At 46.2% G+C, this 286,437-nt stretch overlaps 3 protein-coding genes across 5 annotated transcripts; 1 reads left to right on the plus strand and 2 right to left on the minus strand.

The window, feature by feature from the left end:
- Positions 1 to 15,265: 15,265 nt before the first annotated feature.
- On the plus strand, positions 15,266 to 47,943 carry PSD2 (pleckstrin and Sec7 domain containing 2; the record flags this gene model as incomplete). The annotated part of the gene is made up of 14 exons (XM_080920066.1): positions 15,266 to 15,633; positions 16,513 to 16,962; positions 17,304 to 17,498; positions 21,194 to 21,274; positions 24,005 to 24,117; positions 25,250 to 25,308; positions 38,994 to 39,083; positions 40,856 to 40,899; positions 41,850 to 42,040; positions 42,208 to 42,278; positions 42,653 to 42,810; positions 43,226 to 43,370; positions 46,274 to 46,417; positions 47,734 to 47,943. 14 exons carry the CDS (start codon positions 15,266 to 15,268, stop codon positions 47,941 to 47,943), a joined length of 2,319 nt encoding a protein of 772 aa, XP_080776192.1.
- Positions 47,944 to 53,079: 5,136 nt separating this feature from the next.
- NRG2 (neuregulin 2) lies at positions 53,080 to 226,446 on the minus strand (the record flags this gene model as incomplete). 3 transcript variants are annotated; one of them, XM_080920355.1, is made up of 11 exons in its annotated part: positions 53,080 to 53,842; positions 56,448 to 56,675; positions 57,221 to 57,348; positions 57,650 to 57,773; positions 59,706 to 59,808; positions 62,764 to 62,787; positions 67,482 to 67,540; positions 73,679 to 73,799; positions 81,374 to 81,492; positions 87,639 to 87,810; positions 225,702 to 226,446. In XM_080920355.1, the coding sequence occupies 11 exons, from the start codon at positions 226,444 to 226,446 to the stop codon at positions 53,080 to 53,082; spliced, it is 2,586 nt and encodes an 861-aa protein (XP_080776481.1). The 3 variants fall into 3 exon arrangements, with proteins under 3 accessions (XP_080776481.1, XP_080776480.1, XP_080776482.1); XM_080920354.1 differs by lacking the exons at positions 62,764 to 62,787; positions 67,482 to 67,540 and adding an exon at positions 67,925 to 68,001; XM_080920356.1 differs by lacking the exons at positions 62,764 to 62,787; positions 67,482 to 67,540; positions 225,702 to 226,446 and adding exons at positions 67,925 to 68,001; positions 102,797 to 102,887.
- A 19,962-nt stretch (positions 226,447 to 246,408) lies between these two features.
- Positions 246,409 to 246,561, minus strand: LOC308423645 (large ribosomal subunit protein eL39-like; the record flags this gene model as incomplete). Its single annotated transcript, XM_080920452.1, has 1 exon — positions 246,409 to 246,561. The coding sequence occupies one exon, from the start codon at positions 246,559 to 246,561 to the stop codon at positions 246,409 to 246,411; it is 153 nt and encodes a 50-aa protein (XP_080776578.1).
- Positions 246,562 to 286,437: the final 39,876 nt, after the last annotated feature.

A 286,437-nucleotide genomic window follows, 5' to 3' on the forward strand; every position in this document is an offset into this window, starting at 1 on the left:
AGGAGAAAGTAACTCAGAGCATTCTTCAAGAGAGAGGACTTGGAGACTGCTGGCAGGGACAGCATTCAAGGAGCTCCCGTGTCCTTTGGAGGGGGATGGGGGCAGGTGCTGGAGAGCTGGCAGGAACTGGGGGTGGCTGGGTGAGAAAAGAGCTGCCAGGCAGGGAGCGAGCCCCAAAAGAAAGGTGAGTTCCTGAGGCTGGGGACTGCCCAAAGGGGAGGCTGGGCAAGCCAACTGGCATCTTTATCTGCACAGGGCTGGAGTGGGGCTCACAGTAGCACTTACAGAGCACCCTGAGATTGCCTGGAGAACCCTCTGGAGCACAGCCTTCCCTACCCAGGCCTCAGTCTTCCTCTCAAAGATGAAGGAGTGGTTGTTGCAGGGTCTTCCCCGACTCCTGAGACCTTGCCCCTCAGGTAAGGTGGGTGGAGAGGAAGAGGAACCCAAGCTTCCGGCTCTCATGTTGTGCTGGAGGGTGAGGAAGGCTGGTGCACTGGGCTGGTGCACTGGGCACTGTCCTGTCACATTCCCAAGGGCAGGAGTAGCAGACTCAGGGTAGATTAGATTAGGCAGTGTTCACCCCTTCCTCCAAGCCATTCTTCCCTGCTCTGCGGATACTTGTGAGCAAGGCAAACCTAATCTTACGGGTCTCAGATCATGGGAGACAAAAAGTAAAGAGCCCCTTCTATGAAGGCCTATGCTTGGGTGCTAGACATGCACTCTAACCACTGAGCTACATCTCCAGTCCCAGCAAGCCAGCTGAGACCTGACAGGGTGAGCAGTAAGGAGTGGCTGGAGCCTCTACCTCCTCCTGAGACGCAGCATGGGCACCGTCCTCACCTACAGGACAGTCATGGAGCAGGTCCTCTGCTCCTCAAGGTCTGAGGTTCCTGTATGCAGAGGGCAGTGTCTTTGGGGCTGGTGGGTGGTGAAAGACATCTCAGCTGGCCACCTGTCTCCTGAAACCTGCTGCAAATGAGGTCTGCTCTTGGAGCATCAGTGTTCTTATCTGTAAAATGGGCTGTAGGGCCTAATTTGAGTCCAATAAGACACAAAGAAAGCATTAGCGGTGACTGTGGCAGTCTGTAGTAGAGTGTCATGGTGGTTGATGAGGGGCGGCCAATCAGATCTCAAGAGGACACTGGAGTGCATCAGGAATCTCTCAAGGGCTAGCAAATCCTTTGCCCCGTAAGAATCCAAGTGTGTGTGTGTGTGTGTGTGTGTGTGTATGTAGGAGTGGGGAGGGAGAGAGAAAGGAAGAGGAAGGAGAGAAGTGGAGAGGGGGGAGGGAAGAGGAGAGGGAAGGAGAAAGAGAGGGAGAGAGGAGAAGGGAGAGATAGGGAGAGAGAAGGGAGGGAGAGAGAGAACAGGAGAGAGGGAGAGAGGCAGGAGTGAGAGAGAGGAAGGAGAGAGATGGAGAGGGACACAGACAGACAGACAGACAGGGAGAGACAGAGATATCAAGGACAGCTTCATGGTAGAAGCGCATTTAAAAGTGGGTTTGGAGTGGGTTCGAGAGTTCTGTATGCCTCCCCGACCACTGCAGGCATAGGGTAGAACCTGGAAGCCAAAGCAGAGGGAGGGAGGGAGGTGTAAAGTGGTTCTGTGGTAGCCCCTGATCATCGCTTTCCCCAGGGGTGGGCCTTCCAACCCTGCCCTCCTCTCATCCCCAGTGTCCTCAGACTCCAGGGTCTGCAGCCCTTTGGTGTCTCTCTGAGAAGTAAGATCTCTGAGATTTACAGCCAAGAAGTCCTTAGTGTGTAGTCCAGGGTGAGTTCATCAAACTTCGTTCAGGAAGCTGAAGTGGAAGGGGGTGGGAGTGGGGCGCGGGGTGCATGTGAGAGGGACTTGGGGGGGATGGAGAGGAGAGTGGGGAGGCCTATAAGGTCATGGTCAGTGAGAGGAGGGGGCAAAGTCAGGTGCTTGGAGAAATGGCTTCTGTTTCCCAGAGTGCTGTCTGTCCTCAGGTTACCTGCCTAGGGTGGCCCCATGCTCACCTCCATCAGCAGCAGGGTTTCTCCTTTGTGTCCTCTCTTTTACCCCTTCCAGCTCTGTCCTCAACTCCCTTTGTCACTCCAAGCCTGTCTGTACCTCTGGGTGCCTAACTCCCACCGTGACTTTCCGTACTTTGCCCTTTAAACTCCAGGGTGAGATCTCCCAGGATGAGGATGGGGGTTCTGGGGTGGGAGCAAGGCCCATCGCTCCTTCATTTGGAAAATGGCTTGGCCTGTCAGGGAGTCAGGGACGGAGAAGTTGGGACAGTTTGGCTCTCCCGAGGGACAGAGATTGGGTCTGCCAGGGGTTCGAGGACAGAGGCAGGGCCAGGCTAGGAGGGGGGCGGAACCTCATGGAACTCCCCTCCCCCACTTTCTTAAAGGGTCCAGCTCATGCTGGAGCCGGTGGCCGTGTTCTGATGGGTGGGCGCCCCGCACAAGGTCAGGCGCTTGTGGCCAGGCGCCGCGGGTGGACCCTCCTGATGGTCACGATCCCCTCCGGGCTGCGCGCGCGCCCGCAGTCTCCCCCCGCCCCCTCCCGCCCTCCTCGTCCTTCCCGCTCCTCCCTCCCTCCTTCGGGCTCTGTTCCCTCCTCCTGCAGTCCGTCCCCTCCTTCTCTGCCCAGCCTCTCCAGAGCCGAGGCTCCAACACCTGAGGGGACAGAAGCGAACGCGGGGAGCTCCAACAGGCGGCGGCACGGGACCGCGGGTCCAGGGTGGCCTCCGCATGGCCCCACCGTGAGAGGGGACCCAGCGGTTGGGACACGAGCGGTGAGTAGGGCCGCTGGCCAACTGTGTCCCCCAAGGCCTGCATGCTCACGGACCCCGCCCCTCTTCTTCGGAGGCCGGCTAGACACTGGGAGGGGGCTCAGGGTTGGGAGAGGAACACAGGCTGGGTGGCGGGAGCCGCCCTCCGCCCTTTTTGCCCGCTAGGGTCTGCTAACAAAGCTACATTTCGAGATCAATTCCGTGGTGGCTGGAGCATCCAAAGGATGCGGTTGTCATGGAGATGGGGCAGAGAGAGGAAGCCCAAGATGGTCAGGACTGGGCCAGGGAGTGGGGGCGCCACCGGCCTGTAAGGAGGACAGGGCTGCCGCCCCAATTGTCTCCTGGGCTCTGCCTCCCGGTCCCCTCCCCCTTTTGTATAATCAGTGTCAGTGTGTGTGGGGTACTAGTGTCAGTTTGGTGGTCTGTGGTTGGGGTGTTGTGTGCTGGGGCCTGACAGAGAGCTACCTCCACAACAGAATATCTTTGAGGATTTATTTCTCTTTCCAGTTTCCCAACTTTGACAGGCAGGCCTGGGGCCCAGGCCTCTTTCTGTCTCTGCAAGAGCAGGGGTTCTCATGGGGGCGTGGCAGACAGTAGGCAAGGCCAGGCCTCAGAGAAGCAGCCTTGATTGGAGGGGTCCTTGGAAGGGTACAGTGGGGCTGGGTGGGGCAGGGAATCCAGATGTAGGGACCACCCTATCCAGCTGTTTCTCTCCTAGACTCTCATCCCTGGAGGATCTGGGACTCTCTGAAATAAGATCCAGAGCATTGTTTCTACACAAGACCTTGGGCCTATTGCCCAATGCCCACCCTTTTGTCTTAGGTCCATCTTGCTGGGCCTAGACAGAGATCTGGGGGCAGATACAACTCTTATGGTGCAAGAAGGCACAAGACTCCTGGCAGCTCAGAACAAGTCTGGCTGAGGTGACTGAGACTAGGCAGCCTGCTCTGGTTTGGCTGGTGCAGAAGAGTGAGCCTGGGGTAATCTTAGGATTTTCCTAGGTCTCTTCCAGAGTCAGAAAATGCTTCATGAATAACATTCAGCTTGAAGGATGTTAGGCAAGGAACATGGGACCCCTCTAAGCCCTCCCCCACTCCCAGACTGCCTTCCTCCCAAGGGAGCTAGAAGTTCTGTGGCCTGGGATCTATAAATCAAGACAATGGGCCAGCCATTCTTCTTGTCCACTCAGGGATCTGGAGGAAAGAATTATTTCCTCAAAGCCCTTTCTTTTGCTGCACGGCGCCAGGCAGTGGGTTTTGAGTGGGGTTCCTGTAGTATGGCTCTGGTGGAAACAGGAGGCCTATAAGCATGGCCAGAGCCCACGGAGGGAGGGGGGTGTCCCGCACATTGGGGTGTGAAGGCTGAGGGATAACAGTGTTCCTGGAAAGCCTCTTCCACTAATGTCTTCTGCAGGACTGAGGACTCAGTGCTCTGGTGACTTGTCCCTGGAGCTCTCAAGTGCCCTGTGCCAGCCTAAGAATTCTTCCTGTGTGTAGAACCTGTCTGCTCATCCCCAGATCCAAAAGTCAGGGGCTGGGAAACGCCACAATGCCTTGCTTCCATTGATGGGGAACAGTCGAAGTGTGGGGTACCCCAACACCCATGAGCTTTTGGATGGAGACACCACTATTGCCCCCATTCTGATGGAGAGGCCCCTGGGCCTAGGGGATAGGTGTCTGCTCCAAGTGTCTGTGGAGGTAGGCAGGACATACATCTAGGCAGAACTTTAAGAGGCTCAGACCCATGTCCCCAGCTGTATGTGGCCAGTCACCTCCTGTTTTCTCCTGGAACTCCAGCTTAGGTCAGAGGTGGGCCTGAACACCTGCCTATATGCACAGAAGTGACCTTGGAGGATACTGAGGTATTATTACAGTGGGGTCTTCTGGGGAGGTGAGGTAAAGACATTTTCATTCTGGACAGCCTGCAGAGATTGAAGCTGCCTGTCTTAGCAGACGATGCTCTAGACCTCCTCTGCCAGATGGTCTTTTCCAGGAAAATCTGTTTTGGGAAGCATCTCGTGTCTGGGGTTCCATATTTAGCCTGGCTCCTTATACGGGAGGATATACTCAGACTGTTACCCCTCAAGGGATGTTTGGGGGTGGAGAGGGTCTGGGGCTACACCTGGCTCCTTGCCATAGCTTAGCCAAGATGGGGGGTGGCTCTGCCCTGGTTGTGATTTGCCCCGCTGGTCTCTTTGGGGCCTGGCTATGTCTAGAGAGCCCTGTTCTTCACTGAGCTTGGCTCACAGTGGAGTAAGGTCCATTGTGGGTGGTGAGTCCTCCTGAGTCGTGCCTGGTGCCTGCATGTTTGGGTGACTGGTATCCAGGCCACGGCAAGGCTGTGGTCCAGCTTGCTTTAAGACTGCGGGCTGCTGCAAGCATCCTTTTCCTTGCCTCCTGCTCAGGAACCAGATCTCAGGGATGCTCTTTGGGGCTTTTCCTGTATCACTTTCCTTCTCCTGCCTCACTCCATCTGGTCCCACCCACACCCCCATTCACCCAGAGACCCAGATTTGCTAGGGCTAACATCTAGCCATGCTTGCTCTTCCTCTTTTGAAAGCTTCAGGTTTTGTAACACGTCACCTCAAACTGTATCAACACAAATTTCCCTAGTCAAGGATATTTTCCCCCTACAACTATCATCACACCTGAGGAAGTTAGCAATGATTCAGTTTGGCCTTATATTTAGCCTGCATCTAAATCTTTCTAGTGGTTCTAGTAACAACTTTTGCAAGTATCTGTTATGGATGTTTGGTTTGTTTTGTTTTTGAGATGGGGTCTCTCTCTATAGCCCTGGCTGTTCCGGATCTTGCTAGGTACAGCAGGGTGGCTTTGAACTCACAGAAACCCATCTGCCTCTGTCTCCTGAATATGGTGGTGTGTACCACCACACCTGAATATAAATATTTTTTGATCATACACTATATTTAGTTATTATCTAGTACATTTAGTTATATTTTAGTTCTGGATTAATCTCATTTTTTCCTCTTCCATTTTAAGACAGGGCCTTATGCAGCCTGGGTTGACCTCAAACTCATTATGTATCATGAGGATGACCTTAAACTCCTGATCCTTGTGATTTCACATTCTCTCTCTCTCTCTCTCTCTCTCTCTCTCTCTCTCTCTCCCCTCTCTCTGTCTCTCTGTCTCTCTCTGTCTCTGTCTCTCTCTCTCTCTCCTCTCTCTGTCTCTCTGTCTCTCTCTGTCTCTCTCTCTGTCTCTCTGTCTCTGTCTCTGTCTCTCTCTCTGTCTCTCTCTCTCTCTGTCTGTCTGTCTCCAGAGCTTCTCTGTGTTACAACCCTGGTTGTCCAGGAACTCAATTTGTTGCCCAAGCCACAGACCAGATCTTTTGAACTTACAGAGATCTATCTACCTGCCCTGACTCCTGAGTGCCTGACTTTTGGTTTCACATTCGAAGTGTTGGGATTGCGAGCATGCTCCATCGTGCTCAGTTAATAACCTGACTTTTAAAAACTTTCTTTTTCTTATGCTGTTTTATGACAGTTGTGCAGAATTGTCATGTTCTGAATTTGTCTTCTTGCTTGCTCCTGACCGGACTCATGTTAAACATTTTTTTGACAGATCTCATAGGTGGTGTCCCGTCCACTGTCACATCAGATGGCACACTGGAAGTAGATAGTGCTATGTGAGGCCACTTGGCTGAGGGTCCGTTTGTTTCAATTCTTCACTTGCTCTTGCTACATCCAGAACTTCATCCACGAGCAATTCCTGCAACATCAAGGATTATCAAAAAGATCAAACCTGCATCAGACTAGAAGCTGGAGAGCGGACAACCAGCAGAGATGATTGCTCTCAGAGTTTACTGCCTCTGGATGGAGGCAGATGCTGCTGTTGTGTGGGCAAAGGGAGGCCCGAGAAAGAGTCAGGGGTGTGAGGGGTGTGACAAGAAAATTGAGTGAGAAGGAGAGAGACCCAGAACACAGCCTGTGGAGAATGAGGGCTGAAGTTGGCCCTTTCCCCAGGGTACAGGGAATCCCAGAGAGAGAGAGAGTGATGCAGTCGTTTTGTGCACTAGAAGATTGTCTGAGGAGGAACAGGATCTGTCAGGCAGCATGTTGTTGGATGGATGCTCGTTTAGGATGCTGTGATGTGTTCCAGCACAAGACACCTGGAAACTCTGTAGTTCTGTAGTGCTCCTGGTGCAGGGCTTCTTGTGGGTGGTGTGGCTGGTTGACCTGCTGCTGCAGGGGTCTGGGGAGAGGGGTGAGCTAAGAGCCCAGACCCAGATGGACAGCCTCGGTGTCCGGCTAGAAGCAGAGGATGAATGGGGAGCTGTTGCCTGTAGCTTGGGAACAGTGTTAGTGGAGAGAGTACACCCAGCAGAGACTGAGGTCTGAGAGGCCTTTGGGTTGGCAACTGTGGAAGAGAGAATACCACTTCTCAAGTGCTGAGCCTTTCTGAAGCTTCCTTTGCAGTGAGAGCAACCTGTAGAAGTGGGTGGTGGGCTTCCAGTTACCAGCTGGGGTACTTGGACAGGTGAGGGGTCAGCTTGTAGGCAGTTGTTCCTGCAAGAGTCAGGAGATCTCTCTCCATCCCAGAATCCAATTCTTCCTCATTCCATTTTATCAGACTCCTTTAAAGTGCTTCCTGATGAAACCAAGTGTTTGGTCTCCTCTAGTCTGAAGGAAACCACAATCTGACCCCACAGCTCAGTAACCCCGACCCACATATTCAGATGAGCTTGCATCTGAACGGGACTGTCCCACACTCACATCATGGCCCAGAACCACTGCCTCCTTTTCTGCGTGACATTTCTTCTTTGGCCATTGCTCAGTGTCTTAGTTTGGCTTTCTATTGCTGTGATGAAGCACCATGGGCAAAAAGCAAGTTGGGGAGAAAGGGATTATTTGGCTTATACTTTCATATTGCTGTTTATCATCGAAGGAAATCAGGACAGGAGCTCAAGCAGAGCTAGAACCAGGAGGCTGATGCAGAAAACATGGAGGAGTGCTGCTCACTGGTTTGCTCCTTACAGCTTGCTCAACCGGATTTCTTATTTCTTTGGGCCCTCCCTCATTAATCAATAATTAAGAAAATGCCTTACAGCTGGCTCTTATGGAGGCATTTTTTTTTTCAGTTGAGGCTCCCTCCTCTCTGATGACTCTAGCTTGTGTCAAGTTGACACATAAAAACTATTCAACTCATTTGGGCTCTGCTTGCCCACATTCTTTTCAGCTGAAAGCCTTTGGGGAAGCAGAAGTCTCAGCTTCCTCAGGAGCATGAACCAAGCTTACCCATCCTCCTATTCTTCACCTCTGCCCTGCCTTCCTCCTGCCATGGTGGGCCAGGGCCAGGTGTCCCTGTCCTGCCTTTCTCAACGTCACCAGTGACCGCCATATTGGTACAACAGAGACAGCTTCTCATCCTTGCCTGCAACACCCCACACTCTATCTCCTTCCTCTGGATTCTTGCTTGGCTTCTAGGCCACGCATTCTCCTGTTTGCCTCCTATTTTGTGTGTTGCTCCTTTGGATGTTGGCTTCCTTCTTCTCCCTTCAAATGTGCGCCCTTCAGGATTCAGTCCCCGCATAGCTTCCTGGCCTGGACTTTACACTGATTTCACCTAGTTCTGCAGCTTTAAGTGCCACCTGTGCCTTGCTGACTCTACATCCACTGTGTTCTCATGGCCACAGCCTCACCTTTCCCTGTGAGTTTCAGGTTCTTGCTCTACACTGCAACTTTTATGCCTCTACTTCTCCAACATGAAGCACCCATATTCCTCCACCTGTATCACCAGTCCCTCCCCCCTGCTTCAGGGGTGGCGCTGCCATCCTTCTGGATGCTCAGGATCTTGACTCCCTTGCTTTTCTCCCATTGAGGCACACGGCTTTACCAAGGTGTCCTCTCTGTGGGTCAGGGAGGAGAGAAGAGGCAGAATTCCTCCCTTAGCTCTGGACAACTTCTTTCTGCAGCATTGTGCTATTTGCTTTCTGGAGGTCACCACCTTTGTCTGATCCAAGCTGAAACAGAGCCAGGACAGGTCAGGGAGGTGAAAGGAGGGTAGAGGGATGGTAGGGGAGGCTTAAGAGGCATTGGGCAGTGAGGGGCTTGGGAAGGTTGGGGAAGCCACATGGAAGGAGATTGGAAGGAGAGAGGTTCTCTTGGTACCACTGGGGAACAACAGCATCTGGAGGGAGTAGAAAGGTTCACCTTCTTGGCTATCAAAGGAGACCAAGGGAGATTCCCAGACACAGTGCTCCTCAAATGGACAGGCTTCATCTATGTGCCCTATGTATGGCTGGCAGGACCTGCACCCAGTCAGTCCCCTGTAGCTTCCACAGTCTGACACAGCACAGAGGCTATGGGTCAGATGTGGGATCTAGAAGCACGGTGAGTCCCAGGTAACCTGAGAGTTCATGGACCGCCAGAACCTGCACAGCCTGGTTCTTCATGATAGTGAAGAACTATCTAGATAGTGTAGGTCTAACCTTACTGTGGATTTCTTTAACATTAAAGTTTCTCCAAAGAAGCATGCTGACATATGCAAATGTTAGGCAAATGAGGATGCCAATTGTCTTGGGGGCAGTGGGAGAAAAGAAATCTAGGAGGTTTCAAGAAATGACCTTTGTGAAGTGGCCCTGGAAGTCCCAGTGGGCACATGCAGATGGATGTGAATGGGCACGCGTTCCTGGGGCTATCAAGAAGCCTCCTGGACTTCCACAGCCCACAGGAGACTCGCCTCCTAGCAGACAGAATGGGCAGGGCTTGTTAGCAGCATCAAACCATCACTACCTGAAAGGGACAGGCACCCAGGACTCGGATTTTTGGCTCTTACTTAACTCCGTGTATGGCTCATGTGCCTTGAGATGGAGGGAGTTAACAGCTGACTGGGTGGGTTGTTGGTGTGGCTAAGATGTAACTGCTTGGCTAAGGGTAGGGGCACCTTCTTCTGCTCACCATACCGCTCCCATGGGAGTCGGTCTCTGTCTCCTCCCTTACACTGGGCCTCTGACGCTCTTGGAACCTGCTCTGACAGTTGCTAAGGACAACCGTCTCCGGGGCTGAATGGACTATACTATGTGCTGCTCTTCTGAGCACCTCTCTCAGGGCAGACCTGGTAAGGTTCTGGAGAAAGCAAAGGAGGGCTTTCCTGAATGCAGCTCACATGCTGTTTCCTCTTGTTACCCTGTGAAACAGGTGCTGTGAAATAGTCTCATTTGGGGATGGTCCCGAGGCTTAAGAAAGTGAATGACCAGGCTGGAGAGATGGCTCAGTGGTGAAGAGTACAGACTGCCCTTCCAGAGGTCCTGAGTTCAATTCCCAGCAACCACATGGTGGCTCACAACCATCTGTAATGGGATCTGATGCCCTCTTCTTTTGTGTCTCAAGACAGCTACAGTGTGCTCACATAGAATAAATAAAGGAAAGTGAATGACCTTCCTGAGGTCACACAGCTGGTAGTGGGCAGAGATGTTTCTGAGGCTTCTGGGTAGTTATGTTTTCCATATTGCCCCAGGTTCCTCCTGCTCTGGGGGTGGGGGTGGGATATTGATAAACTTGACTGAGCCTGTCCTTCAGGCCCTGTGGAGAATGAGATGCATGATTCAGGGACACCACTAAGAAGTCCCCTCATAGTTGCCTACTGCCCATGCTGTAGGGGCATTGTCGACTCCTGTGGAGCTCTGGGAGTGCTCAGGTCTGGGCCAGTGATGGGGGAGCGTCCAGTCCTAGTATTTGTTACATCCCAGCCAGCCTTTTACATGAATTGTCATGTTTGGTGCTTGCGCACGTGTGTGTGTGTGTGTGTGTGCGCGCGTGCACGTGTGCATGAGTGCACGTGAACCCAGCCATGTGCTAACGGTGATATGATCTAGAGAGTTCATTAGTGCAGGAGGGTTTGTAGGGAGAAAGGCAGTGGGACCAATGGGAGGCAGGGTGGGTCCCAGGGGCAGATAACAGCTTTACAAGGGAGAACATTCTCTCGTTCTTTGCTAGGGAACCCTGGTAGAGCTCTGTGGGCAGGTGTATGAAGTGGAAGGCTCTTGGGGACTGGACAGGTTGGGGCCCAAGCTGGTCTAGACCCAGCATTTTCAGGGCTCCACAGCAAATGGTGCCTTTAATAGCACCGGTAAGTAGGTGACTTCTAGGGAAACCTGTGGGTGGTCTGTGTGTGGGTTTTAGGGTCTGTTAGCCTCCCAAACAACCTCTGAATGTTTTGCATATGTCAGAGTTCATCTAGGGTGGGCTTGCAACCTCTCTCAGGTTCTGAGCAAGACCCTTAGTTTGGGAATGCTGTGAATCTGATGCATGTGGGAGGTGAGGCTCTCCAGAACACTGGAGGCAAACAGAGTGTGAGATCTCCCAGCTCTGACCCCCGGGACAGCTATGGTCTCAACACCTTTACACCAACATTCTCAGACCTTTCTGCATTCCTGCCCTGGGTTCAACACCCGAGTCTTAGATTCTGCCTGCCCTGGGCAAGTTTTGGCACCTATCCTGGTTCTGCCTAATGTACTATTTCCATCAGTTGGCCTTCCACCTTCCACCGAGCCCTCTACTGCCACTGTGTGTAGCTATGGTTGGTGAAGATGCCTGTCTTCTCCATTATCAACCCAGCATGAAATTCTGGGTTGTCCCTCTTCCTGTCCCAGATTCTCCATAGGTGGAAGGATTTCTACTGTGGGTGTCTAATAATGTAGGTCTGTCTGTCCTTAACTTTGCCCATAGGTTTGAAGACTTCTCACTTCACCTTGACACCAGAGGAACCATTTGCTTCCCTCTAAATGGTGTCTGGTGAGCCCACAAATGTCTGCTCTGCACAGTAAGCACACAGGTGTCTCACAGAGCAAGCCATCCTGGAACCTGCCTGCATGAAAGACCTCAGGCCCTTGTCTGGTATTTCCTGCAGCCCTTGTCTTGTACCCCAGCCTGGAAAGGATCATGAGGTAGCCTTGCTCCAAGCATGTTCCTCAATATTTCCTAGCCTCTGCCAAAAATGGGGACAGTAATAATCCAGATTACTCAGCCTATAAATATTCATAAGGCATTCCTGTATGCTGGGCATATCACAGGCTCTGATCAGTCCTGTACATGAATTGAACATATGTGTGCACATACAAGGAATACTCACACATATACCCCAAACGTTAATTTAAAAAGGAAGGTTCTGTTTTCTTTGGCACTCTAAAAGCTCAGAGCAGTATGACCAGAGGCTGGTCCTCTACTGGGGATGGGAAGGCAGCTTTGGGGTTTAGCCTTGGATGGAAGAAAAGGCAGTCACAGAATGATCGAGGGAAGCAACATTCTAGGCCAAGGGTACAGCTGGTGCAAAGGCCCTGAGGTGGGAATGAGCTTGGGGAGCAGAAAGAGGCCAGTGTGGCTGACAGGAAACAGCAGAATGAGCTCAGGCGGGGCCGTTTTAGGCCATTCTTGGGAGACTGAATTCCCATTTAAGGGAATTGCTGAAGGCTTATGAAGGAGGGGGACACACTGTGTGGCTTGTTTTTGCAGTGCTTTCCAGCTGCCATGGGGGAAGTGGGGAAGGGGGTAGGGTTATCTGAGGAGCAGTTGACACGCTCTTGCTTCCTAGTGTGTGGCTCACCAGTTCCTCCTGGCCTAGGGATTTCTACTACCATTGTGGTACCCAGCTCAGCTGGTATGGAATGGAGGCTATTGAGAGCTCAAGGACATCCCAAGGGCTCTGGGTAATGAGAGGCTCCTGGAAAGGGGCTTGGATCAGGCTGAGGCCAGCCACAGGGGATCATGAATGCTGCCAGCCTGTCATTTGTCTCCTTGAGACAGATGCTCAGTGGCCCAGCTCCTTTCTGTTCTGGCCAGCAGGGTTGGAGGCAGCAGGAGCCACTGCTTTGGGCTGATTCCCTTGGTTGAGGTTTCGGGGCCTTGATCTCATGGGAGGCTTCAGCCCACACTTTTAGTCTTTGCAGTTGCAGACCATGCAATGGGATTTCAGATAAAGCCTTTGCTGGTTGTGTGTGTGCCTCAGTCTCCCCTGAGACTGAGTTCAGGGCTGGAAACTCGAGTTCAGCTGGTGCTTGCTTACTCTGGGGAGTTTGCTGTTTGGCAGATAGCGATCCCCTCAGCATCCATGACCTTGGCGTTACTCACCCACTCTGGGGGAGGGAAGCAGGGGGGGATATGTTATTCCACAGTTGGCTTCTCAAAGGCCAGGGAGGCGAGAGAGAGGCCCTGGTCACATCATGTGGAGGGCCATATGGCTGAGGACCTGGAACACTGTTTCACACCTTTTGCCTTGAAGCATCCCCTTTGTGCATTTCTCCCAAGGCTCAACTACTCTGGGCTCTATTGGCCCTCAGCCCAGGCAAGGACTCTGGGCCCCTTGCCTAGAGCAGAGCTCAATGCTGCCCCTTGTCTGTCTAGCCCCGGGAACTAAGGACACTGGCCAGTGCCCGGTACTGGCAGAAACTCAGTCCTGCCTGAAGCTTAAGGGGGACATGGCAGGACAGGTAGGTCTGGGATAGTCTGAACCAGTTTCTAGATGTTACAGAATTCCAGAACCTCGATTTGTCAATAGTCTTAGCTTTGACATTTAAGTATCAATATTAGGCAGAACCACCCTGGCAGGCTTCACTTCTGTAAGATTGAGATTTCCTGGCAGGTTAGAGGGCTCAAGCACTATGGTCCCGAGTCAATTCCCTGCTAGCCTGTGGTAGTGAGGCAAATGAAGGACTAGAACTCAGGCAGCAGGCTGCAAATTCCACTCCCTTTCTTCCTTTCTAGATTCCCCTTGGCATCTCAGTTGAGGAGGTGACCTCCTGCCCTCCTCTGGGTGTGCCACTGAGGGAACCAATAGAAATAGCAACAGCAGCAGCAGGGATGTAGGGCAGACCAGAAAGACTCCCTTACTCAGTGCTAAGCCCCAAGGGTTCCTGGTGTCCTAGCATCATGGCCTGGTAGCTTAGAGCTTAGCTTGAAGGTCTTTTAAATCTGTAGTGTGTGTGTGTGTGTGTGTGTGTATGTGTAAAATCTCTAGGTAGTCTATGTAGAGAGACTCTGTCTACATAGAAAAAAAAAAAAACCCAAATAAACAAAACTCTAGGCAGTAATGATGGGTTGGGCTGGGGCTACAGTTCTCCCTTTCCAACCATCTTCTACTCAGTGTTTGAATGCACAGGGTCAAATGATTTTTTTTAACAGGTGTATGGAAGCTCCAGTTACGGGCTCAGGAGTCCCCAGAGAACAGAACCCATTTTCCTTTCTGGGCTCACATAGGTGCAAAGTCTTCTTGGAATTTTGGTCTGTTTCCTGCATGTTTGATTCGGTGGCCTGAGGCATACCTGGCAGGTACAGGGGTTCTCACACTCTGCAGCTTGTCCTGATGAATCCCAGAAGGCTGGGCTCGCTCTCTCTCTCTCTCTCTCTCTCTCTCTCTCTCTCTCTCTCTCTCTCCTTCAGCCTCTCCTGAACCCAGATAAACCTCTCAGAAAGAAAGTAGGGTGTTGGGGGCCACCTAGGCTCACGTAGAGCAAGGAAGTAACTCAAACCAGGAACAGAGGAAAAGCCCAGGCATCTGCCTCTCTGCAGTTTTCCAGGGTGTTGGGAGGCAGGGCTGTCTTCTGTCTCTGCCTGAGGTCACTAGGGAGGGTAGCCTAGACTACAAGGGGCTGGGGCAGAGAGGAACGAATGAACGAATAAGGCCACAGCCCACTTCACTTGTCTTTCGCCTTCCTATCCAGAAAGGCTTGGGCAAGAAGCCTTTGGAGATTCCCAGAGCCCGGTGTGGCTCCTCTTGCTTCGGTTTCCCCAGAGTGCTTCTCAGAGATCTCTCTTGAGTTCCTCCTTAAGACTGGGTGAACTCCTGTGAGGGTGCTCGTGGAGAAGGGATCCCTGGATCTCTTTTTCTTTATGGCATTGTCAGATCCTTGAGTTGCAGGGGCAACCGTAGTTTGTGCAGCACCGTGGACAGCGGCCCACGCTGGGCCCCCTGCGGCTGATGACTGTCTCCTGGTTTAACTCCGGTATCCCTGGAATCAAGGATAATTCGATTAATTTCCTTCATTTCTCTCTTAGAGACCCTTTAAAAGCAACTCCTGTGTCAATTCCCTCTGCTAGTTACAAACTCGGGTTCCTTTCTATGGTGCAGACCAGGCTGAGAACGTGAGAAGAAAGCACATGGCTGGCCAAGGTCAGTCTTGGTTTTGTCTCCGTTTACTAGCAGGAATACTGAGGGGCCTTCAAGAGCTGCTGGACACTTGCCTGGTTCCTGACTACCTGTGTCTTTCTCAAGGAACTTGGGTGAATTCTGAAGGCTAGAACAGAGACCCAAAAAGTAAAAAGGAAGGCAGGGGTACAAGGACCAAGCCAGGAGCCAGAGGACAGCAGACAGGAGGTGGGGGGCGGGGGAGGGTGCTGGCCTAGCCACTCTCAACCTGAGCCTGTTACTAAAGATATAATCATGGCCAAGCCTCTGCCCCTGGATTGGTTTCATAGGCTCTTGCTCTGTCTGACCGACTCTTCTTCTTCCTCTCAACCCAGCTCTAAGGACGTCGGTGGGAACAGTGACCACCATGGACGAAGAAAAGCTCCCCTGTGATCTGCACAAGGAAGAGAGTGCTATTCAGGACCACAGCCTGGAGCCCGAAGAGGGGCCTGGGGTTTTGAGTGGAACAGCAGCCAGCAAAAGCCTGAGCAGCCGCAGCAGCAGTCCAGGCAGTAACAAGATGGACACCTTAGAGGGCACCATGGAGCCCGTGGGAGACCCAGATGTGGCCCTGCCTGGCCTCAGCCTTTCTTTGACCAATGGCTTGGATTTGGGACAAGATGGGAACATTCTGGAAGATTCTATAGAGTCCAGGCCCTGGAGTGCTAGTGGACTAGCAGAGGAGGGTGATAACTCTAGGAGTCTCTGTCCAGATGCTGAGGACCCTCAGCTGGGGTGAGTGGGTATCCTGGGACAGGGACTCACGTATTTCTAGCTCTTTGATAATATACCTTGGGGCTACCGCCCCTCGAGTCTCTAGATGTCTGAGATCTCCTGTCCCCACTTTCAGCTTCTGAGTGTTAACAACAGAGCTTACAGGGGAATCCAGAGGCAAGCAGGCTTGCTATACTCCCAGCCCTTGGTCCCCACAAACCACAATGAACTGTCTCCATGACAGGCTGTGGTCCGTCACTACCAGCTGACAGCAGAGCTTTGATATATCTAATATCATAATATCTAGATGTGGTAGGTGGGTTATCAAATGGCCCATTTCTCCCAAGATGGCCCCAGGCAGGCAAGCTTTGTGCTCTTGCTCTTCCCAGGGAATTGTCCTGGGACTTTGATAACTTTTACCAGGCACTTTGTGTCTATCTTACTCAGTGGGGTTACAGTCTGTTTCTCAGCAGGAGGTAGAGAGACTGGTCTTGGGGAGGAGGGGTTGGGCAGGGCCATGTCTAAAGGCCAGGGTGGAAGAACATACACAGAAGTCTTGAACAGTGTGGCTGTAGACCTGTTTTGCCTGAATGGGCAAGTTCACAGGGGTGTGTAAATATGTATGGGGGACACATGTGTGCATCTGTGTGCATGTATGTGTGCCTAGCCTGCATACTGGCATTTGCACAGGAGCTATGTGAATATTCATGGGGCTCATGTGTGTGTTTTCATCTGTATGTGTCTAGTCAGTACATTAATTAGTATATGCGCAGGAGTGCATGAGTTTTTATGGGGCGTGTGTGTGTGTTCAGCTCCTAGCTAGAGACCGGCAGTATTGTAGCTAGCCTCAGTGTCGGGGACATCTAAGTAGGATGGTAACTGTGCCCTTGTGATCTATAGGCTGGACTGTCCTGGTGAGCCAGATGTGCGGGATGGCTTCAGTGCCACGTTTGAGAAGATTCTGGAGTCAGAGCTGTTGCGGGGCACACAGTACAGCAGCCTGGATTCATTAGACGTGCTGAGTCTCACCGATGAGTGCGACAGCTGTGTCAGCTTTGAGGCTCCCCTCACACCTCTCATCCAGCAGCGGGCTCGAGACAGCCCTGAGCCTGGGGCTGGGCTGGGCATTGGGGACATGGGGCCTGAAGGGGACCTGGGGGCAGCTGGTGGTGCTGATGGGGACCTGGGGAGTCCCCTACGGCGGTCCATCTCCAGCAGCCGCTCAGAGAATGTCTTGAGCCACCTGTCTCTCACATCGGTGCCCAATGGGTTCCATGAAGATGGGCCCGGGGGCTCAGGAGGAGACGAGGAGGATGATGAGGACACGGACAAGTTGCTGAACTCTGCCAGGTGAGGCGGGAGTTGGGTAGGGGGAGGGGCAGGGCTGGAATCTGGGGGAGCCACGATCAGGGGAACTGAGAGTCAGTAGAAGCAAAGCTTTCTGGGTGAGTGTCCACGATCCATGAGCCCCCAAGAGGTCACCCTGCATCCTCTGAAGGCATATTTCCTACTAGCTCAGACATATTTCTGTGCTGAGCACAGCCATGTTTGATTTCATGTGAGCCACTCTCTGGCGGTCTGGCTTGACGCTGCCCTGCTGCAGTGCTCTGGCCCCCACAGTTGATTTTCAGAGACCGGGGGTCCCTTCTAGCCACACTCAGGGCATCTGATTCCCTCCTTGTCATCTGCAGTGACACCAGCCTTAAGGATGGCCTGTCGGACTCGGACTCAGAGCTGAGTAGCTCTGAGGGGCTGGAGCCCGGCAGCACAGATCCATTGGCCAATGGGTGCCAGGGGGTCAGCGAAGCCGCTCGCCGGCTGGCCCGCCGCCTCTACCACCTCGAAGGCTTCCAGCGCTGCGACGTAGCTCGGCAGCTGGGCAAAAAGTGAGTGAGTCCAGGCAAAGCAGACATGCCTTCCTCAGCAGGAGAGGGGTGCCAGTGACTTCTTTCGGGGTGGCTGGTGCCAGGAGCTCCCACCAGGCCTTCAAGGACACCTCCTCCTGTCACTGTCCTCATTCTTGACCTCGCCCTAAATCTGTTTCCTTTCTGGGCTACTTGGAAAAAGGTGGCTTCTGTTAGGGAGGGGGTGGTGACAGGCGGCCCCTCAGGGCTGGAGCAGGATGGGGGATGTGGTTATGATGTTATGAAGGACAGTAGAGAGGACAGAATAACCTACCTGAACCAGAGTTCTACTCAGTGGGGCTAGGCAGAGAGGGGGACCTGTGAGGGATTTTGGGGTACATGTCTGGGCCCCGGAGGTCAAACAATGTGTCTGTTTTTATTAAGCCTGTCTACTGGGACCAGCTGAAAGGACCACACCCTTGAAAGTAAAGAACATGACCTTCAGACTGCATGTAGCAGTCTTGGGGAGGACTGGGACCTGGAGTGTGTGTATGTGAGAGATGAGGATGGCATATTTATGTTTGAGCATAGTGTGGCCCCTATTGGCCCTTCTTTTCACAGGGACTCCACCAAGCCAGGGAGGCTTGGAGGTTGGCAGAGCTGGCCAGCATCCCCTACCACTCACAAAGCTAAGGGAGACAGACCAGACAGGCAGGTTAAGATGAGGGCTTTAGGTCTTAGGAGGCCTTTCTACATCCCTGACACTTTCTTGTACCTTGGGCAGTGGGAGCCCTCGCTAAAAATCACAACTCATAGAACTCCTCTGGTAAGCTGAACATCTATCTCCAGGTAGGTGGAACCTGAAAACAGCCTCCCATCCTTGGGAGAATGGGTTCTTGTCATATTTGCATGGCGCCCTCTGCAGGCTCCTCCAGTAATTGCTGCAGCTTATCTCTCCCATCCATAAATTGGGGTGTTGTTGGGTGGAGTGGGGAGGAAATTCCCACCTCCTCATCTCTGACTCTCAGGTTGTCTGCCCTGGGTTGCTTGTGTCTCCTTCCTTTCTTTTCTCAGTTCCTTTAGATGGGTTCTTGCTTTTCTGTTTCTCCTTTAGAAGCTTCTCTACCCATGGCTCCTTCAGCAGTTCTGACACACTGGACACACACACTCTCGAGTCCGTGTACACACACACACACAAACATGCACACACATACACACACATACACACACACACACACCCACACACACACCCACACACACACACCACAAAGCAGATAAACACCAAATTTTTTATATATTCATTATGCAACTTCAAAGTGTTTTGAGGTATCACTACAAAGCCCAGGCTGGTCACCAAATCCCCCCCGCCTCAACTTCCCAAATGCTGGGATTACAGGTGTGTGTCATCACACTCAGACCTCAGCTTCGATGTTCTTCCCCCAGACCTCAGCTTTTCTCCTCATTTGTCAGAAGCAAATTCAGGCATGTTATTGGTTGACTTACAGTGCTTTAGCCTATTTCTAGGCGGTAAGAATTTTTATGTAGTTCCATTTTAACATTTAACAATATTAACAAAAATTTCTCATTATCTCCCACATTTAGTGTGTTCCCCTTTCTCTGAATCTCTACTAAAGATTGATTTGGTCAGGCCTGGCTTTGAAGCTACTGGGAGCCTGAGGCAGGAGGCTTCCAAGGTTAAAGCTTGCCTGGGCTACAGTGAGTTCAAGAACACTCTAGGAAACTTAGTGAGACTCTGTATCAGAAACATATAAGATAAAAACAGGGCTTGGCTGTAGCTCAGTGTAGAGCACTTGCCTTATGTGTATGAGGCCCTAAGGTAAATCCTCCATACCTCCACCCAAAGAGGAAGAAGGAGGAGGAGGAAGAGGAGGAGGATAAAGAGGAGAAGGAAGAAGGAAGAGGAGGAGGAAGAAGGTAGAAGGAGGAGGAAGAGGAGGAAGAAGAAGGAGAAGGAAAAGGAATAAGAGGAGAAAGAAGAAGAGGCAGAGGAACAGGAAGAGACAAAAAGAAAAGAAAGAAAATGTGTGTTCAGATTAGGTCTGAAATACTATTCACATGTTTTCTCTGGCCCTCTGTTTCACAGTGGCATTCAATAGATAACCTCTCTCTTTTTCCTTTTTTCTCCTTCTCTTGGTCCTCCTGGTCTCTCTTTGTGTGGTGCATGCATGTACATCTGTATGTATGTATGCATATACATGTGGAAACCAGAGGTTGATCTTGCATGTCTTCCTCTGTTACTCTATGTTTTGAATCCTGTCTCTCACAGAATCAGGAGCTCACTGACCGGCTAGGCTGGCTGTTCTCCTGTCTCTGCGTCCTCAGTGATGAGATGCATGTCTACGCTGCCACACTGGCTTTTTATGTAGGTGCTAAGGATGAAAACTCAGATCCAGGCTCCCAAGGCAGGCATTTTAACACTGAGGCATCTTCCTAGGCTCCCTCTCTTTTAAAGTGACATATATCAAAGAAACAGCCATTTTCCTCCAGAGGAGTCCACACACTTTGGACGTGCATGTGGTTTATGTCACATATATCTTTAGTTCCCATGATCCTACCAACGGGAAGGAAAGTGTGAGGCTTATTATTATCATCATTTTTCAAATGAAATTAAACACATTCTTCCTTGGCCTCCAGGAGGGCACAGACCTGTCCTTTGCTGTCGCAAGGTCCTCTTCACTAGCTCTTTCCATGGTCTAGATCCTTAATGGGGCTGCTTTCAGAACTCTGCCCTGAGCTTACATATTAGAAGAAAATATTTATATTTCTGTGTATGGATGTGTGTGTGTGATGTGTGACTGTAGACCGTGTATATATAGATGTCCGAGGAAGCCAGAAGGGGGTGCGAGAGAGCCACTGTAGCTGGATTGTAGGCAGTTGTGAGATACCTGATGTGAGTGCTGGGAACCAAACTCAAGTCCCCAGAAGAGCAGTGAGTGCTCCTAACCACTGAGCCATTGTGTCAACGCAGTCGGGCCTCAGGTTCCACCAGACTTTGAACTCCTCTGGATACTGCCGTGCTGGGGGTTGGATGGTAGGCAAGCACTCTGAGATACATTCTCAGTCTACCTATACGTTTAAAACTTGTACTTACTTCTGAGACAGGGTCTCATGTAGGCAGGCACCTGGTTCTCACAAGGGTTTGGATCTTGAAACACTAAGCTGTCTCCTACAAGGTTACTCTCCCAGGGATTCAGCCAGCTCTGTCCTCATCCTGAGCTCTGACATCACCTCCTCAGTCACTTCCTTTCTGGTGACCTTAGAATCCTATGTTCTCATCTTGGCTCCCCTTTCTGGACCCATTCTCTGTGGGTCTCCACTCTGTAGGGATGGTGTTAGCTTTGAACTCTGCAGCTATGCCCTGATCCTTTCTGTGGTCTGAGGCCAAGGCCCTGCCTCACCTCTGCTGCTCTGCGGCCTCCCACCCTCCCGGTGGCTTGATTTACATTATGTCACCTTCTCTGCTGGGAACACTTATATCACCCCACCCTGCTCCCTTCCCCGAACAGGCTCTCACTGAACTGGCTGAGACATCATCTCCTGATGCCACAGACCAAGGTTTATCTCTCTGAGCTGAGTGACCAGAGGGGAGGCAGTCCCGGGCTGGGTGGTGGTTAGGGGTACTCTGGGGCCCACTTCCTCAGTACCTGATGTCTTGGGACTTGGGACCTGTCTCTAACTGACATCCCATTATACTTTTTTTTTTTTTTTTTTGGTAGCAACGAGTTCAGCAGGCTGGTTGCTGGGGAGTACCTCAGTTTCTTCGACTTCTCAGGCCTCACTTTGGACAGAGCACTCAGGTCAGTGGGGCTGGGTTGGGACAGTGTCCACAAGGGGTGGAACAATATATCTGGCTTGCTATTCTAGCTATCTATTTTTGCAATATAGAATATAACATCATTATCCCAGCAAGTCTATCATGACTTTTTACACAGCCTTTTGCAAGTCTTGAGCCCTCTGGTAAAGCTGGGGGGAGGGGAAGAAACCCATGGGTAGCTGTTGTCTGGCAACTCAGCGATAGCCAGCTAATGTGTTGGTTGATGAGGGACATAAAGATTCTTCAGGAGGGAAAAGGAAGACAGTGGTTTGTATGGAGAACTTCCTGCTTGCTGGATACCGTCGGTCCTTTATATTTATGGCCTACTTTGGTTTTGTTTGTTTGATTTATTTTTGAGACAGGGTTTCTCTGTGTAGCGCTGGCTGTCCTGGAGCTTGCTCTGTAGACCAGGCTGGCCTCGAACTCACAGACATCCTCCTGCTTCTGACTCTTGAGTGCAGGGATTAAAGGCATGGGGGCACTGCCATCTGGCTATGTCTGGCATACTTAGATGGTAAAGGGGACTTGATTGCAGTGACTTCAGAGTCTGGGTCTCAGGAAGGTCAGGCGTGGGCCTTGGGAGCAGGATGGGTAGGATGGGTGAATGAAGGCCACTGCCATCAGAAAGATGCTCAGCCAGGCCTGAGGAGGGAAGGGCAGCATCTCAGAGCTAAGGGTGTTATCTACAGACGCTGGGCCCCCTTGTGGGATCCCAGACATCTCTTAATACTTTTTAACAGTGCTTATTCTGTCCCTCTGTCTCTGGGATGTTTTCTGTCGGTTTTCAGTGTACTTGCCATTTTGCTATGTCCAGTCAATGTTCAATAAACGAAGCCAATAAGAATCACTGAGGGACCGGAGAGATGGCTTGCAAGAGTAACAAGGACCACAGTCCAGACCCCTGGGATCTATGTGAATGCTAGGCAGGCAAAGTATCTGTAACCCCAGAGCAAGCTGGCTAGCTAGGCTGGCCACATCAGCAAGCTCTTTTGGTTAAAATGAGAGCCCCCCACCTCAGTATATAAAGTAAAAGGCAACTCTGGAAGTCATTTAATATCAACCTCTGGTCTCTGTGTGTTCATGCATGCACATGTGCTTATGCAAGCACACATACCCTCATGCATGCACACTTCACATGTATAATACTCCAAAGAAACATCATTAAGTTTTTGTTCTCAGTTACATTTTACATTTCTATAATTTTCATCATATTTAAACTTTAAAATAGATTCCAGTTCTCTGTGGGACTCCCCTAATATCTGAATCATGTATCTTTTCTTAGTGTATCATTCCTGTGTGTGTGTGTGTGTGTGTGTGTATATATGTGTGCATGTGTATATGTGTGTGCATGTTTGCATGTGTATACTTGTGTGATGTGTGTGCATGTGTTGTGTGCATGTTGCATGTGTGTGCCTGTGTGTGTAGGTATATGTGTGTGTGTTTGCATATGTGTGTATGTTTGCATGTGTGTGCATTTGTGTATGCATGTGCATATATTTTCGTGTGTGGGAACTCGTGTGGAGGCTGAGGTTAATGTTGGGAGTCTTCCTCAGTTGCTCTCCACCCTGTTGTTTGAGGTCAAGTCACTTAGATAAATCTAGGGCTCACAGATATGACTGACCTGGCAAGTTGACTTGCTCCAGGAACACCCCATGCCTGCCTTCTGATCACTGGGACCACAGGTGGTTAGCATCTCACCTGCCTATCACTGGTTTCGGAATCTAAACTCATCTTTCTAGCCCTGACTTGGTGTCTGCTTCTGTGTTTCTTTCTCTTGGTTTCCCAGCACCCATTGATTTTCTTAGCTTGTCCAACCCTTCCTTTACAAGGCAATTGGGAAAGATCATGGGACACAGTCCTCACCCAGCTGGGCTGAGGCGAGGCAGCTCTGAAGCATGACATCTCTAAGGGTTGACTCTGGGCCTCAGCCTTGCATGGGGAACCATGTCGCCGAAACTATTTGAATCCTCATTTTACCACCTCCTTGCAGTAACATTCTCCTCCTCCTCAAAAAAAAAAAAAAAAAAAAAAAAATCCATCTACCTTTGGGATTCACAGCTCCATAACCTTTACACCTTCAGAGTCTGGTAACTGTGTGGTCATGTGCTTACAATTCCTCAAGGCTCTGGATGTGTTTTCCGGCTCCACAGAAGGATCTAGTGCACTGCCCTTTGCCCCTGGGCTTTGTCCGTGATACACCTGGGGAAAAGGTGGCTGTCACATGTCATTCCACTTCTGTCCAGTCCCCTCCATCCTGGGCTCGTAGGACCTTGTTGCTTTACCTGTAGCTTAAGTCAGTGCACTGCTGCATTGGTGGGGAATCTATATTGCTCTGCTCCAAGCAGATCTGTTTCAAGCTGAGCCTTTGGATTGCGTCAAGATGAGGAAGATAGAAAGATAGTGTTAAGTGGGTCTGGATCGCTATCATGGGTGCTGTGCTGAGAGCCTTATGTCACCAGGGTGAAGCCTGACTGTCTAGAATCTGAAGACCCACGGAAGGCACTGAGTGTTAATATCACATCCCTGCCTGAGGTCTTAGAATCCAGAGGCTATCTTGGAGGGCCGAGGTTTCACTTGGGCCTGCAGAGGATGTTTAGACTCTACCACAGAAACTAGCCTCATGTATGTGTGTGGGGAGTACGTCTTTTATGCCAGTGAGAAGACTGTATGAGGGGCTCTGAGATTCACTCAGCAACCTTGAATTACATTCTAGAACCTTCCTGAAGGCCTTCCCACTGATGGGGGAGACACAGGAACGAGAACGAGTCCTTACCCACTTCTCTCGCCGGTACTGCCAGTGTAACCCAGATGACAGCACATCAGAAGGTACGTCATCCTTTGATCACCTCCCATGAGACTTGCCTGGCTGAGACCTGGTCTTCTCCCACCCTGGTCCAGTTGCCACATTTGTCTTGCTTACAGGTAGGCTCAGCTGGGCCATATGCTCTGGTAAATTCAGAGTGAATGAATACAATTAGGTGTCACAGCAGGACACTCACACCCGAAACCCCAGGGATTGGCAGGATGAAGGCAGGCTGACGATTTGAAGCTTGAGGTCAGCCTGAGCTACAGAGTGAGACACTGCCTCATAAACCAAAATAATAAAATGCCCAGGGATTGTGGGATGGCCTCTTGGACAAGAGAGCCCAGATGTCTTGTTCATGGTTATTCCATTCCCAGTGCCTGTAGCTAGACTCAGTCCTGACATTTTGTAGGGGATGGGATATTCTATGCAGGTCTCTTGCAGAGGCAGGACTTGCCATATGGATGGACCTAAGTCTTAGGCATTGATGGACCAAATCTCTTATGGCTACTGTAGGGACTAGCTTGGAGTCCAGAGCTGTCTTAGTCAGGATTTCTATTCCTGCACAAATCATCATGGCCAAGAAGCAAGTTGGGAGGAAAAGGTTTATTCAGCTTACACTTCCACACTGCTGTTCATCACCAATGGAAGTCAGGACTGGAACTCAAGCAGGTCAGGAAGCAGGAGCTGATGCAGAGGCCATGGAGGGATGTTGCTTACTGGCTTGCTTCCCCTGGCTTGCTCAGCTTGCTTTCTTAAAGAACTCAGGTCTACCAGCCCAGGGATGGCATCATCCACATGGACTGGGCCCTCCCCCCCTTGATCACTAGTTGAGAAAATGCCTTACAGCTGGATCTCATGGAGGCATTTCTTCAACTGAGGCTCCTTTCTCTTTGTGATAACTCCAGCTTGTGTCAAGTTGACACACAAAACCAGCCAGTACAAGAGCCTTTCCTAGGTCTATGGTTCAAGGTGAATTTGTCTGCAAGAGGCAGACATCTGGGTTAGAGTATAATCTAAGTCTTGGTCTTGAAATGCTTGGGAGCTGATGTCTACCTTTCTTTGTCTATATGGCCTCTAGCCTGGCTGTATGGGGAGGCAGGTGGGAGGCTCCGGGTGTGAATGAGTGGGTTCTTACTATCTCGCTCTCTTTAGATGGGATCCACACACTCACCTGCGCCCTGATGCTGCTCAACACAGACCTGCATGGACATGTGAGTTGGGGATCTGTCAGGGGACTTGTGCTCTCACTGGCTCCCTGTCACTGAGGGCCAACCCCGTAGCCAGCCGTCTTGCTGAAACTCCTGATCAGGGTCAGCTTTTCCCCCCTAGCATCCCTGGGCAGTGGGCTTCTATATTTGACCCTGTCCTGTTTTTTCCCCACTGGCTCTGCCAGTGTTCTGGCTCCTAAGATGAAAAGTGAGAACAGCCTCGGCACACGAGAGTCTTCGCTTTGATTTTTGAGACATGGTTTTCCTGGCTGTACTGGATCTCACTCTGTAGACCAGGCTGACCTTGAATTCAGAGATCTGCCTGCCTCTGCCTTCAAAGTGCTGGGAATCAAGGCATGTGCCACCACCTCCCAGCTGAGACACTGGAAATTTAAGCTGTGGCAAAGAGATGTGCCCTCAGGGCAAGGTCACCTGACCTGTGGTAGTCCATGCTTTGCTTCACCAAAGGCTATGTGCTCTTCCATATCTCCTTTAAAAGCCCAGATGTGGCCTTCTTGTGATGTCATGTCCCAGACAACTGGCCACTGCCAAATGACAGGTTACACCTAACAAATGTCTGGTTGCTGTCAGGCCAGTGAGTGAAAGAATGTGATGGAGCCCAGGCTCCTGGTTGTCTCCAGGCTTCTCACGCTCACTAATTCCTTCTTTCTTCCTCTGTTGGCTACTGCTCTGGGCTCTCCTGCCCTCTCCGCCTCAGGTGGTAAGTGTTGCTGTCAGAGTGTGCATGCTGTATGCTTAGACCTGCCCCGTCACCCCCTGTGTCCTATCACACAATCTGCCTTCCCCACCCAACTGCACTCTGGCCATCACTCACTTAGGGCTGGGCAGAGCCCTTCTGGGAGGTGGGGACATTTCACAGACTCAGTGACAGGTTCTGAGTAAACCAGAAAGCTCCAGGGGATATGGGATGTTAAAGACAAATCTGGGATAGACACGTTTCATGTCCATTCTTGCCTTTATGGGGTTGCTGTGTGATCCTGGGTAAGTCATTGCCTCTCTCTGAGTCTCAGGTTCTGCATCTTCTCAGGGCAGTGATGGTTTCCTCCAGTGACTTGGTGGGGACTGGGAGTGGCCTGGCCCTGGCAAGAGTTTTGCTGTGAATGGTACTTCCATATACCCATGATAGGAACACCACACAGTGGTGGTGTCCATTGCTACTCTTAAAACTTGAGTGCTGATGACCTGTGGGGACAGCCTTGAGGCCAGTGTCATCTGAAATGGCCGAGGGAGAGGAGGAGAAGCCAAGGCTGGGCTTGTGGGCAGGTGGAGCACTGGCCAGGGGAGGGCTGAGGGCGGGGCAGCCAAACTGTGAGGACTTTAGCAGAGCCTGAGTGTGGGATGGAGAGAAGACGAGTATGTGTGTGTGTGTGTGTGTGTGTGCATGTGCGTGTGCGTGTGCATATGTGTGTGTGTGTGCGTGCGTGTGTGCGTGTATTCCCCGTGAGCAGAAGTGAAGTGAGTACCCTTACAAGCCAACCTTTTCCCCGGATAGATTGCTTCCTCTGTTCACAGCTGTGAACTTTAGCCGCTTGAAAAGGCATGTGGAAGTCACCTCTCCACGCTGTTCCCACTCTCAGTGGAGAGACCCCCAGCATGGCCCCTTAATGGAGCTCCCTTGGAGGTGTGTTGCTCAGTGAGAAGTGGGAAGAAACCTGGGTTAGGGTTCTCTGTGTTTGGCCACAGCACAGCTGTATGGCCTCTGACAAACCTCTTAGCTCACTAAGCTGCTATTTATTTCCATGTCTTGTGATTTTTCCATCTGTGAGCTTTTTTTTTTTTAAAGATTTATTTATTTATTTATTTTAAAAAGCATATGTATTGGTGTTTTGCCTGCATGCCTGTGTGAGGGTGTCAGATGCCCTGGAGCTGGAGTTACAGACAATTGTGAGCCATCATGTGGGTGCTGGGACTTGAACTTGGGTCCTTTAGAAGAGCAGCTAGTGCTCTTAACTGCTGAGCCATCTTCCCTGCCCTCTGACTATGAGTCTTAATGCAGACAGCCCAGAGAGCACCTTGCCAAGGTCTGCTGGTGACAGTAACTGAGCTTGTCAGAGGACTCAGTCAGTCCTGTCCTCTGCTCTTTGTCAGAGACAATAAGAACCAGTGGGACCATAGGGGTTCTTAAGAGTGGTTCTGCTGGTGCCCCTAGAGAGTTCTAGTCAGGGAGGGAGGCTGACTGGCTTGTCTGAGGAGTGGGAGGCAGGAAGACTTCCTGTAGATGTGTCTGAACACTTCCTGCAGACGTGTCTGAACGCTGTGGTTAGAGGGCTGGGTGGCAGAAAGAAGAAGAGGCAGAGGAGAAGGGTGGTAGGTTCTGGGAGAGCACAAGCTGAAAGGGGAGTCGTTCTTCTTGGTTGCAGGAGTGAAGCTGCTCGTGTGTGAGTGGTGGTCCCTGGGGATGCAGGGACTTGATCCCCGTCTTTAAGAATTCCTTCCAGGTGAGACATAAGAACAGGCTAGGGTAGCTCTTACCTCAGTGCCATGCCAGGCTTTCAGGAAAAGGCCAGCTGTCCTGGGATATACTCCCTGGATAGCAGCTGGGCAGCACCTAACCACAGCCAGCTTCTATTCTGGGCAAGGGCATGGGCTTAGGGAGATCGCCAGTCCTAGCCTGATAGAACCATGGTCATAGTCATGAGATGGGGCTGTGGTCAGACTGGCTGTGGTTTGTTCCTGCTAGGGCACAGAGGCTGTGGGAAAGAGAGCCCATGGCCCAAGGAAGGTCCCGTTGATGAAAAGGAGTCTGGAGAAGGAGACACTGGGCATTCAGGGTTCCCAGCCATATCTGGGTCCCCTATCCCTGTACAAATCTTTTTGCCTGTCTGTCTGTCTATATATATTTAGAGCAAATAACTTCATTGGGATGTCTTCTTTTCTTTGTACCTTGGTGAGCCTTGCTGGTTGGCCCAGAGAAAGATGGACTTTAGTGAAGAGTTTGAGTGGGTTTGGAGTGTATTCACTAGAGTGATCCTAATGACCTCATATGCCAATGAGGTCAGGCACCCATGCTGTGCAAATCTTGTGTACATTAACAGTTTCATTGTGGGAAAGTATAGCATCAAGCCCCGACTAGGTTAAGCACTTAAAAACATGAAATGCGGCGGCACTGAGTGAGTATTTCCAGGGGTGTGCACCCAGCACTACTGACCCATTCTGGAGTTTTTCATTACTCTCAAAATAAGCCTCAACCCACCCCAGAAGTCCTCCTCCCTCCCCCCCCAGTCCCTGGAATGCGGCTCTGCTTCCCACCCGTATGAGCTGTCTGTGTAGACACTTCATGTGAGTGGAATCAATCATACAGTGTCTGACCTTTTGTGTTCAAGGGTTCTTCATGTTGTTGCACGTGTCAATACTTTATATTCTTTTCTGGGGGGATAAATAGTGTCTCATTGCAAGGACATGACATGTAGGACATATATGGATATGAATGTGGAGTTATGAAAATTTGTAGGTAAGTTTTAGTTTCTGTACCTGTTCTCAATATATATATATATATATATATATATATATATATATATATATATATATATATATATATACATTTTGCAGTGTAGACTAGGCTGGGCTCAAACTCACTATGTGGACCAGGATGAACTCAAACATAGAGATCCATAAACTGCCTCCCAAGCGTTGGGACTAGGGGCATGCGCTACTACACTTACCCTAATTATTAAATAAAAACATTTATGTGTGTGTGTGCATATGTGTGTGTGCATGTGTGTGTGCATATGTGTGTGTCCATGTGTGTGTGCATATGTGTGTGCATGCATATGTATGTGTGTGTACATATGTGTGTGCATATATATGTGTGTGCATATGTGTGTGTGCATATGTGTGTGTGTGCATATGTGTGTGTGTGTGTGTGTGTGTGTGTGTGTATATAGGAGGCCAGAGGTCAATCTGGAGAGTGATTCCTCTGTGGTCCTTCATCTTTTTTTCAAAGACAGGGACTCCCTGGGACCTGGGGCTCACTCAGTATGTTAGGATGGCTGCGCAGCAAGCCCAGGGACTCCTCCAGTCCCTTCTTCTCCATGCTGGGGTTATGAGAATGCACTACCATGACAGCCTTCATGCACAGGTGCTGGGGATCGAACATGGGTTTGCACAGCAGGTGCAATACTGACTGCTCTCCCTATCCATGCGTCTGTCCGTCTGTCTGTCTCTCTCGAACTCCTCTGTGTTTTGGGTATCATAAATCAGAAACTCTTACCAGTGCTGTGGAGGCACACAGCTTTAATCTCAGCACACAGGGGATAGAGGCAGATGGAAGTTTGAGGTCAGTGTGGTCTACATATTGAGTTCTAGGTCGGCTAGGGTTACATGGTGAGACTGTAATAAAGACACAAACAAACATAAAGAAGAAACCATTACCAGATCCAAGGCCATGAAGTTTTACCCCTATTTTCTTCACTCAGGGTCTCAGGTATGCTAGGAAACACTCAGCCACTGAACCTAGCTCAGGGTTAAATTTTCTTCTGGGTAATGAGACACATTGTGAGGTACAGGTTCAAATCGAGTCATTTGCTTTTGGACATCCGTTCCCAGTATCATTTATGCAGAAGGTTGTTCTCCCGTTAAACAGTCTTGGAAGACTTGTTAAGATCTAGTAGGTTGGTAAGCTTGTGTTACAGGAACTGGCACTCAACACTCAAGAGGCTGAGGTAGGCCGAACAGGAGTTTGAGGCTATTGCAGCACAATATTTCCTATCTCAGACAACAGCACCAACAGATTGATTGGTTGTAAATGATGGGGTTGAGGCTAGGGAGCTCAGCTGGTAAAGTACTCCTGGTATTCATGAGGCCCTCTGTTCCATGCCTGGTATTACACAAAACTAGATGTGGCCACACACTCTATGATACCACCACTTAGAAGGTGGGGGCAGGAGGATCAGAAGTTCAAGGCTGCCCTTGTCTATATAGGAAGTTTGAAGCCAGCCTGGGTATATGGAATCCTATCTCAGACAGAAAGTACAAGTTTACTTCCTGACTTCTAATTAGCTTCCATTCATTTGCAGCTCTGGTCTCATGTGAATGCCCAGTGCTTCCTACTATGGTTTTCTAGTAAGTTCTCAGACCGTTTAATAGGTGAAGTCTGTTCTCAGGACTGAGTGGGGGATCTCTTGCAAGTCCATACAAATGTAAGGATTGGCTTTCGAATTTCTGAAGGGGGTGTAATAGAGATTTTGATGGAGATTACCTTGGGTATTCAGATCAGTTGGAGGGAATTACCATTTTAACAATGCTAAATCTTCCTAATCCACGAACAAAGGATGTCTTTTTATGGATTTATACCTTCTTAATTCGTTTTAGAACTCTTCTATAGTTTTGAGTATACAACCCTTTCATCTCCTTGGTTGATTTTTTTTTCTTGAGCCAGAGTCTCATGCTGTAGCTCAGAACCTGGATCTCACTATGTAGCTCAGAGTGTCTTAAGCTCCTGCCTTAGCTTCCTGGGTGCTAGAATTACAAATGTGAGCCCCTGTGCCCAGTTTCCTTGGTTAAGTCTGTCGTTAAATATTTAATTATTTTTTACTTTTTTTTTTTGGAGACAGAATCTCATGTATCCCGGGCTGGTTTGGAAGTCAGTATGCATCCCGGGATGCCTTCCTTGTGCTGAAATTCTAGGAGCAAGCCAGCTGTGCCGAGTTTATTTTACTTGTGTGTGCGCACACATGTGTTTGGAGGTCAGAGGTGGACACTGGGTTTCATTCAGTAAGCTGCGTCTTAGTTCTTGAGACAGTATCTCTCAGTGAATTTGGAGCTCACTGGTTCAGACAGGCTAGGCAGCAAGCCGCAGGCATCCTGCTGTCTGTCTCCCCTTGTGTTAGGATTATGGGTGCATGCTGCCATGCTGGCTTTCAGGTGGACGCTAGGGACTGAACTCAGAGCTTCAGGCTTGTACGTCAAGTACTTGACCCACTGAGCCATTTCTCCAGCCTCCTCATTTTACGCCTATTGGTGCTGTTTCATTTCCTGATTGTTCACAACTACTGTATACAAATACAACTTGGGCCAATAAGATGGCTCAGTGGGTGAGGCCACTTGATGCACAAGCTTGGTGACCCAAGTTTGATCCCTGGAACCCATGTAATGGTGACAGGAGAGAACCAACACTGCAAAGTTGTCCTCTGATTGCCTGCCCCCACCCCATATATCACACTCGTACACACAATAACACATTTACAACTTTTTATTTTAATTAAAAAAGTATAGAGTTTGACTGAAGCAGCTCAGCAGGTAAAGGTGCTCTACTGCTATGCCTGATGACCTGGTCTGATCCCTGAACCAACATGAAAGAGGGAGAGAATGACTCTTACAAGTTGTCCTCTGACCTTGAGTATATGCTGGGGGCATGCATGGATGTGTATGCACACACACACACACACACACACACACACTAAATGTAATCTAAAAATTTTAAGTCTAGTACCAGACATTGGTTATCTATTTTTATGTTTTTGGTCAGTGGGACCCTACCCATAGGCCCCCAAAACATTACAGGCCATTGATCTTGGTTATCTTCCAGAACTTGATGGTAGATCTCTATTGCTGAAGACACCCATACGTAAGTCACAGAACATAGAGAAATCAAGCTGGGACTGACCTGGAAGCCTTATCCCTGTTGGCTAGGTGTCATCATACTGGAAGATGCTATGCACACTGTTGGGGTAGACAAGTCATCAACAATTTTACCCAACTGAACTCTGCAAACTACAGTATCAACCTGGAAAGATAGACTTTACTGGTACGGTAATGGCATAACCACTGGGAGTAACCAACCCTCGGCTGGTTATGGAAGAAACCTACACTTTCTCCTTGGATGTAAGGCCTGCCCCACAAGACAGAGCGCATGCCTTGTTCCTTTAGCTATGCCAAGAATCAATTGCTAGGCAGGTCGTAAGCCCTAGAGGAGAACCTACTGCTATTCTGTTACATGGACATAGTATTAAAACTCCTCCCTAAGCACTTGTTTTTATACCCATAGATTAGGTCATCTCTCAGTTCTTGTCAGAGAAGCTTTTGTTGTAGATGATGACTCTTGCAGAGACCCACAAATGGTCAGTGTGTAGAGAATAAAAGATTATGGAGTGCTTAGCCCCAAATTGGTCATCAATAATATATCCCCTAGGCCCAGTGATTACAATGGAAGAGGGGATATAAAGACTCTAAGAACCAGAGCTACTAACCGCACAGAAATAGTGTATTCTAGACATGACAGGCAGTTATACACTAGAACTCACAGCAGCATGACTGCGTGCATAGGCATGCATGACTGTGTATGACTGAGGCAGCCAAAAGCCCAGCACGGATGGGGAGGGGCTTGAGAAATTCAACCCTTAGCCGAGGAGCGATTGGCAATTGATGGCTGCTGAGCAGGGGAGAGTCAGTTTGCTTCAGAGACACAGATCTTGTCTCTCTGTGTCTCAGATGAAGCTCCCTGTGCTCCTGTGTGGCCCAGCACCCATTCACAATACATGCGGCAATAAAATGAAGTCAGTGAGTTTATAAAAAGAGACATGAAATTGGGAGAGGAAATTGATGGTGAGGATAGGAAAGCAGTTAGAGGGAAGGTCATGGGGTAGATTTGATCAGAACCTATGATTTGGATGTATGAAATTCTCAAGCAATAAAAAACACACACTGTTTATGTAGCCGTGGCTTGCCTAGAACTAGATGACCTCCACATCACTGAGAACTGCCTGCCTCTACCTCCCAGTGCCGGGAGTGAGAGCACGCACTACTACACCTAGTATAATACAGACAGTGTTTAAAAAATCTTGAGAAGAGAAATACAACTGATGTTTGAACCTTAATCTTATATTTTGCAATATAATGTGTTTATTAGCTTTAATGATTTTTCTGGATCTTTAGCATTTTTTGCATATAAAATCATGGTATCTGCAACTCGAAATAAAGAACTCTCTTTTTTTTTTTTTTTTTAATTTGGATTTTCCTCTGACCCCAAACTTAAATTTGGATTTTTATTTGTTTTTCTTGCCTAATCACTCTGGCTAAGACTTTTTTTTTCTTTTGGGACAGGGTCCTTTATATAACCCCAGCTGTCCTGGAACTCACTATGTAGACCTGCTTGGCCTTGAACTCATAGAAATTCTCCTGCCACTGCCTCCCAAATGCAGGGATTAAAGGCATATACAACCACACTTAGCTAGCTAGACCTCTAGTATACTATTGTAGTATGGAAATGTTTCTGATCTTACGAGAAGCTCCCAGTCTTTTGCCACTGAGTATGTCCAGCTGTGGGCTTTCATAGTACCCATCAATGGAAAGAAGGTCCATTCTATTCCTAGTTTGTTGAATATTTTTCCATTTATTTATTTAGGAGGGGATAGTGGGCACACAGTGCATTGTGGAGGTCAGAGGACAACTTGCAGGAGCCAGTTCTCCCCTCCACTCTGTGGATCTTAGGATCCCAACTCAGACCATCAGGGTTAGTGACAAGCTTGAGGTAAAGTACCTTTGCCTGACGAGCCATCTTGTAGGACCCTGGTACAGTCTCTTTAAGATGCTGGTGGATAGTATTTTGTTGAGAATTTTTGCATCTTCATCCTAAAGAATTACTGATCTGATATTTTCATTTCTTTTGTTAGATGCTGGTATGTCCCACATTACAGAGTGAATTAGGCTTGGCTAATTGTTCTTTAAATATTCTTTAAAACTCATCAGGGACGTTATTTGTTCTTTGCCTTTTTTTGTGAGGTTTCTGATTCCTGATCTGATTCTTGTACTTGTTATAAGTCTGTTTAGCTTTTCTATTTTTTCTTGAGTCAGTTTTCATAAAGTATGTTCCCTAAGAGTATGTCTACTTCATCCAGGTTACCTAACATTTTGATACCTACTTCTTTAATATCTTTACTTACTTATTTATTTTCTTCTACTTGATCTTATGAAACTGAGGACATGATTGCTCCAAGGTGTGGGTGTCATGTGAAGGAAGACATCTGGAAGTGTCCAGTGTGAACCTGGCCATGAGAAGAGAGGGCTGGGGAGAGTGAGAAAGGAAGAGAAGAGAGGGAAGAAGAGATGGGCAAGGGGGCCAAGAGAAGAGGTGTGGACCAAGAGCCAAGATAGAGCCATCCAAAAGCCAAGATAGGAGGAGCAAGAGAGCATTGGCCAAAAGGGCTGCATTATATAAGAAAGAGAAGCTGGGGGAAGAGAAGCCCAGGCCCAGGCTGAAGAGGTTTCAGGCTGGCAACAGGGTGAGAAGTGCTGGGAGAAGTCCAGGTACTGGGTAATTCTTATTGTCATAGTTAGGGTCTCCATTGCTGTGAAGAGACACCGTGATCAAAGCAACTCTTATAAAGAACAAGATTTAGTTGGGGCTGGATTTCAGTTTCAGAGGTTCAGTTTATTATCATTATGGTGGGAATATGGTAGCATCCAGGCAGACATGGTGCTGGAGAAGCTGAGAGTTCTACATCTTGTTCTGAAGAAGAACAGGAAAAGACTGGCTTCCAGGCAGCTAGAAGGAGGGTCTCAAAGCCCACCCCCAAAGTGAAATACTTCCTCCAAAAAGGCCACACCTATTCCAACAAGGCCACATTTTCTAATAGTGCCATTTCCTGGGCCAAGCATATTCAAATCACCACACTTGCCTCGGGTTTCTTTGGGACCTTACAAAAAGTATTAGGTACAACCAAAACTGTGAATGTGCCATCTTTTGGGTTCATCAAGTTTTGTGTCATATATGCCATTTGGTATATAGAGATTAATGATGATGATGATGATGATGTTTCCTGCTGGCATGAAGCTTGCACCACTATGACAACATCTCTCTCTCTCTCTTTTAATGCTTCCTATCTCCTGCTCTGCCTTGTAGGCATTAGTGGATTTATACTGCCAATGCCTTGTTAATGTAGGCTGTATCCTTTTCTAATTTTTGGCTTCCAAGATGTCTGTCCATTTGTATTTATGGTATGACGCTTGCATCCCATACTTTACAAATATTAGCTCTGAACTTCATTTTAAATTGAGCATTTAATGAGTTAGGGCATATTTTAACTTAAATATACCAAGTAAATCTTGGTGTTTTAGTTTATGCCTTTAACCTTTATAGCCCTGGCTGTCTGAGAGCTTGCTCTGTAGACTAGGCTGACCTTGAACTCACAGAGATCTGCTTGCTTTTGGCTCTGGAGTATTGGGATTAAGTAGTGCCTGGCTACATTTTTCTTTTCTGTTCCATTCATCTGTTCTTTCTTTTTTCTCCTTTTCTGGGTACACTTTTGGATCATTTAGGTGTCTTTTAGATCTCTATTTTCCTCTTTGGTTAGCTTCTTGTTGTGTATTCTTTCAGAATTCTTTTTAAAAAGTCTTTCTTTTGTGGTACTGGAGACTTAACCCGGGCCCTGCACCTGCTAGGCATCCATAAACTACATACCTAGCCCCCAGCATTCTTTTTCTGGTTCACGAGGTACATTTCTGACTTGTTAGAAGTGTGGTTATCACTCTGGGGCCATGTGGCATCTAAAGACAGCTAAGCTCTCTCAGCTTTCTGTCTTTTCAAGTTTCCTGATTCTTCATGCTTCCTGCTTCTTTTCACTTCCCTCTTCTTCCAGCTTTCCACTTCCCCAAGCTTCCTACTTTCTCATATTTTCTTCTCATCATGTCACCTATGTGTTCCTGCTTCTCAATTCCCCATGCCTCCTGCTTCTCCACACTTCCTGTTTCCTCATGCTTCCTGTTTATCTACACTTCCTACTTCCCCATGCTTTCTGCTTGTTCACACTTCCTGTTTTTTCATGCTTCCTACCTGTTTACATTTACTGTTTCCCCATGCTTCCTACTTGTCCGTTTCCTATTTTTTCCTATGCTTTCTGCTTCTCCATTCTTTCATCTGGAATACTTTTCTTCCTGACTGAAATATTAGTTACAGTATTTCTATTTTTTTTGGTTTCAATTTTCATGTTGACATATGGCTGATGTATTTCCCAGGATCCCTTGCTCTTGGTGGGCTCTAAACTCCAGTGTTTGTTCTTAAGTTCAATAGATAACTTGGTTTCTCAGCCATTGGGCTATGCTTCTAGGAGGGAAGTTTTCCAATGCAGGGGTCTCTCTACATTCCCTGAGAGGGAGGATCTAGCTTTGATGTCTGCTTTGTATTTCTCTAGTGTTTTTATACAGGTGTTTCACTAATATTTCAACTAAAACTTCTTTTCATTAATTTTTATTTAGGTGTATGTTCTTATGTGCATGTGTGCCACATTTGCGTCTAGAATCTAGAAATGGTATCAGTTCCTGGTGCAGGTTGTGAGTCACTCATCATGGGTACTGAAACCAAATTTAGGGCATTGGGAAGAGCAGTAAGTGCTTTTAACCTCTGAACCATCTCTTCAGTACCCTAACAGGTGTTTTAAAAATTGGAAACATATCCTTCATGACAAGGATATGCCATTATTAATATGAAAAGGCATTATTATTATTATCATTATTATTATTATTATTAGACAGAGCCTTATGTAGCCTAGGCTAGCCTCAAAGTCACTGTACTACTGAGGATATACTTAAACTTGTGATTCTCCTGCCTCCACTTCTCAAGTGCTAGGATGTAGGTATATACTGATATGCCCAGTTTATGTGGGGCTATGGATCAAACCTAATACTCTATACTAACTAAGTAGCACTCTACTAACTGAGCTACATCCCCTGTCCAATACCTAGCTGCTCTTTGACTTTGTATTCTTAGTAGCTGAGAATATTCATTGTGTGGGGAACTCAAAGACAATATTTTCTCATGTGTTTGTGTTATTTTATTACAAATGACCATGGCATGGTTATATGCCTATGTCTATACACAGGAAATGTATACATAAAATATAACACAGAAACAGACAAAGATATCAAGGCACACATACAATGTTTTCTTTTTAACACTTTGGAGGAAGTTAAGAAAATTTAAGAAAATTGTCATCAGCTACAGCATTAACCCTTACATTGGATATACTGGCACACACACACATTTATATATATATATAATATAAATTATATACTATATATATAATGTGTGTGTGTGCTTGCGTGCATGTATGTGTATGTGTATGTGTGTGTGTGTGTGTGTGTATCATTCCAATTCAGTTTCTAGTGATATGCTTAAGATTGTAACCAAAAGCAGCTTGGGAAGAGCAGGGTTTATTTGCATTTCAGTCCCTCATCAGGGGAAACTAAGCAGGAACTCAAGGTAGGAACTTGGGAGCAGGAACTAAAGCAGAAGCCATGGAAGAGTGTTTTTATTGGCCTTTTCAACCTGCTTCTTCCTTCCTTCTTTCCTTCCTTCCTTCCTTCCTTCCTTCCTTCCTTCCTTTCTTTCTTTCTTTTGGGAGGAGGGGTCTAGCTTGCATCAAGTTGACAAAATCTAAGCAGCACATTTACAACCCCGACATTTAGACAGGAGAATCTCAAGTTTGAGACTAGCCTAGGTTATATGGTGAGACCCCAGTGTCAACTCAGAAGCAAAGAGGCAAACAAACAAGCTTTGCAGCCATGCTTCCCACATTATTTCTGTGGTGTATGATGCTGTCAGAGGCTCTTTGTTAAAGTAATGCCAACATCCAGACAAATGGGACACTGTACATGGAACTCTCCACCCTTGGAGAATTCCAGCACATACCAACATGTTCAAAGTTCTGAACTGGCAACACATTTGCTGGACTCTAATGTCCTTTTATTTATTTTAGGAAGAACATATTTTCATGTCATAGGATACTTACATAAATAAGCAAACAAACAAACAAATAAATAAATATGAGGAAGCAAGGAAACATTGCTTTATTTTATAGCAAACTCATAAAACATCCCATAGGCAAAGTTTCAGCCAGGGCCTCCTCCAGTGAGGCTCTTCCAAGGAGACTCTGAAAGAGTAAATGCCAGATGTTGGGCTTGGGGTGCTTGACCTCATCAACTAGTGAGTAGTTAACAAGAAACCGAATTTTGGGGTACATCCATCTCTCCCCAGCTTTTTGCTTGTGTCAAAGAGAACCTAAGCAAGTTCTATTTGTGTCAACCAGCTCCATACAGAGCACGTGTGTGCTGGTGGGAACTGAATTTTGGTCTCATAAGGTCAAACTCTCCCTCACTTGACCTGTCTCTTGGAGGTCTTCCTGTCCTACTGTGTGCAAGTGAGAGGATAAGGAGACTGTGGAAGAATATACAGTTTCTGCTCAGGAGCCCAGGGTTTAAGTCCTGGTGCTCAGTGACCTTGGGGGTCACAAGAATGGGTGAGCACATGAGCACTGGTGTCAGACACACTGGACCCCCACCTTTCAGGCTTCTCACCTTGAGGCAAGGAGATATGATAAAACGTGAAGGTTAGGGTCAATGCCTGGAGCACAGCAGGCACCTGGGTGACTCAGCTACCACAATGTTTCACCCAACTCGGCACCTACACTGAGTTTGAAGAGAGCCTTTCATGTCATTTGTGGATCAAATAGAATTTAGAATGCAAAAAAAACCAAGTTTTTAAAAATTCTTGTTGATAAAGGAGTATCTAGACAGTTTTATTACTGCCTTCAGTACTGCCTCATCCTGTCTGTCAGAGCAGAGCAGAGCAGACCAGAGCAGGGCAGGGCAGGGCAGGGCAGGGAGGGCAGGGCAGGGTGTGTGGACCACACCAGCCTTCTTCCCTACTCTCAGGCAGAACCATTTCTCCATGACAGAACATTGGCAAGAAGATGTCCTGCCAGCAATTCATTGCCAACTTGGACCAGCTGAATGATGGTCAAGACTTTGCCAAAGACCTTTTGAAGGTATTATTTGCTAAGGGTTCTCATGTTCCCTTGTCTTGCTCAACATGAAGGGGGTGAAATCTTGCCCCAATAAATCTTGACATTTTAGATCCATAACTTTGGGACAAAGTTGGAGACTGCCTAGTTCCTCACTTGACTGTTGTGTATTCTTCAAGAAAGACAGATGGTGAGGCTCTGAGCACTCTGATTTTAGTACTTCAGCTACTACTATTTCTAGTATTAATCATATTATCACAAAATAATAACCATCATTATCACCAATCATTTTGGCTGCCACCCATGAATATCTCCACCATGACCACCTCCTTTACCACTACCACCTCCACCATCACCACTTCCACCACCACCATCACCACCATCACCACTTCCACCACTACCTCCTTCTCCTCCACCACCACTACCATCACCACCATAACTACTTCCACTACTACCTCCTCCAACACTACTACCACCACCATCACCACCACCTCCACCATTACTACCACCACCTCTACCACCACCATCATCACCACCACCACCACCACCATAGGGAAAGAAAGGTCCACTCATTCCTCCATCACTGGCAATGAAAGAAATTAGTTTTCCTTAGAGGCTTCCCAAAGTGAAGCTTTGGCCTTGTATAAAAAAGGAACACATTTACTTTGGGGATGTTTATAGATGATGAGTTAATTTTTAGATAGTTTTTTAAATAGTCTTATAGCACCAGGAGGGGAGTTGAGTTGTAAATCTAAAGGAAGATGTATACAATTATGTGTCAGTTACAGAAACTAAAAGAAAACATTGTCTCCTCTTTTTGTTACAATTATCTTTTCCACCATCAAGAAGTACCTTTCAAGAACATATCATTAAGCTCAAGCTGGGCACTTTATTTTATTTTATTTTTAATTTCAGCACTTGGGAAACAAAGGAGGTGTAGCTCTGAGTTTGAGGTCAGCCTGGTCTACAGAGAGGGTTCCAGGATACCCAGGGCTACACCGAGAAACCTTGTCTTTCAAAATAAAACCAAAATAAAAAAACCAAATCATTACCTATCCATTCATTTCTCCCTGTCTACTTATCTACTTCTTCATTCACCCACATCTTTCCTCATGCGTGGATACACCCATCCATCCAGCCATATAACCACTTACCTACCCATGTACTTACCCATTCACCCCTCACCCACAAGCTTTCATGTAGCTAAGGATAGCCTTCAGCTCATTATGTAGCTGAAGATAACCCTGAATTTCTGAACCTCATGCCTCCACTTCTCATGTGCTGGGATTCCAGGCATGTGACACAATGCTGGTTTTATGTGGTTCTGGGGATTGAATCCCAGCTTCACACACACTAGATAGCACTCTACCAAACGAGCTATGTTTCAGGCCTCCAGACAGTCTTTCATATACCAACCACTCCTCCATTCTGACACCTATCCATTTACTTCCCAACATCCCATCTACCCACCCATCCTGTGTCATTCTGGACTTCAAACTGAAGACTCACTGGTGAGCAAGCTAGATATGATTGACCTTGGGAAGCTTACAACCTCCTGGCTAGACAGACAGTAATGACTGCATAATTAAATTTCATCCATCCGACACACGCACCTATCCACTCATTTACACATCATATGACACCAAGCAAATTATGAATGAAGCACCACTTTACCCATTTAACTGCAAAGATGTTCCCTCACCATGGCCATGCTGCTGGAGAGACATGGATGGAGGTTTCTCTGACTCTCCACTTGAACTCCTTTCTCCTCCCCCCTCTCTTCTTTTCTGATTCAGACGCTTTACAACTCCATCAAGAATGAAAAGCTGGAATGGGCCATGTGAGTAGATCAAGGGTATATCACTGGTTTCCAGGGGAGGGAGTGGCTGGGTATGCAGACCACTCTCCATGGTGCTGATTTGTCCTAGCCCAGGCCTCTGACAGCCCCTACCCAGCTGGCCAAGACCCTTATGGATTAATTTTCTGACAAGTGTGCAGTGTTTATGTTGCTGTAGAGTAGATTCCACCACGAGTTTAGTCGGTGGAGTTTTGTGACTGTTTTTTCTGTACTGAGGATATTGCCAGTCGATGACAGCTTTTTCCCTTTTGGTAAGGAAGGCAGGAAGCACAGGTCCCACAGCAGTAGCAGTGTGACAATGTTTTGGGTAGTGGCTGCTTTTTGCAATGGGAAGGAGCAAATGCCCTAACATTTTCATGTGTGTAAAGGCTGTGCACAGCTATTCACAAAGAGAGTTGGAGATATTACTGGTTGGTGAGGTTGGGAGAGACTCTGGGGCTTGGTGGGTGAGCCCCATGGCTGAGCTCCCTAGGGAAGGCTGTGCCTTTGAGGATGTGTGGAGGTCCATAGCTCAGGGACTGTAACTATGCTGGAAAGAGCTGGCACTCTTCTACCAGGGCTCCAAAGGTAGGTCTGGACTTCCGGGCCTTTCCCTCTTGTTCTATTTCTAGCTTGTTGGCACAGTCTGTGCAACAGGTTAAGTCCACTAAGGTCTGGGGATGTTAAGGAAGACTGGGGAAGGAAACTCAAAGACAAGGAAGTCTCCAACTCTGTGTTAAAGGTGAAGATTAACTTAGAGACTCTGAACCAAAGATCAGATATCAAAATTCAGAACTGAAGGTGAAGGGGAAGGATCAGAACCCTTGAACTGTATTTTATAATCCTTTGTCTCCAACCTTGATGCCAGAGGGGTGCCTGTGGGAAAGGCTGTGGCAAGGGGTGGGGGTGGGCAAGGCCTCTCTGGAAATGGCTCAGGCTTGGTACCTTCCTAGTGATGAGGATGAGCTGAGAAAATCCCTGTCTGAGCTGGTGGATGACAAGTTTGGGACGGGCACAAAGAAGGTGACTCGGATCTTGGATGGTGGCAATCCATTCCTGGATGTCCCGCAGGCTCTCAGCGCTACCACCTACAAGCATGGTGTCCTGACCCGGAAGACTCATGCTGACATGGACGGCAAGAGGAGTGGGTGCCAGGCTGGGGAAGGGGCCTGGGAGGGACGCTGGTGTAGGAGGGACCTACCCTTGGCCATTCCTTTGGGGACACACATACTGGTGGATGTTCAGGGAATAGAAGGGTAGGAATTATAGAAGCAAAAGGTTGCAGCCACACTGCTTGTGCTTCCTTCTCAGCACCCCGTGGGAGGCGTGGCTGGAAGAAATTCTATGCAGTGCTCAAAGGGACCATCCTGTACCTGCAGAAGGTGAGGAGGAGGCTGCTTCAGAACCCAGATGTAGAAAGGGCCCACTTAGCCTCACCCAGCCCCTGTCTGTGATACTCAAACCAGGGTCTTCTTGGCAGGACTGGGACCTAAAGGGAAGCTAGACTTTTTTCTATTAAGAGTCTTACCTGGACTCACTCAAGAGCTTTGAGGGTTTGGGGCAAAGGACTCTGAAATGCCAAATAAATTTTATATCTTGTGGCATTATGGGACAGAGTGGGATGGGGGGGGGCATCTGCAATGATTCTATGTTGGAGGAGGGTAGAGGCAATACAGAGGAGGGAGGGAAGGAAATGATGATGGGCTGTATGGGACAGTGAGCTACAGCCCAGAGTGACATAGCATGTGCCACTCAGGATGAATACAGGCCTGACAAGGCTCTGTCTGAGGGAGACCTGAAGAATGCCATACGTGTGCATCACGCTCTGGCCACCAGGGCTTCTGACTACAGTAAGAAGTCCAACGTGCTCAAGCTCAAGACAGCAGACTGGAGGGTCTTCCTCTTCCAGGCACCGTAAGTAGGAGCAGAGCCCCCAGCTGCCACCTGGATTCCCAGGCTGCTTGCCACAGATCAATGGCTGCTTTGGGTCATGCAGAGCGATGGCTTTCAGTATGGCCTTCCCTATCACCTGGAAGCAGGGTAGAGATGCCACCTTACTGCCCACATCTTGGGCCCACAGAGTCAATACCTGTTCATGGCTCTAGGGACATTAGTCCAGGTTGGAACAGGTTTATTTCATGGAAGTCCAGATGGGAGTTCTTTATCTAGTTCTGCCCAGGCTCATTCACCCACCTGCCCACCCCCACCCTTCTTTCTTCTTCCTGCCTGCCAGACCATGCTTAGTACTGGGTACCAGGTTGGGAGAAGGCTGGAGGTCCTATCATGAGAAGTGATATGAGAAGCCCTTTATGTCCTCTTTTGTCCCCAGGAGCAAGGAAGAGATGCTGTCCTGGATCCTGAGGATCAACCTAGTAGCTGCCATCTTCTCAGCACCCGCCTTCCCAGCAGCCGTCAGCTCCATGAAGAAGTTTTGCCGACCCCTGCTGCCCTCCTGTACCACTCGCCTCTGCCAGGTACAAGCTCCTGGGGCTATGCTGCTGGCCTCAGCTCAGCCCTTTCTCTGGCTCAGGTAGTACTGGACTGAGGGACAGCAGGGAAGGAGAGATATTCTCCTTCATTCCACCACCCCACCCCCACAGGTTGGAGGATGGAGACCTACCACATGCACAGCACACAGAGGCCTGTCAATGGTGTGATGAATGACATGGGCCCCTGTTCCTGCCAGTGGAGTGCAGCTGTGTGGGTGTGACTGTGGGTCTGTGTCTGTGGCATGAGTTTGACAGGCTGTATGTGTCATAGGGACAGGTGAAACTTGGCTGGCCATTTATCCAGTGCTCTATTGGATTGTTTAAAGATTGATTTATTTTGCATGTGTGTGTGTGTGTGTGTGTGTGTATGTATGTATGTATGTATGTGTGCATGTGGGTGTACATGTGCATATGTGTGCACATGTGTGTATATATCACATTCTGCTTAACTGGACCCTTAGTTCTATCAATGTCCTTGTAAATGACATAGTTTCATCATTTTTATTTTTCAAAATTTATGTATGTGTGTGTGTGTGTTCCTTGTATAAATTTATATGCACCACATATGTGCAGGTACCCATAGAGGCCAGAAGAGGGCATCAGATTTCTCTGGAGTAACAGGCAGTTGTGAGCCACCGGACGTGGGTTCTGGGATCCTTATTGAACCCGGTTCCTCTGGAAGAGCAGAAAGTGCTCTTAACTGCTGAGCTATCTCTTCAGCACCAACGGTGACATTCTGTATGGATGAGTAAAACCTCACTGTGTATATACATTCTATTTTCTGTATCCATTTGTCTGTTGCTAGACACTCATTCTATCACTTGGCTATTGTGAACATTTCTGCAGGAAACATAGGTGTGCAGGTATGGCTGTGGTCTGCTGACTTGGATTCCTGTGGGTGTGTTCCCAGGACTGGTACAGTCAGAGCATGTGGTAGATTCATTTTAAGATTTATTTATTATCTTGTGCGTGTATGATGTGCTGGGAGTGGAGCACACATGGCATAGAAAATGTGGATGTCAGAGGACAACTTTGTGGAGTCTGTTCTCTCATCTTTATGTGGGTTCAGGGATCTAATTCAGGCTTGTTCAGCAAGCACTTTATCCACGGAGGCATCTCTGTGGCCTCCTCTATTTTTAGTTAAAAAAAACTACTTATTTTTATTATTGTTATTTTTTATGTGCATTGGAGTTTTGTCTGCATGTGTGTCTGTATAAGGGTGTCAGATCACCTGGAATTGGAGTCGCAGACAGCTGTGAGCCACTATGTAGTCATTGAGAATTGAACCCAGGCCTTCTTGGAGAGCAGTCAGTGCTCTTAACCACTGAGCCATCTCTCTATTTCCTATTTTTTACTTTTTATAAACAGTCTTGTGTTGATGTTTGACTTAGTCAGGGTTATTTTATTGCTGTAATAAAGCACCCTGACCAAAAGCAACCTGGGGAGGAGAGGGTTTATTTCGCTAACAGTTCCATGTAACAGTTCATTGTCAAAAGCAGTGAGGGCAGGAATTCATGCAGAGCAGGAACCAGAGGTCATGGAGGGATGCTGTTTACTGGCTTGCTCCTCATGGCTTGCTCAGCCTGTTTTCTTCTAGTACCCAGGGATGGTACCATCCACAATGGGACGGATCCCTCCAACATTGATCACCAATTAAGAAAATACCTTACAGACTTGACTACAACCTGATCTTATGAAGGCTAGCTCTTCCTTCCCTCCCTCCCTCCTTCCTTCCTTCCTTCCTTCCTTCCTTCCTTCCTTCCTTCCTTCCTTTCCTCTTTTTCTCCCCCTCATTTTTGAGACAGGGTTTCTCTGTGTAACCCTGGCTATTTTCTGGAACTTACTCTGTAGTCCAGCATAGTCTTGAACTCACAGATATCCACCTGCTTCTGCCTACTGAGTGCTGGGATTAAAGGCCTGTGCTACCACCAGGCTATGGAAGCATTTTCCTAATTGAGGATTCCCCCTCTTAGATGACTTTACCTTGAGTCAAATTGACATAAAACTGTTCATGACAACATTCTCTTTTTAAAAAATCTTTAAATACTTTAGTTATATTCCTATGAAAACCCCATCTCCCTAATACCACAGATGTTCAGAGTATTTTAGACAAGAAAGGATAAACAATGGACTAGAACCTGAAGCTGGCAATCTTTAAACTTCCTTTCTGCCATTAATCTCTTTCCTATTAATGCCTCTGTCTCTCCAAAGAGCTTTGGGGAGTTCAGGGTCTGTGTAGAGGACGTGTGTGTGTGTGTGTGTGTGTGTGTGTGTGTGTGTGTGTGTGTGAGCACAGACATACTATATACACATACATATCACAAATGCATACCTGTATGCTTGCATCACAAGGGTATCCACACATCCACATGAGAAGATTGCTCAAAGGGTGAGTGCATGTGTGTGTGTGTGTATGTGTGTGTGTGTGTGTGTGTGTGTGTGTGTGTGTGTGCCTGTCATTGACAGTCTCATCTACCTTTAGGTATGATCTGAATCACACAGATCAGAGAATGGTGAGAGAATGTATGTGCTATATAGAGCTTGGGATAGGAGTGACCCTTGTCCCAGCATGCTTTGGCACACATGTGGGATTTTATGCAAGGGGTTGTGGTGGAAGCGTCTGTTCCGAAGTGTGTATACTCACATGCAGATGTAAAGCTGTCTTGTTGCTGGATCTTGATGGCTGATGTTTCTGTGAGAAAGAGGAGGAAAGAAGAGAGTGGAAAGAGCATTCAGGTGTAGAGCCCAGCTCTGAACCTTTGAATTCGAGGACCTCGGATAGCATCAGTCTCTCTTTGGTGAAGCAGCTTCCAGTGGGGATGGGGTTAGGCCCACATCTGTCGATAACCCAAATGTCAGACCTCACAGGCCCGGGCTTGTCTCTACAGGAGGAACAGCTGCGGTCTCATGAGAATAAGTTGAGGCAGGTGACTGCAGAGCTGGCTGAGCACAGGTGTCACCCACTGGAGAGAGGCCTCAAGTCTAAGGAAGCAGAGGAATACCGGCTGAAGGAACACTATCTCACGTTTGAGGTAGGTCTTGGGAGCTGGGTGGTAGAGGTCAGAGCTGGCTTCCTTTCGGGGGCTAAGTCTATCTTCATGTCAAATGCTGCTAAAGGATTTCCAAAACTATCCCCATTTGACAGAAAGGTAAACTGAAGCTCAGAGAAGCCAGAGCACTGGCCCAAGATGGCACAATTAGGAAAAGCAGAACCTAGGATCCTAACCAGGTGATTGGCTGCAACACTGGCATCTGAGTCCTCTCCCTTACTTGGCTTGGTGTGGGTGAGGAGGGCAGGAAGCCTGGTAGGCAGAACTGAGGTTGGGAGGAAGGGTCCCCTGATGTTGGAGAAGGCCTGAATCTGCTAGTTCTCCCTCCTAAATGTCAACAGCAACTTTTAAATAACCCTTCCAAGTGTTTATGAATGCATCGAATTCTCCACACCCTTACCCAACACTGGGCATTTGGAAATGTTTTCATCTCCATTGATCTCACAACTTTAACGATCATTCTTTTCAGTCGTTTAAAATGTAGACTTCACATTTTTAATAGAAAAGATTTATGTTTTCTTATGTGTACCTGTGCGCATCTTCACACTTGCTTGTGAATGTCTGCAAAGGGTCACCTAGACCTGTAAAAATCTAGAGCTAGAATTGCAGGCTATTGTGAGCTGCCCAGTACTGATGCTGAGACTCAAACACAGCTCCTGTACATGAGCAGCAAGCACTCTTTATATTCCTTCAGCCCTAAAGTTTTAAAATTTTCATTGTAGAAGCACATAATAAATTGTGCCATCTTGATCGATTTTAAGTCTGCAGCTCAGTAGCATTTATTGGGTTGATCTCCAGGCTTCTTTATCTCTCCAAGTGGAAGCTTTGCTTGTTAAATATACTTTTGTTATCCTTCGAAGCATGGAAGTTTTAAATGTCAATGTAGTTTGTCCATTTTTTGCTTTTATTGTTCATGTCTTTCATGTTGTATCTAAAAAATCATTGATGATATTTGGATTGTTAGGTGATAAGCTGGGCATGGTTATAATCCCAGTACTTAGGAGGTTGAGGCAGGAGGATTGCTGCAAGTTCAAGGTCAATCTGGCTTGCATAGTGAATTCCAGGGCTACATAGTGAGATGATGTCTCAAGAAAATGAGACATGAGATTGATGTGTATGTCTTCCTAATTTTTGGGGAGTGGTTTATTTCCTTTTGTTGATTGCAAAAGAGGTTGATGCAGGGACGTGCGGCAGAGGTTGGTGCTTTGTTACTAAGTTCTTAGACCTATCTCCTATCTCTATTTTGTTGCATCTTGTTTGACTTTGCTCTTTTTTTCTTTTGTCTTCCCTTTCCCCAGAAAAGCCGTTATGAGACCTATATCCACCTCCTGGCTGTGAAAATCAAAGTGGGCTCAGATGACCTGGAGCGGATTGAGGCTCGGCTGGCTACTCTAGATGGGGATGACCCAGCTCTTCGGAAAACACACTCAAGCCCTGCCCTCAGCCTGGGCCATGGGCCTGTGACTGGCAGCAAAGCCACAAAGGATAACTCTGCATCTGATACTTAGCTGGTGTGGCTGTGCAGGCCCTAGAGCCAGGCAAATGTCCCCAGAGGGGTCGGTAAGCACAATTCCAGCCAGGAACTGCTTGGACCAAGCAGTTAACAGGCAATCAGAGGGGCATGGAGAGCTCTGTGCTCAAGGAGATGGAGATGTCACTCCTGACACTGATCTTCTTGCATCCTGGGCCATCTCGGCCTAGACTCTCTCCTAGCCCTGATGCCCTCCGGTCATGGGGCCTTGGTTTGCAGACTAGACCTTCTCTAGGCTGAAGAAGTCCATCCGTTTCCCAGGCTCCCTTCTCATCAAGCTCCTCCCTCATCTTATGTTTGTGAGGGTGGGTCTGGACTCTGCATCTCAGCTTGGCCACCCATCCTTTCTCCTCTGTCTTCTCAGTTGACCAGCAGCAGGTCTTTGGACCACCAGCAACCTTTGCAACTGGCCCAGTTCTCCTGCCTCACATTGCAATAATCTGGGGCCTAACCTTCACTCAGTGCCAAGCAGATTCCTCTCCTGTGTGTGTCTCCTTCTCCTTTCATCCCCTGAGGCCTCTCTAGCCTCTTATTTTATACAGACACACACACACACAAATAATATATATATATATAAAGAACTCATTTAAGGAAGGGTTGGGAACTACTACCCACTAGAGGATAAAACCAGATGAAGGAAAAAGCCTGTCTTGGAGCTTGACCCACTAGCCAGGAAGCCTGCAACAGGGTTGTCTGCTGCTCCAGCACTCTGCATAGAAGGATGAAGACCTTATGTGCTTTTGCCTTTTCCCGCTGACTAGTGACTCACAATCAACTTTCCAGTTGATGCTTTTGGACTGAACAAGATGTGTGTGTCACCTCCTCTGTCCCAGGGGTGTCCTGTAGGATGAGTGCCTTGGGAGCACACCTCTGCTTGTTTTTGATCTTTCCGTGAATACTGCCAAGGTCTCCGAGTTCCAGTGGTGGCCTCTGCACAGACCTGCTGGCAGTAAGGAAGGACACTGTACCTTGCTGAGTACCATCCTGCAGCAGGCCCAGGCTGGGTGGTAGAGTAGGGTTAAGGGAGCTGTTAGTTCTCGGTCTGGGAGAAGGTGGAGTGACAAGGTTTTGATTAGTGATAATCCTTTCCTTTTCCTAGCCAATCAGAAAGGCTAAGCTAAGGACCCGGTTGAGAGTAGAGACACATGTCTCTCACAGGCTGACATTCTTTAAACAAGGCATCACTTAGAGCAACAAGCGAGTCTCTGGGATAGCTCTCTTGACACAGCTACCACGAGTTAATCTTTCCTATTGATTGACCAACAGTTTGCAGTCTTGGGTGACATAAGCCTTGCAACTAAGCGCTTAACACTTTGAGTCCACTCCCATCTGATGCAGGGAGCTGGGAGTTTATGGAGAGGTGTACCGGGTTGAAATCCAAATCGTCTAAATTGGATTAGCTGAAGTGCGGTTTATAACCAAAACATCTGGTCCCTTTGTTTCGCTCAGGGGAAGCAAATGCTCACTTGAATGAGATCAGAAAGGCAATTTAGGGGGCAGTAAAGAGATCTCAGTTCTTTGTCCAGCCGCCTGTAGGTCCTTTGATTTTCCAGCTAGTGTCCCACTCTCTGTGTCATGAGGTGGAGGATGGCAGCAGAGGAGCAGGTTTGTTAGCCTCGGACACACGTGATTTCCCAAGCACTAGTTGTGCCTCCCATCAGTAAAGACATTTTTTAGTTCACTTCCTTAATTGTATAATTCTTTATTTGTAAATTATATACATGTACTACTGTACTAAAATATTATGTACATTATAAAACATATACAAAAATAGAAATTTAAAAAAGATGAGATGAAAATAAATCTAAATCAAAGTTCTAATATTTCTTTCCTGCATTCTAATAGACCATCCTGCCCCTCTTCCCTGTCACCCCTAACAAACCCATAAGGACAGGTCAAATCCAGGGCCCAAGAAGGTCCTGGGAGGTTTGCTCCAGGGCTCAGGAACTCCGGGTGCCTAACTCTTGACAAATAGTTTTTATCCTCTTCACTGAAGGCCAACCATGTGCCATCTACTATTGCTGTGTGCTCGGGACAGTGGTAAGTGCTGGGGACCTGTGTTTATGGCTCTCAGCGTTATGAGGGAGAATAGGGAAGTGGTTACCATTGCCGCTGAGGACGCTGAGAGGGACTAGAGAAAATACTAAAGTGATAATGTAAAGGAAAATTGGGAATGGGGAAGAGGATTTTGACCTAGGAAGCTGCTAGAATGTCCTGAGTGTTCCAGGGGACAGGGTGGTGGAAAGGAAGTTGCCTGAAATGACTGCAGTGCTTCCTGAAAGGCCATATACTCCACATCCCCAAGGCTAAAACCTGAGAGTCAGGGTGGTCAATAGGGCTCTCTGGTCAAGCATGCTCCCATGTCCCAGCCATACCTGTCCATTGAATACTGGCTAATGCAATAAGGGAGCAGTGAAGGAGGGGATGTTCTGGTCTTGGACTCTTGGTGGGTTATCCTTGAATCCAGGGCAGATGATAAGGGAATGAAATGGAAGTTGTGTACAGGTCGGTGAGTTCACTGAGTGGTCACTCAAAGTTAACCGGAGTCATTTGAGTCCTACCGGTGGTTTCTGGATGAAAACTTAGAAGGCAACAACTTACAGCCGTCACAGAGTTTAGGTGAAGATGTTAACCTAGATCATAATGAGATCAGAGGGCTCACCAAGAGGTCAGAGCAGTTAATCTGGGGTTTCATAGAGATCAGAGGTCACACATAAGGATTAGTGCCCTAAGAAGGCAAACAGACAGCAGAAAGGATCTAATGGCTCATCTGGTGAGGTCTGGCCATGATCTACAGGTCTCTGTAACATTCAGCCCAGTACATTTTCTTTCATTTCCCCTCCTTTGTAATAAGTGCCCCTCAGAACCCCATAACAAATATAATGACTTTATAAGTTTAGACTTTTCTTAATCATCTCATCGAGTTTTTGCCACTGTGACTCACGGTTCCAAGGCACAGGTTTCTGTCACTACTACCATCAAGACTTCTAGGTATCAATCAGGAACAGTGCCGGGTCCACCTGCATGTGACCTCCATAGCAACTCAAAAGCTATACAATTGTTTTCTCCTTTCTCACCAAGCAAACCGTGGCTTGGAGAAGCCATATAGCTACTGAGGGACAGCAGGGACTCAGATTCAGTCCCTGTTGTTGCTCTATGCCCCCTCTGTCCCACTCTGTAAGTGTCTGTCCAGACCCACGCTGGAACTTTCAAGAATGCGCATACACATACACACGTGCACATACTCACTCTAGCTCTTTGGGGAGGTTTCAGGTTCTGGCTGGAATCCTGGTTCCTGGTATTCTTGGGAGCTGACGAGAAAGACTCTTTACCCTGGACTCTATCTGCCTCCTCCATGCCTGAGATCAGACCTTCATCAGAGCTGCAGGTTTAGACAGGCCCTGGCTCTGAGGGGGGCATACAGTTGGGGAAGGAGCAATAGTGGGTTCAGGAACAGCAGCTGCAGCTGTTCTGGTCTTTCTGGCAATGAGGGTACCCATTATGTTGTCTTACATGTCCAGACTCTGCCTGTGACGTGCCTGAAGCCCCAAGGGTCATCTTTGCCTCCGCTGCCCCAATGCCAACCCCACAACCCTTTCCTCTTCACCCACCTGGGCAGAAAACTGTTGCCTCAGTCCAACTTCCTAGCTGTAGGGCAGGAACTGGGCTAGAGTTCTGAGGCTGAGTTTAAAGCAGTACAATTTGCGTCAGTCCCTTGGCTGGGTTCCTTGGCACCCAGGGGGACACCTTATAAATGATTTGGAAGGAAGACTTGGAGCAGGTCCTGGGAGCTGGGGCCAGAGGGACTGGAGAGAGGGTCACTTCCGCTCAGAGACTGCCTTGGTTCTATCCAGTCTTTCTACCAATACCCACGTGCCTCATCCTAGGCCCTCCTATCTTCCCTCCTCACCTGGGGCTAGGTACACACAGTCAAACAGGAGTTATTTCTGATTTTATTTATAATATAAAAATGTTCAAGTGTCAACAGTCAGGTGTTCGGACATGTCAGGGTTCCCATTTGTTTCTGTTTGGGATGTTTGTTTGCTTTTTAGACAATTGCCTTTTTTTTCTTTTTTTTTGACAAATTAGCATTGGATCCAGTCGTGAGGGCTGGCTGGGGAGGGCAGGACTGGAAGATGGAAGTCATAGGTGGGTTGGGAGCTGGGCTGTGAGGAGGATATGGTGTTACTTTATTGCTAAAAGGGGAATCGAATACACTGTCGGAGTGGCTCTTCTGGGTCCCAGCGTGACCATGCATTCAATCTAAAGAATCTGAAATGCAAAGGACATGCAGGAGTAAAATAGAAAAGACGACCTGTAAACGAAGGTGCTGCAGAGGACAGAGGATGTCCTGGAGGCCGCAGGGGAGGAGGAGCCGAAGGTTGGGCCCCTGGTAGAGCTGCCCCCTCCCTGGGCCGGGGGCTGGTGGGGAGACAGCCTTCTCTGTCCTCTTTCTCATAGCAGCTGTGAGGGCTGGGGAGGACCCTTCCCCATTCTAGTTGCTGTAGCAGGAGGCCTGTGTCTCCCCTTGGAAAGAACCCAATCTCAATTCCAGCTCGAAGGCTAGGATCCCTGCCTTCCCTGCTCAGGACTCCAGACCTGGGCTGGGGAAGATAAAATTTCGTCTTATCTTCACTTTCTTCCTCATTGTTCACTGCCCTCAGAACCGTTAAAACCTCAGTCTCTTCTTTCCATGCCTTTTCTCCCCCCCCCCAAGTCTGGGTTCCTACAAGCGTCCATCCCCACACTGCACCCCAGACGGCTCTCCAGGAGCCCCAGATTAGCGTACAGCAAAAGGCACCACAATATAGGTTTCTATTAAAGAGTCAAAAAATTGGCCCATCTCTCTTTTTTTTTTGTTGTTTCTTTTTTTTTTCCGAAGCTGTAAATCAGGATGTTACATATAAATAGTTTCCCTATAAAAACGTCTTTGCCGTTAGCTAGTATTATAAGACAATTTTTTTGCTAAAATGAAAATAAAACATTTTGTTATACTTTTTTTTCCTTTTATAGAAAATAAAAATATTTTTATTTCTTTGTTCGCTCCTTTTCCCCTCTCCAGTCGGTGGTCTCCGCTCTCCTTGGAGACGTGAGGCGGGCGAGGCGGGAGGCCTTAGAGGGGCCCCGAGTCCTGCTTGGCCCTCGTGGGCGGCCCCCGGCTGTGTCTGCTGCTGGCGCGCGTGCTGTGGCTGTCCAGGGAGTAGTAAGTCCTGCTGTCGGCCGCTGGGCACAGCGGCGGCGAGTCCGAGCGCAGCGCGTCGTGCGCCGCTCGCAGGCCGAGGAAAGGCGTGCTCTCGGCCGCCAGCGCCCCGTCCGCGTCGTCCGCGTCGTCGTCCGAGGCCGACGCCGAGCCGCAGCCCGAACCGCTGCTCAGCGACAGCGAGTCCCGCGCCGCGCGTGCGCGCTGCGCCGCCAACCCGTTGAGGCGGGAGCGCCGCCAGCGCCGCGGCCCCGCCGACGTCCTGCGGGACGCGCCACGCGTGCGCGGTCGCGGCGGCGGCGGGGGCGCGCACTCCTGCGTGGTCTCGTACTCGTCGTCCTCCGGGATACGGAAGGGGCTGGCGGGCAGGCTGCCCAAGCTGCCTCCCAGCGCGCAGGCGCTGCGCCGCGGCGCGGGCCCCGCCGCCGGGTAGTAGTAGCTGTCGTAGCTGCGCTGCATGTCCGCTCCGGGCCCGGGCCCCGGGCCCGGCGGCGCTGGGTGCCGCAGGAGCGGCTGCTGCTCCGCCAGGCGGTAGCTGATGGGCGCGGCTGGCGGCAGCGACACGGCATGCGCAGAGTTGGGCGATGTGATCTCGAAAGTTGGCACCTGCGTGGCCAGCGAGTAGTGGAAGTCCACGGGCGAGAGGCGCGCGGGCGTGGTCAGGGCTGACACGTACCTGCGGGAGAGACAGAGGCGTGGGTCGGGAAACTGGGTGCAGTGTCATTTCAACAGAGATCCCAACCAAAAAGGACTCTGACCATAGGAGTGAGGGCTGTGGCTCTGACCACGTTTAGTTTCTATCATCCTCCCAGCCTGTTCTTATCTGTTAAGCATAGATGACTATAGTGTTAATTCCAGTGTGATGTGATTTCAGAAATGTGCTATGAGAGTATGGTAGGGATGCTCACAGTCTCTGGGGCACGCTCAGCTTCGGGTGTTTTATGTGTGGCCTATTCTATTCTGTAGCATCTGTGGATGAGGGCTGTACTACACATAGGAAAAAGGGACCCAGACTTTAAGTGCCAAGGACGGAATGACCAAAATGTGATCTGTTCCATTCTTTCAGAATCAACTAACCCCTTTCTCCCTGTTTCACCAAGACACCACTAGGTGTCTCTGCTTAGAGCAGATGATCCCTAGGTCCTTGAAGGCCTGTTTCTTGCTAATACCTCCCAGTGTGAATCCTGGGTACTTGTCCCTGTGATTTGAGTCCAGGTTAGGCAGAAACTAGTATGCTTAATTTCAGGAACCACTAGTCACCATTCAGAGATTCCCCGGATGCTCCTGAAGGGACTTTACCTCCTCTCCTCCCCAACGCCCCAGCCCTACTCTGCTTGAGTGAGGGAAACATGCCTTCTTGTATTGTAGCCAAAGGTTGCCACAGAGGAAGTGACACCAAGTAGGCACCTCAAGCCAGGGCTGAAAGTTACCAAGATAACAACTGTCTTCACTCTCCTTACTTCCTTGAAAAGTTTTCTTTTGCCAATATATTTTCTGATGACCCTTTTGGTCCCCTCTCAGGTGAGCCATCAGCCTCCATCGTTTTCCACCTAAGGACCTGGATCACTCACCTCCATGCCTTTCTTTCAGATTGCACTGCCAGGTGCTTGCCTGCTTTCTGGAACTGGCTTAGGGTCTTTTTTCTTTCTCACCGAGCCAGTTGACCCTCCCCCCTTTCTCACATGCAGATCAGGTTAACTACTAACTCCGACCCACACCCTGTCTCCTAAAGTACTCTCCAGCCTGAACCAGATGTTCTCTCTGGTCATGCCACCACCTTGGGGTCTGTCTTTTACTCTAGGAAGTTCCCAGGGCAAACAAAACAAAATACCCCTACCCCCACCCCCCAAACAACCAACCAACCAACCAAATCGGCTCTGCTAAGGAAGGCCTTCCTATCTACCTATTTATCTTGCCTCCCAAGCAAGCAGAAGCCATGGGCTCTTGGTCCATCTTTGTGTCCCCAGACTGCCTGTTGAGCCTCAGACAGCCCATCCTGCTTCTCTTAAGCATGCTCAGGTGTTTCTCCTAGAAAGCATCCCTTCCCTGTCTCCCTATTTCTTCCCACCATCCAGTGCTGATGACAACAGAGACAGGCATGACTGAGGTAGAACTCTGCATTATCCTGGGGCCTTTTCCAGCCCAATGTGTAGCAGGAATTGTTTCCCCTCATCTACACTGAAGGAACAAATTTTGAAGTACCCGCCCCAGATCATTCAGATAGTGGAGCAGGACTCAGAGCGGGAAATATTGGAGTTTATATTTGGATGAGGTTTCTCTGTCCTAGTGTGGTGTCTATGCTTAATACTATTAAAAACTGCCGAATGTGTCTGGTTTATCCCTGATCGTGACTCCTCTAGACTAAGACAGAAGGGCCATCTCTGACATGCTTGATCAGCCCAGGCTTGGCAGAGAGTCAGAAAGAGGTAGAATTTGCTCCCGGTTGTCCTGGAACCTGTCCTGCCTGATGTGTGCCTTCCTCTGCTTTCCTCTCACAGACTTTGTTTGCCTAGCAGCCACTGCAAAGCTGATAAGGAAGGGGCCTAGCTCCTGTGTATGTGTGTGTGTGTGTGTGTGTGTGAGAGAGAGAGAGAGAGAGAGAGAGAGAGAGAGAGAGAGAGAGAGAGGGAGAGAGAGAGAGAGAGAGAGAGAGAGAGAGAGAGAGAGTACATGTATGACATAGCATGTATATGGAGTTCAGAGGACAACTCGTGGGAGTTGACTCTCTCCTTCCACCACGTGGGTTCTAGGAATTAAATTTAGGTCATCAGGCTTGGTGGGCAAGCTCATTCATTTGCAATAATAATCTTGCCAGCCTGAGGGGTAGGGGGAAGAATTTCCTGGTTCTTCCTTTATCAACTTCTCAGGATTCCAGCAATGCCTTGGGCATTAGGACCTGGCTACTGCTGCTGACATGCCCTGAGATCATTCTTGGCACATGTTCTTACGGCTCAGGTCAGTGCCCTTGAAAATGACCCTTTCCTTACCGTCTAGTTCACTTGGTCTCAGTGTCTCTCTGTTTCTGTTGTGATATGGGGAACTTTAGGTGATTCTAAGAATAGGTCAGCCTTGGGTTCAACAGCCCTGTTTGTCCCTGGTGCTCCAGTATGGTTATTAATGCTCCCCGGTGTCACAAACTGTGTGGTCACTCCAACAAAGATCTACTGAGCCAGCTGCAATTCTAATCCCAGGAGACGACCTAACCTTGATGGGACCTTGTTTGGGTTGGCAGTGCCAGCTTTCTAGCCAAGGTGGGGTCCCGTGAAGGGGTGGACACTGACCTCTCACTATGTGGAGAGTCACGAAGTGAGTCTATGGAGTCGTGGTAGGGTGGCATGGCAGCCCTGCGCCGCTCCTCCTGGCTGTAGGCTGCTGCCCTCCGCGCCCGTGCCTCCACACATGCTGGGCTGTTGCACTTGCTGGTGCCCACCGATGAGAGCATGATGCCTGACTGGGAATCTGAGGTCAGGCTCTCGGAACGTTCCAGGCTCCACGTGTGGCTTTCATGTCTGGGAAAGGCAGATAGGAGTCAGTTGATGGGCTAGGAAGGGTAGGCTGTCCGAGCGCAGGTGTGTGGTTCTGTGACCGCCTTGCCCTGGGTTCTTTGTCTGATCTGTGACTCCCTTTGCTCACTGTCCTCTCCACAGTGCACTGATGGGGGGGCATCACAGATGTTCAACCCTGATAATGGGAGAACTGTGGTTGGTGAGCTATCATGTGTAGAGGCTCCCCCATCCCCTTCACCAAGGTCTCCCAGCTTGGTGATAAAGAACACTTCTATCCCCATGTTCTTTAGCCATTTCTCAGGATCGGAGCCTCACTGGCCAATATTCGGAAGCTCTGACTATTGCATGGATCTCTCCATGGAAGGAGGGATCAGCCTGTTATTTTTTCAGCTATGGGAGCCATTGTGCTTGTGTGGACAGATTGTTCCAGTACTGGAGAGTCAGGTGGACTGTGGTCAGTATATGAACACAAGAGATCAGCTAGCTGTGGATGACTGACCGACAACATACAGGAATGAACATGGTCTATGGGCCCCGGTGCAGCTCACCTGTGGCTGGAGGTGGGCGTGGCTGTGGAACAGTGGTGAGAGGGTGAACAGGAGTGGCTCCCAGAGAATGTGGTCTCAGCTTCCCTCCGGATCACGTGGTCTGTAGCTGGTACATTTTTGGAGATGTACTAGGACACACAGAAAGTTGGGAGGAGTTAGTGATGGAGACTAGATAGGCTCCCCTTCCTGGTCGGGAGGGCAAGTGATAAGCGCAGAGCTCTAGTTAAGGGAGGCCCCACTGGGTCAGAGATGGCTCCAGACAATCAACACCCCACACATTTCTTCCTTATGGAAATGGGCAGAGTCCCCATCGGGGCAGTGCCTGATACACAGGGCTGGACTGGCATCCATCCTGGCCTGTCCTTGCAGCCAGAGAAGGTGGCTATTCAGTAAGAGCTAAGAGGGGGTGATTCTGGGAACACCACTCACATCTGCCATCTGGATCTCCTCAGGGTCCAGCCGAGGGTGGCTGGGCCCGTTGGCCAGGCTTCGGTTCTGGTGGGCTGGGCACATGTTTTGCCGGAGATGGTGATGCATCTGCCTCCTCTGTTTTCTGCACAAGGGGAAAGATAGGTGAGCCTAGTGTGGCTACCCTAAAGGATGGAATTCCCTGGCTTTCCTTTTAAGGAGGCTGGGCAGTGCATGGAATCCCATTGCTCTGCACTGTGTGACCTTGGGCCAGTTCTGGGAGTGTTTTACTTCCTCCATTTGTATTGTAGGACCCCTTATCATCCCAAAGACCACTGACCATCAAAAGCTCACAAAAAACACTGTGCTAGCCCCTCCCTCCCTCATTTGTTTAGCGTTTATTGGATTTTTTTTTTTTTTTTTTTTTTTTTTTTACTGTGTTCCAGACTCTTCTTTGGAACAGATGAGGTAAACATGGTCCATGCCTCATGTAGCCTGGAGCCAGTAGGGGAGGCAGATGGTAAATACACAAGTAAGTGAGCTAGACACTTTGAGTAAAGTTTTCCAAAGAAAATAAAATAGGATGCTGTGATTCAGGAGCCAGGCCTGTGGGACTTCTGTAGACTGACACATAATAAATGCTCAGTAAATTATTTTATCATAAACAACTGTAATTATATCAGCCTTAGGCTCAAAGGCTCAAAGGCTTCCTTGGCCTTCAGTGTCCCAGTTTTGCTTCCCAGGCTTGTTTCTTGCTGCGGCTTTCCACCCAGCTTGCTGGACAGCTTGCTTCTGGTCATATTCAGTGTTCTACCCTGAATTCCAGCCTCTTCATAGCTCATCTACTTATGGCTGAGCCTGAATGCTGCTTCTGAGAGAGAGACATTCTGCTCTGAGGAGAGGTGCTTAAAAATGTATTTTGGTGGCCTGATGTATGGAGGTAGGGAGGGCTCTGTGGATTCCAGGATAGTCAGGGCTGCATAGTAAGACCGTGCGTCAAACCAAACCAAACAACAACAAAAAGCTCCAAACCAAAACTGCTTTGGCACAACTTGCGTGGGGCACTGGTCCTGTGCCTGGTCATGTTCTGGTTGTAGGTAGTTCCGATGAAGACTTGTAGCCTTCAGTAATGAGTAAGTGTCGTGGGCGTCAGAACAGGTGGCTTCTTTCCTCAGTTAATGGGCTTAACTTCCTTGGCCCAGTCTCAACCCTCTCCTTACTTCCCAGCCTTTCTGGTTCTGGTCCCATCCAAGATGAGGTCAGCAGGACCTTAGATCCCATCTGTAGGGCAGCAGGAGTCCAGACCCAGAGACTCAGTCTCTGAAATGGTGGCTCCACATAGGCCCACTTCCCAGATCTGAAAGAATGGCTCACGATCCCACTCTACAGCCTTCATTGGTTCCATACTATCTGAAGCTCTGCATCAAGGTTTTATGAGACTTTTGAATCTCATATGTCTTTAGCGTCTGTCCAATCTTCCTGGCTTCTGCTTTGAGTTGTCTGGGTTGCCCTCTTTGGCTTGTCTTTGATTTGCCCTCTCCACAACCTTTCCAGTTCTGCCTCTAACTGCCCTGAGATAGCCTAATCTCTTCTCCTCTCTGCTCATTTTCAGTACTTCCAGTGTGGGTGTGCACAGCGCTGTTGAGGTAGCTGTGTGTCCTGAGAATGCAGCCTTCCCTGCACATCTTCTTCCCTGCATGGTCCAGGGCCTCTCATCCACCAGTACTCCCTGCTCCATCTACTCCAGGAGCCTACAAGGGAAGCTGGGAGCTCCATTGAGGCCACTATAATGTTCTTTGAGGTGCACACTAGACTCATCATCATAGGACTTGGAGAAAGGACTTAGTTTGCCCAAGATCCTATAAGTGATGGCAGAGTTGGGTTTGAATCAAGACTTTTTCTGTGTCTGTCCCTTAGTGCTACAGTTACAGAGGCCCAGAGACTGTTGGGGACAGAAAGCTGTGGGCAGTCATACTGGGCATGGTGGGAAACAGAATGGAAGTATGTTCTCAGAGAAACATTGCAGGCCATCCCCCACTGGCTTGGCTTGTTCTCAGCTTCAGCATGTAACACTCACTTGGTCTTGCAGTAGGCGACCACACAGACGATGCCCACGACCAGCAGAGCCACACAGATGCCAGTAATTGTCAGGACTCTCTTCTGGTACAGCTCCTCAGCCTCTGCAGGGCAGAGCAGGAACAGAGCCCATGAAGATGCTTGCACACAACCTCCCTATTCCCAAGCCGTGGGCTCCCTCAGAACAGGATCTGTCTGCCTCCTTCCATACCTTCCCCTTGCCTGTTCTCAGACTGCCTTTGCCTCTCTTCAGACTTCTGGTCACCACCTCCCCTAAAACCCTTACCTGCCCATGCACATGAGTGGAAAATGAAGGGGATTGGGGGGATGAAGTAGGGGGTGAAGTTCCAAGGCCACAGTAGAGGGGAGGCAACACCTTGACCAGTACCCCTGACCTGCTCCAGGGAAGCCCTGCAGAGAGTTGTTCTTTATGGCAACAAACAGAGACCTAGAGCAAAGGCCTTTCTCAGCTTCCCTAAAAAGGGCGGATTACAAGGTATCAGACCCAGATTTAGGAGGGATGCTAGGCCAGAAGCAGGGATATAGCACACTGGGGCTAGAGTGGCATGTGGGAAGAAAGGCTTTTCTCCATTCCCACAGCCTGGTCAGGGTAGTGCCTTGGCTCACTGCACCTTGTCTTCTGGTGAGAGGCCTTCCAGTGGCAGTACAGCCTGGCATTTAGGAATGTCCTTGTGCACAAGGAACAGGACCCATCTTTATTACAAGCTGAGAGAGGCTGGGTCCAACTGTCCTGTCTATCTTCTGTGCCTGGCATGGCCATCTCTGCCCCTCTAAAACAGAAAGCCAGGAAGAAGACAAGGAAAAGGTAATAGCACTGGCCATGGCCCACCCCACCTCCAGTTGCTGGCTGGCACTGCCATCTTCCCCTGCTCCCAGCTCACTGATAAGTAGAGGCAGGACCTCCATGATTGGCAGAGCTCTGAGAAATGTCCCAATCCCTCAGATTTAGGTCACCTCCTATGTATACCAGCAACCTAAGAACTGCAAACGCTCTGGACGCTCAGAGTCACAGACATGCCTTTCACACAGACATTCATGCATGTGTCATCTAGACAGACTTTACATACAGACGGTATACAGACTCTCTGTATACATCCTCCATTTCCATCTCTTGCTCTGACTTCTCCCTGCTCTTGGGTCAGCCAAACTACTAGCTAGCCAAACTAGCCTTGTTCTCCACCTGCTTGCCCATATCATTCGTGAGGCTTCTCTCCTGTTACTCCCTCTCTCCACACCTCCTCTGCCCATCCAAAAGTCATCTCAGCTCTGCTTTCCAAGGGAGTGGCAGATCTAAACACAGTGAGCGTTTTCACCGCTGCCCCTGTGGTCCAGGAGGGGGCTCCCTCAACTAGAGATGGCCACTCTTTGACAGGCCTTTCTGTTCCTGCTTCTCCTGACTCTGATTCACTCCCGCTCTCTACAGATAGCTAGTTCTAACCTGCTGCTTAGAAACATGCGCTACAGCTTCTCAGTGAAAGTATAAAAACCCATGGCTTCCTGTATCTTCAAGGCCCCTGATTTACCCAGCTTCACATTCCACTTGGATCTTATCCGTGGCATGTTGTGCTTGGAGCCAGCTACAGCATCTCTAACCACCGAATAAGGCAAGTCTGCGTGAGCTTCGACACTCTTCCCAGTTGTCTGGGGGGCTGGCTATCATGTAGGACAAACTTTTCTTGCTCATGAGTCACAGTAGCACTCTACTTCAGCCAAGCCCTGAGCTCACTTTCTTTTCTTCTGTATCTCTTGTCAACAGCGTTTCCTGTTTGTTGCTGTCTCCTCTTGAATGCTGTTCCAGGTGGCTAAGTATAGTAAATTCTGGTGTTGAGCAAATGTTTACTGTGTAGGCAAATGTGTGCACCCCACCCAGACAGACATATATCCATACTCACCTCCCTGGGCTGGCAATTTTAACCCAAATGTCCTGGGCTTAAACACAGACATTCCACAGCCTTTCTGTATCCTCGAGTCTTGCCCTGAGACACCTGCTAGCTAGATGTCCTTATCCTCCATCCTAACATACCTGCAGATCATTCCTGTGCACCGCAGTACAATCCTAGCCTCTATTCTCCTCTCCTATACCCTGAGACTCAGATGGCCACACTCAGACTTTGAGCTTTGCCTTCTACAGAGAGCAGCTGATAGGGACTACTAGGTGGTTGGGGAGCTAGGACCTCCCCATGAAAAAAGCCTTTCCATATATGTAGTCTCTGAGTCATGTCTGGTGTTCCACACCGTCACTACCACAGCATTCCCACCAATCCTGAGCCCTCCACATCTGTTGCTAAGACACATCTGGATCCTCAGCATCTCCTTGCATCAAGCCAGAGAGCTTAAAATGCTAATCTTCAAAGTCCCTTCCAGACAGGTGGGCCTCCTCTAGAGGCTAAAGGGTCAGTGTGCCTTTGGTGGAGGTGGGGTGGGGTTTGGGGTATGGGAGTAGTGAATCACATGTAAGGTTCTTGGGGGTAGGAGAAAGAGTAGGTACAGATTAAATCCTTGGTGGTTTAGCCCAGATACACACATACAACATGCCACCATAGGGACAGATCATGGAAGGAGTGAAAGGCTCAAGCAGATGGCAGAGTCTGGCAGACAGACACAATGCAGGGACAGAAGCAAGTGAGGAGTTGTCAGCTTCCAGCCTAGTGCAGATTGAGAAGCAGTGGACTTGGGAAGGAAAAAGGATCAAGGTGAGATGGGAAAAGTGGCCTCTCTGCAGAGCTCCTCAAACCAGGCTTCTGCAGACACTAACCCTCGGGTAGCCATGTCTGGTTTGGTTACTGACTGGCAAGTCCCTACAGGCCCCCCCCCGAAGGGGGTGCTAACTGAGCACCAGGGCACAGTTTGAACTGCAGGGTACCCTCTCTCAATCAACATCATCAACATCATCAATGCATCTTGAGGAAGCCAGGGAAAATTTCAGAATCATCAACTTTCCCCTTGAGGAAAAGGGAACCCTAATATTCCTTAGTCCTGGTGTCAGAGGCTGTGGGGAGGGGCTGTGGATGATGCATAGGAGTTATCAGGTTCCGTACCCTTTAATTCAAATCCAAGGTGCTCTGGTAGTGCAGAAGGAAGGAAAGTGAGAGGGGCAGGGGGAGAGAGAATGAGGGAGGGGAGGGTAGGAGAGAGAAAGAGAAAAAAAGTTGGTCATGACTCTTCGAACACTGAGCAGTCAGCCTGCGAGGTGAAAGCATGTTAGTAGCGCCCCCTCCCAGCCTCCTGAGCTCCCTCCCTGGTCCCCAGTACCCGAGAGCCCAAGGACACAAGAGAGAGGCCATGTTAGAAGTGGCAGGCAGGAGCTTTAGAGGTGAGCAGTGGAGTTAGTACCCAGTGAGAAGGCACAGGTGCTAGAGTCAGTTGGCGATGTCCCCCAGGAGCAGAGGGTGAGTGAGGTAGGGTCCAAGGAGGAGTGCTGATGCCCTCCTTCTGGCTCTAGTTCCAACCCTCCACTCCAGCTCTCTTGAAGTCAATCTGCCACCAGTCCTAGCTTATTCATGGGGGGGGGTTCCTTTTCATCTGTTCAGAATGAATGTGTCACGTTTCCAGACTGGCCCCATGTCACTGCCTTGTGCTGCAAGCCTAGCTGGCATGGCATATCTCCTGGCAGTCGGAGTGCAGAGCTTTGGTGTCTTAGAGGGGAACAATGGGTAGAGGAAGAGACTCCAAACAGCAAGTCATTGCTCTACTTGACATCCTATATACCCTGGGCTCCTAGGGTTGAGCTGTGGTACCCAAACCCATCTCACCACTTAGGAGAGTACCTACAACTCAGAGTGAAGGAAGAGTGGGTTTATTTGTGCAGCATGCACACTCCTTACACTGTGGACAAATTACAGTGTTGGAAGTGAGACTGTTATCTGAATGTGTGAGTTTAGGCTTTGGAAAAGTGGATGCTTACAGCATTGACAGGTTAAATAAAAGGGCCTTTGTCTAAGACTCAGCTCTGCCATTGTTTGTGACTCCAAGAGACACCCAAGCCATCTAGGTCTCAGTCCCTCGGCTGCAATGGTGGCGGTGGAGGATCAGGCCTTGTCATGGGATCCTGGGAGGTCTGAAAACCTGGCTGTGTTTCAGAACAGTTCAGGCCAATGGGAGAAGGTCTGGGCAGGAGCCCAGAAATCTCAGCGGTGTTTTAAAGAGCTTGCCTTTCCTTTTAAGGCACGGCCTGTTCTGTTCCACAGACCCGGGGCTCTGTTTCGCCCCTAACTTGCTATGTGGATGTGGTTGATCTGTGGTATCTGTTCTCTCAGGAGCACCTGTACACAGAGGCACATGTGAGCGTGCCTGGCCGACAGGAGGTTCAGCATGTGTGTACCAGGGCTCCCCTTCACACCTGCCTGGGTACATGCCCTCAGTGACTTACAGATCAGCCAGGTCAGCTCCCTAGACCTGGTGAGGGTGTGGCATTAGACTTGACTTCTCATCTGCTCTGAAGGAAGGGCATCCAGAGCATTATCTGGCCTGTCTCTTTCTGAAAGGGATTTCAGAGGAATCTGTATTGGGAAGAGCAGGAGAGTGGGTGGCTCTGAGCTGGGGACCAAGAAAGTCCTGACACCGGGAATCTTGAGGAAGATCCTGGAGTTCTGACCCCATCAGCATTGTGCATAGGCCATCGAAGATGTTCTCATCCATCTCTTAAAACACAACCCTCTGCAATTCTGCTCTGAAGCTGGGGTGATTGAGGGTGAAGACTTGGCTTCTTTGCAGTTTGGCTATGACCGCTTGAAGCCCTAAGTGCAGCTCAGGGTCCTCTCTGGCTCAAAGGGTCAAAGGGTTTCAGAGAGGTTCCTGAACAGTGTATTCTGGAGCCTAGGACTTTGAAGCACTCAGGGGCAGGTTTCTGGTGCCCGGCAAGGCTCGTTTGAGAGACAGCAGACCACCTTCCCAGGTTCTTAGTGCTGGTCTTCAGCTTACTTTCAGAAAAAGTTGTTCAAGTCTATTCATGGTGCCAGGATGCTTTCTCAAGGTGATGCAGGAAATCAGGAGGCAGAGTGGAGAATGGAGGGACCATGGGGCTAAGCTATGGCTGATCCTGCTCAGGCTTGTCTGGCTATTCCTGGGGATGGTGGCCACCTGCAGAAGCAGATTAGCCTCTCAAAGCCCTCTGAGAATTTCCTTCCAGGTCACTTATCTGGGAAACAGACCATGTCAACGGCCAGCTCCTAGTGGGCCAGTGGTGGCTGGCATGCTTGGTGAGGCAGCTGAGAGTTTGGACAGTCACTTGGTAGGTGACTCTCATCCTGAGATGTCTGGGGACAGACGCTGAAGATCTACAGCTGTGTTTTTGTAGTTAAGGGAGCACTATCCTACTCATGTTTCTTGCATGGCACTCAGTCAGGATGGGGTGGCCCCACTGAGTATCAGAAATGTTTATATTGATGTTGTAAGTTGAATTCTGGATTTCCAGCAAGGCCAGGCCTTTAGGACATTTGTGCAAATTTATTGTCTTGGATATAACCAATTTCAGTCATAAAAAGTGCCTGGATGAGGAGGCAGTGATGTATGTGCAGATGTGAGCACATTGCTCGTGTGTGTGTGTGTGTGTGTGTGTGTGTGTGTGAATGCAAGCACACATTGTGTGTTTGTGCATGTGTGAGAGTACAGTCATACACATGTGGGACACAGATGGGCTAGCAGCTTTCCCTTTCAGGAGGGCAGGGCCTGTAGTGGGAGAAACTTCAAAGTGCTGTTGGGGTCAAAGGCTGTTTTCTCAGTCTCTAAAAGATTGCCTGTTCTTGAGGTGGTCTGGGTAGGTGGCAGGGGCAGATGCTTTGCTCAGTAACACTGGGAGGCATCCTCTAAGGACTAATTCTCTTCCTGCCCCCACCCTGCCGTTTGTAGCTGGGAGAGATACTAAGTTGCCCTCTAGTGATGATAGTAGGCTCCCAGAGGAGCTCTCTCAGGCATCCCTTCATTTCCTCCACACTGCTTCTTTCTAGGTACAGCTGCCTCTATCCTCATCCTACGCATGAGAGGACAAATCCAGAGCACTTAAGCAGTGCCCAGGGCTAGGGATCTAGGCACCTGGCATTTCTGAATGGGCAGCTGAGCACTTCAGAGGCCCAGGATGACATCTTTGTACTCATTATGTTCTAGAACATCACAAGGGCTCTTGCGGAGCACACTGGAAGAACAGGAATTCTCCACATAAAGGCACCTGCATGGTACTGATGGCATAGGCAGGAAGGCTGGGAACTCCATCCGCAGGCTTTCTTTTGGGTTCCAGCAGACACAAGCTGAAGGCTGATGTGTTCTAGCTGGCCAAGGGGCTTTTCATAGTAGCCCATATTCTGGAGGTTCTATTGTTCTCTGACCCAGGGCTGCCTGTCCAGAACAGTTTCCTAAGCTGGGGAGACTCTTGGCCCAAGGTAGAAAGGAACAGGACCCCCGCTGCCTGTCTTACCTAGCCCACTCTTGCCTATTTGCTCTGTCCTCTCCTGAGGCTCACCTTGCCCCAGAGTTCTTCACATAGGCTGGATCTGATTTTGAATTTCTCCCGAGCTTAGGTTTTAGAGATTTCTTTAGGACTACATGTTTTGTTCACATATTCTGCCTTTATCCTCTCTTCCTCCATCAACTGTGAATAAAAGGGTCTAGAGAGAGTACTGCCTCTCATATTGTGCACAGAAGTAACACTCTGGGTCTACCAGCCCTCACCTGCTGGGGCCCAAAGGCTCCCATAGGCAGTGGATATGTTTCTGGGCTCTAAGGACAATTTGAGGATTCATTTCTCTACCCTAAGACCCAAACTCTAATACTGTTTTTCTGGATGTGCTATCTAATGACCCTCTTGGTATTTTTTGGAGTTTTCCTTCCCAACATCCAAGTACCATCTAGGTTCTATGGCTCCTTACTGCTCACAGAACCCAGATGTCATCCATAAAAGGATCAGGGGGCTAGTCTGCTCTGCAGGATGGGATAGGTGACATGGTTCTGGCCTTGAAGACCAAAACACCACTGGGCCCCAAACCAAGTCTGCGACTATTCAGGGGCTTATTGCTCCGTTCCACCTCCACCTGGTGGTGCTTGAACGAAGTGCTCTCAGGCCCTAATTAAGACAATCCACTCTGCAGCCAAATCTTTGAGCTGCAATCATTCCCTTGCTCAGTGTGGAGGAAAGAAAGGAGATGGAGTCCTGGATTGTGTTCAGACTAGTGGAGTCTTGGGAAGAGTCACGAGTTTCCTTTGAGTCTTTTAGCAACTGCTGCCCTCGGTTCATCTCATCCTGTAGCCACGTACGTGTCTCTGGAAGCATTCATGGAAACCATTGCTCTGAGACCTGCTCTCTTTCAATCTCCCCTCTGCCTTGGTCCTAGAACCCCTACACAAACCATTCTGGCCAGACCAGAAGGCAGACTTTTGAGACCCCTTCCCTTTTCTCAAACATACCCACAAAAACATGCATACACTCACTGCCTGGCTTGGCAGCCTGACACTTTCAGAGGCAGGAGAGGGCCCTGCAAATGCCTCTTCCTACATTTGGCAGGCTGCCTGATTCCAGAAGAGGGAAGAGGCCTGAACATGGCTCTGCTGCTGCAGAGAATTCCACATCGCTATTCTCAGGTGATACAGGTGACTTATGGGGGTGTGTGGGGGACAGGGGTGTGTCGTCTCCTCTGCAGAGGCTGCTGGTAAGGAGAGGAGCTCAGGACACCCCTGTTTCCTCCAAGACTTGGTAAGGCCCCATCCCTCCCACACGAGGAGACTGCCAGTCACCAGGGAAGAAGAGAAATAGAAGAAAGAAACATACTGGAGAAGTTGACCATTGCGAACTGCTGACACCTGTCCCCGGTGTATCCCACAGGACACCTACCAAAAGAAAGAAAACCAGAAAGAGAGAGCCAGGATAGCAAGACACAGGCATTGCAACACCCCGGCACAGGCTCCTGCCAGCGCCAGCGAGGTTCCTCGCCACGGTTACCATTTGTACTGGCCTTGCCACTCTGCCCCTTACCTGCAGCCCTAAACTTTAAACCCAAAGATTAGGCCAAAAAAAAAAAAATGAAAAAACAAAGCAAAACAAAAACAAAACAAAAGAACTAACAAACCAAAGTACAAAAAAGGAAAGAGAAACGAAACATAACAGCCAAAGATCAAAACAACCAACACCCCTGGCCCTATGCCCTACATTGGGGGACTGCACCCGGAAGCTTTCTAAGGAGCAGGGACTTGTGTTTGTATCTTCAAACATACTTTGCTTAGGATCTGGCATGTACAATCGCAAAGGCAGTTTCTCCAAACATCTCTGTCCGAAGAATCCGTTTGGACATCTGGAGAAGGAAAAGGGGAAAAATCACAGAACAAACTGGCATCATCCACGAGGCTAAGGTTAGAAGTCAAAGTGCGCAGGGATGAATGAGAAAACCAAGTCAGGCACTTGGGGTCACACTTGTAGCTGAAGGGGCTGGAGCCAGGGGCTGGGTGGAGGGCTCTGTCATCTCCTTACAGACAGGACGCTTTAATCCATGTGTCTCTGTGGGGGATGGGGCAGGCAGGGTGGGGCAGGGAGGAGGATGAGTTAGGGAAGTTGGGTGGGAAAGGTGGGGGTTGTTAAGTCCTATTGGTTGGGGGAGCTTTGCTTCTTACCTGCCTGGTGTCCCCCGGGGAAGCCAGAACTGTAGCCCCGGGTGCCAGGCAGGCAGACTTATTAAGGTACAAGTTCCTGGTGTCACTCCTCCAGGCTCTGTTGAAGGATTCTCTCCAGGACTCTGGACAGGTTTCCTTCTCTATGGAACAGCTCCCAAAAAACTCAAAGTAGAGCTCTGCTAGGCTGTTCTCACACTGTGTGCTCAGGACCAAAGGGACCTAGAAGGTATTTGATCAGTTCTCTCAGAGAGGGATCTGTGGCCCAGCGTGTTTGGGAAACCCATCCCCCAGGGCTCCTGTAGAGTAGCAGTCTTCATTAGCATAGGAGATAATAACTGAATTATATGAGCTTATTTGACCTAGGAAGCTTTGTTTGTGTCTTTAGAGACAGGGTCTTGTGTCATAGCTCTGGCTGGCTGGGCACAGAAGGCACCTTTTAGAGGGTCTACTTTGAAGAAGGTTGCCTGTCCTGAAGTGGCAGATGTGAGGAAGGCTAAGTGAGAAGCTGAGGAGCTGGAGGACAGGCAGAGTTGCTTTCGGCTCAGCGGCCTTCCTGACACCTGGTTTAGGGGAAGGTTAGAGCAGCCTAACAGGGACCCTGGTCTGTACAGGAGACAGCTGGAAGCCAGCCTTGGCCTGCCTGCCCTGGGACCTGTTCTTCCACTGTGGCCTGGCTTTGTCCTGGCTTGGGCCTGGATCACTCACTCACCCCCCCTCTCCCTGATCCTGTCATGCCCTCAAGGTACACGTCCTTCTGTTCTCTGGCTGCCACCTCTTCCCTTAAGCAAGTCCCAGTTTTGTAGATTTCTAGGAGACATGCCCAGTCCTGTGCTCTCTACTGAACCCCAGGAAGGCTAGTCACCTAGGGAGAAGCTCACAGACATGGCCGGGCTGACCCTTATGCATGAATTTCTTCAGAAACAGGTCTCTGTTGCCCTGGCCTGCAGTCCCTTAGGAACTAGGGAAGCCCCTCGGTGCCAGGTTACTGTGCAACATTAGTCAACCTGGAATTCCTTAGGAGGTGAGAATTCTCTGCCTTAGCCTTCTTCTGAACGTAACAAGAGAGCCCTTGGCCTTACAGTTTGGCATCAGCCGTTGGCAATGATAGATAATCAGGAAAACCCTACGGCTTCTAATTTAGAGGAACAGGGAACAGTAGTGGCTTGTGGACTTCTCGCTGGAGTTTCTTTGGGCCTGTGTGGTATCTCTCTAGGTTGGGAAGGAGGGAGAGCCGGACATTGTGGTGGTGGAGCGTGGAGCACATACATTTGGAGATCTGGCTTGGCAATAGCTCTGATCCCTGACCCTTGTCCCTAGTCACTTTAGTCCAGGAAGATAGAGGAGGTGGCCAAGGCTTCCCACCTGACTCCAGCCAGGTTTAGCTCTTCTTTCTTTGCTCTTGGGCTCTGATGTGGGGCATTAGAAGTGAGTGAAGTGATTATTTTTCAAGCAGAAGCACCTTTGGGAGTAGAGGATAAAGACCTAGAAGTTGAAATGATTCTTGGATTCTATAAAGTAACAGAAAAGGAATAGGCTTGACTGTGTCCATTGTCTGCCATTAGCTGGGCTCTTAGAGTCAGGGAAACCATGTATGCAGGTGTGTGTGTGTGTGTGTGTGTGTGTATGTATGTGTGTGTGTGTGTAAGAGAGAACAGTGGAGTGAAGGGGCAAGAAAGGTTAAAGAAACTTATTTGATATCAGGGCTGCTGTTCCAGGAATCTTTAAAAGCAGTGACAACTATAAAAAGACCCCCGTGTCCCTGTCCCACACTCAGCCTGAACTAGTCTGACTGCCTGCTCAGGGTTACTGACTTCCAGGTGGTGCCAGTGCCTGGTGCACAACACAAATGTGCTATGGTGTTTGTGCAACATCCTTGCATCTCTCTGAGAGAGGGGTGCTCCTTCTTGATAGATAAAGAAAAGGTCTTGGGGAAATAGGGTTGTCAGCGTCAGGGAGGACTGATAGCCAGCACTATCCCTTGGGGGCATTAGTTCCTTTAGGGGCTCCTGGATATTTCTATTCCTCTTGGAAGTCCTGTGTGTGGAGGGAGACTCAGGCTTCTTCAGAGAAGGTTCTATGTCTAAGCAGGTCCTTCAGCTTTTCTGCCTCAGAGCCAGACCGGTGTAGAAGGAGCCAGAAGTCTCCTTTTATCAACATGAAAGGAGTCTGCATTGGGTGTGGGTGGCTGGCTGGTGGCTCTGGCTCCCACTCAAACAGGATGACTATCAGAAGTTTGGGGGGATAGGGGATGGGTCAGAAGGGGCAGCAGGCTGCAACCTTCCTAGACCTTTCTATAAGGCGTCACCTCTGACTCTGAGAAGGTCTGAACCTGGGGCTGGAGAAGAGCAGGGTGAGAGAAGGGCAGAGAGGAGAGCCCATGGGCTACATCCGGGGTGGCAGAGAGGTGATGACCTCTGCTGTCCCTGTTCCCCACCCACCTCCCGGGCCTCAGTTTCTCCTTTTGGTAGCCTGGGGATAATGCCATGTGTGCTGCCCTCACCTGGAGAAGGAAGGATGAAGATGAGGCTGTGGCCCAGGCACTGGAGGGAGCCAGGGTCTCGGAGCTCACAGGGCAGGTGGAGATGTAGTGAGGATGAGCAGGCAGATGGGGTGGGATGGGGTGGGGGAAGCAGGGATGAAGGAGATGAGCGGATGGGGGAGGGCGGCATGCCACTGGTATATGCACAGGGCTGGAAAGAGTCTTGTTCTGTCATCATCCCCTGAACCAGTCCCCAAGAGTCACGCACCAACTGTGCTCAACAAACACACGGAGAGAAGAGGAGAAAACGGCAAGAGGAGGCCCAGACAGGAGACAGTCACCTTGATTTGGACCCCCGTTTCAAGTCCCCTTAAGTTTTCTTTAAAAAAAAAAAAAAAACAAAAACAAAAACAAAATTCAGTATCAGTGACACTTTGCTTTGGCACTGACTTCCAGAAAAACAAGAGGGTTATGGAGTGTGCCTGCCTGATTTCCAACACTCCCTGGGGGGCGGGGGGTGCTCTGAACCAATACACAGCAACAAGTGTAAGAAAACCAGGAGGGAAAACTGAGTTTTATAGAAACTGGAATGAAACTGACCAGTGTAGTTTCATTATCCAAGCTAAGCGGAAATGCAAAAAAATCAAAAGAAAAAGAAACAAACAGCACAAATGGTAGACGTGAGTCCCATTCCTAAGTTCTTTCCTTTTCACTCCATTCAGGTGTCCTCAGAAACCCCAAGAGGCCTGCCCCACCTCCCACCCCATTTCCCACCCTCAGAATGGCCTCTGGGCTCTGCCCGGCCCCCTCCCCCCTGCCCTTCTCCAGCACAGCTCCAAGGACTGCAGTCCCAGCCAGGATGTCCTTCTTCCTTGCATGTGACAAAGGGGTTGAGGGAAGCAGGTTAGGGAGCCTTGACTGGGGCTGTCCCAGGGGGGCAAAGATGGGGAAGTTTGAAACCCAAGTTGCCCTGGGTGGGTAGGGAGGAAACAGGGCACCCTGGAGTTCACAAGGGCTCAGGGCCCCTCCCTGCTCCTTTCAAATGTAGCAGAGCATATCCCCTGGCTCCTAGGGGCACAGTCATGCTGGCAGGTTCTCCTGGGAGCCTTTGTTTTAACCTTCCCTTTCTGATACTGCACTCCATCTTGAAACTCCAGGGACCTGCTTTGTCCTTGTACCTGTCTTGGGGGGGCAGATTCTTCCTGCCTGTAGCCAGGGTTGACTTTAGTGATAATGCTGAATTCTTTGAGGGATTCAGGGGTCCAAGAGACTAGGGGGAAGGAGAGGCCTGGTGTGGCAGAGGGGAAGGAGAGTCAGGCCTAGGACTTCTCTGTGAGGCATACTGGGATCTCTATTGCAATGAGAGCAGTTGCAAGGCCATGAGGTTTCCTGGGGCCTGAGCTGCTATTGTGGCTGTGTCTTAGAAGCTGAGGGCAGGCTTCAATTTCCCTGGAGTACCTGTTGTTGCTCTTGGAACTTCTCTGAGGGGTTCAGGAGGGAGGAGCGGGGAAGGGGTGACATCAGGTGAAGGGTGGGACCATGGAGGAAGCCATCAAGAAGGCCAGCTGGGGCCAGAGCCACAGTTCTGCCTGGCAGTGCCACCAAGCTCTCTTGCGGGTGAGTGGGAGGACACATGGATGCTGAGATCCTATTGGCCTGTGCAGGACTCTTTAAAAAGCCTAATCACCTCTGCAGGTTCACATGACTAAAAGGCCAAGCTAGTGATAGAGGTGCAAGATCTCACCTGAGGGTGGGGAGTGGGCAGAGGCAGGAAAGCTTAAGGTTCTTCTATCAGAAGTTGGTCAAAACCCTCTTTCTGAACTAGCAACACTTTGTTGCCTTTGTCCAGAGGCCATGGAAACAGGACAGCTCAGGTACCCAGTCTGGGGCCCTTGGCACGGGTTGCATTGAGAAATCCAAGTTGTTAACTAGACCCTCTTCCTATTCTTCCTTAAGGTCTGGCCAGAGTTGTACTCTTTAAGTTTGTGTCAGCTTCCTCACACACATGCAGGAAGACCTGCTAAGGCTGAAACAGTCCTTTCTGGTGGCTTCCTTCACACAGTCCTGAGTGCTGCAGTGTGGACAGTTGAGTTCTGAGCTCCTTGGAGCTCTTGCTGGGGCTACCTCCACTTCCTCCACTGGGCTACCCCCATGGTGGTATCCTTGCTGGAGTCCCCACTTTCCATAGAGAGGGACTGGGGTTAAAATGGCAGAAGCAATGTTCAGGGAAGAAGAATTGGCCACTTCTGGTCTCAGGGTAAGAAGAACAGCCAGATCTAAGGCCAGTTCTTTCCTCAGTTCGTAAACCCCCATTTCCCCTCTAGACAACAAGAGTGGGGCCATCAGGGGCAGGGGCTCTGGAGCCTGTGTCCTACACTTCCAGGCTTATCACTACTGGAGAAGAATCAGCCAGCACATGTTCAATCAGGACAAATTTGGAGAGTTGCTTAGAGATGGGGAGGAAAGACAAAATGAGGGAGGGGATAAAGACAGAGATAGAGACAGAGAGAGGGAGGGAGGGAGGGAAGGAGGGAGGGAGGGAGAGAGAGAGAGAGGGAGAGAGAGAGAGAGAGAGAGAGAACACCCAGTGCCTTAGACTGGTATCTCCACCTCCCTGCAGAGTGTTGGTAAAAGGTGGGCATCAGGAGACAGGGTGATAGGGGCCTAGCAAACCAGGTCTGTAGGAATCCACACATCCCTTAGAGCTTAAATATCTTTAGAGTCCAGGAAAAAGACTAGAAAGTGGCAAACCACCCTGTCTGTGCCCCCTGGGGATCACTTCCAAATAGCTTGAAGCTCACTTTTTCTAGAGCCCTCCACTTCTGCCCCAGTATCTCTTCCCCTGCTCTTGGCCCTGGTGCCCACCCCTGCCGGTCACTTACTTGCAGGACAGCTGGTTGATACCCTCGATGTAGTAGCACACACCTCCATTCACGCAGTAGGACTTGGCTGTCTCATTGCACTTCCGGGCATGCCCCGACCAGGATGACAGAGTGGTGGTCACTGGAGATATGAGAGACAGGCGCTAGTGACCCAACAGCACCACCCCCTGGGTCCTTTGTGTCCTTTCATGTTCCTGTCTCAAAACTGGGAGGTCACTAGGACCTGCAGGAATGCCTGGGTAGGAAAGGGCTATCGGGGATCTCTTGGTGGGCCACAAGGCAAGCCACAGCAGACTGCCTAGTGTGGTCCTGCGTTCGTACTCTCGGGAAACCTAAAAAAGCCAGGAGGGTTTCCACTGTAGTGGAGGGGTGGAAGAGACCAGAAACAGATTCTGCCATTGGAGGCAGGCCTGACCTCTGTTCCAGTCCAGTCTCCCTCCTGGGGGCCTTCACTAAGGGACTAGATGTTAATGTAGAGAACGGCTTGTGGGGGGGGGGGAGCCTGCATTCATCTGCACTGCTCAGTTCTTAAGGTGAACCAGGGGAATGAGTGAAAATGACACCTTTAGGACACTGTCACTCTGTGAGCTCTGGGAAAGTGTGTGTTAGGGGCAGGGTCTTGGCTTCCACCCTTTTCCCTCGTTTTTATGAAGGCTGTATGTCCTGTCTCTAGAATTGTTCAGGGTCTCCTTTATGCCCCCACACCAGACAGCTCTCTCCTTCTTAGCTGTTGCTGGTGGAGGGGGCCTTCAGACCTTGGCCAGCCTAAGCTATAAATCATGAAGTTCAGGAGGAGATGTAGGTGGGAGAAGGGCTGGGGTGGGGGGCAGGGAGCAGCCGGGGAAAGGCTGGCTGCTAACCCAGGCTGCACATCTGATTGATCAGGCTTGCCTGGAACGGTGAGAACGGGTGCTTTGCTCTCTTAGCAGGGGACAGTGTCCAGAAAGCTGGCTTTAAATGCAAAACCTTCTTTCGTAAGGCAATGTCCTACCCTGGCTTTTCAGGATGTGCTGTCAAAAAGGAGTCCCTATTCCTACTCTGAGGGTCTTTCACTCCTGCCCAGCGGTGGACCTTGGACTGCGGTGTCCCACTCCACCTTGGCTCCCTTTATCTCCTCTGGAGTGGCAGCCTCCACTACTCCCATCGGCAGTAGGGAGGAGGCGAGAGGAGGAGGATGGAGCAGCAGGCGCTTGGCACCCTCAATGTTTAGACATGTAGGGAGACAGATGGAGCGTGGAGGACTAGAGTGTACACACAGCACTGCCTCTGTATATGTCTGAGGAGCTCACAGATAAAACTCAGCAGGCCAGCTCCCACCCCCCTCTCAGCCCCATGCCTGTTGCAGAGTTGGCATCTCAGGCCCCACCCCTGCTGAGGTCTCCTCTAGGGCTCCACTGCAAACCCAGCTGGGATCCACATGCTGGTCAGGCAAAGGAAGCTTTTACTGGTGTTTGCTCCAATTCGGGGTCATAGAGACCCAGGAAACCAAGAAAGGAACAGAGAAGAGACAGGAGTGCGGTGACCATGCCTGCAAGTTATAAAGTCCAACACTGGACAGATCATGGAGTCTTGGGCTTAGAGGTTGTCTTGCCCTTTGGTTATACCATGAAGGAGGAGTGAAGAAAGACAATGGTGGAGTGCCTGTCTAGAGCTGCAGTTGTGTATTCCTGCCAGATACCCTGTTTCTTGTGAGAGAACATGTCAGCACCAAGGCTTGATGCAAGCAGATGAATGCGGACCACAGCCTGGAACTTCCCAGGGACCTTGGCAAAGCCTAAGGAATCTTGGCCTGAACCTGCCAGGCCCAGCATGGTTCCTCTGCAGCAATGGTGGCAGAGACTTCCTGCTGTCCTGGCTTCACTGTTGTTCTGCTAGGTTGACTAAGCAGTGGGCAGCAGTGAGGATGCTGGGGTGGCAGGGACCACAGAAGAGAGATGGAGGCCACCTAGTTGTGGTAGCCTGGGCCTGGATTGCCAATGCCATAGCATGGGGCTGATGCCAGCACTCCAGAGAGGCAAAAGGGAGCAGAGTGGGAGAGGTAGTCGTCAATGTCAGGGCAGAGTGGCCACAGGCCTCCCCAGTTCTTCTGACAGGGTAAGGCCTTCCCAAGCTACTTTCAGCACAGCTGTACTGGTGGTGAAGCCACAGCGCAGGGAGGCGTGTGCCCCACAAAAGGTGTCAGGCCATCATGCCCTTACACTGACCTGGCACTCACAGGTTCTTCCTTATTTCCTTGTGAACACATCTGTACTTTACCACTGTTCTCTTGCACTTGGAGAAGCAAAGGTGGAAGAGGCCTGCTCTCTTGACCTCTCTATTGGGATGGTTGGCAGCTACCCCAAATCCAGTATGTCCGAACTGACCTGTCTCAACATCTCCCTGGTCTTACCTCTCTGTGTGTGAACCCCAAAGTTCTAGACAGCATCTTCCATTTTTTCACTATCTCTAATGTTATGTACACACTTCCAGACACTGCCTCTTCCTTCCCTGGTTCAATTCTCTGTCACGTCTTCCTCAGTGACCTTACTTCCTGGTCCTCCTGACTCATACTTGCTGTCACTGTGGCCTTTTTGCTCAAAAGCTACCACCGCGGCTCTTAAAATATATAAATTGTGTCAACCCTTCCCGTGATCCTGACCCTTTAGTGGTGTCCCTATAAATGAGTGTAGTCAAAATCAAGCCCCCAGCTCCTTGTCAGGTCTAATCTGGGTCTCATTACCTTTTTGTTATTTTCTTTCCTGTTCTCTCACCATATTTGACTACACTCATTTCAGATGTAGTCAGGTGACCTGATACTCATTACCTTTGAAGTATCAGTGCCTCAGTGTAGCCTTTCTGGGCTTCTCAGCCCCCACATTTTTTCTGTTCATTACACAAGCGTCTGTTAGTATTTGTTCTAAGGTCGTTAAAGAATCAAGTGTGCCACCACTATCTCTTCCATTAGAACCCAAGCTCCTTGGAGCATGGCCACATCTGTGGTGTTTCACTGAGCTCCACCATCTAGACAAGACAAATGCTTGACACAGAATAGGTCAGAGCGAATGAGAAAACACATATCTGATTCACAAGGGGAAAGTGTGCTCGGCTACATCTCTGAGCATAGTCTAGGGTTCTTATCCTGGCCATGGAAATCTTTTCTGTAAGACGCTATCTCCTCAAAGCCACAATGCGATACTACTTCACACCTACTAAGAGGACTAGAATGGTGAAACAGGAAGATAACAGTTTGTGGAGAGGATGTGAAGGCTCAGAACCCTGGGGCACCACGGCTGGGAATGTTCGGTGGCCTGGCTGCTTAGGCATCTAGTCAAGAAGTTCTTTTAAAAAGACATTAAAATCCTCAGAGTTACCATGCTCTCAAGAAATTCCACTCATGGGTGTATCCTCAAGACTGAAAATGTGTGTTCTTACAAACACCTGAACATGAATGTCCGCGGAAGCGTTATTCATCAGGCCCCCGCTGTGGAAATGATCCAAATGAGTCAACAATTCAGACCCGTTGAATGGGTGAATAAAAATACAGTACATTCACACACCGGAATATCATTTTACCATAAAAGAAATGCACTCGTACATGCTACAACATGGATGGGTCTTAAGGTACGTGAAGGTCACTCATTACACAGTTATGTTTCTATAAAATGTCTACTCAAAGCTGATTTTCAGGGGCAGAAAGCTAGAGTAGTGGCTGTGGCATTGGAGGAAGGAGTTTCTGATGTGATGATGAAAATGTCCTAGAATTAGTGGGGATGGTTACATAAGTTGGTGACTATACTGAAAACCACTGAATCATACTTTAAAAGGGCAAATTTTATGGTATGAAAATTATATCTAAAAATTAATTAAAACCATGCCCAGAAGGGGAAAACTCAGAGAGCAGTTGCTGAGTGTCTGGGTGCAAGCTGTCCCAGACCTCCTTTAGAGGAAGATGAAATGGGACAGAGGCTGCTGTCCCAGCTCCAGCTGCTTTCCCCTTTTGAGCACTCCTTCCTCTCTTTAAGGTCCAGCTGTTTTGAGCTATCCAGTGTTCGCCTTGCTGTGCAAATGGCTCCTTTTCATTTGCCTCAGGTGTTTGTCCCCACAACCCCTACTTTGTTTGTTGGGAGAGTCACAAGCTTTCAGATCCAGACTTTACCTTCCTGTCATCTGAGGTCCAATGCTGGTAACTGTGGTTGTGCCTCTCTGATCTTAGAGCAGGGCCTTGCTGAATACAACTGGTGTGAGGGTATGTGCTCCTGTGTGCGTGCATAGATGAGTTCAGTCAGCTATTCCCTGACCACCACATTCCCACACTCCTGTAATAAATACCTCATGCCAAACCTGCCTGCCCTGTGCTCCATATCCTGGGACAGTCCCAAGTTCCCTTTCACTTGGGATGGGTTTCTGGCTTCTGTAAGGTGGAAGGGGATTGCACCATGCAGACTGTTTTGTTACAACCTCTGCCTATCTCTGCACATTCCTCTTCCCTGTCAGCACTAGCAGCTCCTGTAAGATGTGGAACTGTCACTTCCGGAGGGCCTGCTCTGATCTGGGAAGGACTATGGCTGCACCCTAATGGAGAGGTAGGTAGCCATCCAAGAGTGGGACGATGCACTTTGATGCCCTATCCCTGTGGCCCTAGTCCCCTTGGGGTTGGGCGGGCCATGCCAACCCACCTTGAGATGAGTCACTGGGGGCAGGCAGAGCTGCCCGCTCGCTGCCTGTCCTCCACCCCCTCCTCGGGGCGTGGTTGCTGCAGGTCTGCTGTGTTTCACTGGTAAACAAGAAATCCATGCATTTCTGCCTGGGAAAATGGTCGTGACCATTTCTCCACATCAGAAAGTATTCTGTCCTGCCATGGACTGGACAGCAGAAAAGGTCTGAGTGGTGTGTGTGAGGATGCCTGCATGTGTGCTGGTGAGGTGCGGATAGCAGTCTCAGTAGCAAATTCACAATCCCAGGAGTTCAGGAGAAAGTTAAGACCACACATAGTTCAGCTTACGAGGGAAAAGCTGTGGGACACTGAGCTGGGATCTCTGCAGATCTCTGAGCTCTTGCTAGGCTATAGAGACAAGGGACACTGAAGCCTGTGGGCAGGTGAGATTCCAACTCTACCTGAGACCCTATGCTCAGTCCAAAGGTGCACTGTCTGCTTCCCAAGCCAGTCAAAATATGGCATGCTGCAGGCTGAGGGGGGCATTCTTAGGTTGGGCCAGGGCTTACTAGTGAGTAAGATCCTCAAGGCCCTGTGCATCAAAGAGAGCACAGTTATGGTGTTCTACACGGGAACCCTTCCCTGTTCTGCTTGCCTAACATTGTGAGATGGTGGTCCTACAGAGCCATTTCTCAGGGTGCTGCCTCTTTACAGTCCCGCACACAGATAAGCTTGGTAAAAATGGTGCCCCACCCACCACAGTAAACAGGCCAAGTGTGGATGTGATCTCAGCAGGATGACTAAGAAGCCATTCTTGTGCCTACCTCAGGAGAATACAGGGATGGGGCTGGCTGAGGTAGAACTCTCTGGGACAGGTGCCTTCTTTCTCTGCTCTACTCCCTCAATATGAGAAGGAGAAAGCAAAAAACCAACCCACTCCCAGTTCTTGAACTCTGTTCCATCTGGAGCTAGATGACCTCTGGACTTCCTAATTCCATGAGCCAATAAATGAAGTCCTTCAAGTTGGTTTAGGTTGGATATTGTCAATTCTAATGCAGAAAGTCTTCACTAATAAAATGGGAAACCCAGACTCCAAGGTGGATCAGAGGATGCCCTCTCACTATGACAGAGATGGCAGATGCTAAGCCCAGGTACATCCTACTTTTGGACAGTTTGAAGGTGGCATCATCCAAGTACCCACCTCTGCCACCCTTCACCAGCCAGAAAATAGAGGAGGCCATAGAGGCCCTGGGATAGCCCTTCCGTTTTGTAAATTAAAAAAAAAAAAAAAAAAAAAAACATATTGAAAGCTGGGTATATCAGCACATGCCTTTAATCCCAACACTCGGGAGGCAGAGGCAAGTGGATCTCTGTGAGTTCAAGGCCAGTCTGGTCTACACAGTGAGTTTCCAGACAGGTCTAAGTAAAGAGACCCTGTCTCAAAAACAAACAAATAAACAAACAAGATGTAAAATTCAGGCCTTGCACATGCTAGGCAAGAACTCTACCACTGAACTACATTCCTGACCGTAGGTTGTAATTTCTTTAATATAACATTCAGTAGCTACCTATTATGAGGCAGGCATTGTGCTAGTCCCTTGAGGCCAGGGTAGTAAACAGGTCAATGCAGTGCCTCGACCAAGTTCACTAATGACTTCCACACTATAGAGCTTTATCAGTAACAAGCTGTTTGACTGAAAAATATGCAACCTTTCTGAGCCTCTCCTAAAGGGTCCACACTAGAAAACAGAGTCTGGCTCAGTAAATAGATGTGACCAGAAATCCCAGGGGACTGAATCGACCTGTTCTCTTTGCTTTTGTGAGGCTTCTCCTGCGCTGGGTGGTAAAAGCACAGAACAAATCCAGCAACTGTGTGGGGCTTAAGACATTCAAGAGATGCCACCAGAACATGGTGGGTCAAGAGATAGCCCAGGGTTGGGTTTGGGCCCTGACACTGTAATGAGCAGAGGCTAAAGGTCAAGGCTGCCTGTGGTTTGACAGGATATGGATGGGGTTGGGGTAAAGTGGAGTGGGGTCAGGTGGGAGAGGTGCTTGTGCTGAGGCTCCACGGGAAGGGTTTGGCTTCCAAAAGGCACTATAAAAGGTCATTGTGCTGACACATGTGAGTGAGGACAAAGCCCAAGCCATAGGGATGGGACAGAAGAAACAGCTGTGAGAAAGATCCAGATGTACACTTCTATGACAGAGTGGTGTGAGAATCCAAGAAGCCTGAGGTTGGGGGATAAGGTAGCTCTCATCAGCATAGGGAGACAGGATCTGGGCTGACTTGAGGCCTAGGAAATTCTGCAGGTTCCTTTTTAGATTGGCACTTGGGCAACATATGCAGGGGCAGATCCTAGGCCAGGGTTAGAACTTGAACAGCAACCTCTATATGGTAGGCTCAGTCTGTGGCTGCCCAGCTCAGGCAGAGAGGAAAGGTGGCTTTCTAGGCCCCAAACCAGGGCCTGAGAGGACAGCCCAGCAGAAAGGTGTTCCCTGTTCTGATACCGCATCAGACCTACAAGTCAGGAAGCCAAACAATCCTGAGACCCTCCTTTGGAAGTCTTAAAAGGGGGAGTAGGGTCTGTGAGGCAGGTCTGTAATCCCTAAATGTAGGCTGCCAATGGGCCCCAGGCACTCAAGCCTCCCCTCCCCCCCCTCAGGCCTGGCTCAGGTGTCTAACAATGTAGCTGGCAACAGGCAGGCAGCTCACACCCACCCCAGGCCTGTCTCTCCCCCAGCCTTGCTCCTGACAGCCCAGCCTCTTATAATTGCCTTCTAAAAATATCCTTCCCCCCAACCCCTACCTCTTGATTTCAAAATATTTAGTTTTCAGGGTATTTAAAATGAGAGCTGGCGGCTCTTCCAGGCCCAGATAACAAAACTAAACATTTATGCTTTGACTGCATTTCTCTGATTCAGCTGAGATCTTGGGTTTGATATGCAGCAACGAGAGTGGGGGGTTGAGTGCAAGATAGATCATGTGCTGGTCTCCTGAGGGCCGAGGGGCAGCTGATCTGCCAAGTCCCCCAGGACCCTTCTCTTCCTTGAGGGACACCTACCGCTGTTGACATGGAGCCGGCCCCTCACAGTGTCCTTCCCAAGGATGTTCTCAGCCTCACAGACGTACTCCCCAGCATCTTCCACCTTCACTCTGTTGAACTGTAGCCGTGAGTTCTTTCTGGTTTGGGAGAGGAGAGAGGGAGAGAGGTGTGAGCCAGGGCTGCCGGAGCTTATCAGCGGTCACCGAGTGGTCACGTTACAGAACCACCAATGTGTGTAGGCTGGGTGAGAAGAAGGTCCCTCAAGCTAGACTTTTCTGGCGTGCAGGTGGTACAAGGACCCCTGGAGCTGGTGGTGGTGGGGGGATTTGAACCTTCCGGGCAACATGGGGCACATGTAGCCACAGCACACATGTTCTAAATATGTGACTCTTCACAACTCTTTTCCTGTGGCTGGGTTTCTTAGTATTATTTTTCTTGGGGAAGAATGCCAGGCCCCTTAGGAAGTCATGTGACCATGTCTCTCACTCTCGGCTGGTTCTGTGTCCATACAAGTGGCAGATTGTCACTGTTCGGAGTTATGGTTTGAATGTGTCTCTCCAAGGTCACTGGTCCCCATTTGCCCACTGCAAAGGTGCTGGCAGGTCATGAGGACACACAGAATGAAAAAGGCCCTCAGACCCTCAGTCTTGAGGTTCCCAGCCTCTACAACTGTGGGCCAAACTCATCCCCACTGTTTATAAGTGAGCTCGTCTGGATACTCCATTATAGGGGCAGTCTGTACCCCAACCTCAGGTACCTGGGAGAGCACCTGCCTGATGGCTTTAGTGGCAACTGTGCCAGGGTACCAAATCTGTGGTTCTCCTCTACTAACCACTCAGCCTGACCACCGAGGGCCTCTCTAAGAGACTTTTGTTTCATTCCTTCCAAGTACCTCCTGTGCGCTGGAGACCATGTACTCCAGGGTATGGAGCCTCAGGGCCAATCAGAGTGTTTTCTTCTTGCATATGGGGAAACTAAGTCTTAGAAGGCTCTTGAGTTGCTGATGGGCACAGCAAAGCAAAGCAGAGGTGAACCAGGAACTGAGGTCAGCGAGGACACCAGAAGGGAGGGCTGCCACTTCATCTGGTCTCATTCTTGAGTAGTCTGAGGTCAGGTCCTAGCAGCCCCTCCTCCATGCTGTGACTCCAGCTTCAGCTTCTTTCTAAAGCCCTGACCGAATCTCTGCTTCCTTCTCAAAGCTTCCCTACACCTACTCTGAAGCATCTTGGCTCTACAAGGCTCTGTTCACAGCTCCCTACTCTTCCTGCATCTGATGTTTTCTGGGGCCCAGAAAGTGCTCTGGATAAAGCCAGGGACACCCAGTAAAAGTCATAGTGTCTTTATATGCTGTGACAGCCTCTTCCTTTTAGGGACAGATTTAAAAAACCAGATTCCTTGCATATGCACAGTGGAGGAATTGCAGGTATAGCCAAGCTGCCATTGTCCTGCCTGAGCCCCAAGGATAAAAAGGAGGGCCATGACATGGCTGGGATAAGGACTGACTGGAGTAGGGGGGCAGGGGCAGGGAGATAGGGAGGGAATGGGAGGAGAGATGAGCAGAAGGCTTCTGCTTTTAACTTCTCCCCTGCTTCTTCCCAAACATCTCCATCCCACATTCCCACAAGATTGCTATAGACGGACAGACATTACTGTGTGTTTGATGGTCTCCCCAGTGTGGTGGGAATGGCTTGCCTAGATAGTCTACCCTTCCTGGGTACGTTTTTCTCCTTGGGCTTGTGCCTGCCCACAACTCTCCTGTATCAACAGTTTCCTTCATTAAGCAGACCCCTGGAGGCCCCTCTGCCTAAGTGAGCATCTCCTCACCGCAGCCTAATTAGATGCTACAGATTCCCACTTCCCTGGGCCCAAGCTTCCCTCTCTTTCTTGCACACTGAATAGTCATGGAAAGGGGCATGTCTGCTGAGGGCAAGAGAGTTCCTGCTTCAGGGGTCCAGAGCCAGCCAGGTCCTCATGGTCACCCACAGCAGTGATGTTGTTTGTAGCAGGAAAGGGTAAATTACCTAACGAGTAGCAATGAGACTTGGAGGAAGGTCTCCCGCTAGGGTGCATGAAACCAGGACCAAAAGGGACAAAGGACCCCTTCTGGAATAAGAAAGTGGTGATAACAATTCTCAGGTGTGGCAGATATAGCCATTTTGGTTTCCTGGGGCCTCAGAGGTCTCTGGGAAGTGGGATCTAGAGCTACAGCTGAGGATGAACCCTGAGGGTCTCTCAGACCCGGATGTTTCTGGGACTCTGCACTCCTTAGATCCGTCTGGAGTTCCTGGGCTTCAGGGTTCTCTGTCTTCCTGGCAGGCAGGATGCACACACTCCTGCTGCTTCATCAGTGTGCTGACCCAGGTCTGCCCCTGTGAGGCTGCTGTCCCACCCTCCCTAGCCGGTTCTCTGCTGGCAGGGACAGGATCTGGGCAGCCCCACACTTTCCTCAGTGCCTGGCTCCCCTGCCTGCCTAAGGGGCCTGTCCCAGCCTGCCCCTCATAAATAAGGGAACATGCGGTTCTGCAGGGGAGGGCCTGTGGCCTGGGCATGGGGGACAAGTTTTCTCTCCTGGCTCAGGAAGGCTTGGGTGACACTGCAATTTGGAGGGCACAAAGACAGACAGTCAGCCCCTGTCGGGAAGGCGGGCTCTGCCAGCAGACAGTGATGCCAAGGCTGAATGTAGCCCGGGCGGGAAGAGCATGAGGAACTCGTGGAGGAAGGACAGAGAAAGGCTCATCAGAAGGGAAGCTCCTTGCTCTGTGCTTTGGCTCCTGTGCTGGTGAGGTGTGTGCAGTGGGGCCTGGGTAGTATGAAGGGGTGGCAACATTGGAGTCACATTGGTCACAGATAATCAGAAACTTCCTATCAAGGCCTTCACAGCTAACAATTTACTGCTGGGAGCCCAGGACACAGGATGGTTGGGGACAAGGGACATTTCAGAAGGCAGCACATGGGGAAGGGGTCATAGCATACTTCAGATCCAAGGATCTACTACTTAGGGAAAGACCTGACTAGGCCTTGTCTCTGGATTAGGTTGCTCATGTGTCACATAAATCTGAGGCTTGAGCAGGAAGTAAGGTGTTTAGAAGTTTGGACAGTGTCCCCTGCTCATCCTCTTGAAGGATGACCTCAAACCCAAGAGAGAAGGGCCAGCTACAGGAGTTTTGTCAGCTCCACACTGAGAATGGTTCTCTGCTTCCTGGCCTGCAGGAAGGCATGAGGATGAGGTGGGAGTCCCCTGAGAGGAGTGATAGGTTTCTCAGTGGTGAGATAAAGTAATGTCTAAAGTACCATCAGAGGGGACAAGAGCTTATTGGAGGGCTTAGGTGGATTTCCAAGTCACCACATTTAAGCTGGGCCTTGGAGGCCTTTGCCAGGGACAAGAGGAGCAACTTTCCCAGTACAGGGGGCAGCCTGGGCCTAAGTTCAGAGCTGTGAAAGGAAGACCAGGTGTTGGGCCTGTAGTAGGGATGGAACAGCAGGGTGGTGATGCTTAGGGCAGCAAGGATTGGGAGGATCCCAAGGCTGTCGTATAAGAAGTGGGGAGGGGGTGTCTGTGGTGGAAAGCCTGTCTATTGCAAGGAGCTTGTAGTGGGATAAGAACAAGAATCATAAGCAAAATGGTGCAGAGTGACATGTTTTTCTCTGAGAAATGGATGGAGGCCTCTGCCCCTCCCAATTGGCCCAGAGCCTCATGAAGGCTGTCTTGTTCACTCGTGTATCCTCAACCTCTTGAAGACTCCTTGATATACAGCAACTACTCTATACCTGCAGCTCAGCTACACCAATCCATTCACAAAGGAGTCTGTGGCCTAGGAGGTAACCAAGGCTATGGCAGGAGAGAATAAGAAGCTGGGAGAAGGGGAGGCCAGGCGAGAAATATTTAGGGCAGGGAGGTTGTGTCTGTCTGTGGAGATGGCAAGGGGCAGGAACTGAGGGCAGCCAGGTGCGCACAGCAGAGGAGATAGAGGACAAGGAGCAGCTGGGTTAGTGAGGATGGGATGGAAGGACTGGCTGGGAACATTCTGAGTCAGAGACTCCTGTCCGGCCTCAGAAGTGGGGTTTGGGGCTCAGCTGGTAACAGAGCATAGAATTTGGGTAAAACTGCCACCAAGCTAGAGCTGGAGGCCTGGGGTTTCAGAGATATAAAGCGCTAGGAGGGTGGCATCACCCACTGCTGGGGATGGAGAGAGCAGGGAAGCTTAAGGGGTATCCCAGCACCACTGGGATCTCGGAGAGAGATCCAACTCACAGGAGGGCCAGTGGAGAATCCACAGGGACAGGCTAAAGCTGTCACTGTACCAAGTGCTGCTGGTGCTGCTGGGCTTGGGACCCCAGAGGTCATTGGGTGGAGGGGCTGAGGTTATGCTGAGCTGGCTGCCTTGGGAAGGCAGTGGGGACTGAGGAGGAAAGGTGTGGATTAGGAAGAAGGCTGAGGTGGTGAGAGAAACAAGGACAACAGTAGAAGCAGGTAGGACACAGAAGCCTAGGAAACCATTCTGGAAGAGGAATGGGCAGGATGAAGTTTGCTGGGAGGAAGAGGGAGAGAGGCTAACGAAAGGCAGAACTTGGGGGTGCCTCAGCAGAGTGGAGTGTGTGGTGTGTGTGTGTGTGTGTGTGTGTGTGTGTGTGTTGTGCATGTGTGTGTGAATGTATCTGTGTGGTGTGAGTGTGTGAGTATCATAAGGGAGGGTCATGAGGCAGTGTGGTGCAAGATCTGGTGGGAAGATGGGTACCATGTTTGGGAGCAGTGCAAAAGACAAGGGCCATTACTTTGAAAATAATGGAGAAGCTGAAGGCTGACAGCCCCTCCAATCCTAGCTCTGAGAGTCCTGTCTATTTTTCTAAGCTGGTACCAAGACTACATAGCAGGGTGGTGGAGAGGAGTTGGGGGTAAGGGGATTGGGTAGTTAGACTGAATTTCTTGTCAATATTATAGACAAGGGATATATCCCAAATCTCCCCACCTCTTCAATTACCCTCAGGAATTAGCCTTTTTATAGCCACAGACCTGTCATCTAAAGCCTTCCCTCATAACTTTTGTGGGGGCTACTTTCTTTGGTTCAAGTCTTGGAAGGCAAGTGGAACCAGAGTTCAGGTCCTGACAATTCTCTCCTTAAGCTGCAGGCCTTCAAGGTGAGGTAGGAAGGCCCGAGCGTGGATATTCAGCTAACACTTTGTGTTGGGGAGTAGGATGATGATCTCAAAAACAAAACAAAACAAAACAAAACAAAAACAAAACCCAAAACAAAACACCTTTGTTTTTATTTGTGGAGGGTTAGAAGAACAATGGCATCTCCAAGGGGATGGTTGCAAGTTACTTTGGGGATGAGGACAGAAAGGCTGAGGAGCTCCTAAGAGTACAATATCCTCCTAGACCCAAGAACCCACAGAGAAGTTGGGTAGAAGTGTGTTAAATGGCAGACAGAGAGGAGATGCTTTGATCCTGGCTATTCTGGCACCTTCTGCCCCTTGCTGGATGGACGGGTATCTTCCCTAGCCTGAAGCTCTAGGGAATGTGTATGCCATGCTCCTGAGATATTTTTTTCAGGACTGAAGACACTTCACGCAATGGGGAAGTATCATCGGCAGACCCCAAAGTCAGTCAGTGTTCTCTTCCTACTTACTAAACTCATACAAATGGCAGCTTGCCAAATCAGGAGACTAGCCCTTTGTCTTGTGTGACTTCCCAAAGACTTTCTGGAGACAGGGTCTTTCACTTCGAACTGCCAGATTCAGGGTCTCTCAGATACAATGCTAGTTTTTTTTTTTTTTTTTTTTGACAAGCAGGATTTCTGCTGCTAAAGCCAGCCTAGATTCAAATAGCCTCCAGCCTTCAAACCCATAAATGGCTTTCTTCATTTTTTTTGTGAGACAGGGTCAAATCCAGTCCAAACTGGCCTCAACTTGCTATGCAGCGGAGGATGACCTTGAACTTCTGATCTACCTGACTCCACCTCCCAAGAGCTGAGATCAAAGGCATGTGCCACCACACCTGGTTTTATGTGGTGTTGAATTTGAACCCAAGGCTTTGTGCGTGCTAAGCAAGCACTTTATCTACTAAGGTACATCCCCAGCTGTGGGAATTGCTTCACTCTTGTCAGTGGTCTGCAGTCTCAGGGCAGGCCTGGCACAAGGGACTCAGCAGTCAGGGGAGTATTGGGTATGGCAAGGAAGGGATGCATAGACGGGGACCTGGCTGGTTCCGTGGTTGAGGACACTGCTTGGTCCTCCCCTCTAGGACTGGCAGCTGTGGAGATGGGGGAAAGGTGGTACAGCTCACCTGCCATTACCATACTTGATTCGGATATCACGACTCCGGTTGAGCTCCTTGCCATCCTTGAACCATCGATAGGAGGGCTGGGGGTTTCCCGCTGCTGCCTCACACTTCAGTGACTGCTTCTCGCCCACCTCTCCTGTCTGGCTCTTCATCTTTTTTAGCTTGGGCCGGGTGGCTGCAGGGTAGAAGGCAGAAAAGTGAGTGTCAGGGTGGTGGGCACAGTGCCAGGCATGGGCAGGAGGAGCCTCCATCTTCAGGCTGGAGCTGAGAAGACTTGAAGCCTCCTCTCTTGGCATTTTTCTTTAGTCCAATACAACCCACACTTAGAACAAGTTCTAATGCAGTGGGAACAAGGTCCTGCTACTTCTGGACACTCCTCCGGCCCTGGGACGGTACCAAGAACTTTACATTTACTTGTAAAACCTTCACAACAACTTCCATGACTTCATTGCAGTGTTTAAGCCCATTTATAGATGGGGAAACTGAGGCTTAGAAGAGTGAAGTCACTTCCCCGAGGGTCAGTAATGGACATGAGGTTCAAATGCAGATCCTGACCTCAGTTCTCATGACCTAACTCCTGCCTTCCCTCTCCTTCGTCTCCCCTCCCTCATCAGGCTGATGCTAGGCCCAGAAGACACAGGAAGACAAGATGGTAGACTCAGCTATCACTCCCAGAAAGGTCAGCCTGGCAAGGACACTGTAACCTGGCATTGCCGTTGCAGCGTAGCAAATGGCATTAGGAGTGGTACAGCCCAGAGGGCGCCTTAGTCCTAACCTTGGGGTCAGGGCTTAGGCAGTTACGAGTTAAAAGATGGGATTTGGAGGAAAGTGAAGAGGTAAGCCAGGCTGAGATAGCTCTGGGCTGAAGGAGTGTGAGCCAGAGCAGTGGGGCTGTCAAAGAGTGATGCTGGGAAGACACACTGGTGTGCACAGGCCCAGGACAGGACACCGAACCTCAAACTTTTTCCTGTTTTCTGAAACCCCAGGCTGTTCCCATACATCCTAGACTTCTGTATGCGACCTCCTGGTTCCACTTGCTGGCACCTTCGTGCACACTCTAAAGTACTTGGTTCCCAGGAAGGCAAGGGCATACCTGGCTTCCTGCTGGGTCACATAATAATTTGCCTTGAGATAGCCCTTCCTGGAACTTGCAGTTTTTTATGCACATTCTCATTTGATTCCTGCACTCTTTGTTGCGCTCCAGTGTGGGTGGAGTTGACTCAGAGGTTCAAAGCTTAGCTGAGACCACACAGCCAGGCAGCCACAGAGCTGAGGTTAAAGCCTGGGGTTTCAGTTTGCAGCATGTGGGGCGGGTGGCAGGCTAGTGCCTGCTTTTGAAGCCCTGTCTCTCAATGAGGAAAGCAGAGCCTGGGCTTGAGTCCTTCCATTAGTAGAAGGGATGGCCTAGCAGGTTCAGGAACTATCTGGAAACCTGCTGGCCTTATGTAGGTCACCAATCCCGGGTTTAACTTTTACTGTCATAGCCCCACAATGGATCAGAGGCAGCTCTGGAAGAAGGCAGGGGAAGGGGCTTGCTAGAGTCAGCATTTCTTTCTTAACTTATCCCCAGACCTTCTCACAAGTAGGAAGGAATAGGATGGGATCTAGCTGCAGAGACCAGAAGAAAACTACCAGAAAGTTTTCTTTGAAAGTGCTTTGTTGGGTTAGGCGCAAGCACAGACACTTGTGGAAGTCATTTGGTTCAGTTTAGAACAGGACAAAACAATGACCAAACACAAGCAAACCAAACTTTCCACTATTTCAATAGTTGGAAATTAGACAGGCAAACACTGATAGACAGACCCCCCCCAAACGCACACATTTGTGGGCACACACACCACACTTTAACAAAATGGGGCCAGTACTAGTAACATGATACTTTCATTTAAAGACACAACGCAACGCTTCACCTTGGTGTTCAGTACTACCAACATTCTCCAAACCTAACTTGCAAATGTCTTGAGAGATAAAGACAGATCATTGTTCAAGAAAAGGATTCTGCAATGAAGCTGCTTTGGGGACCATATGGATGGATGCAGTTCTTCAGACTGAGTATGGGCTCTCAAACATCCTTTTGGAATCTTTCATTTTGTGGAATAAAGTTCTATATCATAACTTACATGTGTGTATGTGCACAGATCCACATTTTAACATATAATGTAGTCACATGATTCAAATGTAAGAAGAGTATATATTTTATATAACAAACCTCCCTCTAGCTTCTCAGAATTGCCAGTGGGTATTAATTTTATCAGTTTTTTTTTTTTTTTTTTTTTTTTTTTTTTTTGCTATCCCTTTAGAGATCTTTTATGCATACAAAATTTTCCCTGGCATTCACACACATATTTTTCTACAGAATCACTTTTCACACTTGCATAATATTCCTGTGTAGGCGTATCATAATTTATGTAACTTACTGCTGTCAGGAGGCACTTAGCATGCCCTCCCCACACTCCCATTACAAATCAACCCCCAAGGGCCATCTCTGTGGCTTGGTTTCTGCACACGTGCGGGGGACTCAAGACTGCCTGACTTCTAGTCTAGGTCTGGCCACTTGTTAGCTTTGTGTCTTGAGGTCATTGAACTAATTCTTATCAGCTTTAGTTCTTATCATCCGTAAACTACAGGAGATAAAGCACAGCCCCTACTTTGCAGGATGCCTTTTTCTGAGGGTCATATAAGATAATGCGTGTACTGGGCATGGAGTGGGCACTTAATAAAGGTCATTATCAAGGTGCACAACTTCTTCCTAAAAGTGGGATTGCCGTGTCAAAGGCTACCCAATCTTCCTCAGCAGTGACTCCCATGAAGGTCATTTAATTGTGCCAAATTGACTCCCCTGGAAAAGCTAAGCCAATCCACACTCCTCCTCTGAATGGTAGGGCCTGTTTTCTTTCCACACCCTCACCAACCTGTGGCATTATCATGCTTTTAATCTTATCAATTAGCTAGGCAACAGATAATGTCTCTTTGTAGTTGTAATTTGCATTTATTTGATGGCTGCTGAGGCTGAACAGTTCTTATAAGTGTATCAGCCCATTGTGTTCCTTCCTTCGGAATTGCTGGTTCATATCTGCAGCCTGTTTTTCAGCTGAGTGCTCATCTTAGGGATTTGCAATAGTGCTCCAAAAATATTAAGGCCATAAACCTTCCGTCACAATGTTTTTTCCTCAGTTATTTGCTTCTTAAATTTTAAAATGCATGGTTGGCAGGCCTGCCTATACCTTACTCCCTCCTTCTTTCTTCTCTTCTTCCTTCCTCCCTCCCTTTCTCCCTCTCTCCCTTCCTCAATTGTACCAAGAGAAGTCTGTGCATCAGAGTGGAACCCTCTGCAACTTCACAGGTGTCCTGCCCAGCATCCTTTTCTTCATGCCCCATACTCTTTCCTATGCTCCAGAGTCCCTGCTGCACCTCGTGGCTCTGAACTCTGGAAGCTAATAGGAGCCACCTGGGCAGGGGTCTGGGCACAGCCTAGATATTGAGAAAGAGGGCCGGGAAAGCCATGCAGTTGTGTGGGTTTCTTGGCTCCTTTGTATCTTTAACACATGCTAGAGTGTGTCAACCAGTGTACATCCCTATGCTGGCCACACCCACAACATATCTGCATACCTGGTTTTATTCTTAGGCATACCTGGTAGATGTCATCTAACCTTGGTCTGATACTGACCTCCACCTGGTCTAAGTGCTTTGCCATCTTGTGACTGGGACACAGCTCTTCATGGGTTCTAAGCTGCCTGCTTTCTCTAATGGAGTGTGTCAACTTCCCTGTAGTTCTGACACCAGCGAAGTCTTGTCCCCTGGCACTCTAGGCCACTTTGCTTCCAGCCTGACTCCAGCCAGGGAGTGGGAGTGACATGGTGGCAGGAAGCCATGATGACTCTGCCACCTCGTTTCTTGACTTGAGTCCCAGCCAAAGGAGGTTCAGTGAGTCAGGGGCCATGGCTTCATGTGTGGGCGATGGGCTTGGAGTATGCCAGACAGAAGCACTCAGCTGTCAGGACGAGGGTCCAAGGAACTGAGCTCCAAAGCCATGCCTTTGTTAAAACATTGGCTATTATCTTAGATCCCAAGGGTTCCCCTCCATCCTGTGGGAACTCACATGCCTTACTAACCACTTCTTGAAAAACCCTCCCTAGTTCACTCACTCCACATTCATTCATTTATTCATTCATTTATTCATTCATTCATTTACTCACTCACTCAACCAATCAATTCACTTCCACTGAATGATTCAAGCCGCTCCATGCCTGACCACTGCTCATTCACTGGGGAATAAGCTGGGCAGTCTGAACTGGGGGGAGGGGGGCTCGACTTCTGTCAACGACCAACAGGAAGCATGAGCTAGTGACAGCAAGCTTGTAACTTCACAGGCCTTAACAACCTATGAAGCTGAAGAGGGCAGGCCCAGGTGACAGGGTTATAAAGTCAGATTGGGAAGCCTGGGTTGGGCTTGCATTTTCCTTGTTTTAACTTATGTGTCAGCCAGGCAATTCTAAGTGACATAGATCATGCTTGCACTGGGCAGCACTGGCTTAAAGAGCATCGTGAGAACAACAGCACACTTGAACCGTGCTCTCAAAAGTTTTCTCTTCTAGCTTTTGGAAGTTCCTCACAAGAATCTCCTGAGAGGGGAGGTTGGGCATATTCACTAGGCTGTTTTCTGCATCTGGAAAGTTCCATGGTAGGTTTATTACGGCAGCTCAGATTGTAGGAAAGAAGAGTGCATGCCAGATGGCCTCTGAAACAGTGCTGGGGGACCTCTGCAACCTCACATCTGGGCCCAGAACCGATGGCAAGGACTGGGGACCTCCCCAGGATAGCCCCGTGTTTGTCCCGAAGGTGTCAGAGGACGGTATTAGAACTGGGAGTGACTGATAGCGGTGTTTGTGTTTTAAGCTCTTTCTTCATCTGAGCAGAGACTACTTGGTTTGTGGCTTCCAGACATCAGATCCAGTACCAATACTCTGAGCTCTCTTGGAACAAGGCTCAGAGGTTGCTCATGCAGCAGACCTCAGGCACCTAGAGACAGTCCTCAAAGGGTTTCAGACATGACTGAGCTAGCTCCAGCCCCCAGCCACAGCACCCAGCCCTCTGACCTATAACTGTTTTATGCCATGCTAGTGTTTGGGCACGGAGACCATCACATTGGGTCCCAAGAGGGTCTTGAGGTCAGAGCTGAACCAAGCAGAGGACTAAGTTCCCAGGATGGAGGGGTTCTGTTGTTCCGTGGGCTAGCTATCACCCTCTGTCCTGACCCTATTATCTACTGAGTATCTGCTTGGTGCCAGGTCTCTGGCTTCGGTCTCAAACAGATATGACTTAACTCTGTGTGGAATGACCAATCCCCCTGAGTTTAGCATGTCCCCTCTGTCACTCTTTTGTCACATAAGAAATATATTTTGCTGTAGAAAAATTACACAATCCAAATAAGAAAAAAGGAAAACACATTAAAATCAATTCAATTATCTTCAGAGAGAAAATCCACTGTTCATATTTTCAACTATCGCCTCCAAAACATTCTCCTCTGAAATGACTTAGATCCCCTTTCAGTCAACACATTGGAAAACATTTTTTCCAGATCAAGCAATACATCCATAAATCATTTTAATGGCTGTCTAATAATCCATTGTCCGGATGAATCTGTCAGGCCATCTCCAGTGTCCTTCTGATATTAACAACAATGGGGTAGACTTTATCAGGTCAGCGTTGTGGCCAAGTAGAGAAGTAACAGCACCCTGAGGGATGACTGCATCTCCTCTCAAAGAAAGGAGGCTTGCAAAAGCCCAGTTCTCAGGAGTTGGGACAAATGACAGACATTGGATAAGAGGAATTGTGTGTAGAAGTAGAGGGAGAAGAGGATAATGTTCAACCCTACCAGTTCACATCAGGCCCTAGACTGTTTTCTCTAGGCTGAAATCTCACACTCCTTGGGTTGGAGGAGCTCAGGGGTCCCTCTCACCAGCAGGGTCAGGGTACCCTGATAGAGACCGGAGGGTGTGGAGAGATAGCCTTTGGAAGCCTTCTAAGGATAAGAGGAAGGTCTCTCAAGGCCTACAACAAAAGCTTTTCCTGGCTAATATATTCCAAAAATCATCAGGACACATCTCATGTGGTATCAGTTGGGCCATGAGGTATTCCTACCACCTAGTGCCAACCAGAGCATCTGGCCTGTATCTTTGTGACAGGCCATCCCCAGAGAGCACCTCATTAAAGACAGCAATACAGAACAACAGCCCGTTCCTTCCCCACATCCCAGCCTGGAGGCCAGGAGGTGCTGCTGCCAGCTGCTTGACCTCATTCCTCTCTGCAGTGGGCGGTGGGTGTGGAGCACAGAGATCTGAGGGTGAGACAGACAGGCAGTGGCCAGGAAACCCAGTTGGGGAGACCTGGCCCCACCTCCCCCTTCCAGAACCAAGGGCAGGGACAGTGGACTCTTAAAAGGGTTAATGACCCTCCCCTTATGACTAAGACTCAGCGCTCCCCTTTGCAGCTAACACCTGGAGACAATGCGGCCAGCCTGCCTGGCATCAAAGTCTCCTTTCTGTCCTGCTGCTGACAGGCTGTGGGCTGGCCCCCTCCCCACCCCCCTCTCCCACCTACAAAGTGACTGCAACCTAGTCGAGGTTAATTACAGACTCCAAGTTCAAATGAGAAAAGAAAAAACCAAACAAAACAACCTTAAACTCAAAACATCACTGGATCCCAGTGGGCACCCGGGATCTGCTGTGTGAAATGGATACTTGAGTGTCCTTTTAGCCTACTGAAGGGCTGTCTGATGCCCACAGGTTGGCCTCACAGAAAGGTTGGATACCTCCTTTTTTAACGGCCATGTGTCCCTAGACAAGCAGGCTCAGCCTGGTACTTGGGTTTACTTTACCCTCTTCCTATTTCTATTCAAGAGCTCCTCATAGCCAACAGGCCTGTGCTGTGTCAGCATCAGTCAGGGAGACAGTGCAGGACAACTGCACCCTCACTAGTGCTCAACTTCCTCCTTAGGGTTTCCATGGGGGCTGGAAAAGGTAAAAGACTCCAGGAAAGCCACTTTCCCTGCTGCTGCCTAGCACCCCAGTTATAAGGCCGAGCAGAAGGCCAGGGTTGCTATGGGTGCTGGGGAAAGGTTTCGGGGAACACAATGCCAGCTGAGATGATTCGGCCTTAGAACAGCCCCTGCCTAGCCAGAAGTGCCAACCTCAAGTACTCAGACAGCTGAGTGTTACGCTCACCCCAGCCCCCATGCCAGTAGCCCAGCACCCCAAGATTACCAGTGGTCTCCCCAGGACTTTACTGGCAGCCAAGCAGTTTACACTGCAGGGCTTCTTAGCTCAGGTGGAGCCACAGACCTGTGAGTGGGAGAGACAGGAGTCTGAGGGGAGCTGCTGTGGGTGGAGAGATGGCACAAATCTCCAGAGCAGGTCACCAGCTGCACGGACCCCATAGACTCCTGTACGCTTCCTCAGACACCTAGTGCCTCACAGAGATGGGAGAGGGGGACTGAGGGTATTTCAGCTGGTTATGAGGGCTACAGGTCTGACTCAGCCTCCTGGGAAAAGAGAGTCGCAAGGTGGTCACAGAGGCCAAGGCCACACTCTCCTAGTTATGCACTGAAGGCCTCAGGTAGGCTGTCTAGTCTCCTGGGCCTTCCGTTGACTCACTTAAGAATCTTCCTTCCCTCCTTCCTCCCTCCCTCCCTCCCTCCCTTATTTCCTTCCCTTCTTTTTCTCTTGGGTAACCGAAGGAGATGTGCTCTGTGGAAGTACAGAAGCTTCTGGTCTCCCCACTTCTTTAGTGTCTGGGAGCCAAGGTACCGGACAGAGAAGATATGACAGCCCTGGAGGGCCATTGCTGTCTGCCCAAACCCTGTTTAACCTGCCTGCTGGGGAAGGTTGGGCTTTAGACAAAGTCTTAGGCTCTGATCCAGGAGAAGCCAGTATGGAGACTGCCTACTGTGTGAGGGCTAGGGCAGCTGCACCTTGGGGAACTCAGAGAGCAAAAGAAGGGACCCTAAAACCTTTGTCTTCTTTGGGGTGGCTCTGTACCACTACCTCCTCAGTCTGGATAGGATAGGAAGAATTGTCTGGGTCTTGGGGAATTCAGGGGTCATCTGACTACCCACATGTTGCTGACTTCCCAGGGCTACCAGCAAGGCTACAAGAGCCTTTTTCTGAACTAAGCAAACCAGTAGCTTTGTGTTGAAACAAACAGCCATATGATGAGGATTTTTAAGATAAAGGAAAGCGTAGAGGTGTGCGGAGCGACATTGGGCTTCAGGGAAAGGTCTCAGAAGGCCTCACACCAGGAGGCAACACCCATCTGCTCACCAGTTTTTTCTATGTCTCTAAAGACATACATGTTTTTGTTATGTGCTGGGAATGGGGCAAGGCTGAGAAACTGTGATGTGGTCCAGGCTAGTGTGGGTAAGGGGGCTGGAAGCAAACCACTCCAGGCACTAGCTCAGACATGACAAATAGAGAGAGCCCACATCTTCAGCCCCTCCCCACTGGATGCCCTTTCAATAATCTTGGCATCTGTGACAACCTGTGTCTCTCTTGTCTTTCCCCAACATTTGAGTTCATTCAACGTGTACCAACCCTCTTGCTTTTGTTACCCTCCCTCATTGTCTACAGGGCCTGAAATAGGCCACGTGGTCTCAGAACATGACACCAGCAGGGCTCCCTACCCCAGGACACTGTGGTAGAAGGACTCCTGGTAGCTTACCTCTACCCACCTTACTGACTTCCTCAGAAACCTCAGAAATGAGGCTTCAGCCTTCCTCTGATGGCAGCTGGGCCCGTCAGGATGCTTTCTGGTTAGTCCATATTGCTCCTAAATGCCCCCTATCTCCTTTCCCTTAACCCTTCCTTCCAGGAATCACACACTCCAGGCAAAACAAGTCACTACTGTGCAGTCTGTCCTGCTTCTGTACGCCACCCTCCACACAGGAAACAGAATGGCAGGATCCACCACACAGCCGGGGCCAAAGAGGCCTCGGTGTGCATGCTGGCTCTGGCCAGTGTCTTGTGTAACCAGTTGTTACTTCACCTCTTTGAGCTTTCATTTCCTTGTCTGAGAGACAGGGACCATCCCATTCACCTCTAAGAGCAGAGGTGGGGTATGTCAGGAACTTCTAGCAGGACCTAGAATAGAAACATCTTAGTACCTGGCATCTCTTTTCGATCCCTCAAAATCTCGGATGCCTCCTCCTTCTCTAATCCACCTGTCCATCACCAGTCTCTGTTCCAGTCAGACGCCCTGAACCACTTTTCTGCCCTTCCTGGGGCTTCTTAGCATGGAGCACACTAGCTTCTTATTTTCTAGACTTGGGGGGTTGGGGGAGCAGATGTAATAGGGTTTCACGATGTTTTGGTATGTGGCTAGAGGCAATGCTCACTGCGCATGGGCTGTATTAAGGCTGGGCTGTGACTGATGGGTTCCTCAAGCAGCCTAGAGAGAGATGGCTACATGCACTCTGGGCAGGGTGGGGCCCCTGCCCTTAATCCCAGCACCGTTTCCCACCCAGCACTCCTTCCAGCTCATCCCTCAGCCCCACAGCAGCAGAGTAGGTGATGAAATCCGGGGCCTTAATGAAAGACTACTCTTTCTGGTCCCAATAGGGCTTTGCTTTGTAGGCTGGGTCATCCAGCTGAAACTGTGGCTCTCAAACTGGAGCACAGCTTCTAATTCACTGCAGCACTAGCTAACACGCACATTGTCAGCCCTTCTGATTCAATAAATCGAGGGTGAGACTCAGAAGTCTGCATTTCTTTGTAATACATATATGTATTATATGTGTAGATATATGTTCACGTGTACACACACACACACACACACACACACACACACACATTTGAGTGTGGAGGCCAGAGGTTGATGTCAGGTGTCTTCTTCAATTGCTCTCCTCAGGTGTTTTTGTTTGTTTGTTTTTTGAGGCAGGGTCTCTCATTGAACCTGGAGCTCACTAATTAGACAAGAATAACTGTCCAGCAAGTTCCAGGGACCCTCCTGTCACTGCCTGTCCAATGCTAGGATTACAAGCATGTGCCACAAAAGCTGGCTTTTTATGTGTGTGTTATGGATCCAAACTGACTTTCTTGCTTTCATGGCCTGCTAGCACTTTACTGACTGATCAGTCTTCCTAGCTCCAAGAGTGCATGTTTCTACCAAGCTCCTAGTTAATGCTTTGAATCAGGTTCTTATTTAAACATCTTCTGCACAAGGGACTTCCTCGAACCAGAAAACTTCACACTATGGTAGTAGATCGGGCTGGACTCTGGATCCTCAGTTTGGTCTCTGGCCAGGCCATTCAACCATAATGACTTCCATCTTCCGAGGAACTACTTACTGCCTGTTGGTGCAGGCACAGGGCCTCCGGCTGCCCTTTTGTATCAGTGTCCACAATTTCTGTTCATACTTGACTGCCGGAGTCATGCTTCAAGCTCCTGGTGATGGCAGGGACTTACTGCTCATCTCTGAATCCCCACTATGTCTCATCTCTGTGGAGCCCAGGAAACAAATACCTGTCTAGCCTATCGGATGAGAAGGATTGCTCCAACAGGTGGCCAGCAGGGCTCCTCTGGATATCACTGGTTTGTCTTGAGGGGCACAGAGTGCAGGAAAACCTGGAGCTAAGTAGATGTGACTGGGGAAAGGAGGGCAGGGGCAGATGTCAGCTCAAGAGCCCATCCTTTTATTAGCTCATGGCTGATCTCAAAGTTTGAGTGTACCCATCTCCATTCCCCTGCCTGTGAAGTGTGGGTGATAGTGTAATGCATGACTTTGTGAACTTAGCTCTGGTAGGAAAGGTTCAGTCAGGCATGAACACGATCTCACTTCCTGTTCTTTCCCTGGTTAAGTCCCTGGTCCCCATCTAGGTTGAGCTCAGGTGCCACCTTCTCCCCAAGGTCTTTCTCATTCTGTGCTTCTCCTCAACATGCTTTGCCTGTTTATGGTTCTGTGCCATTCTGATCTTAGGTTTCTATGAAGGATGTTTCTCTGAGCTTCCCGAGAACAGAATCTGAGGCTTACTCATTTAACAGAAGCTAAGCTAATGCTCACAGAGTTGAATACAGAAAACCAAATGGAAATGCTTTCAGTTTGTGTGGTTATCACATACATGGCCAGGGTTCTAGGCCAAGGGGTCGATGGGGGGAGGGGGCTAGTGAAGCCAAGTCTGAGGTTAGAGCCAGGCCTGAGAGTGCCTGGCCAGCCCCTTCCCTCCACACACTCCTGGCTCAGCCACCGCCCTAAGGCTTGGGCTGCTTGACTTTGCCTAGGACTCTGTTTGCCATCATGCGGTTCTGCTTCAGAAGCTCCTGGAACCCTCCCTGGCGCAAGGGCCCAGGTGGTACATGAAGGAAAATATGGTCTAGGTTACATGGTTTTAAGGGAGACCATCTCTCCTTCCCCATTTGCAGCCTGAAGCGGAAACCCACAGTCCCATTTTACTTCTGTCCCAGACTTTGTGGCCGCTCCATCCCAGGTGACTCACTGCCCCATCCAGGCCCACTGCTGCCCTGATCTAGAAAGACCAGCACTCTCTGTCCCTTTTTCACCCCTGCTGAGGGCCTGGAGCCCACAATGAGGAACGATGAGTCTTGGTCTGTAAACTGCTTTGAGCTCTCAGGATGAAAGGCCATGGGAGGTACAAAGTCACTCCCTGCTTGTTGTTATTGTTCCTATGATCCCCAAGGTGCCAGGGAGCCAGAGCAGAGCATAAAGTGCAGGCTGCACCCCAGAGTGTCAGGAGGAGTACTCCAGGTGCCAAGCTCAGCAGGGTTAGCCAGGGGACTCGATGGGGGGAGGTAAGTGCCAACTTCTTGATGCTGTTCAGATACATGAGCACAACCACCTTGGATCTGGAAGACCAGAGTTGGTTCCAGAAATCTGAACGCTCACTTTACTGATGGGCAGGTGAAAGGAAAGATTGGGAAGGCTTCACAAAGATTTTTTTTTTGTGTCCAGGGAATTCAAATGATATATGACCAGAGAGCTCTTTACAAGTATGCTGGTCTACTTTCGTACTTCTGGACACCTGCTAGAGACCTAAGTCCTCCCAATGTCCTTTATGGGGAGATGAAGATTCCCAGTTTACAGTGGAGCTTCAGCAGAAGGACATTTCCATTCAATCCTGACTGGTCTTTCAAAGGTCACACAGAAAAGGCCTGGGGCTCCAAATCTGAACACCGAATCTGTCTCTAAATGATCACAGGACTGGCTCATTATTGTCCTGGTCACCAGATCCTCCTGCTAAATGCAGCCTCACTGGGGCTTTCAGGGTCACAAGACCCAAAAGGTAAGACTCGGCCCCTTGCACGTAGAGATGAGAGCTGATAGCGGAATACATTGCCAGAAGTTCAGAGAGGACACAATGACCCCGTCATGTAGAGGCACAGTAGAAGTGGGTTCCAAGCGCCTGGCTTCCAGCTGTAGTGTGGCATCCACCACAGAGTGGACTTAGTCTAAGTCCTTAACCCACTGCTGCCAAGGCTGGTAAGGCTATGCCTTGGAAGACAGGAATATGGATCGTTAGGGGCAGCCCCAGGGGGGATACCAGGAATTGGCCCCACAAACTCTCTGTGAGTCATAAAGTAAAACTCACACCTGCAGCTCTGCCCCACCCAAGCCTCCTGTGCTGTGGCAGGGCAAATGCCCATTTCCCCACACTGCCTGGGTGGAGAACACTCTCTCCTGTTGGCTAAGGAAGAACTTGGGTGCTGCTGGGGGCACCAACGTGCCAGTATCTTTACTGCTTTATCCCTCTTGCTTCACAGAGTCCCTCCTCACACTTAGGATGCTTCTAGTAAAGCGAGTGCTCATTTTTTATGTCTGAATCTCGTAGTCTTTCAGTCAGATGTGCCCATTCCCAGTGGAAGCCCCTCTCCAGTGGCTCTATGCCTATGCTCTCTCCTGAGAGGCACTCACTGAGAATGCTATACGGTTCTGGGAGCTGCACATTGGCCCAGAGAAGTATGGCTTGTAGTTCTGAAGGTCATGCTCATCTTTTTTCTTCCCCTCCCCCACCACCCGAAACCCCAAGACAGGGTTTCTTTGGGTAGCCTTGGCTGTCCTGGAACTCATTCTATAGACCAGGCTGGCCTCAAACACACAGATCCACCTGCCTTTGCATCTCAAGCGCTGAGATGAAAAGCCTGCGTCATCACTGAACAGCTTTGGCCATGGTTACCCTAATCACTCTCCCTATCAGGGTTGAGTCAGACTCTTCAGTTATAAACAAGAGATTTAAGACTGTTGGTTCTCACCACCATGGTACTTTCTCTCAATAATCTCGTTTTAGAGTGTAACCTTATCCCATGCCCTCTACATTCTAGATTGTTCCAAAGTACCCCAAATTTGTCTAGTTCTGTCCTTGGGTCAGCCAGATCCCTTCTGAAAAGCCAGGTGGTCATTGGAGAATGGGGAATGAGAGAGATAAAAAAGACAGGAAGAATGTTTATAGAGACATTAAGAGGACTTTTCACGTTGGGTAGATTCTGGGATCGATAATTCTGAGGACCGTGGTCCACCCTTTCCCTTCAGTGAGTACTCTGTCCTTGGTATCAGGATGCTCCTTTTCCAGGCTTAGGTGATTTCCAACAGCTGAAGCCTATCCGATGTTACAGTACCAGGTTTGTTCCTGCATCTTTGATAGCATACTTAAGTCAGGATGTATGTGGTGAGAAGCAAGGGGAGGGGGGGGAGTGTTAGGTTCACTGAGTGAAATCCATGACTTTTTGACCCCTGCAAGAGAAAGCCTATTCTTTCAGGTCACTGGTTACTTGCCAGCCTCACATGACAGGTGCCTGGCAGGAGATGACTTATGTCTCCTGCTCAGCTGACCACAGTCCTCAGGAAGACTCCAAGACACCTGCCCCACAGAAGTGGTCAAAGAGGCAGCTTGGCCTTTGAGTCCTAAACTACTTCTCTTTGGAGGGATGGAGATAACTGTGAACTCTTAGGCTCTTTCCAGTAAAGACACCTGAGTCCTGCCCCTTTCAACATTGTATAGGAAAGAGATTGTTGGATTATTTCTCAGTCACAATGGAAATTTTGTAACCTTCAGGTGAGTGCTAGTTAGAAGCTATTTTCGCTGCACCCTGATGGGGTGTGCGTGGACCAAGCAAATTGGGCACATTTGTCTAGAGAATAGCATTTGAAGTCCAAAGTCTCACCTCTGGAAAGTACTTTTGACTTCACCCTCAGAAGCCCTCAGTTACTTCTGAGGAACGCAAATAAAACCACCTGTAGCCTAGGTTCTCATAGGAGGTAAGTGGAGATGGGGCATTTGAACTTGTTTGGCCTGCTGGCTAGTACAAAATAGACGTTTTACAAACAAGCAAGGAAAAGCTTGCCCAAGGAGGGCAAATGAAGTGAGAAGCCAGGGCTTACCCAAAGGGGGTCTCAAAACAAGCCTGGATCCATAGAGTGGAAGACCATGCCATAGGCTCTGGGCTGGGGAGTCCAGGACCAGCATACTCCTTTACCCTGCAGCTGCCCAGGGTCAGCGTCAAACGTGGGTTCTTGTCAAGGGCTCGCTCAAAGGGAGGGACAGGACGTAGAACTCAAAAGCCCAAGGGACTAGCCAAGAAGACCAAGGTAGGACAAACATTCCATGCCTGGTCCCCCTCTGGGGAAAACTTGTGTCACAGAAGCAACAGTACTCCGCTGCCTGAGGTTCGCTCCCAGGGCAGGGCATCCCCTTCTTCTCCAGAGGTGGCAGGCGTGCTGCCCAAGCTCCAATGGAGGAGCAGAACGGGCGGAGGTGTGGCACAGGGGTGGGAGAGCCGGAGAGCCCAGCTGGCGGAGAATTCCAGCAAAGGGAAGGTAGTGACAGCTCCCCAAACACGGAAGGCTAGGCCCGGGGTGTGCTAGACCGCGGTCTGCGTCCGTGTCCCCGACACATGCTGCCCACTTGCTGGGGAGATAGCTCGGTCTCCGCCACCAAAGGAGTCGCGCTCGTTGCCACCGCCAGGCTCTGGGCGCTTATCTCTTGCTTACCCTGCCCCTGCCGTGCTGACCGGTTGAAAACCGCGCACCACCGCTGCTGTCAGTCACCCCAGTGCTGCTCGCTGCGCCCCGGACTCAGCCGCGCGGAGCCTAGGGCGGGTGAGCGGGCGGCAGGTTTCTCTCAGCGAAACGGGGTTTCTGGGCGCGCCGAGGTGCCCTACCTTTTTCCCCGGGATCAGGCTCCCGCTCCCGCTTTCTTCCCTCTCGGTGCTTCTTGCCGCGGCCGCGGCCCCTCCTCCTGGGCTCCGACATGCTGCCCTGGGTCCTGGGCGGAGGGACGCCCTCGGATCTCCGCTGCTGCGCTGCGCCCCCGCCGCCTGCAGCCCCAGTGCCCGAGCGCGGCGCCTTTCTTATAGGCGGTCACACCCTCCGGGGGAGGGGAGCGGCGAGCCTTAACTCTTCCCCTCCCGCGCCAGCCGCCCTCCGCCCACCTCCCACCCACCCTGGCCCTCCGTGTGTGTGTGTGGGGGGGCTTGAGCGACGGCTCTGGGCCCTGCGCCCCCCTCCCTGAGCCCACCAAGGCAGCCAGGACGTGCGCCCAAGAAGGGTGCCTCAGACCTTCTCACCAGAGAAGGGGTTCGAGCTGAGCTGTGGGGAGCAGAACTAGGGAGAAGAGAAGATGGGATTCCCCCAGCGAGGGCCAGGCTAAGGACAGTGTGGGGGTGGAGAGACAGCAAGAGATGGGCCCAGGAAAGGACCAAAGGGAAGCCCACCGGCTAGCTCTGAGGGAAAGAAGCACCCTTGTCTCCTGAAGTTGTTCTCCACAGCTTTGTCTGACACTTGTTTTGGGTTTCCTTATTCCCGAGGGAGGGGCTGGTCTCAGCTTCACTGAAAGACCACCACCTAGAGCATACCTTCACATACTCCCTCTTGGGACTGGCTGAAGAAGCCCCTCCCAGCCAATATGGGTTGCAGCCTTCTTGGGGGAGCTCGGGTGCTCCAGGTGGCTTGGCGCCCCCCTCCCACACACATGAACTGCAAACCTCAGACCAGGCAAGCAGGCAGCTCCAGCTGGTTCCTTTCTGAGAGGCCTGCGAGGTGAACTCAGAGGCGGCTGCACCGCCCCCTGCCCTAAGCTCGCATCCCACAAAACGCTGGTTGAGGGCTGTCTGCAAGGACACCGGCTCCTGCCTCCTGTCTGGGTGTGGTGCTGAAAGGGTTACACAGCAAAGACTCTCCCTCTCTTGGCTCCCAGAAAGCCGGAGCCTGCGGTTTGCCTGCCTAGCTCTGCCTGAGGTGTCCCCTTACAGCCATCCTTACTAGAATCCCAGTCAAAGATCATCCTGGCCAGTGCTCTGTCTCCTTAGCAGAGGGTTCCAGCGCTTCTCAGGACAGAGGCCCTCTTAGGACAGTCTGCAGGAGGCAAGGACTCTGGGTGAAGGCCAGGGATCCTGGGGCTCCAGGGCTGCCTTGGGGGGCCTGCCTGCCCCTAACTATAGGCCAAACTTGGTAGGGGGAGCACAGAAAGAGATGATGTCCGCCTAGTGAGCTGATCTCTGGTGCTCCTGGGGCCTCAAGTGAGTCTTATCAGGGGCCACTTGGGGGGGGGGGGGAGACTAAGTCTGAGAAAGGGCCAGCCCCTCTCTCTCCACCGCAGTAAGGCACAGTGAGTATTCACCCTGCTTTATGTAGCTTTGCTCTATGAAGGAGATGTAAGGGATCCCAAGAAGACTTCTCCAAACCCTTGCTCCTGCAGCTTCCAAAATGTCATTCATGTGGTCCCTCCCTTCTGACTGGACATCACTTCAGTCCACTCTCTGCCTCCTCCTGTCCCCTCCTCAGGTCTCTCAGCTTGAAGTGTTGCTTCCTCAGGCTGAACACTTCAAGTCCATCAAAGTTAGCTTTCTGAGACCCACCCCCAATCCCTGCATCCACCATTACTACCCACTAAACCCGAGCTCTTCCCGGCAGCTGCACCCTATCCTGCCAGGCCACAGAGACCTGCAGGCCACATGTTCGCTCTCTCTCCCATCCACACCTTTGCAGGCTCTCAGCCAGCGTCCCTGCTCCAGTGGCATTCTCCCTTCTTGGCCTGACTCACTGCTTAGTTCATCCACTTTGTGAGGTTTGAGGACGTAGGAAGGCTCCCTGCATTTCAGGCACATTGCTAGGTGTGAAAGATGTGGCCCAGGCAGACCTGCACTGGCCTTACCACCAAGGTTACAGCCTGGTTGAGGATGGACAAATAGCCGATTACACAAATAATAGATTAAGTCTGCACTACATATTAAAAAGATCCGTTCATTCAGCAAACATTGATGTATGCTGACCTATGAGTGAATGAAGGGAACACGCTATATCGAGAGAGGACTTTATAGGAAACATTTATTCTGGGATCTGTGGAGCAAGAAGTCAAACAGACAAAAGGTAGCAATACTGTATGCAACAGCCCTGAGGCAGGAAGCTTTTGTGGTTTTGCAAAATCAAAATACAGAGTGCCAAGGTGTGTGTGTGTGTGTGTGTGTGTGTGTGTGTGTGTGTGTGGAGTGATACACATGCTTTGAAAAAGCCAGGAGAGAAGGTAAGCAGCAGAGGTCAAGTCAGCCAGGACACTGCAAGCCTGGTGAAGGCCCCGGGCTGTTTCTAAATGTGCTGTGGGGAAGAGGAGGGAAAGGACATGTTCTAGAAGAGCCTGCACTTCCCAGATGCCCTTTCTGTGTCCACAGAAGCAGCTTTACTTTCTGTGGCTCCTGTCCCCATCTCCCTATTAGCTCAGACCTCTCTAAAGCTGTGACTCCAGTCCCCGGCACGTGGAGGACTGTTGAGACCTGCTGTACAAAGTGACTCTCCCACTAGGAGACAGTGGCTGAGGCTAGCAGCTGGGGCAGAGGGAGACCCTTTGCTGGCACTGCTCTCCTGGCAGTCCATGCCAGTTTATGAATGACACAAGTCAGAAATGCCATGGAAATGCCAGGGGCACAAGCTCGCTCTGTGGGGCTAGAGCATTCGGACACGGCCCTGAGCGAGAGCAGGTCATGGAGAAGATCTGGAAGGATGGGTGGGGTTTCCGAGAAGAGGGCAGGTAAGGGGGTTAGGCAGAGAACACATGCCAGGAGAGGAGTTAACTTTGGATCAACCCAGTTCCCCCTGGAAGGGAGTCCTGCCGTCCTTGCAGTTTGCAGACAAGGATGGTTCAGAGTAATAACGTCATCTGTCTGAGCTAGTGACAGGTTTGGTGGCAGGACAGAGCTAGGAACCCGTGCCGTTGGGCACTCAGACTGTGCTAATAATCACAACCCTATGGCTGGGCTGGAGAAGGTAGGAGAGGGGGGGCATGGGAAGGACCCCTATTTGTGGCCAGTCACTGGAAGTGACACCTCTGTCACTGGAAGACAGAGAAAGGCCCAGTGGTGCAGGAAGCGTGTCAGTAGTGTCTTTTCCTCTCACCCATTATGCAAAACTTCTCCAGGGAAGGTGGGACTGTGGGCACTGAGGTGATCTACACTGCCTGCTTGTGTACCCAAGCTCCTGCTGAGAGCTTGAAAATGACCTGTGATCCGGCCTGTGGAGTGAGGGAGCCTGGGGCCAGCAAGCAGAGATCTTCCTGCAAAGCCTGTCTCACAATGGGATTCCAATAGCAACACAAGTCAGTTCAGTTCCTGTGAGGAACGGCAACACAACGCTCAACTTACAAACATTTTTTCCCCCTCTTTTCCTTTTTTAACATCTTCCCTTCCACTTTGAGGCTGTGCCATGAGCAAACTTTGAAGTTTAGGAAAGTTTAGACTTGTTTGAGTCATGTGCAAAAATACCTTTGAGTGAAAAAGAGAAAGGAGGAAAAAAAACAAAAAACCCCAAACAACAATAACCCCATACTACCTTTCTCCCCTCCCTGAGACTCTGGGCCTCCAGGATTTTTACCTGCGAAATTTTCCTGCAGAGTAGTCTTGGGGAAAGAGAAAGGCTTTGGTCCCTCTCCTTGGATTTGCTATTCCATGGGAATTCTCTTTTTCTTTTTAAAGCATTATAGTTTTAGGTATTCATCGTATGTGTTCATGTGCATGTGTGTGGGCATGTGTGTGAGGATCAGAGCACAGCTTGTGGTAGCTGGTTGTTCTCCTCTTTTACCACAGAGGTTCCTGAGGTCCAAACTCAAGCTTTCAGGCTTGGCAGCAAGTGCCTTTTCTGCTAAGCCATCTCCCCTGCAGCCCCGTCCATGGGAATTCTATCCGAGATGCCTCAGTGGCTTCAAATGAAGGGTGGTTTTAATTGGTCTTTTTAGAGGCTCCTGTACCAGAAGATGCTCCCCTTGGCCCCCAAGTCATTTCCGAGCCACCAGCTCTTCCAAAGAAGAGTTGAAAAGTTCTCAGAAAAGATGAGTCTGGCCTTGCCCTCAGTTACCCCCATTTAACCCCTCCAAGTCACAGGCCCCTTTCCTTTTTTTCTGCTTTCTAGCCAGTGAGGCCACCAAAGGAGGAACAGAGCTAAAGGTCACTCTCTGAAGGACCACAGAAATTCCCATGCACCTCAGAGCTTCCATGAACTCTGATCAACTCACTCTTCTGGAGCTCTGGAGTGTGGGGGTCCTGGCTACTGCACAGTTGTACCCTAAGGAGCAGGTAGATTTCAGTGGCGCATGCCTGACAGGACAGCCCAGGCTCCATCAGAGAGGATAAAGCAGGTCTCTCCTCTTCCCAGATTTACACCCTGCCCCACAGCTTCAGCACTAATAAATGATAGAAGGTTTCATGTGTCGCTCAGAGGTATCGTAGTCTCCATTTTCTTTACTCAAAGAGTTCGTGGCTTTGAGGAAAAAGATAGATGCTCAGACATCTGGGTTTGGGCTCAGTTTGTCCTGATATTTGGTTTGTTTTTCCTACTGGGGACTCAGGTCACATAGCAGGGTGTCCTAGAATCCTTGGCCTAGAATGTGATGGCTTGGATGGGGTTGGGGGACACGAGATCCCGGAAGGAAAGCTTGAGGCTTAGTGACCTTACTTCTGTAGCCATACCCTAGCTTATTACTCTGAGGTGCTATGCACCACACACACATAAGAACACACAGACACCACACACACACACTCACACACACACACACACACACACACACTTACTCTCTCTCTCTCACACACACACACATACACTCGCACACACACATACACTTTCTCTCTCTCTCTCTCTCTCTCTCTCTCTCTCTCTCTCTCACACACACACACACACACACACACACACATACACAAGGAGTACAGTCTTCTGGCATCAATGGGGGCTAGAGTTAGCTCTCTGGGGCTCGATACCCAGCTCTTGGCTGCCCATGATGCTCTGAACAACATCTGGTTCCCTTTCAATAGGGGTCTCCAGGGTGCAGGACTAAATGACTGAGGAAATTCACCTATGATCTGAGATTCAAGGGCACTTGAAGGAGGCTTCTGGTGCTCAGAGCTCAGGCCCACAGAGCTGAAGCATAAACCCTCACTTTTGCCCTTACCCTTTGACCCCATTCCCTTCCCTTTGCTCCCAAAGAACACATGTTGGTGGGCTCTTGGTTATAGGGCTGCTGTGGGTGGATATCACTGTTCCAACCTCATGAGGCTCCTGTGATTCAGCCCATCCGATCATAGACCAAGAAGATAATTCATGCTCCATGTTCAGGAGTTTAGTGTCTTTATTTTAGACCCTCTTTGGAGAAAGAAGAATGTAGATGGGAAGGGGTAGGGCCATCTAATGAGGATCCCCAGGAGCTAGCATAGGAGAGGAAAATCACTGGCCAAAGCCAGTGGGGAGCCTCCCTTGGCTCCAGGAGAAGAAAAGCCAGGTAGCAAGGGGAGAGCAGAGGAGGGGAGAGGTGAGGCTACAGGCAGGCCTGGGCAGGGCTGCAGGCAGGACTGAGAGGAAGTGTGAAACTGGAGCAGCCCAGTGATGATGATGATGATGTGTGTGTGTATACATGTGCATCTGGTGTGTGTACCTGTGTGTATATGTGTGGCGTGTATGCATATGTGTGTGCATATACATGTGTCTGTATGTGTATGTATGTACACGTGCATGTGTGGCACACACACAAGAGAACAAAGGAGAGAAGAGGAGCAGAGGCTGGGGAGGCAAGAGGCAGGCCAGGCTTTACTTCCAGTGTCCCCAAGGCCTGCTGTGTCTGCTCGGATGAGTCACTTTCCCTCTCTGGCCTGCTTCCCCACCTGGAGAAATGAGGTTGGAGTACTAGATTATCTGAGGAATCTAGGGTTTTTGCAGAGAAGAGCAGTTACTGATCAATAGGTTCTTCTCCCAGAGCCATGCTCCCCTTATAGACTCTTGTGTGGCTTCTTGGCCTGGTGGCAGCCCTTCCTTGTCAGTTCAAAGAGACAGTCAGGACCTGGATGAAAGCCTGCAGCGGGGAATCAGGTCTGCTTCATGTGAGTAAGCAGTCCAGAACCTCCTGCCAGAGGATAGCCTTGGGGCTTGGTGCCTGAACTCCCTGAAAGCTTCTAGCACCTCATTTGCTGTGGTTCTGGGTCATGGTTCTCACTGAGGTGAGGGGTGGGAGTCAGCTGTCTTCCCCAGGACGGGGTGATTCAGCCCTTCTGCCTGCCCACCTGCCTCCCTCTTCAAACTAAGTGCATAATTGCATAGCAATAATACTAACCAGCACCTACACACCAACTCCCGTGTAAGTACATAATTTATTTATGTAACAACATAATGACTTCTTTGCTGGCCTGGGGGCCAGAGGGACCATTTGTAAAGGTTTAGCTACTGCCTGTCTCACCCTGGGGACACAATGAGTGTGTGGATCAGCAACCTGGGAGAGCCCTACTTCCGAGAAACAACGGTCTACTACCTTGACGTTTATACCCTGGTCTAGTGGAGGCCATGAGGAACCAGCTTCTCAGAGTGTCTGCTTAAATATCTATCAGCTCTGGGAGGTTAGGCTGGAGGAGCCAGCATGCATCCCCAAGAGGATAGTAGAGGCTCCTCTAGAAGAGACACTTCAAGCCAGGCTGGCACATTGGGAGAAACTTCTGGTCACCACCCAAGGAAACAAGAAGCCTTGCCCAATAAAGGCATCCAGGAGCCTGGAGGCCAAAATTTCTTTTCTCTCTCTCAGCCCTGCCCAGCTTAGCCCTACCCAGCCCAGCCCTGTCACCCCAGGCTCAGCTTCTCCTGGGACCACAGCCCAACTTCCTAAGCCTGGTCTGGGTGCGGGCACCCATGCCATCTTTGGTTTGCTTGGGGAATTCCCAATGGACATCTTTACAGCTTCATAGTAGCTGTGACAAGTCTCAAAGACTGTCCCATTCCTACTACCCAAATCCCTTCCCACCCCTGGAACACCCAGAGCACCCATTTGCATCATAGGAAAGTGCCAACACCAATCACAACTAGAACCCGGAGGCTATGGTTTCCAAACTACCTACAGCTTCCATAAAGACTGGGCCAATAGATACAGAAGCAAGCAGGAAACCCACAATACCTTTTCAGTTCAGCCAGGCTACCCTCCTTCCCCTTGATTCTTGGAGAAGGCATATTTTCCTTTTAGGCTCTAATAACTATTTGTCTGTAAACCCTGAACTCAGCAGGATCATTCCAGCCATCAACCATCGAAGAAGAGCTCAGAGTCTCAGGTATGTCCCTAGTTATGGGAACTTTGTCTCTTGTCATTGACCATCCCAGCCAGCCCTCTAGTAATCCTCTTTTGCCTCTGGCAGGCTTCCCACGAGTTCTCTGGAACCTTGTACTTTTCCAAATCTTGCTAATGGGTGTCTGTAGGGCCGTCCACAGGGAGCAGCAAGTCTGTCTGGCTCTAGGGGTTCTGGGCTTCTACAGGGGTCACTGAGTGGTTTAGACATTCTTGGAACATTTAATCTATATCACCATCATCATGACAAGGAGAAGGAGATGATGAAGCTGATTTAACGTTTCTCAAAATCTGTTCTCTTTACCTTTTGTCAGCCAACCTCTTGTCAAGAGGTGAGGGTGTCCCCTCTGTGCCAATCTGAAGCAGCAGGCTTTGTGCGGCTATCACAAGCCTTTGTCTAACAGACCTCCCCTCTAAATGATTCTGCATCTCCAGTGCCACCAGCCCAGTCCCTGAGCCCAGAACTCCTTGGGTAGTCTTTCTTATGCTTTGCAGCATGCAGGGTGTATGAGCCATTTCCCTCTCCCCTACCATCCCTTCTGCTGCTTCTGTGTCCAGCCTCAGTGTAACAGTGCTTGCTCAGTATCTGTTTTATGACCAGCTTAGGTAGTGCAAGGGACTGCAGGATACGAAGGGCCTGTCTTCACGGAGGGAGGACCACACTTACACAGGGAAGCACAGATCTGTTGGGAATAGGGTATCATCTAAGTTGCTGCTCCTGGGAAGCATGACCTGGTGAGGGTATGGGTACTATGATCTTCCTGTGGAAGGACAGGGAAGTACCTGTCAGAAAGGGCTGGAGTCAGGCTGTGAGCCGGGGTGAGAAGATGGAGGTCTAAGAGAGGTGCCCACCAGCCTTTCTGTAACCCTACCACTTCTGGAATAAAAAAGCCACACACTGGAATGACCTTAAGGCCACCTCACAAATGGAGTGTAGTGCTGCCTTCCTCTAATGGCCTTTCAGGGTCCCACAAGGGACACCGTATCTCTGCAGGTACAGTCACTCTACCCTAATGGCTTCATGACCAGCTGTAGCCAGATTCCCCTGGCCCCTCCCACTCCTTTTGCAGTCTCCTTTACCCATTCATTCAACCCCTCTACACCTTGGGGCCTAGTCCCTCCTAGCATAGCCCTGCCACCCCATTATATAACTTTGTTTGGGATTATTTTTGCCCAAAGGTATGAGCTGCATTTCTGCATATTTAAACCGTCCTTGATTCATTCCTGACTGCTTCTTAGCTCTGTTTGCCCAGGTGCCCGCCCCACCCACTGGCTCTGAGGCCCCTGGGAACATGCCCACATTGGGCTCAGCTTGCCCCACAACGATCAACTACTCTACTCTAAGACTAAAGGAACGGGGACACAGGGCCGCACTGGGTCCTTGTTCAGGGCCTTAAGCCACAGTAGACCTCAGGGCTGGCCTACTGAGACCGTCACAACTTCGGGACTCCTTTCTGCTCCCCATCCTCCTCTTCAGGGAGTCCTGTGGAGCGCTCAGTCTTCCAGACTGCACCCCAGCTCTCTGGCTTCAGGGTGTGGCTTCTATAATCCAAGGGCTTGGGGGGGGGAGGGCAGGGGAGGAAGGGGCAGTGGGAGGGAAAACATGATACTAATTAATGGTTTGTTTCCTGTTAGCCTCTTGCAAACAGAATAGCTTAATGTAATTACTGAAGTAGTTGCAAGGGGCTCTGCATTGTAAAATAGTTATCTGACAATCATCGTTTAATTTTTAAGAGCTCATTAACAAATAGGCTGTGAATGGCTTTCTCGCCTCCTCTCCTGCAGCGGAGACAGGGTGATTTAGTGAGAGAGGACAATGAGACAGCCAAGGCCTTTCTGTCCGGGGTCACCATTTAGCATGAGGATTCATCTCAGCAGTTGCAGCCTCCAAGAGGAGCTGGCGCCAGTGGCACTGTCAGGGCGTGACAAGCTCCATGGTGGCCAGGGCCCCCCAGGTCCTGCCCACATTCCAGTGCTATCTGATGCAGCCCCCCCCCCTTCTTCAGGTCCCCAGAGAGGACACTGACCTCCTTGGAAGAAACTGACTGCCACCCTGTGCCCTGTGTACTGAAGGCCCCATTGAAGTGTGACCCACTCAATTACTGTACCCTAAACACGTGCCAGGATAGACCACCTCACCCACAGGCATGCTCTCCTAATGCGTCAGAGAATTGCTGGCTTGTCTGCAAGCAGCAGGGAAGCGGAGTATTTTAGATTGTGAAAGGCTCCTGTGGTCAACTGCAGATAATCGGTTGGTCCAAAAGAAAGGATGGCATGAGATTTGCATTCCAAAAACTGAGATGCAGTGCTATAGGGGACTTACTCCTGGAGCTCGGGACAGCCTAGCAAGAGTGGGAACTAAAGGTAAGTTCAGACAATAAGGGAGATCTTTATCTTGTTAGTCATAAAAGGCATGGGAAGCTGAGGCTGTGAGATGTGGGGTCGGGGTGGGGTGGGGTGGGGGAATGGCCATCTGTGAGGAGGTCGGGAGTTCATGATAAGAAAATGGGTGGAGAGATGGCTTAGCGGTTAAGAGCACTGATTGCTCTTCCAAAGGTCCTGAGTTCAATTCCCAGCAACCACATGGTGGCTCACAACCATCTGTAATGGAATCTGATGTCTTCTCTCTTCTGGTGGGTCTGACAACTACAGTGTGCTCAAATACATAAAATAAACAAATGATAATTTTTAAAAAAAGAAAACAGGACGGTGCCATCAGGGGACTGAGTCATAAGCTACTACTACTGCCTTACTTGGAGTGCTTGCTGTAAGGGTGGAATACTGACCCCATCCAGACAATTCTGAGTTACAATCTCTTGGGTGAGATCGGAACACAGTATTTATCACTACTAATGTAGATAGCATATGAAACATCCTTTGAAAAAGAACTAGCAGTGAGCAGGATGTAAAGTGAATAAGTAAAATAATTAATTAGAAACAAAGAGGATTGGCCCTAGAGAATCCAGTCCTCAGAGCTCAGATTGGCATTAAAGCTCTCTAGCACACGCCCCTACCAACAATGCTCCTCATGTTACTACATTTTACATTAATTGCGGTGTAATTCATATACCATACAAATGTTCCACTTAAAGTGTATAATCCAAAAGTTCTTGCCTACTTATAGAATTACGCAGTCATCGCTGCACAAATCTGAGGACAGTTTCTTTGCCCCTAAAAGAAACGCTACACATGGCAGCATCTGAGTCAGTGGTCAACTTTCCACACATTTGCCCTCATCAGGATAATTTATAAAAAACACGTTCCCTTCTTTGAGTCACATCTTCCACCTGGTATAAAGCTTCCAGGGTTCATCTGTGATGTGGCATGGAACAGCACTTCATTCTTTTTACTGCTAAATAGTATTCCATGCATGGATATACAATATATTATTTATATGTATATCTACGTTCGCGTTATTATAAACAATGCTTCTGCAAACATTTGTGTCCCATTTTTTTGGGGGGGGGCATGTGTTTTTATTCTGAAATCTACCTGGATTGCTGGATATATATATGTGTGTGTGTGTGTGTGTGTGTGTGTGTGTGTGTGTGTGTGTGTGTGTATGTATGTATGTATGCATATATGTGAAATTTAAAAGTCAGCTTTATCATGCCAAAATTCAAATACCATACAATTAATCGATCCATTTAGAGTTTACAATTAAACACTTTTGGACACTCTTTAGTCACCTCATTGTGATTTTGATAGTTAATTTCCTAGATCGTTAATGATCTAGATTATCTATTTTGGTTACGTATTGACCATCAGTGTTGTCTCTTTTGGGGGAATGTTCGTTCAGATCCTTGACTTACTTTGCTTCCTAGCTTTACTGAAATACATGCAGTATTCAAAAATTACACATGCCCATTTTAAAACTGGGCCATTTATTTATTTTTTTATTACCAAACTAGAAGAGTTCCAACTCATGACATGAAAATCTACAGCTTGTTTTTCTCCTAGGAGCTTTGCATTTTGAAGCCCTGTCAGGTCTTTGAGTCACATAGAGTTAGTTTTGTAACTAGTGTAAGGTGTTTTTTTGTAGAGGATATTTCGTTAGCTAAGCCTTACCACTAAAGTGATTGCAATTACAAAACACAACGGCCTCCAAGTAATTACCATGTGGTGTGTGTTCTAGGAAACACTGAGCTAGAGAAGAGATAGGTAATGTGTGGAAGGGGTTAAACTCTGTTGGTTGCCTGGTGTGATGGTACAGTACTCGGGAGGGAGGCAGAAGCAGGTGGATTTTTGTGAATTGGAGGCAACCTGTTCTACATATTGAGCTCCAGGTCAGCCAGAGGTACACAAATAAACAAACACACTCTAGTGGTCACTTCAAGAGTCATGCGGCAATGGAGGAAACAGCACCAGGGGAAGCCATCATCCCAGGTAATGGATTTGATGTGATAACCCATAAAAAGCTAAAGATGCTGAAGATGCTCTGCTGTGCAATGACTCCAACCATTTTGTATTGCCTTCCAGTGCAAACATGTGCCCACACGCTTGTTCTGTTCAGGGCTCTTAGAAAATTAGAGAAGGCGTTGCTGTTTTTATAGAACAGGAGGAAACTGAGGGTCCAACATGTGCCTGGAAGCATCCACATGAAGCCTGAAATTCTCAACATCAGTGACTAGACACGGATAGGATCTGGGCTGAATGCTTCAGAAAGGTTGGGTTGAGCTGGATATGTGGAGCAGACACCTGAACATGTAGCCCAATAGGTCAGAGTCAAAGGCAGAGTTTTCAGAGGGTAGTGTTAACATTACCAGGGCAGAAAAAAAAACCCAAAACAAACAAACAAACAAACACCTCCTGCCAGTCAGGCAAAGTAGAAGATGCCCATATTTAGAGACCAGGAAGGAACCAAACTAGATTCAAAAAAAGCTGAGGAGGGGCGTTTTCTGAGACTAAGGTGAGCCTGGGAGTAACAAAGGCCAGATAAACAGCCAGGAGAGTGGAAAAGTTGGGGGGAGGGCGAGGCAAGGGTTACTGCCAGTGTGTGTGTGTGTGTGTGTGTTGCTGATCTGAAGAGTTACCCACTGAGGTTAGACTTGAGTGGCTGAAGGGAGGCACTGTGACACTTGGAAGCAACCTTTGCTTTGTACGGCAAATAGTCACTCTATCCTGACAGAGAAAATTTTCACAGAGGTTTTATGCAGATGCAACTGTTCCTGCCTGTGGAAGCAGGCCCAAGACACTTCTGAAATTAGTAGCCTCCTAGGGCAAGGGAGTCAGGCCAGCTTTCTTCAGCCTGAGCATAGGTCAAAGAGGCAATGCTGTCAGGTTGGCAGCTCTCTCTCTCTCCATATATATATATTTGTATATGTATATGTATGCATATGTATATGTGTATGTGTATATGTATATGTATGCATATGTATATGTGTATGTGTATATGTATATGTGTATGTGTATGTATGTGTATGTGTATGTATGTGTATGTGTATATGTATATAGTTTTATTTCTTATGTTCCTCTCTACCTCTTTCTTTTTTTTCCCTCCGTCTTCAGGATCGAATGTGTCCTAGGCTGCCCTCCGACGTTTACATAGCCATAAATGGCCTTGAGCTTTGGGTCCTCCTGCATGGCCCTCCCAAGGGCAGGGATTCCAGGTGTGTACCACAACACCAGATTTATTAGATGCCGGAGATCAAAATTAGTGCATGCTAGGTGGGCACTCTATCCACACTTTTAGCCCTCAGAGCTTTGAGTCTGAGCTTCTAGTGGAAATATCAAGTGTTGTGTTACTGACTCTCCCCACTTCTAGTGCTTAGGCCTCCAAAGCAGAAAGTACTTGCTAGGACCCCATCCTATGTTTCTCTTTTGTATACTGGCAGCAAAAGAGAACGGCCCGTGGAGCTGCTTGGAGCAGTGTGGTAAATGATACTCTGAAGAGAGGGGGCCTTGGAGGTGACAGGATGAGAGATGCAGTGTCAGACTGATAAGCATCTCTGGAGAAGGCTGCTGAGCCCTCCCTCTTCCAATCTTAGGTCCTAGGGTTTGGTTTGTATTAGGGTGGAGGTGGGGAGGGAGTCACAGGCTAACATCTAGCTCTGCGATAGTACAATTCTACTGAGCAGGGCTTCAGTATGCAAGCTAGAGATATAGAAAAACAGTTATGGTGAAAGCAGTCCCCACCTCAGGAGCTCACAGCTGCCAGATTGAAAGGCCAGACATATGGTCTCTTACTTGTATTTGGCACACAAATATTTGGGAAAACAAAATTGAATTAGAAAACCAACACAAGGCTCTAAAAGAGAAACAGTGGATATTACCCACGAGATTCTGGGTAACCATTCCAGTGACAAACACGCCACTGACATCACCGCACGGAGTGCAAATCAAACGCAATAACTGAACAAGGCAGGGGCCATATGAAAAACAGCCAAACAAGACTCTCACACAAAACCAGAGATGCTGGAGGGTGGCAAAGTTCAGAGTTCCTGAAGTTTCCTTTTTATAAACTTGCTTAGGCTCATGACCAAAATGAACTTGCTAGGAAACAATTGTTGAAACAGTGTGGAAGAAGTCGTATCAGAGGAATGAGACCCCCCCGGGGGGCATTCCACACAGGAAGAACGGCAGAGGTGAGGGGTGAGAGGCACGCGTGTGTGTTGTGTATTGGCCCAGTGAGGACCGAAGCTGAACATGGAGGCGCCTTAGATCTGTCCCCCATGTGAAGGCTTAGAGGCCAACCTAGGTGTCTGCATCTTGTTTTATATATCGAGGGGGAGTTTGGGGCAGAGATTCTCATTACTGTTCACATCTGTGTGGATTAAATGAATTAATCCAGGTTAATGTCTTGGAACAAAGCTCAGTGTTTATTATGATCACTGCTGCCGTTTGTCTCCCAAAGGAGCCGGAAAGGTCTTGAGGACAGACAGGGTGACATCTTCCAGAGAAGCAGAGAAGTGGACGTGCTCAGCTAATTCAGACTTCTAGGGTCAGAGAAGGCTCCCCAAAGTAAACTATGACCTCCCTGAGTCCTTGAAGATTAATCAGACGGGCCGAAGGGGACATCTGGAGGCTGAAAGAAAGGAAGGAAGTTCCGGACAAAGGCAAAGCATATAGTAAAATCATAAAGAAACAGAGTGTTGTGACTAAGATAAATTTCATTACTGTCCTCTGAGGGGGTGTCTGTTTTGAAAGCAAATGGCAAAACGATTATAGCAGCCACACAGCAAGGCTGCACCATATAAGATCAATAGGCGAGAGTTAATATAACATTTACATATGTATCAGTAATGAACAAGTAAAAGTGGAAACACATTTTCAGGGGTGGAGAATATGGCTCAGAAGGTAAAGAGCTTGCCACTTAAACATGAGGATCTGAGTTCTATCCCGAGCACACACATTTACAAAAAAAAAAAAAAAAAAAAAAGTTGTCTGCAGTGGTACATGTAAGCCCAGGACTGGAGGCAGATTGGAGGACCCTAGAGCTGGCCAGCCAGGCTAGCTAAACTGGAGAGTGACAGGTTTAGTAAAATGGTCTCAAAAAATAGAACAGAAAGTGCTTTTAGAAGACATGTGACATTGTTTGGCCTCTACACATGTACACATGTCGAAGCGTGTGCAACATCTACCCTGAAATGTGTGTCAGCATCCCCCAAAATGAACTACTATGTCCAACAAATGATGTTCAAGATCTGTGTTAGTAAAACTATAAAACCAAAGAACTCAATAAATAGAGAGCTATGCCTTGTTCAAGCGTGGGTAGGTTTATGATTGTCAATAGGTTGGTTCTTTATAATTTGATGTATATAAATAGATTCAATGGCCTCTCACTGAAAATCTCAGGAAGTTGGTTCTGTAGATAAAAACAAATAGATTTTGAAGTTTATATATAGGTATATCCCAGGATATATATATATCCCAGGAAAGCTGTCCCATATCGAGGGAGAAATTCAAAGACAGAGGATTGACATGATTTGATTTCAAGGCTTACTGAGCAATGACCGAGACCAAGGCCCTGCAGCACAGGTGTGAGACAGATCAACAAGTCAGTGAGACAGAGTAGAGACCCAGATACAGTCACCTGACTGTCAGCAAAGGAGCAGACAGGGTCTTCAGAAAACCATGTTGGGACAAATTTACAGCCACCTTTAAAAATGAACCTAACTGACTTCACACAAATTCACTCCAAGTAGACTACAGACCTACATGTAAAATTAAAAGCTATACAGCTACCAGAAGGCAATGTAGCAGAAAATACAGGCAACCCGAGGTTTAGCAACGACCTTCCAGATATAATACTATAAGCATAATTCAAGAAGAAATGGTTGGAAAGCCAGAGTTCACTGAACATTTGCTCTTTAAAAGACCATGAGAGAGGCTAGAGCGATGGCTCAGTGGTTAAGAGCACTGACTGTTCTGCAGAGGTCCTGAGTTCAAATCCCAGCAACCACATGGTGGCTCACAAGCATCTGTGATGGGATCCAATGCCCTCTTCTGGTGTGTCTGAAGGCAGCCACAACGAACTCACATACATAAAACAATAAATAAATCTTTAAAAGACCTTGAGAAAACAATCTGTAGATAAGAGGTGTGTTTGTAAATCATAGCCAGTAAAAGGACTGATACCCCAAATGAAAAAACAAACAAACAAACAACAACAACAACAACAAAAACCTCTAAAATTTCAACAATGAAAAAACCCAAACCACTTAATAATGGGCTAATGGGTGAGCTACCTCATGAAAGAAGACATGAAGATTACAAAGAAGCATTAAAAAATATTCCAGGACCAAGGACATGGCTCAGCTTAGTTATAGAGTACTTCCTTAGAATTAGCATGTAATGGATTTTACCCAAAAAAACTGGGAGGGGGCGAGAGGGGAGGGAGGGAGAGAGAAAACTACATATCATGAGGAAATTTCAAATTCAAATGATAATGAGATATCACTATATATCTAGCAGAATGGCTAATCTCCCAAGTTCAGATACTACCAAATGTTGGCAAGAATATGGAACAATAGAAACTCTCATTCATACTCCTTCTTATACCTAGCAATTATATCCATCTCCTTGTTATTTATTCAAATGAGTCAAAATTATATCCAGACAGAAACTGTACACAGATGTTTATCATAGCTTCCTGTATCACAAGTCTTGGAAGCTCTCACGATGCCCTTCAGTATGTGTATAAATAAAGTATGGCTCACTCATATAATGGAATATCATTCAGTGCTAAAAATGACCTATCAGGCTGAGTGGTTGTGGCACATGCCTTTAATCCCAGCACTCAAGAGGCAGAGACAGGCAGATCTCTGTGAGTTCAAGACCAGCCTGATATATAAGGGGAAGAGGGGTGTTGCAAAAAGTGTGATGAATAGCCAGCGTACAGGGAACTTTTAGAATACCAAAACTATTGCACATGGTATTATGAAAAACATATGTCATTAAATATTTGTCAAAACACACAGAATACATAGCACAAGTGGACTCTAGTGTAAATTCTAGCCTTGTGAGTTTTGTGACAAACAAAAGTGCCACTGTGGTGTGGAATGCCAAAAGAGGGAGAAATCACACATGTGTGGGGGCAGGGAGTGCATAGGAGCTTTCTTATTTTCCTGTGAACCAAAAATTGCTCTAAAAATAGTATTAAAATATTTATTGTGTGCCCATGAGTGTGTATGTGTACTATGTGAGAGTGCAATGCCTAAAGCAGCCAGAAGAGGGCGCTGGATCCCATAGAACTAGAGTCACAGATGGTTGCAAGCTGCGGTGTAAGTGTTAGGAACTCAATCAGGGTCCTTGGAAGGTCAGCAAGTGCTCTTAGCCACTCAGGCTTCTATCCATTCCATGTCCCCCAGTACATCTTTCAAACGAAAGACAACAGGTGATTGATAATGATGGAGCTAAAGCTGCAACACAGACTCTAAGACTTTCTGAAGAGCAGCTCAGGATCTCCAGTGTGTCTAGGATGCCTATGGCCAGACAACCTGAAAACACAGAGACTGAACATGCTTAGCTAGAACAGAAATAGGTTAGAAGACTTGATACACTGCTTGGCCATTAGTTAGCTCTGTGGCCTCAGGCAGGTCGTAGGTTTTGCCTCTGTCTAGCTCTAGGGCCTATGTTCCTCAGGCCGGTGATTGGCTTGGAGGCCTTATGCACTTAGCAAGCACCTGGCAGTGGTTATCTCTGGGCCTGTGCTCTGGGACTCAAAACTTGGAAACTCTGGTTCTCTGGTACCTTGACAACTAAACCCTGGAAACCACATGGGCAAATTCAGAGCTCCTGTTGTGACTCATAAGGTCCAGCAGACAGGAAAATCCTGAGTGCTTCCTGGGGTCATCCTTGGGACCCCTTGGCTCTCAGAGAGAGCTGCAGTTCAAATATGTAAGCTCTGCCCAAGAAAGTGGGTGCTGTGCCCCGGGATCAGGTGGTTTGGTGTTGAACAGCAGTATGGGTGTTCATTTACCTTTCAAGTTAGTTGCCAACAGAGATAGCTGTAGGGTCCAGCAATTCACAGGGTCACTACAAGGCTGAATGGAGCCTCATCTGTCCTACCCTCTGTTGTCAGCTCCCATAATGCTGTGGGCTGGGTGCCCAGTGAATCTTTGAGGAGCCCCATTGTGGGAAGGGGAGCCACCCTGGCTGTCTCTGCTCAGGAGTCTCTAGTGAGTTTCCATTTCTTCAGATCAGGATTGGACAAGCTTTAGCAAAACATCTTGGTGCTGACTAAATCAATTAGATTCTAACAAGAATAAATCTTTTTGGTTTGTGAAGACAATATCAAAAGTGCAGAATTTCTGGTAAACTAGAAAAAAGGAAAAACCCTGAGTATTTTTCTTAAGGGCAATGAATTATGCTCTCCTTGTTGTGTTCCACAGACGAATTACTCAACCAGCTCGCTCTGTTTTAATTAACCCAGCTAATAACTTCCCTGCTGGATTCCCTTGTTCATAACTTCTTGGTTTCACATAATAACGTGTTTGTTTCTTCCTTTGTCCTCTAATGAAATGATAATAACCTTCCCTGGCACCCATTTCATCCGTAATATCCGGAGATTTCATTAATACAAACTCTCTTTCCATCTGCTCCCGTTCCTTTTAAAGGAAACATTTCTGTGTTCGCTTTCCCTGTCTTCTTTAAGGAGGCTCAGCTAATCCCCCCTCTCCAGGAAGAATCCTTCTGTGTGGCTTCCCCAGGCTGACAAGGCTTGGCACAGGCTCCCTGGGGAACACAACGGCCTGGGGTAAAGGTAGAAGAATGGGTTAACATTGGCTTCAGGATGTTGAAGAGAGCTTCTTGCCCGGGTTTTAGGGCAGTAGGAACTGGTTAAGACCAGAATCAGTGTACAAGAGGGGCAGGAGGGGTGGGAACAGAAGTGGCTCTGAGTTCAAGGAAGACAAGTCATTAGGAAAGGTATTCAGAAAAAGTAGGGCTGGCAAAGTCCATTAGTATTCAAAGTGACACTGCACTGAAGACCTACTGTGTGACTGTGTGACCTGCGAACTTGGCTTTTCTGCTCCTTTTCTATGTAGGTGTCATCTGGATACCCACATGACTGGAGACCTTAGTTCCACCTCTAAAGAGTCCCACACTGGTGGTACTTTCCAAAGCAACAACCACACCCTAAGGATGTATGTGATTGTGTTTATCCTGAATATCACAGGGAACTTGAGCCAAAGGCATCCCTTCCCTGTGGACATGGTGGTTGCCACCAGCTAACCTAGAGTCCTAGAACAGCTCAAACCTTTGAACCAACCAAGCTGAAGGAAAAGCAGAAACCTAAAAAAATCAATCAGCCAAGAGAAATCTACCTGAGCCATCAGGGGGTGTCAGGCAAGTACCTATACAGCTCCTGGGGTCAGGGAAGAAAGCTCTGGAGAGATCCAAAGTTTGCGGGAAGATGGCTTGGCCCAGCTTTATCCCATCTTCTGCCTACTGCCTAGCTAGCACAGCACAGCAGCCTTCCTGTTTACCTAAAGGGTCTTCCTAGGAGCCCATGCTCGGATATCAGAAACCAGCTCCTGCCAGCTGGCTATGCTCATGCTGGCTACAGCCATCGCAGCCCCTCGGTTGCCTCACTGTCCTTCCATGCCAGCAGGATGTGGAGACTGTCAAGACCACCCTCTTTGAAGAAGAGGGAGCAGAAGGACCTTTGTCACCCAAAGTAGCCTTTCTTCTTCAGGTTCCTAAGCATAAGGGGGCATGCCCTTACTAATCATGCTGTGGCTGTTCTGCCAGGCTGGCTGTGCCATCTTGACTTCCTGCATTAATATTTGATGTGTGAGTGCTCATCAGTGACCGTGACACTGTGGAAGTTGCAAGGAGGAAGAGCCATGTTGCAAGCCCCAGGACACATATGCTCGGTTACATACGGTCTCAACGGGGTGCCATGTGGCCAGTCCTTGATTCCCATTAGAGCAGTGATTTGCAGTGTTTTGTTGATGACCTCAGTGGCCTAAACTCTGGCTCCATGGCCAGCCCAAAGGACACAGGCAAGGCTGCCATTAACTGCAGGTAGAGGTGAGGAGGTGCTTGTGTGCCCTCTGAGCAAGTGCTGCTTCTTTGCTTCGTTGGGTTCACGGTCGGGCTTCAGGCTCAAAGGAGCGTGAGTGCCCAGGAAACCTTTCCAGGGACAGAATCCCCATGCTATGTCCTTTGGGAAATCTGACCAATTCTTACAATTCTCTTTTCATTCAAAAGAAGAGTGTGATAGGCCCATCGAGAGGGGGTGACCTCTAAACTTATCTACCAAGCCCATTCCAACCGGACGATCTGCCAGGCAGTTAACACACATTCTGTGACCATTGGAGGAAGAAAAGCCACCTGGTTCCAGAGGGACTGGAGCCCAGGGCTTTGTGCCAACCACCTACTATCAAGACTCAACTGGTAAGCTGTCACTACTGCCACCCAGCTTTCACTTCCCTGCAGAGTCAATATTCTCATACGCTCTTGAGGCCAAGAAAAGCCAAGTGAAAGGATGTGGCACCTGGCAACCGCCACAGCTGCCTCTAGGAGACGGTGCTGGAAGAGAGGAACATCTGCCTAGGAGTCGGCTGTGTTGTTATTAGTGTGCTCTGGGCCCAGATCCCTCACCCTGCCCTATTGCCCCATCCTGGAACCTCCCCTGCAGTGAGTTCCAGGCAGATATTTAATCCCTCCCTTCCTCTCCCCATTCTTCTCTCCACTAGCCTCTGCCCTACTCTACTTCCCTGCTCAGGGGCAATGGAACAGCACGCCAGCCAGGCTTGATGTGGTTGTACATTTGACAGGATCTAGAATCACCTTGGAGACTATTCTCTAGGCATGTCTGCAAGATTAGGTTAACTGAGGTGGGAAGACCCAACTCACTGCTGAATTAAAAGGAGAAAACAAGGGCTGGAGAGATGGCTTGGCAGTTAGGAGCACCGACTGCTCTTCCAGAGGTCCTGAGTTCAATTCCCCGCAACCACATGGTGGCTCACATCCATCTGTAATAGGATCTGATTCCCTCTTCTGGTGTGTCTGAAGGCAGCTAGCTACTGTCTAATCATATACATAAACAAATAAATAAATTATATATATATATAAATGAGAAAACAATCTAAGCTTCATATTCACCTCTCTGTTTCTTGGCTATAGGTGCAATGTGATCATCTGCCTCACGCTCCCACTCCCATGACTCCCCCACCCTGATGGACTATACCTTTGAACTGCCAGTCAAAAAGCAAAAACAAAACAAACAAAACAAACAAACAAACAACAACAACAACAACAACAACAAAAAAAAACCAGCAGCAGCAGCAGCAACAACAACCAAACAACCCTTCCTTCCAGCTGTTTCTGTGTCAGGTGCTTTGTCACAGCACTAAGACAAGTTACTAATACCCACCCAAAGAACATACTGGACAGGAAAAGCACAAAGTATAAACAGAAAGTTGGTACACCTGCAGGATGGGCTTTGAACACCCTCTGGCTCTATTCCATCGTCCACTTCTAAAGGAAGCCCCGCCCATCACCAGACCACTGGGATTGGATGTGATAGTTGGAATCTCATAGTTTTGTCACTTTCTCTTTGGAGACCCAGATGTCATCTTCACATCTGGGGACACTTTACTATTTCCCTTATTACAGAAAAGAGTCTCTGTCTCAAAAAACACAATACTCACTCCAGTATAGCTCTCAAACACAGGCAGAAGGCAAGACATAAAAACCTTGCTACCAGCTACTCCCTTCTTATCAGATATTCCTTTATTACCAACTATTCTATTGCTATCAGATTGTCATCTTGCTGACAGCTATTCCCCTGCTATCTGGTACTCCCTTTTCATCAGCTATACACTCACTACCAGATACTCCCCTGTTACCAGCTATTCCATTACTATAATATATACCCTTTTAAATCATATATGTTGTGTCTTTTCTGATCAATACCTTATGACCAAGATGGCAAAGCAAAGAAGAAAACAAATGAGCCAAATGCCCATGGACCAAGTCCATCACTTGGGACTCACCCAGTTGAAAGCAATGTAGCCAGCCATCTTGATAGTCCCTTGGGTGCTCCAAGACAACTCTCAGACACTACAAGTGGAACTTACATTCCCCATCCATAACGTCACAAGTGAGCCACCTAGACTTTCCCACTTCATCCAGCTATCATAACGTCTCCCTTAAAGCCCCACAGAAAGCCGTAGGATCAAGCCCCCAAACCTGCTTTGATCTCACCGTTCTTCTGCTCAAAATCCTTGTGGCGCTCTCTATTGGTTCTCAGAGTATTCGGATTTCCTGCCTTACCTCTCAAGGCATTCGTACTGTGGATCTGGTCATACGTCTTGTCTACCTCCACACATCTATTCTCCAGCCACTCGATTTCCACACTTCTCAACATTGCTTGTTTTGGCCACCAGTCCCTTTCTTTGGGGTCACCGATAGGGCACAGATAGCCACGGTTTCTAAAGAGCATCATTCATACAGAAGAGAGGCAGCTGTTGCTTCCCTCCAGCCTCAATAACCATGCCTTTACTGAAATGGCCTCTGGCTTCACCTGCCCTCACTAGACTAGATTATAGACTTTCTCTGTTTGTTTTCTTGCACTTAGTGGATGTCCGTAGTGTTTGTCAGATGGATGAAAGCATCTGAACACAAGAGAACAGAGGAGAGCAGTGGGAGAGATGTCTCCCCACCTGAGAGACACACTTTTGTTAGCACCATTCCAGCACTGACCCCCAACCGCTCCAGCTGGCTACCACTGGGTTTTTCTCTAAAAGCTTTTACAACAAGATGATTTCTGTCCTTGCTCAAAAGTCTTTATACAACCCGAGCAACACAGGAGAGTGTTTCTGAAACAAGCAAGCAAGCAAGCAAGTAAGCAAACAAGCAAGTAAACAAACAAAAATGACCAAAAAGAAGAGATGCTTCACTTGGGGGCTCAGCTCTAGAAGCTGGAGGGTCATGAGTTCAAGGCTAACTTGGACTACATAGTGAAACCTTGTCTCAGAAAACAAAAGAAGCAAATGTCACCAACAACTAAGGTCTGGGAACACTCCTTGAATACTCAGGACCACAACAAACAATAAAACAGTCAAGAACTGTCCTATAGTGGCTCTTCTACTAGGGACTTGGTACCACCCAGGTTCCCCACAAAGGCAACCCTCCAATCAACTGTTATGCCACCCTGTCAGTGAGAAGAGTGATCTTGTTATTTCAATCAATTTTCACTTTGACTCGGGTAACAAATGGGGGGAAATCACCAAATAGGATAGCTTCCCTCAAACAGAGTGGATTTGTCTCAATTCATAATGATATTCATTTAGTATGAGCCATTTTAACACAATTCTCAACCCAAGGCATTCCTTTTAGCTTTAGAGAAGGTTTCTGAACCAATAATTCAACATGGTAGTTTGTGGGTTTGTGGGACAAACCAGGATTAGAGTGTTTTTCCATAGAACTCTCTCCGTTCCCTCCCACTCTTAGTGAGGACTGGGCTGACCCTCTCTAAGACCTAAGCAAAGATGCAGGCTGGTGGAGAACTTCTTTCCACACATTTCCTTGAGGTAATGAAAGTGAATTAAACAAATGATCCATCACAATACAAAGGCAAGAGGGGTTCTCTTCCTGTCTGTAGACTCTGGGATAACTGCAGTCATTGGTTAGACACCAGAAGCCAGAAATGTCCTAAGGAGTGGCCACACAGGGTAGTGTGTTTACATTGTATTAGCTATGAGTAGGCATGCTTGTAAAATGAGAGAGAGAGAGAGAGAGAGAGAGAGAGAGAGAGAGAGAGAGAGAGACAGAGACAGAGACAGAGACAGAGACAGAGACAGAGTGACAGATAGAGATAGGTAGGTATATAGATAGAGATAGACAGACAGACAGACAAACAGAAACAGAGACAGACAGAGTGACAGACAGATGGAGATAGGTAGGTATATAGATAGATAGATAGATAGACAGACAGACAGACAGACAGAGACCAAACTCATACAGATAGGTCTCAGACACTGAAAACAGAATCTGTTCAAACTTTCCATTAGGTTCCCTTTGCGTTGTGTCTCTCCAGGCAGGAAGTCTGCTTTTCGTGCTGACAGAGTACACTTCTGCCTCTGAGGATGAGACTCAAGCTCCTTGGCTTTCAGATACTCTGCTGTTCTCCCTGCTCATGGCCACAGCTGGCAAACAGGGCTGCGGGACAAGTCACCAGAAAGGAAACAAAGGGCAAGTGAGCTACCAAGCAGGTGTTCAGGGATCAGAGACAGGGTGCTGGTCTAGTCATTATCACTTTAGATGGTAACTTTAACTCCAATTGCTGGTGTTGAACACCTTTAGTTCCAGCACTCAGGAGGCAGGGGCAGGAGAATCTCTGAGTTTTAAGCCAGCCTGGTATACAGAGAGAGTTCCAGGACAGCCAGGACTACACAGAAAAGCCACCCCCTGTTAAAAAATTACCCTTAGCTTGTCCACATGTAAAATGAGCACTATAATACCTTATAAATTTTTACTAAAGTTTAGATAAAATGCCTCAAAGTACTCAGTAGAAAAACTGTCACACTGAAAGAACTCAACTTACTGACATTCTAGAGGAAAAAAACATTTTCAAACCCTGATGGCACTATTTATACAGTTAAAAATAGGAATTCCATAAAAATTAGCAAGCAACAGGATTATTGAATATGAGTAGAGATCCCCAAGAATAGGATGTGAAGAGAAGAAATAGGAAAGGCCTCCTTTGTTTGTAGTCCAATGGGCAGTGCTGGGGCTATGTTGAGAGTGTGCCATCCAAAGGCCAAGTACAAACCTGGTCTTGATTCATATTACTTTTCTTTTATTGTCCTGTTTTTGGTGACAATGTGACAATGCCTTAATTACTTCTCAAATGCTTTGATAAGACATTATGATCAAGTCAACTTATAAAAGAAAGCACACATATTCTTCTCATTTCTTGAAGATATATAAGAATATTTAAAGCAAAAAAATATAATGTTATGTCAATGGTTTTAATGGTTATACATCTCTGACAACAATTGAACTGTGGCCTGGAGGGCTGTTTCGAAGTAGAATGTATACTTTAGCATGTATACTTTTATTAGGATTCTATGTCTTGCTTGAAGTAGTCTAATATTACTCTGAAATAGACTGAGTTGGACTTTAATATATACACACACACACACACACTTATATGTATATATGGGTGCTTGTGCAGCACCCCTCATGGCACCATGAAACAATCCATCCATCCATCCATCCATCCATCCATCCATCCATCCATCCATCCATCCATCGATCCATCCATCCACCCACCCACCCACCCACCCATCCATCCATCCATCCATCCATCCATCCATCCATCCATCCATCCATTCATCCATCTCTGTGAGTGTGTGTGTATAATTGTGTGTATGGCTGAGTATATGTATGTGCACCACCTGTATGCTGGAGTCTAAGGAGGTCAGAAGAGGCTCTAGATCACCTGGAACTAGGTCCTCTGCAATAGCAGTAAATGCTCTAAACTGCTGAGCTATTTCTCTAGCCCTATAAGCCATATATCTTAATCTCTAGAAATAATGCAGACAGATATTTTCTAGCTCCTGTCCAAAATATATAATTGACAAAAAATCCGAAGAAGGATGAAAACCAAATGATGAAAATAAAATTAATAGAAAAAGAGAAGACATTGTGTCAACAATTACATTAAATGTAAGTAGGAAAAAGGCAGAGATTGTCAGATCAGATTAAAAACCTAGGGCAAACTACACACTTTTTATAAGAGGTTTATTTTTAAGTACAAAGACACAAGTAGACTAAAAATGAGACATTGAAAAATTATGCAAATAGCAAAAGTAAGAAGTAAAAGGAGAAAGCTGAAAATTATACAGATCTGTAGTATAAGAAAACGTCATGGCTCTTTTAATATTAAACAAACGTACTTTAATAAAAGCAACACGGGGTTGGGAAGACAGTGAAGTGGGCAGGAGAAGTTGCTTTGCAAGCATGAGTACCTGAGTCTGAATCCCAGCACCTATGCTAAAAGCTTGGCAAGGCTGTAAATGCCTGTAATCCCAGCATTATGGAACAATGGTAGGTGGATCAAGAGTATACTGGCCAGTTAGCCTATCCAAAATGGTGACCTAACAGTTCAGAGAGACATCGTACCTCAAGGTAATGAAACAGAGCTATATAAATCATTTGTCCTGTTCTCTGAATGTATATGCAAGGGCATGCCTACATATTCACATATATGCACAACACACGTAGAACACACACACACACACAACAATAAATTAAAAACAAAGAGTGATACTTAATTGTGAAGAAATTACACATGCATATATATCAAAATGTATGATACAATTAACTAAATATCTAATGAAAAAGTAGAAAGCACCAACAATAGCTAGAGATATTAACATACTTCTACAGACATCCAATAGACCTACTCAGTAAGAATATAAAAGAAATGAATGACAGTACTTACAGCCTTAAGCTAATTTATGTTTATAAATGGTATATTCAAAAATATTTTTAAAGCATAAAAAGAATGTTCAATACAGGTAACATTTATCCACAAAGTAAGATCGATATGATATATTGTATTGTATAGAAATCAAATGCATTTCTATGTACTGAAGGCATAAGGCAATGTGGAGATAATGAAACAGACTACATTATGACCAAAAGTTAAATAACACAATTTAGTGGCATTGAAATTAGGAAAAACCTAAGGAAAAGTTTAACAGAAAAATGTGTAAAGGTACATGCTGGTAAGTATGAGAGGAGTGATCTAAAGAAACAGCATTATCATGTATTCATTCACCCACATGATAAAATGAAATTCTTTCTAAATTGGTCTACTGACTCAATGAAATACAATCACAGTCCCAACATGGCTTAGTAAAGCATGACCAGCTGATTCTAAAATGGCCAAAGAAATTTTGGGAATAGAAATGTTAGAGTCTCGTTGTCTGGTTTAAGACCTACTCCAAAGCTGTGACAAGGATGTGGATGAGCAGGAAGGAGATAAAGGAGCATCCAAAACAGTCACCTGAGTTCTGATGAAGACCCTAAAGTAAGCCAAGGCAGTTCTCAACAAACAGTTCTGGAACAATTATATCATCATACTTAAAAAAGGAGGGGAGGGAAGAAAGGAGGGAAGGAGAGATGGAGGGAGAAAGGGAGGAAGGAAGGAAGGATGGAGGAAGGGAGGAAGGAAGGAAGAAAGGAAAAAGGAAGGGAGGACAAACAAACTTTAGCCTTTCAGCCATACCATATACGAGTAACTCAGAATGTGTCAGGGAAATGGCTCAGCTCATATAGTGCTTGCTGAGCTTGGTTTCTAGTAACGATCCCTGCACAGCGGTGCACCCGTGCAACCCGGCCCCTGGGAGGCTGGCATAAGTGGTTCCCTGGGATCTCTGGCCAGCCAAATTTAGCTGAATCAGGGAGTCTGAGGCCAGTGAGAGACCCTGTCTCAAAAGCAAGACAAGACGGCATCCTGAGGAAGGGCTCCAACGTTGTATTCTACTTTCTGTATGCATGTACACCCTCCTTCTGCCCTCCAAAGAGGCCCACTCACATTAAATGGATCACAGACTAAAATACAAGAGCTGAAACTTCAAAACCTTTGGGGACTGACCAGGAGAATTCTTAATGATCTTGGGTTTGGCAATGATTTCTTCAATAGAACTCCAAATGTATGCAATATTAAAGAAATAAGTAAATTAGCCTCCACAATGAAAAACTTCTGTTCTTCAAACGACAGTGCTATGAAACTGAAAACCACAGATTTGAAAGAAATGTACAAGACAGATCTGACAGAGGAATTATGTCTGGAATACATAGAGCACTCATAACTCAGCAATATAAAGACCAACAAGGCAATCAAAAGTAGGCGAAGATATAAACACACATTTCTGCCAAAAAAAGAGAAATCCTAATGGCCAATAAACACATGAGGAGAAGCACGGCAGCATTCGTCATCAGGGAAATGCAAATCAAAACCACAGCATTCACCATGCACACCCACCAGAACCAGCGAAATGAGAGCCATCGTGACAAGCTCAGGAGAGATGCAGAGCCCTGGGAGGCTCCTAGCTGCTGCCTGGAGAACTGCGTGGTGCATTCAGAAGCTTGCTAGGCTGCAAAGCACAGAGCGCCACATTGTGCCGCTGCTCTGTTCCTCATTACTTCTCTAAGGGAAATAATATGTCCCACAAATGTCCATAAAAGCTTTAATCCCCAGCACATAGAGCAGGCAAGCATTGTACCTGTGAGGAAATAATCCAAGTGCTGGTCAATCAAATGGAGATGGATAAATGGACAGACAGACAGACAAATAAACACATGGGGGCAATCTATTTAGCAATAAAGAAAAAGGAACTATTGCAATAACAAGGAGGAATCAGAAATATGTTTAGCAAAATAAATAAAACACATTTGAATGTGTGCTGTATAGTCTTATTCAAATGAAATTCTAGAAAGGCAGAGTGAAAAAAAATCTGTAATTGCTATGAACACTAAGGATTTGGGGGTGGATAATAGAAATTTGCTTTATGACTCGATTGTGAACATTTGACCAAACCCACTAAATTACTCTTTTAAAATTGGTGAAATGTATTGTGTTGATTCTGTATCGATAAGAACAAGAATGAGGCTGCTCTGTAAGGTGCTTATGGAGTAAAGCCCAAAGGTTTTTGGTTCGGTAAAAAAGAACAACAGCAGTCCCTACATACAGGACTCGGAATGGACTGCAGTGCTGCAGTGGTCCGCCTCATCTGTGGTTTGAACTTCCATAATTTTAATACTTATGGTCAACCGTAGTCCACAAATATCAAGTGAAAGATTTAAAAAGCAATTAAGTTTTAAATTATGTGCTGTTCTGAGTAGTATACTAAAATTCTTGTACCAGCCTACTCCATCAACCAGGGCTGAAGTCATCTCCTTGTCAGAGTATCCACCATGTATACACTACTTGCCCATAAGTTCTCAGATAGCCAGGCCAGTTATCAGACTAGCTGTGGTGAATTTTGCATGTTTGCATTCATAACCCTGTACAGCCTCTATACCTCTGCCACTGCATTGTCATACATTGTCACATGTATATATATATATATATACAGAGCAGAAAATATGAACCTTGGGAAACCACATCCATATAACTTTTATTATAGTATGCTGTAAGTAGTACATTGATACCAATTTATTATTGCTTCTTAATCTCTTACTGTGCTTAATTTGTAGATTAAATTGTCAAAAGTAAAATTAGTATACATATACTATATACAATACCATGTGTATTGTATACTACTCCATATATCATATATGTATGTATATATATGTATACACACATATGACTTGGTAATGTCTAAGTCTTTGTGGCACTCACTGGGATGAATCCCCACAGATCAAAAAGGAATCTTGTATGCTTATTTGTTGAAAAAAAGGACAAAAAAACATTTTAGTTGTATCATACATGCAGAGAATATCTCTTACCCAAGAATGCTTCTACCCAGTAGGTTTGCCCAGGAATGATAGTGTTTCTCTAGGAAGACAAAATCAGTGTCTCTGGCCCTCAGATATCTGGAGGACTTTATTTCTATCATGCACCTTAGAGTTAAGTACATTTAAAAATAACTGATTAAAAATCGCTGATAAAGAAGACAGGGGGGCTGTGGAAGTGTTGTGGGTCTAGACTGATGGGCTCCGGGAATGCATGGGGCTAGACTTCAGTTCTGTAAGTTGGGAGCCAGAGGCTTTTTTGACAATGGCCAGTGGAAAAATAATAGATCTTGAGCTAAGAGACAAAATTAGTTAGTTAGTTTGTTTGTTTTATTGGCAGGTATTTACGTTAAACAAAAAGTTAAGTTTCTAACACTTCCACTAACAAAAATTCAAAATACAACAAGCATAATTTTGCAATATAAATTAGTGGAATTCTTAGGGAGAATGGCATTTTGCCTAGTTGGGGTGCAATGTTAGTGGTTTTATTACCAGAAATCAATAATAAATGTTCAGCCATTAATTCTGCTCTGTACTGAGATACTAAGCATTTTATCTTAGAAAATATTGTTTTCATAAAGTTGAGAGCTGCTAGCTATTGATACCAGCCTTTGAGCATGATTTAATTAAAGCCTATTCATTGCTTGGAGGTCTTTATAGACTTATCTGATTTTTCTCTTCCAATTTGCAGCCTTACGTTGCAAACAAATAAGTTCCAACTGAAGGTTGGGAGACTCTAGGAATGCTGTTAAGTAAGTTTTGAAGAATGAAAGTTTCTCTCAGGTTCCATCAGCACCTGAAGAAAACATGGCTGGAATATAGTTTGAGCACAGAAACTATATTCCTAGGGACCAGTGTGTGAGAGGCCGCTGCAGCCTGTGTTATCGTGATCAAGACAAAAGGAATCTCAGTATTAGTTATGACTCACACATTAGTATAGTCAACTGAATGTCACAAGCAAGCATCCTTCTGTTTCATCAAAAAGTAACAAGTCAGGACTGGAAAGATGGTAGTAATGGCTAAGAGCACTTCCTGCTCTTCTAGATTTCAATTCCCAAAACCCATGTTGTCACAACTACCTGTGGCTCTGTGGGGACCCCGTATCTCTGGCCTACTCAGGCACCTTCGTTCATGTGCACACACACATCCACACACACAGGCACGGACACATGCACCACACACAATTAAAAGTAAAAATAAATTTAAAAAGAAATATCAAGTCTACAGAAAAGAAGAGCAAATTTATAATGCTGTTTAGTATTCGAAAGCAGTGATTAAAAGCACTTTTTCCTCATTCAGGAAAAAGTTTCATTTCACCTCATCTCTGAGGGGAAAAAAAACAACACAATAAAATTTTACTATTGTTAAGCCACTGAAGTGTTACATAGACCAACATAATAATGCTTTAGATCTTATTTCTAACAAAAAGTCACAGGATAGTCAACGATTATGCTCCCAGAAGTGAAAGATGATTTCAGCGCCATGCGACGGATTGGAACACTTTCCCCAGCGTCTCTGCAGATTATTATTAACACAAGGAATAACCATGGACTTGAAATCTCTTCCAGCGGTTCCACATTTTGTAGATTCTCCCAATTAACACTTTTAGTCTGTTCTCTCTATATTTTTGCCATTGCTGGTAGCAGGATTCACTCAGACAGCATTGAATGAATGTCCTCTGGAGTCTCCTAACCTGCGTTCGCTCCGTATGGGACCCCGTGGAGCCTCCGTGGGACCCCGAGGAGGCTCCGTGTGGGACCCCGTGCGCTCAGGGTGGGATCCTGTGGAGGCTCCGGTGGGACTCCGTGGAGGCTCCAGGTGGAATTCCGTGGATACCAGATCTTTATTCACTTCAAATTTGCCATCGCTTACTCAAATGCTAAAAACTGACCAATATTATTAACAGCTGTTGGTTCATCCAAAGCCAAAGAAAAGCACTTGGAATCGTTTGTCTTGTCTTTAAATGTACTATTTATGTTGCTCTAGATGTCCTCAGCCCTTTGAACAACCATTGTTGGTGAAAGGCTAATAATCTTAAATGAGTTGATTTTCTCAGGATGAATTCTTCGGCCGCTGCAGTGAAACACAATTTAATTAACTTACCACTTATAAACAGCTTTCTTTGCTCTGCTAATAAAAAGGCCGGTTGGAAAGTTACTTTGGTTGCCGCCTGATTTTCTTTCCATATACTTTCTTTTCTTTTCTTTCTTTTGTTTTGGGTGTGTGTGGGGTTGTGTGTATGTGAGGAAATTATGCTTCAATGAAATACTAAATTTTAAATTTTCTAGCTTTTCCAATTATTCCTTTTCTGTGAATTGGGGATAGTGTGATGAATTTTTAATTGGGTAAATACTGATATATACTGAAGTTATTAGTACAGTTATGTCATCAGGTAATAAATATAATTGTCACCTCATTCAATAACAAAATGATCTACAATCCATTACACTTCAAATGTGTGACATTTGAAGTCTGCTCTTTTCTTCTGCAGTTTTGACATTGACCAGGGAAATGCGCCAGCACAGTGGTGCATGTCACAGATGTGCTTTTCGTGACAGCACTGCCAGGTACATTGTCATTTGCTGTGCATAGCACAGTAGGTGGTCTTTATAGTAACCACCCACCATGCTGTTGAAATACAAAACCAGGCTCAGAAAAGTACCGAATGAACGGATGGGCTAGGCCAGCAAAACTTGATTTATAGACACGAATTTTGCATTTTATAAATCTTTTCCCATCACAAATATTCTTTCCCCCACCCCCACTGTTTAGCCTATATAGGCAAGGAAGTTAAAGAAAAGGTCTGCACGTTGGCATGCTCACAATTCACAGACGACATGATCATCTGTGTGAACTCAGTGTTCTGCAAAAGGACACTACAAAGTTGGGCGTGGCAATGCGTATTTGTAATCCTAGCACTTACGAAGCTGAGGCAGGAGGATAGAAAGCTAGATGCCAAGAGAAATGTCCAGGAAAAGAGAGAAGGGTGAGCGGGGGTGGATTTCACTGGTAGAATACTTGTCTGGTATGAGGCCCTCGCTTTGATCCTCAGTACCACACACAGAGGGGTGGGGGAGTAAAAGAGATGAACTTGTACCTATGATATACAAAGACTACAACTCTACTGCAACAACAACTAGTCTGGCTTACAAGATCTATTTAGGGGCTGCAGAGATGGCTCAGTGGCTAGGAGCAATCGGTGCCCTTCCCTCAGATGTAAGGTTTTCACCTCCCAGATTGAGTGGTTCACAATCGCCTGTAACTCCATCTCCAGGGGATGTAACATCCTCTTCTGACCTCCACAGGCACCTGCACACACACATGGCACAAATACACACACACACATTTTAAAAATAGTAAACTAGGTTTATTTTCTTTAAAAATAGTGAATAAGTAGATTTAATTTCTTCTTCAAAAGACTTGAAAATACCTTTCTTCAAAGAAGAGCAGGGCCAAAACATACATGGAAAAAAATTAAGCATCATTGATCATGAGGGAATGTTGAGTGAAGGCTATTCACACCTACTAAGATGGCTACTATTTTTAATAGCCAGAAAATGATGAACCTGGCCATTTCACTCTGGGTACCCATTAAAAGGATCTCAATAGAAAGTCTCAAAAAAAGTGCAGCATTCTGTTTTTAACAAAGGGTGAAAACAACAAAAATGTCCACAGACTAATTAACAAAGAAAATAAGGTGTACACGTTCAGTGGAATACTAATCAGTCCTGAAAAGGTACAGATTTTTGTTATATTTTAAAATATGGATGGACTTAGAATACTGTACAAACTGGAAAAAAATCTAATTAAAAGTGCTGAATGATCACATAGTCAAGTTTATAGAGACTAAAAATAGAATGATGGTTGCCAAGAGTTGGGTAAGGAAGACAAATAGGGAATGACTGTTTAATGCACATGGAGCTTGATTTTTAAAGATTAAAAAGCATTAAGAAGATAGTTAATGGTGACAGTTATACAATGTGTATATTCTTGATGCTATTTAGGCTATATTCTTAAAACAATTACAGTGGTAATTTTTTGCAGAATGTATATTTTGCTATGATAAATAATTGGGAAAAGAAAACGAATATATCTGATAGCTATTTCTTCAACGAAGTTACACAAATGTCCAGAAAGCACATGGGAAGATGTCCAGCATCAGTAGTAATTAGGGAAGTGCGTGTCCAAGTTGCAGTGAGAAGTCACTTCATAGCTGCTAGTTTGACCGGAATAAAAAAAAAAATAAAGTCACCAGAGGCTGAAGAGGTAAGAACAGTGGAAACCCTCACACACTGCTGATGGAAAATGTAAGAGAACACAGCTGCTATAGGAAATGGCCTGGCAGTTCCCTAAGAGATTCAACCGTCATCTGACCAAGCGGCACTACTCCCAAGCACTTCCATACCTAAGAGAAACCAAAACCTACATCCTTACAAAACCCTGCACACAAATACTCACACAGCTGTTATGCATAATAGTTAAATAGAAGAAACTTTACACTGATGACTCAGCAAGCGCTATCTGGCTTGTCCAGTCCATGGCACATAATCTGGCAGTAGACAGAAATGCGGTAGTGATGTATGCCACAAGATGGAAGGGCCTGAAAACTATGCTAGGTGAAAGATGCCAGATGCGAAAGACTGCATGCACTCTGTAACTCCACAGATATATGATGTCCAGAAAAGGCAAAGCTATAGGGACAGAAAGTTGATTAGTCATTATGTAGTGCCTCCTGCCCCCAATAGGATCTTCCTAGGTGGCCCAGGTCAGCTTCTATCTCCTGAGTGGTAGAATTACAGGCCATGCCTCTATGCTCAATGGGGTTTCTTTTGAGGTAGATGGAAACGTTCACAAATAGGCTGTGATGGTTGATTTAGATGTTCTGTTTGTGCAGTGTGTGAATATTCTAAAAAACTGTGGGGGCATAGCCTATATATGTGTGAACTCTATGTGAACATATCTCAGCAAACTCCCATAATGGAAAAATGTATCTCTATGAATCATACCGGCTACAGACAGAGATGCCTTTATTCCAAGTGTTTGCGATGAGAAGCTATATCTATATAAAACTCGAAGGTCACGTTTTTCGAACCAAAGGTCTCTTTTGATAGTAGGGTGGAGCACGGAACAATGATGACATTGGAGAGAACAGTTAGCAGGTTTGAGGGCAATCTGCTGAGTGTTAGGCCAGCAGAAACTGGTCTGATCTGAGAGATGTTTAAGTGGGGAGCTTGTGTAATTGATTTCAGATTGGACACTGGGGCCAGGGTAGGAGGTGGTCAGATCTCCTCAGCACAGGAAGGTCCGGCCATCACGGGCAGCAGCCTCTCATCCACTGGTGAGGTCTTTGAGTCTGGGAGGTCCTGAAGTCCCGGGATCATTCAAATCCCTGTCTAGAGATTCATAATGTAGACATTTTGACTAAGAGTACAGCTAACAAGACATAAATCACCGTGGAAAACCCCTCTTTTCTCCTCTTCTGCTTTAAGCAAGAAGGAAGCCACATAGTAAAGAATCTGGGGCCTGGTCTTCTCCAACTGAATATATTTCTGTCCATCAGCACCTCACAACCTGTCAGTTAACCCCACACCCCATGTGGTTCTACTGCGTAGCCGGTTTGACCTCACTGTTCTGGGCGAAGGGCTCAGAGCCTATCCTCTTCCCCCATCAAACTTCGGGAGAAGACCTGGAACTAATTTTTACTGAGAGACAAAGGAATGGTGTGGTGATGTGTGGTCATCCTATGAAGGGCATTTAAATGAATGCATTTTTTTCTTATTTCAAAATCAATTCACAGGTAAGTACAAGTAATAAAAATCATTAGAACATCTGCTAGCTGAAGATATTCATTAATCGTATGCTGGGGCAGGTGAAATGGATCAACAGGATGGAGGGTGAGTTGGGGGCTGGGGGGGATTGCTGCCAAGCCTGACAACTGAGTCCAATTTTCAGAAGCCACTGTTGCAGAAGCAAATGGAATCTGAACGTTGTCCTCTGACCTCTTCATGTGTACATACACACACTGGAGAATGTCCATGCATATGTATGTACATACATACATACACACATACATACACACATACATACACACACAATACGTACCATTTACACTAGATGAATAGAAAACATTTTCATTCTGGTCCATCTTACCTAAATGTTATTTTTTCTTTCTCTGCTTCTATTTCAGTAACAGATGAATCAAGAGTGACATCTTAGGCTAAGGGATGGACCCACATGGCCGCTGTGCAACATGGAGACTATACTGCCTCCACAAGTCACACTTGGCTGAGCCTGATGGCTTAGGCCTTAATGGGAAGCAGAGACAGAGGATCACAAGTTCAAGGCTAACCTGGGAAATTCCCTATCTTAAAGTAAAAAGCAAAAATAAAAATAAAAAAGGACTAAGGATTTAGTTCATTGGCAGAGTACTTGTCTGTCATGTTTGAGGCCCTGGGCTCAATCCCATTCACACACACACACACACACACACACACACACACACACACACACCACACACACACACACACACACACACACACACACGAACACGTACATGCACGTGTATGCACATATGCTCAGTCAGACCCTGCGGGGTATCTGACCACAGTCAAGTGTTCACAGGCCTCAGCTTCCATGATACCAGCTCTGCTTACCTTGGGTTTAAGAACATAAGACGCAGGAAGTTACACATGCCCTTGAGGCCCGGACTAGGGACTGCTCAAGAAACGAGGTCACCTCATGGGCAGCTAGAATTGCTACATTTGTTCATGGCTCCTGTCTCTGTCTAAGTAGCAAAAAGCTTCTGGGAGCAAAGTGTCTGTAAGTAAGAGACAAAAAAAAAAAAAAAAAAAAAATGTTGAGAGAGTGGTGTTCCAGACTCTTCCTAAGGGAATCCGACTAAAAAGAACTACTTCAAAGAGTCATTAGTAGATTAGGAGAAACAAAATTCTGGGCTCCCTTGGGTAGAGCTGCATTAGAGCCAGGCTTGATTTCAACACTTCTAATATATCCCCTGAAAGGTCAGACAAAGTGAGCTGTACACCAGAACACACTCCCAACATCAGGGGACACAGACAGCCAGTGCTGGCTTTTTCCTTGGCAGATCCGCCTAAATGCACCCCAGAAGAGTGTTAGAGGATCTGCCAATCTTGGGGGGCAGCCATGTGGTGCTGGGCATTTGCGCTCAGGAGTATGGTCAGCTGTGCTTTGTGTGTGCGTGAGAATGCTGCTGAGGACAGAACACAGTCTTCTACAAGCAAAGCAAGAAGTCTACCCAGATGCATCCCAGCCCCAGCTTCTCATAGAGCAGAAACCTCACTGGTTCTGGGAATCTAAAGAGCATTTTCCCATATCCCTCATGAACTAGGGAGACAGCTCAGTGGCTAAAGCATGAGAAATGGGCTTCGGGTTCTCAGAACCCATAGGAAATTCCAGGTGGGTGTGACATCGTGTCTGTAACTCTAGCATCAGTAGAAGGTGACAGATAGACAATTCTGAGAAAAAGTTAGTCAGGAAGATTAGGGGTATCTTGGAACTCTGGATTTGAATGAGAGACCCTGCATCCATGAATAAAATAAGGCAGAAGAGCTAGAGAGAATAATTCTTGACACTAAACTCAGGCCTACCTTGCATACATGCATACATACATGAAAGGCCCTACTGGGTATCATACAAAATAGGGGTGGAGAGATAGGCCTTGTGACCCAGTTTTTCTCAGGGGGCCATCCCTAGTTGATCACTCCCTCCTGCAGACACTTGTACCCACAGTTGCCTTCTTCCTGGGGCAAACTGTCTCCATGTGCCAGAGCCTGCTGTGGTCCACACAGTCTCATCGCCTCTGACATGTGGCCATATCCCACTTCAGGGTTTCTGACGTCAACCCTTCTTGGCAGTGGGAAAGAAGTTCAGTTCTGAACTTCCAGAAACACCTAACCTGGACAGAATACTCTTATCTCTGGGATGTTTTCTCCACAGGTAATTGTGATATCATTTTGGTTATCACTGTCACTGTTCCAATCTACTTCCCAGGTCACCATGCCAGCCAGCATCCTGCCCACTGCTGCCACTACAGCGCCCTTCCATGAGCACCCGCTCCACTGTCTCTAGTCTTCATGGCCATAAGCTCTTGAAGAGCAGAGCATAGCTCCAAGGTGATGCCACACTTCAGGGGCAGAGCTGACTCCCAGGTCTCCTGTCACCTTCCTGGTCTGTGCTAAGCTCCGGGTGCAGAAGAAGACAGATTTCTGCCAGTTTTGTGGCTCTGGGGAAGACTTGTGTTTGCATGTCATCTCTCAGAGAACAGTGTTGATTGAGGCAGACAGACACACCAGTGTTTGTATGGATATGGGGAAGGTGTTGGCATGGGTCTGTGTGGGTCTGTGTGCATGTAGGCTCTGTAGTTGGAACTGGGGGTAAGGCTCTTCACCGTCCTCAAGTCCAAAGCAGCCACATTCTGGAGCTACCATGGGAACCCGGTCAGTCATGGCCAGGCCGGAGGGTGCTTTCCTACCCCCCACTGCCTCTCTGGGGGTACCACATTCTATGGTCAGAAGAGGGGCCCCTAGAGGGTCCTTGGAATGTTCCATCTGCTGGGAGCCACTTGGAGAGCTGATGGCAAGATAAGGGAACAATAGCAGCCGGGCTCTGTGGCTCCCTTCCCTTCCTAACGAGGTTCCTTGTGTCCCAGAGCCATGGAAAACTCCCAAGTTCCCCACAGATTGCCTCCAAGGCCCATCTGCCTGCCTTTCACCGAAGCTGCCCTGCTTTCTCAACTCCTAATGTGTTTCTGCGGCTTCAGTCCCCAGGCCTCCAAACAGCCATGTGAAAATTCAGCTTGTTACAACACCGCAACTCCAGCCCTCTTGCACTCTCTTGCTTACCAGCTTGGATGCTGCCAGGCAGTTTTTCCCTGAGCGGCCTGAAGGGGCAAGACAAAGCTCACAGCCAGTGGCCAAGAAAGAGGACCTAATGGGTGGCTTTTAGCAGTCACCAGGGAGGTGGCATATCATGAGAACATGACAGTTGGGGTGAAAGTAACCTGCTTTTGAGATGCTGGCTCTGCACCCTCCTAGACATGTGACACTAGGGTGACCGTGCAGAGCCACACTTGTGGCGTGTGTAAAACAAAGAGAATAATATCTACCTCGCAGGGTGGTTCCAAGGATTAACTAAGATAATATATTTAAAGCACCTTGCTCAGTGCTTGACACATATTTGGCACCCAATAAATGTGGCTTCCTTTTCCTCCTCCGCACTCCCTGCCCAACTTCTTGCCAGCACCAATGGGCAAACAAACTTGGCAGATCATGTCTCAATTATTTGAGGGTCCAGAGCCCAGGCTCCACACTGCATGTTCTTTAAACCACACAACCCTGTGGAAGGTGGGCAAAGGGAAAAAAGAAAATGAGGCAGTGGGAGAAGAAGGTGGTTGGAGTGAAGGAAGGGTGCGGAGTGGGGCTCAGCATGAGCTGGGAGAGCTGGTGTGGCCCAGGGCCTCAAAGCATTCCCCAAATGAGTATACAAGGAATTTGCTGATTCCTGCAGCTGGCCCCTGGATGAGGTAGAGACAGGCTCCAGATTTGGAGCCTGGTTTCAAGCAAGTCCTTCCCACTAGCCTGTCTGGGCTGGAAGCAGGGAACCTGATATTTACATACCTCGGCAGAAGTGTCCCAACAGCCTGCTTGCTCTACCATGGTGGAGGAGGAATAATGCATCAAGGCCAAGCTCTCTCCTCTCCCCTCCCCCTCCAAGGGCCAGATGACCTCAGTGCTCCAATGGAGTGGTGTGTGTGTGTGTGTGTGTGTGTGTGTGTGTGTGTGTGTGTGTGCCCGTGCGCGAGCATACGTGCAGCTCCAGCCTCTAGCAGAAGAGGCTGCAAGCCTGGGTTCAGAGGGATGCAACATCTGGACAGCTGTGAGCCTGATCCAGATGTGTACTGGCCAGATGGAGGGCAAGCTCCCCTGGGTGAGGGCTGCACAGGAGGGAGTCATAACCCCACTGTGTGGCCTAATCCCAAACATATTACTCTGGAATATGTGCACCATCAACATTGTCATTAAAAAAAAAAGCCTCAATGTGGAGAGAAGAAAACAAACCCCCATGAGTTTGTCAGTGGGCCTCTGACTGACATGCTTTCTGAAATAGGGGTGGGCTATGGAGGAGAGTCTGGTCTAGCACTTGATGGTGGGTGCCAAAAGCCTGTGTGCTCCTGAGGAGTCAGGGTTTAACTGAGAGTCTAGCCCTTGCACTGTGGAGCGAGCTCCTCAAGGCTCCAAGCCAACCAGGTACTCTGGATATTTCCAGCTGGGAAAGCATTAGACTGTTCCTTCTCCAAGCTGTCTCCACCTCCATCTGGAGACAACTAGCCAGAGAAACCCCAGAGGCCCAACACAAGGACCTTGAGGGTGTTTGTCTTACTGCCTGAGGACAGTGGATGTGTGTATGTTGGGGTGGGGTCAAGCCAGGCCTTTTGGCAACACTGATGAGGTAGGGTTGTCACAGCAGGCCCCCTGGAGGATGTCCAGTTTCAAAAGATGGGCAAGAGTTTGCCTAGATAACAGGAAAAGAAAGGGCAATGAAGTTCTGACCAGCTTAAGAACATTCCTGGTTCCTTAAAGACTGAAGCTGAGAAAAGAGAGAGAGACAGAGACACAGACAGAGACAGACAGAGACATAGAGAAAGGCAGAGAGACAGACTGAGAGACAGAGGGAGACAGAGAGAGACAGAGATGCAGAGAGACAGAGACATAGTCAGAGAGAGATGGTGATAGAGAGAGACAGAGAGACAGAAACAGAGACAGGCAGAGACAGCACATGGGGACCACAAGTACCTCAAAGCACGTAAGGTCCAAGTCTCTCATTTGCATAAAGAAGGGAGTCAGTGAAAAGCTGTGCTGAGGAGCCCAGCACGGGTGCATTAAGGCACCTGACCTCATCCCTACACAGGTGGCTTCTCTGCTCTAAAAGCCCACAGAGCCAGGAAGACTTCATCAGGATGGAGGGCAGTAAGACTGATTACCAGCCAGGAAGATGGAGGGCTCAGGAGCTGGGGAAGAAAGAGACCCAGAGAGGGATGAGAGGCCCAGATGGGGCCAGGGGCTAGACTGATTTTTCTCCTCTCCTCTCACAAGTTCGTGGCAAATACAACTGCTTTTCATTAAATTGGCCGAGGAGGAGAAATCCAGCCCAGCCCAGGTCATGGTCACAGCCATGAGCAGCCATCCTCAGCCAAGCCAGAAAGGAGCAGCTGAGGTCCCAAGAGACCTATAGTTGCTGTTCAGCTCTGGGGTCCCAAGGTCACCCATGTCAGCACCCATGGAAGGCATCAGTGAAAAGAATTCAAATGGCCCGAGGACCAGTGGGGGCGGGGAGACAATGCCCACACTCTCTTGGCAGTGCTGCTTGCTCTTTCTCCTAATTCATCTATCACGGCATGGCTGGATTCCATCCTACCAGTTTCCTGCTCAGGAACCGGTCATGGCTCTTCCCCATCTCAGAGGAGTTGCACTTCTGGGCCCAGTGTAAACGTCCTCTGTGGCTTAGCAAGCTGGACATCATCACGTTCTCCTCCCCGGCTTTGCTAACCCAAGCCATCCCCATGTCCAACGACTCTCCCCACAGATATCCTGCCAAGTCCTTCCACGTCATTGCTCATGAACTTAAAAAGAAATGAAAACAAAACAAAGCAAAAACCCCCAGAATGCCTTTTGTCTCTATTAGTGCCTTGTGGTTTTTCTCTTACGTTTCACTCACCTGTAAAACATAAGAGGAATAATGCCCGCCATGGAGGATTTTTGTCAGGGTAAAATTAGAAATGCTTGGGACAGTGCCTGGAATACCATGGGCTTGAGATCTTGGGGTTGTTGCTCTTCTATTCCCTTCCCTTCCAGACTGTGTCAGTCTTTACCTGCCGTCCATCGTCCCAGTTTGCCCTCCTGCCTGCATTTGCCAAGCTCCTCTCACTTTGACTCCAACAGTCTCTGTCAGGAACCCACAGGGTTGCCAGACACTCTGCTAGGCAGTGGGGGATAGAAGAGGAGGGATGGGCATTCCCTCTGAGGGCTTGCGATGTAGATGGAAGTGCAACCAAAGATGGCTGCCAGAGGGGTTTTGCAAGTGTTGGTCTTGAAGTACAGAAGCAAGTCAACACTGAAGGGCAAGGAAGAATTCTTGGAAGAGGTGGCAGGCAGGCAGAGACCTGGAGGCTAAGGAAGAGAGAGCAAGGTGCGGGGTGGGGGTTTGGGAGATCAGCACAAGCCAAGGTCCAGAATGTGCAAACCCCCACAAGACTAAGAAGATTAGGAATAGACTGAGAGGAAGAGAGGAGCTCAGGCAGGCTTGAAAGGACCCCTATTGGAAAGCCTTTGTAATTTGGATCAAGACATTGGGCTGAGTAACAGGGCATTGTGAGGAGTCAGGGCACTCACAGGTTGACCTGTACCGTGTGTACCTTAGGCCCCTAACTCACGCTGTCAGCCTTGACTCACAGGAGATGGTAACCCTGAGCCTTCTCACACGTCTATTTCCAGTGAGGTAGAAGGCAAATGCCCTGGGAAGGTAGACACTTCACACATCCTAGGAGATAAGACCAACAGTGGGGGCTTTGAGGTGCCAGGGGAGTTCTCTGCAGTGTGGGAACCTGGCCATCTTCCAGACACACACAGCAGGAATGAAATACTCACCCCAAGCCTTGCTCTGTAGAGAAATGACGGTGTGCCCATCTCCTACTACAACACTAGAGCTGCCTTGTGGCTGTCACCAAAAGGGAAATTGACCCCGGGGCAGGGAGAGAAAGGCAGGACCCATGGGAGCTGGCTCTGGAATCTTGTAACGGGCTAAGCAGAAAGGAAATGTGGGGTTCTCAGTAGCACCCTCACTCCGTCCACTCACACCTTACCTCTCTTTAGTGTGTGGGAAGCTCTGGCAGCCTGTGAGAGCCAGCCCTGGGATGGACACATTGTATATTATGGGCAGTGAAATCCTTTAGGAGGCTTCTGGCCCCTCCTGCCGCACCTAGGGAGCATCTCTCCAGGAAACTGGCCTCAAGTCCTGACAGTACCATTCATGAAGTGTATGACTTTGATGTCTTCTCGGGCATCCTCAGATCCTAAAGCTCCTCTCAGCCTCATAATGCTAAGCTCGTCAAGATTGCTGCCACTCAAGCTTTCTTCATGGCCTCCAGCACATCTTTCCCTAGGCTTTGAATGGCTGGTTCCTTCTGCTGAGATGTGGGACAAGGGCATGTCAGCCCATAAGATAGAACATAGCTGATTCTTAGCGATGGAAGGTGGGAGAGGAATGGCCTCTCTTGATGTACTATCTCAGATTCACCAGCCAAGAGCTTAGGCCAGGAACAGGGGCCACATGGCCATCAAATGCAAAGGCTGCAGCATCTGGACAGCAAGTGCCACAATCCCAGCAGACCATGCAGGTTCCAGGACAGGACAGGAGGCCAGACAATGATCAGCAAGAGCTGCAAATAGATTGCAGCTTCTAGAGCCTGACAAAGGGTCTGGACAAGGCGTCCCTCCACCCAGCTGCCCTCCAGATCTCTCTAGCCTCCTGTACAGTGGGTGTGCCCAGAGATGGAAGCTAGAAACCGGGCCACCATCTGGAGAAGATGATGGGCCTGGAAGACAATGTCACCAAACAGATTTCTCCCTGAGGCAATCAGGGCATGGCCTCATCAGCACTTTGAAAAAAGCATCCTGGCTATTTCCAGATGTGGAACCAGATGTGAGAAAATGACATTTTGGCATTGCCTGATGGACAAGCCCGGGGTCCATCCTCAGCCCTCCTAGCTGGCAGGGTCTTGTCTGTATCTTTCTGGTGGTCTCCTTGTCTGCACACTTCTCTCTGGCTACACAGCCCCAGGCTGCAGGACTCTTGATGTTGGCTAACTGCTTTCTTATGCCTGGTTTTGACTCACCCCACAATCAGTGTACTCTCTTATTTAACAGATATGGGAATGAGCAGGCTACCTACCTCCCTGTCAAATATCTAGAGTAGGTGTTTGTGTGGGTTTACAAATGTGTGCACCCCTACTGCACAAGATCCTAAGAGCAGAAGGCAAGGCAGGTCCCTGGTTTTGCTCTATAGGCAGCCCAGGAGAGGGAGGCCAGGGATATGGAGAAAGGACCCTGGACTTCTAACAAATCCAGTTATCAGGCAGCAGAGCTCCAGCATTGTCACCATGCAGACAACTCTCTCTATCTCAGCGGTTCTCAACCTTTCTAATGCTGCCACCTTTGATATAGTTCCTCGTGTTGTGATGACCCCAACCATAAAAGTATTTTTGTTGCTCTCCATCACTGTAATTTTGCTACAGTTATGAATCATAATGCAACTATCTGATATGTGAAAGGGTCATTTGCCTCTAAATGGACCACAACCCACAGGTTGAGAACCAATGCTCTATCCCATTCCATCCCCCACCCCCTGGCAAATTTACCCTGGTCATCCCTGCCCTGAGACACAGAGGGAAGAGGCCTCTTTCCTAGGCTGAATGCAGAAGAGCAATGGAGAGAGGACCCATCCTCCTCAGGGGCCTCCTGGGGAAAGCAGGTAAGGTAGCATCAAAGAAATAATCCAAGAAGGACTTTCGAGGGCTAGACAACAGAAGAGAGGCCCTGAGGACTGGCCTGAGAGATGGGACACTCAGACTAGAAAAGAACATCTATAGTCTAGGACTTTAGGTGCCTCCTGAAGTTCTCTGGGATGAGGACACACACATAAGCTTCTGAAAGTGCATTTTAATCCACGTCAGATGTGCCAAGCCTGACTCCATCTTTGGTTAGCCTCAGCCTCATTCTGAGGTTCAAGCGGAGTACTCTAGAGTTGGGAGGGAAAGACAGAGCATGTCTGTAAAGCTGTGGTCACCTTGTTCTCGAATTACTCTGCACTGAATGGGTGGGGTCAGCTCCAACATCCTGAAGAAGGGGATGCTAGGGGCTGTAGCCTCAGAGGGTATTTTTGGTTTTGTTTTCTTCATGCACCAGTAAGTTTTCGAATTTGAAACCTTTTGATTCTCAAAGTGCAGAGCACACACTGTCCGGCCTCCTTCATTAAGGACTAATTACTAGCCAAGTTTGAAGTCTTTGGAGTTGTTTGGGAGTCACTTGAGCTGAAAAAGAAAACATAACTATGTTGTTATTTCTTCTAACTGGAAAGGGTTGTGTGTGTGTGTGTGTGTGTGTGTGTGTGTGTGTGTGTGTGTGTGTGTGTGTGTTGAAGTGCTTACAAACAGCTGAAGGGATTTTTGCCTCTATGTTTCCAAAACTCATTGCTCTAGGCCACAGCCAAATATGGAAAAGATGACCAAAAATAATAATCTCCAAACCATGAGCTTTACTGAAAGTCACAAATAGCTGACATATGTAACAGAAATGGCCACTGACCCTACTCTGACCATTTTGCACTATTCGAGCTACCTGCCCCTCCTCTTCATGATGTACTTTGGCATCTCTCAGAAGATGCTTCGTTCAGGAATCCAGGGTCCAGGAACCGAGGACAGAGCTGAGCATCAGAAATGTCAGCGATGGGTTAGCATTCTCATTTTTCATAAGGGGACCCAGACTAACCTGTGGCCTAGCTGACTTTCCCTGGGTCCTGCAACAAGCTTCAGTACAACCAGATCCCTGACCTGGCTTCTCCCAGGCTGCCATCTCCAACTCTAGTGTATCCGGGTAGGGCAGGGTCTTTGGGCACTGTGGGAGAGGGGATGTGGACTTGTACAAAAGAGACAAACAGACCGTGCAGACCTCATTCCTGTCTCAGAAGAAGAGGCAGCAGTCTCAACAAGAAACACTTTTGCCATCCCAGCCCTGCTCCCCGGTTGCTATAGAGTGGGGGTGCTTAGAGCCGGATGTTGTACTCTGGCTCCTAGTCCCAGTCTTGGAAGCACCAGAGACTGTCTCATGAGTCTCTGCTATGATGACCAAGGTTAGGGCCATGACTTTTCAGGACCTCATTCCTTACACCAACTCCTACAAGGGAGAGGGGCAAGGTATCAGGGGAGCTCTGTCTATAGTACAAAGAGTCTGTGCTGGGTTTGGTCTAGAATAGTAATTTAGCTACATCACTAGTCAGGCACAGCCATGAATGCCTGAATCCCGGTGCCCAGAAAGCTGAGGCAGGGGGATTGTGAGTTGAAGTCAGCCTGGAGTACATAGTAAGGGCCTGTGTCAAAACAGAACAAACCATGGCGTCAGACTTCTGCGTTTGAATCTTGACTCGCTCACCATCTCAGGTCTTACATTGGTAAAATACATAGTAGCCCATGTCTCTGGACCCACAGTAAGTGCTGCGTATGCTGGAACAGGACTTACTGTTGTTCAGTATTAGCGACTTAAAGGAGAAAGAATAATCAAGTGGTCACCTAAAAGCTCAGGCCTGACCTGAGCTGGACAGAACTTTCCCATAGCAATTCTGGGCTAGACTCCCTCCTTGCAGGTAGCACGGTCAGGAACACAGGAAGAGTTCAAGTGGCCCCAGATCCTGTGCCATGCCCATTCCAAGCCTTCTGCTGCCTCCTCTGTGAGCCCTGAAAAAGTTGCCAAGCTTGTCTGAATTTCTCCATTAGTAATAGGAAGATAATAGAACCCTGGGCGCTCCTTTAAGCTCTTTGAGGGACCTGGATGAAAGGTATCGGCAGCCAGACAAGATGCTACTGTGACCAGTGACGACAGAGGGAGCACGCTCGTAAGCACGGCCTCGCTCTGACTCAGGCTGTTTATGGCCCTGTGCTCTGGTCTGGGGGGGTGAGGGTGCGGAATGGGTTTGTGGTCAAGGGAGGAGAGCCTGGTGATGCCCTCATCTGCCCTGTGACCACACATGAGTGCATCTCCCACGGCTTCAGCAACTTTCTTCTCCCTGTGAGGACCGCCTGCTGCCCAGGGTTCTATACCTCTTGCTCCATGCAGGCCCTCCTGTTAGAATTCAGACTCCAGCCCTGCCATGTGACACACCACTCCAGAGGACAATCAAGTCTGTTTCAAACATGTAGCGGCCATGGACTTAGAACAGAGGAACAAAACATACACACACACACACACCCCAAGCCTGGCTCTCCTCCCTCTCAGCCTAAGGACAGCAACCAGAAAGGCTGGCCAGCATAGGGCTGGACCCCTCTGTGACCTCCACATCTGGTCAGAGGCTTCAGGTCTCTCCTCCCTGGGGAGCATCTAATGAGAGGCTGACCAGAAGGGAGGACTTTACGGATAAGTCTTACTCCAGAAGGGCCTGCTGGATCATCCCTGCTGTGCTCAAGAAGTACAGAGGCCTCTGTGCCCTGTTGGTAACAGGAGGGAGGATGGCTAACAAAGCAAACTGTACTTGATACCACTCTGTCCCCAGGCTGCAGGAGAAGCGCTCTTCCCTTGCTAGCTCCGACCAGACCGGACCTGTAATGGTGTCTGTCCTGACTGACCTTGGTACTGGCTTAGGGATACACAGACTAATCCACCTTAGATCTCAGCATGACATAGTCAAGGCAGCCCTCATCAAATGCCCCCTGGCTTCTCAAAGTATCTCCTCTACCAAGTGCTCTTGTTTTCCTGACTAGTACAAAGAGCAGGCCATTGGGTAGGGAGGAGAGCTGGTTGGTAAGATGTATGAGAGAATTTCCTTTCATACATAGCCTCGGATACACTAAGCTAAGCACACTCCATCACTGAACTAGATCCTTAACATGATGACTTTTTTTTGTCTGTCTCCAAGAACTAGTCCTTGATCCCATCATATTTCTTTCCTAGTCTTCAGCTTCCCAAATTCAGCCTCAATTAGTACTTCCACCAATGTTGCTAACCTCCTGCATCAGAACCTGTGGCAGACTCTGAGTGCTTAAACCAGAGACTTAGAGATAGTAAAGAGACACACAGCACACAGAAGGTAGAGAGCAGTCCTGGAGACACTGAATGATGGGAAAGAAAGAAGGGGGTAAAATCAAAGCTCCAGGCAGAGAGGGGCTGACCAGGAGGCATCATGGGACTCAGTGTGGTTCCCTTGGAGAAACCTGGAGAGAACATTCTAGAAAGGGAGATCTTAGGAACAAGAAAATGAAAGACTCGCGAACTTGGCATCTCAGGAGATCAGCTCCCACGGAGTGTTAGAGGTTGGGAGCAATGGGGGCGTGGTGCCAGGCTGTGCTTTTGAGGGCACACCCAGCAGGAGTAGAGGTGAAGCCGGAAGTCAGCACACAACATCCCCAGGAGCTCCCCGAAGTTAATGGATGTAAGCAACTCTGTTTAACAGAGAGGGAAACTGAGGCTCATTAATGCTTAGTCATCTTCCCAAGGCCTTAGAGTAAGTCAGCAGCCAAGCTAGTGGAGTAGTCCAGACGCCAGGGTGGAGGGGTCCTTTCGAAGTCCTCTGCTCCACCTCTGGGTCTGACTATGTCCAGCCAAGGCAGGAAGCCTGCCTCCTGCTACACTCTCTTTGCTTTTTCTTTTCTTATTTTCTTTTCTCTTCTTTCTTCTCTTCCTCCTTCCTTCCTTGTTGTCTACTAATGCCAAGTATTTATGATTCTGATCTAGCCAGAATCCCTCCTTCTGTGGTCTAAGTCTTCTGAGTTCCTAAGAAGCTCGTGTCTTGGAACACCCTGGCAGTATCTTGAGACCACTCTGGCTGCCCGCTCCAATTCTTCTCCTTCAGAACCATTCTCACCAGTTTCTTTCTCTCCAGGTCCTGGCTCCAGATTAGGTACAGCAATACCTACCAGGAATTCCATACATGGCAGGTGAAAAACCAAACGTGTGGTTTTTTGACACACAGTCACCAGCCTCTGCAAAACAGACCCAACAGAAACCCCTACACTACTAACTTCATTTAGCCGAGCAGACATGGTAGCAGCCACTGTCCAGTTCAGGCTGGAGATTATCTTAGGCCAGATTTGTACTTTTAAAAACACAGGTCTCGAGCCGGGCAGTGGTAGGCCGCACGTTTAATCCCAGCATTTGGGAGGCAAAGGCAGTTGGAGATCTTCGAGTTCGAGGCCAGCCTGGTCTATAGAGCAAGTTCCAGGACAGCCAGGGCTACACAAAGAAACTCTGTCTCAAACAAACAGAAACAAACAAACAAACAAACAGTCTCTTCTTTCTTTGGGTAACCTTCCATATGCAAAATTCCCATCTACACAAAGTGCACATAAAGTTCAGGCATCAGGAAACCCCTATTAAACCACTGACATCACTGCTGGGTTCTCTGATAAAGAGAGGGAATTCTGCAGACAGCTAAGGCTCATCCCTCCCCCCTCCCCCTGGAATTCCTGCTTATCGTCATTCCTATGTTCCACACACACAGGAGAACTGAGCCCCGCCCACTCAGGCATCATTTTTGCACACCATGTGCCAGGCACCGAGCCAAATGCTTCGTATGCATTTTTTTTCGTACCTGGTCCTTACAACCACCCTGTAGGTTCCAGGGGAGGAGAGTGAGCCTCCAATAGGTGTAGTCTGGGTGGTAAACACAAGTAGGTGTGGCCTCTGCCTGCACTGGTTCACTGTAGAACCCACCTTTCTACCTGCTCTTACTACATTTGCTGCTTTCTCCCTAGGCCTGGTGCCCCCCCCCCCATATCTAGTTTAGGACACTTGATGGCCCTGGGGTGAAGGTTATGGGTGGGAGGGTTGTCCAATCCAGCAGCCTGTCTTTGTTCAAACTGGTCACTTTTCTGGCTGTTTTCTTTTCTCCTAATCTCAGATTGAAGACCTATTATTTTCAAGCCAGGAAAAAAAAAAAAAAAAAGGAATAAAGGGGGCTCTGCTCCAGGAGCTGGCCTGTCTGTGTTCTGCCCAAGTGATCGCTCCTCTGACAAGCCCAGTCATGCCCATCCCCCAAATTTGGCAGGATCACTGGTCACCAAGCCTTTTAGGGTCTTTTCTCCATGCTAGGTTGGAAGGAGGAAGAATAGAGCGAGGGGTGCCTGGGAGGTGATGATAGGTTCTCCTAACCCAGCCTCTCATGTGCTCTTCCTCTCCATACAGAGGTAGCTCTGGAGACACTGGTCACATGCAGAAACAGCTGGGCACACTCACACACAGGTACCCACACGAGCATCACAACGCCTTTAAGCCCATACTGCAGCTGCCAGCATTCACAGAGACCTCCAGAACACAAGCTCCCCAAAGCTCAGACACGTAATCACAAGCACATGCACTCAAATCACACACTTCCCAAAAGGGCCGTAAACATGCCCTTTTCCCTAGGCACAAACATTATCACATGCAAGCTGGGGGGGGAGGGGCGCTAGGGATCCGGGAACAAGCATCTATGAGCAGGCACAGGAAACAAAGAATGCTGGCATTACAGTTTTGAATCAGAGGGTCTCCAGGCTCATGTGGCTGGGGTGTGGGGGAAGGGGAAGCAACTTCTGAGCCCCCAGCTCCACCCTCTTTCTGGCACTACTGAATTGGCGAGTCCTGTCTAGTCCACGAGCTCAGGGAGGCCTTTCTCAACTCTTCCTGTGGACTTTGTTCTGAAGCTCAGCCCATTTAGCCCTAAGTCAAAAGAAGCCACCCTGTGCCAAGAGGGATGGTTTGTGTCAACTGTCTGGAGATAGCACTGGGTTGCCCTGGGAAAGAGGAGAGCAGCTGGCCTTAGGCTACCAGGAGCCTTTAACCTGCTGCTGGTATCCTGTCCCAGCTGAAGGGATACTGGGTGAGCTTGTGGCAGAAGACACAACGGCACTGCCCTAGGACAGGAACCTTGCCATCACTATGTGAACCTCTAAACTTCACACCTGGAGCTACCACAACCTCCCCAGTCCCTGGGCCCGGGTTAGCACATGCTTCCCTTTAGCCCTGGAGAGTCTGCATAAGTGGTGAAGGGACACTGTGGCAGAGATGGGAGAAAACAGGTATCATGGCCCAGGCTGTCATGGGAGATAACCCCTGCATCTGTTCACCAAACGCCAGCTTCTTCCACATCGTGGCCTCCTAACAGAAGCCACAGATTTTTCCATGAAGACCACAGCTGCCAGGAATGGAAGTCGGAACTGCCAGTACAGCTGAAAGCTGGCATCCTCTAGCCTCAGACCAGGCCAAAGGGCAGAGTGTCCCAGCTGTACTTGACAATGATGTCAGTGACAGCTCCAGGTAGCTCACCGGCCCCTTCATACTAGAGCTGCTAAGAAGACCCCATGTGTAAAAATGGGCTGAAAATACACATGGCCAGGACCCTAGACAGAAGGGCTGTGGTGTGTCCGTGGATGACCCCGGCCCTGCTGAAGGTCTTCATTGGCACAGAGAAGTAAGGAGCCGTGTCTCCACCCAGGCTTCTCCCCACCAGGGAGGAGAGCCCCTTGCCTCGGGTGCATGTAGTGCAAGGCGTAAGCAAAGGCTCGGGGTTTCACTTTTTCTGAGGTCAGGACAGGGACTGAGATGAAGACATTGGAGATGTGGGGACTCAGGGCCTGTGCAGGGGAAGAGGTGAGCTAGCCATCAGCAGAGAGGAGCTTCGGGTAAGCTGTAGATCACTCTACGGAGTTCATTCTCTTCCTTTCTGGGGCCATAAAGCATAAGGCACCGCTTTCAGATTCCATTGCTTGCTTATTTCAACTGTTAGCCCGGAAGCACCGTGAATTTGAGGACCAAGTCTCTTTTATTTACTCCTGGATCCCCGGTGCCACCATCACATTTGGTATGCATGAACGACTCAATATCCTTTGCTTGTTGAGAAATGAGTGGTCCCTCACCACAGAACCGGTGGACCTCTGTTTTTGCACACACAGGAGGGTGAACCTGATGACCCAGATGAGAGAGGGCAGGAAGTTCTTCAAAAGTAGCCTCTGGACATACCTTCTTCCAACCCCACCTGCAAGGGAACTGAGGATGCTATCCTAAAACCAGCTGAGTGCTGGCCCCTTCCTTCAAGATGTTCCTTTGAGAAGGAAAGGTTCAGAAAACGCTAACCACTAGTACCACCACAGAGGCAGGAGCAGCAGATCTGGCTGGACTTAGGGAGTGAGAACCCTTCCTTAGAAGAGGGACTGACCTCTCCACGCACACGTAAGATGAGTCCTGAGGAAGAGTATAAATCAGCTAGCCAAGATAGGGGGAGAAAAGAGGGCTCTGTAAAAAAAAAAAAAAAGAAGTGGGTTCCGGAAACAAGAGAGCATGTGGTTTAGTTGAGCAAGGCAGGAGCATCCAGAGAGCACGGAGTGTGAGGAACAGAAGAAGGGTGCGCGGGGCCTGGGCAGGCTGGAACACTGTTCTGTGTTCATGAAGGTCTAGTCGGAAAGTAAAGGCTTGTGAGCCAGAACTTCCCTTAGTGCATAAAAGAAGCCAGATCAGTCTGCTTGGGTGGACAGTGATGAGTCCTTCTTCCATCCCTCGCATAGAGGAGAAACACGGGCGCTACTCCAAAACAGGTCCAGGTGAAGCCAGGCAGGCCCCCACCTGTCCTGGTGAATTCAGTTGACAGACAGCTGCCCTCAAGCACACCCAGGGAGTGACAGACACCTGCAATGGCAGACATGTGTGAGACCCACAGTACAGCCACAGGTTCTGTCAGTGGGAGCGCCCAAGAGGAGACAGCAGCGATGCTGAGCCGAGGAATATGGATGCTAACCTCTTTCTCTATCACACTCGCTATGTTACTCAGACCTGGGCTCCTCCTGGGCAGAGGGGTGGAGAGGCTCCGCGGGTGCCCTTGGTATACACACATGCTGTCCCCTAAGAGAGTCACTCTAACGTAGAACAAAGCTTAGTTTTCTGTCTCCACTCTTCTGCAGCAGAAAGATGGCTGGCCACAGGTGGCCAAAGGTCTCTTCCTGTTAGGTCAGACAGCAAAAGCTGATGCCGTGTGGGGCCAGAGGAGGGCAGCTGCTGTCCAGGTGGGGTGATGGGGAGCAGAGGCTTACAGTGCAAGGTTGGTCACCAGAGACATGGAGACACGTTTAATTCACATCTGTGTGCTGACCAACCGAGAGACCTTGATTTCTCCCTGACTCTTACCCCAAAACCAAAGTAAATGGACCCCAGAATCACCCAGGCTCCTTTCAGGGTTTTGTCCCAGTGGAGAAGGCTTTGTTAACCCCAAGGCCCTACAAGGAATGATGTAAGTAATGCTAGTAAGCTATTAAGTCTGGCCTGCTCACTTTTTGCGAATTGGGACTTCTGAAGGGCTCAAGTCTGGATCCAGAATCATATATTTGTCAGATTAGAAGGAAGGATGTGATCAGCTAAAATAGATTATAGGGAGAAAGGGTATGGGGGTGCAGTTCAGGGGTCATTGTATGAAAAAGATCCTTAACACTAAGACGAGGAAGAGACAGACTCTGACTCTGGAACTGGGGTTCAGAGTTGAGAAAACCTTGTGTGGAGTGGTGCAGAATTTGAACACAATCCCCACTGAGAAGAGGTTGGAGGAACTAGAACTTTGTTCTTCTATGCCAGTCTTCCCTGAACTGGCTCGATCCCACAAAGGGGCAGCAGGAGAGGCAGCAACAGTTGGGTTTGGAATACAGGACCCCTGGAAGGGCAGGAGGCTGAGCATCATCCCACCAGCACTGGGAGGCTTCCATAGCCTGCGGTTCTCAGGCTGTCTGTATACGACTCTTAAGAGCTACACTGCAATTATCTACACAGACCACAACCCGCAGGGCCACCGAGAACCATGCTCTGTCACTGTCGCGAAGCAGCAGAAGCACAAAGTGCTCTTAGGGGAAACTGGACCCCCCTAGAAGCACCTCGAGCTGAAGAAGCTTTTCTTTCCTCTTCAACCAGGAGGGCCTGTCTTTGGGGGTGCGGGGGCGCCAAGGAGCTGAGATGCGGCCTGCAGCGCCACCTGGTGGAGAGAGAATGAAGGTGCAAGAGGTGCTCTCAAAGACAAGTAGGTGATAACCTGCCACCTGGTGGAAATTTGGGGCCGAGGGTTTCATAGCTCTCCAGGAGGGAGTGAGGAGCCAGGCTTAGCTCCTCCACAGCCTCTAGGAGGCTTCCTACTCTAGATTATAGTAGGAAGGTTGTAAGGGGCTAGGGTGTGACTCTAGTCCGTGAGAATTCACTGCTTTTAGGGGAGAAACAAAGTCTATTCGTGTGATACAGTGTGCATTCTAGGTCATAGGGTAACCCACTTACCATTCATGCCTCCACCCAACCAAATATTCAGAAACACCTGCTGTGCAAGGCAGTGTGACTGTCAAGAGGAGAATAAGTTACAGGGCTTGGTTTAGCTGGAAAAGCCCCCCACCCCCACATCGTTACATGCATGTCATCTCCTTTAACCCTTATGAAACCCAGAGAGTACATGCTATTACTCTTGCCGTGCACATGAAGACACTCAGAAGTGAAATTACTTACCCAAGGCCTGCTAGGTGAGAAAGCCAAAATAAGAAAGAGAAATGACCCTTTCCTAAGGGTCACAGACAAGAACACCAGTATTTACAGTGGGAGTTATAGGAGGGCTGAGTCAGAAGTTTCTATAAAAGTCTTCACAGCAGGAGCAAGCACAGACCCAATTCTAATATAGTAGTATCTGCAATAATAGCTAATATTTATTGTTTATTACATGCGCACGCTGCATGCTTACAGGAGCCAACTAAGCCCTTCAAAGGTAGTAACACCATTTTACAAGGTAGGAAACAGAATCGGGAGATTTTAACCAGCAGGGCTAAGATACAAATCCCAGTGGTCAAGCTCTAAGCTAGGCCCTTGAACACTATACTTCACGGCTCAAAGACAGCAGCAAGTAGCTGGGCATGCTGGGACCTAGAAAGGGGTCACTGCTAAACCGGCTTGCACTGAAAAGGGAAAATGGCTGGTGCAGAGATTCAGAGCTGAGCCACCTTCTTGTGGCCTAAGAAGTACACTTTTCTCTTACGCTATACTGGGAAAGGCTGGCTCTAATGTAGACCTTCCAAGATTAGGGCCGACACACAGAATTTTACTAAGCCTGTTTGGGTCCTTGTAAGGGTTTTTGTAGTGTTGCAGAAGCAAATTCTAGCTTCAGCAGGAGAAAGAAGTGAATACCAGCTGTCTTAAAGGTCCATGAACCATTTTGTGTTGTGATTACAGAACAGAAGAAGCGAGTGATTTATAAAGAGAAGATGCTTTTTTTTTCCTTGTAGTTTTGGAACACAGCCAACCCAAGACTGAGGGTCCCACGTGCTGCCAGCGCTTATACTGCCTGCCATCCCTCGGCAGAAGGCAGGGTATGAAAGAGCATCTGAGACGGGAGACAGAACGTGATTGGTAACACATCGGTGAGGCTGTTAGCCTGTGACGTTTTACACTCTCATATGAGGGCTACGTTTCTAACACACGAGCTTGCGGGTGGGCCACCCCAACCCTGGAGGCTGAATATGAAAGGACTAAATTCACTAGGCATGGCTCAAAGAGAAAGAAGACCAAAGTAGCCGGAGGGAGAGAACATCGTCTCTGTGGAAAGAGCATCCTACGTAGAACCCCCGGCAGCTTTTGGGAGGAGATGACTGCTGAACAGGTGCATCCCAGGAAGGACACTGGTTAGCAGAGACACTACGCTATGTCTGTGTAGGGTTCACACCCCATCCGATGCCGAGATGCCACAAACAGCGGTTCAGTCGACCCTATGGTAGGTAGGCAACCGGACGCTTTAAAGATGAGAAAGATCCGACTCTTACCCTCAATGCTTTCAGGTTAGTAGTTCCAGCCCCTAGCCCATCCCAGGTAAGCTTTAATTTAGACTGCACGTTCTCTTAAACAAGAAGACTAAGGTGTGTTTTGTATGCCTTTCTTACCCAATTTTGAACAATTCTATACCTCCACTCAACCTAAGATGTTAAATGAGATTGCAGTGTATGTGGGCTACCACGATCACGGATAATAGTATAAATACCAGTGGTTAAGAAAAAACAAGCTCTTTTTACTATGTGCCAGGTACCGTACCCCTCATTTTACTTTTATTTTTAACCTAATTGTGCTGGCAAAAGTTCAAAGGCGATCTTAATACCCTTTCAACTTCCTGAAGGGCTACACAAAAAAAGGTGTCTTACTGTTCTCCACGATGTCTGGTTCATGCCAGAAGATAATGGCTTTATATTGCAAGAAGAGTAGGCCAACTATAAAATAGAATGTTCTGGGAACACGATGGTCCAAAACATGGGAATAAAACACCAAGCAAGGCTGGGGTGTTTCCTTCTATGGAAGACTTCAAAAACAGAATGGATGTCCATTTGGTTTAGTGATGAAAGGGAGGAGACGGTGGAGATCCACCGGTGTGGACACTGGGTAAGATCTGGGCACATGGCCGGACCTTTGAAGCCACATCAATAAAACTCCAGGAGGTGACCTTCATATGACCGGCAAGCCCAAGGCAATGCCCCAACTGCCGCAGGACGGGCAGCAGGGCACCGCAGCACACAGGTGTGGCTCACTTGGCTCATATTCGACTAGACTAGCATCCCATGTCTGCTCTTCCATCCGTCCCTGCCTTTCACTGTTTGTATCCTGTGTCTGCTGGCACAGAGTCTCTCCTCTGGGGTTATCTGCTTTCAAGCACAGAACCTGCACATGAAAGACTAGAAAGCAAAGCAGGGAGAAGGTGACTGTCACCGAGAGCACTGGGGAGAAGAGAGGTGGAGAGGGTGTTCATGCTGGGGACATTCCCCCAGGGCTGGAGCACAGTGACAAATCGGGGTGTTGAGCTTTACACTAAGCCAAAGTCGGGTGCATAAGCCTGATGCTGAGCCCTATGTAGCATTGCCCGTAGGCCTAGCCAAAGGTGTACCTTAGACTTAATATTGAGTCTAGTCCCCATAAGCAACATTTCTTCCTTTCTTTTTGTTTCTCCTGTAAGTTTTGAAAATTAATCAACCCCCTGTTTTTAGAAGAGGCCACTGTCTAGAAGTCTGTTTCCTCAACTTCCGTTTCTTTTACATGGGAGAGGGGGGTTATTTAGACTTGCCTACAAAAGCAACCAGAGACCTTTAAAGCGCTTTAAGGCACCTTTGAGTAATAAATTTCATCCAAAATCCCGACCTCCTCTGTTATAACCCTGCCTGTATCTGCTTTGATTCCTGTACCTGTTTTCACATGACGGTAGGCCCCTCCCCCCGTTACCTAAGCGGAGGGGCTTAAGGTACGGAACTAGGTTTGATCCGCATCATGTCCGTCCTCCAGAAGCAGCTGACAAGGAGCTGGCTGAGGTGTCATTCTTTCTCCAACCTCCTTGTTACAATGACAGGGAGGAGCCATGGCCCAGACCCAGAAGAAAATTGAACGGTCTCAAATTAGGTCAAACATGCCTTTGGCACAAACCACAGAAGAAATAAAAACAGAACACAGCATTTTGCCCTTGGGTTCCAAAACAAAACATAAATGTCCCCAAAGTGGTCATGTATGTGAACAACAGACAATAAGTAATGGAAACACAGTGACAATAAATACTATCAATAGAAACAGAAGGGTAGGAATAAAGTCAGTATGAAATATGTAGACACTACCATTAGAAAATTATGAATTCAATATGTTAGAAGAAACAAAGAAAGACAAGTGTGGCTAAGACAGCAAGGACGCTCAGACAGTAAAGGCTTTGTCCTCAGGACCCACATGGTTGTAGGAGAGAGCCGACTGAAGCCACACGCGCGCGCGCGCGCGCGCGCACACACACACACACACACACACACACACACAGAGAGAGAGAGAGAGAGAGAGAGAGAGAGAGAGAGACAGAGAGACAGAGAGAGAATACAACAAATAAATAAATAAATAAATGTGAGAAGCATGAATGAATACAAAACTGTGCTAAGGAAAACCTCTAAAACAAACAAACAAACAAAAACCCCACGAGAGTCACTAAGTCTCACAGTCATCTGGAAGAGTAAATTTAAGGAAATAGCCAAGAAAAATATTGATGAAGAGATGCTCCGGGTGAAGGTGTTCTCGGAGTTCAGTGGCAGAGCACTTGCCCGACATGTACAAAGCCTTGGGTTCCAGTCACAGTGATGCCAAAATAGAAAGAAAAAATCTAATAGCCCTAGATATGAGAGAGATTGGGGAAGAGGGGACATAATGAGATCTGCTTGAGGTCAAAGAGCAGCACTGTAGGACCGCATTAAAAATAAAGTATGCTGCCTGCAGTAGGGGAAATGTTTGGGTGAAACACAACACATAACCAAGAGACAATGGAAATGTTTCACAAAAGGCACACTAAGGGCTCCAGAACCTACATCGATGTCACCTACTGCACACACACAGTGCGTTGACATTCACATTTAGGGGGGGAGAAAAGGGTATCCAATATCTGCACAGAAATAACAAGTAATGTTTGAGATGCGGTACCTATGGAGCATTAAGTGAACTGTGGGTGGTTAAAAGACGTAAATGTTAATAAAGTGCCAGAACATTTTGTTGAAATGTTTGCATAACATAAGAATAGGAACGTCTTTCTAAAAACAGATCAAAAGGAAAACCAAAAGGAAGCACTGAACCTGTTTACTACTAGAAGTTCACTATTACTGGATGTCACAAAACTGAGCACAAACAATAAGCCGAGATTATTCTCCACGTCCTTCAATACAAAGGTTAACGGCCCTGGCATATTAGGAAATTTGCCAAGTGAAAATGAGACAAAGAAATCCTTCAACAGCAAAATGGGCAGAGACAAGGCGGAAACACAAAGAGAAAGCCCGTGAGCACGTTCAAGCTGAGAAATAATCAAAGAGAATTAAAAAGGATCCCATTTGTGCAACCAACGTGTGAAAGTGAAATTAGCACTCACACACCCACCCTGGGCGTCACCTACAGGTACAATATGTGCTTGATCTAGGAGTAAAACCAGCATGAACCATGGAAACCAAATTTCTTAGAACAAACCATGGAGACCTTACACCTGCATTCAATAGTACACCATGTGGCCTTTTAAATAATGACATAAGGACACAGCTCGTGTCATGAAAAGTGTTCCCCATGTACTTTTGGAAAACGATTGTCTAATTTTTATTGCATGTGTATGAGTGTTTTACCTGGGTATCCAATGCCTATGGGGGCCAGAAGAGGGCAACGCATCCCCAAAACTACAGTTACAGTTGGTGAGCTGCTCTTGACCACCCAGCCCATATTCCTAATTACTCCATATTAATTTCTAGAGTATTAAGAATACTCTATATTATGTATTTTTGTGTAATTGAAATTCTTTTAAAAATCTTTTTAGAAAAAGTATAGCCAGCTGTGGTGACACATGCCTTTAATCCCGGTGCTTGGGAGGAGAGACAGGTGGGATTTCTTGAGTTCGAGGCTAGCCTTGACAAGTTCCAGGACAGCTAGGGCTAAACAGAGAAACCCTGTCTCAGGGCTGGAGTAAGAGGGGAGAAGAGTAGGAATGAGCTCCTAGATATCCAAACCTCCAAGGCTCTATTTGCTCTAGTGGATTAAAAAGACCTCATTAAGGAGAAATAATCTTATGGTTTAGACAGATGCACAGACAGACAGACAGACAGACAGGCAGACAGGCACGCGCACACACACACACACACACACACACACACACACACACACACACCTCCAAATAGTCTCACTTCAATTTCTTACTTGGCTTCTTATCCCCACCAACAACAATCATCAGAAAAAATAGTAACAGTTCTAGCATCCTTCTCTTTCTCTCTCCTCTCTCTCTCTCTCTCTCTCTCTCTCTCTCTCTCTCTGTCTCTCTCTCTGTCTATCTCTCTCTGTCTGTCTCTCTCTCTGTCTGTCTCTCTGTCTCTCTCTCCCTTTCTTTCTCAAGCATCCCTGCCTAGCAGGAGGGGAAGCCTTTGTCTTGGGAGCAGGGAACAGGGTAGTTGCCATGACCCAGAGACAGCTAAAGTGTGTCCCCCAAAAGTTTGTGTGTGGAAACCTTGGTCTGCAATGTAACAGTGGAGTGGGGTTGGGAGACTAGGGGCAGAAGCTCATGTTTACAACCCAAGCACCATCCAAGGCTCAGCAGCAAGACTGAGAGTTCAAGCTGAGCCTGGGCCACAGAGTGAGACCCTGTCTGGTGCATGAGGTCATTGAGGATGTTGCTGTTAGAAGAGAACAGTGTGTTTCTCAAGAGGTCTTTATTACTTCCTGAGAGAAAAAGTTAGAAAAGTTGAGGACAGCTGATATCTCTGTCTTGCCTGCAGCCAGGCACTCTGGTTTGCTCTGCGGTCCTGAGCTCAGCCCCTCGCCTTTCTATAGCTCCCTTTCCCTAACTACCATGTGCCACCGCCACCCCAAGGAAATTTGATCCCCAGAATGGTGATGTTAAGAGGTCTACTTCTGGTCTCCTCATGTGGTCATCCCTCTTTAGTTTTGCCATGATGCCTTCAACTCACCATATTGAAACGCTGCCAGGAAGTTAGAACTAGCATTATGCTATTTTTTATGTTTAAACTAAGTAAACCTCACTGCTTTATAGCACACTCAGTCTTAGGTATTTTGCTATAGTAACAGAAAGTAATACTCCTGTATCGTCTAGAGCACAGATTATTGTGAAGCCAAAGTGTAGAATACAGCAGGCAGCCTCTAAGACAAGATGGGATAATCTATGTTCTTGTGTAATTACCTCCTCTTGAGTGTGGGCTGATGGGATGTCAGGTCTAAGTTTGGATGGACAAGCCAACAGGCCTCCATCTTGGAGAGGTTGTCCCAGGAAAGCTAGTCATACTGTAAGGAAGGTCTGTGAAAAGGCTCATGGGAAGAATCCTGGAAGCAGATCTTCTGAGATTTGCCAACAATGCATGGATGCTCTGGTAAGCAGTGCCTTCAGTCCAGAGGACTGCAGTCCCAGGGGACAGTGTGACCCTGGAGCCAAAGCACCTAGCTAAGTTACATCTGCATTCCAGACACATTCTCAAGACAGTGAAGGTTTAAGTCATTTGAGTTTAAGGTAATTTTTATTCATAATATTTAACAGACTGTAAAAATATTTTGTTGGAAATGTAAGAAAATTGGGAAAGCCAGAAACAAAACAAATTCTAGTCCTCGAGATTTCATAGAAAGCCCACATAGCCACATCACCTGACATTTCTGTTTCCTGATGCCTCTTCCTTCCTCAAACTCCTCAACCTCTGCAGGAGGACAGGTTTAGTGATGACAGCTACCACATTGTCTTCCTCCCTGGGAAGACCATGGCAGCCCTGGGGGCTGGGGAAACTCAGATGGGGCATTTCCTGGCTCCTCTGGCCTGGTCAGCACAGGTGGCCTGCCTTTGATCACAGCAGCTTCCAGGCCTAGCTCTTTGAGGGACTTGGTCCTAATGTCCAGGATATTTGCTGTATCAGCATATGCATCTGCTCTGCACCCTGCGCTGCTCCTTCTGAGGCTGACCTTAGGATGGGAGAGCTCTTTGTAATTGGGCCTCAAACCTTGGCATTTAAAATGGGCAGACAAATACACTCAGCTCAACGCCCAAGTCTGGCTTGGGTGTCCCCCCCCCAGGACAGGCACTCTACCCCACACTCACTAGTTCCTAGCAAGGGAGTGGGGTAAAGGTAAGAAGAGATTTAACCCGTGACTCACCACACAGAACCTTCAAGCCCACCGGGCTCTGGACCAAAGAATAGAATAAGAATGTTTGTTCAGACAAGATGGGCCCCACAGAACAGCAAGACTGTTCTCTGCAGTTCGACCCCAACATGAAATGTTTCTTTCTGGTTTTTCCTTCTAGTGTTAATCCAGCCCCCACTTCTCTGCACACACTGAGCAGTTCCTTTACCCTGGGGACTCTCCCCAATTCCACATCCCAAACAGTTGAAACCCCAGCTTCTTTTGACTTCAGCACCTCATACTGAGAGCCTGGCAGTTGCAGAGAAGAGTTTCTGCAATTGTTCCTGGGAGGGGAAGGCAGCAAGCGGTGGAGGTGCTAAGCCTGGCCTCCTGGGGTGCGGTGTAGTTGTGAAGAGCTGGAAAGAGCGTCTACAGTAGCAACAGCTCCCTGGGGAGGGCTTTCTCTGGTGTGACTGCTGCGGAACAGAATCAGCAGGAGTCAGGCTGGACTGAACAGACCTGGGAGCCAGGGAAAGATCCGCAGACCGAGAGGACACCTTACTAAAACTGGGTGCTCCCACCGTGCCATCTGTATCCCTGGGGACCCTTCCTCACGGATGCAGCTTAAACCTAAAGCTAGAAATCAGCGAGAAGACACCTTACTAAAACTGGGTGCTCCCACCGTGCCATCTGTATCCCTGGGGACCCTTCCTCACGGATGCAGCTTAAACCTAAAGCTAGAAATCAGCGAGAGGACACCTTACTAAAACTGGGTGCTCCCACCGTGCCATCTGTATCCCTGGGGACCCTTCCTCACGGATGCAGCTTAAACCTAAAGCTAGAAATCAGAATGAAGCCGGCTCACATTCACAGCCACTTGGGAGGGAAGGTCTTCCCAGTAGCCATTGCACTCCCTGCCTCCATTTCTCCCATGGAGCTGTTGAGATCTGTAACCCCTGGACTTCTGGTTTCTGCCTTTCTCCCTATCTTCACGGGGGAGGCGGGCGGGGGGGGGAATGGGGGAGGCTTCAGCGCGTCCAGCTGGCTGTGAACGACATGGCTGAAATTCTGGTTCTATCCTAGACGCAAACACCTGGATCCCCTCCAGAATAAGGAAGTGTGGGATGGTGAGATGGCTCTGCAGAGAGAGCACTTGCCACCAAACTGAGTTTGAGTCATAGGACCCACATAGTGAAAGGGGAGAACCAGCTCCTGCAATCTGTTCTCTGTTCTACACACACACACACACACACACACACACACACACACACACACACACGCACACACATATTTAATTTTAAAAGGAAAGGGTCAAGGTACAGGTCTCAGAGCCCTAGGCTTCCACTTGGAGCTTCAGAATTCCAGGAATTGGGACCCCCCCACACACCCTTGTACAGTGCTGAGGGCTCAGGTTGCTAGGCAAAGAGCTGTTTGGCCTGTTTAGCATGCACCCTTTAATCTGGCTCTTCAAGGCTGCAAGCTGGAGTCTAGTTCATTCCAGTGTCCAGCAGAGAGCAAGCTTCCGCTGTCTGCAATTCTGGTCCTAAACCCTGTTAACCTAAGTGGGGAGGGGGTGTTTAAGAATGTTCTGGAGAAGGATGTGGTTGACAGCAACCCCAAGGCTGCATATGTTCCAGAGTTTGCTTGGGACCCTGGAAGCTCAGATCTCAGCTGATGCCATGGCTGAGACTTAAGGAGGTTTCACTGTTTCACGGAGGGGCAGAATGAATGAATTCAGAATTCAGTTAGAGTTGCCAATGAAGCCTGATCCTCAAACTTCCCCACACCTTGGCTGTTTCCAAAGCCCTTCATTCCATAGTTAAGACTAACCTCCTCTGCTTGGAACTGAAGATGGGCTCCAGTTTGTCTGCTTTTCCTCTATGCCTTGCTATAGCCACACACAGGGTTCCCATCTACTGAAAGATGCTTCCTTCCACTCCTGCTGGCTTCCTGAACCTCTAGGGGTTTGGGGCCCGGCCCACCGTCTGCTACATTCATTCAGCCCACACCAACCTATGTTTTTTCTTAGCCCCCCAGCATCCTGGCCTGTACCACACCACCCAGGGTGCCTGGAGCAGCTCTTGCTGTTCATTGAACACGTTATTAAGCCTGGTCAGCCAGAACATAAATGCTTATCCAGTCACAAAGGCACTAGGAAGAACCATATCGTGAATTCTCAGTGCTTGGAGAACTGGACCATATTGGAGTCATTTCTGTTCTGGCTCAGGGAGAGACGATAAACTGTCAGTAATTCTTTATTTTTTCCGAGTGATTACTGCTTTCCATCTTTCAGGTAGCATTATACTTCCAGTTCCACCCCTACATGTGCTTTGTGGTCCCTTGGTCCAGTGAGCAAATGCTAGGCTCTGAAGATCAGACTTCACATAGTCAATGTAGTCATCGCTGGAGAAGGAGGAATCTTGCCCAAGATCAGCAAATGATTTGTCTCCAAAAGACACTGCCCTTCCCAATGACTCCCCCTCTTGCCTCTCCCACATCACCAAGCTTTAGCAAATTGGCTCCCATTGCTGCCAGGCCAAGCCCAGTTTGCTAGGGGCTTAGCCCTCCCTAGCAACTCAGTAGCACACTCAGTTTATGACCCTGGGTGCCTAGTCACTGAGGGCTAGGGTGCGCTGCACATTCCTGCAGATAGGGAGGAGCCATTCCTAAAGGCATTAATTTTTTTGAGTCTTATGTTGGTCACACCCTTGGGGGCAAGCACATGGTTCTAAGAAGTCTCTTCCCCATTCCCACAGCCCTGGAGCTGGCTCAGATTTGGAAGAAAAGGTGTATGTGAGGATTGATCCCAAGGCACCTAATACCACTCCTGTGTATGTATATGTGTGTATGTGTGTGTGTGTGTGTGTGTGTGTGTATGTATATGCATGTATATGTATGTATATATGTGTATATATGCATGTGTATATATGTATACACAGGTATATGTACATATGTGTTTATGTATACATGCATATGTATGTGTATGTTTATGTATAATGTGTATGCATGTATATGTGAATATGTATGTATTTGCATGCATGTAATAAGCACTAAATGAGATTTTGAATATTTTTTGAAGAATAGAGCCTGAAGAAGTTGTTAACTCACAAATGAGTCATTTTTTCCCACCTAATATTTATGTACTTGATATTTTACCTGCATGTACATCTTGCACACCAGAAGGGGGCAAAAGCCCCCATTGCAGATGGCTGTGAGCCACTATGTGAGTACTGGGAATTGAACTCAGGACATCTGGAAGAGCAGTTACTGTTCTTTTTAATCACTCAACCATCTCTCTCACCTTATATACATGTGTGTATATGTACATAATGTATATGTATGTATATATGTGCATATATGTGTGTATATGTACATATGTGTGTATATGTACATATGTGTATCTATGTATGGTGTATACATGTGTGTGCGTGTCTGATAGGAACCAAACTCAGGACCTTCAAACATGCTAAACATATATTCTTCCCTTGAGCTACACCCTTAGCCCCTTTGTCTTTAAAAGTAATGCTTTACCTAACTAAACTCCCTGACCTCCCACACCAAACATTCTTGCCATAAGTGATTGGTTTTCCAGGCACCAAGGGGGAAGCTGACACTAATTCCATCTCACTGGTAGAATCCATATTCTTACCACTTGTCCCAGGGTCAAGGCCACAAGTACATCAGACACACAAACTTGTTACAACTACCACAGGCCTGTAAGGGCTTACACTCTGAGAATGAGCAAGGTATATGCTGTGACTCTCAGCAGTGCCCTGCCCTAATGCATCTGTGCGTGTTAAAGTACTTGACTACATTACCTTTGTACTCTGGTCCTATAATCTCAGCTCTAAGGGTTTGTTAAAAAGTAAGAGCAAAAAAAAAAAAAAAAAAAAAAAAAAAAAAAGAAAGAAAGAAAGAAAGAAAAAAAAAAGAAAAAGAAAAAGTAAGAGCAATGAATTGGAAAGGATTTACAAGGATCTGGGGGCAATGCACAAAGCGGCATACCTTTGGGGATTTATTAAATAAATTTTGGTTCCTTTAAATGATGGGACATTGTTAGGGGTTAAATCAAGTTGCTTAAGAACAATTAGCTCCGTGAGTACACGTGATTGTGTGATACAAGATGAGAAAATAAAATCATAAGAATGTCAAGGTCTTGCAGAAAGAACAAAGAGGTGTGGGGGAATGATCTGGAAGGAAAGTTTCAAAAACCGTAAAGAGACTAAACTTAGACATGGTGAAACTTTAACTGATTTCCCCGTTTTCCTATAAGAAGTATTTATTAACTTTAAAATACACAGTTGGGTGTGGTGGCACACACTTTTAATCCCAGCACCCAAAAGGCAGGAGCAGGAGGACTTCTCTGAGTTTTAGACTAGCCTGTTCTACATAGAGAGTTTCAGCCCAGCTAGACTACATAGAAAGATCCTGTCTCAAGGCAAAATAAAACAACAAAATTCATGTAAATTTTGTGAAATGTATTCTTATTTCTCACAATAGTTGGAATTTAGAGAAGATTCACTCAACACGGAGAAGTTAAGTGACCATCAAGGTCACAAAGTGACTTAGGGTAAGTGTCGTCGGGATGAGACCGGGCCTGTAAGCAAATAGACACATGGCCTATCTGCTTTCATATAGCACCTATAGATAACTGTTCCCCTCTGCCTTAGTCATGATCCCTTTTAACCTGGAGACTTGGGCCAGACATGGCACCTACACACCCACCTCGTGTTCCAGGGTGTACCACATTGACACCAACCTCACACAGCTGAAGGAGCAGACTTGGGGCCAAGTGATGCATGTGGCAGAAAGCATTTCACCTCAGCCTCCAGGGCCTGAGAGTGCTGGGCAGTGGAAGAGGCTCATTAACGGGTGCTGGCCCTCACTCTAGGTCTTCTAGCTTCCTGGAGGACACTCCCAGCCTTCCTTGTCACCAGTAACAGGAGACAAAGCTCCCTTTCCCCTCAGAACCCAAAGGACTAAAGAATTGAAACTTCAGAGGCAGTGATTCAGAAGTTTTGGGGATAACTACACTCCCCAGAATCTAGTGACAGCTTTCGACCCTCCCCAGAAAGCTGCCTGCAAGCCTTTGCCCACCTCCCACAGTGCAGAACTCCAGAGGTTCCTATGGCCATAGCAAAGCAAGTCCCTCCTAAAGAGTCCTAAGTAGACTAATTTCTTCCTTTGTCCTTCCAGCTCACACCTCTGCCTCAGTGAACCCTAATTAGCTCCCTTTTTTTTTTTTGAGAGGTGACTCAGGGCCATTATCCTCCTTCTACTTCTGATGACCCATTGGGAGGAGAAGGGAAGTGACTTTCAGGGACTCATCCCATGAGTCACTGTACAAGCCAAGACGGGAACGCGGCATTTGGGGCTCCCAGTGCTATTATTTAAGTCACTAGCGAGAACAACTTCTCGAAACAGGGTCTGGACCCTAGGCGATATAAAAAGATAGGGGGTTGCTGACCCCAGATCCAAGTTAACAGAGAGAATACCGAATCCAGAGTTTTGACACTTGTGTTCACCCTCTCATGGAAAAGTATAAAGGGAAAAGAATTGCTTATCCTTAAGCTGCACAAGCAGAAACAGGCATGGGAAGGAACTAAAGATAGAGAATTTGAACATCTTGCCGAAGGTCAGCATTCTTCCTTGGGACCATTGCTAATCCAGGCGAACACTCCCACTCTGTGCCTCTAGGGTGTACGAGTGACCTCATGGTCCCACCACTGGAACAGTGGACTGGGGGAAGCTGCAGCGGCCTAAGTTGAGCAGAGAAAGGAAGAGATGGTCAGACTTCTCCACTCGGCCCGGGTCCACTGCTCAAGACCAGAGATGAAGATATAAGAGAACTGAACTTAGTGTCTGCAAGGGGAAATTTAACAAGTCACAAAGACTGATCCTAGTAACACCTCCCCCTCCCCCCTCCCGCTGACGAGCCTTGCTCGCCATTTCAATCCCACAGCTAAGTAAGAGGAGTGAAAGCCCAAATTCTGCAATGCTGTCCCAAAGACTTCCCCATGATGATGAATGAAAATGTCCTGTTAGGGCTGTTCAAAAGTATTCAAAATGCAAGGACAGAACTGAGGAACTGTTGGATTGCATTCTTAAACGTATTTTATACACTTATTGATTTATTTTTATTTAATGTACTCGAGTGTGTGTGCCTGCACGAGCACACATGTGCACATCCACGGTGTGTGTGCAGAGGACAGAGAACAACTTGTGGGTAAGTTCTGTCTTTCCACACATGGGTCCATCAGGCTTGGCAGTGAAGTGCCTTTACCCATTGAGCCGTCTTCCCAGCCCTTAGTCCTACTTGTTCTTGGTGAATTTAAACGTTTCCCAACCAAAGCTGGTGGCTCTCATACCAGAGGCTCTGGGAAAGCATAAGCTTGAGTAACCATCAATGTTGAATTCACAGTGAGACCATGGAATGGTTGGACCATGGCATAGCATCCAGTGCTAACGTGGCATGAAAGCAGAGGTAGGAAAGATCACTACAAGTTGGAGGTTATCCTGATCTATATAGTGAGTTCCAGACCATCAAGAGCTACATAGCATGACTGTCAAAAAGAAAAAAGGAGGAAAAGCTATCCAGGAAAGAAATATCGTTCCCGAATGAAAGAAGCTGATCTGGAAAGGTCACACACTATAATTCCAACTATGTGGCAGCCTGGGAAAGGGTAGAGATTGTAGAGACAAGGGTGGGGCAAGGAGTGAGCGGAGGAGTGCAGATACTTTTCAAGGCCATGCATTCTCTCCTAAGAGGCTGCACCAGACACTTTATCTGTAGATGTTAAAGATGCAAATCTGGATGTAAACTATGGCTTGGGGTGGTGTTGAGTCTGTGTGGGTGCATCTGCATAATAAACTCTCTTCAGTGATGGTGAAGGGCTAAAAGGGGAGAGTCTACACAAGGGTAGAGGGGTGGGGGTATAGGCCAGGTTTCTGCACCTTTCTCAAACCTTAGAGTTAGCTATAAACCTAAACCTTGTCTAAAACATGCACACGCGCACGCACACATGCACACACACACACACACACACACACACACACAAATAAAGTAAAATAAAATAAAATAAAACCCAAACTCATACTACAAAAGAGGAGAGAAATTAATTCAGGCAGCATGAAGATTAAGTTGCAGGAATGTTCATTTTAGACCTTTTTATGGAGCAAGAAATATTGTAAACAATCTGGATATACAATTGGAGCATATTGTTAAATAAATTCTGGCAGCTTCATAAAATAGAACATTTCTTACCTCCCACATCTAAGCTATCAGAACAAGTTCCCTACTGCCTCCAGCACATATTCTGACTCTGGCCATTACACTGCTCTCAGCTGCCACCCTCTGAGTATGAGGCACCACCCTCTCCCCTGGATCACTGAACAACCTCCCGACTGCTCAACCTGCTTCAGTTTTTACACCTTCCATCCATCTTTCCCATAGCAGCCAGAACTGTCTACTTAGCGGGCTGGCGGGCTAGCTACTCCGTTTAAATGTATAAGCAGCCACAAGCTCACCACCTAGGAAGGGCTAACTCTCAGCCATCAGCTACACCTAATCTTTGAGCATCCTCCTCCTGTAATCTTATTTCCTCCCAAGGCAGGCAGCCATCACTGATTTCCTTTAAATGAATTTACTGCAGCTACACAAACTCCGGAAGTATTTCTATTTTGTTTATGTAAGTAGTCCGAATAGGATAAAAGTACAGTGTGTCATGAAGTATTTTTGTGATCAGTATATACTAAGATGCATGGATGTCATTGCATAAAACCATACTTCATTTAAACTGCCATATTAGCCCTAGGGCTGTAGAGGTGTCTCAGGGGTTAAGAGCACTGACTGCTCTTCCAATGGACCTGGGTTCGATTCCCAGCACCCACATAACAGTTTACAGCTGTCTGTAACTCCAGTTCCTGGGGAATCTGACACCCTCACACCAATGCACATAGAATAAAATAAATAAAAACTGCCATAATGTCCTATTGTCATTGTCACATTCATGTCCATGCCGTGATATTGTGTTGAGGGTTTAATCCAGCCGGCAGCTCACACATAAAGTTGGTGGCTCAGGGCATGTTTATGTTGTACATGTTTAACCTTGCTCTCCGATTGCTTCTCCCAGTCTGTAGCTCTCCCAGCCCCCTTGAAGAATTCTACTTTCTTACAAACGTTTCTTTTTATTAAGCTGTTTTAGGTTCTGCTATATAAGCAGGTTCTGAAAGTCCTGAACACCTCTTAATATTTTATTATTTTTTAGTTTTAGACCCTTTTTATTTTTATTTCATCTTTACTATGTGTGTAAGAATGTATCCCACTTAGGTGTGTGAAGGCCAGAGGACAGCTTTTGGGAGTTAGTTTTCTCTTTCTGCTTTGTGGATCTCAGGGAATTAAATCAGGTCAGCAAGTTTGGTGGTGGGCCCTTTAAAAACTGGGCTCTCCCATTGGCCCTACGTTTTAAAAAATTGATCTCAAATCTTTCCTGTTTTCTGAAAGACTCATTTTTTCAGCTAGATTGTTCATGCTTTGCTTATTTGTCAAAGTTGCTTCTTATGTGTAATTTTTTTAAAACTGAAGATAGGTTCTCAATACAATATATTCTGATTATGGTTTCCCCTTCCCCCAACTCCTCCCAGTACCTCTTCCATTCCTGTCCAATCCATACCCTTTCTCTCTGTTTAGAAAACAAAAAGGCATCAGAAGAATAAATAAGGTAAAACAGAGACAAGTCAAAATGAACGGAAGAAAAAGACCCAAGGAGAAAACAGAAGACATGCACATAAATGCAGAGACACATGTTCACACACAGGAATCTCTTAAAAACGCCAAACTGCAAGCTGTACGTGGTTTTCATATTGTTTTGCCGATTGTGTATTGTAAAGCTTTTGTCCTAGTCTGTAGGTAATCTTCTCTTCTCCCCTCCCTTCTTTTCCCTCTCCCTCTCCTCTCCCTCTCCTCTCTCTCTCTTTCTCTCTTTCTCTCGGTGTTTTGAAACAGGGTCTTTCTATGTGGCTCTGGTTGTCCTTGAACTCACAAAGAGCTGCCTGCCCCCTCCCTCCAGAGTGCTGGGGGTTAAAGGCATGTGCCACCACTGACCAGCTTCTCTCTGCTTCCTGTAAAGATATCTTTGGATACACAGAAGTTCTTACTATTAATGTGGCCAAGATTGCCAGCCTTCTTTTTTTCTTTCTTTCTTTCTTTCTTCCTTCCTTCCTTTCTTTCTTTTTTTCTTTCTTTCCTTTTTTTTGTAGTTGATATTTCTGAATCTTATTTAAAAATAGTTCCCATCTCAAATTCTTGGAAGATAATACCATATTTTCTATTAGTGAGTTTCAAAGTTGTGGGATTAAAAAAATATTTTAATACTTAAGCCATCTGGGGTTGATATTCCAGACAGAATGCACGCAGGAATCCAACTCTGCATGTATCACATGAGCTTTTCCAGTTCTATTCCTCGTTCCCTAGCTGGTCTGAAATCCTGACTCTGTCCCCTACCGTAGCCTCCTGTCCTCCAACCTAACAGCAAGGTCTGTCCCTTGATGCTTTTTGGATTTGTCGTAACTTTAGAAATTCCAATCAAGTAACACAAAACACTAGATCAGTAGAAACTCTGTGTTAAAACTGGGCCAATTACAGAATGTGTATGTTCACTTATGAACTAAAATGTTCTTCCTCTTAATGAGTTGTCTCTTCCTGTTTCTTTCATCTCTCCTAATGAACTTACAGCTTCTTTCTGCTGGTGCATATGTTGTTGGGTTTATTCTTAAATATTTGATTTCCTCAATATTTTGCATGTGTCTTTCTTTAACCTTTTTGTAACACCCCCCATTTTAGAGAAGCCACTAGTGACAGGTATATAGAATGAAAATTTCTCTTAAAATGCCCATGCTGTTTCAAGTTAGGTAGCCAGAGTCTCCATTTATTTTGAATAATTTTATGTTGTTTATGGTTTTCCTGTGAAAATGTAGCCATTCTCTTTATCTGTGGGGGCTGTGTTCCAAGAACTCCAGCAGGTGCCTAAAACCACAAATAGCAGTACCAAGCCACATATATATTTATTTTATAAATAAAACATACATATATGCATGCACATTCTGTGTTTTCTCCCATGCATATACATTTCTATGATAATGTTTAAGTTATAAACTAGGCTCTGAAAAGTAACTAAGAATAAAATGGAACAATTATCACCATACACAAAGAGTAATCTAAAAATTAGATCTTCACTTCTGGAGTTCTCCCGTTAATGTTTTAACACAATTATCGACTGAGTGGCTGAAGCTATGAAAGTAAAATTCCAGATGAAGGAAAGCAGCTCCAGTGACACGGGACAGAAGCGGATGACAGGCACCCCAGCTCTACTCCTGGCGTCTCCAGCATCCCCACTTGAGAAGATATCTGACACAGTGGGTTTGTTCATTGTTTTTGTGGTGCTGGGAATGAAGCTTAGGGCTTTACACATGTAGACAAAGGCTTACCCTCCAAGCTAAGCCCAGCCCAGCTCTGGTATTTTACAGTCACGATTACTTGATTAGGAAGTTCCTGTTTGCTTTGCCTTGTCATAAATTATTGTTGATTTTTAAAGTTCTTTACAAACAAAATGACAGAGGTACAGAAGACATAATTTTTATAAAAGTTTTATCCTGATGCCAGCAGCCACAAATGAAAATAAAATCAGCCACAAAGCAACCTGCCTTGAGCCCCTCCTTTCCCCATGCATAGTCTCTGTTCACCAGATTTCCTGGCTTTGTTTTGGTAGTTCAAGCATAAAACCCTAAAAGCTATGACCCGACTAGTCAAATTCTTCATATACATTTTTAATCCATTGGCAACACCCCTCCACCAATCTCCATTTTTCCTCCTCTAACAATCTGTTTCATGAAATCCTGTGACGTTTGCCTTGTTAAGGTATTGTATTAGCCAGGGTTCTCTATAGGAACAGAACTGGTCTCTCTCTCTCTCTCTCTCTCTCTCTCTCTCTCTCTCTCTCTCTCTCTCTCTCTATCTCTATCTATCTATCTATCTATCTATCTATCTATCTATCTATCTATATCTATATCTATATATATATATAGGAGCAGAACTGGTCTCTCTCTCTCTCTCTCTCTCTCTCTCTCTCTCTCTCTCTCTCCACACACACCCACACACCCACATGAATGTTTGTTAAAGTAGCTTACAGACTCTCATTCAGCTTACCCAAGCACAGCTATCTTCTGGTAGAAAGTTTGAGAATCTGGCAGTTGTTCAGTCCACGAGGCTGGATGTCTCAGTCTATGTTGGAATCCCAACATATGGTTTAGTATAGGTCATACTCCGAAGAGGTAGGCTCTACCACCAGTGAAGGAGTGAACTGACCATTGAGATGGAAGGTAAGCAAGCCAAGAGCAAAGGCAACTTTCTCTCATGTCCTTCCTTACATAGGCAGCCAGCAGAATGTGTGACCCCAATTTAGGGTGAGTCTTCTGACCTCAAATGATCCAATTAACTAAAAAAGCGTCCTATACAGGTGTGCCCAGCCACTTGGGTTTTAGTTAATTCCAGATGTAGTCAACTTGGCAACCAAGAACAGCCATTATGACAGGTGTTGACTTTCTTTTAAAACTAATGAGGTGATTATGTACAAGGGGCTATGTCTCTCTTTTAATTTGCTAGTGGTATAAATTACATTTATGAAGGACAATCTTCCTAAAACACGCCAGATCATGTGGAAGCGCCTAAGCCTCAAAGACACTGTGGGGGCAGGGGTGTGCCCACCCACTTAGAGGAGAAGGGGATGGAGGATGGGGGAAGAATTGTGGGAAAGGGACAGTGAGAGGGATATAAAGTGAATCAATTTAAAAATTAACAAACAAACAAACAACCCCCCAAGCTTTGAATGCATTGCAAGAGTTCCCAAAGGACTCCATCAAAGGTCCTACCTACACACTCCTTTCTGATGGTCTCAGATAGCTCCCCTCTTTTTCTCAGTCTAAGCCGCAGTGGCTGTCATATTTTCTCAAGCTTGTCAAGCCTGAGTTCAGGTCAGTGCAGCTACCATTGGTTGCCTGTTGCTGGAATGTCTGTCCCTCATCTTTATCCTATCATTAAGGCCTCTGGTCAAATTTTCTTCCTTAGCAGAGTTTGGTGAGACACAGCAAGAATCCTGGCACTTGGGAGGTGGAGACAGGATAATTGCAAGTCTGTGGCCAGCCTGGCTTACCACGGTAAGACAGTGTCTCAAAAATATAAAACAAACAAAAAGTTTCCGACTTCAAACAGAACTTCTAAAGAGTACCCTAGTTACTCTCATACCGTCTGTTTTTAATGACCTTTATCAGGAGTCTGTATACTTACTTATTATCTAACCCAAATCCACAAGGTAAGAATTATACAAGTCTTTTTCATTGATTTATTCTCCATACTGAAGTTGGTGCCTGGCACAGTCACAGCACTTTGATAAATATTTGTTCTCTCAAAATGATATTATCAGAATATATCTCCATTGATAAGTATATAAAGTCAAGTCATAGTAGTCCAATAAAATAAGTGTACATTCATGATATGATTGTATTTTAAAAAAACATGTTGCCTCTCTGGAGACTGCTGCAGAGGAGTCAGGAGTTGAAGCAGGCCAGCCTGGATTATATATCGAGTTCAGGCCCAACCTTAGCTACAAAGCAAGACCTTGGCTCAAAGCAAAACAAAACAAGCAACTCTAATAGGCATGGTGGCCTCTGGCTTTAATCCCAACACTCTGGAAGCAGAGGCAGGCAGATCTCTGTGAGTTGAGAGAAGAGTTTTAGGCCAGCCAGGGCTATATAGTGAGACTGTATCTCAAAACAAAAAACTTCTATCTATGTTCTCTTCAGTCTTTTCTGTTTTCTGCTTTGGTTTGTTACATATATTTTTTCCTTCTTGAACAGACACATTCTATATTGTAAGAAAATAAAAGGGAATTAACCTTATCATGGTGAAAAACTGGCTTTCCCTTTTATAAAGGTATGATCTAGTTGAAAGAAATCAGCCTCCCCAAATAGCTCATTTACAACAGCACATGTAATTATCCAGCAACGCACAGGGAGTATGCTCAGCCCTAGCTGGTATAACCAGGAAGCCAAGGTCTAAATCTGCCTGTATGTAGTCACTTTATTCTGCTTGTTCCAACAAAGGGATTGTGGTTCATAAGAAGGTCAGCATTACATCGTTTATGTCAGGACATGAGACATACACAAATGAAAAGAGCTCACCGGAGAAGGGGTATTTGGGGATTCAGTCTGTAGTCTAGTCTGGCCTTCAATTCATGAACCTCCTGTCTCAGTACCCAAGTGATGGGATTATATGCACATATCACCATACCCAGATGAAAAGGAAACTTGATAACAATTATTATTTGTTTGGTGGCTTTCTTCACACACTCCTAGGATCTACCGACAACCTCTCCAAAATACTGGGGCTCACTGAATGCTAACTGTATAGAACAGTTCATCCCAGACAAAGCACAACATGATCCCTGACAAAACACCAACTAAAGCAAGACAGACAGCCATGATCTCAAAGGTACAGAGCTTCATTTTTTTTGCAAGAAGAAAATCTTGGAGATGTGGTACCTAGACTGAACACTACTGACTTATTCCTAAAAGTGGTGCTTGGTCAATATTATACAGAATCACAATATTTTTGGGGTGCGCGTGTGTGTGTGTGTGGGGGGGGTGGGTGTGGCATTATGTGTGTATTCATGTGTGTGTGTGAGTGTGCAAGTGTGCCTGGAGGCCAGAGGTTGAAGTCTGTGTTCTCTATAGTTTCGCTCTTTATGTTTTTCTCTCACTGAACCTGGGGCTTACCAATTCAGCTAGGCTGGCTCGCCATGAAATCCAGGGATCTCCACTTGTCCCTGTCCCCTCTAGTGCTGTACCTGATCCTATGCTGGTGCTGGGGATCCAAACTTGGGCTCTTGTACTTTTGCAGTAAATACTACATCAACTGAGCCAACCCTCTACACCCTCATCATTTTTAAATGAAAAATGAAAGGATAGAATGGTACAGATAGTAGTCTATAGAGCCTGGCCTCTGTGAGATCTCTGAAAAAAAATTCAGGGGACCCTGTGAGAGAAGACTCCAGCTAGCCAGGGAGAGGCAAGAGCAACTGGGTTTCACACAGTTGAATAAAGGCAGTTTGGTGGTGGTTGGAGAGGCGCCCAGACATCAGGAAGCAGATGATTTCGGGGAGCAGTAAGCCTAGTGAGTTGGCTTGAATGAGCTGCAGGAGGCAAGTGTCTGAACAGGGTGGGAAAGGGGCCATCCGAAAGTGAACAACCTCAGATGCAGGCTGTCTGGACATGAGCCTAGAAGCAGTGAGGAAAGACAAGCAGTTTTAGATTTTGGAAATGTGTGATAAAAGGGGTAGTCTAAAAATACTAATGAGCATTCAAATTAGAACACAGTACACATTAATCTCTACCCTGCTGAAAGGGACAGAAAAGGAAGCACCCAAATGTCCCGATGTGACATTCAGATGACAGTGACTCTGAGGCAGACACATAGTCTAGACCAAGTGGTCATCCGAAAGCTTTTCAGGGAACAGAGAGCCTGCCCTCACTCCCACTAATGTGGAAGATGGATTCTGTCACTCTCCTAACCTTCCAGAGACGCTCAGGCTCTACCTCTGCCTGTCTGGTCCTGTAGTTAGTTAGACAGCAAGCAGCAGTGAATTCCCAACTGATACGGAAAATATCCAGAAGTAGGCTTTTCTTGTGTAGACAGGGCATTCCACCCCCTCTGCCATTGCCTGGGATGTGTGGAGGTTCTAGCAATGAGGAGTGTTCTCTCAGAAGCTGCCTCCAACATGGTCCTCAGATGAGGACTGAGCAGACTACTCAGTGTCCCCGTTGCCAAAGACCAGGGTGAGTAACAAGTCTTGTGTTTCGCTGGAGTGTTCCACTAAACCATTCTAACCTCTTTTTTTTTTTTTCTGAGAAAAAAAGAGAAAGCATCAAAAGCCAATAGCTTACAAGTTGGTGAGATGTAGCAAAAATCAGAAAATGGGAAGGCAAAAAATAATTAAAGTAAAATTTTAGATGTATTTATTTTATATTCTATATCCAAGTGTTTTGTCCACGTGTATGTATATATGCCAAGTGCATGCCGATGCCTGAGGAAGAAAGGAGGGGCAGACTCTCTGAAATTATAGACATTTGTGAGTTGCCATGTGAGTCTGAGGACTAAACTCGGGCCCTCTAGAAGAACAACAAGTTCTCTTAACTGATGAGCCCAAGACTCAGTACACGACTGCGTTAACCAATATAATGCACTCAGGAAGTACATACTGTTTTGGGAACCTGGTATTTTTCTCTAATAAACAATTTCTTATGACTATTTTCAGGTGTCATAAAAGTGCTGTGTGGTGGTCTCATGCCATCCCACAATGAGAGGAAGGCAGAGAGCCACAGTCTAGTTGACCAGTGTCCCACAGCTGCTATTTGGGCAACCTCAGCATAATTAACAATACTGTGCCAAACACTAAGAGCCAAATGACCCTGTCCCCAGCACCCTAATGCTCTTGGTGTTGGCATGTGCTCATTAACATCCCACTTAGTGGCAGCAACCTGTGGTACCTACAATGAGGAAAGTTCCTGTCCCTACAGGAGGCTGGCTGATATACCATTTCTTTTCTGAAGCTTCTCTAGACCAGAATGATCCAAAGTATGTTTCTTCAAGCCCAAATACACTGGCATCCTGATTGGTAGAAGGTATGTTATTCCTCTAGCACTTAAACTTTTCCTTCCCCATCAACAGCCCCTTCCTCTCCAGCCACACCATAAGATACTCTATGGTAGAGAACATATTAGGCTCTACAGCACATCTGATCAGCACTCAACAAATAACCTAAATCATTTCATTTAAAAGCTTGATGGGAAGTTTGTGGTAGTGGCCTCTAACTTTAATTAGGGTTTAAAGATAGCCTCTGAGACTAGAGAAAATGAAACACTGTAACTATCCTTTGCCCATCCCATGGCTTTACTAGAGCCCAGCACTCTGACTTTGTCTTGATTTTGTCTTCTTGGTCTTAAACCATCAAAGCTCTGAGTAATACTAAGAGAGCAGCAGGAATGCACAGTTGATCTTATGAAGACATCTGACACATGTCTGCCAACGCAGGCTCTATCTAAGGCTTGCAGTAAGCTGCCTTCATCTCCAAACCGGAATTCACATGTTTTGTCACGAAAGGGGAACAGAGAACAGAGGTTAACAAAACAGGTCTTCCTGGCAGGTGAAGGGAAGATACCATTGCCCAATGTCAGGCTAAGATAGACATGGCAGGGCTGACTCTGCCATATGGGGCATCATCTGCCAAAGCACAGAAATAGATGGAAGCAGCCCCCAGAGCCAAGGCTCAGTAGTCAGTCAGTGAAGATACCCTCATGTAGAACCTCACCAGGCCTGGTGTGCAGCACATTCCCAGGAAAATGAGCTCAAGGGCCTTGCTTAACCCGGCTCCCAAGCCTCCTGCCACCGGCTGTGGGACTCTGAATAGATATCTCACTGTCTTAGTGGTTCCTGGGCTCCACCAGGTGAGAGGGACAAGGTCAGTCTTCAGTAGTTGTGAGGACTGTCCCTCTGGGTAAAGCATGAGTCTGTGAGCCAGATGCTCCCTCTGACACAGAGAGAAACAGCAGGATGACATTCCCTCCACAGGACCTTCATCTGGCCTTCCCAGGTTGGGGCAGAATAAGGAATGTGCTCTGTTACTATTGTGTGAACAGGGAGAAAGTGTGGAGTCACAAGAACCTTCCTGTGAAAGATGGCATACATCGGGTAAAGCTCCTGGCCTCTTTGATCCTGAAGTCTCTATACTAGAAAACTGAGAGGGGCTGGAGAGATGGCTCAGTGGTTTAAAGCACTGTCTGCTCTTCCAGAGGTCCTGAGTTCAATTCCTAGCAATTACATGGTGGCTCACAACCAACTGTAATCTTCTGGTGTGTCTGAAGACAGCGACAGTGTGCTCACATAAAATAAAGAAATCTTAAAAAAAAAAAAAAGAAAGAAAGAAAGAAAGAAAAAGAAAGAAAGAAAGAAAGAAAGAAAGAAAGAAAACTGAGAAACCCCGGTCTCACTACTGCCCACAGAAGAGCTACTAGGTCAGAGCATGATTCTGAAAATGCCAGAGGGCTACAAAAATGCCCCTTTTGTGGTAAACACTTACCCTATCTACACCAAAGTCAACGCCAAGAAAGAAAGCCCCTGAGGGCTGGCCATCTGTCTACCTTGGGGGACTTGGGAAATCGGCATCAGGGTATTCTGATGAGCAAGCACAACCCGGAGCCACACAGTATCTGTTTTATCTCCAAACTAAAGACTATTCCAGCAGCCTGCCTTACTCCTGTCTCTCATCCTCTCTGACTCTACAAGTCTCACTTTTATTGCTGATGTTGAAGGACTTGGAATTAACCGAGGAGGGAGAGACTCTCAGTCCAATGGGGTTCAGTACTGGCTCTCCACAAGGCCAACAAAAGCCTCATGAGCTAAGAATTGTGTTGAAGTTTTAGATTCGGTAGAAAATGCAGACCACCTACCATCCAGGGGCAGATAAAGAGACTGTTAGGTAAAACATGGGTAAGACCAGTGAGATACAGGAACAGGGAACAAAGAGGGGCAACTGAGACAATGACAAAAGCTTAAATCAGTAAATCCAAGGAAGGGCTTAGAAGATTAAGGAAGAGCAGAACTCCCTGACCTCAGCCGCATACCTCTGGTCCATCTTCTCCTCCAGCCCCTTATGTGAGTGCAGACTCAGCTCCTGTTTGAGGGTCACCCATACCCAGCCCAGTACCTCTAGGCTTCTGTGACATTCTAGGACAGAGTACAGTCTGAATGAGAGGGGCCTAGCCTGTTGTCAAGGTGTGGGAGGCAGACAATTCCACACAGCCTGTCACATGACTTCCAGAAGTTCTGAGAGAACAGAGAACACAGTAGGAAGTTTAAGAGGGTGTCTTCTTTCTTCCTGGACTTTCCCCCTTAACCTCTGTCTCAGACACTGTGTTAATCTTGCTTTTCAGCTAAACTTAAACCCAATCCCATCAATAAAGAATCTGGTGCCTATACACTGGCTGGGAGCTTGATGGTGACTTGGCATTTTTTTCAATGGATACCAAGTTGCTTTGAAAAATTTTCTGCATAATGAATGACTTTGTCTCTAGATTTTACTACCTGGCTCTTCATTCAAGTCAGCGGCAAACCTCACCCATGCTGCCCTATCCAACAGTGACTAAAATGCCCCATCTCTCTCGCTCTCCCCATGGAAAGGTCTTCATGAATTCTGGAAAAGCACTCTCCCATGGAGTCACACCCTTAGTCCTGCAAACTTTTACTAGCCCTCTGCTGCTTTTTTGAAGCCATAGTCTAGGAGGGAAAAACATCTCCCTCATGGTACTCAACCCACACTACTTCCTCCCAGTATCAAGCCCTCCTGGAAGAGACCTCAGCTTTCACAGGGGTGTGATTGCCCTCTTGAAATAGGAGGAGGACACTGGAGAACAATCACTCAGTCTTTGTGGAGAGAGCACACCTGCGTTGCGCTTTGAGAGCTATATGCATCCCAAGAGAACCCGGGGAAAGCTGATGTGTATACAAGCTGCTTAACTGAATATGTGTCCAGAAGAATATACATACCCAAAAAAGGGAAAAGAAAGTGGAAAGTTCTCCCTGACCCGAGTTCTCACCAAGTGATGGGACTAGGGATCCTTTTCCATTTTTCCCCTTGTGCTCTTGTGTATTGTCTACAGTCGGTGTGTAATGATCCTAAGTTTTTAATTAGGAAAGAATGGCATTTGTCTCTCCCATGCTATGATAGCTACAGAGCTTTAAACATGACCTAGAAATGCCCAGTGATCAAGCGAACAGGGTAATCTGGGACAAGATCGTGAGCCTGGAGGTTCTTAGACAAGAGATGTGGAAACACAACATATTATCATATCAAGCATTTTCTCCCTCAGTAACTCAGTCTTTCTGGGGAAGTGAAGCACAGAAATGCGAGTCAATTGCCCACACACCTCTGTGCCTGAACTCTGACATTGCTGTCCCCAACCCCCTCTGTCTCTGCTGCTGAGCTCCTCCTTCAGGCAGAAGAGCCCAAGAACACTGAAGGAGCCAACTTCCCATTCTGGCTACCCATGGACGTGGGCACCCTGCTGAACAAGCAAGGGGGGCTGAAGGGCAGCAATCAGTGAGCTGGGGAGCCCCTGAACCAAGCCAGTTGTTAAGTAGGCGTGAGAATCCATCAGCTGGAAACACCGAAGGCGGGCAGGCAGGCGGAATGATTCTGGGTGAAGGAACATTGTAAATGTTGTCACCCAAAATAGAGCTGAGCTGAACTTGGCTCCCAGGCACTGCAAGCCTCCTTCCTGCTCTCTGCTGGCTCTCTTCTGAGCCCTGGAGGTCCTCCTCAGGTGCCACACCTCCTCCTGCTGCCACCAGGATTGGCTTTGTCTGTGGAAGCTGAGGGCGCAGCTAGACTGGAACACCAGAAGTCAGCCTCAAGGACGGACTCAGTCAATGCTAGCCTAGCAGCCACACAAACAATACAGACTTCAGAGTCCAAAGACAGAATGATCATACAGCTTCCTTATCCTTACTATATCTGGCACCCTTTATCCCATGGATCCTGTCTCCCCTAAACCTGCCCTATTCTCCCTCCTTTGCCCTGAGAACCACCTAGTCACCAAAGTCAGAAACCTCAGTGATTCTTGAACAAGCATCTTTTTTTGCTCCACGGGTAACTTGGCAGTCTGCTACCCCTCCTTATAGGTTCTGTTGGACTTCAGATCTCCATTCTTTCTCCTGGATGCCTACAGGCTTGTTCTAATTGTTCTCCATACTTTATTCCTGCCTGAGTCATCACCAAAACTGAGCTTGACCATTTCAACCATTCAACAGCATCTTTGGATACTGTTTAGCGGCTCATTACTGCCAACCCAGTGAAGTCCAAACTCCAACACAGCCCTCAAAGTCCTTCACTGTCTTTCAGGGATCTCCTTTGCTAGTGTCATTCCCTGCCTTTCCCTACTCTTACACCTCATATTCTAATTACACCACACCTCTCAGATGCCCTAGTCTAAATGTGACCTTGGACAGGACACTGAAGCTGCCATCTCTGCTGATGATCTGGTCCTTGGGTCCCCTGTCATCAACTGCATCACTTATGAGGCATTTGCTTCAGCCATTCAGGTCCTGTTTTCCTCTGTGTCATCCCAACTAGCTTAAAAGAGCTTGGAATAAGAAATGGTGTCTAAATTATTTGTTCTTAATATCTACCTCTATATGTTGAATATAACATATTTATAGTTATGATGTTAATACTAGTTATTGTCACACACATGGACATATTATTCCAGTCAAAAATTAAATAACTCGAAGACATATATCATGTCCAGATTTCTTTGTAATCTACCTAAATACATAGCATATGGCATTGAGCACATGACTGTGTCTCAGGAAGGAACGGACAATATATTATTCAATTATGATGGCAGATACTGCGTAGCACCTGCTATATTCAAATAGTGGATCTGCAACAGGGGAAATATCTTTGCCCTTTTGGAGCCTATAATTCTGGGAAAAGGAGATAGAGATTTATAAGACACACGATATGTTGCTGTTCTATGATGATAAGAGCTAATGTGCAACCGAAGTGGAGGGAGAAGACACGACACAGGGCTGCAGTTTCAGACAGGATGACCTGGAATTTCTCACCCATGTGGAGGCAATGGAAAAGGTAAAGAAAAGCGAAAGAGGCAAGCCATAGAGATTTCTAGGTCAAGTAGTTTCCGAGAGTGAACAGCAAAGACAATAGGAATGTGTCTGGCTGATCCAGAAAATAACAAGGATGGTCACGGAGAAGAATAGAGGATGTAAGAGAGGAGTGTATCTGGGAGCAGAGAAGAAACAGACTAGAAGATGCCATGAGTCTTCAGTCATCCCCCTCTGTGAAAGAGAAAGCCACGTGAGGCTCGGAGCAGAAGGATCCACCAGCTCATTTATTTTTGATTGTTCGATCAGTCTGGCTGCTGCGTTCAGAATAGACCACAGAATCACAGAAACCAATCTGATGCTATAAAGCAAGGAGAGCAGTCTTGGTGGCATGGGGAAAATGGGGGAGGTGGTGAGAAGCACTTTGATTCTGGAGAGAGCACTTTGAGGATTTGGGAGTGGACTAGATACGAACCAAGAGAAGAGTGTTGTCAGTCTGTCTGGGATGATTCTGACAGGTTTATTTGAACTACTGGTTTTGCTTTCTTTTTTGAGTTGGGGCAGATGACAGGAGACATCCAGGAAGTTTTGCTGTGAACTGGCAAGCTCCCCTTTCTAGCTACAGAGTATGGCAACATAAGAGATGGTGACCGTGCCTCGTCATTAATGAGCAGAAAGCACTACTTATCAGAAGCCCATGCTCAAGGCACTTGACTACTTCTCGGTAGCCTGACTTGAGAAATGCAGTCAAAGCAACATTCAGTGGTATAAAGAATAAGGAGAGAACGTGGTAGAATAAACTAGGAGACCAGAAGGAACCAATGATGTTCACATCCTAATTTTCAGAACCTCTAGAGTAGTTTACCTACCAGACACAAAGGATTTTGCAGATGTGATTAAATTAGGATCTTAAATTACCCAAGTGGGCCTACTATGATCACAATGGTCCTAATAAGGAAAGAATGAAGGACGGACAGACAGACGAGCTGGAGAGACAGCTCAGTCCATAAAGTTTTTGCCACACAAGCCCAAGAACCTGAATTTGATCTTTAGCACCCAGGCAAGAAGCCCAGCATAGGAACATACACCTGTGATTCTAGCACTGGAAAAACAGAGACAAACAAATTCTCGGGGTTCACTAGCCAGACAATCTATCCTAATTGGTGAGTCATAGGTCCCCAACATATGACTGTCAAAACAAAGAAACAAACAACAACCAAAAAAAAAAAGTTAGAAGCCTATTGAGGAATTATGCGGAAGGTTGACCTCTGCCCTCCATACACATGTGCTCATATATGCATATACACACATGCATGTAGTAAATTAAGCCTTGATCAGGAAAGGAATAATGCCCTCAGAAAAATGAGATACTCAGCATAGCTTCACAGCCGAGAGCACACAGCATTCTACAATGAATACACGTGGAAGGCCCTTGGCAATAAAAGATCACGATCAGGCAGACACAGAAAACAACTCCTGCAGACAGGATTCACCAGTGGATGCTAAAATTAGTGGCCCGAAGTCAGAAGATAAAAAGGATTTTCACAGTTTTAAAGTATGTCCTCCAAGATATTTTTAACTATAAAGGGATAGTCACTTCCCTGTGCAGAAATGCAGCAGACACTGATTGACCACATGACCAAGGTTGTCATCAAGGTTGTACAATATACCAAGAAGCACAAAATCATTTGTTAATCTTTTCAAGAGGTATAACCATTAAGAAATTCTAAATCAGAGGGGCCTATTTCCAAAATGCTTGTCAACTCCCTTCCAAAAGGACAAGATCACAGAAAACAAAGAAAGACCAAACACACAACAGAGACCCAGAAAGAAAAATGGCTACATGTAAAGACGCTCATGATTACTTAATAGCACTGTGCCCAAGAGTGACAGTTTGCATATGCTTGGTCCAGGGAGTGGCCCTATTAGAAGGTGTGGCCTTGTTAGAGGAAGTGTGTCACTCTGGAGGTGGGCTTGGAGACATTCCTCCTAGCTGCCTGAGGATGTTTAGTTTGTTCCTGGCTTCCACTGAATGAAGATGTAGAACTCTCAGCTCCTCCTGCACCATGACTGCCTGGATGCTGCCATGCTCTTGTCTTGATGATAATAGACTGCACCGCTGAACCTGTAAGCCAGCCCCAACTAAATGTTGTTATTTATAAGACTTGCCTTGGTTATGGTGTCTGTTCACAGCAATAAAACCCTAACTAAGACACCATGGTAAAGCTTTTGAGTGGTAGTTCTCAATCTGTGGATTGTGACCCCTTTGGGGATTGCCTAATACCATCAGAATATACAGGTATTTACGTTACAATTTAGAACAGTAGCAAAATTAGCAGTTATGACCTAACAACCAAATAATTTTATGGTTGGGGGTGTCACCACGACAGGAGGAGCTGTATTAAAGAGTCACAGCATTAGGAAGGTTTAGAACCACTGGCTTAGAGCTCTGATAGGTGTACTATGGGTGTGGAAGGTTAATACTAGAAAAACGTAGGTGGGGATGTATGCAAGAACTCTCTGTACTATTTTTTAACCTTCCTGTGAGTCTAAAATTAGTTCAGAATGGAAAGTTAAAAAAGAAAGGACCCATCCAGAGCTACACTCCACCAACATCCTTCCACCACTCCAAGCAGCCTTCCCTCGGCTTTCACTGCAAAACACGGTGTGCCCAACATCGTCTCTGGAGATGTGGAACTCAATGGACTTTCTCCTACCCCCAAAAATAATTGATCAGGCCTTGGATTCCTGAAGCTTTGAAAGCACAGACTCTAAAGTGCTAAATGCTGGGGACATCAAAGGACCCAATGACAGATTTGAAATTGCCACTGATGGTACCACTTAGCTCCCCTAAAGCTCACTGGTCAGAGAAAGGTGCCAGGGGTGATGGCATGGTAACTCCCGTTCCCCTGCTACCACTGTGAGGATGGCTTCTCTTGCATCCATTTCTAGATCTATGCTTTCATCTGGCATTTTCATCCTTGACAAGAAGGTATGAACTTCCGGGTCTTAGAACCTGCCTCTCTAAGCTGCACCTGGTGACCACACTCTTCAGAGATGGCCACGTGAGGAGTATATCAAGCTACCACATTCTCTGGATGGACATGGAAGCCATGCCTATACCTACACAGACATGGCATCTCTAGTATCCCACATACCCACTCCACTGCTCAGGGTGTGCCACAGGCATCCAAACTTGGGACACAGGCAAGACACAATGACTTTGTGAGAACTCCTAAACAACTCTGCCTCAGATGAAGCTTTCTTAGTCTTTGGCAGGGCCACTAGAGTCCTAATGTGGGCAACTAGATACCTAAGATGTCTAGGTCAAAGGCTCTGGAAAATCAATGGTCCCTCCAAAAGACCAGATAGAGAAGGGCAGTTAGCATATCTCATTCAATCTATATCAGAGAGAGCAAGCCAACAGGAAAGGGCTATCAATCACATCCTATGACCTAATAGACGTCTTCATCATTGGGTCTTCCCTCATTGACACTGAAATGTGGGTGAGGAGTATGCATCAGTGGTAGAAAGTCTGCCCAACATGGGAGACATTGGGTTCCACCCCAGGTACCACAATCAACTGATAATAAAATAATAGTAAAGCATGTCGGCTACTGCTTCTCTCCGTTGGTAACTGCTCTACTCCTCTGTACCATGAGAGCAGACCACCTGGCTTTGTAGGGCTCTTGTGCAGTGTTACAAATAATGTGGAGCTTGTTCAGCTTCTGCAGAAGTGTTCACTCTCAAAGAAAGCTTTGAAGTACAGATTGCCCCACTCTGGCTTGAATTCACCGCGGGTGGGAAATGGCACAGCCATTCTGGAAGGCAGCTTGAGAATGTGTCAGATACCTTGAAAATGTTCCAGTCCTTAGACCCAGCAATTTCGTTTCTCTAGGAATTATACCAATAAGATCAGAGTTGTATACAAAAATTACTGTACCACATGTCATCCCAATTTGTCTTCAGAACTTGCAAGGATTTCTGAACTGACACTGGATGACTAAACAAGGCACAGTGGAATTCTTAGATGGCCTAATAGTCTCCATTAATTAAAAAACAAAAACCACATTCTCCAAAGGTAGGGACTATAGCTCAGTAGTGTGACTGCCTCATATATGGAAGGCCCTGGGTTCTAACCCTAGCACTGAAAACATACAGAAAATTATATTCTCCAAGATTGCTTTATCATTTAGCAAGAGATAGCCTTTGTGTGTGTGTGTGTGTGTGTGTGTGTGTGTGTGTGTGTGCGTGCGCGCGCGCGCGCGCGCGCATGCGCGATTTCACATGTGCGCATGCACACATGCACTAGGGTTGAAGAGACTTGCAAGTAAAGATTTAGGAAGAAAATCTACTGTGAAAGTGACCATTTCCAGGTCACTGAGAAATCGAAAGATCTTTTACATGCTTGGATTTTTGTTTGCTTGTTTTGTTTTGTTTGTTTTTTCTGTTGCTTTTAAAGTTTCTCCCAAACAACTATATGCTATTTTCTAATATGAAAAACCAATATTGAGGTCCCCTACCCCCAGTTACAGAGAATCCCAGTGACTTGCCCTAGGGTATTATGAATCAGAAGTAAAGACAAAGCAAATGCCGTCATCATCCAAAAGGCTCTCTTGACTCATGACCTGCCTGTGTGTGAAAGGGAAAATCCTGGATAGTGGCTCTTAACTGGGGTGATGATGTCTCTGGGGACACTTGGTACATCTTGAGACATTTGTCAGTGTGGTAACTGGGGTAGGAAGAGGCTGCTGGCATTTGGGAGAAGCCAGGAATGCTGATAAACCCTCACTGCCCAAACAGTGGCAGTGAAGACTGGAAGGACTAGTTAGCTTCACATGCAGGAGTACCAGCATAAATAGCTCCTGCTCTAAGAAGTGAGCACCATGAATCCCACCCTGACTCCTGGACCATCAAAGAGCTCAAGCAATCGAAGGCCAATCAGAAAGCTCCAAGCTATCTCACATCCTGAGCCAGCTGCAGCATCTTCTGCTTCAGACAGTATTTGACTTGACAGTTAATGGGCCCCAGGGTGGAGAGTGCTGAGGACTTTATTGCTTACATTAAGCAACCTTCCGCTTCCAACGGGAGGAAAATAAACTGCTCATTTTGCTTAAAAGCAACAAACAGCACACAGAGAACAGGGCTCAGGACTGAAGGCTTTGACGGAAAGAGCATAGATGGGGCCTTTTTGTGGTTTTCTTCTGTATCCTCACTTCTCAAGCTCTTTGGGTGTGGATGCTGGATTTTACTTCCAGGTATCTCTAGGATAACACAAAAGAAAGACCCCCTAGGGCAGCTTGAAAATGACTTTGTCTTTTCTGAAACACCTCCATCAAAAGGCTCTACTTGGACTTATCTGGGGGACAAAGAATGTGATTCTAGTACTTCCCTTTGTGACCTTCAGACAAATTTAGTAACTTGTAGGACTCCTGAGATGGAAAGAACCTTGACCCATACCCCTTCCTTTTACAGATCATGAGATTGAGTACCAGAGAAGCTGAGAATCTGTTCTGTGACACACTGCTCCGGGAGAGTATCTGAACCCGACTCTCCTGTTCTGGCTATTCCTTAATGGCACCTCTGTCATAATGGAGTCCAATTCTGTGAGACCCGAACTGTCCAGGCCTGTCAGAGGTACTGGATACTCTTTTGGGACATTTCACAAGAGCAGACACGCAGGAATATGTGCCCGTGGACACGCTGATGTTTGTATAGCCCTTTGGCTACAACCATTGAGAAAGAACTCTGAGTCAAAGCAGGGAGTGCCTTAAGGACTTGGGGGTGAGGATGTGACACTTAACTCACAAACATGGAACCCTAGGGGTGCTACTGTCAAGACATTCTAGCATCTAGCAAACTTCTATTAGCCAAACAAAAGGCTTCTTTGGGTCTCTTTTACTGGACAGTGGGCCATACCATTGCTTGCTTCATCGAATCCCCAAATATTTATTACTAACCAATTGTGTGGTGAAAACTGAGCCTGGCAAAGGTGATCTGACCACCCTACTGACCAGCCCTGTTACAAACCCTCTGCTTGGACTGCTTCAAAGTCCTTCTTTTTTTTCTATTATGTTTTACTGCTGTGGATTCATTTTTACCTGAGCTACCTTGGGAGACTGTAATGTTGGCTTGTGACCAAAAGAATATAAGGAAAAAAAGAACATAAGTAAAACCTAATGAAATGAGTAAAACCAAATGATTGATATATATATATATATATATATATATATATATATATATATATATATATATATATATATATCACAATGAATTCCAGATGAGTCAGCATGAAATGTGAAGTTAAAAACTAGAAAGAGATTGGCCTATTTACCTTGCAGTAGAAGAAAAATAGTCTTCTGACAAATGATATAATCAGAGACAATGATGACAGATTAAAATGATAATAATAAAAACAGGGGCACACAGGATTCTGATTAGAATGTGGGCTTCAAGGTCTGTCTCTGCCTTTTACTAACTTTGTGGCCTGAGGCAAGTTCTCAAATGAAATGGAGTAACAGCAGGTACCAACCTTCTGAGTGGTAACAGTGCCTGAATGAAGTAGCTGAGGCAAGACTGTGTGTGTGTGTGTGTGTGTGTGTGTGTGTGTGTGTGTGTGTGTGAGTGTGTGTGTGTGTGTGAGTGTATGTGTGTGTGTGAGTGTGTGTGTGTGTGTGTGTGTGTGTGTGTGTGTGTGCATGTGTGAGTATATGTTCAGTACCCATTAATCTGGCACTTATGAACCAGCTAAGCTCTCACCTTCCAGTCTGACCTTACACTTTCCCAGGAGCTCTTAGACAAATGGCACCACAGACTTCCTTGGGTTATACATTGATTGCACAAGATCCTCTCTGCTATATGTTTTGCAGACTCTCAGGCTCAGAGACCCCCTACCCTGCCCTGGACTAGTGCAGATTGGAACCCCCAAAACCACCTGAGGTAATATTAATTCTAGAAGGCTGTGTGCAATATATAAGGACCAGTAGGAGAGAATTTGAGTGTTCTCTGAAGATCCACTACTCTCAAAGCCATGAAGGGAAACCACTGGCCTCCAAGCCCTTGGTCTAAGAACTATATCTTTTCCTGGCCAGAACTAAGCTGAAGACTCTTCAAGGGTAGACTTTGTGCTTACATCCCCAAAGCATCCTGAGTGGTATCTACCTACAGAAGACACTTTAAACAAGGCTGCCTCAGACACCCCAAGGCAGGTTTTGTGTGGACATAAGCTTTTAGTTCCTTTAGGTTAATACCAAAGACCACAATTGCTGGATTGTACAGTCAAAGTCATTAGTTCTATCAGATACCATCATTTTTATATTCCCACTGGCAGTGAATGAGAGTTCTGGTTCCTGCCTCTCCATCCTTGGCAGCATTTGGTGTTATCAGTATATTTACCATTGCCAAAAACTTGGAAACAAGTGATAAGCCATTGAATTGAGTTAATAAGTTGTGGTGGATCTGGACTAGGAGATACTTACCATTCAGGACTAAAAAGAAGCATTTCTCAAGCAAGAAACTATCATTATGGCTTAGATATGGTTTAAATGTCCTCCAGGATTGTCTTGGTATGCATGGCACATTCAGCCCTCAGTCTGAAGTATTAATATGTTTAGAAATGAGAATTCGGAGAAGTGCTTAAGGCTAGGTAAGATCAGTAGGATAGGGTTCCCATGACTGAATCTTGGGGACTAGAGAGAGAGAGAGAGAGAGAGAGAGAGAGAGAGAGAGAGAGAGAGAGAGAGAGAGAGAGAGAGAGACTGTGGGTGGGCACACATACCTGCAGGCACTCTCTGCTTCTTGCCAACTTGAAACTCTGTCAACAAGAAGGCCACATCAAATGTAGCCTGTAGAACCCCTGTAGAACCATGGGTCACAAACTTCTTTATAAAGGATCCTGCCTCGAGTATTTCATTATAAAACAACAACAACAACAATCTGGAAAAGGACAAACAAGAATGGCAGTGGTTGCCAGGTTTCAGTAGAGAGTGAGTGGGGAGAGGAGAACTGGTCAGGGGAGGGTTAAGGAGAGGGGGAGGGAAGGGAAAGACAATGGGAGAGAGAACAGGAGAGGAGGAGAAGAAAGAGAAGAGATAAAATGTAGGACAAAGATAATGCTTTTTAGAGCAGCAAAAATAATCTTAGGTAGCAATGAGAGCATATCCGGCTGTGCATTTTCCAGGATGCTGTACAGTTGGGATTGTTCACTATGTAACCTTTTGGACTGGCTTAGTTCACTTCCTAGCATTCATTTACTTGGACTTGTCTAAATCCACAAAATGTACACCACTGGACTGAACACTGTTTTGAGGCAGGTCTATCTAAGATAACAAATGCACTTCTCTGGTGAGAAGTGTTAATTGGAAGGCTTTACAGTGTGAGAACAGGGGTTATGTGGGACATTTTTGCCCCTTCTTTCAGGTTTGCTGTAGCCTAACACTGCTCTTAAGGACAGTCTGGCTGGTTGTCACGGCTCAGTGTTTAAGGGTATTTGCTAGCCTGAGTGTTGTGTTTATAAAAAGATAAAGAAAAGGTACGTCCCAGGTTTCAGTACCAATGTTAGGAAAAAGATAGAGAGTAGGGGGTATATTCTATGGAGGTGTGGTGAAATATGGGGGGAAGGGGTGCCTCTGGTGGACCCATGTTGAGGCATCTCTTCCCCCTGAGGGACCAGCCATAGGACTGTATAGGATAGAATAGAGTTTATTCAGAGCATGGGGAGGGGAGTTAAGAGGGGCAGAGAGAGAGAGAGAGGAGAGGAGGAGAGGAGGAGAGGCTGTGGAGAGGGAGGGGAAGAAGGGAATGGGGAGAGGAAGGACAAAGGGGTAAGAGCAAGAGGGCAAGAGAAGAGAGCAAGAGAGCGAAGAGGGTACAAGCAGCCCCTTTTATAGTGCCAGGTGACCGTGGGGTGGAGTTTGAAAGAATCCTAACACTGAAGAACTGAGTTCAATCCCAGAATCCACATGATAAAAGAAGAAAATTGATTCCCATAAGGCATTCTCTGCTGTCCAAACACACCCTGTGGCACACAAGCATCACACATATGGTGTTTGTATATGTGCACCGTGTGATACATGTACATATATGTATGCACACACATATGTATATATGTATGTGTGTACATGAGTGTACACATGTGTGCATGTATGTGTGCATATGTGTATCTGTGTGCATGCATGTCTGTATGTGTATGTGCATGTGTAAAACTAGTCTAAGTATAGTGGCATATGTTTATAACACCTGCTATCAGGAGGCCTGTGAGTCTGAGGTCAGTCTGGTTTACACAGATTTTTGAAAAACAATAACAACAATAAAGTCTTGTTAAAAACTAACACAGAAAAAAAGGCAACTTCTTTCTTCAACAAAATAAAACTTCTGTCTTGTCAGCAAACATAACTAGGATATGTGCCTTGAATTCACATTCACATAATGTGACTTTTCTTCCCATACATAGGTCCAGGGTCTTATTCATGCCTTGTTAGGTGCCTTCAGTTCCACCCCAAGCACCCAGAAATCCATGTGGATGCCTTTGGAAGAATGAAGATTTTCCTTCATCCCTTTGCACGTTCTCTCCCCATGGCTTGGGATGTTTCCTCCTTTTCTTCAATCTCACTAACCTGGATTTTTGCTTCAAAGTCCCAACTCAAATCTCTTTCCTACTGAAAGATTCTCCAGTTCCCTAGATTGGATTTAGGGGTCCTTCCTTGGCCCTTCTTGTAGTAACCTAATTGTAGCATGTTCCACATTATACTATAAATCCTTTGATTGCTTATCTCCTGGCTTAAACTATAATTCTGAGCACAGGACACACTTGTCATTCAGACCTAAAGAAACAAATTCTTTCCTGGGTTACAGACGGTTAACTGCGCTCATCCTGTAAAACCTTCTCTCCAGAATCCATCAAGGGCTCTCATACCTACACTGTATATTTACAGTCCCCAAATGCATGCCCTCTACAGCACTCTGTACCACATTTCGTTCTCCTAGTTTACTCCTAGAGATCGGACTCCAGAAAGCCTTTCCTGCAGACGGATCCGGTCCTCCAACTGTGACGTCTTTTTGCTAGTACTCACAGTGAATGTGATGTCCATGCCTCCCTGCTTTCCTGATGTATAAGCATGACTGACCTGTCCCCTGTCTTGGCTAGGCACAGTGGCCGATGCCTATAATCCTAGCTTCTAGGGAGACCATGGTTTTAAAAAAGATAGATTTGAGGCTTGCCTGGCCAACATAGCAAGACCCAGAGTTTTAGAACAAAAATTTTTTAAATTCTCTTTCTTCATTTGGGACAATGAGAATCTTAGAGCAATTGAATGGAGATGGTAACAAAGCACCCAGGCAAGCAGTAGGCCGTTTTCACTTTAAATTAATGACCATGAGCTACAGATGAGCCATCGGTGAATCTGATAATAATTCTGTCCTCCCTAATGTATTTGCCCACCTACTCCCCAGGGTGACTTTTCTCACTCCCCTCTTCTCCTCCAAATAAAAACAACGCCTCCTCTGTATTTTCACCCGTGACCTTGTTGCCTACTTCAGTGAGAAACTGCCACAGTCAGAAGAGAATTTCCAGACTCCCATCCCAATGTTCACCCGGCAGCCTCCATCCAGCCCGCCACCCTCCTGGAATTGAGATGAATGGCCCATGATCTTAGCAGAGGAAAGCATCGCGGCGGTCTCCCACCCTCCCCCACATCACTAATGTCTTCCTCTCAGATGGGTGATTCCCACCAGGATATTGACTGTTTTATCTCCCACATGGGAAAAGAATAATACAAGTTTCAGATTAGAAAGATGAAACCATTCTGTGGTTGAATAGCTGTGAGAGTTGTACCAAATGGTGAATACTCAGAATGTCCCTGAACTCTACACATAAAGAGGCTGCAGTGGCTCATCTTGGTGGCCACCTTGACACACTTGGAAATAAGGAACCTCAATTGAGGAATGGCCTCCATCAGATTGGCCTATATCATATCAGTACCAATTGACATGGGAAGCCTCAGCCCACTGTGGGTGTTACCATTCCTAAGAAAGTGGGTCTGAACTCGATGTGAAAGCCATGAAAGAAAACCTGACAGAGAAAGCCAGTAGGCAGCCTTCCTCCACAGTCTTCAGTTCCTGCCTTGATTTCCCTCCATGATGGACTGACTATAAGGTATAAGCTAAGTAAACCTTTTCCCCCCTCAAGTTGCTTCTGGTCATTGTTTTGTTTCAGCAACAGAGAAGCGAGCTAGAAGAATATGGTTAAATAGGAAATTTGGCTGGTTAAATGGGGAATTTGGCATTGTGGGAACTTAACTACACTAAAAAATAATAAAGTCTCCCAATTCTACCTCCCTTATGACCTTTAGCCCCACTTTGCTCCCCTTTACAGCAGATTTCCCATAAACCGTTTTTCTTTTCTTTTCTGCTAAACCCCACTACATTAAGGCTCTACTAACAGCACCACATTGCAACTGCTCCTATCAGATCTCCAGAGACATTTAACATGGCCCAATCAGAGGCTAGTGCAGCTGCTGCTCGGCTTTCTGGGCTCTACAGCAGCCCTGAGGCCTGTCAACCTCCCCTTCCTTTTCAGGGCACATTCTTCTCTTGACTTCAGCTCACCACACTCTTGGTTTTCTACCGGCCTCACCTGCCAAGTCTTGTCTTTTCTCTACTCCTCAAGTCCAGGTTCCCTACCCTCTCAGTCCCTCCCCAACCCCTCAGACCCTCCCATCCCCTCCTGTGCCCTCCTCAGGCTCTCAGCATCCATTTTTAGTTCCTCTTTTGTCTTCTACCAGCCGTTCACTGATTGGTTAATCTCATCAATCTAGCTCACTGATTGGTTGATCTTGTTAACCTGGTTTTCCTCAAGCTTTCAAAAACAAACAAACAAACAAACAAACAAACAAACACTGCGCATGCTTACAGGCCAAGCCTATGTCTTGTTCTCCACTCAGCATAAAAGCCTTCCCCCAAAGCCAAGTCCTTACCTGTCCTCATTGTTTACGTATCTTCAGCCACCTCAGAGTTTCCAGTTGTTCAGGTCGTCTTTCACTCCCTCCCCAGCATTTTATCCACCAAGAAATACTTAAACTCAAATTATCAGTGATGGCATATTATGTCTGTTCTTTTGTAACTGGGTTACTCACTCAGGATGATATTCTCTAGATACATCCATTTTCCTAGGAATTTCATTAAAGTCATTGTTTCTAATAGCTGAGTAGTACTCCATTATGTAAATATACCACGATTTCTGTATTCATTCATCTACTGAAGGACATCTGGGTTCTTTCCAGTTTCTGGCTAAATAAGCTATGAAAGCTAAATAAGGCTGCTATGAACATGGTGGAGCATGTGTCCTTATTGTATGTTGGAGCATCTTGGGGTATATGCCCAGAAGTGGAATAACTGGGTCTTCAGGTAGGACTATGTCTAATTTTCTGAGGAACTGCCAGACTGATTTCCAAAGTGGTTGTACCAGCTTACAACCCAGACATAATATGCAGTCACTGATAATTGGATACTAGCCCCAGAAAGCTCTGAATACCCAAGAAACAACTCACAGACCAGAGGAAGCTCAAAAAAGAAAGGCCAAAAAGTGGAAGTCTCAGTCCTTCTTAGACAAAAAAAAAAAAGTATATTGCATCCTCTCTGAGTGGGGTACACCTAGACCTTAAATCATTAATAACTCAAGACCTAACTAAGAAGATAGCCTTGTGGCAATTTTTTGTATTTAAAAATTATTATGTTTAATCTTTACACACCAAGAAAATTTTGACTATTTCCATGTTACGTTTTGTTTTGCATGTACTTTATGCTCATTGTAACTAGCAAGATTTCAATGCATATTATCAAACCTTAAAAAAAAATTCAAGTACTGACAAAAATATATTCATATAGTTTTATGGCAAAATGCTTTTAAAAATCTGTACATGTATCTGTTTTTTTAAAAAAATAAAGTTGTAAGAAAAAAGAAAAAAATATTTAAACTCTATCTTTTAAACACAGCCCAAATCCAATCTCTTTTGTCTTCTCCCAGTCAGTGATCTACCATCTTCTCTCACTCACTTCAGTCTCTAGTCTTCTCATCTGGCCTTCCTCTCTAAAAAACACACACACACACACACACACACACACACACACACACACACACACACACACACACACATTTACGTGCCCTATCAAATGAGCCAGAGTATATTCCTCAGAGACTCAAAACCCAACTTCCATTAAATGCAAAAGCTAAATCCTGGAGGTGAGTCCCTTAATTGCTTCTCTAATCTCAGCCATTCCACATCGCCCATAGGGGCATCTTTACTGTGACCCCCAACATGCCAAGCATATTTCCACCTTGAGAATTCCCCTGCCAGAAATTCCTTTCTCTAAGAAGCCTAACACCCTCCCTTCCTTGTAGTCTCTGCTGTAATCTGCATCAACAGGTGCGCCAAGACCACACACTATTGAAAATCAAACCCTCCACACTTCCAATGGCTTCCTTCTGGTCCTTATTTTCCCCTCATAACCCTTACAGTTTTCCAAACAATACCTAATTGATACATCTATTATGATTTTTCTACATCCTTGTTCTCCCCTCATCAGAAAGTAAATTTCCACGAGGCCCAGTCTGGTCTTAATTCTAAGCATATTCGAAGAGAAACTCAAATATTGCGGAAGGAATAAATAATTCTAGTGGTAAATGCCTAGCACATATCCAACATCTCCCAAGTGTTTTATAAACCAGTGAATGAATAAAGAAGGGGTCTAGGCTTTGAGTGCCTCACAAGTGTGACTTGACTCATTTCATAATCCCAATACTAAGGACATTAATTGGGATTCTATAAACATTAGCTCAATAGAGAAAGAGTGAGAGGGGACTGAAATGTGAGGGGCCAGACTCCTGAGGTTTCTGCATAGGCGTCTCTGACTCTTTCAGGATGTAAGTCTTAAGCGTTGCAGAGAGGTGGAAGTGAGGAGAAGGGTTACCCCCTGAAGAAGGGCTTCCTGGCCAGTCTCATCCCAGAGCCAAGGCTTCCTCTTCAGACTGCACAGGGAGGGGGTTTCTAGGAGCAAGGACGCCAGGATCTCAGAAGGAATGGGTGCGAGCCGGGTAACTCTCATGTCAGATTTCCAGGCCCCAAATTTTGATGACCTAAAACTAAAAAATCAAGTTACTTCAACAAACATAATCCTTGTTTTTCTCCCTTCAAGGATTCACGTCTCAATAGCTAAGGCTAAGATGGTTTTCCAGCCTGTCATTCATCCCACGTGGGCATGGGGAGTTCATTGGGTCCTTAGGCTGCCCCTGTAGGACAGGCTAGTTCTTACTCAGCAGGCCACACTCCCAGGTCAGGAAGAGAGTATCAGTCTTTGGCTCCAGAGCTTTGCTTTCAACTGGAGAACACAGAGCTGTTACCTAAAGGATAGGCAGGGGTGTCTGAGCAGAGCAGGCAGCTTGTGTGAGACCTGGACCTCCAGTGAGCGGACTTACAATCTCCTTTGTCAGCTGCTGTCTTCTGCAGCCTTGGGTGGGTGACTGTTACTCAACAGCTCTCAGTTTCTCAGATTTAAAATTAAATTTTTGGTTCTATGCATGGTGGTGCAGCCTGTAATCCTGGTACTTGAAAGTCTGAAGCAACAGGATTGTGAATTTAAAGCTAGCCTGGGCTACATAGTGAGACCCTGTACCTAAATAAATAAATAAAATTCTGGATCAGAAAATACAACTGAATGATTCTTATAGAACTGAACTATTACTGATTTATTTTTTATTTTTTATTATTCCGTTTGTTTGTTTGTTTGTTTAATTATGTATTGGAGACAAAGTCTAACTATGTAGCTATAACTGACCTGAAACTCACTATGAAGAACAGGCTAGCCTCAAACTCACAGCTATCTCACCTCTGCCTCTGCCATACTGAAATTATAGACATGTGCCACCACATCCAGCAATGTGTGTGTGTGTGTGTGTGTGTGTGTGTGTGTGTGTGCATATGAGTGTAAATGCCCTAAGAGACCAGAGGCATTGGATCCCCTGGAGGTAGATTTACAGGTGGTTGTGGGCCTCTTTGATATGGGTGCTGGTAACTGAACTCAGATCCTCTAGAAGATCAACAAATGCTCTTAACTATTGAGTTCCAGCCCTATTACTGACTTCTTTAAAATGACAATTTGAGTACAGCACTGAGCTAGGCAGTGGTTGGGCACATCTTTAGTCCCAGCACTTGGAAGGCAGAGGCAGGAGGATCTCTGTGAGTTCAAGGCCAGCCTAGTCTACAGAATGAGCTCCAGGACAGTTATACAGAGAAACCCTGTCTGAGGGTGGGGGATGTATAGTATTATCTCCATATACCTCCTTGCAAATTTATCTTGACTGCTTCCTCCAGAGCTCAGCAGCCAGTCATTCATAAAATTAAACCTATTCTATGCCAACTGTATGCCAGACATTGGGCAAACAGCAGGTGTATGCAACAGATGAATCCTCTGTCCTTGGGAGCACATCATCTACCAGGAAGTAGGTAATTTCATCAAACAGGCTTTGGTGCTGAAGGGATGTTGGGATTATGGCCCTGTAGCAGAACTATTGCCTACTCTGAGATCCCCAAATCTGTTCCATAAAGAACTGAGCTCAGGATAGATAATAGTTCTGTGGATGAGAAAAGCACCAGCATTTCAGGGAAAGCTAAGCATGATTTCTCAGGTTTGGGAGTCAGACATATTAAGCTTAGAAGGAGCAGAGAATGGTGCTGCTGGACCACCCAGGGCCTTGGAGGCTGTGAGAGGAGTTTTGATTTCATATAAGTAAGGAGTCTGGAACAGACCAGGAATAACAGAGTAAGGAGTGTTTGGGCTTCTGTTACTTTTTTTAAAAGATTTATTTATTTTTTATAAGTACACTGTAGCTGTCTTCAGACACACCAGAAGAGGGCATCATATCCCATTACAGATGGCTGTGAGCCACCATGTGGTTGCTGGAATTTGAACTCAGGACCTCTGGAAGAGCAGTCAATGCCCTTAACCATCTGAGCCATCTCTCCAGCCCTGGGCTTCTGTTTTTAAAAGCATTCGGTGTGGAGAATGAAGCAGCAGGCAGTTTAGATGAATAAGTAAGAGATCATCAGTGTACCATGGATGCTTTCAACAGATTAGCAAGTAGACTCAAGACAGATGTAAGGAGTACCCATGTTAAGACTCGGTGGGGTAGGTAAGGAAAACACCCTAAGAAAGTGAACCTAAGTGGTCAGAGAACACTTCGGGGAGAACAACTGGGAGAGGGGCCATATTAGCTTAGTTTGGGGTCTGTGTGAACTTCAAGACATCCATGAGCAATCAAGTAGAGATGAGTCAGAGAGTGAGTCTGAATCTGAGCTCAAAAGTCTCAAAAGAAGAGTGAGAGTAAGCAGAGCCTTCCACACCTGACCTCACTGGCTGGTCACAGTCAACGCACAGGTGTATCAAGACAGTGTAGGAACTCAGTGGCTACAAGCACTAGCTCCTCTCCCAAGGGATCTGTCTCATATTCCCAGAACTCAAACGGTGTCTCACAACACCCTCCAACAAAGTCTTCAGACCTTTGTGGTCAGCAGGCATATACAGACATACAGGAGGACAAATCACTCTAGTATATACAAAACCAATAAACATTCCAGGGCATAGTGACACACCTTTAATCCCAGCATTTGGTGTATATACACTTAAATCTACACAATTTATATAAAATATAAAGCATTCCTGATTGCAAGCATTTTGAATAGTGGACACTGATAATGAACTTGCAGGGGCAGACTGAGAGTGTGCAAAATGGAAATCAAAGGAGGAATATATTTTTCAAAAGCCAGAATAGTTGTCAGCCCGGAAGTGCTGGGGGATGCAGTAGATTGGGGATAGAACATGTGCACTGGGTTACGGTCTGGGAGTTCATTTAGGGTGGTCAGTAATGATGAAGCTGGGGTTGGGAAGAAAGGACCAGGTATCTGTGCTGTTCTTTCGAAAAGATGTTAAGGAGAGGAAAACAATGGATGTCAACTCAAGAGGGGTAGGCATGGGCAGGCTGAAAAGGACTGGACAGAAATAAAGACAGGGGCATGACAGCAGAGAGAGGAAGTTAATGGCATCAGATGCTGAGGAGAAAGGAGGGAGAATGAAGACCTGACCCCAGAGAAGGGCTATTGTGGGGTGTGGGGGGGGAATGTAGTGAGAATTCTGGAATTTTGGTTTCTTTAAAAAAAAAAACACACACACACACACACACAGAAATATAAGAATATGCTTTAGTCCCAGGTGTGAGATATGGGGCTGTGATTTGCCTTGTGTTCTAGAGCAGGCATAGTTTTGCCAGATGTAGATCATTTCTGAGACTGTGTGAAGTTTGGAATTTTGGGAACTTTTCATAGGGTATATAAATGCCGCAGTTGTTGGTCATTCTGGGTGTTAGTTTCCATTTGTTAGTAGTCATACTCAAAGAAGAAATAAGAAAGAAATTAGATTCAGAGCTCTCTGTCTCCCCTCTATCCTTCTTTGTCGCCTATCTAGTGATAAGGGGTGAAAGGGGGTAGGTGGGGAGACAAAACCACAAAGTAGCAAAGGCCAAGCTACAGGGGGATGTCTTCGTTATGTTTCTATTTCTATGAACAGATACCATGACCAAGGTAATTTATAGAAGAATTTATTCCACATGGTGAGTCTATGATCATCTGGTAGGGAGCATGGCAGCAGGCAGGTTGGCACAGTGCTGGAGCTGGAGCCGAGAACATACATCCTTATCCAAACGAAGGAGGCAAAGAGAGCTAATTGGAAATGTCTGGGCTTTTGAGAACCCAAAGTCTACCTCCAGTGACACCTTTCCTTCTACAAAGCCACACCTCCTAAGCTATCTAAAAGCTCCACCAACTGGGGACCAAGCATTCATATATATGAGCCTTCAAACCACCACAACGAAGAAGAGGATGCTGAGCACCAAGGTCAGCTTCCATTCATCTTGCCAAACTGAACTCTGTTTTCCAGAGTACATCTCAAAATCTACAAGTCCCAGAATTTTTGGTGAGCAGTGGGGGGTGCAAACAGCCTTCCCCAGGCCCATCTCAACACTAGTCCAAGATGACACTCCCTCCTCTGCACTGATCCTGAATCAGCCAAGCTCTCACCATGGGGGTGCCACAGGATCTCTGGGAGATGGCTCCACTATATAACCAGGTCAAACTGAGAATGTGGCTGAAATGCTATTTAAGTGGGAGGCACAAAACACTGACATGCAGCAGAGACAACTGTATTCATGGGAAGAACAGCCCTGGTCCTGCTCATGGTGACAGTAAGGGAGGACAGACAGACAGAGACTGCCTAACAGAAGGAAGTGACAGCCTATCACTTCCCAGTCCCCAATCCCATAGCTCTCAATGACTGGAATCTAGGGCCATGCCTCCAACTGGCTGTCTCATAGACAGTGACACTTGGATCAGACTCCATAAGCATCTCCTAGCCTGACCTGCAAAAACAGCCCTTGTATATAAAGATTTAAGAGGGACAAGCCAAGGTGACAGGAAACAGAATATCAGAACACAAAGCCTGCCAAATCCAAGCGCTTGACTCCTGCAGATCCAGACCAACATCCCGGCTCATTTCAGGCCCTTCCCCCCCCCCCGCCCCCCCCCCCGTGTCTGATCTCTTTTCCATCCCCCAGGAAAGAGGCACTCCTTCCTCAGCCCACAGAGGACCAGTGTTCCTAACCAAACTCTCATTCTGTAGGGACTATCAGCAGAGAAGCTGAATTTGAAATGAAGAAGAGAGAAGGAGCCCATGGAGAAAGAATGCTGCCTCTTAGGTCCCTATCCTCCAAAATTCCCAAAGCATCAGGGAAGACAGAAGGAGAGGGAAGGGCAGGGCACCACAGGGAGGAGATAAGCAACACTTAGCAGGCTGCCTATAATAAGCAAATGACATAATAGGAATAAACACAGCTCTGGGGAGAGGTGCTGCCAAGGCTGCCCTCGCAGGCTCAGGGGCTCAAGGGAGTCATGCTGGGCTAGAAACCCCATTATTTCTAGGGCACCATGCTGCATCTGACCTGAATCAGGAGCCACTAGAAGGCCCAGAGACTGCAAAACACAGCACAGCTCCAACAGCCGCCCAGTTCCCAGAGCTGGATAGTGCAAAAAAAGGAATCACAGAACCCTTTAGAAAACCATATCCGGTCACCCACAATATACAAGGAAATCATCACAATATACAAGGTGCTCAGAAAGAGCTAGTAGTCCACTTACAACTTCTGTTTTTGCACTCTTCCTAGAAAGGTGGGGCTTCGGGACCACTCCGTCACTTATACCTAGTAAAACCATCCAGGAACTCACCCCTTCTAAGCTGAAGTTCCTATTTGTACTACCTCCCAGTTGTTAGGAGAATCAAAGGAATTAGCATCTGTAAAAGTGCATGTTCAGCCCAGCAGTGGTGGCACATACCGGGGAGCTGGGAAGGGTGGGTATCTCTGTGAGTTTGAAGCCAGCCTGATCTACAGAGTGAGTTCCAGGACAGCAAGGGATATAAAAAGAGTAACCCTGTCTTGGGGTGGGTGCATGTACAATACTTGATAGTGCCCCTTTGAGCACCACAGTCTGACCTGAGGGCCCATGGTCACTTGGACTGGGAGGAGCTTTGGAGATAGAGTCTCACTATGTATCCCTGGCTATCCTGAAAGTTACTTGTTTGGGGCAGGGCAGGTGAATTTACAGGGAGCCATGTTGCATAGATGTCAAAGGACAACTTGCTGGAGTCCTTTCATCCCTTCTACCATGTGGTTTCTTAGTATAGGTCACCAGGTTTGGTGGCTCAAGTGCCTTTACTCACTGAGCCATCTTCTTGCCCTAGAACTCACTTTGTGATCCGTGCTGGCCTGGAATTTTCAGTAGTCCTCCTGTCATTGCCTTCTGAATAAAGTCTAGGACTCAGGAGTGTGCCGCCACACTAGACTCGGCTTTACATTTTAAATTATAAATGCTTTTGTCTGTGTTTCCTGGACAGCAGCAAGACGACCATAAGACAGGCAAGTGGGCACCGGCAAGCCATCTGGAACAGGAAGTCTAAAGGCAAGTAGTCACTGGGAAACCTAACCTGTAAGAACTGGTCCCCAGTAGAAGGCTTTGAATTTAGATTGGCATCTGCGAGCTTTTAAAAGGAAAAAAAAAAAACAAAAAAAAAAAAAAAAACAAAACCAAAGCACAAGAACAGAATTCTTTAAAATAAGCTGTGTGGATGGCTAGCCTGTTGCCTGTCAGGGTTCAAGACAGGGCTCAGGCTCTGGTTCTTCAGTAACACCCAGAAGTTCAGATTGTCAAACCCAGGGCAATAAAGTTACCTGTTCATCAAAATGCATTAAGCCTTCCATTTCTAGAAGGGCAGAGAATGACACTAACACTGCCAACCGCGATTGTAAAAATCAATAATCGGAGTATGTCCCTCAATCAGGACACACAATGCACAAGCCAGTGTTCTGCTGCCAGCTCAGTGAAAAAGGGTGACTGTGACATATTGCAAGACACCCAAAAAGCAGACCAAGTTCCCAACGAACTAAGACGGCAGAAACCTCCCAGTGCATTTCTCCAGTGAGATTTCTGCTTGCTAAGTGTGAAGTAAAATAGCTTTCGGTGATGGGAAGGAAGAAAGAAATTTTCCATGTATAGCCCATTGCCTCCCAGAGCACCGGAACAAAGGCATCTTAGTCCTACCCATGTCCCCATCAAACGGCACAGAGACAGACTTTGAGATGCCAACTTTATGGGGGAGAGGGGCTTGAGTTTATCTTAGAGTCAGTGAAACAAGGAAATATTATTCTGCCCTATGCCTCATACTCCTGCTCTATGACTGTGCCCTTGAAGGTCTTGGCAGAGGGATTGTGAGCAGGATATGCAAAAGACACTCCCAAGAGTGCTCACCTGTAAGAGTGAACACCTGGTCAGCTGCTGTAAAGATGACGGGTGTGCTTTGATACAGAACTTTGCAGTTGTCTAGCAAATTCACAGTCATCACCTCCCCTGATCCTCCCAATCTCCCTGCTGCAAAGCAAATATTGTTAGATCTATTGTACAGTAAGGAAAACAGGCTCAGGAAAGACAGTCAACAGACTCTGAACCAACTGCATGAGCATGCCCTGGTGTTTTGTCAAGTCCTTCTTGAGTCTAGACAGAAGGGCACCAGGATTCCTAAATATAGAGGCAGCAAGGTCAGTAAGAGCTCTATGTATCCCCAGATGGCTGGAGACCCCTGAAAAGAAAGAGCTGAGAGTCAGAAGTGGCCTCCCAGTACGTCAGGTGGCCAAACATCAACTCCGAAGTCACAGGGACATCAGGTTCTTGGTGAATAAGAACAGTATTGTTACATATTTGCATACATAAAATGGGAAGGCTCCTCCCTCCCCTCTCAGCTTTCCTTCCTCATCCCTCCAGGAGTCACTACCCTAACACCATCAAGAGCCTCTTCACGTTTCTCTGAATCCTTTGTGTCCAATCAAACCCCTTCACTGGGGCTCCTGCATCTCCATTCAGGGGTGGGAGTGGGTGGTGGGGGTGGTGGAGGAAGGTCTCAGCCCTTTTTCTTTTGCATCTCCTTCTTCTGCATCTCCAATGCGCATTTCCTGCTGCAGCCTAACAAAAACCCAAGTCCCATCCTAGTTCACACCAACAGAGCAGAGCACTAAGCTGGGAGCTATGCTAAACCCTAGTCTCAAAATACGTTTTGAACTCCCACACACACCATGATTTTATTCAGGATTTTCTATCTACTAGAAATGTTCTTCACCTATCTTCAACTATCCAAATTCACCTGGGCCCATCTATCGGGGCTTACTCCTTCTCCCTCTTTAAGCCTTTTCTGATAACACGGGCTGGAGTTGGAATCTGCCCTCCTTTCCTTCAACTGCTCCTCTCTTAAGGACAAAGCTCAGTATGTTTGAGCAGAACTTGACAAATGCCACCCTGTTTACTTCCTGTGAAGGGCTGTGCACAGAGGAAACATTTGGGTACCAACTATAACCTTTCTTGGATTCTTCTTTCACCTAAGGCTCCCATCAAGTGGAGAAAGCCTAGCATAAATGGCTTGGCTTCAGAACCAAGTGTACACTGGTCTTGGAAAATTACTAACTTCTCTATACTTGAGTTTCTACCTTTGTAATAAAGAAGATAATAACACTATTTATTCCTCACGGTTATTATGAGAGCTAAATGAGTTATCACTTATAACGTGATTTGAATGGTGCAAAGAACATAACAAATGTCACATAAGTATTTATTAAGTAAATAAAGTCATTGCCAGACTCATCATTTTCCCCCATAAAATTGCCTTTCCCTATAACAATTCCATTTCTGTTAATGACACTATTATTACTTCCATCTTTCCAAAATCAGAACGTTGACCTTTTCATCGCCTTCCTGCCTCCTGCTTAGCTCATGCTCAAATCTCCCAGGTTCCTGAAAAGGAAATATCTTCCAAGAGTGGTGGTGTTTGCTTTTAATGGTGGTACTCAGAAGACAGAGGCAGGACGATTTGTGTGGGGCTGAGGCCAACCTGGTCTACATGGAGAATTCCAGGACAGCCAGGGCTACACACAGAGATCCCATTTTTATTAACAAACAAACAACAAATAAATAGGAAAGAAAGAAAATATCTAATTGACCCATCTCTTCCTCGTGGCTTCAAGAACTTTCTAACTTCTGGTTTAATCTCCAGGACACAGCCGCAGTCTGCTTAGAATTGAATGTACAAAGCATTGCCAAACATTCCTTTCCCTGTATCATATCTGTACCTACAATGGTACCCTGTCAACTTCAGAGCCAGGTCTAAATTCCCTTGTCTGCCCCTAAAGACCCTCTTTAATCTGGCCCCACTCTATTTCTTTGGTCTTCTCTCCCGGTACCTTTACTTCAACCATATTAATCTCCTTGTGGTCCTGTGAGGTCTCTTGCTTGTCTCCACTTCTGTTCTTACCGGGTTTTTTTTTTTTTGTTTGTTTGTTTGTTTGGTTTTGGTTTTTGTTTGTTTGTTTGTTTTTTTCAGCCTAGCAGTGTCTTTACTCCCAAACTTCCTCCAAACCAATCTGTTTGTTCTCCAAAACTAACACCCCACCCTGTCCTAAGGCTAGCCCCCAGTCCTAAGTCTATTCTACAGACTTTGAAGCTGTACTTGCACTTTGGTGTCCCCGAATCCTAGAGGCGGTTTCATGCCACTACCGTACCTGGAGTTTTTGTGTTACTTTATTAGTCTGATATCCCCAAGTGGACTTTAAACCTCTCCAAACGGAGCAATGCACATTCTAGACCACCACTTCCCCAGTATTCTTCAAAGAAATAACAATCAAAGAGAAAAACAAAACAAAAAGCCCTCTTCTATTAATTTGGTTTCAAACGTGCCTCTCCCTTCCCTTGGAGGCAGGAAGTGGACGAGAGTGGAACCTACCTAGCTGTTTCTATATGCTGTGACCACAGATGGCACAGCACCTCTACCTGGGGGGATTTGCTATAGCCAAAATGCCTGTTCTTTCTGTGACAAGCGCCAACAGTCTCTGTAATCTAGCTGCCATATGGTTCGCTTAGCCCTGTAGCAAAATCAGTTTCTCAGGAACATCGGAGAGAGGAAGCAGGCTAACTCTCCTGTCTACAGAGAGCAGGGAGGTCACCTTGAGCTGGCCCTCACAAAAACACAATCTCCAAGGACGAGCCAAAGGCCAACCAGACACATAGCCAACAGCCTCTGAAACATGTGTCCCAGAATCTACCTCCTCTCTAAAATCAAACCTCCTGGATCCAGCGAATGCCCTCCCTCCACACTCCTGAGACTCCCCAAGATGATCCACATCAGGCAAGGACAGAGAGGTATGATACTCTCGACATGTGGGGAGAAAGAGCTGCCAAAGTCAGAGTTTAATTTCTGTTTTCATAGTGGCTGGTCCTGAGGGCTGCAAACAGTAAAACAGTTTCATCACATGGGGCCGGCTGTCCCAATTTAGGAGAGACTGTCCCCACTTTTTGATCAACTATTCACCATTTCCCCATTCTCCCTTGGTGGATTTTGAAGGCAGGAGGAGGTCAGGCCCCCATCATCTTCCTAAATTGCCCCAACCCCTCCCATCCAATTATCACAATCACAGTCTCACAGTCTCTTGTTTGGTACTTAGAATGGAATAAGGGGAAGCCTGGGATCAAGAAGGAATGCTGCATTCCAGCTACCCAGGGTATCTCCCAGCCTAGGATTTTGCTAAAAATTTCAAAGAAAAACAATAAGCCCATGTGGGCTCTATTTTGGTACCATGCCACTTACCTAATTGGCTTAAAACACTCTCTTCCCCAGTTCTCACAGCTGAAGAAGAAACCACGATTTGTCTGCTGAAAACAAAGCCTGGAGTGTTGAGTACAACCTGCACAAGGTCACACGGAATGAGGTGGCTGAGACTGGGCTGGGGAGGCAGATGTCCAGGAAGGACTGTCACTGCTTGAAAACAAACCCAAACAACTGTCGGGACCTGGGGAGTCTCCTATTCCCTCCACTAAGAACCCATAGCCCTAAAGTAAGGGGGCCGACACTTCTGATGGCCTGATCCAGACTGAAGATCAGCCATCCATTTGCTACCTATTCCTGTCCACACATGTCCCCACCTCTGTAGTGAAGCGGTAAGTGCAGAGTCTCAAGAGAACCCTGAATAAATCACTTGTGCTGAATGAGCCTTCTCTCACCTTGAACTGACGGCACTGTTCTCCCTCCCCCACCTTCAAGGCCTCAGCTGTATTGCTCTTCCTAGCCTTAAACCATCTTCCTGTTCAGTGCCCTGAGTAGCTGGGACCAGAGGGATTGCCAGGTACCCAGCCATGCTGATTTGAAACAGCTTCCTTGGTTGTGTTCCTTGGGTGGGAAATGTAGGTGCTTCATAGAGGCACAAAAGAAAAGAAAGTTTCTTCCTTCATTTTTTACCTTAGCTCATACTTCATGAGCTCCAGTGCATAGCATCGCCATGAAGCTGTTAGGAACAGTGATATACAAAACCAGAAAGCTATTGTTGCCCTGGATAAGGCTAAGATGCTGCCCATAGAAGCTAATAGAAAGAACCTAAAACATGTATTAGAGATGCAGTGCTTAGTAGTAATGTAAAGAGCAGCTGCAATGGAAGTGAAAAGAATCCAGCAGAGCACTGTATAGATATCTCCTGGCCTTCATTTGAAGTGACTCTCAATTGACATAGACCCATTAACACCACATGTCACCTTTATGTCCATCCCCTTCCATGAGCACGATGCGTATCCCCAATGGCCAGTTCTAACCCAAAGGTAAAGTGTCTCTTCAAGTTACCAAGCAGTTGTTAAGACATCTTAAGGCATAAATAAATAATTAAATAAAATTTAAAAAGCAAAATGCAATGAATGCACCATAGCTGCAGCCCCATCCCGCATCTAGGAAGCTCATTGTGCAGAGAACACGGGCTGCCCTCCTGCCCTGATGGTATGAAGAATCCATGAACTGGTACAGGGACTTGCAAATGCTGTGGGGTGTGGAAGCTAAGAAGTGACTGAACAGGGAACATCGAAACCAAGTCAAACAAACAGAGCAGAAGCACCGAATCCAAAAAGAAAGAAAAGAGAAAAGGAAGAAAGGAAGGAAAAAAGGAAAAATGAATAGAGAGAGGGTGAGGAAGGAAGGAAGGAAGGAAGGAAGGAAGGAACCAATGTGCAATTCAGAATTCTCAAGCAGTACATTTTGGCTATAACAGAGCAAGGATAAAGAGTGAGCTAAAGGCTTAGGGAGGGAGGAGCTAAATTGTGGAAGCCCCGCATGCCCTATAAGAAGATTGACTTTATTCCATAGGTAGTGTGAAGAGGTTATTTAAGATTTCTGGGTTGGAAAGTGAGATCTTATTTTAGAAAGCGAGTTCTAACAATAGGTAGTGGATAGGAGAGGAGAGAGACAAGGCACTGGGTTTGCAGCTCTAGTGGCAGTCTGGGTGAGCAATGATACTTGGCTAGAGCATCTTGAATAACAACTGTAGGGGACATCCCAGCCCTAAAACTGTCATGAGTTGTCAGTGGCTTGCATTCAGGGGATGAATGTGAAAAAGAAGCCATAGATGCCAGGTGGAGCCGCACACCTTTAATCCTATCACTTGGGAAGCAGAGGCAGCTGGATCTCTGTGAGTTCAAGGCCAGCTTGAACTACAAAGCAAGTTCCAGGACAGCCAGGGCTGTTATACAGAGAAACCCAGTCTCAAAAGTCAAAAAGCAACAACAGACCCCAAAGACCGGGAATAAAAAAGCAATCCACAGATGATTCTGATATTTGTAGTAGCTTAAGGGGCTTGATGGAAGTTGTTCTGGAAGGAAAGAGTATCTTAAACATAATAGGATGTGATAAGAAACCACTGGACTCAACTGAAGACCCAAAAAAGATCAAAGGCAGTGTCCTAGGACTCCGGAGACAGAGAAAAAGCCCCATCTAGATTTTAAGATGTGTTTCACTTCTTCCCGGAACAGGTATCCCAGTAATCTGAAAAGCATTGTTCATCCCACCCCACCCTGGCCATGCAGCAGCCTCCCCAGGTGCTCAAAGTAGGAAGCAGCTTATCTTGGTAAGGCTTGTGGTTGTGGGTTTTCTCAGATAGAGTGATCCACAACAAGAAACAGTGGAAAGGCACACATATTAGGAAAGAATTGAACCAGCAAGAATGTCACCAGCACTCAGCCAGGACTGAAATGGGGCCGACTGCTGAAATTGCAAGTTGCAAGTACAATTGAAGTTGCAAGTACAAGTTATATTTGTGGAGAAAGAAGGGTAAGGACAGAGCCAAGAGCCCATAGGGTAAAACCAAAACACTGGAGAAATCATTCTGGGAGGCAGTGCCAACTGCATGCCAGAGCTGCTCTGGTCTAAAGACAGGCACTCCTTTCTAGAAACATCTACCCTAGAGGAGGTAAAGACACAACCACTGCAGGTGATGTGAGGACTAAATTGGAACCTGATTGTATAATTTTGTGGGAGCTGGGCAAAGGATATTTGCGGATATTCTGCTGTGTTTGCAACTTTCTTATAAGTCTGAAGTTATTTCAAATGAAGTCATTATAGAGCTGGGGACAGTGGTATGCACCTGAAATCTCAGCACTCAGCAAGCTAAGGCAGGAGGATAGGAAGGAGGATCGACTTGAAAGTACGAGCTCAGTTCCTTGTTTTTGGAGCGGCATGAACTGCGGCTATCTTCTACCTCTCTGAGTGCTAAATTTAGTCGCCAAAGCTGAGGAGCCACGTTAGAGGGATCCCATCTATACCTAGACCTTCTTTGTGTAATAAGACCTGCACCCTGAGAATAAATGAGATCGTGATGGGAGTGAGAATGTTTAGTGCATTCGGGTGTGTCATTTATTCCAGATGGGAGGAGGATGTAATGTCTACACATCCTTTAAAATTCCTTCTGTCTAGAGAGAGTGTATGCTACTTCCCTTGAAGCCGGAGGAGGTTAGTCACCTTTTCTTCGAGTAAGCTGGATCTTGTGGGTGTGATGTGTGACCACACACAGCTCTGCTTGCTCATGCAGTTAGGAAACTGAGGCACGGTCCCTCCTAACAAAGCTCCTCAAGCCCCAGAACTGAGTGACAGTATCTATAACCAACATCTGCTACCGGGTTCATCACTGCAGTGACAGACAACCTAAGCAGTAGTCAAGAATAGTTAGTAACCGGAGTCAAACAATATGAAGAGACTTTTCCTGCACTGGATAATGTCTTTGAACAGGTGTTTACTTCCCATGGAGTCTGTCACAAACCCTTGTGACAGCTGCTATTATTGGCTCTATTTTACAACAAAGGGACCTGAGGTTAATCAATATGCCCCAGGTAAGTCACAGAGTAAGATCCCTTCAATTGGCTGAATAGTCTAGGGTAAAGCAAATGGTTCATCCGCACTAGGGATAGGAGAGCCCTTCAAAACAGGTGGTACACACAGAAACGAGAAGTAAGGACAGCCCCTTAGGAAGCCGATGACCACTTACAAGGTGGACAATGACCGAAGGAGAGCCCATGTTTGGGATGATCTGAGAAGGCAGAAGAGGGAGAGAAAGCATGGAAGGACATCCGAAAAATGAAAAGCTAAATTTATATTACTGGAGGTGCTCATGGCAGGACCCACAAACTCACTTCAGTTTTTAAGGGCATCCAGATCAACAGCAAGCTGGTATACAACACCACACTTAAAGTTGTGAGTAACTAACCATTCACAAGATAAATCATTTCTGAACCATAGGATCAGAGTCGGGCCTATGGGGACACCCTCTGTAACACCCTCCTTTCTCTGTCTTCCTCTTGCAACCACCTGTTTGACTTCACAGATTAAAAATAATAATAATAAGCTGTCTTCCTCCCCTCCCCCACCTTTGTGGTGCTTTTTGTTTGTTTCTTTGTTTGTTTCTTTGTTTGCAGACAGAGTCTCACTCTGGATGGCTGGATCTGTGTATAGCAGGCTGGCCTCAAGTTTAGAGATCCACCTCTCTCTGCCACTCAAGTGCTGGGATTAAAGGTGAGCACCACCATACCACGGGGATTGAACCCACAGCCTCCTTGATGTGAGACAAGCACTCTACCCACTGAGCCACATCCCCAGCTAAAATTCTCTTACTTAAAAATGTGGTTCATGACCTTGATTGGCCCAGTGAGTGCTGAACTCACTGGAGCTCTTCCAAACCAGATGGTTTCCTTTACAAGAAGCTCCTCAGTGCAAGCTGAAGTTTTAAGTGACTCCTCCACAAAGTGCTTGCAACGTCAAAGTGCTTTTCTAACAGGCTCTGTCCCTAAAGAAGATTGTTCACCAGAGACTGACCCCCCCCCCACCCATGCTGCCATCCGGAAGCAATGGAGAGGCAACAAAGAGGTAAGCAGGGATGATGCTGGCTGAGGTGGAAATAGTATTCCCTACCCTACAATTCCCATCCACCCTGCTCTCTGCTGAGTATGCAACGTGTATGATGGAAACCTCTCGAGTCATTTACAAGTGAGAATGAAGCCTGTAGCACCTTATCCATCTGGGGTCACTCATGTGCTTCCTCCAACCTGCCCTGAGGAGAAGCAGGAAGTACAGCCTCTAGGTCGGCATGCAATCCTCTTGGATGCAGTTAGCACTGGATCCCGTGTGAGGCTTCTCCAAGAATTGCCTCCCTCATACTTCTAGGTCCCACTTCAGAGGAACCAGATTCTCTAGATTGACAAGCGAAGGAAGCAGGGTTCCTTAAGCGCTGAGCTTGCAAGGTAAAAAGACGTTGGCTTTAGAGTATCTCTGTGAAGAGGCCAATGACAGCTTCTATGACCAAGGTGTGCCCAGATCCACAGCTGATGGTCTGCTCAGTGTTGGTCTGGACCACCTAGGCTATGCCCTGGAAGGGACATCTGGAAGGGATCAATGTCAGTATCTGGCCAAGACAATTTAGTACGCATTTAAGAGACAGATGAACCTCACTAGAGATGCTGGCAGATCTGTTACAGTTTCACTTTCCTCCTATCCCAGGTCTTACTCCCGCCTTCCGATAAAGAATACAAGATTTCATAGTAGAAAAATCTTCATTTATGGGCCTTGGGTTCACTCTGACTAATAGATCATGTCTTGGTCTGAGACTTTTACCTCTCTCTGAAAAACAAAACAAAACAAAAGAACCCTCTTCTTTGCATTATCTTTTCCCTTCAGCTGCATCAACCAACAACAGAGCTGGAGAGCTGCCCAGGGAAGGATTCCAACAGGATGGTCACCTACTTCATCTGCTGGTTCCATCACGGCAGTAAATAAACCCCATCCCTCTAAATGCACACAAAGCCAACCAGAACCAACTTGCCAACTATGTGGTGCTTGTGAAACCCAGTGTTGGTGTAAGCCAGTGTGTAAAGCCACACAAGAAGACCATGCCACAGCACCAGGAACTAGAGAAAGAGACTTGTGACTGAATGTCAGAGCCTCCTGTGTGGCTATGACCAGTGGCCCTCAGGACTTGGTGCTAGGCTGGAAGAGAAACTACACCAACCTTCATATTTCTCACCCAATACTCCAACCATGCAGACACTGAAAATGACTAATTCATAGGAAATGGAGGAGGAATAGTGTAGAGAGAATCTCTTATAAGCATTACCTGTCAATTAAAAAAGCTGATGCCAATGAGCTAAGGCAGGAAATAGGAGGTGGGACACTGGCAGGAAGAGAGAGGATTCTGGGAAATAGTGAGAGGCTAAAAGGGAGAGTTGCCCGGGGAACTCAGAAAAGACAGACTGCGTAAACTAGATGTAGCTCAAAGAGAGACTTTAGGAAATTCAGAGATTTGAGGGAAACGCTGGACACTAAGAAAGATGTGGGACAGGACTGAAGAGAGGTAACCAACTAAGTGGTAGACACAGAGTACTTTGAATGGGTTAATGTGCCCCTTGTTGAAATCAAAAGATGGCTCTAAGAAACTATACTTCCAGAAGTCCAAAATATGCCTACTAAGTAAAAAGGATACAGTAAACTCTGAACTTAAGCACTAAGCTTACTACAAAGATGTTACCTGGCAATGCCTCTTGAGGCAGGAGCAAGTGAGATAAACAAGTACCACTTGACACTCCTGTGGGAGTCAGAATAGAGACTATTTGGAAAGCTCATGTAGCAGGAGAAAGTGCTAGATATCTCAGAATGCCAACTAAGTCAGAAAGGAGACTCATGCCAAAATATTGCCATACGTGAAGAAAACTGCCAGCAGAGAATTCTAAAGTTCAGGGAAAGACAGGAGCTGTTTGCAAGAATATGAAGGACACGACCCAGGCATGGCTGTTGCACACCTATAGTCCCAGCATTTGGGAGACAGAAGAAGGATTGATGCAAATATGAGGCTAGCCTGGTACCTATAGTGAGTACCAGGCTAGACAGGATTATACACTGTAAAAACCTGCATCAAACAATTATGGTGATGATTCTGTGAGAAGACCATGGGCCTTCAAGAAAAACACTGAACTGAAGGATGCCTGAGGTCCAAGTGTCACCCTTATTGAAACAGCTAGATGCTTTCCAAAGCAGTTCTGGCCCCTCGGTCTGGGCTGTCATTTGAATGATTTCAAAATGTGTCTAAGCCAAAGAGTGAATGGACAGAGACACGTCAGTCAGTGATGCTGGTGATGAATACTAAGATTGGAAGAATAAAATGCGAATAATTCTTCAGGATCTATGGCCAACCAAGGACCTACAGGTTAACGGTACCCACAGAAAGAAAGAACCCAAAGCAAGAAGTCTTGTCCTGTAAGCATCTAAGAAGCAAAGTATTTCTATCGGATTGTACACAGCAACCAACAAGTTAATTAGAATAAAATTAAATGCACAAACTCAAAAATTGCTACCTGCGACATGACCTCATTACTTCTCTGACTATGGGCCACTGTAAGATCTGTCCCAACTTAGGCATAAAGGAAACCCCAAATCAAATCAGGGTGAGGCAAGGAGCCTGCTTTGAAAATATAGAAGCTTTCAGCCATGTTGTGTCAGGATCTTTCAGCAGCTCCCCCTGACAGCTGTAAAATGTAAGCTACAATCTGTTGGAAGTCAGAGCAGGGACCCAGCAGGACTACAACAGTTCATTCACCCCGTAAGCATAATGCGATGTTTGAAGAAACACTGACAAGTCTGGACCTTGGACTTTGTGTTTGTGAAAATGAGAAAACAGTATTTGCCACAGATGTCCCCCCAAAGTAACCACAACATACTCACAAGTCCATCAAGATCTGAAGCATATTTGGGCCCCCTACAAGGTCAGCATCCGGGGACTCCCATGGGCTATCCTAAAATAAGACAGCTCTTACACAACCCTTATTTCTCTCACTACCCCCCCCAACCCAACCCAGTAACTCTCAGACTCAGCTTAGTAGAAACATCTGGGTGAAAAGGATAGCTGTGTGTATGCTTTTCTCTGCTCAGTGTACGTCTACTTGACATTTTTATTTACCCACTCTTCCTGCTTACATTGGTCTAGGTTAATAAGAAGAAACATTTGGTTAGGCTTGGTAGCACATGCATTTAATTAACCCCATCATTTGAATGTCAGATGAAGACTGATCTCTGTGAATACAAAGCCAACTTGGGCTACACAGGTAGGTCTTAGCAAGCTAGGCCAAGTAGTGAGACCGAGTGAAGAGGAGTGATATGTTCCATTTTATATTGTTATATTCATAGCTATATTCATAGAAGTCCTAGTAAATGACTGCCAATCCAATTTTATGGGAAACTAAGACACAGAAAGTAATTTACCCAGTAACTCCCATCCACAAAGGATGATCTCTAAGGCCAGGTCCACCTGACCAGAAGACTGAAGCCTGTGGTCATTACACTTGTATTTAGTAGGATGTGTGTGTGTGTGTGTGTGTGTGTGTGTGTGTGTGTTTTTACAGCAAGGGCATATTTTCAGAAACCTCATATAACATCATAATTAATAATGAAAGTCTGGATGTTTTCCTCCATGAATAGAACAAGGCTGGCTGCTCTCAGCACTCCTATTCAACATTGTACTTGGCAGCCCAAGCCGGTGCAATAAGGAAAGAAAAAGAAAGAAATGGCAAACAGAAAGGAAAAATTGAACTTTTTTGCTGACAACATAATCATGTGTATAGAAAGTCCCAACAAATCCAGAAAGGAAAAGCATTACTGGCACCAAAAAAAAAGTGAATTTATTAGGGTCACAGGATATAAAATCAACATTAAAAATGGAAGGGTGAGGATTACAGCTCAGCTTGTTCAGCATCACGAGGATGTGACCTTTAATCTCCATCACCACACTCAAAAAGCATTGCTTTTAATAATGTCAGCCTTCCATGTGTGTGGTTTATGCATCAACAGGCTGTGAACTGTATAGATAAGCTTGTGGTAGTACTTCTATGTGGACTACACATGGGCTTTCATCTGGCGATTATCTCCTAAGCAAAGCATGTCAATAACATGACCTCATATGAGGTATTATACATAATCCAGAAATAACTCTAGGAAGGTGTGTAGGTTATATACAAACACTATAGTATCCATAAGGGATTTGAACACCTATAGATTTGGATATTAATGGAGGGTCATGGAGCTGGTGTCTGAGAGACAACTGCACTAGCAATGAGAAACTGGAAAATGAGATTAAGTTAATAATACCATTTACAATACCATCCCAAACCATGAAATACCTTAAAATTGACAAACTACATATAATCCACATTCATGGATAACCAAATATTACCAAGATTATTTTGTTTCTTTGTTTTAGACAGTCTTTCTACACATTCCTGTATATCCTGGAGTTCACTATATAGGCAAGGCTGGGCTTGAACTCACAGGAATCTGTTTGCTTTACCTTTAAAATGCTAGGATCAAAGGCATGAACCACTATGACAAGCTTTTTTTTTTTTTTTATCTTATTATTTTGTGTGTGCGTGTGGATGTTTTGCCTGCATGTTTGTCTGTGCGCCATTGTGTATGCCTGGTGCCCATGTAGACCAGAAGAGGGAGTCAGATCCCCTGGAATCGGAGTTATACTGGGTTGTGAGCCCCCATGTAGGTCTGTTCTGGAAATCAAACCTGTATCCTGTGGAAGAGCAGCCAGTGTTCCTAACAGCTGAGCCATTTCTCCAACCCAACACGCTATATTTTTAAACTAAGACTTCAAATGCTGCTTATACAGGTAAGAACAAACTCATCAGCCTAGCGTTCAGATGAAAGGTACTATACCCTAGCTCTAAGCTCCTGACCTGTTTCCTATTTCTCACTTTCTTTCTTGTCTATTTGCCAACCACAGACATGGCCTTCTACTACTAAGAATGCTGCTCTCTGCATGGAATTAGTTTGTTTGATTGTTCGTTTATTTTTCATGACAGGATTTCTCTGTGTATCCCCGGCTGTCCTGGAACTCAGAGATCTGCTTGCCTCTGCCTCCCAAGTTCTGGGATTAAAGGCATGTACCACAATGCCCAACGAATTGATTTTAAATTAATGGATTAATCTCTCTTTATCCTCAAAGTACTCTCACCTCATGCATTGCTCATTGGGATCATATGTCAAAACTGCTCCAAGAAATGTCTTAGATTCTCCAATAGATATGGCTGTCATTTGACTTTCTTACACACCTCCACCAAGCACTGTGTTGTCATAATTTACAACATTTCATACAATCTAAGTTGCATTGCTGTTTTATCTGTGCAGGTCAGAATTGTAAATTCATGGATAATGGGATCTACAACCAATGTATTAAAATAAATATCTAAAGGATAAACAACTTTTTAAAATCCCTTTAAATAACAAAACCTTTGGGATACAGATCACACGGCTATCACAAAGAATTAATGCTTCCCTAAGGGTTGAACAGTTTGGGTTAGGTATTCAGCCATGTGGTGACCTTCCTTTCATACATTTCTGAGTTAGTTCATTTTGGTTTTTGTTAGATGAGCCAATACCAATATCAAGGCCAAATAAAACATCTCAGCCTAATGGACAAGGGCAGTCAATTCTCAGTCTTCATAAAGCAAAGAGGAACAGGCTGGGGAGCCAATGTCCTTAGAACAGGGTAGGGACTCCAGGAATAATTTTTTTTTTAAGACATAAAGGATTCTGCATCCAGAAAAAGCATAGACAGTAACCTGACTGTCATGTCTTGGCAAGGGGTCTTAGACACAGAAACCATGAGGATACCTGTGCCTCTGCCCTTTGGCAAACCTTCTGGAAAGGGAAGTGAAATGTCAACCTATGGTTGAAAATACTTAATCCCAATCCGGGATTTCTGTCCCACCTTTACCATTTTTTTTTCCAGATAAAAGACACACACGGCCTTTATACTCATAATAAGCCTTTATTAGCACTAATGCTGGGTAGATAGATATCTACCTTCTATGCTATTAAAATTCATTTCCTATCAATAACCCTGAGTTATTACTTACTATGTTTCATCTGGGCTGCTCTTAACTCCAATTGGCCAGCCTTCATGGCGATACCTTTTTGACTCCTAACCTATGGCATCTTTCTCTTCTCTTCACCCTCTTCTCTCTCCCCTCATGGTCTCCTCAGACCCCAAGCCTGGGAATTCCAAGCCCTGCCTATTTAAATTCTGCTGAGCTATGGGGTATAGACATCTTTATTTACCAATTAGAAATAACTTGGGTGCAAGGTCACATAGCATCACTTGGGTATGACTCTCCTGTCTCTGGGGCAACTAAGCTTTGCCCCCAGTCCCGAACTTAGTGTTACAATACAAAGCAACAGACCAAGCCTCAACATCAACCACTTTCACCCACCCCAGGAAGCTCACAGCACAACCATATGCTGAGCAGAGGCTTGCAGAAGTACTGGCTTGGGAGGCATCTACCTCTGTCCTAGAAAAGGTCCCTGGAGAAGTCTTTGGCTCTGGCTGTCTATATAAAGTGGGAGGGAATGTGACTGTAGATTGAGCTCATATGCCACACTCTCCTTGAAGTAACTAGCTGGGGAAAGAGTCCTGGATTCAACTTGATTTCATAATCACCAGAAGCATCACAGCTGATTGGCAGCAACTGATTTCAATCAGTATAATTTGTCTTTTGACCCCAGATTGGCAAAAGCTTCCCAGATCTTTGTCTGGGTTCTAGCATCCCTTCTTCGTGTCATCCTAATGCCCTCTGCTTGTCCTCCATGTCTGCCCAACTTCTTCCAGCCTTGCATGGCACCCTAGCCCAGCACGAGCAATCTGTGGGCGTTGTTCTCTTTTACATTTGTTTGTTTATTCACTGGTGTGTGTGCGCCTGCAAGTCGGAGGACAACTTGTAGAAATCCGTTCTCTTCTTCCACAGTGTAAAATCTAGAGATCTAACCCAGGTGGTCAGTCTTGACAGGGAGCATCTTCGATCTCTAAGCCATCTTGCTGGCTAGGCCTGTGTACTGTTAAGCATCTACTTGAATTTCATAAAAAGGCTAAACATTTCAGCAAAGAGTGGGTTTGAGATGTTTGGGTGGATTAACTGGGCATTTTGACAATGTGGCTTCTCCTTTAGCATGCTTAATTATGATGTTTAACAGACACCCTTGCAGTTTGAGATGACACTTTCAAAACAAAATTTTCTCCCAGTAGTGACCTGGACCCTGCCACTCAAGGGAAAAATCAGCAGATCATGTAAGGATTTTATCTGAAATTGGCATTCTCTTTTGTAATCTTATATATTTTTTCTCATTGGAAAAGAAAAAAAGTTGATGTTCGGTTTTAAATTTCAAGTGTCCCCATTGCTTTGTCATAAGCACTAATTGTAAAGATGAAAAGGAAACATTTCCAACTTTGTGGTGAGTTTGCTCTTTCACTGGCAGCTCATCCACGTTGCTCTGGAGATGCTGACTTCACCCCTTAAAATTCATAAACTATTTCTGTGTGCAAATTCTAAAAAGTCGATGGGCTGAGAGGCTTAATCCACTAGGAAGGTAGAAAGTAATACCTATTTCACACCCACATGCAAAACTGAATGGGAGCATAACTTTAGTAAAACTTATACTAATCTCATTTTAACCTTCGATAAGAAAAATCCGAGCATATGTTGTTAAAAACTGCACAGGGTTCTGAGCATGTAACCAGAGCTACATGGTAAGAGCATGACTCAAAAAAAGAAAAGAATTAAAAAGAAGAAAAGACAGTGCAGACTAATATTGACATCACCACTCCCTTTCCCCAGTCAATAGTTAAAGCACCAACTACTTCTAAACCAATTGAGAGGGTGAAGAGTCCCACTGTTTAAATATTTCATATTTATTTTCTCTTCTACTTACCCAAAAAGCACTTCCCTGATCCTCTCAAACACTAATCACCTCTGTGTGTGTATATATGTATATACTTATATATGTGTAATGTGTAATATATGTGTACATATACACACACACTCACACACACACTACCACATGGTTTCACTAGGTAGCCCCTCATTCACCGGAACTCACTGTGCTGGGATTGAAGGCATGTGTGACCATGGAATATGTTTCAATGGCACAGCATCTAAAAATGAAGTTGAGATTTTTAGATTCTAATCCTAGGATTGTATTTGTGAGGTAAAATGTAGGTGAAGTGGGGGGAAAAAGGCTTTGAGTAGATAACTTGTCACAGAGAAGGACCCAGAAGAAACAGAACCCTAGTAGTCAAGAACTTGGAGCGTAACATGAAAAATTTACCACAAAATTGTCTTAATAGCAAAGTTGACACACTTTATCCACAAATAAAATAATTAAAACATGACTTTGGGGAAAATACTTTTTAGAAAAAGATATATTTCAAAACTGAACAATTTTATAGTTGTTTTAGATCCGGGTAGCTGAGGGCCGACAAGAGGAAACCGTGCAAATTATATTCTGATGGACTTGCTGAGTTTTGAGCGTCAGCAATGTATTTCATATATTAAAAAACACAAGTGCAGTTTCACCTTAAAAGTGAACGCTTATCAGAGAACAAAACTTAAAAGCTCTGGACAGTAAAGGATGGAAGGATGTACAACTGCCTTGATTAAGCTAAGAGGCAGTCAGTCATTTAGACTGTTAACCAGGCGCCTGAGATCCCAAGACATTTGCTAATCAAATGAATAGTTCCTGTCTTTGCATTTAAAATTGGGGGGAGGGTAATAACCCACTTCCTCCCACCTTCACCCAGAGAAAACATCCTCTCCAGCAAGATCTTTCTTCCTACCTCTCAGATCCCATTGGAAACCAATCACCACTCGAACTAAGCATATTGTGGCCAAGTACTTTAATTGATAAGGGCTCATTTGGGGGGGGGGAGAGAAGAGAAATGGGTTCCCATAGTAACAAGTAAAGGCTATTATCAGGACTCAGCCCCCAACCCCCAGTCCCAGCCCCACCCCCAAGCACAAACCCCAAGTCACAGATCAGGAAGTTGAATGAGTTCCAACATGAATTTGGAAGCTCTGTTTGTGCACTTCACTGGACTTCATCCACTCAAATGAGTGTCTCATCTAGACACAATACGAAACACTGCCAGAGTCGAGGATGAGGACAAAAAGGATCTCAGAGATAAGATGTTATTTCAGTCCTACTAATCCCATTCTGCAGAGGAAAGCAGTCACCCAAGAAATAATGGTATAGGGTGGCAATTCAGCCCCTGAACCTATAACCAAGCTCCTGAGACTGTCCGGTTTCTAATCTGGTTTCGCTCTCCCGCCTTCAAGCTGCAGCACAGCTGGCTTCCCAGCTGGCTGGGAAAGAAAAGATTCTGCAAATAAACAGTGTTTTAAAAATATTTGGCCACTTTTGCTAAACTAAGTTCTGTGAACCACCTTCCTCTAATATGTCAATCTGGTGGCAGATAGATTTCAAAGTCCACAGAAGCACCCTACACACCGGAGAACCACAAGTCAGCAAGTCCCAGAAGAAGACACGGTCTATGGCCGTCTTTCCTGCTGTCTCCTGCATCTGTTCAATTAGGAAATGGCTCACAAACATGTATCTGAGAATGCAACAAAATGAGGTGCAATTACACTAAAAAGTACGTGTGAGCACCTCTTTTTTTTTTGTGAGCACCTCTTATGAGTGAGCACTGTGTAAAGAACAGGACACACCTGCAGCCTTGCACAGAGTTACACAGTCCTTCTAAGGCCCTTGTAGCGCTACCTCTCTTTCCCACAGAAAGCTCAGACATCTCCATATATACAAATTGCTTAGAAATGCAAAGATTTCACACTTTACCACTAGAGGTAGTCATTTTGATCAAGTGCTATACATTGGATCTATAAAATATACCTTTTGGCTAGGCATTGCTCTTCCAGAGAGACCCCTGGCTGTCACTCTCAGGCCACACTTTACAGCTGCAACAAGCCACTCATTATGAGGACCCTTTGGAAGTATGATCCTTGGTTTGGTATGACTAAGGCATGTGTTTTAAGTACAATATATCCCTCTACATGGCCCATTATCTCTAAAGTCCCAAACACTGCTTGTAGAAGACCTCCCCAGGAACCAAGCCCAGACAGCTCAGACCTGAAACTGGCTGAACAAAGTAACGATTCAACCCCAGTTGCTCAATATAACGGCCACAATGACAGTTTCCAAGTGCCAGCTTCCCTATTTTGCAATGGGCAAATCTGCTCCAAGGAGAGAATGTTCCCAATGACCCTGTGGCCCACAGGGCTTTCTTTAGAATAGAAAACAGAAAATGAATATGTTAGCTATTTCCTGCTGAACACAAGGAAGGTGTTGTGGTTAGTTAGGCCGATTTTGTTTCCTCATTTAATATGCCCTTACAGTACATGTTTTCTTTAACCACATTGTAGAAAATAAGAAAATACAATTTATATTCTTCTGCCCTATTATCCCCAATTCCATAAGAATCTCCTCTCACAGAAATGCCCTTTAGTTTCCAATCCTCTTATGTAAAGCCTCTCTGATGCCTATCTCCACACTATCTTCCTTCTCTTTATTCCAAAGTATTTACTGCCATACACATTTCTGCTCCTCAATAATTTATGATGTGTGAGGGCCTTCCCTTTACAAATGATTGCAGTCCTAAATTTATCTCTGCAAGAACTATACTACACATAAATAATACGAGGTGCCCATAGTCTAAAAGCAGAGCACATCTATGACCTCCGATCTCTCATGATCTCTGCATTCAACTGTTGAAACTATTAAACGTGAAAGGAAAACAACCAAGGTGCAAGGAAGGAGGCACTGCAGGGGACAAAGAGCAGGGATGCCTGCTCAGATAGTGGCTGACTGACAATAGCTATCAGTCCTCAGTGACCCTGAGGAGGGATCAGGTGGAGACAATGTACTGTGCATGTTCAGGAGTGATTCTCCAAGCACCCAAACAGACACTGTCCTTGGACAAGGTTCAGTACGTGTTTTTACTATCTACTTCCCCCTGCATAATACAGTTAGTTCCACAATTCCCCCCCAAGGGATCTCAGATAAAATACTTAATAGAATGAAAAAAGAAAAGGGAAGGAATTCTTAGCTGGTCTCAACTTGTCAACATAAAACATTTCAGGGCATAAAATTCACATTAAAAAGCAGGCAACAGTGTTGCTTAGAATAATACCAGAACCATAAACTGCTGTCATTCCTTAAGTTTTTCTCTCCATGGTAAGATTCTTCCAAGATTCCCCTCATTAAAGTGATCAGGGTTTAGTACAGTGCTTAGATACACTCCCACAACTAACTGCCTAAAATGTGCCTCTTAGAGGAGTGGGGGTGGGGGGTGGGGGAGGGGATTGGGAGGGAAGCTTCCAAAAGTCAAAAGCATTGATCGCTCTAAAAAAGATGAAAACAGAAAAATTTCCAACTAGCTGTTACACAGTATTTTTGCTGCTCAAGCCTTTCTACACTACCCACGTTTAGTCAATAAACTGGTAAATACACCACCCACCTCTATGAGAGTTCAGGACATCTATCCCAATTCGAGGATTCAACAGTCCAGGGTTACATTGAACACCACAGACTCAGCCTTTGTAAAAAACCATCTTATTGAGAAATCAGTGGGACTCAGAGACAAGAAGAAGCTGCTTTTAAGTGACACTTAACTTCTGTATGGGAGTCCTTCACTCTGGAGCTGCACAGATATGAGGGCTAGCATTGCCTTTACAATCCCCTGCATTCCTGTACAGCATCCAACCTTGTGAAGATAGATGCAGATGCGGTCAATACATCCCGCCAGGAAGATGTTAGAGTTGAACTTCAAACATTCAGCAAAAGCAAGTTACTCTTACCACCACCACCAAAGACCAGGTGAGATATTTCACAAACTGCTAAAAGAGTGTCTGCTCACTAGTTCTGGGTGTTAAGGAGGGAAGGCTGAGCTACTCGCTTAGCAAAGACAGGCAAAGCACAACGGAGGAAAACCAGCCCAGAGCCACATGGAGAACCGGGAAACGGGTAGCAGAAAAAGTCCAACTCTGCCTGCGCCAGCGGTGTGGATGAGCAGAGCAAAGAGCCCGGAGAGGAAGGAGGGGGCGGGGGCGATCATTCCCTAGGAGAACTTGTAAGCGGAGGCCTTCACAGCCTGGGAGTCTGCCCAGCTGCTCCTGTAGACCCTGCCAGCCTGGGCAAGGCGGGCCCCCGGGAGCTGAGCGGGCGAGGCCTCCGAGGGTCACTCCTGACTCACTGAGCCTCAGGCCAGCACCTCCCGGACCTCACCGTCTTCCCTTCCTCTACTGGGCTATGATGGCAGCTTTCCAGACCCACATGCCATACATCAGCCGCAGATCTCTGTTGGCACAGGCCAGCGCCTCCCCACCAGCCTCTCGACCCTAGCACACACTTTGAGCCTGATTCTCCTTCTCCCCAAGCCTACACCCTCACCCACCCGCGACCAGCGCCCTGTTCAGGGGCGGCCCCACCCCCCGGTGGCTGTGTGCTGCCAGGCCTGGGCACCTGCGGCACCTCTCCGCCCCACCCCCATCCTCCACCACCTCCCCCCCACCTTTCTCCAGCAGAAGGAGGGGGCGACTCACCGCAGTCAGTGCACAGGATCTTGCCCACCTCTTTCTTGATGTTTTTACCGTTAGGGTCGACCGGGGCAAAGGCTGTCTTAAAAACTAAGGGCTGCTCGGTGGGTTCCAGGAAAAAGATGTAGCGCTGGTTCCTTTCGAGCGGCGCGCAGGAGCCCACGCTGATCACCTGCTCGCGCTGCAGCCCCCCGCTCCGGAGCGGCCACTTGTCCAGCACCTTCACCAGCGCCACCCGACCCGAGGCAGGCGGCTCTCGGGTGCTGTTAGAGCTGGAACCGCCTGCCGGGGCCAGTCCCTGTACCTTGCCCTCCACCACCACGGGTGCCTTGTACGCCTGGTCCTGCACCGACTTGAGGCTGGGCGAGTAGCAGGCGAGTGACACACCGAAGAGCAGCATCGAGAAGCCGGGGGCCGGGTCGCGCCTCATGCCGCCGGCGGCTGCGGCTCGCGAGCGGGCGGCGGCTCTCCGGGCTGCGGGGCTGCGGGGCTGCGGCTGTAGCTGCGGCCGCGGCTCTGGGGGCGCAGCGGGACGGAAGATGCTGCTGCCGCCGCTGTTGCTGCCGCTGCTCTCGCTGCTGATGCTTCTGCTGCTGCTGTTGCTGCTTCTGCTGCTGCTGGTCCTGCTGCTGCTGCTGCTGTTGTTGTTGCTGCTGCTGCTGCTGCTGCTGTCGCTGTAGCTGTAGCTGTAGCTGCTGCACCGAGCCTTCTCCAGTGGCGGCGGCAGCGCTGAGCAGCAAACCTGCCGCATCTGGCCAGGCCATTTGGGGGGCTCCGCCGCTCAGCCGCCGCCGCCTTGGGAGGGGAAACAGAGCCCTCTGGAAAACCGGAAACAGCGTAACGTTAGCGCCTCGAAGCCCTCCACCGGCAGCCCGGGGAGGTGGCCCAGCCAGGGCAGGGGACAGGAGGCAAGTGGGCCGCGATGCGCAGCCCGGGCGCAGCGCAGCGCTCCCTCCCTGTGCGCCAGGACTTGGAGGAGGTTGCGGAGGATGGGACGCCCGCCCACTTGCTCTCTCGCGCCCCCTCTATCCCCGGACCTAGGCAGGAGCGTGGCTTCTGCAGGGAAAGCTTGGAACTGCACTGCTTTAGTGCCCGCCTTCAGCCCGCAGGGGCGCGGGAGAAATCATGCCGCCCTTTGCTCTTGGGATTCATAGGCATGACAGTGGTGTTTAGTGTTGTGAGGTGAGGGTGGCTTCTAATAGCATCCCAAAAACAGAGGAGTAGAACACAGGGCGTGCCTCTCTCTGTCTTAAGCCCTAGGTTGTAAGTACCAGGGAGGGAGACGGGGCCAGGATGGAGCGTCTGATTCTTGTCTCTTCTTTCCCTAAGAGGACCCTGAACACCCCCCCCCCCCCCGCCAGAGTCCACCTGCTCGACCCTGCCACCGCCTGGTGACCGCTGGATATTCGAGCTAAGATAGATGATTCCAGTACCATCATTTTAAAAGGAGACAATGAGTCTTGTCTCGAGAGGTTATGATTGGAAGCGGGTCCAGCCTCCCAAACTCAGGGTTTTCTCCAGTTGTCAAGGGGAACCAGGCTGCACGTTATACAACCCCATTTCCTTTTTTAAAAAAATCAGCTCCCTAAGGGGGTGGGGCGCTCTTGGGAGCCAGCTTAGAGCCAGAGCCTGTCAGGGCCAGGGGAGGCTCCATGGAAATGGTTTCTTTGTAATCTGGTGCTTGCAAAAGCCAGTGCCTGATACAAGCATGTATTCCACAATCCAGGCCTTTATCAGTGGGAGCCCAGGAAGTTTTCCACATCCTGCTGTTATCCTTGATAGATGTCAAGCTCAGACATGCTAGTGAAGCTTTCTGAGAATTTGACTCCTGAGGTGGGCCTCCCCAGGGAAATTAGCCCGAGAATAACTGACTTGGGCTAGCACAGCTCGTCCAGGAGAGAAAAGTGGGTGCTGAACCTTCCTTTCCTGGTTCTCTTCAGTGACACTTCAAATGGAATCTCCAAAGGCAGCAGCGGTATCTCTCTCACCTGACTCCAAATTCCCTGTATTTCTTAATGGTGATACTTTATACTTGAGCGTGCAATCCGTTCTCTAGTCTTATCTCTTAACCTCTGCCAACTGCTCACTCACCAAATCCTGTAACACTGCCTTCAAAAGTCTCCGATGCATTTCCTTCCTCCCCAGCTGCTGCAAACACCCGATGCCCACGACCTCACTATGGACCTGAACACTGCAGAGACCCAGTGGTGGTCACACTTTTTCCCTCCGCCCACAGTTCCAGTTAGACTACAATCAGTATGCTGTCTAAACAACCCAAGTGAAAGAATGTGGCCATACCCAAGAGTAAAAGTCTTATTCCCAAGCAAAAGTTTCTAGGCCTCCTTCTGCTTAAAAGCCTGGTAGCTGATGCCTCATGCTAACAACAATCTGTGCTGTTACTGCTCTTTCTGTGTGTCCAGGAAGCTTTCTCTATCTTTCCCTAAGGTCCAGGTCAGACTCTCCTCTCTCTCTCTCTCTCTCTCTCTCACACACACACACACACACACACCATCATCACTCTGATCAACACAGATACCCTCTTCTGAGCTACTATGTCCTTTGTATATCTCACTGTTACACCTACAGTACTTCAAGCAGCTGTAACATCCCTATCTATGTTCTATGAGTCTTTGGATCCCTATTACATCCAACACATAAGACACAATCAGCAAATTTTCAGTGAAGGAAAGAGAAAAGAGAGGAAAAAAAAGGGTGGTGGTGGTGGCTGAGGATAAGTGTTCTTTAAATTTTATTTTTACTGTTTTAAAAATTGTGTGTGTGTGTGTGTGTGTGTGTGAGAGAGAGAGAGAGAGAGAGAGAGAGAGATGAGAGGAGAAAGAGAGAGAGAGAGAGAGAGAGAATGCACATAAGTGCAGGTGCCTCAGGAGGCTAGAGTCCCTAATGTGATGTTGAGAACTGAACCTGTGGTCTCAGCAAGAACAGTACACACTCTCAACTGCTGAGCCATCTCCCCGAGATCAGTACTCTCAAAGACCCCAGTTGGTCTTCACAGCTCCTTCACTGATGCTCTTCAAACACAGAGACCATAAATCACGAAATGTTGCTATAGCAAGGGTGGCTAACCCCATCCCTCATTTTTCAGTGAAAAGGAGTGCTCCAGAGAGGCAAAGACACTTAAGAGCACACAAAGTACCAGAGGTCCAGTCTTCTGTTTCTAGGGCCGGGGTTTGAAGAGCTTGTATTGTGGGGTCAAGGAGAGCTGGATTTTTCAACCTGTTTTATAAATTACTAACTTTGGTATGAATTCACTTTACTCTCTAGCCCAAGGTTTCTTCATTGGAGTAACAGAGAAAATTATAGGATATACCTCATAACACTGTTATGTTCTTATTCGGTGAATACTCAATTCACCATGCCTACGTGCCGAAGAGCAAGCCACTGCCCTAGTTCCTGGAAGAACTGAGAAGAGCCAAATCAACAATGTCCCGCGCTCTCCAGGCTCTGGGTCAGGCTGGAGGGACAGCAGCAAACAAATACAAATCAGTAACTAATTGCTTATAGCGGTCAGTATTCTGAAGGAAATAAACAGATGAAATGATAGGGAATAATGGGAGGGCAGAGACAAGGTCAACCTGGCTTCTTTGGGGAGATAACATTTAAAACAAGAGAGAAGGGTGTGGCTGATATGAAATGACTGTCCAGGGCACTCAGAACAGTGCCTAGCACACAAAAAGGGCTAAATTTATGTGGAATAAGGTTGATAATTGGCAACTTACACTGGTGATTCCTGGGCAAAGAGATTAGAGTCTCTGCATGGTAAGAATGCTAGGATTTTATGTATGTTAAAAAAAAATGGGTTGGTAAAATGGATCAGCAGGTAAAAGTGCTTGTCACCAGGACTGAGGACATGTGTTTAGTCCCTGGGACTCATATGGTAAAATGACAGAACCAAAGTCCACAAATTGCCCTCTGACTGTGCACTCCCACACATTTTCTGGGCCAGCCGGGGATGCATAGTGAAATAACTGTTTCAAAACAAACAAACAAGCTTAAAACAAAATGGTGGTGGTGGTAGTGGTGGTGGTAGTGGTGGTGGTGGTGGTGGTGGTGGTGGTGGTGGTGGTTGTGGTGGTGGTAGTGGTGGTGGTGGTGGTGGTGGTGGTGGTGGTGGTGGTTGTGGTGGTGGTGGTGGTGGTGGTAGTGGTGGTGGTTGTGGTGGTGGTAGTGGTGGTGGTGGTGGTTGTGGTGGTGGTGGTGGTGGTGGTAGTGGTGGTGGTTGTGGTGGTGGTGGTGGTGGTGGTGGTGGTGGTGGTGGTGGTGGTGGGGACTGGGACTGGAGGGATGGAGGTCAACAGCACTGGTTGCTCTTGCAGAGGAACTAGGTTCAGTTCCCAGAATCCACATGGTGGCTCACAACCACCCATAGTAATACTGGTTCCAGGGGAGCTGATGCCTTCTTCTGACCTCTATGGATTCTGGGCTTACACACATACATCCAGGCAAAACCCTCACACATACAAAATTAAACAAATAAATCAATCTAAAGAAAAATTGAGTGCAGGGTTGGGAATGTAGCTCAGTTGGTACAGCACTTACCTAACATACACAAGGTCCTGGGTTTGCACTTGATCTTAGCCAAAAGACCGAGAAGTGATAATAAGGCCCTGGATTTGAACCACAGCAGTATAAATACACACCATCAGATATGTATGACTGGAGATGTAGTTCAAGGCAAGAGTGCTTACCTAGCATGCATGAGGCCTTTGGTTTGACCTTCAGCACTGCATAAACTCAATGTAGTGGCACATGCCTATAATCCTAACACTTGGGAGGCAGAAGCCATGTGTTTGAATTCAAGGTCATCCTTGGCTATATAACCAGTTGAAGGTCAGCCCAGGATATAGGAGACCCAATGTCAAAACATAAAACTCTATTGCCAATTAGTACGAGAAGTGATTTTCTGGAACTACATCCATCTCAGAGTCTTCAAATGGAAAGGTAAGTTCTTATGTCCTAGCAGTGACCGAATTCCTGTATCCACAGAAGATGCAGACTCAGGCAGGGTGTCTGAAGAGAAAAGAGATAGTTGTCCCACTTTCCTGAAGGGGCGGTTTGTATGAGAATAACTGTGGAGTTAGCCTCTGTTGAGTATAGAAGGCCAGGGCATATGGTGTCTCCAGGCAGCTCATTTCTATACAGGCCTTTCCTAGAATTCAAAGAGAATTAATTACCTGTCTTAGACAGTTAGGCTTGGGGACTCTGAACCTCCAACTCCACATTATGATTTAATAATTGATAACCACATTTTACAAACTCAAAAAAAAAAAAAACCCTATAAACATGGAGCAACTTGCTTAAGTGACAAGACTCTGGATGGTCCATTGCCAAAGCTGGGGCATCACGCACACCCCCACCAATCTCTCAAAGCCCTCTTTAATTATCACAGAGACTCTAATTTACCCAACTGATTTCTGTGAACACATTTTACAAAACATTGAGGGACATGGACACATATGAGAATATAACTAATTTTATTTTTTCTTTCTTTCTTTCTTTCTTTCTTTCTTTTTTCCAAACACAGTCTCTTATCATTACCCTGGCTGCCCTGAATACTCACTCTGTAGACTAGGCTGGCATTAAACTCACAGAGATCCACCTGCCTCTGCTACCCAAGAGCTGAGATTAAAGGTGTATACCATCAGACCTGACTCATAAGTGATTTTCATTGCCAAGACTTACCATAAATTCAAACCCAGGCTTTAAAAATTACTTTATTTGTGTGTGTGTGTGTGTGTGTGTGTGTGTGTGTGTGTGTGTGTGTGTGTGTGTGTTTGTATCCTGAAGTTCAAACTTAGGTCATAAGGCTTGATAGCAGGTGTCCTTACCAGTGGAGGCATCTTGTCACCCCAAATTAATGCTTTTAAATACAAACAATACAAAGATAGGGATACTAGCCTAGTTAATGTCTCCATAGCTTACCATAAGACTGTGTGTTAGCAGTGGGTTGTGTCACTATGTAATAGTCACTAAGAACAAAACCAGAGGTAAAGAGGATGATGCAGACATTCTGAATTCAAGATAGAACACCCACATGAAAACCTTGGCAATTCTCTCAGGGCCCTCCCACACAAGATGGGCTTCTTCCAGCCCAGGCTGGTCCATGGGCAGAAAGGACCCCGACCTAAGACACATGACTTGTTGCAGCCAGGAGAGCTATCTGGGCAGGGGGAGAAGTGTGACCTGCATCTGGTCACTGAGACACAAATCAAGTGAAACCTTTTGCAGGACAGTCTCGCTTTCTAAATAAAGACATTTTTGTAAACTTCTTTTTTTTTTTTCTCCTTTTGAGATCTGTTTTCTAAATTTGGCTGCCAGAGTCACTTTCAGGTTCTGTGTGGTTCATTTCTTTTCCTCCAAGGATTTCAAACAAGGGACTGAATAGAAAGCAGTTACCGAGCAGCAGCATTTTAGCAGCGGGCAGAAGTTAAGCTCCAGTGTCCCTCAGCACATTCACCCTTTACAGGAAAGAACTGAAACCAGGAACCCTACTGACAGACGCAGGGTTGTACAACCGCTCTGTGGCAGGAGCAGTCCTAAAGCTCTGCCTCCTTGCTCACTGCTCTTTTGTCTGCTTTTAAAACTGAGCTTCCCGTGAGCCCAGATAAATTACTTTGCCTTTGTGAACCTTTATTGGGAGGACAATCGATCCACCTCCTAGGATTTGGCAAATGAACTCTCATGTCATGTGTACAGATTGACACACAAGGATGGAGGCTGTAGCTCCATGGTAGAATGCTGGTTCAAACCCCGGCTCTGCCAGGATCCCTCAAAAGGTACCTGACACAGAGTGACCCACTAACCTCGAGGGCTGCGGCATCAAGTCACCTCCATCTGAGCTTGGCTCTGCTTCGTGTCTTTCACACGTTCTTTGCAACTGCAAAACGGGTGACAAAAGAGTTCCTACGCAACCCCAAATTCAGAAGCTTTAAAGGTATTTATTTTCGTATCTGGGGTATATGCTAAAATACTAAAGCTTAACAGTCTACTTAATTTAAGGGAGGAAAACCCTCATCATTAATAGTCTACCCTCCATCAGGAGAGGCCATGACGCAGTAATTTATAGAATAGGACTGTGTTCCGAGCCCAGGGCTCCTTCTCTCCAGCCCGCTGACAGGGTAGCAGCCCCTCTGTCTGACAGGCTCCATCTGGGATAACAATACTTGGTGCGGTGCCTTAAGCCCTTTGGAAGAAAACCGCTATGTGAGCGCACATTATTATCTCTTTTCCAGATACCACTTTTAGATTAGAATCCAGAAGCTTCCTAGAATAGACTGAAGTATGTCATGGACAGAGCTACCTGTCTTGTGTGATATGGTAACTGGGTAATGCCTTCGTGCACAATGCCAGCTTTAGTTTTCACTACAGACCGATTTGTCGGACTTGTTAGACTGGGGGGGGGTGAGATTCTATCAGTGAAATGTTTTTGCTGTTTAACTTCAAAAAATTTTTTTTTGTGTGTAGGCTGCATGTATACACATTCTGTGCACACGCACAAGCACACTCACACACATGTGCACACATACAGGAGTGTGTGCAAACACATACATATCTTCCTCCTTTCATTCCATTCCTTTCATCTGCCTCTTAGGGGTTGATATTCCACTCCTCTCCCAAGTGTAAAGGCAAAGACACAGTGGACAAAGCAACAGTAAATGTTAATATATCTTTACAGGATGACTCTTTAAATCAGGCCTAAGTGTCTAAGGCATCCCTAACTATATATTCTTATACACATGTTTCTTTCAAAAGTATTTTTACTTATTCTTTCTTTTTAAAAGTCCATTTGGGGGTCGGAGAAATGGCTCAGTGGTTAAGAGCACTGACTGCTCTTCCAAAGGTCGTGAGTTCAATTCCCAGCAACCACATGGTGGCTCACAGCCATCTGTAATGGGATCCGATGCCCTCTTCTGGTGTGTCTGAAGACAGTGACAGTGTACTCATATACATTAAATTAATAAATAAATCTAAAAAATGTTAAAAATATAAAGCTGGAAACTGATTGGCTTATCTCAAAAAATGCTTTCACACAGCTCTGACCTGAGGTTTATCCTAGATACTGCGAACAGAGTGTAAAAAGGGAAATGTAACACCGTTGTCCTGGAAGACTTTTTATCCATAAAGGCACAATCACCAGTAATGGAACAGACAACATTTTCAGTAACGAAGATGGGGAATTGGGTTGAAACTTACTAGAAGCTATTACTTGTAAAGATGCCCTCTAAGGAGACAGTGTTTGAACCAAGAACTGAAGAAGGGAAGGGAGCCTCCCTTGCCAGTAACACTGGGATCAGGGCACTTGAGGGAGAGGGAGAACTACCACACAAGGGCTCCCAGCAGTCTGCCATGGTAGATGCGCCCATGGAAGGGAAAAGAGGAGGATGTAATACATTAGGAGAGTAAAGAACTCCCCAGACTCATGCTCTGCCTTTGGAGCTATGTCCCATTTGGTATTTGAAGAAAGTGGGAGTTCACAGGAGTGGATCCATAAAAGAACGTCATAATGTGACTTATGAAAAGTTTGGCTTTGAGCAGGAGAAAAGTCTGTGATGGGCAAACAGAAAACTCAAAGAGACCTGTCAGGAAGCTGCCTGGGTGAGCATGGTTCACACATGGGTGGGTGCGGGTGAAAAAAAGTGATGGGATTGAAGATATAATGTGAAGGGAGAGGCAGCAGGGCACAGTGGAAAGCAGGACAAAGAGAAGGACTGTCATCCAAGCTGTGAAAGAGCCCAACACTATTGATCCATATCACAGACTCCAGTGAGGTCATGCTCAAGAGTCTTGTGCACCTGACCCTCGATGCAAATGAACTAACGAGAATTCATAACCAAATTTATGGGACAATCTACCTAAGACCTATTTAATACTACAGATATCTGGGTGTTTGGGGCCTTTCCCACGCCTTCAAAACACATGAGAACACTAGAGGAATAGGCTCCTAAGTAGAAAGCATTCATTCCACTCTACATAGTTTATTAAAAGTTATTTATTAAAGGCACTGTGTACAAAGGTGGCAGCAGAGATAAGAAAAACAAGAGGTATAGAGAGACTCTACAGGGTTTCCATTTCGTGCATGGACGAGAAGGTATGGCCTGCTTAGGCCATGGAGGATGGATGCTGGAAAGCTACCCAAGCATGCCACATTACATCAGGAAGTGAAGGAGAAGATCCTCAGGACTCCCTTTTTTCCTCCTACTCTCATATCAAGCATCTGCTGAGCCCATGGGAAGCCAAGGACACGGGAACAGTCCACAGAGGTCAGTGCTTCTGGGCATAGAGCAGGGCAGAGAAAGACAGTAAATCTATGGAGCAGAGGAGGTAAGGGCATGCTTTAACCAGCACAGATAAGATATCCATGCAGGAAACAATTCAAGAAGGAAGTAAAGATGGCTGTCAACTATAGCCTATCAATGAAGCATTAAGCACTTGAGAGAGACCAAAGACGAAGATGAGAGCTAAGTCTTAGTAAGACACCGTAACTCAGCTTTCGTTCACTGTCTCAACAGGAAATAGATTCAGAGGAAGACACTGACTGTGCTGTGTGGCTTTGGGTTTAAAGATGCTGGAGTGGCAAATGTCTGTGATTGTAGCACACAGGGCTGAGGGGAGGAGGTCTTGTGTTTGAAGCCAACTTAGATAGCATAATAAGAACCTAAAGAAAGAAAAGAAAGGAAGGAAGGAAGGAAGAAAGAAAGAAAAAGAGAAAGAGAGAAAGAGAGAAAGAGAAAGAGGAGGAAGGGAGGGAGGGGGTAGAGAGGTTTCACTTTTTTGTTTGTTTGTTTGTTTGTTTTTGTAATTAGGAGGTAACCTCCCTGGTTATAGAAATATTTGTTTGACATTCTGAGAAAACGACTCAGATTTTTCTCACCTGTAAGCCTCTGTACTTTTACCCCCACTTTCCTTGAACATCAGAAAATGGCTAATCCCACCCCCACCCTGACCCCCAGGAGGTTCTGGCTTACTGAAGCTTACTTACATTTAGGCATTAGCTAGAAGCAGACATTTGAGGTCAGTAAGCTTGTGTCACCACATGGACACAATCAAATAGAAAGCAACACAGCTCCGTGGTTCTGATGTCAGATTGCTGGGGCTTAAATACTTGCTTTACTACTTAATAACTATACAGCCTTGAGTGACTCGTGTAACATGGGGCTAAATAACAGCTTTGCACGGGGCTAGTTCACATAAAGACCCAAAGACACCACCCAGCAGGTAGGAAATGCTTAAGGAGAGCTAATTCTGATTCTGAAATAGTATGCAGCCAACTTTCTCTTTAAACTTGGTCTTGATTCCTTCCCTATGCCCCACCCCAAGCACATACAGGCACCCACAAATAAATGCAATTAAAAAAAATTGTACCCATGAAACTGTGGTGCTAATGAAAAGGAGCAACAGAATGTAAACATAACCTTTAGGATGAGGGATGATACAAATATGCATGTTTTTAGTTACTGTTAACAACTGTTTGCATTGTAAAAGGTTTTTTACTTCCAGTTATAGATGATAAAAATAAAATATCTCAAGAGTGAAAAAAAAAATTGTAAGCCAGGAAAGCCTATATCTGTTTTGAGAGTAACGTGATTATTTTTAACTATTAGTATTTTATTTTATGGGTATTGGTGTTTTGCCTGCATGCATGTCTACACATCATACATGTGCCTGTTTACACAGAAACCAGAATACCCAGTCAGATCTTCTAGCACTGGAGTTACATATGGTTATGCATTGTCATGGAGATGCTAGGAATCGAATATCGGTCCTCTGTAAGAGTAGCCAGTGACTTTAACCACTGAGCCATCTCTCCAGCCCCCAGAATATAAACTTTGGTCAAATTGCTACAGATAAAGACTATTTTAAAGCTGAGCATTATGTCCCATACCTGTAATACCAGGACTCAGGGGGCTGATTGTGAGTTCCAACCAATCTTGGGCACCATAGTGAGACCTTGTCTGAAAAACAAAATAAAATGGGAGAGAGATAAAAGCAAGATACAATGATAAACTTGTCTGAAAAAAAGGTTATCATAAAACCTATAATTTTGTACATTCATTAAAATTTTAATTTAAGGGCAAAATCATGTGGTAGGACACACTCTTTAATATATTATAATATCAACGTTCAGATTTTTTAATTTCTGGGGTGGGAGGAAAGTGGACAAGCTGGAAGTAAGGGGCTGTGCTGTCTGGTAAGGTAGCCTCTAACTACTTCATAGTTTTAAGTAATTAAAACCAACTCTCATGCTGGTTGTGTAAAATTCTGCTTGCTCTCATTTTCGTCTGCCATATATTCCAAGTGTTCAGACATGCCCTGAGAACAATACCTACTGGGAAGACTAGAAATAAAAATACCGTAATCACTGTGGAGAACCTTCCTGAACAGTCCTTCGGAAGTACTTTGGCTGTAAGACATCCTCATGATTTGGAAAGGGGTAGTTGAGAAGGAAAGTTCTTATAAATATAAAAATTAGAGCAAAAACAAAACTTGTCTGTCTGTTTTGAGACAGAGTATTGCTATGTAGCCCAGGCTAGCCTTGGACTTGCACTCTCCCTGCCTCAGCTTCCTGGGTGCTATGATTATTGGCACTACACCTGGCACAACTTTTCCAACTTAGAATCCTAAGGTTCAGTATTCAGAAGGATACCCAGAACAAAACACTGTCATATAGAGGTGTTTTTTTACTGGTCCTTTACTCATGCAAAATGCACTGCCACCCCCACCCCTGTGGAAATTTATCTTCAATTCCAGATGTTTTTTGCAGTGTGTTATTTTTTGATGTAAGACAAGGCAAAAGCAGAAACAGATTTTACCTGCTCATGTTTATTCTAGCTTTTCAAGATGGAAAAACTGGGTGCCTTGTGCCCATTGGCTTTTCTCAGAAGCTGTATTTTTTTAAATTGATCACTATCTTGTGTTTCTGGCTCTATCCCCCTCTCTCAGAAGTGTGCCACTTTTCCGGGCTTCTTTATCTCTGCTCTTGCAGGAAGGCAAGGCTAGAGTGTAATTTCCCAGACTGTGCTTATAAGGAGCGTGTTCCAGCTCCCGGTGGGCTCTCATTCTTTCAGTACTTCCTTTTTATGGTATTTGACAGTGCAACAGAAAAATGCCACCGCTAGAATAGGGAGAAAATGGAACTTGTAAATTCTGTACCCAGGATAAATCTGCCATGTGCTCACAAAATAAGCAGACTCTTGGTGACAGATAACAGTATTCCACCTGGAAAAGAGAAACTCAAGTTCCTGTAGGGGAAATGAAGCTTCGCTTATTTTCTAGGTCTCAGCAAAACCACAGCTACAGTGTAGTTGCTGTTAAGAATTCTTATTAGGTGGAGGGATTGAAGGACCTGAAGGGGAACAGGACTCCACGAGAAGGCCCAACTAGCCTGGAACCCTGGGGCTCCCAGAGACTGAACCACCAACCAAAGAGCCCCCACTTTGTGCAGCTTGGTCTTCATGTGGGTCCCCTGACAACTGGACCAGGAGCTGCCCCTGAAACTGTTACCTGCCTGTGGATCACGTTCTATTAACTGGGCTGCTTTGTCTGGCCTCCGTGGGAGAGGATGCACCTAGTCCTGTAGTGATTTGATTTGCCAGGGTGGGGCCATATCCAGGGGGATCCCCATCAATGGAGAAGGAAAGGGAGTGGAGGAGGGGCAACGTGAGGAGGAACTGAGAGGGAAAGCTGAGAAAGGGATGTAAAGTAAATAAATAAATAGAAGAAAATAATTCTTATGAGAGCCAATAAGATGGCCCAGTGGGTAAGGGAGATTGCTATCCAGACAGATAATATGAGTTCTATCTCCAAAGCCAATATGCTACAATGAGAGAACCCTTAAATTGTCCTCTAACCTCTGAATGAACACGCTGTGATATGTACACCCCTGATATGCCCATTCTAAATGTGACCACTGTGGCATGTCCACCCTGATATGCACATACTAAACTAGAAGATGTAATAAAAACTTAAAGAGTTATCATTGGGCAGTTTTAATTAGTAGGATAAATAAAGATATGGCTTCTGCTTTTTGATGGGTAAGTTTTAAAAACTGAGTCCCAAAAGGTGAAACTAACCTATCATTGAATCTATTATAAACAACCCAACTGACCAGTGTGTAAGAACTTCTCCATGAGATCCTCAAGTAGTGAGGAAATCATGCATCAAGAAAGCTGTTGTGAAGGAAGCTCAAAGGCCCCACTGAGCCCCCAGCTGGCAGCCAGTACCAGCTGCTGGCTTGAGCGTGAGGCTGACATTCCCAGCAACAACTTGACGAGCAGAAGGTCAGTCTACAAAAGGACAAGAAAGAGTAAGCGCTTAAAGCTGCTAAATTTGGAAGTCATTTGTTAAGTAGCAACAGGTAGCAGACAGATGCCCGCACTGAGGCTGTACAGACTGGCTTGCCTCATCTGTGTGCCTCACACATGTGCCAGGCATGTGCTTTGTTCAGAGGACCCAACTACATTGTGGTAGACTTTGAACAGGCATGGTGGTGCACACCTTTAATTCTACTGCTGAGGAGGCAAAGGCAAGTGGATCTCGATGACGTCAAGGCCAGTTTAGGCTACATGAAGAGTTCCAGGTAAGCCAGAGGAACACAGTAAGACCCTGCCTCAAGGAAACAAAACAAAACAAGACAAACAAAAAGTAGTATTTCAAACTTAGTATTTTCAAGGAATTGTTTAATTATCACTTCCTTTTGCTACATCATCAAATTTTTTATCTCGTGACTTAATCCCATTAGTAAACATTGTGTGTGTGTGTGTGTGTGTGTGTGTGTGTGTGTGTGTGTGTGTTAAAGAGAGGAGGGAAGAAACAGAGGGAGGGAGGGAAAGAGGGAAGGAAGGAGAGAACAATGTGCAGGAATCAACTCTCCCCTGCCATCTTATTAGTTCTGGGAATGGAATGACTCAGGTCAGTCTTGGTGGCAAGTAGCTTCACTTGCTGAGCCACCTAGCCTGCCCCACATACTGCTCTTAATACTGCAAAATCCATTTTCTACATAAGGGAATTTTTTTAAAAGGTGTGCTTACTGACCCCTCCCTGCTCAAAGTTCTCTGAGGTTTGCTATTGCATTTAGACTAAAACAAGTTCTCTGCCTGACCTGTGAGTTCTAACATTAACTGGTTTCTGCTTCTTTTCTCAACCCTATCTCCTGCCCCTTGCTTGGGAGTTGAGCCTGATTCCAGCTGTGTACAGCAGCTCACCATGTTGCACATTCAGAGCCCCACTGTTGGCTGCTCCATAATTGCCATTTCTCTGTGGATTTTTTTTTTTGAGTGACTGACTCCCTGTCCTTCAGACTTGAATGCAGATCTTAAATGATGTCCACCTAAGGGCTATCCCCAGTCACTAACGCATGTTACTTTCATTACAGCCATTCTTACTCACTGTTGTTTGCCTGTGTATTCATTTTTTTTTTGTTTATTGTCTGATTTTCTCCACTAGGCTATGTTCCTATTAGTTCCATGTTAAGAGACCTTTTGGTTTTATTTATTACTTCATTTCAAGGACTCAAGAAGGTTAACAAGCCAAAGTGCCCAAGTGAGGAAGCCTCAACCCCACTTGGGAGGGAGAGGAAAGCAATCAAGAGAGGGGGCATGGCAGAGGGAGGGAGAGACCTGGGTGGGAGAGGGCACAGGGAAAGGAAAAAGGGGAACATAATCAGGTATTGTGGGAGGGGGGCAGGAGTGTGGCCCTGAGAGCCAGCAGAAAAAATAGAAACAGGCAACCTCAAGAAATTGGAGGTGGGGTAACCCTCTGAGATGTACCAGAGACCTGGGAGGTGAGAGATACTCAGGACTCAAAGGGAGGGACCTTAGATGAGATGCCCAACAGTGAAGAAAGGGAACTAACTCATAGAGCCCACCTCCAGTAAAAAGGCTGGGCATCAAGTGCAGGGATGGGGTTGCCATCCCACAGTTAAAAACTCTGACCCAGAATTGTTCCTGCCTAAAAGAACAGCAAGGAAAAAAATGGAAGAGAGACTGGGAGAAAGGAGGTTTCATGACCAGCCCAAATTGAAGTCCATCTCAAGGGGAGGCTTCAAGGACTGACACTATCACTGATGCTATGGTGTGCCTACAGACACATAGGAAGGAGCCTAGAATAGCTGCCCTCTGAGAGGCCCAACATACAGCTAAAAGAGTCAGATGCATATACTTATACCCAACCAATGGACAGAAGCCAGGAACCCCTGTTGAATTAGGAAAAGGCTAGAAGAAGCTGAGAAGGAGGGCAACCCCATAGGAACATCAGCAGTCTCAACTAATCTGGACTCCCCCAAGATCTCTCAGACACGGGGCCACCAAACAGGCAACATGCATTAGCTGATATGAGGTCTTCGATACATATACAGCAAAGGACTGCTGGGTCTGGCTCCAGTGAGAGAAGATGCACCTAACCCCCAAGAGACTTGAGGCCCCAGGGAATGGGGTGGTCTGGTTGGGTGGTGGGTGGGGCATCCTCTTGGAAATGGGGGAGGAAGAATGGGATGAGGAACAGTCAGAGGGCAGATAATGACTGGATTGTAAAAAGAAATTAAGTAATAAAAAAATTACTTTATTCCAGGAGGCTGAAAGAATACCTGGTACCTACCTTGAAGCTACTCAAAGTGTGAGTTTAATAAATAGTGCTAAATAAAAATGTTAGTTATATATGAAGTTATTAGAGAACAAATGCAACTATTAAAGAAGAATTATGATCATTCATTTCTTGGGGCTGTGGTCATAGTTCCGTGGTAGATTATTAGCCTAACATGGGCAATAATAAAAAAGAAATAATAATAATAATAAGATAATATGATGATGATGACGATGATATCATTTATTAATCTTATGTCTGTTGAAGAACTTTATATATCCCAGCATGACATATACAAGTTCATGCCTGTAATTTATGCACCTAAAAAGCAGAAATATCAGGATCATGAGTTACTTCAAGGCCTGCCTGAGTGACTCTGGGAGACATTGTTTCAATTGAAGAAAACAAAAACGTCTTTTAAAAAAAGATTTATTTATTTATTTTATGTATATGAGTACAGTGTTGCTGTCTTCAGACACACCAGAAGAGGGCATCAGATCCCATTACAGATGGTTGTGAGCTAGCATGTGGTTGCTGGGAATTGAACTCAGGACCTCTGGAAGAACAGTCAGTGCTCTTAACCACTGAGCCATCTCTCCAGCCCCCCAAAACATCATCTTAATATGGTTGGTGATCTAAGTATTTCCTATGCCATGCTTAGAATAGTCTGTGATAATTTCTGTATAGTGTGTGTTACTTAGCTGTATCTCCTGGATCACAGCCTTCCTAAGAGAAGGGTTTGCAACCTACTTAATTTTGTGTTTTGAGCTCTTGTATGCTAGCTGAACTATATGCTCTCAAAGCCTTACATACTATCAATCAACTTCTCCATCCCTCTCCTCCTGCTTCTCCTCCTCTTCCTTTCTCTTCTATTCTATACTAGGAATAAAACAAGGCCTTCTAAATGCTAGGCAAGTGCTCCTCTCCTGAGTTATATTCTTAGTCCTCCTCTTTTTAAAAACTTGGAAGCATCTCACTATGTTGCCCTGATTACCCTCAGACTCACTCTACCACCCAGGCAAGCCGGGAACTTGCCATCTTCCTGTTGCCCCTTCCTAAGCAGCTGGGATTGTAGCACTATACCACTAGGTCCAGTGTCAGTCAAGGCTTTAATATTATCTTTAACTAGTGAAGTTGATATAAAAATATTTAAGAACAATCCTATGAAGGATTTGAAATCTAAAATGAGAGGTAGTTGTGTAAAGTTAAGACAGAAAATGATAAAAAAAAAAAAAAAAAAAAAAACCTTTATTTCTAGGAGTGTTTCGACAGCTGAAGAATAATATCCTTTTTAAAAAATTTTATTTATTTATTTTATGAATATAAGTATACTGTCATTGTCTTCATACACACCAGAAGAGGGCATTTGATCTCATTACAGATGGTTGTGAGCCACCATGTCGTTGCTGGGAATTGAACTCAGGACCTCTGGAAGAACAGTCAGGGCTCTTAACCACTGAGTCATCTCTCCAGCCTGGATAATATCTTTATAAACAGATCTAATAGCTCTTTTTTTGAGACAGAGTCTCCCTATATAGCTCAGGCTGGTTTTCAGCCCCCATCCTCTTGTCTCTGCCCCTCAAGAGCTGGTATAAATTGGTATAAATGAGCACCACCATACCCAGCAAGTTGATGAATTTTGATAGTGACATTGTAGATAATAATATTGCCACATTTAAATTTTTCTAGTTGTCATTATAATGCTGTTTGTGTAATGAATACAATTCATGACGATTCTGGGTTCCATGAATACTCCTCAGTGCCACTCATTACACATTTTATAGGGTAGAAAGATTTGAGAAATCAAATTTTCCCAAAGATCCATAAAAAAGTAGTAGCCCATTGACCATTTACCCTATTAGCATTTCTTCCAGGCTGATATTCCTGGAGCCCTGGAATTTCCTACCACTACCAGGCCAGTGAGACATCAGCTAAATGCTTGTATAGCCAACAGGTTAGCAGGCTACTAGAGGAAGTATCTGTACATATGTGAGTGCAATGCAGCATAATAAATGAAGAAGCCAAAGTGTGTGCAAGGCACAGATGTGCTAATGAGGATGACGTCACTGTGTCAAGAAGCATATCAAAGGACTGGACAGATGTCTCAGCCATTTAAAAGCACTGTCTGCTCTTCCAGAAAATGGAAGTTCCATTTCCAGCACCCACATCTATAACTCCAGTTCCAGAGTATCCCATGCCCTCTTCTGACTTCCAAGGGCATTGCATGCATGTGGTACAAAGACACCTATAGGAAAAACACCCCCACACATAAAGTTTTAGTAAAAATAAGCTTCAAGAAAGAAACTTTTTAAACTAAGGTTTCATTGCTGTGAAGAGATACCTTGGCCAAGACAATTGTTATAAAAGAAAACATTTTATTGAGGCTGGATTACAGTTACAGAAGTTCAGTCCATTATCATCGTGGTAGGAAGCATGGCAGCCTGCAGACAAACATGGTGCTGGAGGAGCTGACAGTTCTACATTTTGGTTCACTGGGCAGATTGTGGGCATAGAAGACCTCAAAGCCTGCCTACATAATGACACACTTCCTCCCACAAGGCCATGCCTCCTATTAGTGCCATTCCCTATGGCCAAGCATTCAAACACATGAATCTGTGGAGACTAAACCTACTCAAACTACCACATAAACATGTCACAAAGAAGATAATGTTTTGTAAGGTTTCTAAATAATGAACTGAAATTTATTAAGATAAAGAAGAGAAACATATAAAGAAAAACTTCTAGGTGCATTCTAATGGGAATATAGTTCTTGGGATAAATCACATGGTACGTCCACCTCCATAACATGTTTTGTGGATAATAATCACTTTTGAAAAACACAACACAAGGGTGGTAGTGGTGCGTGCCTTTAATCCCAGCACTTGGGAGGCAGAAGCAGGTGGACCTCTGTGAGTTCAAGGACAGCCTGGTCTACAGAGTGAGTTCAAGGACAGCCAAGAATACCCAGAAAAAACCCTGTCTTTAAAAAAAAAGAAAGAAAGAAAGAAAAGAAAAGAAAGGAAGGAGGAAAGGAAAATAAGAAAGAAAAACAACTCAAAGATTTGAAAACGGATATAAACAAACCATAAAGTTCTAGTTTGATGTTATGCATTGTGTATAACATATTTCCAAATCACCTCCCAAAAGGTTTACCTATTGAAGATTTGATCCCCAGCTAATAAGCCTAATCATTCAGAGATGACTAGACCTTGAAAGCACTAATTTTATCAGTGGGTTAACCCATTCATGAATTCACACAGAATAAACTCTTGAGGATGATCCTGTTTGTAAGAAGAAGAACATGTCTTTAAAGGATATTATCTTACCCTGATTATTTCAGATCTGACTCTGTATTCTGGACAGCATTAGGTGAGCAGCTTTTTCCCCAGTGCACCTGATTTGTCCAACTGATTTCTCCCTCCCAGAAGGCTCAAGTAATGGAGCAAATGAACATGAACTAAAATCCCTGAACTCATAGCCAAAATAAATCTTTCCTTTTTACATTTTTTTAATTTTAATATAATATAGGAACTTGTCTCAACAGTGAAGTAGCCAACACTAGATTTCAGGAAACAAAAGAGTTTGGCTGGCATTAAAGAGGGCTTGTATTCTAAGCTTGAGGCTTTATCCATAAATATATATTTTTAAATTTATTATCAATTAGCCAGTGTCTTAGTTAGGGTTTCTACTGCTGTAATTAAACACCATGACCAAGGTAATTTTTAAAGAGTTTAACTTGAGGGTTATGGTTTCCCAGGATTATGATCCATGGTAGCAAAGCAAAGGCAGCAGGAGCATCTGAGAGCTCACATCTTGATCTGAAATTAAAAGGCAGAGAGAATGGAGGGAGGGGGAAGGAGGGGAGAGAGAGGAGGGAGGGAGAGGGAGAGAGAGAGAGAGAGAGAGAGAGAGAGAGAGAGAGAGAGAGAGAGAGAGAGAGAGAGAGAGAGTTTCAAACCTCCAAGCCTGCCCCTAACAACACACCTCTTCCAACAAGGCCACACATAATCTTTTCTAAACAGTTCCACCCAGAGGTTGGGTGGGGGCCCTAAGTAGTCAAATATAAACTTATAGGAGCCATTTTCATTCAAACTACTGCAAGGGCCAAAAGGATTTTGGGGAGGAAAACGTTTATTTCAGTTTGTAACTCTTGATCTCAGTCTAGCCACTTAAACCACACTAAATCCATCCTTGGAGGAAGTAAGGGCAAGAACACAAACAGGAAGTTAGAGACAGGAAGTGACGCAGAGGCCATGGAGGAATGCTGCTTACTGGCTTGTTCCTCATGGTCTGCTCAGGCAGCTCTCTTCTACAACCCAGATGGCACCACCCACAGTGAGCTGTGTCCTTCTACATCAATCATTAATCAAGAAAATGCCCGACTTATATATAGGCCAATCTTACAGAGAGGCATTTTCTCAGTGAAGACCCTTTCTAGTGGCAAAATGCAACAAACACTTAAATTTCTTTTGGAAAAATGTAGAGCCCAAATTGTTAAAAACACTAAAACCTTTTTCTTCACTTTTTAAGTCTTTTAAATTTTTAAAAACATAAACTTTTTTTATGTTCCCATCTGCAAAAGTATATTAATCAATGTTTAATTTCCCAACTAAAACTGAGATATGAATAAGAGTTGTTTGGATCTAGATAGAGCTAAAAAAACAGAACTGAACAAATTATTGTTTGTCTGACCTAGGCCATGCAGCAATACTGGATTATACTCTATTAGTGTTTTCTAGAGGAAATGAAGTGTGTGTGTGTGTGTGTGTGTGTGTGTGTGTGTGTGTGTATGTAAAGGGGATTTATTAGAATGGCTTACAGGATGTAGTTCAACAGTATCTGCCTACCTATGGAATGTCTAAGAATCCAGTAGCTGTTCATTCTACAAGACTGGATGTTTCAGCTGGTCTGAAGCATATGCTATCTTTATTGTTGTAAAGAAACACCATGATAAAGGCAACTCTTTTTTTGTGAAAGGTTCATAATTTTATTACTGGACAAACATCCTAATTTAGACACGAACTAGTCTTTAGGTTAAAAATGTTAAAAATCCATCTGGTAGGACTGATAGATGACCACCATTCAGCATAAGCCTTTAGTCTCGCAGTTGTGTGAATCCTCACAGGCCCAGCTTCGTTCTCCTCCAGTGTCTTCTCTTAGAGTTGTACCTGATTTTGTTACCAGTTTTCATCAGAATCCACTGAGGAATAGGATGATTTTTTTTTTTCTTGGCCAGGAATCGCTTGATTCTGAAAGTCTTGTGGGACCACATGGTGAGAGGTCGTGTCAGGTGTAGCACACACAATGGCAGAGGAAAGAGAAAGGCCAGGCTGGAAAAATGTGATTAGAAGATGCCCAAGGCAACTCTTACAAAGGACAACATTTAATTGGGGTTGGCTCACAGGTTCTGAGGTTCAGTCCATTATCATCATGGCAGGACCATGGCAGCATCAGGCAGGCACAGTGCTGGAGAAGCTGAGAGTTCTACATCTTCATCCAAAGGAAGCCAGATGCAAACTGTCTCCAGGCAGCTAGGAGGAAGGTCTTTTTGGTACATATTTTATTCATTTATACATTTATTTATATAAGCACACTGTAGCTGTCTTCACGCTCACCAGTAGAGGGCATCAGATCTCATTACAGATGGTTGTGAGCCACCATCCCATGTGGTTGCTGGGGATTGAACTCAGGACCTCTGGAAGATCAGTCAGTGCTCTAAACCACTGAGCCATCTCTAGGAGGAGGGTCTTAAAGCCCACCCCTACAGTGACATACTTCCTCCAACGAGGCCACACGTTCTCCAACAAAGCTACAGCTCTAAATAATAGGGCGACTCCCTGGGCCAAGGATATTCAAACCATCATATATGCCAAATTCTGAAGAAGTAGACTCTAATGTCAGTGAAGGAATGAACTTGTTACCAAGAGCAAGAAGAAGCAGGCAAAGAAAGAGCAAGCTTCTTTTTTTTTTTTATATGTCTTCTATATCAGCTTCCAGCAAAACGTAGGGGGGCCAGATGCAAGGTGAATTTTTCCCATCTGAATTAAAAGAAAAACATTCCTTACAGGTGTGCCCAGACACTTGGGTTTTAGTTAATTCTTGATGTAGTCAAGTTGACAACCAAGAATAACCATCACAATTTCACCCCCTGTCAATTTGACAAACAATCATATCTCCTATGTCATGATTAATTTCCAAATAAAACCAATAATCAGGTAATAATTATGCCTAACATGATATAACTATCTTGTATAACTGCAAATGTATTATATAATTAAAATAGGCAGAGATATCACTTGAGAGACATTCTTTTATGATCTCAAACTTAGATATGGAAAACATTCTTTTTTAAAAAAAAGATTTATTTATTTATTTATTTATTTATCATAAGTACACTGTCTCTGTCATCAGACACACCAGAAGAGGGCATCAGATCCCATTACAGATGGTTGTGAGTCATCATGTGGGTGCTGGGAATTGAACTCAGGACCTCTAAAAGAACAGTCAGTGTTCTTAACCTCTGAGCCATCTCTCCAGTCCCTGAAAACCATTGTTCTAATTGATGTTACATTACATGATAAAGAAACCAAGGAATAAAAACACAAATGTTTGTATAAACACATTCTTGACAAAATATGACAGATAATCCTAGTTTCTGCACTGGTGGTGTAGCCTTAGCTGGTATTTATAGTTTCCTTCTTCTCTTACCCATTCTGTAATTCCTCTACCCACAGCAAGCATGGGCTGTTGTGGTTTCCCATTGGCTTTAATCACAGGACATGGTAGCTCCAAGAGACACCTAAGGAATCGCCTGTACTCTGGAAGAGTTCACACCATGGATTTTCAGTACTCTTTGTGCTTCCGGGAGAGGCTTTAGAAGCTGTAGGTGCTGGCAAATTGAAAGGCTTTTCCAAATATTTTAAAATGCCATCTGTACTTTTAAAATTATACTTCTGTGTCTCCAGAACCACTTCTGGTACCACAAAGTTATTAGTCAGGGTTCTCTAGACTCTACAGTCTGTGATCCAGCCAGTCTAACAATGGCGGTCTACCATCGGAAGGTTCAAGAATCCAGTAGTTGTTCAGTCCATGAGCTGGATATCTCAGCTGATCCTCAGTATCTGCCAGAATCCTGAAGACATAGGCTCTAGTGCCAGTGAAATGCCAGCAAGAGGAATGAGCAGGCAAAAACCAAAAGCTTCCTTCCTCCATGTCTTGTATAGGATTCCAGAAGAAGTTTGGGCCTGGATTCAAAGTGGGTCTTCCCACCTGTAAAGATCTGAATCGAAGGTGAATCAGGCTAATGCCTGGCTCTTCCTAATTCAAATAATTATAATTTAATAAAAAAAATCTTTCACAAGCGTACCCAGCCACGTGGGCTTTAGTTAATTCCATATGTAGTCAAACTGACAACCAATAATACCTATCAGAGCATCATTGTATTGCACCATTAAATACAATAAACTATTCCAGCATAATGTATATATATATATATATAATTATATATACATTTACATAATGCACATATAATACATAATATTATATTATAATATAATATAAGCATAAGTAAAAAAATTGGTTACAATATGTACTCATGAAAAAATCCTCAAATTCTATCTATGAAGCCTATGTGTAGTTGTGGAGTGTACAATCACTTAATTAATCAGTAACTTTGAGCACAAGGTACTGATACTATGCCTGAGAAGAGAATGTCAACATTTGAAACAAAATGGCTTCCAAAACTATGAGTGCCACACAAAGCTGCATCACAAGTTCTACAGACGCCATCGGCAGCTCTGCAAGGTCACACCATTGATGAGACTCAAAATCTTCAGAACACCAGTGTCCTTGTCATAACAATTTTTTTTTTAAAAAGAATCACTGGGGCTGGAGAGATGGCTCAGTGGTTAAGAGCACTGACTGCTCTTCCAGAGGTCCTGAGTTCAATTCCCAGCAACCACATGGTGGCTCACAACAATCTGTAATGAGACCTGGTGCCCTCTTCTGGTGTGTCTGAAGATAGCTGCAGTGTACTCATTACATAAAATAAAAAAAAAAAGAGAAGAGTTAGAGCTATTCTTACCACACAAAAGAATACATCTCAAGGGACTGCAATTTAAATACACAAGTTCTGGGAGGAGGTTTTGGGGAGTTTTCCTTTGTACTCTATCAAAAAAAAAAAAAATAGAAAAGACTGATAAATTTGGCTGTATAAAAAGCTTCACGTGACAGAACACTGAAAAGCAAAAGCAAACATGTGGGTTATATTTGAAATATTTATTACTTCTTTCTCCCCACTCCACTCCAACCACCCCATTCGCCTCTCCCCCACCCCACACTCTTTATCCCCCATCACTCTCCTTATCCCCACCCCACCCTACTTGTTTTTTTAGACAGGTCTCACTGTGTAGCCCTGGTTGGCCTAGAACTCCACTATGTAGTTTGGCCTCACATTTAGTCATCTGCTTCCTCTGTTCCCCCACTGTGCCCTGCACTCCCTCCCTTCCTTTAAAGTTTTTTTTTTTTTTTAGTTGTTATTTGTTTTGTTTCAGTGTGTGTGTGTGTGTGTGTGTGTGTGTGTGCAGGCCACATGGTGCCACAGTCACCAGAAGAGGGCATCAGGTCCCTTGGAGCTGAAGTTACAGGCAGCTACAAGCCTCCCAGTGGGTACTGAGAACCAAACAGAAATCCCTGCAAGAGCAAGAAATGATTTTTTTTTCCTTTTTCTTCTTTTGGTGTTTGAGACAGGGTTTCTCTGTTTAGCCCTGGCTGTCCTGAAACTTGCTTTGTAGATCAGGCTGGCCTCAAACTCACACAGATCCACCTGCCCCTGCCTCCTGAGTGCTGGAATTAAAGGCGCATGCTACCACCAAAAAGTGCTCTAGCCTCTAATGGCGCCACCATCTCTCTCGCACCATCTGTATCTCTTCTTGGAAGTCTTTCAGAATGCACATAAAACTGGGCAAAACATTCTATCGCAACATGTAAATAACGAGAAACTCCCGAGGTCTTCAGCACTGAGGACAAGTGCTTGAGAAAACGAAAATTCTAATTACCCTGATTTGGGCATTATCCCTTGTATAGGTATACTGAATTATCATAGTGTATCCCATTAGCAACAGTACAACAAAACATTCATGCTAAAAATGAAAGACATCAATGCCTGAATGGATAGTTCACAAAGATATATATTAAGATAATTCTTAAACATGTAGCGAGATGTTAAATTTCACTTATAATAAAAGAAATGCACATTACCAAGACTATGTTAAAGTATTGCTTCTCACTTGTCAGACTTGCTGACAGGTTAAAACCTCATCAGAATTGACTGAATCTCAATGCTCCTGCAGTCACAGGCTTCAATCCGAAACCTAGTAGCAGTATTCAGAGGCGGGGCCTTTGGGAGGTAATTAGACCTTTAGAAAGACCGTATTGACTGGACTTTCATCACGGGATTTAGCTGTGCTTACTCTGCATTATTGTTAATTACTCACATTAGCTCCTTGCGCTACCTAGTTTGTCTTTTTTTCTTTTTATTGAAAACTGATTATTTTCCTCATACTGCATATACTGCTATGGTTCCCTCGATTCTATTACCTCCAGCTCCTTCTCAACTCCCCTCCCACCTGGATCCACTCCCTTCCTGTCTCTCATTTAAAAACAAGCTGGCTGCTAAGGGACTATAACATAATACAATATCTAATGATAAAACATAATCTAACATTGGAGTTGGATGTGACAAAGTTTTGGTCTCTCTTACACACTGGAGGTCTTAGCATAGTCTCCATAGACAGGGAAGATCAAGTACAAATTTGCCCTTCAACATAGTAATCCCACTTATATAAATTTAGCCTGTAGTCATACCTTTGTCTTAGGGTTTCTATTTCAGTGAAGAGACACTTTGACCACAGAAGCATTTAATTGGCAGCTGGCTTACAGTCCAGAGGTTTAGTCCATTGTCATCCTGAATGGAGGCATAGCAGCATTCAGGCAGACAAGTTGCTGGAGTTCTACATCTGGATTTGAAGACATCAGGGACAGAGAGTGACTGTAGCTGGCTTGAGTATACAAAACCTCAAAGCCCCGAGTGATACATTACTCCAACAAGGCCACACCTCCTAATAGTGCAACTCTTTCTCTCCGAGCCTCTGGAGGCCATTTTTATTCAAACCAGCACAACCTCCAATAACACAGAAAATACATATGCAGCATTACTTTAAGTTTATAAGTTGGAAAATATTTAAATACCTAAGCAAAAGAGATTAGTTGAACAGCTATACAATGAATATATATGTATATATATACACACACACACTTAGGTACGATGTAGCTGTAAAGAAGAATATGAAGGATGAACTGACTTGGATGGAATGGTAGCCGAGACAGGCCTAGTGGTACACACCTGTGAAAGGCAGCAGCATCACATCGGGGCGGGGCCCGCTAGGGCCACATAGGGAGAGAATGTAAGAAGCAGGCATTCCAAGCATACTGCAAGAAATTAGATAACACAAGAAAACACACATTATCATCTTGAAAGAGGCAGATGAGCCACAGAACAGAGAAATCTTCGAGAAACAAAGATCCGGGCTGGTAGGAAGTGGCTCTTTTCTGAGCATACTTTTTTCTCTGAGCATACCTTTTTACATGGTTTCTGTTGTTTGTTTATGCTGGTGATTCTTTGAGTCACACACAAAGATAAACTCTAAAAGGGTCAAAGATGTAAATGCCAAAACAAAGCAACTATATGGATAATTAAGAAAATGTGGGTGAGTTTCTCATTGCCTTCTGTATAGGGAAAGCTTTGTCACTGAAATAGGAAATCCAGAAGCCAGAACCTCACATATGCTAAGTACACGCTCTACCGCTGAACTACACTTCCAGTCCTAACCTCTTAATTCTTTGAAAACATATTTCATATTCAAGAATAAGTTAAAGTGATAAAAATGAGAAGGAGAAAAACAAATCTAAGGCCAAAACCCTGGATGAAAACTCAAAATCAATTCATTTTCACTGACTGTCATGACCATGTGGAACAGGGAAATGATTTTTTTAAAAAGAACTAATGCACGGATTTATGAACACAGTAGGCCCTCAGCACTGGTGAGTGTGGGAAGGGAAAAGCACAGATGAACCCCCGAGTTCTTCTTAGTAGGTGTTAATTATAATGGGAAAACTACTTAAATGTGGGGCCGGATTGAGCCAATGAGAAGTAATGTTGATAAAATCCAGGATTCTCTGCTGGCAGTGATGGCTCCCAGGACTCAGGAGGTAGAGGCAGGAGAAGTTTGGGGCCCCAGAAGCATGGTCTACAGAGTGAGTTCTAGAACAGCCAGGGCTACACAGAGAGACCCCAAGAGGAAGAGAGAGATCCCTTATGGAAGAAGACAGGTTTAAGTATGGAAGGAAAGAAGACACAAACAGAAATTGGGGACACTAAACTTGGTATCATGGTTGCCAAAATATGAATATATATATATGTGTGTGTGTGTGTGTGTGAACAGTTTTGTGTATACATACATGCATATATGTATATGTCTTAATTTCCTATCTTTGTTCAAAGGTCTAGGAAGCAAATATGGCCCAGTGGCAATGAGCGTCCCCAAGGTTCCCATCTTGTTGTTTTCTGGTCCACACACCTGGCCTTCAAGGATGGCCAGTTCCGGGTCTGGGCAGTGTAGGTGCACTGGAGCCTTGAACAGCATGGTTGCACCAGAAAATAAGGAAATATTAAAATTACAAATTAAAGAATACACTTCTCTAGAAACAGCTTTAACGGGACTCTTAAACCCAAATCTGAGACAATTTAAGCACTTAAGTAAGTAACTACAGTAATTAAATTATAAATTGTTGAAAAATTAATATTCCATGAGACCACATTAATGCTAGACACATAGATGATAGATACTTACACATGATTGCTATGTACATAATATACAAATGAATTCAGAGATGACTGACACACATACATGTATAAATACATATGTAGATAACTGATAAATGGTAGACATATCTACACATAAATGATTAATGTATACTCACTGTTTTAGTTAGGGTTTCTAGTACTGTGATGAAACAACATGACCAAAACATGAGGACAAAGGGTTTATTTGGCTTACGCTTCTGCACCACTGTTCATTACTGAAGCAAGTCAGGACAGGAACTCAAACAGGGCAGGAACCTGGAGGCTGATGCAGATACCATGGAGGGATGCTGCTCAGCTTGCTTCCCATGGCTTGCTCAGTCTGCTTTCTTATAAAACCCAGGACCACCAGCCCAGGTATGGAACCACCCACAATGGGCTGGACCTTTCCCCACCAATCATTAATTAAAATATCCTACAGGCTTGCCTACAGCCTGATGTTATGGAGGCATTTTCTTAATCAGAAGTCATCCTCTTAGGTGACTTTATCTTGTGTCAATTTGACATAAAGCGATCCAGTACACACATATGGGAATAGAAAGATTTATTGATAGATAGGTGATAGGATATACACCTTCACTTTGGGATTCCAGGCAGCTGTCGCTATGCATGGCAGTGTCTAATACTCTAAAAAGACCCATGAAATATGTTTATATTATAGTTTCTTTTCAAAGAAATCAAGAATAAATATACTAACAATATATCTATCTTGAGTTCTGTTTGTGTTTATGCTAACATGGTCATAAGCATAATCCTAAAACTCTGTGTTTGGAGGAAGATGCTCATGAAGGTCACTGTGCCTGTGGTCCATATGAAGGTCAAATATGGTCCCAGGAAGGATGGATGTGAATGTGGACAGTGGACAAAAGCTAGAAAGTCATTTGCAATCATCACAGTAAAGATCAGATCAAGCAGGAATCAACAGAAGTCAAACAGAAGGGAAAACTTGGTGAAGAATGGGGTGTTTGCAGCCTAGCTAAGTACACCCCAACACTTGGATGTGGAGACAAGGCTGGGCTTCTTAGCACATATCTTTAATCCCAGCACACAGGAGGCAGAGATCTTTATGAGTTCCTGACCAGCCAGGTCTCAAAAACTAACAGTGGCTGGAGAGATGGCTCAGCAGTTGAAAACACTTGCTGCTTTTGCCAAAAACCTGTGCTTAGCTCCCTGCAGCCACATGTGGAAGCTCATAAATGCTTGTAATTCGAGATGGGGGCAAAATCCTATACCCTCTCTTGACCACCTCAGGAATTCCGTGCACATAGTAAACACACACACACACACACACACACACACACACACACACACACACACACACACACAATTTTTCTAATGTTTTAAAAGAAACAAGCAAATGTGTCCTTCACAGAGCTCTTGGTAATTACAAGAAAAAGAGCTTTAATAAAGTGGAAAACTGAGGCACCGCCTTGACTAAGTGATCAAAACTGGCATTACCCACGAGGAGCAGATAGATATCATGCTGATATGGCTCAGTCTGATCATGAGGAAGCATCAGACAAACCAAAGATGAAGTATTCTTGTTTGCTTTTAAGTGGGAGAATCGTATTCTTCAAAGACGTCAATATCACTGGGGCTCAGGGGAGGCAGGCTGAGGAAATGCTCTATACTTAAAGAAGATATAAAAGAATGACCACTAAAGGCAATAATTGACCCCCAAATTGAACCTGGGCTGAAGAAAAACCTATAGAAAGCATTCTTACAGCCTAAAACTATGGAAGGAAATTAGATAAAGCGCCATGTTAATGGAAATCAATGGAGTTAATAGAAAACAAACCTATTTTTGAGAAATGCATGCTGAAGTATTTTAAGAGTAAAAAGGAAAGGCATATAACTTAAAGAGTTCATGGGGAAAAGTGTGTGTGTGTGTATGTGTGTGTTTGTGTGTGTATGTGTGTGTGTTTATGTATGTGTTTATTCGTGTGTGTGTGTGTGTGTGTGTGTGTGTGTTTATGTGTGTGTGTTTGTGTGTGTGTGTGATGAGTGAGAGAATAAATGATGAGACAATAGCAAAAATCGAATATTTGTAAATGATAAATGTATTTTTTATATTTTTGCAGCTTCTTATAAATTTGAAGTGATTTTAAAATATGTTTTGGAAACCTAAAAATAGAGATTTACTGTGGCACATCTGTGTCCCTGCCTCACACTGCACCCAGAGCCTTTCTCGTGCACGGCTGCCGTCCTCTGTGAACCTTCCCAGTGCTAGGACTACAAGTTTGTGCCAGACCCAGGGCCTTTTAATTGTTGTGGTTTAAAAACTGATGGTCAGAAATTCATGTATACATCACTTGCTATTTTAAAATGCACCGCTAGGTGGCAACATGACCAATTTAATGGTCACTTCATATTAATAGTGATTTAACCCCCAACCCAAATCCTATTTACAAAATCCCAAAATAAAAAAATAATTACTTGAAGAAAAGTGTGGTCACAGCAGACACACAAACCCATGACTAGAGAATCCACTGATGTATTTCTATCCCACCACCTCATTCATTTTTTGGCTAGACTTCCCTGAATACCTTCCTTTGTCTGTCCCTTGGCCCCATTTCCTACCCAACTTAGAAAACCGTCTCTTTCTTCATTTCTTTCCATCTCAGTTAGTGGTGTTAGCACACTACATCTGCTCTGCTGCTCAGATCAGAAACCGTCATAGAGTGGAGCTTTGCGCTGTTAATTCACAATTTTGTTGTATTATTGGTTGGTTCAGTGTTTTTGCTTTGTCTTGTGGTTTTATAGCTGGGTGTGATATCACACACTTTTAATTCCAACCCTGGGGAAGCAGAGGCAGGAAGATCTCTGAGTTCAAGACCAGTCTGATCTACAGAGTAAGTTCTAGGACAGCCAAGGTTGCACAAAGAAACCCTGCCTCAAAACAAACAAATGAACAAAGGAAAGAAGAAAAAGAAGAAGAGGAGGAGCATTATACAAGCTCTATCTTGATAAATGTCTGCCTCTGTGGGATGTTTTATGTTTTCCCTGTAGTCTTAAGAAGCACATGCAAGGTAAGCACATGCCGGGCATACGGCTCCGTGGTAGAATGCTGCCCAGCATGATAGGGTCAGCTTCCACGGAACAGGAGGCAACAGCAGAAGGGGAAGTAGCAGTTCTGTTGAGTGAAGTATTGCCACTCTAGTCAAGTGTTCTGGATGTTTCTTGTGTCTTCTCTAGTTTCCTAACGTTTTGTCAGCTTTTCCTGTTTCTGGGGAAAACACAGTGAGGAACTTCCCACATTAACTGTGCTCTTGTTAGCTTCCTGAAATCCCATCAATGAGATTTTGTTTTACACCGTCAGGGGAGTTGAACACTCACGTTCAAAATGGCTGGTTATTCTGTGGTATTTTGAATGAGAATGGTCCCATAGCCTCATTTGTCTGAATGCCTGTTCCCAGGATGGTACAACTATTTGGGAAGGATTAGGAGGTATGGCCTTGTTGGAGGAGGTATGGGGGTGGGGTGGGCTTTGAGGTTTCTGAAGCCCACACCATTCCCAACCCACTGTCTCTGTGTCCTTCTTGAAGGATTCAAGCTCTCAGCTACTGCTCCGGTCCTGTACCTGCTACCATGCTCCCCATGATGATGGTCATGGACCCTAACCCTCTGCAGTCATGAGACCCAAATTAAATGTTTTCTTTCCTAAGTTGCCTTGACTATGGTGTTTGTCACCCAATAGGAAAGGAAGTAGGGCACATTCCTTTGCTGTTTGACAGTGAGAATTACCCCTAGCTGCGGTTTTGCTTAGTCTGGAATTGCTACTCAAACTGGCTTCTCTCGACTACTGACTAAATTTCTCTGCTTAGTCTCATACTTACTTTGGATATCTGTTCTAATCTCCTGGCTCCTTCTCATTCTCTGGCCTGTTCTGTCTTCACCTGCAGTCTGTCTCTGTAAAATTGTCCCAATATAACTGCCTTCTCTTCCTCCTCCTCCTCTTCCTCTTCTTCCTCTTCCTCCTCCTTCCTCTCTCCCTTTCCTCTTGCTCTCTCTCTCTCTCTCTCTCTCTCTCTCTCTCTCTCTCTCTCTCCCCACCCCGGCACTGCTCACTTAAGTCACCTCTCTTCCCTCTGTTCTCATGAACATTTGCCATACCCTATCTCTGACTCATTCAGTCAAATCTTTCTCTGATTCATCACTTTGTTTGCTCCTCAATTAGACATCATTTTTAAACATGGCTGCTTCCTTCTACAAACCAAAATTGTCTTATTGTTTGGTATTAAAAGTGTTTGTTAGTATCCTAGTCAGAGAGATTAAAGGTGTGTCATTCCAGCCAGAACACAGAGACCTAGAAGTTTTTGGATATAATCCCTTGCCAGAACAACCACGTTGCTATATCAAAATTCATCTACATATCTTTGCATCAAAGACCTGGATTAGAAATGGGTCTTCCCACTTCAAATAATTTAATTAAGAAAAAAAAATACCTTGGCGGCATATGTCAGCCAAAAAGAGGACCACGCTGACCAACTCAGCTACCACTGGTACCCAGATAGAGCACTTTGAGATGGGCCACCCCAACATTTACCCCATCTACAAGCTGCTGAAGTATGTGGAGGAGGAAATCCTGAAGGACCAGATGTCATTACTGAGTAGGGCCAGTCCTAGGCCTACTGTGGCTGCAGTCTGTGCTATTTGTCCTGCTGGAAACACACGTACAAAGGTTAAGCTTAGCAAGCCGTAAGGGCTGCAGACATCATTGGTATCATAGTGTATGGCAGCCTGGAGCTCATACAGAACCTGCCCCCAGAAGCCCTGTCTAGTCACAAGATCACCCTGACTATGGGCAACAGCAGGCTATCCGAGATGAGTTTCAGCCATGAGCCAATCCCCAGTGTTTATGGTATGTCAGAAACCAGAAACCTTGAACCAGACCAACAACTCATTGCAATAAATATTTTCCTTTAAAAGCTGTTTGGGCAAAAATATATCGGCATGACAGACTGCAGCTTCTAACGCCACTATGATGGATGAGTCTGAGGTGGAGAGGTGGGAAAGATGGAGGAATAGCAGAGAGTGGCAGAACTAGAGAGCTGAGGGCAGTGATGGGTGTGAGAGAAGGCTAGGGTAGATTGGGGAAGATGCTGCTGCCTACTAGGGTTGCCAGGGTGGTGTGTAGCAGCTTGGAGCTTTTGCAGACTCAGCACCCAACATGCTGCCCAGCCACATGATCGAGCAATGATGGGATGTCTGAGATAGCGAGGCTTCATTTTCTGGATTGGACCGCTTTGAAGGACCTCCATGGTCTGTGTTACCCCCACCCCCTGAGGTTATGCTGGTATCTGTGGTCCATGCTGTGGCCTCAGGCTGAGTTGAAGCATGAGGTTCATGTGGATGTCCGTGTACTGGGATGCCACTGGAGGTCATGTTGATGTCCAAGGCCCATGTAGCCCTGGCTATTCTGGTCTTGAAGTCAAAGATATGCTTGCCTCTGCCTCCCAAGTACTGAAAGGCATATGCCACCATATCCAGCAATTAATGTATAATTACATATATATATATATATATATATATATATATATATATAGTAATTCATCATTTTAAGTTGTAAAGTTCTATGACCTTTTAAAAACATAATCAAGATAGCTTTAGCTCTAACAACCTAAAGAGTAAAACTTAAGCCTTTTCATACAAGGCTGACCTCCACATTCAGTCCATGACAAATACTGTAGAATTTTACCCCTTTCTCTAGAATGAAATATGAATGGAGCCCTTTAAGTCTGTTTTCTTTCCTAAGGCAGAGTGCTTCTGTTGTTTATTTATATATTACATAACCTTATTAGGTGGCCCAAGCTGGCCTGAAACTGGCAATCCTCCTCATAAACACAAGGACTGTGCTTACTACCATACCTGACAGCATATGCTTTTAAGAGTCACTAATGCAATTGCATGTCAGTAGTTTCTTCCTTTTTTATTACTAAATAGTATCCCACTGAACACTGACATGCCACAACTTGTTTTATCGGCTGATGGGCGTTTGACATGTAATCATTTGGTAAAAAATATAAAATTGCAATAAATATCCCTTATAGGTTTTGTTTGTTTGTTTGTTTGGTGTGTGTGGAAATGTGTTATCATTTCTCCGGTGCAGACTCAGGAGTAGGACTTTTAAGTTATAGAGAAAAATTACGTTTCTGGAAAATTACTCATCTCCTAACTGTCGTGTGGCTGCACCTCTTTGCTTTCCCACCAGCAATGCATGGGAGGGTCTGTTGTTCGGTTGTCTTTTTTAAAAATCTGGGTATTCTAATACTTACGCAGATGAGTAGCATCCCACTATTATTTTAATTTACATTTTCCTGATGACCAATGATACTGAATATGATCGTGTGTGCTTTTCTGTTGTCTCTACATCTTCTTTTACAGATCATATGCTCAAATCTTTTGTCTATTTTCTCATTTAGTGGGCTGCTTGGTTTTGTTGTTGGCTTTATACAGTCATATTATAAATACTTTTCCATACACATGCTTGAAAATGTCTCTTCCCAGCATGTGGCTCATTTTCTCATTTTTCTTGTCTATATTTCAAGAAGACTGTATTTGGAAAACGCTAGTTTTTAATATTGTCTCTTCTCTCTCTAGCCTCTCGATGCCAATCCCAGTGCTGCTGTCTCTCCACCTTCAGGCATGCAGCGTCCTCTCACTTGGTGCAAAAAATCTTCACTTATATTTATTGTCACGGCCCAGTTCATTGCTATCCTTGTCTCTTTCATTTCTCTGATGGATACTTGAATGGAAAAGTTCTAGGACGTTCCAATTACTACCTAGTCATTCCTAATGTCCCTGAAAGTTTGCTCCCATTCATACCACACTACCCAAACTAGCCTCTTGATGTCACCAAAAACCTCTTACATATCGATCCCAGTAACATTTCTAGATCATGAGTCTCCCCTCCTCTTTATCTGGCATTTACAATAGCTGATGTGTTTTCTTCTAAAAATTGTCTCTCAACCACTCACTTTGAACATTCCCCAAGAGCTGATCTAAAGTTGGATGTTATTTTCTTCAGAATCAATTCAATTGCTACTTAATGCCATATGAGCAAGAGCTTCTTTGCTGAATAAATTCGGGCTTGTTGTTCTGCATTCAGACAAAAGCAATGAATATTTTAGAAAGTGGTTAACTTACACGTCAATTTACAGGACCTAAAAGCACCATTTGTTTGCTCAATCGTGCCACTGTATTTTAAATCCTATATTCCCGGTGACAGAAATTCCAGTGCAACCTATGACCAGCATATGTCATAAATTCTGCATTTTAGAGTCCAAATGAATGAAATTTCTACTCTAATTTTTTCATTATGATATTATAACATGTATTATATATTCGGAAGAAACATAAACTTGTAAAAAAAAAAGGGGGGGCGTCTCTTGAAACTGGGTCATGCTGTCTAGCTATGGTTGGCCCAATCCTTCTGCCTCAGACTCCTGAGTGTGCAGGTATGTGCCTCCATACCCAGCTACAGAGTTTGTTAGAGCTGGGAATCGTGATACACACCTGTAATCTCAGCACTCAGGAGATGAATTCATGAAGATCAGGAGTTCAAGGTAACCCTCAAGGACATAGCAAGTTTGAGGCCAGCCTAAGTTACATTACAGTTAAAAAAAGAACAACAACAAAACCCCTACTCTTTATAAGATAAAAACCTAAAATATAGTAAAATAAATAAAACCATCTCTTACCCCCAGCACAGATTAAAAGTGGCCGTCAGAGATGGCAGCACACAGCTTTAATCCCAGCAGAGCCAGGAGGAGGTGCATCCATGTGAGTTCAAGGCCAGCCAAGGATACATGAGATGGACCCTATGTGGTTGTCTGAATGAGAATAACCCCAATAGACTCGTGGGTTTGAATCTTTGGTCCCCACTTAGTGAAACTGCTTTTAGGGAGAATTAGGAGGGGTGGCCTTGTTGGAGGAAGTGTGTCACTAGTAGGAATGTGGTAGAGGGTTGATGTTTCAAAAACCCACACTAGGTTCAGTCTCTCCCGCCCCCCACAACCATCTCTCCATATATCTCCCTTCCCTCCTCTCTCTACCATGTGATTGTGGACTGGATGCCAAGTTCTCCGCTGCTGCTCCAGCACCACTCCACCATGCTTCCTGTCACGATGATCATGGACTAAACCCCCTGAAACCATAAGCAATGCCCCATTAAAGTCTGTCTTTTATACATTGCCTTGGTCATGGTGTCTTTTCACAACAAAAGAAAACCAAGACACACTGTCTCAAAAAAAGTTTTTTAAAAAAGCATGACCAGGAAGCCAGTAACATCTACAAGCATATTTTCTGTCTGTGCCAGAGAAGACAGCAATACCTACCTTAAGGAATCATGGGAAGGAATCACATCTTCAGTAAATACTAGACGTATCAGTGTCAGTCCCTTCCTTCCAGCCCCAACACTAATTTCTGTTGCTGAGAGACTCACCCTTTCTTAGCATACCCACACAGGGCTAAGCCTTGGCACTTTCCATAAGATACACTGACAGAGTAGTTTCATGGGGACACAGCACCCTGAGCACATCTGTGTTTCAGCAAACACTGCCCAGGCAGGAATTTTTGATGCAGAATAGCCAGTGTTAGTGGTGATTCTTGTTGTGTGTTAGAAATCCTGAACCCTGAGATTACACTGTCAGGAGATTCTGGCTGCTCTCTGACTTTCAGGCCCATCAAAGCAATAGGTATCTCGGACATCAGCATCTGATCCTAGTACTTTTGAGTAGAAAGAACATATTCAATTCTGTAGTTAATACAGGAGGTATGAACCATAAATATAGCTCAAAACACATCAGTTCTTTCCATGAGCTATACATATATTGTTATAAGCCTTTTCCAGCTTGGCAATGTGAGCCACAGACTTAGGACCCAGGACGTTGTTCCCCAGTGGCGGCGGATCTCGTCATATCTGTCATTATAATTGGTCCTAATAGCTTTCACCAGCTTTGCCAGAGCACCATTGTCTTCTGAGTTAATCTGTGTGAAGGCAACAGTGGTGCATGTCTTCCTGTGGACCAAGCGCCCCAGCCTGGCCTTTCCCTTGATGATGCAACAGGGCACCTCCATCTTGTGACACAACGCAGGCAGGAAAAACACCAACTCAGTGTGGACTACATCATGGGCAATCACCACCAGCTGAGCCTTTTTGTTCTCCACCAAGGTGGTGACTGTATTGACTCCTGCTCGGAGGACAGGGGGTCTCTTAGTTGGGATGTCCCCTTTGCCAGCAACTTTCTTCTCAGCACGGTCTGGGCTGTAGCCTTTGCTTCTTCACTTGCTCTGTCTCTGGCCTGTACTTGTGGACAAGCTTAAGCAGCTGGGTAGCTGTTTGCCTGTCCAGGGCCTGGGAGAACTGGTTAATGGCAGGAGGTATTTTGAACTGCTTATAGAGGATGGCTCTTTGCCCTTCAGCCTGATGTAGCAGGGCCATTTGACAAAACATGTTAGATCTCTTTTGGGCTGGACTCTTTCTTTATCTCCCAAGTTCTGCAGGCAGGTACCACTATGCCTAGCTAAGCTGGGGTTTTTTGCTTTTTTTTTTTTTTTTTTTTTTTTTTTGTGGGTTTTGTTGTTGTTGCTGTTTGTAAATGTAACCTGAGAACTTGGTATGAATCGTGTGCCTTGGAAAAGCAGAGGCAAAAATGCACTATATCATAATAGACATATCCAGGCTATAAATAATCATTAGTTCAATAAATCACATATATCCCTGCCACTGTAATAAAATATGTCAACAAAAGCAACTTCAGGTATGGTTTATTCTAGCTCACAGTTCCAGATTATAGTCCATTGTGGCAGGAAAATGAAGTCAGCAGGGGCTAGGTCAGGAAGTCACATGCTGGCATTTGTAATCAGGAAGAGAGACAGCAATGAATGTAGACTATTTACTGGTTCACTCCTCTCCACTGACGACACAGTCCAGGATCCCTGGCAGAGAATGGTTCCACCCATGGTAGGCATGTCTTTCTGCTTCAATTAGTGTAATTAAAATAATTCCCCACAGGCCCCTTTGCCCAGGTGATTCTCTACTCTGTCAGACACTGAGTAACACCTATCCTTTGTGAAATGTGTATCATGATATTAATGGCAGTATTGATGATAATTTTGCTATGGCTGTTTAGCATTTATTCTGAAGTAGACATTTTATATAAGTAAACTTGATAAATGCTCTTTAACAAACTGGGCTAGAAGAATATCTCAAGAGCAGAGCATGTGGTTAGCATGTACAGGGCTCCGGATTCAATTCCTAACACCTAACACAAGTACACAGTCATATCTTCAATATGCGTATTGATAGAAAAGATTATCAAATTTTCATTTAAAAAACACCCTCACAACTAGTAAAAATTAACAAGAATAACAAGTGAATGTTCCTTAGAGTCCTTAGAAGTTAGTAATTGTTAAGGTCTCTAAGCATACTAAATACATTGTTATGTGTTATAGGTTTACTAAGCTTACAACTAAAGGGGATCAGAAACTGAAGGTCATTCTCAGGTACATAGCAAGTTTAAGGCCAGCCTGAGATACATAAGACTCTATCACAAAATAATATTAGTAGCAGTAATAATAATGATGATGATATAAACAAAATAAAACAATAAGAAGCCAGATCTTTTGGGTTCAGAGTTTATCTTAGAGAACCTGACCTAAAGTTAAACTTGAGTTAAATAACAGACCGGTACCTAACATCAGTTTCCAGGCTATCTCCCAACAAAGCCGGTGTCTAACACCAGTTTACAGGTTATCCCCCAACAAATCCGCACCCCTAGGTTACAATCCTGCTCCCGACACTTCCCACCCTAAAATCACCAATCAGGAGGAAAGCAGAAGTTAAGTTTGTGGTTTTACTCCCAGCACCAACCAATTATGTTAAAGGCCATAATGGCTCCCCAATCAAATGTGTGCCAGGCTAGATACCCCCTTCTTGCCTCTATAAATGCTTGCCTGAAACTGGGCTTGGAGTTGCATCCTCCCGTTCTGCTGTGTTGGAGACAAGGGAATGGCCCAAGCTCCAACCATGTAAATAAAGACCCTAGTGGGACTACACTGGAGTCAACACCTTGGTGGCCTTTGGGGGCTTGTGAACAGGCACAATATTACTGCCACGGTCGCATATTACTATAGCAAAGAAGCATGTAAAGGGGCTGAGCAATCTCCAAACCAACATTTAAGACAAAAAGTAGGTGTAGACAAGTTATCCTAAAATTCCTTTCGGTTGCCCCAAAAGTTCAGTTCTATAAGCCCAGGCTTGTAGGGAAGTGGTAGATCCTTATCTTTTAAGCTTGCTCTGGCATGTATCCTAATTTGGGGAAAGAGCTGGGATTCACATCAAAATTTAAACCTTCTCTCCTTCCACTTCCTGTTCTTGTTGGGTAGAAAAGAACAATGAAAAGAAGTTGGAGCTTAGCATTGTGGCTAAAACCTATGATTCCAATGTTTTGGAAGCTGGGGTAGGAGGATTATGAACTATACAGCAAAACCCTGTTGCAAACTCTAAGAGACAACAGAGAGAGAGAGAGAGAGAGAGAGAGAGAGAGACAGACAGACAGGAAGACAACACAAAAGCACAAATTCTAATATTTCCTGCACATTTTCTTATTTTATTAAGCCAGATTCAGGTTTATTCACAAACAAAATCCTCATAAGTTAATAATTTTTTTTAAATTTACTTGTGTGTGTGTGTGTGTGAAGAGAGAGAGAGAGAGAGAGAGAGAGAGAGAGAGAGAGAGAGAGAGGGAGAGAGGGAGAGAGAGAGAGAGAGAGAGAGAGAGAGAGAGAGAGAGAGAGAGAGAGAGAGAGATGGCTATCTTAGGTGTCAACTTGTCTAAAACTGGAGTTAAATAAACCTCAGGAAGCTGATTACAGCTATAAGAGGCTTTCCTCTTCTTTCTTTTTAACTTTTTGCTGATATTTTTGAATTTTACACCACTCACCCCAATCCCACTCATCTCCTTGCCTCTTCATACCCGCCCTCCACTCTTGCAAACTCCCCTCCACAAAAATAAGCACAAAACAAAATAAAATCTCATCCTGGAAGCTCACACAGTGTCCCACAGACTACTCTTTTGTCTACACATCTTTACTTGCAAATGTTCATTGCAATGAGTCATTGGTCTGGTTCGAGGCCTCTGGCTTCTGCTATACACTATCAATACTGGGTCATCACCAGGATTTTTCTTAGATAATCTTGTTGTGGTCCTGTGTGATGGAGATCCTGCAGCTTTGGATCCGCAGGACTGCTCTCTTTATATACTCCAGCAGTTCATAGATGAGGTAGATACTGAAATGGGTCAACTCAAAGCCCTGGATCTGGGCCCGGGTGTTAGCTGAGTTGGTCAGCATGCCAGCTCTCCCAGCACTCACACCACCAGGGCAAGATCATCCAATGGTGAAACCTGCAAGAGAAGGGACCAATTCCCCCCATTCTCATGCCCTTGAGGAGGGATGGGGGAGGGCATCTCTCCTGTACCCATGCCATGGAAAGGTAGACCAGTGACTAGGCCAGATTTCCCAAGCTCATGCCCTTTGCTCACCAGTGTCCAGGTCATCAGAGTCAGCTCTACTGTGCTGCTCAGCTGAGGGGCAGGTCCCTCTCTCCTGAGTGCTACAGATTGAGAGAGGCTGGGACAGCTCTTTTGCCTGCCACAAGCAGGGGGGAGGGGGAGTCATTGCTCATGAAGACAAGGTTTTTCTTAATTAAATCATTTTAAGTGGGAACATACACTTATAATCATTATCTTTTGAAGTAGGAGGATACACCTTTAAAATCTAGACCTTTTGAGGTGTGAAGATGGACCTTTAATCTGAGCCACACCTTCTACTGACAGCCTATATATAAAAAATATGGAAGAAAGAAGCTTTTGCTCTTTGCCTGATTGCTCTGGCTCTCATTGGCAGGTCCATTCCTCCGCTGGCATTAGAGTCTACTTCTTAAGGATTCTGTATGGCAGATACTGAAGATCAGCTGAGATATCCAGCCTCACAGACTGAACAACTATTGGATTCTTGGCCCTTCCATTGGTAGATGGCCATTGTTGAAGTAGCTGGACCACAGCCTGTAAGATATTTTAATAACTGTAATTCTGATGATGATGATGATGATATAGTCATTCTATATATTTTGTTCCTCTAGAGTCTAGAGACTAGAGAGCCCTCGCTAATATAGATTTTGGTACCAGAAGTGGTTCTAGAGACACAGAAGTATAAAGATAAATATTTTTAATTATTTATTTTATGTATGTGAGTACACTGTCACTCTATTCAGACACACCAGAAGAGGGCATCCAATCCCATTACGGATGGTTGTGAGCCACCATGTGGTTGCTGGGAATTGAACTCAGGACTTCTAGAAGAGCAGTCAGTGTGCTCTTAACCATTAGCCATTTCTCCAGAACCCCAAGATAAATTTTAAAAGTATCTAGAATGGGCTTTTCAATTTGCCAACACCTACAGTTACTGAATCTTTGAGAGTACTGAAAGCTCATGATGTGAACTATCTTACAAACTTAGGGAGATAAATGCAGTTGATTATCCTGATCTACCAACTGTGAGAGGCAACATATTCGGTGACTCTCTTTATAAAATTTAACAACTAGTGGGAAAATTAGGAAAATAATGATACTGATTGTTTGCTCTTAGAATCACTGGATAAATTGACAGAGAAAAAGAAGGCACTCCGTGATCAAATTAACCATTATCTAGTATCTCAGAATATGGTGAAGGACAACAATGAACTCAGTGATAAAACTGACCGGCTCCAGATGCACATAAACAGTGTAAAGGTTGCTAAGTGTGCCCTAGAAGAGAATCTTCTCTCCAGCAGCCACGGAGCTTAAGTTGCAGGAAAATCAATCAGAAGCCCTCATTATAAAGTTGGCTGAATTACAACGAAAATTTAAGTCCCAGCCTTGGAGGGTGTCAGTGCTTAAAGGGCATTGATTGGTATAGAATGGGATCCTCTAACTTGGAATGGAGATGTGTGGAAGACCTTATTGAGGCTGAGAGATTTGAACCCTTGGGGTTCACCTCACTTGAGGAAGTAGTCTCTCTACCCTCAGCAGAAGATATTCCCACCCACATCTCCTGAAATAATGTCTTTTTCACCTTTGACTGGGGAAATGAATCCTTTATTGTCTGAGGTGCATCTCAGAAGCTACCAATCATTGTCTCCAGACCTATAACCAGAGTACAGTCTAAGCAGACTCGTAGAGGGGAGAGAGTGTGGTCCATGAGGAAATGAGCTGCAATACTACAGAGGTTGATGAGTTTGCTAATTCATTCAAGCAGATGTCTGAGAACTATGTGTGGGAATGGATTTTGAGGGCGTGAAATAATGGTGGGAGAAACATAAAACAGGACCTGGGTTTATTGATATGGGCCACCTTAGTGGAGACTCTAGGTTAATGTGGACGCTTGGATCAAAAAAATAGGTGTCAAGAGTTTGAATGGCCGTCTGACGAGTTTGTCAAAAGATGGCCTGCTGAAAAGGAGTTGGGGATGCCTGCTCTGGGTTGATTAGAGATGCCTTGGCTTAGTGTTGATGTTGGGATTTTAAGACTCAGAGAAATGGCAATGCTAGAGTGGATATGCTGTGGAAAACCTAATCCTCCACAATAAGAAGACCCAGGAGGCATGCCCTTCACTAATCCTATAAGATGCAAAATGGTGAGACACATCTGAAGAGATTCATTGTTGCCCTTTTCCTTTTGCCAGACCTCAGAGACACTGCTACTCAGCTGGATGAATTAAATGCAATGGGTTTAATGGGGCCCAGTAGTAGCAGGGGCCAGGTAGTAGCACCGAATTGCCAAAGGCAAGGTGGTTGTAGCTATCCTAATGGGCAGCACAGATAAAGCAATGTCCATGATGGCCTAACCCATAATATGGTCAGCACAGGCAGTGATTATGTGACGGCATGACTGGTGTGGCCTTTTACAAGGGTAACAATCAGCATTTCCAGAATGACCCTGATTCCAGGAGATTCTAAGAAACATGGCTCTCCAACCAAAGTAGCGGCTTATGGAGGTCAGGTGATTAATGGGTTTTCAGCTTAAGTCTGAAGGTTCCGTGGGTCCTCAAATTGATTCTGTGGTTATCTCCCCAGACTCAGAGGGTATAATTGGCATAAATACACTTAGAAGTTGGCAGAATTCTCGCATTGGTTCCCTGACTTGTGGAGTGAGGACTATAATGGTTGGAAAGGTTAAAGGGAAGCCTTTAGAGTCGCCTCTGCCAGGGAAAACAGTGAATCAAAACCAATATTGCATCCCCAGAGAAGCTGCAGAAGATAATTTGCTCATCAAAGACTTGAAAGTTGTAGGGGTGGTGATGGTTCCCACTACGTCTCCCGTTAACTCTCCTATCTGGCCAATGCAGAAGACAGCTGGAGAATGACGCTTAATTATCGAAAACTCAATCAAGTAGTGATCCGATGTAGTAGCAGCTGCTACTCCAGTTGTGGTGTCATTACTTGAGCAGATTAACACATCTCCTGATACATGATATGTAGCTATTGATCTAGCAAATGTCTTTCTCAGTACCTGTTCAGAAATGTGCCTTCAGTTGGCAAGGTCAGCAGTATACCTTTACAGTTTTGCCTCAAGGATATATTAACACTCTGTCCCTGTGTCATAACTTGGTTCAAAGGGATCTTGGTGAGTTGTTTCTTCCACAAAATATCACATTAGTCCACAATATTGATGATGTTACATGTAGGCCAAGTGAGCAGGAGGTACCAATCACTTTGGACTTGTTGCTAACACATATGTACATCAGAGGAGGCTAAATAAATTCAACCAAAATTCAAAGGCCTTCTACCTCAGTGAACTTCTTAGAAGTACAGTGATGTAGGGCATGTAGAGAGAGAAAGAGGTATGTCTTCTATGGTGAAGGTTAAGTCATTGCATCTGGCCCTTCCCACCACCAAGTAAGTAGCACAATATTTATTGGCTGTACTTAGATTCTGGAGAGAGCACATTCCTCACTAGGGTATGTCACTCTACCCCATATATCAAGTATCCTAAAAAGTTTCTAGCTTTATGTGGGGCAGGAAAGGGCTCTTCAATAGGACCAGGCTGCTGTGAGGGTTGCTCTACCACTAGGATCATAGGATCCAGCAGACTCAATGGTACTTGAGGTGTCAGTGGCAGATGGGGATGTTTGGAGCCTTTGGAAAGCCCCTGTAGGAAAAGACCTCTTGGATTTTGGAGCAAGGTTCTACCACCATCTATAGACCACTATTCTACTTTTGAGAGACAGCTGTCAGGTCTTAGTGGAAACTGGAAGTTTGACAATATATCACCAAGTTACCATGTGGCCTGAGCTTCCCATCATGAAGTGGGTGTTATCTGACCCACCAAGCTATAAAGTAAGATGTACACAGCAGCAATTTATTATCTCATAGAAGTGGTAAATACATAATCAGGCTGTAGCAAGTCCTAAAAACACAAACAAATGACATGAAGAAGTTGCCCAAATGCCTATGGTTTCTACTCCTTTTATAATGGCATCTGCCGACAACCATGAATCTAAACCTCATAGGATATGCTCCATGATCAGTTGACTGAGAAAGAGAACACTAGGGCTGGTTTACTGATGGCTCTGCACATTTGCAGGTACCGCCCAGAAGTAGACAGCTGCAGCACTGCAGCTCCTTTCCGGGGCAACCCTGAAAGATACTGGCAAAGAGAAATCTTCATGGGGGTGGGATCAGGTAGTACACATGGCCATACATTTTGTTTGGGAGGAGAAATGGCCATGTGTGTGATTTTTCCCTGACTCTTGGCCTGTAACCAAGGAGTTGGCTGAATGGTCAAGGCCTATGTGATTGGAAAATTAGTAAGACATCTTAGAAAGCAGTATCTGGATAGATCTCTTCAAATGGGCAAAAGATGAAAAGATACTGTGTGCCATGTAAATGCTCATCAAAAGGTGACTTCAGCAGAGGAGAAGTTCAATAATCAAGTAGATAGAATGAGCGAGTCTGTGAATATTCAGCCTCTTTCCCCAGCCATTGCCTAATTAATCCATAAATAAAGTGGCCATGATGGCAGAGATGGAGATTATGCATGGTTTTTACAACATGGACTGTCACTACTGACCTGACCTGACTACAGCTACTAGTGAGCACTAGATATGCCAACAGCAAAGACCAGCACTTAGCTCCAGGCATGGCGCCATTCCCTGGAGTGACCAGAGTGATCTGGGAGCAGGTTGACTACATTGGCCATCTTCCTGAGTGGAAACGACAGTGCTTTGTCCTTATTGGAGTATATTCTTTTGTTTTGTTTTATTCTTTTTCAGATAGGGTTTCTCTGTGTAGCCCTGGATGTCCTGGAACTCACTCACTCTGTAGACCAAGCTGGCCTCAAACTCAGAGATCTACCATCTACCTGGTTTTGCCTCCTAAGTTCTGGAATTAAAGGTGTGTGCCACCACCTCCTGGCTGGAGTAGAGTTTTACTGTGATTATAGATTTTTGCATTTCCTGCACCTGATGCTTCTGCTGAAGCTCATACATGAACTTACAGATTGTACAGATTGCCCTTCCCACCATTATAGTATTCCACACAGTGTTACTTCAGATCATGAAACTCACTTTACAGCCAGAGAAATGTAATGGACCCACGATCATGGGATCCAATGCTCTTATCATGTTCCCCAGCATCCTGAAGCTAGTCTTATAGGAACACAAAATTGCCTTTTGAAAACAGTTACAGTGACAGGTTGCAGCAACCTAGAGGGCAGAGGCAGCACTCTCCCAGAGGCAGTATATGCTTTAAATAGCATCCAGTATAATATGGTATGGCAATAGCCTGGATACGATACACAATTTCAGAAATCAAGAGTTGGAAAGGGAAATAGTTCCACTCACTGTCATCCCTAGTGACCCACTAGGAAAAGCTTTGCTTCCTGTTCCTGTGACCTTAAATTCTGCTGACCTAGAAGTTTTGTTTTCAGAGGGAGGAGTACTCTTGCCTGGAGCTACAACAAACATTCCATTGAACTGGAAGCTCAGACTTCCCCTTTGCCTCTTTGAGCTTTTGATGCCCTTAAACCAACAGCCTAAGAAAGGGATAACAGAGTTAGGAGGGGTGATTGATCCAGATTACCAAGGGGAAATTGGGTTGCTGGTCCACAATGGAGATAAGAAAGATTCTGTCTGAAGTGCAGCAATCCTTGAGGTCATCCTTTTACCACGTCCTGTGATTAAAGTCAATGGGAAACTACAACAACCCAATCCAGGAAGAATGAAAACGGGCACAGGTAAAAAGGCCAGCTAAGGCCTCATGACCTGGTTACAGAAATGAGGATTGTAATTGACATGTGTTCCTCTGCTACTTTGTGGAGAATTTATTTGTACAGATATTTACAATTTCTTTCCCCCAATTTCTTCATTATGTAATATCAATTAAGAGAACATCAGCGGTTATTGTGCTTAATTTTAAGATGCTTAAAACCCGTTCCTCAAGGGACGTTGCCACCTAGTCTACATTTGTAATGCATTAGTGGTTGTATGAAGAGTGGTTATATCATGCTAGACATAATTATGACCTGGTTGTTCTTTCCATTAGGAAATTAAGTGTGATATAAGGAGATGTGATTATGTGCCAAGTTGACAAGGGGTGGACTTGTGAATGGTTGTTCTTGGTTGTCAACCTGACTACATCTGGAATGAACTAGAACCCAAATGGCTGGGCACATCTGTGTGGGATATATGTATATTTTTAATTAAATCATTTGAAATAGGAAGGCCCACTTCTAGTCTGGATCTGTGAGGTGGAAGATACACCTTTAGTTTGGCCCACATCTTCTCTAAAGCCGCTATAAAGAACACAGAAGGAGGAAGCTTTTGCTCTCTCTGACTCTCACTAGTGAGCCCACTCCTTCCCTGGCATCAGAGCTTCCATCTTCAGGATTCTGGAACATACTGAAAACCAGCTGTGACATCTAGCTTCATGGACTGAACAACTATTGAATTCTTGGACCTTCCACTGATAGACAGCCAGTTTTGACTAGCTGGACTACAGCCTGTAAGCCATTTTTAACAAATCCTCTTCATATATATATATGGGGCGCGGGGAGAGACAGAGTCAGAGAGACAGAGAGACAGAGGAAGGGAGGGAGACACTCTGTAATTTCTGTTCGCCTGACTCACACAGTGCCTTTTGAGAGTTTATTCAGGTAGCCCGGAAGGAGGCATTGGATCTCTTGGAGCTGGAGTTACAACCCTTTGGTGAGCCATTGATGTGGGTGTTGGGATATGAATTCCAGTCTTAGAATTGAGCAGCAAGTGTTCTTAATTGATGATCCATCTCTCCAACTCCTAAAAGAAAGAGTGTTTTAATAGAAAGGGTTGAAATGAGCCCAAGGCTAGCATGAGTGAAATGAACAAAGCACTCACTTCAGGGATCAAAATAACGGAAGACTTTAAAAAAAAAAAAAAAAAAAAAGAAAGAAACTCAGTCACCGAAATAAATAATATTTTAATGCAGCATCTTGGTGGCAAGCCACAGATATCTAGCTGTTCTCTGCAATTTGGAACCAGAGTCAGTTTTAGGCATGAGGCCATAGAGACAGGGTTATACAAGCATGGGATAAACCCTCTCTTTATTTTAGATGTTTAGATTCTATTGATTGTGGGTTTTGTTTTATTTCTGACTGGCGATGAATATTAAGAAAACAAAAAACAAACCAACAAACAAACAAAAATATCAGGGCTTTCTTTAAATTCTGTGCCTTTCCCGTTTTGCTATAGTCCTGGTCTGGCCAGGAGAATAGAGGAAAAGAAGGTAATCAGTGGTTTAAAGATTGGAGAATGGGGTCAAGACCTCCAGCAGAAAAGTTGGAGGTTCCGTTCTATCCCGCTGCGCGCACACTGTGCCCTAGGCGCCCTCGCACCAGTGAAGGCTGCTCTTTCATTGAGCGCCTTCACTTGCTTGGCAGCTGTGCGCACTTTCATACACAGGTTCTGGAATGCCGGGAGCTGAGCTGCAGCCAAACCCTTTCCTCTCCCTTCTCAAATGTGACGTTCTCTGCAATTCAGCCACAGACACCTCTCTCCTCAGCCTTCTCACCCAGGGAGCCTGATCAAGGAATCTGAGAGCTGAGCCTCATTTGCCTTCTCTGAGTATGCAAGTGAATTTGCATAGATCTTGTGTCCAATTGCATTCCCCTCACATGGGCCATTTAGAATAAAAACAACATTCATGAATTAAAATGAAGCTTGTTCCATTCTTTCTCTGCCGAAGTATAGAGTAAGTAAAAGATACCACTGTGAGAACGGCGATGGTATTTGCCAGGGCTGTGTTTAGTTTTAAAAGCAGCCCGATTGGATGGCATTTACTACCTTAGAACCAGCACTTAATATTTACAGCTTTAACCCTGAAGAACACAATCACTCAGAACTGAAAGAGCCACCCCTTCCCTACCATTCTGGAGATATTTGAGCCAAGAGCTCCTAAAGGCTGAAACTCTCCTCTTTTGTTCCTACAGGTCGTTTACTCCTCACAGCCTGGAAGGGCCTGATGGTCCAGGCTGCTGCTTTCTCTGTTGGAGGCAACATGGCTGAAGAACTAGTTAAAAGAAGAAAGATAACCTAATGCTCTCAACCCCCATACCCCCACTCCCTTCACCTTTAGGAGCTGGGAGAACCAGAACAGGAAAAAAATGGCTTAGGATCCTCACTACCCTGGATTTCATTCAGAGCAAAACCACCCAGTGGACAGGGCATACTTGGACTTCTAAAGTGAGCTACAGCCCATGTCAACAAACAAACAAAAAAACAGTATTATAAATAACTAGGGCCAAGCAACACAGTGCTGTTCAGAAAAATAGAACTGAAGTAGGAACATGTCAACCTGTCTCCAGCACTGTTCGAAGAGAAAATGTATCTAATCGAGGATATGATGTACAATCTGGTGGCAGTAAACAGTTCCGGGGCATGGGGGGCGTGGCTTAGTCCTTTATCATAGCTTTTAAAAAGGTCATTTTATTGGATAGCCTCCTTATTTAAAAATGTTAAATTATTGGAGAAGCTTTTAACCTATGGGGATAACTGATAACCAAAAAGGGTTGTCCCTAACAATGAATCTCCATTTCCAAATAAGCACATGCTGTCTGCTACTAGAATGAAGCAGTTTATAATTAATATAATAATTATATCTTGGTTTATAATTCAGAGTTCTGTAAATTCAGTTAGTGAAAATTGATGCTCAATTCAATTCTTGGTTGAGGTGACAAAACCAAGCTCTTGAACAACCTGTCACCATGTGACCCTTGTGATTTCCCCCCTTTACAATATCAGTGTACTAAGACAAGAATGCAGAGACTTAAAAGCGGGTATATATTTGCATTGCTTGAATAGATGTCCCCTAAAATCTTGAAAGTAGCCTAAATATCAATAAAAGGCTAGTTGAGTAGATCATGATAAACTTATACTCTGTAAGATTCTGAAAGTATTGAAGGGAATAATGAAGGCTTATAGTTAGTAATGTATAAAATCTAAGATGCATTATTATATAATTTTATTTAATTTTTTATTAAATATTTTATTTAAAAATAATTATAAATTTTAAAGCAATATAAATTACATGGAGGAAACCAAGAGCTAGATGGACAGACAGACAGGAAGAGGTACCACAGACAGATGGTAAAAATGGCAATCTTCCTGATGCTTCCTCACTTCCTAAGCTCAGACAAAGGGCCCAGGGGATGCTTTTTCTCCTATCAGCAGGGCCCTCCCTCCAGCTAAGCACTCCAAGCTGTCCAGTCATATATTCAAGGGCAGTCCTGAACACATCTATCTGAAGCTGTAGACCTATCAGCCCCCCCTGCCTTTCTTCCCTTTTGAAAGTGTATGTTTGGCAATGTTTTGTCTGCATGTGTACCCATGTACCATTTGAGTGCTATATTCACAAGGCTGGAAGGTGTATATCCCCTGGAAACAAAATGACACATGTTTCTGAGTCACCATGTGGATGCTGAGAACTGAATGGAGGTACTCTGGAAGAACAGCCAGTACTCTTAGCTTCTGAGTCATCTCTAAAGCCCCCAGCTCCTATTCTTTGTTTAAGGAGATAAACCCAAAATGAATGGGAAGGAACCTATCCCAGGCCACCACACACACACACACACACACACACACACACACACACCAACCCAACCCTACATTGAAGAAAACAAATCCAATCAGACAGAACCCTAAAGTGGGAATTTCTGGTTTTTGCTGGAGACTCAGCTGTGTCGTGTGATGTTTTTCTGGAAACTGTCTTATAAGAGAATGTTTTGCTGAAGCAGACTCTTGGGATGCTTGAGAGGACACATGATGTTTGGAAAGAGTGTAAGTATAACCCAAAGACAGTGGACCACCCTGTTGCACTAGTTTGCCTTGCAACTTTGTGCTGGTCTTCCTTGGACTTCACTGACATCAGTCTTTGCTGATGACACTCTTGCATTGGTTCACCTTGCCGTCTTCACTGATCATCTCCTGTCATGACTTCTTAGACAGAAACGTACCAGTGAACTTCTGGTGGTATTCTGGCTGCTTCTTGCTGCTTCCTCAAACTCTTGCCAATAAGTAAAGCCTTTACCAATTGAACTGGACTGATTCATGTTTGATGTTTTGCTAGTGGACTGGACCACTGAGAGTGAAGATTAAAATGGATCCAAAGAACTACTTCTAAACAGGTCTATGACCCCATTTCCTAGTAACCTTTCTTTCCCCTTACCTCTGGTAAGTGGTGATCTAGAAGGGAGGTTGAAGCTTTAAAAAACCATAATTAAAGTGGGTTTTGAAGAGTCCAAGCCTACAGAACCTCTAGGTGGGTAACATTACTACTTAATTAAGTATGGCAGCTGGGAAGATGCCTCAGTTGTTAAAGTACATGCCACACAACCATGAGGATCTCCAGTACCTGTATAAAAAGCTGGATCTGGCAGGCTTTGCCTGTAGCCCCAGCACTGGTGGGTGGAAGGGAGGCAGAGATGGGAGGCTCCCCGGGGCTTGACAATCAGCTAGAATAGATAATCAATGAACTCTAGATTCAGTGAGGTCTGTCTCACAAACATAAGATGGAAAAGTGTGAGAAAGAGAATATTAACCTCTGGTCTCTATACTTATACTCCAGTGAATACATCTTGCACACACCAAAAATTCCTTATAATTTAGATACTTAATGTATGTGTATCTGTATGAGTATGATGTTTGAGTATGAACAAACATTTCTAGAAAAACATCATTATTTCTAATTACTTGGTAGAATAGGATTGGGGGATTGGGAGAATGGGAATATAAGCTTTCATATTTTATAATGGTTTGCAATCTGTATCTGTATATAGTGGTTGAATTGATATGCTATAAATCCATGGGGATTTATTAATTTATAATAAGCAAGTATATATTTATTATAGATGAACTCAGTGAGTACGACAAAAAGCACCAGGGCCTGTGAAAGCAAACGTGCCAAACAGAGCTGCTCCTGGGATGGTTTCCCTTGAAAATATTCTTTATTCTTCTTCAGCTAAGAAAGAACTTCATTTTCAAGGAGAAAACTCTGAAAATACATGTTAGAATAAAAGAACACTATCAAAATTTACCTTGAACCTCAGGATCCAGATGACCTTTGGCATGTGTCATTTGTTGGTTGGTTGGGTTGCTGGTTTTGGTTAGTTTTGGTGTTTCGACTCAGGGTCTCTATGTGGTCCAGACTGACCTGGAACAGATAACCCTGATAACCTTTTCCTGTAACCCCAGCACTGGTGGGTGGAAGGAAGGCAGAGATAGGAGGCTCCAGGGTGCTAGGATTACAGGGTTGCACCACCATGCCCACTTACCTGTGTCTTCCTAGTCCACATAAAGCAGATTTTGTTTAATTAATTAGGGTGTCTACCAAAAATGAGATTATTGGAGCATTTTATCTACTTAGCATCTCAACAGTGGGCAAGGACATTTTACATTCCCATCAGCAAGATTCAAGAGTGGCCACTCCCCCTCATACTCACCAGCACTTGTTATTTTCTGGTTTTGTCTTTAGCTACCCCATTGCATACAGTAGTAATATTACTATAGATTTGATCTATAGTAGTTTCCTAGTATTTGGTAATTTGAATATTTTTTCATGTTTGTTAATTTCTTATTCTTTGAGGAAAATGCTATGAAAGTTCTTATTTTTAAGCTAGCTTAATTGATTAGGTTTTTTTCCTGTTTGTTGCTTGCTTGTTTGTTTGTTTTGAGCAATGGTCTCATTCTGTAGCCCAGGTTGCCTAGAACTCACAATCCCTGTGCCTCTCCCTTGAAAGTACTGGGATGTTGATGGTCTAGCATACCTGGTTGTTGTTCTTTTCATTTTTGAGTTGTAAGTATTCTTCATGAATTATAAATACTCGAGCCTTATCAGATACATTATTTACAAATATTGTCTCCATTCTGTAGGCTGCTTTTAAGTTTTCTTGATTACGGTGCTGGAAGGTTCTATGCTTGATACTGAGGGAGAAAAGTGATCAAAAGTCTTACCCAGCTGTGATCCTTGCAAGCTATAACAACAGCTGGACCAGAAAGGTGTGCCCTCTGGTTCAATAGTGGCATGGATATTAAATGGGAGAAACTAATATGTTTTATTGGATTTGAGGCCTACTTTATAATATTTAATTTTTGTTTTATTTTATATGTATGAATGTTTTACCTGCATTTATGTCTGTGCACTGAGCATATGTCTGGTGTTCATGGAGGCCAAAACAGGCATCAAATACCCTGAAGCTGGAGTTACAGATAGTGGTAAGCCACTACCCATGTGCTGTGAATCAAATCTGGGTTTTCTGGAAGAGCAGCCAGGGCTCATAATTGCTGAGCCATCTCTCCAGCCTTTATAAAATTAAAACAAAACAAGACCAACAAACTAGGGTCTTACCACAGGATATCCTGGAACTTGCCATGCCTCCCAAAGACTGGGATTACAAATGTATACTATCACACCTGAATCATGTTCCCTTCTGTTCTAATTTATCTTCTATTGCTATGATATGCACCATGGGGAAAAAGGGGGGAAGGTTATTTCATCTTGCAGGTAATAGTCATTCATGAAGAGAAGTCAGGGCAAGATCTCAAGACAGGAACATAGAGGCAGGAAGTACAGCACAGACCATAAAAGAATGTTGGTTATTGGTTTGTTCTCCACAGCTTACTCAGCTTGATTTTTATTCAACTAGGCCTACCTGCCCAGGGATGGCACCATCCACAGTGGTCTGGGCCCTCTTACATCAATCATCAATCAAGAAAATGCACCATAGGCTTGCTTACAGGCCAACCAGATGGTGGCATCTTCTCAGTTAAGGTTTCTCTTTCCAGATGGCTATAGTTTGTGTCAAGTTGACATAGAAACAAAACTATCCAGAACACTGTCTTTCATCTCTGTCACCATCATTAGCCAACTTGTTTCTTCTTATCACCTGAACTCAACAGCTTTCTATGTAGCGCCCCTATCATGAGCAGAATGGTGTCCATTCACCACCACCACTGCTACTGTCTGAACTGTTCATTAGAGACTGCTCTTGGAATGCAATTATGTTGTCAGACTATGTTAATCTGTATCTTTTAGTCTAAACTAGCCAGCCAGGTTTACAGACTGCCTCTACAATAGGTAGGTTGGAAGAAACGCTGGATCAAATCATTAATTCGAGGTAGATGGCAACAAATCCTTTTTAACAGGTAATAACAGTGCTTTTGATCCAAAGACCAACATTCATTTATTCTTTTTCCAGATTTTAAATGGACACCTATTGCATACCAGTATTACGGTCCAGATACTGCTCTCTAGTTATCATTTGGGAGCGTGTTTTAAAAATATCTAATAGAACTGTGAATGCGCTACTACAGAGACAACAAAGTGGAATGAGTCTTATTAGAGAGAGTCTCTTCTTATTTAACAGTTCTGTTAAATTGCCACTATTGTTATCTAGAACGATCTCTTCCCAGAACCCGTTTATCTTTGAATTCATTCATTTGCAAATATGTATTGCTTATATACTTAATCCCAACAAAAGAATAAAGGAAATTCTCAGCTCATGGGAATGGAGCTGTGGCACAGGTGTATGCTAGGAAGTTATGTAGCTGTGAAGGTCTACAGGACATTTCCCAATGTACTGATGTGTTTTTTTGTTTTTTTGTTTTTTTAATGTGTAAAACTGGAGGTTGACAGGATAGCTCAGTGGGTAGAATCACCTGATGTGAAAGTCTGCTGACTTGAGTGTCATCCTGGAAGCCATGTGCAAAAAGGAGAGAAGTGACTACACAGAATTATCCTTTGGCTTTCATAAATGTACTTCTGTGCTCATTAAACACACACTCACATGCACACACACACACAGAGAGAGAGAGAGAGACAGAGACAGAGACAGAGACAGACAGAGACAGACAGACACATACACACACATGTGCACAATTTTTTAATTACACCAAATTAATATGTTGGAGAAAATAGAAGGTGAGTCAGCATCAAAATAGTGGCCTCACAGCAAGAGCTGAGAGACAAGTGCCAACCAGCCATGGTGCCTTCATAGTGCTGGGAGTCACGCAGCAAGTTACATCAATGTACCTCCATGACAGTTAAAGTGGGCTTTGCACTTTTTTTCCATGCACACATTACAGAGAATGGGGGCTAACTCATGCCATTTTCCTTTATTTATGTCCTGGCTTGGATGCTTTGGCATCAGAGTATCCAGAAAAGAACCTATGACAAGCTCAAAGGATAGGCAACCTTCAGGAAGCAGGTGGAATGGAAGACAGACCCCTGTGTAGGACAGATGGGAATGTGCCTGGTGTGGTATAATAGAGTCTGGGTGAGCAGAGATTTAGAGTGGACTGTGAGTGAGTGAACTGCAAAGTCTTATTAGTGGACATTCATTTTGCTGTCCAAAGCCAATTAACTTTCTACTTTTTTCTTGTAAACCATCATCTCCCCTTTCCTCTGAATAAAGAAACCTCTGGTAGAGCTAACTCTATCCCAGAGCAGGAGTGAAGGTGCCACTCAGACCTGGTGAACCATCACATATTTCCCTGGATGCTGAGATGGCCTAGGAATGGACCACAAGGTAAAATGAGCATTTTCCCCAGTGGCCTTTTCTTCAGAATTGTTCATGGGAAGGATGAGCTGGAGACAATGCTGACGCCTCAGAAGGTACAATGAAGAGCTGATGTGGGGAGTGAGTCCCAGCCATGGTGTCCAGCCCCTGAGGCCTGGCTGATTGTACGCCTCAGTTGTGCTGCCTGATTAAAGATCATCTTGTTAGATTTTTCTGTCACATACAACAAAATTGTCCATTTAAGACAAACAAATAAACCCTGAGCAATGCAAATGAACGTTCCTCAGTGGGTAGAGCTGTTTTCATTATCAAGGAATAAATTATCACCAAGATTGGACTGAAAACAGGCATCAAAATAAGGTTAAATCTCAGCCTTGATGGGCCCCTAGGCTCAGGGCACTTACCCTCCGTGGTGGCTTTTTGTTTGTTTGTTTTGTTTTGTTTTTGGCTGGGTATAGTGGCACAAGCTTTTAATCCCTGCACTCAGGAAGCAGTGAATCTCCATGAATTCCAGGCAAGCAAAAGCTACCTAGTAAAACTCTGTTTTGAAATTAAAAAAAAAAAAAAAAGTCTTGGCAGATGGAGGCTAGAGAGATGGCTCAGTGGTTAGGAGCACTGGCTTGCTCTTGCAGAGGATCCAGGTTCAGGTCCAAGCACCCACAAGGTGGATGTTAAACTATAACTCTAGTTCCAATCACCATCCTCCTCTGCTCTCCCTGGACCCCAGGGGCACATGTAATGTACATTCACATTAACAAATCAAAATTTAAAAAAAACATATGCGCCTTTAATCCCAGTAATCCAGAGGAACTGGCAGGTGGGCCACTGTGGGTTTAAGGCCAGCCTGGTCTGCAAAGTGAGTGCCTTATTTGATGCAGAGTTCACTTGTTAGCCACTGCATGCTTGGTCAGGAGCTATGGATGCACTGGGATTACAGATGTGCACCACTGATATACTACCAGGCCTGTTTTTACCTGGGTTCTGGGGATTTGAACTCAGATCCCCACACTTGCATGGCAAACACTTGCATGACCCACTGAGTCCCCTCCACAATGTTTTGTAGTAGAACTTGGTTCCTCTCACATATATAGCCTACTTTTTAACCAAAATTAACTTTTAAGCCAAAATTAGACACAGAAATTATTAGGCTTTGGTCAAATGATATTCTTAGAGTTTGGGTTATCTTTATGTTCAAAATATATAAATATTCCATAAATATAATGCTGTTAATAGTATTCATTTTAATAGTCAACCAAATGGCAGAAAATATGTCATATATAATGATCTTATCAACTGTCAACCTGATGAGATCTAGAATCTGATTTCAGATAATAAGGGATTATCTTGAATAGGTTAATAAAGGTGGGAAGACCTGCCCTACTGTGGGGGCACAATTCCCTCAACTGAGATCTTGGAGAAAGTGGGCCAAGCAGAAGCATTTGTCACTTTCTGCTTCTTTGAATAGATGCTTTAAATTTCTAATCCTCCAAACAATGGCCTGCAAGCTCAAACTGTAAACCAGAACAACCTTTTTCTTCCTTCTTGCTTTTGTCCAGGTAATTAACATAGTAGCAGGAAGAATACCTGAGACACTACATAATCAGCGTATCTCGGCAGCAGGTGGTGGGCACTATGTATGGGCTTATGCTTAACAGCAGAGGCACTGACAGCGAAGGCCTGGTCAAGGAACAGGGCTCCCTGAAACTTCTCCAGAGTTTTGGCGTAGAGCAATATCATACTTCAACATGGAGGCTGGAGAAGGTCAGCATCACAGATGGCCAGATCCAGAAGTCAGAATTCTTCAAGATAAAAATAGAGGGAGGTTGGCTGGTTGTAGCACACCTCTATAATCCCAGTGCTTGGGAGGCAGAGGCAGGCAGATCTCTGTGAGTTCCAGGCCAGTCTGGTCTACAAAGTGAGTTCCAGGGCTACACAGAGAAACCCTGTATCAAAAAACGATTAGTAGTACAGGGGGATGAAGGCCCTCATTCCCAACACAAATTTTCACTGATTCAATTAACTCTATCACAGAAAACTTAAGTAGGGTGGAGCAAGCATAAGATCTGAGGCTGAGCTTGAAAAGTACCTGGGTCTGGCCCCTGGCACCCACTTAGTGACTCTAAATCAATTAAAAATCTAGTTCTAAAGGATATGACACTCTTTTGGTCTCCAAAGGCACCAGACACACATGTGGTGCACATACATTCATTCAGGCAAAACACTTATACATATAAAATACATCTAAAAAATTTAAATGTGGCTTTTAAAATTCTAAATTTTAAAAATAAAATAAAATATAAAGTGGCTACACTTATCCTGGTCTTCAGCAGGAACTTGAAGAGAATCGGGAGGTATACTGCAGGAATATAGTAACCATGACAGAAGGTGAAACTGATTGATACCATTTCAAATGTTTTCCTTGCATTAAACTGTGGGGCCAGAGAGCCAAGAGACTTCGGGAGCCAATCTGGAGCAAGAGTGAGCTCAAAATGTTTCCAAACACTGGTCTAGTTCTGAGATCAGGAGTCAGAGCCGTTTCCTCCTTTGCTCTGGGTCTGCATTCTCTGGTTCATGTAGCCTGAAGGATCCCCCACCCCCACCACCCTTGAGGTAGTCACGTAGCCTAGTGGCCAAATTACAGGTTTCGTTCCGTCTCTCCTTATAAGGACATGTCCAGCAAGCACCTGGAATTCCTCTTCATGCAAATGAAGCCTTCCCAGAACCCCAACTTCAGCCAATAATGTACACTCACCCCGAAACACTCCTATCCTCTCTCCAAGGTTTATACGGCCTTTGTTACCCCCAGTAAAAGAGAGCTGTTTTATGGAAACCTGAAAGCTGTTGCTCCAGTATTCAAGCCTGTGGAGATCTTGCTAACCCACCCACCCAGATAAAATTCCTTCCATTCCAGCTGCTATGCACAGGTGCCTGGATACCCCGAGGGCAGAAGCAGAATCAGGCCTGCATTAAACCACGAATGTCTCACAACAGACATAAAAATAAACATATTAGCCCCATTTTTGCTGAGGTCCAGAAGTTATGATTCTTGCCCACAGCAAGTAATGCAGTGAATAATAATTTGAAGCAAGGAAGCTCTTTCTTGGTTTCCTACGTAACTAACAACATAGGGAGCAATCCAAATTAGAACAGGAAACATAAGGGAAAATAAAACCAGAAGACTTTTCAAGAATTTTCATCGAGGGTGTGGTGTGCGATCTAATGGTAGAGCCTTACATACAGCATGCTTGAGGTCTTAGTCTATTCCATAAGAACACAGAATGAAAATAAATGTGCCTGTCAATGTACACTGCAATGCATGCATACAACACTGCAATGGTCAGAAGAAGATAGCTGGCGAAGCCATCACCTCGGGCACGCGTCACTTTGACATTAGATGTAATTTTAAATGTTTTGTCAAGCCCAACAGAAATGAGGAAGGACAACTTAAAGTGCTGGCTTCTGAGAAAAAGTTTAAGACAGGCAGGAAAATGAAAATGAAACCTGAAGCTCCCAGAAAGAATGTTTTCAAGATGGATATAGTGATGTTTACCACTGTGTGATACAAGAGGATCACAAGTTTAAGGCCAACCTGGGCTACACAGTGAGACCCTATCTCAAAAAAAAAAAAAAAAAAAAAAAAAAAAAAAAAGTAACCAACCTAGTAACAACTTCAGAACCCTATGTGAAAGAATCTTTTACTATAATTGATGGATAAATCGATGGATAAGGGGTGGAGAGATGGTTCATTGGGTAAAAGCATTGGTGGCTCTGCTGTGGACCAAAAAATAATTAGTTCTAAGTACCAAGTGGTGGCTCACAAATATCTGTAACTCCAGTTCTGGGGCCTTCTCTGGTCTCTGTGGGAACCGGGCACAAAAGTGGTGCACAGACAAGAGAATTACACACACAAACTAAAGGAGACATTAATTGTTTTAAGACCAGTTAAAGAGACTCGAGCAAAGAAAGTCCCCAGTCTCAGAAACAGAAGACAAATAAAGGCTGAAACAAAATAACGTTGGCTCTTGGTGTGTGGGAGCAGGTGGGTGGTTGAAATGCAGACTTGTGTAAGCATAGGTTGGCTTCAAATTCTTTTTGTGGCTGAGGATAACTGGAACTCACCATTCTTCTGCCTCTACTCCCAAATGCTGAGATCATAGGAATGACCTACCTTGACCAGAAAGGTTAAAAAAAAAAGTTACTATGTTACAGCCAACTGCTCTCTTCTGTTAGCAAGAGGAGTCTAGACTGCCAGGGGAGGGAAACTGTTACAGCAAAACAACAAAGCCCTTAGACAATCCTTTATTTTATTTCAAAATCGATTTAAGCAGGAGAGCTGATAAAGATACCACAGTAAATAAGAGCTACTAAGAAAACTTTGTAGTATGCAAAACGATAACTGAGTTTCTAGCAAACAAAATTCCACATCTCAAAATGATTAAGCCGAATGCAATCTTATCAGGAGTACAAGGATAGTTCAACAATGGAAAAATGTATTGCAATGATTAATCATGTTATCAAAGGGAAAAGGATATTCTCATCTCTTCCGAATGGTTTGTTAACTCATCCAGCCAGTAAATATTGAGAACCCACTATGTGCTAGGTGAAAGTGAGAAAAATGTTGAATCAGTAATTTAGTAATTAAGTATAAATTATATATAATATATTAACATTTGGCAGTAGTAAATGCTATGGTGGAAATAAAGCTGGCTACAAGAGAGAGAATAGTAGAATCCTATTCAATATAGGTGGCCTGACCAGGCAGTGGTAGCGCTTGCCTTTAATCCCAGCACTTGGAAGGCAGAAGCAGGTAGATCTCTGAGTTCAAGGCCAGCATGATCTTCAGAGTGAGTTCGGGGATTCCCCAAACCACCCAACAAAAGTGTGGGGGTGGGGCGGGGTGTCCAGAGCATGGCTCACTGATGAGGTTAAATTTAAGCGAGACCTACAGGAAATGGGTAGGGATGACAAAAAAAATATTTGGAGACAAAGAGCTCCAGGGAGAGAGAACAACAAATGTAAAGTATTTTCAAGATCACACTAAACAAGTTAAAACAAAACTATACATCAAAGATGTAAAAAGCAGAATGACAGTGAGTAAGGCCAGTGGTTCACAGTAAGGACATTGACTTTTGTTCTGATTGAGGCTGACAGTAAGATCCCATCTCATAAAAAAGGAAGGATTTGATTCTTGATTTCAGAAATAAAGATGGAAACAGATGACAAGATAGAAAAATGTTTCTTCTTCCTTCCTCTTTCCCTGCTTCTGTTCCTCCTTTATCTGCCTCCTGAGTACTGGACTGAAGACGTTTGCATCACATCTGGCTGAGTTTATTCGAAACCCAGGAACCAGATGTGCAACTGTAGCCAAGAGTACTTGCCTATCATGCATGAGGCCCTGGCTCATTCCCCAGTGTCAGAGGGGAAAATGGGAAAAGATAGGAAAATTCTAGAATAGGCCAAGTAAGGGGCATGGTGACTAATGTCAGGATGTCAGAAATGTATATGGGAAGTAGCTACATCCTAAGTATGCTGTGAGTTCCTGTACACAATTAAACTAGCTTTAAACAAAGGCGGACCTTCAAATACCAGTCTATGTTTACATAGAGGGTTCTCAAGACTTTCCTCTGAATAAATAGAGTTCCAGGCAAAAGCTGCAGTTATTGAGGTACGACTTCAAATTACTATTTGAAGTTTATGAGTCAAGGACGTCATTACATACTGGGAATTTTGCACCCATCACCACAATGGTTGTTGACAGACTTCTGTTACTTTTTACAAAAACCCTACATAATCCATCACCCTGATCCTCCTCCTAATCCAGCATTAGGAAATCTACTATGGGTGTAGTTTAACCTAGTCTGAATATTGCACACAAATGGAATTGTGCAACAATTGTGACTAGCTTGCTTCACTTAGTGTGTGGGTTTTTTTTTTTTTTTAAGTTTATTTATTTTATGTGAGTACATTGTTGCTGTCTTCAGACACACCAGAAGAGGGCATTGGATCTTGTTACAGATAGTTGTGAGCCACCATGTGGTTGCTGGGAATTGAACTCAGGACCTTTGGAAGATCAGTCAGTGCTTTTAACGGCTGAGCCATCTCTCCAGCCCCTTAGTGTGGTTTTAAACCTTGACTGTGTTAC

The sequence above is a fragment of the Micromys minutus genome (genome assembly GCF_963924665.1).
Source record: "Micromys minutus genome assembly, chromosome: 8".
NCBI lineage: Eukaryota > Metazoa > Chordata > Mammalia > Rodentia > Muridae > Micromys > Micromys minutus.